General features: G+C 44.9%; 1 protein-coding gene across 1 annotated transcript; it reads left to right on the plus strand.

Moving 5' to 3' along the window:
- The first annotated feature begins 30632 nt into the window (after positions 1-30632).
- Positions 30633-204856, plus strand: LOC138677401 (uncharacterized). The gene is made up of 20 exons (XM_069767496.1): positions 30633-30732; positions 50120-50231; positions 79167-79362; positions 79467-79929; positions 86722-86763; positions 88031-88312; positions 91040-91336; positions 94836-95126; positions 101645-101926; positions 122863-123150; positions 145574-145859; positions 163679-163731; positions 165709-165791; positions 166746-166804; positions 170461-170693; positions 170909-171180; positions 189563-189688; positions 192618-192759; positions 194351-194401; positions 204185-204856. Exons 4-20 carry the CDS (start codon positions 79653-79655, stop codon positions 204484-204486), a joined length of 3366 nt encoding a protein of 1121 aa, XP_069623597.1. The 5' UTR covers positions 30633-30732; positions 50120-50231; positions 79167-79362; positions 79467-79652; the 3' UTR covers positions 204487-204856.
- Positions 204857-288358: the final 83502 nt, after the last annotated feature.

Raw genomic sequence — 288358 nt, forward strand, 5'->3', positions numbered from 1 at the left:
AACTGACCTGCCATTATGATTCTCCAAGTCATTCCGAGTTCATAGACACCAAACATGTCTAGGTTCTCTTTTATCTAAGTGGTGAAAAAAAAATTCCAAACTTTGCTTAAAAAAAAAAAAGTGCAATATTCCGATACACATAGCGCCTCCATTTTTCATGATCTGGGGTCGGGTGAGGGCTTATTTTTTGCGTGCCGAGCTGATGTTTTTAATGATAGCATTTTGGTGCAGATACGTTCTTTTGATCGCCCGTTATTGCATTTTAATTCAGTGTCGAAGCGAGCAAAAAAACATAATTCTGGCGTTTTTAATTTTTTTTATCGCTACGCCGTTTAGCGATCAGGTTAATGCTTTTTTTATTGATAGATCGGGCAATTCTGAACGTGGCGATACCAAATATGTGTAGGTTTGATTTTTTTTATTGTTTTAATTTTAGTGGGGCGAAAGGGGGGGTGATTTAAACTTTTATTTATTTTTTTTCATGTTTTTTTTTAACTTTTGCCATGCTTCAATAGCCTCCATGGGACACTGGAAGCTGGCACAACTCGATTGACTCTGCTACATAGGAGCGAAAATTAGATCGCTCCTATGTAGTAGAATTGCAGGCTTGCTATCAAACATAACGGTCTTCAGGTGACCTCTGGTTATTATGCCAATGCACCGATGGCCCCCGATAACGTGATGGGGGTCAGCGGTGCGCGTACTTTCGGTTGCGCAGCCGGGAGCACTAGTTAAATGCCGCTGTCAGCGCTTGGCACCGGCATTTAACTAGTTGGATTGTGATTCCACCCGCCGCTATTGCGGGCACATGTCAGCTGTACAAAACAGCTGAGATTTCGCAACTTTGATGTGGTCTCACCGCCGACAGAGGTCGCAAAGGAGTTAAAGTGCTATTTTTCATCTCATCTTTCTTTTTATACTGTTGAATTTTGTGTCAAAATAATTAAAAATTAGTACCCAGGGTTTGACAGATGGGTGCAAGTAAAAAGATATTTATTTTGGGACTTTTTAGCGTCTTTGTAGAGTGAAAGTTGCATGATCCTTTCAGTAACCATTAAAACACGGCACAATAGCCTTAAGCTGTGCAGAAGAAAAAAATTACAGATTTTGAACTCAGGAAGGGTACTGGAGTAAAATTGCACCAACGTTGTCAGGCACACAGGTGGTGCACGTGGTTCGTGGCCCTGCTCTGCCATGTGGACAGGTTTAACTAGTGAGGGTGTAGCTAAGTGGTTCGCTTTCACTGGCGCCCCTGATGATGGAGTCAGGCGTCAGCTGCAGATATCCACCAGGTATCACTCTTGGGCAGCTGCTGATTTCACAAGTCAGACTCACAGAACCAGACTGGTCTTGGAGTAACAGGCAAGACAGGGTTCACACTTTATTCAGAATACACAGGTTCTGGATCTTTAGGCAGAATGAATACTGACACGGTCACAGACAGGGCTGGATTTGGATACTGGAACAGGCTCTAACAGTACAGACTCAGGCCGACACTAGTGCAGGTACGAGTACTGACAGAATGGTTTCAGAGTTCAGGTACTGCAGATGGGGCTTTAGGGTCCAGGTAAAATCGGTGCGGCTTCACAGGGTCCAGGTACCATCGGTGCGGCTTCACAGGGCTCAGGTACCATTAGTGCGGCTTCACAGGGTCCAGGTACCATCAGTGCGGCTTCACAGGGTCCAGGTACCATCAGTGCGGCTTCACAGGGTCCAGGTACCATCAGTGCGGCTTCACAGGGTCCAGGTACCATCAGTGCGGCTTCACAGGGTCCAGGTACCATCAGTGCGGCTTCACAGGGTCCAGGTACCATCAGTGCGGCTTCACAGGGTCCAGGTACCATCAGTGCGGCTTCACAGGGTCCAGGTACCATCAGTGCGGCTTCACAGGGTCCAGGTACCATCAGTGCGGCGTCACAGGGTCCAGGTACCATCAGTGCGGCTTCACAGGGTCCAGGTACCATCGGTGCGGCTTCACAGGGTCCAGATACCATCGGTGCGGCTTCACAGGGCCCAGGTACCATCGGTGCGGCTTCACAGGGTCCAGGTACCATCGGTGCGGCTTCACAGGGTCCAGGTACCATCAGTGCGGCTTCACAGGGTCCAGGTACCATTAGTGCGGCTTCACAGGGTCCAGGTACCATCAGTGCGGCTTCACAGGGTCCAGGTACCATCGGTGCGGCTTCACAGGGTCCAGGTACCATCGGTGCGGCTTCACAGGGTCCAGGTACCATCGGTGCGGCTTCACAGGGTCCAGGTACCATCGGTGCGGCTTCACAGGGTCCAGGTACCATCGGTGCGGCTTCACAGGGTCCAGGTACCATCAGTGCGGCTTCACAGGATTCAGGTACCATCAGTGCGGCTTCACAGGGTCCAGGTACCATCAGTGCGGCTTCACAGGGTCCAGGTACCATCAGTGCGGCTTCACAGGGTCCAGGTACCATCAGTGCGGCTTCACAGGGTCCAGGTACCATCAGTGCGGCTTAACAGGGTCCAGGTACCATCAGTGCGGCTTCACAGGGTCCAGGTACCATCAGTGCGGCTTCACAGGTCCAGGTACCATCGGTGCGGCTTCACAGGGTCCAGGTACCATCGGTGCGGCATCACAGGGTCCAGGTACCATCGGTGCGGCTTCACAGGGTCCAGGTACCATCGGTGCGGCTTCACAGGGTCCAGGTACCATCGGTGCGGCTTCACAGGGTCCAGGTACCATCAGTGCGGCTTCACAGGATTCAGGTACCATCAGTGCGGCTTCACAGGGTCCAGGTACCATCAGTGCGGCTTCACAGGGTCCAGGTACCATCAGTGCGGCTTCACAGGATTCAGGTACCATCAGTGCGGCTTCACAGGATTCAGGTACCATCAGTGCGGCTTCACAGGGTCCAGGTACCATCAGTGCGGCTTCACAGGGTCCAGGTACCATCAGTGCGGCTTCACAGGGCTCAGGTACCATCAGTGCGGCTTCACGGGTCCAGGTACCATCAGTGCGGCTTCACGGGTCCAGGTACCATCAGTGCGGCTTCACGGGTCCAGGTACCATCAGTGCGGCTTCACAGGGTCCAGGTACCATCAGTGCGGCTTCACGGGTCCAGGTACCATCAGTGCGGCTTCACAGGGTCCAGGTACCATCAGTGCGGCTTCACAGGGTCCAGGTACCATCGGTGCGGCTTCACAGGGTCCAGGTCCCATCAGTGCGGCTTCACAGGGTCCAGGTACCATCAGTGCGGCTTCACAGGGTCCAGGTACCATCGGTGCGGCTTCACAGGGTCCAGGTACCATCAGTGCGGCTTCACAGGTCCAGGTACCATCAGTGCGGCATCACAGGGTCCAGGTACCATCAGTGCGGCATCACAGGGTCCAGGTACCATCGGTGCGGCTTCACAGGGTCCAGGTACCATCGGTGCGGCTTCACAGGGTCCAGGTACCATCGGTGCGGCTTCACAGGGTCCAGGTACCATCAGTGCGGCTTCACAGGATTCAGGTACCATCAGTGCGGCTTCACAGGGTCCAGGTACCATCAGTGCGGCTTCACAGGGCTCAGGTACCATCAGTGCGGCTTCACAGGGTCCAGGTACAATCAGTGCGGCTTCACAGGGCTCAGGTACCATCAGTGCGGCTTCACGGGTCCAGGTACCATCAGTGCGGCTTCACGGGTCCAGGTACCATCAGTGCGGCTTCACAGGTCCAGGTACAATCAGTGCGGCTTCACAGGGCTCAGGTACCATCAGTGCGGCTTCACGGGTCCAGGTACCATCAGTGCGGCTTCACGGGTCCAGGTACCATCAGTGCGGCTTCACAGGGTCCAGGTACCATCAGTGCGGCTTCACGGGTCCAGGTACCATCAGTGCGGCTTCACAGGGTCCAGGTACCATCGGTGCGGCTTCACAGGGTCCAGGTACCATCGGTGCGGCTTCACAGGGCTCAGGTACCATCGGTGCGGCTTCACAGGGTCCAGGTACCATCGGTGCGGCTTCACAAGGTCCAGGTACCATCGGTGCAGCTTCACAGGGTCCAGGTACCATCAGTGCGGCTTCACAGGGTCCAGGTACCATCAGTGCGGCTTCACAGGTCCAGGTACAATCAGTGCGGCTTCACAGGGTCCAGGTACCATCAGTGCGGCATCACAGGGTCCAGGTACCATCGGTGCGGCTTCACAGGGTCCAGGTACCATCGGTGCGGCTTCACAGGGTCCAGGTACCATCGGTGCGGCTTCACAGGGTCCAGGTACCATCAGTGCGGCTTCACAGGATTCAGGTACCATCAGTGCGGCTTCACAGGGTCCAGGTACCATCAGTGCGGCTTCACAGGGCTCAGGTACCATCAGTGCGGCTTCACAGGTCCAGGTACAATCAGTGCGGCTTCACAGGGCTCAGGTACCATCAGTGCGGCTTCACGGGTCCAGGTACCATCAGTGCGGCTTCACGGGTCCAGGTACCATCAGTGCGGCTTCACAGGGTCCAGGTACCATCAGTGCGGCTTCACGGGTCCAGGTACCATCAGTGCGGCTTCACAGGGTCCAGGTACCATCAGTGCGGCTTCACAGGGTCCAGGTACCATCAGTGCGGCTTCACAGGGTCCAGGTACCATCGGTGCGGCTTCACAGGGTCCAGGTACCATCGGTGCGGCTTCACAAGGTCCAGGTACCATCGGTGCAGCTTCACAGGGTTCAGGTACCATCGGTGCGGCTTCACAGGGCTCAGGTACCATCAGTGCGGCATCACAGGGTCCAGGTACCATCAGTGCGGCTTCACAGGGCTCAGGTACCATCAGTGCGGCTTCACAGGGTCCAGGTACCATCGGTGCGGCTTCACAAGGTCCAGGTACCATCGGTGCGGCTTCACAGGGCTCAGGTACCATCGGTGCGGCTTCACAGGGCTCAGGTACCATCAGTGCGGCATCACAGGGTCCAGATACCATCAGTGCGGCTTCACAGGGTCCAGGTACCATCGGTGCGGCTTCACAGGGTCCAGGTACCATCGGTGCGGCTTCACAGGGTCCAGGTACCATCGGTGCGGCTTCACAGGGTCCAGGTACCATCGGTGCGGCTTCACAGGGTCCAGGTACCATCGGTGCGGCTTCACAGGGTCCAGGTACCATCGGTGCGGCTTCACAGGGTCCAGATACCATCGGTGCGGCTTCACAGGGCTCAGGTACCATCGGTGCGGATTCACAGGGCTCAGGTACCATCAGTGCGGCTTCACAGGGTTCAGGTACCATCAGTGCGGCATCACAGGGCCCAGGTACCATCAGTGCGGCTTAACAAGGTCCAGGTACCATCAGTGCGGCTTCACAGGGCCCAGGTACCATCAGTGCGGCTTCACAGGGTCCAGATACCATGAATGCGGCTTCACAGGGTCCAGATACCATCGGTGCGGCTTCTCAGGGTCCAGGTACCATCAGTGCGGCTTCACAGGGCTCAGGTACCAACAGTGCGGCTTCACAGGGCCCAGGTACCATCGGTGCGGCTTCACAAGGTCCAGGTACCATCAGTGCGGCTTCACAGGGTCAAGTTACCATCAGTGCGGCTTCACATGGCTCAGGTACCATCAGTGCGGCTTCACAGGGTCCAGGTACCATCAGTGCAGCTTCACAGTGTCCAGGTACCATCAGTGCGGCTTCACAGGGTCCAGGTACCATCAGTGCGGCTTCACAGGGTCCAGGTACCATCGGTGCGGCTTCACAGGGCTCAGGTACCATCGGTGCGGCTTCACAGGGTCAAGGTACCATCAGTGCGGCTTCACATGGCTCAGGTACCATCAGTGCGGCTTCACAGGGTCCAGGTACCATCAGTGCGGCTTCACATGGCTCAGGTACCATCGGTGCGGCTTCACAGGTTCCAGGTACCATCAGTGCGGCTTCACAGGGTCCAGGTACCATCAGTGCGGCTTCACAGGGCTCAGGTACCATCAGTGCGGCTTCATAGGGCTCAGGTATCATCAGTGCGGCTTCACAGGGCTCAGGTACCATCAGTGCGGCTTCACAGGGTCTAGGTACCATCATTGCGGCTTCACAGGGTCCAGGTACCATCATTGCGGCTTCACAGGGTCCAGGTACCATCAGTGCGGCTTCACAGGGTCCAGGTACCATCAGTGCGGCTTCACAGGGCTCAGGTACCATCATTGCGGCTTCATAGGGTCCAGGTACCATCATTGCGGCTTCACAGGGTCCAGGTACCATCAGTGCAGCTTCACAGGGCCCAGGTACCATCAGTGCGGCTTTACAGGGTCTAGGTACCATCAGTGCGGCTTCACAGGGCTCAGATACCATCATTGCGGCTTCACAGGGTCCAGGTACCATCATTGCGGCTTCACAGGGTCCAGGTACCATCATTGCGGCTTCACAGGGCTCAGGTACCATCGGTGCGGCTTCACAGGGTCCAGGTACCATCGGTGCGGCTTCACAAGGTCCAGGTACCATCAGTGCGGCTTCACAGGGTTCAGGTACCATCGGTGCGGCTTCACAGGGCTCAGGTACCATCAGTGCGGCATCACAGGGTCCAGATACCATCAGTGCGGCTTCACAGGGCTCAGGTACCATCAGTGCGGCTTCACAGGGTCCAGGTACCATCAGTGCGGCTTCACAAGGTCCAGGTACCATCGGTGCGGCATCACAGGGTCCAGGTACCATCAGTGCGGCTTCACAGGGTCCAGGTACCATCGGTGCGGCTTCACAGGGTCCAGGTACCATCAGTGCGGCATCACAGGGTCCAGGTACCATCAGTGCGGCTTCACAGGGCTTAGGTACCATCGGTGCGGCTTCACAGGGCTCAGGTACCATCAGTGCGGCATCACAGGGTCCAGATACCATCAGTGCGGCTTCACAGGGTCCAGGTACCATCAGTGCGGCTTCACAGGGTCCAGGTACCATCAGTGCGGCTTCACAGGGTCCAGGTACCATCGGTGCGGCTTCACAGGGTCCAGGTACCATCAGTGCGGCTTCACAGGGTCCAGGTACCATCAGTGCGGCTTCACAGGGTCCAGGTACCATCGGTGCGGCTTCACAGGGTCCAGATACCATCGGTGCGGCTTCACAGGGCTCATGTACCATCGGTGCGGATTCACAGGGCTCAGGTACCATCAGTGCGGCTTCACAGGGTTCAGGTGCCATCAGTGCGGCATCACAGGGCCCAGGTACCATCAGTGCGGCTTAACAAGGTCCAGGTACCATCAGTGCGGCTTCACAGGGCCCAGGTACCATCAGTGCGGCTTCACAGGGTCCAGATACCATCAATGCGGCTTCACAGGGTCCAGATACCATCGGTGCGGCTTCTCAGGGTCCAGGTACCATCAGTGCGGCTTCACAGGGCTCAGGTACCAACAGTGCGGCTTCACAGGGCCCAGGTACCATCGGTGCGGCTTCACAAGGTCCAGGTACCATCGGTGCGGCTTCACAGGGTCAAGTTACCATCAGTGCGGCTTCACATGGCTCAGGTACCATCAGTGCGGCTTCACAGGGTCCAGGTACCATCAGTGCAGCTTCACAGGGTCCAGGTACCATCAGTGCGGCTTCACAGGGTCCAGGTACCATCGGTGCGGCTTCACAGGGCTCAGGTACCATCGGTGCGGCTTCACAGGTTCCAGGTACCATCAGTGCGGCTTCACAGGGTCCAGGTACCATCAGTGCGGATTCACAGGGCTCAGGTACCATCGGTGCGGCTTCACAGGGTCAAGATACCATCAGTGCGGCTTCACATGGCTCAGGTACCATCAGTGCGGCTTCACAGGGTCCAGGTACCATCAGTGCGGCTTCACAGGGTCCAGGTACCATCGGTGCGGCTTCACAGGGTCCAGGTACCATCGGTGCGGCTTCACAGGGTCCAGGTACCATCAGTGCAGCTTCACATGGCTCAGGTACCATCGGTGCGGCTTCACAGGTTCCAGGTACCATCAGTGCGGCTTCACAGGGTCCAGGTACCATCAGTGCGGCTTCACAGGGTCCAGGTACCATCAGTGCGGCTTTATAGGGCTCAGGTACCATCAGTGCGGCTTCTCAGGGTCCAGGTACCATCAGTGCGGCTTTATAGGGCTCAGGTACCATCAGTGCGGCTTCACAGGTTCCAGGTACCATCAGTGCGGCTTCACAGGGTCCAGGTACCATCAGTGCGGCTTCATAGGGCTCAGGTACCATCAGTGCGGCTTCACAGGGTCTAGGTACCATCATTGCGGCTTCACAGGGTCCAGGTACCATCATTGCGGCTTCACAGGGTCCAGGTACCATCAGTGCAGCTTCACAGGGTCCAGGTACCATCAGTGCGGCTTCACAGGGCTCAGGTACCATCATTGCGGCTTCACAGGGTCCAGGTACCATCATTGCGGCTTCACAGGGTTCAGGTACCATCAGTGCAGCTTCACAGGGCCCAGGTACCATCAGTGCGGCTTTACAGGGTCTAGGTACCATCAGTGCGGCTTCACAGGGCTCAGATACCATCATTGCGGCTTCACAGGGTCCAGGTACCATCATTGCGGCTTCACAGGGTCCAGGTACCATCATTGCGGCTTCACAGGGTCCAGGTACCATCAGTGCAGCTTCACAGGGTCCAGGTACCATCAGTGCGGCTTCACAGGGCTCAGGTACCATCAGTGCGGCTTCACAGGGCTCAGGTACCATCAGTGCGGCTTCACAGGGCTCAGGTACCATCAGTGCGGCTTCACAGGGCCCAGGTACCATCAGTGCGGCTTCACAGGGCTCAGGTACCATCAGTGCGGCTTCACAGGGCTCAGGTACCATCAGTGCGGCTTCACAGGGTCCAGGTACCATCATTGCGGCTTCACAGGTCCAGGTACAATCAGTGCGGCTTCACAGGGTCCAGGTACCATCAGTGCGGCATCACAGGGTCCAGGTACCATCAGTGCGGCTTCACAGGGCTCAGGTACCATCAGTGCGGCTTCACAGGGCCCAGGTACCATCAGTGCGGCTTCACAGGGCTCAGGTACCATCAGTGCGGCTTCACAGGGTCCAGGTACCATCATTGCGGCTTCACAGGTCCAGGTACAATCAGTGCGGCTTCACAGGGTCCAGGTACCATCAGTGCGGCATCACAGGGTCCAGGTACCATCGGTGCGGCTTCACAGGGTCCAGGTACCATCGGTGCGGCTTCACAGGGTCCAGGTACCATCGGTGCGGCTTCACAGGGTCCAGGTACCATCGGTGCGGCTTCACAGGGTCCAGGTACCATCAGTGCGGCTTCACAGGATTCAGGTACCATCAGTGCGGCTTCACAGGGTCCAGGTACCATCAGTGCGGCTTCACAGGGTCCAGGTACCATCAGTGCGGCTTCACAGGGTCCAGGTACCATCAGTGCGGCTTCACAGGGCTCAGGTACCATCAGTGCGGCTTCACAGGTCCAGGTACAATCAGTGCGGCTTCACAGGGCTCAGGTACCATCAGTGCGGCTTCACGGGTCCAGGTACCATCAGTGCGGCTTCACGGGTCCAGGTACCATCAGTGCGGCTTCACAGGGTCCAGGTACCATCAGTGCGGCTTCACGGGTCCAGGTACCATCAGTGCGGCTTCACAGGGTCCAGGTACCATCAGTGCGGCTTCACAGGGCTCAGGTACCATCGGTGCGGCTTCACAGGGTCCAGGTACCATCGGTGCGGCTTCACAAGGTCCAGGTACCATCGGTGCAGCTTCACAGGGTTCAGGTACCATCGGTGCGGCTTCACAGGGCTCAGGTACCATCAGTGCGGCATCACAGGGTCCAGATACCATCAGTGCGGCTTCACAGGGCTCAGGTACCATCAGTGCGGCTTCACAGGGTCCAGGTACCATCGGTGCGGATTCACAAGGTCCAGGTACCATCGGTGCGGCTTCACAGGGCTCAGGTACCATCGGTGCGGCTTCACAGGGCTCAGGTACCATCAGTGCGGCATCACAGGGTCCAGATACCATCAGTGCGGCTTCACAGGGTCCAGGTACCATCAGTGCGGCTTCACAGGGTCCAGGTACCATCGGTGCGGCTTCACAGGGTCAAGGTACCATCGGTGCGGCTTCACAGGGTCCACGTACCATCGGTGCGGCTTCACAGGGTCCAGGTACCATCGGTGCGGCTTCACAGGGTCCAGGTACCATCGGTGCGGCTTCACAGGGTCCAGATACCATCGGTGCGGCTTCACAGGGCTCAGGTACCATCGGTGCGGATTCACAGGGCTCAGGTACCATCAGTGCGGCTTCACAGGGTTCAGGTACCATCAGTGCGGCATCACAGGGCCCAGGTACCATCAGTGCGGCTTAACAAGGTCCAGGTACCATCAGTGCGGCTTCACAGGGCCCAGGTACCATCAGTGCGGCTTCACAGGGTCCAGATACCATGAATGCGGCTTCACAGGGTCCAGATACCATCGGTGCGGCTTCTCAGGGTCCAGGTACCATCAGTGCGGCTTCACAGGGCTCAGGTACCAACAGTGCGGCTTCACAGGGCCCAGGTACCATCGGTGCGGCTTCACAAGGTCCAGGTACCATCAGTGCGGCTTCACAGGGTCAAGTTACCATCAGTGCGGCTTCACATGGCTCAGGTACCATCAGTGCAGCTTCACAGTGTCCAGGTACCATCAGTGCGGCTTCACAGGGTCCAGGTACCATCAGTGCGGCTTCACAGGGTCAAGGTACCATCAGTGCGGCTTCACATGGCTCAGGTACCATCAGTGCGGCTTCACAGGGTCCAGGTACCATCAGTGCGGCTTCACATGGCTCAGGTACCATCGGTGCGGCTTCACAGGTTCCAGGTACCATCAGTGCGGCTTCACAGGGTCCAGGTACCATCAGTGCGGCTTCACAGGGCTCAGGTACCATCAGTGCGGCTTCATAGGGCTCAGGTACCATCAGTGTGGCTTCACAGGGTCCAGGTACCATCAGTGCGGCTTCACAGGGCTCAGGTACCATCAGTGCGGCTTCACAGGGTCTAGGTACCATCATTGCGGCTTCACAGGGTCCAGGTACCATCAGTGCGGCTTCACAGGGTCCAGGTACCATCATTGCGGCTTCACAGGGTCCAGGTACCATCAGTGCGGCTTCACAGGGTCCAGGTACCATCAGTGCGGCTTCACAGGGCTCAGGTACCATCATTGCGGCTTCACAGGGTCCAGGTACCATCATTGCGGCTTCACAGGGTCCAGGTACCATCAGTGCAGCTTCACAGGGCCCAGGTACCATCAGTGCGGCTTTACAGGGTCTAGGTACCATCAGTGCGGCTTCACAGGGCTCAGATACCATCATTGCGGCTTCACAGGGTCCAGGTACCATCATTGCGGCTTCACAGGGTCCAGGTACCATCATTGCGGCTTCACAGGGCTCAGGTACCATCGGTGCGGCTTCACAGGGTCCAGGTACCATCGGTGCGGCTTCACAAGGTCCAGGTACCATCAGTGCGGCTTCACAGGGTTCAGGTACCATCGGTGCGGCTTCACAGGGCTCAGGTACCATCAGTGCGGCATCACAGGGTCCAGATACCATCAGTGCGGCTTCACAGGGCTCAGGTACCATCAGTGCGGCTTCACAGGGTCCAGGTACCATCAGTGCGGCTTCACAAGGTCCAGGTACCATCGGTGCGGCTTCACAGGGCTCAGGTACCATCGGTGCGGCTTCACAGGGCTCAGGTACCATCAGTGCGGCATCACAGGGTCCAGATACCATCAGTGCGGCTTCACAGGGTCCAGGTACCATCAGTGCGGCTTCACAGGGTCCAGGTACCATCAGTGCGGCTTCACAGGGTCCAGGTACCATCGGTGCGGCTTCACAGGGTCCACGTACCATCAGTGCGGCTTCACAGGGTCCAGGTACCATCAGTGCGGCTTCACAGGGTCCAGGTACCATCGGTGCGGCTTCACAGGGTCCAGATACCATCGGTGCGGCTTCACAGGGCTCAGGTACCATCGGTGCGGATTCACAGGGCTCAGGTACCATCAGTGCGGCTTCACAGGGTTCAGGTACCATCAGTGCGGCATCACAGGGCCCAGATACCATCAGTGCGGCTTCACAGGGTCCAGATACCATCAATGCGGCTTCACAGGGTCCAGATACCATCGGTGCGGCTTCTCAGGGTCCAGGTACCATCAGTGCGGCTTCACAGGGCTCAGGTACCAACAGTGCGGCTTCACAGGGCCCAGGTACCATCGGTGCGGCTTCACAAGGTCCAGGTACCATCGGTGCGGCTTCACAGGGTCAAGTTACCATCAGTGCGGCTTCACATGGCTCAGGTACCATCAGTGCGGCTTCACAGGGTCCAGGTACCATCAGTGCAGCTTCACAGGGTCCAGGTACCATCAGTGCGGCTTCACAGGGTCCAGGTACCATCGGTGCGGCTTCACAGGGTCCAGATACCATCGGTGCGGCTTCACAGGGCTCAGGTACCATCGGTGCGGATTCACAGGGCTCAGGTACCATCAGTGCGGCTTCACAGGGTTCAGGTACCATCAGTGCGGCATCACAGGGCCCAGATACCATCAGTGCGGCTTCACAGGGTCCAGATACCATCAATGCGGCTTCACAGGGTCCAGATACCATCGGTGCGGCTTCTCAGGGTCCAGGTACCATCAGTGCGGCTTCACAGGGCTCAGGTACCAACAGTGCGGCTTCACAGGGCCCAGGTACCATCGGTGCGGCTTCACAAGGTCCAGGTACCATCGGTGCGGCTTCACAGGGTCAAGTTACCATCAGTGCGGCTTCACATGGCTCAGGTACCATCAGTGCGGCTTCACAGGGTCCAGGTACCATCAGTGCAGCTTCACAGGGTCCAGGTACCATCAGTGCGGCTTCACAGGGTCCAGGTACCATCGGTGCGGCTTCACAGGGTCCAGGTACCATCGGTGCGGCTTCACAGGGCTCAGGTACCATCGGTGCGGCTTCACAGGGCTCAGGTACCATCGGTGCGGCTTCACAGGTTCCAGGTACCATCAGTGCGGCTTCACAGGGTCCAGGTACCATCAGTGCGGATTCACAGGGCTCAGGTACCATCGGTGCGGCTTCACAGGGTTAAGATACCATCAGTGCGGCTTCACATGGCTCAGGTACCATCAGTGCGGCTTCACAGGGTCCAGGTACCATCAGTGCGGCTTCACAGGGTCCAGGTACCATCGGTGCGGCTTCACAGGGTCCAGGTACCATCGGTGCGGCTTCACAGGGTCCAGGTACCATCAGTGCAGCTTCACATGGCTCAGGTACCATCGGTGCGGCTTCACAGGTTCCAGGTACCATCAGTGCGGCTTCACAGGGTCCAGGTACCATCAGTGCGGCTTCACAGGGTCCAGGTACCATCAGTGCGGCTTTATAGGGCTCAGGTATCATCAGTGCGGCTTCACAGGGCTCAGGTACCATCAGTGCGGCTTCACAGGGTCCAGGTACCATCAGTGCGGCTTCATAGGGCTCATGTACCATCAGTGCGGCTTCACAGGGTCCAGGTACCATCGGTGCGGCTTCACAGGGTCTAGGTACCATCATTGCGGCTTCACAGGGTCCAGGTACCATCATTGCGGCTTCACAGGGTCCAGGTACCATCAGTGCAGCTTCACAGGGTCCAGGTACCATCAGTGCGGCTTCACAGGGCTCAGGTACCATCATTGCGGCTTCACAGGGTCCAGGTACCATCATTGCGGCTTCACAGGGTTCAGGTACCATCAGTGCAGCTTCACAGGGCCCAGGTACCATCAGTGCGGCTTTACAGGGTCTAGGTACCATCAGTGCGGCTTCACAGGGCTCAGATACCATCATTGCGGCTTCACAGGGTCCAGGTACCATCATTGCGGCTTCACAGGGTCCAGGTACCATCATTGCGGCTTCACAGGGTCCAGGTACCATCAGTGCAGCTTCACAGGGTCCAGGTACCATCAGTGCGGCTTCACAGGGCTCAGGTACCATCAGTGCGGCTTCACAGGGCTCAGGTACCATCAGTGCGGCTTCACAGGGCTCAGGTACAATCAGTGCGGCTTCACAGGGTCCAGGTACCATCAGTGCGGCTTCACAGGGCTCAGGTACCATCAGTGCGGCTTCACAGGGCTCAGGTACCATCAGTGTGGCTTCACAGGGTCCAGGTACCATCAGTGCGGCTTCACAGGGTCCAGGTACCATCAGTGCGGCTTCACAGGGCTCAGGTACCATCAGTGCGGCTTCACAGGGCTCAGGTACCATCAGTGCGGCTTCACAGGGCTCAGGTACCATCAGTGTGGCTTCACAGGGTCCAGGTACCATCAGTGCGGCTTCACAGGGCTCAGGTACCATCAGTGCGGCTTCACAGGGCTCAGGTACCATCAGTGTGGCTTCACAGGGTCCAGGTACCATCAGTGCGGCTTCACAGGGTCCAGGTACCATCATTGCGGCTTTACAGGGTCCAGGTACCATCAGTGCGGCTTCACAGAGTCCAGGTACCATCAGTGCGGCTTCACAGGGCTCAGGTACCATCAGTATGGCTTCACAGGGTCCAGTTACCATCAGTGCGGCTTCACAGGGTCCAGGTACCATCATTGCGGCTTTACAGGGTCCAGGTACCATCAGTGCGGCTTCACAGGTCTCAGGTACCATCAGTGCGGCTTCACAGGGTCCAGGTACCATCAGTGCGGCTTCACAGGGCTCAGGTACCATCAGTGCGGCTTCACAGGGTCCAGGTACCATCAGTGCGGCTTCACAGGGCTTAGGTACATCAGTGCGGCTTCACAGGGTCCAGGTACCACCGGTGCTGCTTCAGGGTTCAGGTACCATCAGTGCGGCTTCACAGGGTCCAGGAAACATCAGTGCGGCTTCATAGGGCTCAGGTACCACCGGTGCGGCTTCACAGGGCCCAGGTACCATCAGTGCAGCTTCATGGCTCCGGTACCACCATTGCTGCTTCACAGGATTTGTGTACTGCTGGTGCATCTTCAGGATTCAGGTGAGACCGATGCGGCTTCACAGGGTTCACGTACCGCCAATACGGCTTCAGTGTTCAGGTGCCACCAGTGCAGCTTTACAGGGTTTGGGCACTGCCGTTGCGGTTTCATGGACATGTACCGCACTGAGCGATGTCAGGCTTCACGTACTGCGTGTGCGGTTTTAGGCACAGATAACGCGTGCGAACGGTGTCAAGGTTAACCTACCATGCTTGTGGTTTTGGACACAGGTACCGCTGGAAGCGATATCAGGATTCACGCATTGTGTATGTGGTTTCAGGCACATGTACCTCCCAGAGCAGTGTCAGAGTTCACGTATCGTGGATGCAGTTTCAGGCACATGTGCCAACAGGAGCGGTGTCAGGGTTCACATACCATGGGTGTGGTATGAGGCTCATGCCCTGGCTAGACAAGGACCAGAGGTTCAGGAACTAATTATACAAGATACTAGGAAGGGGGCTTGGTAACATACAGTTGTACTTATTCTATGAAGGGAACTACAGGGAAGAACATTGCTCAGGCAACTCCCTATTGGGGAGGGTGCCTTTTATACTTGATGCCTTTTATATTGATTCTTCATAAATCAAAAAGTATTCAGAAGTTTCCAGTTACCTTAAGAAATGGATGTCACATTTAGATGTCCCACAGGACTGAATTTATTGACCTCTTTCATCCAGAGAAACCCCTAGTAATGTAAATGTGACTTACAAACACATGGGTTAATAGTTGTACTTATTCTGCCTTTAATATTGCTTAGTGTTTTATGGATGCCTTTATCTAATCTAAGGCTAAGCTATTACCTGTGACATCTTCTCACTGCAGATTCACCCGAAGACTATTGCTACATTCCCTGCCTCAGCTTTTATCAAGGCTACAACAGGCCAAAGCTATAATAACCTGAAGAATCGCATCGCCATGTTGAATCCTATTGAGGCTTTACCTCATAACTAAAAGGAATGTTGTAAAAACAAATTCCAAATATCTATTGCGTAATTGCGCTTTTCTTTTTCAATTTAGAAACATTAACAATTTTTTTCCCCCATTTTCTAGTTCATCACATCATAAAAAGGATGGTGACTTTCAAAACAAAAAACCTCATCTCACAATTAAAAATGTCATTAAACGGCTTCGTGGACATCGGCTTAAAGTTATGGAAGAATGGGAGGAAAACGCAAAAAAAAAGCGCGTAAACTGGAAAATGACCCTGTGGAGAATCGAGAGAGTATGGTGAGCTTGGTGGAAGTTCTGAAGCTCTTTGTGGCCAAAGTATAAAGTTGAGCCAGAGACAAATAAAGTTTCCTGATTACGCAGACACAGAAGTTGTATCTTCAGAATTATATTAGATTCACAAACTTTGCTCAGATTAACCCCTTTCTGACATGGGACGTACTATCCCGTCGAGGTGGGGTGGGCCCCCATGACCATGGACGGGATAGTACGTCCAGCGCGATCGGCGGCGCTCACGGGGGGAGCGCCGCCGATCGCGGCCGGGTGTCAGCTGTTTATCGCAGCTGACATCCGGCACTATGTGCCAGGAGCGGTCACGGACCGCCCCCGGCACATTAACCCCTGGCACACCGCGATCAAAGATGATCGCGATGTGCCGGCGGTATAGGGAAGCTTCACGCAGGGAGGGGGCTCCCTGCGGGCTTCCCTGAGCCCCCCGCAGCAACGCGATGTGATCGCGTTGCTGCGAGGGTCTCACCTCCCTCCCTGCTTATTTCAGCCCCGGATCCAAGATGGCCGCGGATCCGGGTCCTGCAGTGAGGGAGGTGGCTTCACAGAGCCTGCTCAGAGCAGGCGCTGTGAAGCAGCCTGCACTCCTATCAGATCAGTGATCTGACAGAGTGCTGTGCAAACTGTCAGATCACTGATCTGTGATGTCCAAAAAGTGGAATAACACGCGATCAAAAAGACAGATATAAATAACCATGGTACCGCTGAAAACGTCATCTTGTCCCGCAAAAAACGAGCCGCCATACAGCATCATCAGCAAAAAAAAAAAAAGTTATAGTCCTGAGAATAAAGCGATGCAAAAATAATTATTTTTTCTATAAAATAGTTTTTATCGTATAAAAGCGCCAAAACCTAAAAAAATGATATAAATGAGATGTCGCTGTAATCGTACTGACACGAAGAATAAAACTGATTTATCAATTTTACCAAATGCGGAACGGTATAAACGCCTCCCCCAAAAGAAATTCATGAATAGCTGGTTTTTGGTCATTCTGCCTCGCAAAAATCGGAATAAAAAGCGATCAAAAAATGTAACGTGCCCGAAAATGTTACCAATAAAAACGTAAACTCGTCCCGCAAAAAACAAGACCTCACATGACTCTGTGAACCAAAATATGGAAAAATTATAGCTCTCAAAATGTGGTAACGCAAAAAATATTTTTTGCAATAAAAAGCGTCTTTCAGTGTGTGACGGCTGCCAATCATAAAAATCCGCTAAAAAACCCGCTATAAAAGTAAATCAAACCCCCCTTCATCACTCCCTTAGATAGGGAAAAATTAAAAAAATGTATTTATTTCCATTTTTCCATTAGGGCTAGGGTTAGGGTTAGGGCTAGGGTTAGGGTTGGGGCTAAAGTTAGGGTTAGGGTTAGGGCTAGGGCTACAGTTAGGGTTAGGGCTAAAGTTACAGTTAGGGTTTAGATTACATTTACGGTTGGGAATAGGGTTGGGATTAGGGTTAGGTGTGTGTCAGGGTTAGAGGTGTGGTTAGGGTTACTGTTGGGATTAGGGTTAGGGGTGTGTTTGGATTAGGGTTTCAGTTATAATTGGGGGGTTTCCACTTTTTAGGCACATCAGGGGCTCTCCAAACGCGACATGGCGTCCGATCTCAATTCCAGCCAATTCTGCGTTGAAAAAGTAAAACAGTGCTCCTTCCCTTCCGAGCTCTCCCGTGTGCCCAAACAGGGGTTTACCCCAACATATGGGGTATCAGCGTACTCAGGACAAATTGGACAACAACTTTTGGGGTCCAATTTCTCCTGTTACCCTTGGGAAAATACAAAACTGGGGGCTAAAAAATAATTTTTGTGGGAAAAAAAAAGATTTTTTATTTTCACGGCTCTGCGTTATAAACTGTAGTGAAACACTTGGGGGTTCAAAGTTCTCACAACACATCTAGATAAGTTCCATGGGGGTCTAGTTTCCAATATGGGGTCACTTGTGGGGAGTTTCTACTGTTTAGGTACATTAGGGGTTCTGCAAACGCAATGTGACGCCTGCAGACCATTCCATCTAAGTCTGCATTCCAAATGGCACTCCTTCCCTTCCGAGCCCTCCCATGCGCCCAAACGGTGGTTCCCCCCAACATATGGGGTATCAGCGTACTCAGGACAAATTGGACAACAACTTTTGGGGTCAAATTTCTCCTCTTACCCAATATATAAAACTGGGGGCTAAAAAATAATTTTTGGGGGAAAGATTTTTTTTTTCAATTTTCACGGCTCTGCGTTACAAACTGTAGTGAAACACTTGGGGGTTCAAAGCTATCACAACACATCTAGATCAGTTCCTTAGGGGGTCTAGTTTCCAAAATGGTGTCACTTGTGGGGGGTTTCTACTGTTTAGGTACATTAGGGGCTCTGCAAATGCAATGTGACACCTGCAGACCATTCCATCTAAGTCTGCATTCAAATGGCACTCCTTCCCTTCCGAACCCTCCCATGCGCCCAAACAGTGGTTCCCCCCACATATGGTGTATCATCGCACTCAGTACAAATTGGGCAACACATTTTGGGGTCCACTTTCTCCTGTTACCCTCGGGAAAATACAAAACTGGGGGCTAAAAAAATAAATTTTGTGGGAAAAATTTTTTGTTTTATTTTTACGGCTCTGCATTATAAACTTCTGTGAAGCACTTGGTGGGTCAAAGTGCTCACCACACATCTAGATAAGTTCCTTAGGGGATCTACTTTCCAAAATGGTGTCACTTGTGGGGGGTTTCAATGTTTAGGCACATCAGTGGCTCTCCAAACGCAACATGGCGTCCCATCTCAATTCCTGTCAATTTTGCATTGAAAAGTCAAACAGCGCTCCTTCCCTTCCGAGCTCTCCCATCCGCCCAAACAGTGGTTTACCCCCACATATGGGGTATCAGCGTACTCAGGACAAATTGTGCAACAACTTTTGGGGTCCAATTTCTTCTCTTACCCTTGGGAAAATAAAAAATTGGGGGCCGAAAGTTAATTTTTGTGAAAAAATATGATTTTTTATTTTTACGGTTCTACATTATAAACTTCTGTGAAGCACTTGATGGGTCAAAGTGCTCACCACACCTCTAGATAAGTTCCTTAAGGGGTCTACTTTCCAAAATGGTGTCACTTGTGGGGGGTTTCAATGTTTAGGCACATCAGTGGCTCTCCAAACGCAACATGGCGTCCCATCTCAATTCCAGTCAATTTTGCATTGAAAAGTCAAATGGCGCTCCTTCGCTTCCGAGCTCTGCCATGCGCCCAAACAGTGGTTTACCCCCACATGTGGGGTATTGTCGTGCTCAGGACAAATTGTACAACAATGTTTGGGGTCTATTTTCTCCTGTTACCCTTGGTAAAATTAAACAAATTGGAGCTGAATTAAATTTTTTGTGAAAAAAAGTTAAATGTTCATTTTTATTTAAACATTCAAAAAATTCCTGTGAAGCACCAGAAGGTTTAATAAACTTCTTGAATATGGTTTTGAGCACCTTGAGGGGTGTAGTTTTTAGAATGGTGTCACACTTGGGTATTTTCTATCATATAGACCCCTCAAAATGACTTCAAATGAGATGTGGTCCCTAAAAAAAAATGGTGTTGTAGAAATGAGAAATTGCTGGTCAACTTTTAACCCTTATAACTCCCTAACAAAAAAAAATTTTGGTTCCAAAATTATGCTGATGTAAAGTAGACATGTGGGAAATGTTACTTATTAAGTATTTTGTGTGACATATCTCTGTGATTTAATTGCATAAAAATTCAAAGTTGGAAAATTGCGAAATTTTCATAATTTTCGCCAAATTTCCGTTTTTTTCACAAATAAACGCAGGTAATATCAAAGAATTTTTACCATTGTCATGAAGTACAATATGTCACGAGAAAACAATGTCAGAATCACTGGGATCCGTTGAAGCGTTCCAGAGTTATAACCTCATAAAGGAACAGTTGTCAGAATTGTAAAAATTGGCCCGGTCATTAACGTGCAAACCACCCTTGGGGGTAAAGGGGTTAAACTACCGATCCCAACCCTGAAGACTCCCGCTGTGCACTAAGTGCATCACATGAGCCTGCGGGACAGTAATCATGGCGCAGAGATAATAACAGTTACAGCGTGTAATCATGGGTCAATCACGTAATATACCGCACATGAATAGATTAGGCCGTTATGTTTAGTCTGGGGATATCATGGCCTTGACTAGAGATGAGCGAATAATTCTATGTTCGGTTCGGATTACGTTCATTGAATTTACAATATTCACCGATAAATTCATCAAACATTCGCCGAACATAACCGAACGCCACTACAATCAATGGCAGACGAAAAAAACACAGGCACACCACCTTATAACGGCCCCAAATACTGCCAAAACACATCAAATGTGGGACAGAAACCAGGAAAGTGGCCTCAAGTCACCCACAGTACAAATTGTAGCACAGCAGCATTCAGCCAGGCAGGAGGTATCGGGGTCTGGGACAGCATTTACAGCTCTCAATTGTATGTTACAGTAACACAAGGTGGGCGAGGGATCAGTGTAGGCCTCCACACAGCCCCTCATCATCCCCCTCCTGCACACAGCCCCTCATCAGGCCCCACTTCTCCAAAAAGCCCCTCATCATCCCCCTCCTGCACACAGCCACTCATCAACCCCCCTTCTCCACAAAGCCCCTCATCATCCCCCTCCTTCCTGCACACAGCCCCTCATCATCCCCCTCCTTCCTGCACACAGCCCCTCATCATCCCCCTCCTTCCTGCACACAGCCCCTCATCATCCCCCTCCTGCACAAAGCCCCTCATCATCCCCCTCCTGCACACAGCCCCTCATCAGGCCCCACTTCTCCACAAAGCCCCTCATCATCCCCCTCCTGCACACAGCAACTCATCAACCCCCCCTTCTCCACAAAGCCCCTCATCATCACCCTCCTCCACACAGCCCCTCATCATCCCCCTCCTTCCTGCACACAGCCCCTCATCATCCCCCTCCTGCACACAGCCCCTCATCATCCCCCTCCTGCACACAGCCCCTCATCTTCCCCTTCCTGCACAAAGCCCCTCTTCATCCCCCTCCTGCACACCCCCCTCATTATCCCCTAATCCACACAGCCCCTCATCACCCCCCTCCTTCATACAGCCCCCATCACCTCCCTCCTCCACACAGCCCCTCATCATCTCCTTCCTGCACACAGCCCCTCATCATCCCCTAATCCACACAGCCCCTCATCATCTCCTTCCTTCATACAGACCCTCATGACCCCCCTCCTTCATACAGCCCCTCATCATCCCCCCCTGCACACAGCCCCTCATCATCTCCCTCCTGCACACAGCCCCTCTTCATCCCCTAATCCACACAGCTCCTCATCATCTCCTTCCTTCATACAGACCCTCATCACCCCCCTCCTTCATACAGCCCCTCATCATCCCCCTCCTGCACACAGCCCCTCATCATCCCCCCTTCTCCACAAAGCCCCTCATCATCCCCCTCCTGCACACAGCCCTTCATCATCCCCCTCCTGCACACAGCCCTTCATCATCCCCCTTCTGCACACAGCCCCTCATCATCCCCCTCCTGCACACAGCCCCTCATCATCCCCCTCCTGCACACAGCCCCTCATCATCCCCCTCCTGCACACAGCCCTCATCACCCCCCTCCTGCACACAGCCCCTCATCATCCCCCTCCTGCACACAGCCCCTCATCATCCCCCTCCTGCACACAGCCCCTCATCACCCCCTCCTGCTCACAGCCCCTCATCATCCCCCTCCTGCACACAGCCCCTCATCATCCCCCTCCAGCACACAGCCCCTCATCATCCCCCTCCTGCACACAGCCCCTCTTCATCCCCCTCCTGCACACAGCCCCTCATCATCCCCCTCCTGCACACAGCCCCTCATCATCCCCCTCCTCCACACAGCCCTCATCATCCCCCTCCTGCACACAGCCCTCATCATCCCCCTCCTCCACACAGCCCCTCATCATCCCCCTCCTCCACACAGCCCCTCTTCATCCCCCTCCTGCACACAGCCCCTCATCACCTCCCTCCTGCACACAGCCCCTCATCACCTCCCTCCTGCACACAGCCCCTCATCATCCCCCTCCTGCACACAGCCCTCATCATCCCCCTCCTCCACACAGCCCCTCATCATCCCCCTCCTCCACACAGCCCCTCTTCATCCCCCTCCTGCACACAGCCCCTCATCACCTCCCTCCTGCACACAGCCCCTCATCACCTCCCTCCTGCACACAGCCCCTCATCACCTCCCTCCTGCACACAGCCCCTCATCACCTCCCTCCTGCACACAGCCCCTCATCATCCCCCTCCTGCACACAGCCCTCATCATCCCCCTCCTCCACACAGCCCCTCATCATCCCCCTCCTCCACACAGCCCCACTCCATCACACATCACCCTTTCCACAATCCACCCTCAGAGCCTCCCACTGAGTCCTGCGTCCTCCCTCCCAGCTGTACACGGATCCGCAGTATTCCCCTCCGCACAGGTAGACGCTGCTATGCTCGGTCTGTCTGCAGCCCCTCAGCACATCGCTGCGGCCGGCTCCGGGGTCTTCCCTGGACTGCGGGAGGCCCCGCCCCTTCCGGTGACATCATCCCCCGCTCCGGTTGCTGCCGCGCTGTGAGGCTTGTGTCCTTCCTGACACTTTCACTTTCGGTGGATTCCGGAGCGGGATCTGTCACACGGCTCCTATAACGGGAGACGGCCCGGAGCGGAGACACAGCCGGCCTCCGGTAATGAGGGCTGTGCGCCTCCTCACACTGAGGGACACGGTGAGATCACAGGAGACGTGAAGGCTGAGCCCGTGCGGAGGCTGCAGCAGGCGGACGCGGATCCGCGGCCTCACAAACGCGTCCTCTTCTGTCTGTTGTTATTCTTCAGCCCTCGGGGTCTAGTGAATCTCTCCAGCTCTGCCCCCTGCTGTGCTCCACGGGACGGCCGGTCACCCCCCGCTGTGCTCCACGGGACGGCCGGTCACCCCCCGCTGCGCTCCACGGGACGGCCGGTCACCCCCTGCTGTGCTCCACGGGACGGCCGGTCACCCCCTGCTGTGCTCCACGGGACGGCCGGTCACCCCCTGCTGTGCTCCACGGGACGGCCGGTCATCTGCCCCCTGCTGTGCTCCACGGGACGGCCGGTCATCTGCCCCCTGCTGTGCTCCACGGGACGGCCGGTCATCTGCCCCCTGCTGAGCTCCACGGGACGGCCGGTCACCCCCCGCTGCGCTCCACGGGACGGCCGGTCACCCCCTGCTGTGCTCCACGGGACGGCCGGTCACCCCCCGCTGTGCTCCACGGGACGGCCGGTCATCTCCTGCCCCCTGCTGTGCTCCACAGGGCGTCCGGTCACTCCCTGCTGCGCTCCACCGGACGGCCGGTCACCCTCTGCTGCGCTCCACCGGACGGCCGGTCACCCTCTGCTGCGCTCCACGGGACGGCCGGTCACCCCCTGCTGCGCTCCACGGGACGGCCGGTCACCCCCTGCTGTGCTCCACGGGACGGCTGGTCATCTCCTGCCCCCTGCTGCGCTCCACGGGACGGCCGGTCACCCCCTGCTGTGCTCCACAGGGCGCCCGGTCACCCCCTGCTGCTCTCCACGGGACGGCCGGTCACCCCCTGCTGCTCTCCACGGGACGGCCGGTCACCCCCTGCTGCGCTCCACGGGACGGCCGGTCACCCCCTGCTGCGCTCCACGGGATGGCCGGTCACCCCCTGCTGTGCTCCACGGGACGGCCGGTCACCCCTGCTGTGCTCCACGGGACGGCCGGTCACCCCCTGCTGTGCTCCACAGGACGGCCGTTCACCCCCTGCTGTGCTCCATAGGACGGCCGGTCATCTCCTGCCCCCTGCTGTGCTCCACGGGACGGCCGGTCACCCCCTGCTGCGCTCCACGGGACGGCCGGTCACCCCCTGCTGCGCTCCACGGGACGGCCGGTCACCCTCTGCTGCGCTCCACGGGACGGCCGGTCACCCCCGCTAACATATTCCGCAGCGCTTTACAGTTTGCACACATTATTGTCCCCAATTGGGCTCACAATCACAATCTAGATTCACTGTCAGTCTTTGGAATGTGGGAGGAAACCGGAGAACCCGGAGGAAACCCACACAAACACGGAGAGAACATACAAACTCCTTGCAGATGTATTCAAGTTGTCTAGCAGCCACAAATCATGCAGCTGTGTAAACTAAATCTCCAAGCACGCCGAAATACTCGCTCATCACTACACCTTGTTCCAAATTATTATGCAAATTATATTTTTCTCAGATTTTCCTAAATGGTCGGTGCTAGGGTTGAGCGAAACGGGTCGGCCATTTTCAGAAGTCGCCGACTTTTGGCAAAGTCGGGTTTCATAAAACCCGACCCGACCCCTGTGTGGGGTCGGCCATGAGGTCGGCGATCTTCTGAATCTGGTATCGGAATTCCGATCCCGAGTTCCGATATGTTTGCAATATCGGAAATCGGTATCGGAATCCATATTTAAGTGTAAAATAAAGAATTAAAATTAAAAATATCGCTATACTCACCCTCTGACGCGCCCTGGTACTAACCGGGAACCTTTCTTCCTTCGAATCAGCGCTTGCAGGACCTTGCGGTGACGTCGCGGCTTGTGATTGGTCGCGCGACCGCCCATGTGACCGCTCGCGCGTCCAATCACAAGCCGCGACGTCACCGCAAGGTCCTGGAAAGCGCTGATTCTTAGGAAGGAAGGCTGCCGGAAAGAAGCAGGGCGCGTCCGAGGGTGAGTATATACCTAAGGGCCCCTTTCCACTTGTGTGAGAAAAAAACGGTCCAATTTACGGACCGAAAAAACTGATGTAACGTCTGCGAGTGTGATGCGATTTTTTTTTTTTTTTTTTTTTTTTATCGCAACATCCGTATGACATCCGTATTGCTGTCCGATTTTTACGCACGGGTCTCCTTAGAAAAGCCGGCAATTCAGCGTAGAGTACAGTAAAATCACACTGACTGGTTAGATTAGAGTAGATATATACACATAGAATAGGTATATATATATATATATATATGTCAGGGAGACACCTATATATATATATTTATATTTCTTCCAGCGCGAGTTAGCTTTAAAGCCGGTAATTCAATTACCGGCTTTTGCTTTCTCCTTCACAAACCCGACATGATATGAGACCTGGTTTACATACAGTAAACCATGTCATATCACCATTTTTTTGGCATATTCCACACTACTAATGTTAGTAGTGTATATATGCAAAATTTGGCCGTTCTACCTAGTAAAATAAGGGGTTAAATGGCGGAAAAAATTGGCGTGGGCTCCCACACAATTTTCTCCGCCAGAGTAGTAAAGCCAGTGACTGAGGGCAGATATTAATAGACTGGAGAGGGTCCACGGTTATTGGCCCCCCCCTGGCTAAAAACATCTGCCCCCAGCCACCCCAGAAAAGGCACATCTGGAAGATGCGCCTATTCTGGCACTTGGCCACTCTCTTCCCATTCCCGTGTAGCGGTGGGATATGGGGTAATGAAGGGTTAATGCCACCTTGCTATTGTAAGGTGACATTAAGCCAGATTAATAATGGAGAGGCGTCAATTATGACACCTATCCATTATTAATCCAATACTAGTAAAGGGTTAAAAAAAAAACCACACATTATTAAAAATTAATTTATTGAAAAAATCACAAAGGTTGTTGTATTAATTTATTCTACTCTCAATCCACTCACTGAAGACCCTCGATCTGTAAATAAAAAATAATAAACCAACAATATACATACCTTCCGAGGATCTGTAACGTCCAACGATGTAGATCCATCTGAAGGGGTTAAAATATTTTGCAGACACGAGCTCCGCTAATAATGCAGGATGCTCATTTCTGCAAAACCCCGGGGAATGAAGGTAAAGTAGGTCATTGACCTATATTTAGCTTCATTTGCGGTGAGGCGCCCTCTGCTGGTTGTTCCTAGATCGTGGTAACTTTCCTAGAAAGCTCCCAGGCTCGAGTTCATATGAGGACAACCAGCAGAGGGCGCCTCACCGCAAATGCAGGCAAATATAGGTCATTGACCTATATTTAGCTTCATTCGCCGCGGTTTTGCAGAAATGAGTATCCTGCATTAGCGGAGCTCGTGTCTGCAAAATATTTTAACCCCTTCAGATGGATCTACATCATTGGACGTGGCAGATCCTCGGAAGGTATGTATATTGTTGGTTTATTATTATTTTTTTGTTACAGATCGAGGGTCTTCAGTGAGTGGATTTAGAGTAGAATAAATTAATACAACAACCTTTGTGATTTTTTTCAATAAATTAATTTTTAATAATGTGTGTGTTTTTTTTTTTTAACCCTTTACTAGTATTGGATTAATAATGGATAGGTGTCATAATTGACGCCTCTCCATTATTAATCTGGCTTAATGTCACCTTACAATAGCAAGGTGGCATTAACCCTTCATTACCCCACATCCCACCGCTACACGGGAATGGGAAGAGAGTGGCCAAGTGCCAGAATAGGCGCATCTTCCAGATGTGCCTGTTCTGGGGTGGCTGGGGGCAGGTGTTTTTAGCCGGGGGGGGGGGGGGGGGGGCAATAACCGTGGACCCTCTCCAGGCTATTAATATCTGCCCTCAGTCACTGGCTTAACTACTCTGGCGGAGAAAATTGTGCGGGAGCCCACGCCAATTTTTTCCGCCATTTAACCCCTTATTTTACTAGCTAGAACGGCCAAATTTTGCATATACACACTACTAACAGTAGTGTGGAATATGCCAAAAAAATGGTGATATGACATGGTTTACTGTATGTAAACTGTTGTGAATAGGTAATTCAGAACCACAATGGACCTTGAAGTTCAAAGCACACAAGTGACCTGACAAAAACCACAAAACATAGGACGAGCTCTGAGACGTGGAAACTCTGCTGACCACAATCCCTAAACCTATCAAACCACACTAGAGGTAGCCGTGGATTGCGCCTAACGCTCCCTATGCAACTCGGCACAGCCTGAGAAACTAACTAGCCCTGAAGATAGAAAAATAAGCCTACCTTGCCTCAGAGAAATTCCCCAAAGGAAAAGGCAGCCCCCCACATATAATGACTGTGAGTTAAGATGAAAATACAAACACAGAGATGAAATAGATTAAGCAAAGTGAGGCCCGACTTACTGAATAGACCGAGGATAGGAAAGATAGCTTTGCGGTCAACACAAAAACCTACAAACAACCACGCAGAGGGGCAAAAAGACCCTCCGCACCGACTAACGGTACGGAGGTGCTCCCTCTGCGTCTCAGAGCTTCCAGCAAGCAAGCGAACCCAAAAAAGCAAGCTGGACAGAAAATAAGCAACAAAAGTAACACAAGCAGAACTTAGCTTATGCTGAGCAGACAGGCCACAGGAACGATCCAGGAGGAAGCAAGACCAATACTAGAACATTGTCTGGAGGCCAGGATCAAAGCACTAGGTGGAGTCAAATAGAGCAGCACCCAACGACTCAACCTCATCACCTGAGGAAGGAAACCCAGAAGCCGCAGCACCACTCGTGACCACAGGAGGGAGCCCGACCACAGAATTCACAACAGTAAACCATGTCTCATATCATGTCGGGTTTAGGAAGGAGAAAGCAAAAGCCGGCAATTGAATTACCAGCTTTAAAGCGATCTCACGCTGCATTAAATATAAATATATATATATATATATATATATATATATATATATATATATATATATATATATATATAGGTGTCTCCCTGACATATATATATGTATATATACCTATTCTATGTGTATATATCTACTCTAATCTAACCTTTCAGTGTGATTTTACTGTACTCTACGCTGAATTGCCGGCTTTTCTAAGGACACGGGTGCGTAAAAATCGGACAGCACTCGCATGGTGCGAGTGATGTGCGTTTTTTTTCTCGCACCCATTCACTTGCATTGGCGAGTCTCGTCCGAGAATCGCAGCAATACGCAGCATGCTGCGATTTTTTTTCTCAGCCGATACAGATTTTTCTCAGTCCGATTTTGGCTGAGAAAAAAAATCGCAAATGGAATGTCACCTATTGATTAACATTGGTCCGAGTGCAATCCGATTTTCTTTATCGGATTGCACTCGTCCGTTTTCATCGCAAGTGGAAAGGGGCCCTATTAGGTATATACTCACCCTCGGACGCGCCCTGCTTCCTTCCGGCAGCCTTCCTTCCTTCGAATCAGCGCTTGCAGGACCTTGCGGTGACGTCGCGGCTTGTGATTGGTCGCGCGGAAGGTTCCCGGTTAGTACCAGGGCGCGTCCGAGGGTGAGTATAGCGATATTTTTTATTTTAATTCTTTATTTTACACTTAAATATGGATCGCAGGGCCTGAAGGAGAGTTTCCTCTCCTTCAGACCCTGGGAACCATTGGAAACCCAATGCACTGCATTGGGTTTCGTGTTTCGGCCGACCCCGACTTTTCTATATTATCGGCCGATTTCACTCGACCCGACTTTTGAAAAAGTCGGGTTTCGTGAAACCCGACCCGATCCTATAAAAGTAGAAGTCGCTCAACCCTAGTCGGTGCAAATGAGTCAGTGTAATAAAAGTCATCACCCGTTAGATAATGCATCGAATTTTATTGCAGAAACCTCCCAGTGATAACAGTATAATCTCCAAAATGAATAAAACCCCACAATGCACTGTTCCAAATTATTAGGCCCTGTAGAATTTCTATACATTTGATATAAAGTACTGAAAAGTCTCATTTGTGGAATTTGCAGCATTCACTGAACAAAAAAGCTATTTAACTCCAAAACCTCCTACCAGGCCAAGTTACATGTAACATAGGAGCCTTCTTTGATTTCACCTTCACAATTCTTCCATCCATTGAACTTCTGAGTTTTTGGAGAGTTTCTGCTCGTATTTCTTTGCCCCCCAGAGCTGCTGTTTTGATGTGAACTGCCTCCCACCATCATAGCTCTTGTGCTTGATGATCCTCCAAAGGTTCTTTATAGGGTTGAGGTCAGGTGAAGATGGTGGCCGCACCATGAGTTTATCTCCTTTTATGCCCATAGCAGCCAATGACTGAGGGACTCTTTGCAGCATGAGATGGGGCATTGTCAGCATGAAGATGATTTTCCTCCTGAAGGCACGTTTCATACTATGGAAGAAAGTTGTCAGTAAGAAACGTTATTTACTTTGCAGAGGTCATTTTCACACCTTCAGGAACCTTAAAGGGCCCCACCAGCTGTTTCCCCATGATTCCGGCCCAAAACATGACACCTCCACCTCCTTGCTGACGTCGCAGCCTTTTTTGGACATGGTGGCCATCCACCAACCATCCACTACTCCATCCATCTGGACCATCCAGGGTTGCTCGACACTCATCAGTAAACAAGACTGTTTGGATATTAGTATTCATGTATGTCTGGGCCCACTGCAACCGTTTCTGCTTGTGAACACTGTTTAGGGGTGGCCGAATAGTAGGTTTATCCTCCACATCAAGGATCCTACACCTTGAGGTTCCAGGAACTCCAGAGGCACCAGCAGCTTCAAATATCTGCTGCTTTGTAATGGAATTTGGCAGCTGCTCTCTTAATCCAATTAATTTGTCTGGCATAAACCTTCCTCATTATGCCTTTATCTGCATGAACTCTGTGCTCAGATTCAGCCACAAATCTCTTCACAGTATGATGATCACTCTTAAACTTTCGTGAAATATCTAATGTTGTCATCCCTTGTCCAAGGCATTGCACTTTTTAACGCTTTTCAGCAGTAGAGAGATCCATTTTATTTCCCATATTTCTTGAAACCTGTCGCTGCTTAATAATGTGGAACGTCATTTTAAGTAGCTTCCCTTTAGAATCTAATTATCACATGTGTTTAAGATTGATTTCAGTGATCCATTGAGCCCTGATACACAATACCATCCATGAGTTTATTTGAAAAACAAAACAATTAAATCTTTGATACTTCAATCCAATTTGCATAATAATTTCGAACATGCTGTATAGCTCACACATCCCCAAAATATCAGCGATCCACCTCCGTGCTTTACAGTAGGAATGGTGTTCCTTCCATCATAGGCTTTGTTGACCTCTCTCCAAATTTAGCGCTTATGGTTGTGGTCAAAAAATTCAATTTTGGTCTCATCACTCCAAATTACCTTGTTCCAGAAGTTTTGAGGCTTGTCTCTGTGCTGTTTTGTGTATTGTAGGCGAGATACTTTGTGACATTTGCGCAGTAATGGCTTTCATCTGTCGACTCAACCATGCAGCCCATTTTTCTTCAAGTGCCTCCTTATTGTGCATCTAGAAACAGCCACACCGCTAGTTTTCAGGGAGTCCTGTATTGCAGCTGATGTTATTTGTGGGTATTTTCTTTGCATCCCGAACAATCTTCCTGGCAGTTGTGGAGACATTTTTGCTGGTCTTCCTGACCGTGGTTTTGTTTTTACAGAGCCCCTGATTTTCCATTTGTTAATCACTGTTTCAACGCTGCTGACTGACATTATCAATTCCTCGGATATCTTTTTGTATGCCTTTCCTGTTTTACACAGATGAACTACCTTTTCCTGTAGATCCGCTGATAATTCTTTTGCTTTTCCCAAGACTCACAATCCAGAAACGTCAGTGGCTGGATGAAAGATGCAAGAGTCTGTCTGGATCCCAGAAGGTCACTCAGCTTTTATGCACACACTGATTACAAGCTAACAGGTCACAGGTGATGATGTTACCTTTAGTAGCCCTTCAATCCCATTTGTGTCAACTTCTGTGTATGTTATCAGACCAAAATCACCAGGGGATGTGAAGTTTTCATCAGGGTCATTTGGATGTGTTGGGTTGTCATTATGATTTACAAAGAGAACACACAGTAGTGTGAGAATAAATGGCTTCACCCAACCACTGACCATGAGTGGAGGGAAAGTTTTGGTGTTATCATTCATATTCTTTGAAAAAAGGCCAAGAAGGCAACATTTCTGCCGGGGTATATAAACTTTTGAGCACAACTGTATATACTAATAGTATAAACACGGCTCAGCACTATATAATAATGTGCCTCTACCCTATATACGGTAGTATATACACAGCTCCGCACTATATAATAATGTGCCTTTGTATCATATAGTAAATACACAGCTCCACACTATATAATAATGTGCCTCTGTACCCTATATAGTATATACACTGCTCCACACTATATAATAATGTGCCTCTGTACCCTATATAGTATATACACTGCTCCACACTATATAATAATGTGCCTCTGTACCCTATATAGTAAATACACAGCTCCACACTATATAATAATGTGCCTCTGTACCCTATATAGTATATACACTGCTCCACACTATATAATAATGTGCCTCTGTAACCTATATAGTATATACACTGCTCCGCACTATAAAATAATGTGCCTCTGTAGCCTATATAGTATATACACAGCTCCGCACTATATAATAATGTGCCTCTGTACCCTATATAGTATATACACAGCGCCACACTATATAATAATTTATAATAATGTGCCTCTGTAGCCTATATAGTATATACACTGCTCCGCACTATAAAATAATGTGCCTCTGTAGCCTATATAGTATATACACAGCTCCGCACTGTATAATAATGTGCCTCTGTAACCTATATAGTATATACACAGCTCCGCACTATATAATAATGTGCCTCTGTAGCCTATATAGTATATACACAGCTCCGCACTATATAATAATGTGCCTCTGTACCCTATATAGTATATACACAGCTCCACACTATATAATAATTTATAATAATGTGCCTCTGTAGCCTATATAGTATATACACAGCTCCGCACTATATAATAATGTGCCTCTGTAACCTATATAGTATATACACAGCTCCGCACTATATAATAATGTGCCTCTGTACCGTATATAGTATATACACAGCTCCACACTATATAATAATTTATAATAATGTGCCTCTGTAGCCTATATAGTATATACACAGCTCCACACTATATAATAATGTGCCTCTGTACCGTATATAGTATATACACAGCTCCACACTATATAATAATTTATAATAATGTGCCTCTGTAGCCTATATAGTATATACACAGCTCCGCACTATATAATAATGTGCCTCTGTACCCTATATAGTATATACACAGCTCCGCACTATATAATAATGTGCCTCTGTACCCTATATAGTATATACACAGCTCCGCACTATATAATAATGTGCCTCTGTAACCTATATAGTATATACACAGCTCCGCACTATATAATAATGTGCCTCTGTACCCTATATAGTATATACACTGCTCCACACTATATAATAATGTGCCTCTGTACCCTATATAGTATATACACAGCTCCACACTATATAATAATGTGCCTCTGTACCCTATATAGTATATACACTGCTCCACACTATATAATAATGTGCCTCTGTACCCTATATAGTATATACACAGCTCCGCACTATATAATAATGTGCCTCTGTAACCTATATAGTATATACACTGCTCCGCACTATATAATAATGTGCCTCTGTACCCTATATAGTATATACACAGCTCCGCACTAAATAATAATGTGCCTCTGTACCCTATATAGTATATACACAGCTCCACACTACAGGTCCTTCTCAAAAAATTAGCATATAGTGTTAAATTTCATTATTTACCATAATGTAATGATTACAATTAAACTTTCATATATTATAGATTCATTATCCACCAACTGAAATTTGTCAGGTCTTTTATTGTTTTAATACTGATGATTTTGGCATACAACTCCTGATAACCCAAAAAACCTGTCTCAAATTAGCATATTTCACCCATCCAATCAAATAAAAGTGTTTTTTAATAACAAACAAAAAAACCATCAAATAATAATGTTCAGTTATGCACTCAATACTTGGTGGGGAATCCTTTGGCAGAAATGACTGCTTCAATGCGGCGTGGCATGGAGGCAATCAGCCTGTGACACTGCTGAGATGTTATGGAGGCCCAGGATGCTTCAATAGCGGCCTTAAGCTCATCCAGAGTGTTGGGTCTTGCGTCTCTCAACTTTCTCTTCACAATATCCCACAGATTCTCTATGGGGTTCAGGTCAGGAGAGTTGGCAGGCCAATTGAGCACAGTAATACCATGGTCAGTAAACCATTTACCAGTGGTTTTGGCACTGTGAGCAGGTGCCAGGTCGTGCTGAAAAATGAAATCTTCATCTCCATAAAGCATTTCAGCCGATGGAAGCATGAAGTGCTCCAAAATCTCCTGATAGCTAGCTGCATTGACCCTGCCCTTGATGAAACACAGTGGACCAACACCAGCAGCTGACATGGCACCCCACACCATCACTGACTGTGGGTACTTGACACTGGACTTCAGGCATTTTGGCATTTCCTTCTCCCCAGTCTTCCTCCAGACTCTGGCACCTTGATTTCCGAATGACATGCAAAATTTGCTTTCATCAGAAAAAAGTACTTGGGAACACTTAGCAACAGTCCAGTGCTGCTTCTCTGTAGCCCAGGTCAGGCGCCTCTGCCGCTGTTTATGGTTCAAAAGTGGCTTTACCTGGGGAATGCGGCACCTGTAGCCCATTTCCTGCACACGCCTGTGCACGGTGGCTCTGGATGTTTCCACACCAGACTCAGTCCACTGCTTCCTCAGGTTCCCCAAGGTCTGGAATCGGTCCTTCTCCACAATCTTCCTCAGGGTCCGGTCTCCTCTTCTCGTTGTACAGCGTTTTCTGCCACATTGTTTCCTTCCAACAGACTTACCATTGAGGTGCCTTGATACAGCACTCTGGGAACAGCCTATTTGTTGAGAAATTTCTTTCTGGGTCTTACCCTCTTGCTTGAGGGTGTCAATGATGGCCTTCTTGACATCTGTCAGGTCGCTAGTCTTACCCATGATGGGGGTTTTGAGTTAGGGTACCGTCACACAGTGCAATTTTGATCGCTACGACGGCACGATTTGTGACGTTCGAGCGATATAGTTACGAGATCGCAATGTCTGACACGCTCCTGCGATCAGGGACCCCGCTGAGAATCGTACGTCGTAGCAGATCGTTTGAAACTTTCTTTCGTCGTCTAGTGTCCCGCTGTGGCGGCATGATTGCATGGTGTAACATATATCGTATACGATGTGCGCATAGTAACCAACGGCTTCTACATCGCACATACGTCATGAAATTATCGCTCCAGCGTCGTAGATTGCAAAGTGTGACAGCAGTCTACGACGCTGGAGCGATATTGTTACGACGCTGGAGCGTCACGGATCGTACCGTCGTAGCGATGAAAATTGCACTGTGTGACGGTACCCTAATGAACCAGGCAGGGAGTTTATAAAAGCCTCAGGTATCTTTTGCATGTGTTTAGAGTTAATTAGTTGATTCAGAAGATTAGGGTAATAGGTCGTTTAGAGAACCTTTTCTTGATATGCTAATTTATTGAGACAGGTTTTTTGGGTTATCAGGAGTTGTATGCCAAAATCATCAGTATTAAAACAATAAAAGACCTGACAAATTTCAGTTGGTGGATAATGAATCTATAATATATGAAAGTTTAATTGTAATCATTACATTATGGTAAATAATGAAATTTAACACTATATGCTAATTTTTTGAGAAGGACCTGTATCTAATAATGTGCCTCTGTACCCTATATAGTATATACACAGCTCCACACTATATAATAATGTGCCTCTGTACCCTATATAGTATATACACAGCTCCACACTATATAATAATGTGCCCCTGTGTCCTATATAGTATATACACAGCTCCACACTATATAATAATGTGCCTCTGTAACCTATATAGTATATACACAGCTCCACACTATATAATAATGTGCCTCTGTACCCTAAATAGTATATACACAGCTCCACACTATATAATAATGTGCCTCTGTAACCTATATAGTATATACACAGCTCCACACTATATAATAATGTGCCTCTGTAACCTATATAGTATACACACAGCTCCGCACTATATAATAATGTGCCTCTACCCTATATAGTATATACACAGCTCCACACTATATAATAATGTGCCTCTGTATCCTATATAGTATATACACAGCTCCACACTATATAATAATGTGCCTCTGTACCCTATATAGTATATACACAGCTCCACACTATATAATAATGTGCCTCTGTATCCTATATAGTATATACACAGCTCCACACTATATAATAATGTGCCTCTGTACCCTATATAGTATATACACAGCTCCACACTATATAATAATGTGCCTCTATACCCTATATAGTATATACACAGCTCCACACTATATAATAATGTGCCTCTGTATCCTATATAGTATATACAGCTCCGCACTATATAATAATGTGCCTCTGTACCCTATATAGTATATACAGCTGCGCACTATATAATAATGTGCCTCTACCTTATATACGGTAGTATATACACAGCTCCACACTATATAATAATGTGCCTCTGTACCCTATATAGTATATACAGCTCCGCACTATATAATAATGTGCCTCTGTATCCTATATAGTATATACAGCTCCGCACTATATAATAATGTGCCTCTGTACCCTATATAGTATATACAGCTCCGCACTATATAATAATGTGCCTCTGTATCCTATATAGTATATACACAGCTCCACACTATATAATAATGTGCCTCTGTACCCTATATAGTATATACAGCTCCGCACTTTATAATAATGTGCCTCTGTACCCTATATAGTATATACAGCTCCGCACTTTATAATAATGTGCCTCTGCCCTATATTCGGTAGTATATACACAGCTCCGCACTATATAATAATGTGCCTCTGTACCCTATATAGTATATACACTGCTCCACACTATATAATGTGTTTCTGTACCCTATATGGTATATACACAGCTCCACAGTATAAAATAATGTGCCTCTGTACCCTATATAGTATATACACAGCTCCACACTATATAATAATGTGCCTCTGTACCCTACATAGTATATACACAGCTCCACACTATATAATAATGTGCCTCTGTACCGTATATAGTATATACACAACTCCACACTATATAATAATGTGCCTCTGTACCCAATATAGTATATACACAGCTCCGCACTATATAATAATGTGCCTCTGTACCCTATATAGTATATACACAGCTCCACACTATATAATAATGTGCCTCTGTACCCTACATAGTATATACACAGCTCCACACTATATAATAATGTGCCTCTGTACCGTATATAGTATATACACAACTCCACACTATATAATAATGTGCCTCTGTACCCTACATAGTATATACACAGCTCCGCACTATATAATAATGTGCCTCTGTACCCTATATAGTATATACACAGCTCCACACTATATAATAATGTGCCTCTGTACCCTACATAGTATATACACAGCTCCACACTATATAATAATGTGCCTCTGTACCCTGTTGTGAATTCTGTGGCTGAGTTCACTTCTGTGGTCACAAGTGGTATTGCAGTCTCTGGGCTTCCTCCCTCAGGTGTTTTGGTGAGCTCGTTGGCTGCCTTGCTATTTAGCTCCACCTGAGTCTGTCTTCCTTGCTCCTTGTCAATGTTCCAGTGTTGGATCTGAGCTACTGCATCTTTCCTTGGGCCTGCTGCTCTGCTAGATAAGTGCTTCTAGTTTGTTTTCTGTTTTTTCTGCCCAGCTTGCTATTAACTTTTGCTGGAAGCTCTGAGAAGCAAAGGGGTGCACCGCCGTGCTGTTAGTTCGGCACGGTGGGTCTTTTTGCCCCTTTGCGTGGTTTTCGTTTTAGGGTTTTTTGTAGACTGCATAGTTCTCTTTGCTATCCTCGCTCTGTCTAGAATATCGGGCCTCACTTTGCTGAATCTATTTCATTCCTACGTTTGTCTTTTCATCTTGCTAACAGTCATTATATGTGGGGGGCTGCCTATTCCTTTGGGGTATTTCTCTGAGGTAAGTCAGGCTTGTATTTCTATCTTCAGGCTAGTCAGCTCCTCAGGCAGTGCCGAGTTGCATAGGTAGTGATAGGCGCAATCCACTGCTGCTTATAGTTGTGTGAGGATAGATCAGGTACTGCAGTCTACAGAGATTCCACGTCTCAGAGCTCGTCCTATTGTTTTTGGTTATTGCCAGATCTCTGTATGTGCGCTGATTACTGCACGCTGTGTTGCCTGATTGCCAGCCATAACAGTACAAGGAGCCTAACCAATGATTCCCAATAGAGGGAAAAAAGAAATCCTGACATCATTTTTTTTTCTTAGCTCTGTCTTCAGTCTTTTTTTTCCCCTAGACATTAGAGTGCTTCAAGACACAGCTGTGGACATGGATATTCAGGCTCTGTGCTCCTCAATGGATAATCTCGTTGTAAATGTACAAAAGATTCAAGATACTATTGATCAGAAATCTATGTTAGAACCAAGAATTCCGATTCCTGATTTGTTTTTTGGTGACAGAACTAAGTTCCTGAGCTTCAGAAATAATTGTAAGCTATTTTTGGCCTTGAAACCTCATTCTTCTGGTAATCCTATTCAACAGGTTTTGATTATTATTTCTTTTTTGCGCGGCGACCCACAGGACTGGGCGTTTTCTCTTGCACCAGGAGATTCTGCATTGAGTAATGTTGATGCATTTTTTCAGGCGCTGGGATTGCTTTACGATGAGCCTAATTCAGTGGATCAGGCTGAGAAAAATCTGCTGGCTTTATGCCAGGGTCAGGATGATATAGAAGTATATTGTCAGAAATTTAGGAAGTGGTCAGTACTCACTCTGTGGAATGAATCTGCACTAGCGGCTTTGTTCAGAAAGGGTCTCTCTGAAGCTCTTAAGGATGTAATGGTGGGATTTCCTATGCCTGCTGGTTTGAATGAGTCTATGTCCTTGGCCATTCAGATCGGTCGTCGCTTGCGCGAGCGTAAATCTGTGCACCATCTGGCGGTATTGTCTGAGAGTAAACCTGAGCCTATGCAGTGCGACAGGACTATGACTAAAGTAGAACGGCAAGAACACAGACGTCTGAACAGACTGTGTTTCTATTGTGGTGATTCTACTCATGCTATTTCTAATTGTCCTAAACGCACTAGGCGGTTCGATAGCTCTGCCGTTATTGGTACTGCACAGTCCAAATTCCTTTTGTCCATTACCTTAATGTGCTCTTTGTCATCGTATTCTGTCATGGCGTTTGTGGATTCAGGCGCTGCCCTGAATCTGATGGATTTGGATTATGCTAAACGTTGTGGATTTTTCTTGGAGCCTTTGCGGTGTCCTATTCCGTTGAGAGGAATTGATGCTACACCTTTGGCCAAGAATAAGCCTCAGTACTGGGCCCAGCTGACCATGTGCATGGCTCCTGCACATCAGGAAGTTATTCGCTTTCTGGTGCTGCATAATTTGCATGATGTGGTCGTGTTGGGGTTGCCATGGCTACAAACCCATAATCCAGTATTGGATTGGAACTCTATGTCGGTAACCAGCTGGGGTTGTCAGGGAGTACATGGTGATGTTCCATTTTTGTCTATTTCATCATCCATTCCTTCTGACATCCCAGAGTTCTTGTCGGACTTTCAGGATGTATTTGAAGAGTCCAAGTCTGATGCCCTACCTCCGCATAGGAATTGTGATTGTGCTATCGATTTGATTCCTGGTAGTAAATTCCCTAAGGGTCGTTTATTTAATTTGTCCGTACCTGAACACACCGCTATGCGCAGTTATGTGAAGGAGTCCCTGGAGAAGGGACATATTCGCCCATCGTCGTCACCATTGGGAGCAGGGTTCTTTTTTGTAGCCAAGAAGGATGGTTCGCTAAGACCGTGTATTGATTACCGCCTTCTTAATAAGATCACTGTTAAGTTTCAGTATCCCTTGCCATTGATTTCTGACTTGTTTGCTCGGATTAAGGGGGCTAGTTGGTTTACTAAGATTGATCTTCGTGGTGCGTATAATCTGGTGAGAATCAGGCAGGGAGATGAATGGAAAACGGCATTTAATACGCCCGAGGGTCATTTTGAGTATCTGGTGATGCCGTTCGGACTTGCCAATGCTCCATCTGTTTTTCAGTCTTTTATGCATGACATTTTCCGTGAGTATCTGGATAAATTCTTGATTGTTTACTTGCATGACATTTTGATCTTCTCAGATGATTGGGAGTCTCATGTGAAGCAAGTCAGAATGGTTTTCCAGGTACTGCGTGCTAATTCCTTGTTTGTGAAGGGATCAAAGTGTCTCTTCGGTGTGCAGAAAGTTTCATTTTTGGGGTTCATCTTTTCCCCTTCTACTATCGAGATGGATCCGGTTAAGGTTCAGGCCATCCAGGATTGGACTCAGCCGACATCTCTAAAAAGTCTGCAGAAATTCCTGGGCTTTGCTAATTTTTATCGTCGCTTCATCTGTAATTTTTCTAGCATTGCCAGACCATTGACCGATTTGACCAAGAAGGGTGCTGATTTGGTTAATTGGTCTTCTGCTGCCGTGGAAGCTTTTCAGGAGTTGAAGCGTCGTTTTTGCTGTGCCCCTGTGTTGTGTTAACCTGATGTTTCTCTTCCGTTCCAGGTCGAGGTTGATGCTTCTGAGATTGGTGCAGGGGCGGTTTTGTCACAGAGAGGTTCTGGTTGCTCAGTGTTCAAACCATGTGCTTTCTTTTCCAGGAAATTTTCTGCTGCTGAGCGTAATTATGATGTGGGCAACCGAGAGTTGCTGGCCATGAAGTGGGCATTCGAGGAGTGGCGTCATTGGCTTGAGGGTGCTAAGCATCGCGTGGTGGTTTTGACTGATCATAAGAACCTTACTTATCTTGAGTCTGCCAAGCGCTTGAATCCTAGACAGGCCCGTTGGTCGTTATTTTTTGCTCGTTTTGATTTTGTGATTTCATACCTTCCGGGCTCTAAAAATGTGAAGGCGGATGCTCTGTCTAGGAGTTTTGTGCCCGACTCTCCGGGGTTATCTGAGCCGGCGAGTATCCTCAAGGAAGGAGTCATTGTGTCTGCCATCTCCCCTGATTTGCGGAGAGTGTTGCAGAAATTTCAGGCTAATAAACCTGATCGTTGTCCGGCCGAGAAACTGTTCGTCCCTGATAGGTGGACTAGTAAAGTTATCTCTGAACTTCATTGTTCGGTGCTGGCCGGTCATCCAGGAATCTTTGGTACCAGGGAGTTGGTTGCTAGATCCTTCTGGTGGCCATCTCTGTCACGGGATGTGCGTGCTTTTGTGCAGTCCTGTGGAATTTGTGCTAGGGCTAAGCCCTGCTGTTCACGTGCCAGTGGGTTGCTTTTGCCCTTGCCGGTCCCGAAGAGGCCTTGGACACATATTTCGATGGATTTCATTTCTGACCTTCCCGTTTCTCAAAAAATGTCGGTCATTTGGGTGGTCTGTGATCGCTTTTCTAAAATGGTCCATCTGGTGCCCTTGGTTAAATTGCCTTCCTCCTCTGATTTGGTGCCTTTGTTCTTCCAGCATGTGGTTCGTTTACATGGCATTCCTGAGAATATTGTTTCTGACAGAGGTTCCCAGTTTGTCTCGAGGTTCTGGCGAGCCTTTTGTGGTAGGATGGGCATTGACCTATCTTTCTCCTCGGCCTTCCATCCTCAGACTAATGGCCAGACCGAACGAACCAATCAGACCTTGGAAACATATCTGAGATGTTTTGTTTCCGCTGACCAGGATGATTGGGTGTCATTTTTGCCGTTGGCTGAGTTCGCCCTTAATAATCGGGCCAGCTCGGCTACCTTGGTCTCTCCATTTTTCTGCAATTCTGGGTTCCATCCTCGTTTCTCTTCAGGACAGGTTGAGTCTTCGGACTGTCCTGGTGTGGATTCTGTGGTGGACAGGTTGCAGCAGATCTGGACTCAGGTAGTGGACAATTTGACCTTGTCCCAGGAGAAGGCTCAGCTTTTCGCTAATCGCAGACGCCGTGTGGGACCCCGACTTCGTGTTGGGGATCTGGTTTGGTTATCTTCTCGTCATATTCCTATGAAGGTTTCCTCTCCTAAATTTAAACCTCGTTTTATTGGTCCGTATAGGATTTCTGAGATTCTCAATCCGGTGTCTTTTCGTCTGACCCTCCCAGACTCCTTTTCCATACATAATTTATTCCATAGGTCGTTGTTGAGGAGATACGTGGCACCTATGGTTCCATCTGTGGAGCCTCCTGCCCCTGTTTTGGTGGAGGGGGAATTGGAGTATATTGTGGAGAAGATTTTGGATTCTCGTGTCTCTAGACGGAAACTCCAGTATCTGGTCAAATGGAAGGGTTATGCTCAGGAAGATAATTCCTGGGTTTTTGCCTCTGATGTCCATGCTCCAGATCTTGTTCGTGCCTTTCATGTGGCTCATCCTGGTCGGCCTGGGGGTTCTGGTGAGGGTTCGGTGACCCCTCCTCAAGGGGGGGGTACTGTTGTGAATTCTGTGGCTGAGTTCACTTCTGTGGTCACAAGTGGTATTGCAGTCTCTGGGCTTCCTCCCTCAGGTGTTTTGGTGAGCTCGTTGGCTGCCTTGCTATTTAGCTCCACCTGAGTCTGTCTTCCTTGCTCCTTGTCAATGTTCCAGTGTTGGATCTGAGCTACTGCATCTTTCCTTGGGCCTGCTGCTCTGCTAGATAAGTGCTTCTAGTTGTTTTCTGTTTTTTCTGTCCAGCTTGCTATTAACTTTTGCTGGAAGCTCTGAGAAGCAAAAGGGTGCACCGCCGTGCTGTTAGTTCGGCACGGTGGGTCTTTTTGCCCCTTTGCGTGGTTTTCGTTTTAGGGTTTTTGTGGACTGCATAGTTCTCTTTGCTATCCTCGCTCTGTCTAGAATATCGGGCCTCACTTTGCTGAATCTATTTCATTCCTACGTTTGTCTTTTCATCTTGCTAACAGTCATTATATGTGGGGGGCTGCCTATTCCTTTGGGGTATTTCTCTGAGGTAAGTCAGGCTTGTATTTCTATCTTCAGGCTAGTCAGCTCCTCAGGCAGTGCCGAGTTGCATAGGTAGTGATAGGCGCAATCCACTGCTGCTTATAGTTGTGTGAGGATAGATCAGGTACTGCAGTCTACAGAGATTCCACGTCTCAGAGCTCGTCCTATTGTTTTTGGTTATTGCCAGATCTCTGTATGTGCGCTGATTACTGCACGCTGTGTTGCCTTATTGCCAGCCATAACAGTACCCTATATAGTATATACACAGCTCCACACTATATAATAATGTGCCTCTGTACCCTATATAGTATATACACAGCTCCAAACTATATAATAATGTGCCTCTGTACCCTATATAGTATATACACAGCTCCACACTATATAATAATGTGCCTCTGTACCCTATATAGTATATACAAACCTCCACACTAGGGTTGAGCAACCTTGACCTTTTTAGAGTCGAGGGGTGTTTTGCGAAACCCGACTATCTTAGAAGTCGAGTCGAGTGGAATCGGCCGATTATCGCGAAAAGTCAGGTATCGACCGAAACACGAAACCCAATGCAAGTCAATGGGGGAGCATAGTCGGCAGTGAGTGGAGGCCAGGAAAACATGTACAGAGCCCATTGTATTGGCAAAAACATCCATTCTTGTTACTGAAGCTTGTCAATCGTAATTTAGCTTATAATAATTGTAAGGCATTTGAAATTGGGGGTCATTTGGCTAAAGTTGTGGTGGGTAGGGCTGGTTCAAGCAATTAGTGGGCCAAGGACATCTGGACCACGTCACGGCAGTGGAGCAGGGAGAGGTAAGTATTTCAACTTTGCAAGTGCTGTGATCCTGAGCAAGCAGGGGGGGGGGCACTCGTTGGCATTGGCACTGGCACAGGGCCCCTCAAAGTACAGCGGTGTGTTTGCACGGCGGGGGCGCCTCCCACCGGCAGCAACACTTTTGCGTACTATGAGAGGCCCTGTGCCAGTGACGTCGCCAACGAGTATTCCTCCCCCCACCTGATGAAGGAACCTGCACCTTCATCTGCACCTTCCTCTTTGTCCCCATGTAATGTGGTATGGTATGCGGGAAGGGGGACCTGACTTTCAGCAGGGTCACAATCTTGCAGTGTAGCGTGCACGGGGAATGTTGCCTTATGGGTCAATGTACCAGCAGACTCATCTATCACTGGCTGGGCAATGGGCAGGATGAGGGGGAAACAGATATGGGCCCAAAGAACAAAGTGGGCTAAATGCAGTTCACAATTGCTAACAGGACTAACCAGGGGGCATTGCTTTGTTCAGTGGAGGACAACTGGAATGAGAGGCTGACACGGAGAGTAGGCCCAAATCAGTAAGTATTCTAAATGCAGTTCAAAATTGGCAACAGTAGTAAACCGGCGGCACAGCTTTGTTCACTGGAGGAGAACAGCAAGGAGCGGCAGACACAGATAGAAGGCCCCAACCCAACTAGTAGGCCTAATACAGTGTTTTCAACAACTACTAAACGAGAGTCGGAAGACCGAAGCAATGGAGAGGAAACCTGGGGAACACCTTGGAGTGGAACACACTGTCTCTATACCCCATACCCAATTTGTAGGCCTAATGCAGTGTAGTTTTCAACAACTACTAAACGAGAGTCGGAAGACCGGAGCAATGGAGAGGAAACCTGGGGAACACCTTGGTGTGGAACACACCGTCTCTACACCCCATACCCAATTTGTAGGCCTAATGCAGTGTAGTTTTCAACAACTACTAAACGATAGTCGGAAGACCCAAGCAATGGAGAGGAAACCTGGGGAACACCTTGGAGTGGAACACACCGTCTCTACACCCCATACCCAATTTGTAGGCCTAATGCAGTGTAGTTTTCAACAACTACTAAACGAGAGTCGGAAGACCCAAGCAATGGAGAGGAAACCTGGGGAACACCTTGGAGTGTAACACACCTTCTCTCTACACCCCATACCCAATTTGTAGGCCTAATGCAGTGTAGTTTTCTACAACTACTAAACGAGAGTAGGAAGATCGAAGCAATGTGGACGAAACCTTGGGAACACCTTGGGGCGGCAGACACCGTTAGTAGGCCCTACCAAAGTTGTACCCCCAATGCAGTTTTAAAATTCCTAGAGGCTGAAAACAAGACTATTGACGCTCAGCTTTTCTAAAAGGAACACAGCTGAATTGAGTGTCGCAGACTGACACAGGTAGTAGGCCTTAAACCAAAAATGTGGCTCACTGCAGCTTAAAAAAGGTTACAGGGGTACACAGGCATGCATTGCTCTGGCAGTGGAGGACAATTTCAATAGTGGACCGCAGACAGACTTTGTACGCCTACTATTAAAAAAAGGATGCTCTATGCAATAAAAAATAGGTTCCAGGGGTACACAGGCAGCAGTACACTGGTCAGTGTAGTAGTTGTGGAAAGAACGGGCCGCAGACAGGCTTCAAAGGCCTAACATAAAAAAAAATTGGACTGTAGGCACTTTAACATTGGTTCCAGGGGTACACGGGCAGCAGTACACTGGTCAGTGTAGTAGTAGTGGAAAGAATGGGCCGCAGACAGGCTTCAAAGGCCTAACATAAAAAAATATTGTGCTGTAGGCACTAAAAAATAGGTTCCAGAGGTACACGGGCAGCAGTACACTGGTCAGTGTAGTAGTAGTGGAAAGAAGGTGCCGCAGACAGGCTTCAAAGGCCTAACATAAAAAAAAATTGGACTGTAGGCACTTTAACATTGGTTCCAGGGGTACACGGGCAGCAGTAGACAGGTCAGTGGAGGCCTAGTGGAAGGAGGGACCGCAGACAGGCTTCGAAGGCCTAACATAATAAAATGGGCTGGCTGTAGGCATTTTAAAATTGGTTCCAGGGGTACACGGGCAGCAGTAGACAGGTCAGTGGAGGCCTAGTGGAAGGAGGGACCGCAGACAGGCTTCGATGGCCTAACATAATAAAATGGGCTGGCTGTAGGCATTTTAAAATTGGTTCCAGGGGTACACGGGCAGCAGTAGACAGGTCAGTGGAGGCCTAGTGGAAAGAAGGACAGCAGACAGGCTTCGAAGGCCTAACATAATAAAATGGGCTGGCTGTAGGCAATTTAAAATTGGTTCCAGGGGTACACGGGCAGCAGTAGACAGGTCAGTGGAGGCCTAGTGGAAGGAGGGACCGCAGACAGGCTTCGAAGGCCTAACATAATAAAATGGGCTGGCTGTAGGCATTTTAAAATTGGTTCCAGGGGTACACGGGCAGCAGTAGACAGGTCAGTGGAGGCCTAGTGGAAGGAGGGACCGCAGACAGGCTTCGAAGGCCTAACATAATAAAATGGGCTGGCTGTAGGCATTTTAAAATTGGTTCCAGGGGTACACGGGCAGCAGTAGACAGGTCAGTGGAGGCCTAGTGGAAAGAAGGACAGCAGACAGGCTTCGAAGGCCTAACATAATAAAATGGGCTGGCTGTAGGCAATTTAAAATTGGTTCCAGGGGTACACGGGCAGCAGTAGACAGGTCAGTGGAGGCCTAGTGGAAGGAGGGACCACAGACAGGCTTCGAAGGCCTAACATAATAAAATGGGCTGGCTGTAGGCATTTTAAAATTGGTTCCAGGGGTACACGGGCAGCAGTAGACAGGTCAGTGGAGGCCTAGTGGAAGGAGGGACCGCAGACAGGCTTCGAAGGCCTAACATAATAAAATGGGCTGGCTGTAGGCAATTTAAAATTGGTTCCAGGGGTACACGGGCAGCAGTAGACAGGTCAGTGGAGGCCTAGTGGAAGGAGGGACCGCAGACAGGCTTCGAAGGCCTAACATAATAAAATGGGCTGGCTGTAGGCATTTTAAAATTGGTTCCAGGGGTACACGGGCAGCAGTAGACAGGTCAGTGGAGGCCTAGTGGAAAGAAGGACAGCAGACAGGCTTCGAAGGCCTAACATAATAAAATTGGCTGGCTGTAGGCAATTTAAAATTGGTTCCAGGGGTACACGGGCAGCAGTAGACAGGTCAGTGGAGGCCTAGTGGAAGGAGGGACCGCAGACAGGCTTCGAAGGCCTAACATAATAAAATGGGCTGGCTGTAGGCATTTTAAAATTGGTTCCAGGGGTACACGGGCAGCAGTAGACAGGTCAGTGGAGGCCTAGTGGAAGGAGGGACCGCAGACAGGCTTCGAAGGCCTAACATAATAAAATGGGCTGGCTGTAGGCATTTTAAAATTGGTTCCAGGGGTACACGGGCAGCAGTAGACAGGTCAGTGGAGGCCTAGTGGAAGGAGGGACCGCAGACAGGCTTCGAAGGCCTAACATAATAAAATGGGCTGGCTGTAGACAATTTAAAATTGGTTCCAGGGGTACACGGGCAGCAGTAGACAGGTCAGTGGAGGCCGATTGTAATGAGTGTCTGCCAGTTAGTAGTCCAAGACAATAAATAAATGTGAATGTCTCGCATTAAAACAAAACGAAAACACTAAAGGGTGCAATCATTAGGTTCAGGGGTGGGATCCTCTGCGTAGTTTCAGACCTACTAATTTAACGCAAAGTATTTACTGTGGTAAATAGAGGACACTGCCCCTGACTATGTTAAGTACCATCATACATGTCAACACAATGGTATTGTCAGTGGCAGGAATGGAAGGATGTCAGCGCATAGTCTAAACATTGGTGGAAGTGTGAGAGATAACTGTGGAAGTGGTAGAGCAATGTTTGACCTGGGGGTGGGTGAACTCTCTTGTGGCCGGCGGTACAGGCCCAGGGCCCCTCATGTTACAACAGTGTGTCTGACGTTGGGTGCACACCACCACCGCCAGAGACACTTTATTGTACTATGAGGGACCCAGTGGCATTGCCGTCGACCAAAAGCGGGCACACCCACCTCTTAAGACAAACAGCACTCTCACGGTTGCTTGCGCCAAGTCGCGATACCACGGCCCCTTGTGGGGAGTTTAGCCATTTAGGGAGGTGTAAACATGTCGTATGCTGGACAATCAGCTGCAGCAAATTAAACATTAGAAAAGTAATTCACAGTAGTCCACAGGCAAGAGCTTTTCATAGGAAAGCTAGGTGTCGGCCGGGCAAGGGGGGCAAAATAATTCGAAATCCAGTTGTGGTTCATTTTAATGAATGTTAGATCATCAACATTTTGGGTAGCCAGACGAGTCCTTTTTTCGGTTAATATTGAACCTGCAGCACTGAATACTCTTTCTGATAGGACACTAGCTGCCGGGCAAGCAAGCTCCTGCAATGCATATTCTGCCAGTTCTGGCCAGGTGTCTAATTTTGATGCCCAGTAATCAAATGGGAATGACGGTTGAGGGAGAACATCGATAAGGGATGAAAAATAGTTAGTAACCATACTGTACAAATGTTGTCTCCTGTCACTTTCAATTGATGCAGCAGTACCTGTCCTGTCTGCAGTCATAGCAAAATCACTCCACAACCTGGTCAGAAAACCCCTCTGTCCAACGCCACTTCTGATGTGTGCACCCCTAACACTCCTGGTCTGCTGCCCCCTGGAGCTCGTGTGAGAACGATCACGTGCGCTGTGTGCTGGGAATGCCTGAAGCAAACGGTCAACAAGAGTTGATTGTTTGGTTGCTAATATTAGTTCCAAGTTCTCATGTGGCATAATATTTTGCAATTTGCCTTTATAGCGTGGATCAAGGAGGCAGGCCAACCAGTAATCGTCATCGTTCATCATTTTCGTAATGCGTGTGTCCCTTTTGAGGATACGTAAGGCATAATCCGCCATGTGGGCCAAAGTTCCAGTTGTCAAATCTGCGGTTGTGATTGGTTGAGGGGCAGTTTCAGGCAAATCTACGTCACTTGTGTCCCTCAAAAAAACAGAACCCGACCTTGCCACGCAACCAATTTCCAGTGCCCCCGGGAAAGGTTCCTCATTAAAAATATACTCATCCCCATCCTCCTCCTCGTCCTCCACCTCCTCTTCGCCCGCTACCTCGTCCTGTACACTGCCCTGACCAGACAATGGCTGACTGTCATCAAGGCTTTCCTCTTCCTCTGGTGCAGACGCCTGATCCTTTATGTGCGTCAAACTTTGCATCAGCAGACACATTAGGGGGATGCTCATGCTTATTATGGCGTTGTCTGCACTAACCAGCCGTGTGCATTCCTCAAAACACTGAAGGACTTGACACATGTCTTGTATCTTCGACCACTGCACACCTGACAACTCCATGTCTGCCATCCTACTGCCTGCCCGTGTATGTGTATCCTCCCACAAAAACATAACAGCCCGCCTCTGTTGGCACAGTCTCTGAAGCATGTGCAGTGTTGAGTTCCACTTTGTTGCAACGTCTATGATTAGGCGATGCTGGGGAAGGTTCAAAGACCGCTGATAGGTCTGCATACTACTGGAGTGTACAGGCGAACGTCGGATATGTGAGTAAAGTCCACGCACTTTGAGGAGCAGGTCGGAGAACCCAGGATGAGTTTTCAATAAGCACTGCACCACCAGGTTTAAGGTGTGAGCCAGGCAAGGAATGTGTTTCAGTTGGGAAAGGGAGATGGCAGCCATGAAATTCCTTCCGTTATCACTCACTACCTTGCCTGCCTCAAGATCTACTGTGCCCAGCCACGACTGCGTTTCTTGTTGCAAGAACTCGGACAGAACTTCCGCGGTGTGTCTGTTGTCGCCCAAACACTTCATAGCCAATACAGCCTGCTGACGCTTGCCAGTAGCTGGCCCATAATGGGACAACTGGTGTGCAACAGTGTCAGCTGCCGATGGAGTGGTTGGCCGACTGCGGTCTGTGGAAGAGCTGTCGCTTCTGCAGGAGGACGAGGAGGAGGAGGGGGTGCGAACGCCTACAGCCAACTGTTTCCTAGACCGTGGGCTAGGCAGAACTGTCCCGAAATTGATGTCCCCTGTGGACCCTGCATCCACCACATTCACCCAGTGTGCCATGATGGACACGTAACGTCCCTGGCCATGCCTACTGGTCCATGCATCTGTAGTCAGGTGCACCTTTGTACTCACAGATTGCCTGAGTGCATGGACGATGCGCTGTTTAACATGCTGGTGCAGGGCTGGGATGGCTTTTCTGGAAAAAAAGTGTCGACTGGGTAGCTCGTAGCGTGGTTCAGCCTACTCCATCAGGGCTTTGAAAGCTTCGTTTTCAACTAACCGGTAGGGCATCATCTCTAACGAGATTAGTCTAGCTATGTGGGCGTTCAAACCCTGTGTACGCGGATGCGAGGATAAGTACTTTTTCTAACCATAGTCTCATGTAGGGTGAGCTGGACTGGAGAGCTGGAGATCGTGGAACTAGCGGGTGTGCCGGTGGACATGGCAGACTGAGAGACGGTTGGAGACGGTATTGTTTCCGCCGGTGCCCTAGATGCAATATTTCCTCCTACAAAACTGGTGATTCCCTGACCCTGACTGCTTTTGGCTGGCAAAGAAACCTGCACAGATACTGCCGGTGGTGCGGAAAATGGTGGCCTTACAGTGACGGAAGGGATGTTGCGTTGCTGACTAGCTTCATTGGCCGAGGGTGCTACAACCTTAAGGGACATTTGGTAGTTAGTCCAGGCTTGAAAATGCATGGTGGTTAAATGTCTACGCATGCAACTTGTATTGAGACTTTTCAGATTCTGACCTCTGCTTAAGCTAGTTGAACATTTTTGACAGATGACTTTGCGCTGATCAATTGGATGTTGTTTAAAAAAATGCCAGACTGCACTCTTCCTAGCATCGGATCCCTTTTCAGGGATTGCAGACTGAGCTTTAACCGGATGGCCACGCTGTCCTCCAACAGGTTTTGGCTTTGACACGCGTTTTGGGCCAGATACGGGCCCGGCAGATGGAACCTGTTGCGATGTTGATGCCTGCTGCGGCCCCTCCTCCACCTCCGCTTCTGAACTACTGCCGCCTGCACCCTGTTCCCCCAATGGCTGCCAATCGGGGTCAACAACTGGGTCATCTATTACCTCCTCTTCTAGCTCGTGTGCAACTTCGTCTGTGTCACCGTCTCGGTTGGTGGTATAGCGTTCGTGACGGGGCCACATAGTCTCATCAGGGTCTGATTGTGGATCAGTACCCTGAGAGGGCAATGTTGTGGTCTGAGTCAAAGGACCAGCATTGTAGTCTGGCTGTGGCTGTGCATCAGTGCACTCCATGTCAGAATCTACTTGTAATGGGCATGGCCTGTTAAGTGTTTCACTTTCTAAGCCAGGGACGGTATGTGTAAAGAGCTCCATGGAGTAACCCGTTGTGTCGCCTGCTGCATCCTTCTCTCTTGTTGTTTTTGCTGAAGAGGACAATGAAGCGACTTGTCCCTGACCGTGAACATCCACAAGCGACGCGCTGCTTTTACATTTACCAGTTTCAGAAGAGGAGGCAAAAGAGCTAGAGGCTGAGTCTGCAAGGTAAGCCAAAACTTGCTGTTACTGCTCCGGCTTTAAAAGCGGTTTTCCTACTCCCAGAAAAGAGAGCGAAAAGAGAGCGTTCGAGGCCTTGTGTAGCCAGACGACGAACCTGGCTCCACAGCTCCAGACTTAGGTGGAATATTTTTTTTCCCACGACCACATGATGCTCCACTACCACTACCATCATTACCAGCTGACAATGTACGGCCACGGCCTCTTGCACCAGACTTCCTCATTGTTTTAAAAACTTAACCAAAGTAACTTTATTTGTTGCTGTCAAACAACTTACACGGTGAGCTATAACTTCAGTATGATTTCAATATCCCTTTACAGGTTGGTGAGACCACAAGGAAAATCAGGCACAATGTTACACACTCTGTTTTCTGTGGCACCAAATCACAGAGATGCCACACACGCAGGACTGTCACTCAAGCACTAATGTCAATATTAATCTCCCACCTATTTTTTTTTTTTTTCAGGGAGACTTTAGAAACCAAATAAAAAAAAAAAAAAAGGCTTTCTATGGCACACTGAGTGAGAGATGGCACACACAGGAGTCAGGAGTGGCACACAAGCCCAGAGGCCAATATTTTTCTCCCACTGATTGATTTATTGATTTTTACTGGTAGATTTTTGAACCCAAATCAAGCAAAAAAATAAATAGGCTTTCTATGGCCCACAATTTGAGAGAGAGAGAGAGATGGCACACCCAGGAGTCAAGACTGGCACACAAGCAGAAAGGGCAATATTAATCTCCCACTGTTTTTTTTTCTTCAGGGACACGTTAGAAACAAAATAAAATAAAATTATTTTTTTAGGAAGAATTTAGAAACCAAATAAAATAAAATGATTTTTTCAGGGACAATTTAGAAACCAAAAAAGAAAAAAAACAGGGACTGTCCTACAATTACTATCTCCCTGCAGTAATCTCAGCCAGGTATGGCAGTCAGCAATAAGGAGTGGACTGATGCACAAATTAAATAAAAAGTGTGGACAAACAAAAAAGATAGCTGTGCAGAAAGGAAGGAACAAGAGGATTTGTGCTTTGAAAAAAGCAGTTGGTTTGCACAGCGGCGTACACACAGCAATGCAGCTATCAGGGAGCCTTCTAGGGCAGCCCAATGAGCTACAGCGCTGAGGAAAAAACAAAACAAAATGTAGCTTCCATTATTCCTGCACACCGAAGGTGGTGTTGGGCAGTGGAAATCGCTACAGAACAAGCTGTTTGGTGGTTAATGGACCCTGCCTAACGCTATCCCTGCTTCTGACGAAGCGGCAGCAACCTCTCCCTAAGCTCAGATCAGCAGCAGTAAGATGGCGGTCGGCGGGAACGCCCCTTTATAGCCCCTGTGACGCCGCAGACAGCAAGCCAATCACTGCAATGCCCTTCTCTAAGATGGTGGGGACCAGGACCTATGTCATCACGCTGCCCACACTCTGCGTTCACCTTCATTGGCTGAGAAATGGCGCTTTTTGCGTCATTGAAACGCGACTTTGGCGCGAAAGTCGCGTACCGCATGGCCGACCACGCACAGGGGTCGGATCGGGTTTCATGAAACCCGACTTTGCCAAAAGTCGGCGACTTTTGAAAATGAACAACCCGTTTCGCTCAACCCTACTCCACACTATATAATAATGTGCCTCTACCCTATATACAAAGCTCCACACTATATAATAATGTGCCTCTGTACCCTATATAGTATATACACAGCTCCACACTATATAATAATGTGCCTCTGTACCCTATATAGCATATACACAGCTCCGCAATATATAATAATGTGCCTCTGTACCCTATATAGTATATACACAGCTCCACACTATATAATAATGTGCCTCTGTACCCTATATAGCATATACACAGCTCCGCAATATATAATAATATGCCTCTGTACCCTATATAGTATATACACAGCTCCGCACTATATAATAATCTGCCTCTACCCTATATAGTATATACACAGCTCCACACTATATAATAATGTGCCTCTGTATCCTATATAGTATATACACAGCTCCGCACTATATAATATGCCTCTGTACACTATATAGTATATACACAGTTCCACGCTATATAATAATCTGCCTCTACCCTATAAAGTATATACACAGCTCCACACTATATAATAATGTGCCTCTGTATCCTATATAGTATATACACAGCTCCGCACTATATAATATGCCTCTGTACCCTATATAGTATATACACAGCTCCAGACTATATAATAATGTGCCTCTGTACCCAATATAGTATATACACAGCTCCAGACTATATAATAATGTGCCTCTGTACCCAATATAGTATATACACGGCTCCGCACTATATAATAATGTGCCTCTACCCTATATACACAGCTCCACACTATATAATAATGCGCCTCTGTACCCTATATAGTATATACACAGCACCACACTATATAATAATGTGCCTCTGTACCCTATATAGTATATACACAGTGCCACACTATATAATAATTTGCCTCTGTAACCTATATAGTATATACACAGCTCCACACTATATAATAATGTGCCTCTGTAACCTATATAGTATATACACATCTCCACACTATATAATAATGTGCCTCTGTACCCTATATAGTATATACACAGCTCCACACTATATAATAATGTGCTTCTGTACCCTATATAGTATACACACAGCTCCACACTATATAATAATGTGCCTCTACCCTATATAGTATATACACAGCTCCACACTATATAATAATGTGCTTCTGTACCCTATATAGTATATACACAGCTCCACACTATATAATAATGTGTCTCTACCCTATATTCAAAGCTCCACACTATATAATAATGTGCCTCTGTATCCTATATAGTATATACACAGCTCCGCACTATATAATAATGTGCCTCTACCCTATATTCAAAGCTCCACACTATATAATAATGTGCCTCTGTATCCTATATAGTATATACACAGCTCCGCACTATATAATAATGTGCCTCTGTACCCTATATAGTATATACACAGCTCCACACTATATAATAATGTGCCTCTACCCTATATACAGAGCTCCACACTATATAATAATGCGCCTCTGTATCCTATATAGTATATGCACAGCTCCGCACTATATAATAATGTGCCTCTGTAACCTATATAGTATATACACAGCTCCGCACTATATAATAATGTGCCTCTATACCCTATATAGTATATTCACAGCTCCACCGTATATAATAATGTGCGTCTACTCTATATACAAAGCTCCACACTATATAATAATGTGCCACTGTACCCTATATAGTATATACACAGCTCCGCACTATATAATAATGTGCCTCTACTCTATATACAAAGCTCCACATTACATAATATATATATATATATATATATATATATATATATAAATATATATTTTACACCGAGAACCGCTGCAGCGTGAGTGTGAACGGCAAAAGAACGGCTTATTTCCAGCAGAGCCGCGGAGTCAGACAAGGCTGCAGCCTAAGTCCAACGCTCTTCAACATCTACATCAACGAGCTGGCTACCGCCCTGGAATCCTCCTCAGCACCAGGACTCACCCTCCACGACGCTCAGGTGAAATTCCTGCTGTATGCAGATGACCTGCTGCTGCTGTCACCAACCGAAAAAAGGCCTCCAGGACAACCTGAAAATCCTAGAGAAATTCAGCTCCACCTGGGCTCTACCGGTCAACCTAAAGAAAACCAACACCATGGTGTTCCAGAGGAGAAAGAGAAGATCAGACCAACACCCACCATTCGTCCTCAACAACTGCGACCTCACAGGAACTGACAAATATACCTACCTGGGCCTAGAGATTCACCGGTCAGGGAGCTTCAAACAAGCCATAGAGACCCTGAAAGACAAGGCCTGCAAAACCTTCTATGCCATCCGAAGGACACTCTACCATCTGAAGCCACCAGTGAGGGTCTGGCTAAAAATCTTCGACTCCATCATCGCCCCAATCCTCCTGTATGGCAGTGAAGTCTGGGGTCCTCACACCTACCCAGACTGGTCAAAGTGGGATTCCAGTCCAACAGAAATATTCCACCTGGAATTCTGCAAGCACCTTCTCCAGGTCCATCGGAGCACCTCCAACAGTGCTTGTCGGGCCGAGCTGGGCAGATTCCCTCTACACCTAACAGTTCTAAAGAGGGCGCTGTCATTCCGGGCTCACCTGCATAGGAGCAATCCAAGCTCCCATAACCATAAAGCCCTGATACATGTAGGTGAAACAGAAAAACCAGAACCCTCAGAACAGCCCAGCCAAACCCACCCGGACCACAACACCAATCACAACAACCTGACAAAAGCCGGAATCAGGAAGATGGCAGACGAAGGCCAGGAGAGGTATGTCAGTGACTGGAAGAATGATATCATCAGCTCACAGAAACTGACCATGTACCGGAGCCTACAGAGAGACTACAGACTGGCCCCATATCTGGAGAAACTCCCGGACCCCAGAGACCGCCAGATCCTGAGCCGATATAGACTCAGCGCCCACAGTCTGGCCATCGAATGTGGCCGACACAGGCAGAGCTACAAGCCCAGGGAGGAAAGACTGTGCCAACACTGTGACCAGGAGGCCATAGAGGACGAAACCCACTTCCTGCTACACTGCTCCAAATAATCAGCAGTGAGGGACACTCCCTTCAGGAGACTCTCACATCTCTTCCCAGACTTCATCACCATGAAGGAGGAAGAGAAAACATATATCCTGCTGGGAGAAGAAGAGAGAGCGGTGGAGATAGCAGCGCGGTATGTGAGCGAATGTCATAGACTGCGAAAAAGAGCACTATGATGCCATGGACTATAGCCCCCACCCTGGACCTGCCCCATCCACCTCCCCTATGCCATGGACTATAGCCCCCACCCTGGATCTGCCCCCATCCACCTCCCCTATGCCATGGTCTATAGCCCCCACAATGGATCTGCCCCCATCCACCTCCCCTATGCCATGGACTATAGCCCCCACAATGGATCTGCCCCATCCACCTCCCCTATGCCATGGACTATAGCCCCCAACCTGGATCTGCCCCCATCCACCTCCCCTATGCCATGGACTATAGCCCCCACAATGGATCTGCCCCATCCACCTCCCCTATGCCATGGACTATAGCCCCCACCCTGGATCTGCCCCCATCCACCTCCCCTATGCCATGGACTATAGCCCCCACAATGGATCTGCCCCCATCCACCTTCCCTATGCCATGGACTATAGCCCCCACAATGGATCTGCCCCATCCACCTCCCCTATGCCATGGACTATAGCCCCCAACCTGGATCTGCCCCCATCCACCTCCCCTATGCCATGGACTATAGCCCCCACAATGGATCTGCCCCATCCACCTTCCTTACAGCTCCTACCCAACATCCCCACAGTCCCTATCCCTATTGCCTTTATACACTTACTTTGGCAAAACTGATGTGTATTTGGTCCTGCCAATAAAGCTTCTTTGAATCTTGAATATAATAATGTGCCTGTGTACCCTATATAGTATATGCACTGCTCCACACTATATAATAATGTGCCTCTGTACCTTATATAGTATATATACTGCTCCACACTATATAATAATGTGCCTCTGTACCTTATATAGTATATATACTGCTCCACTCTATATAATAATGTGCCTCTGTACCCTATATAGTATATACACAGCTCCTCACTATATAATAATGTGCCTCTGTACCCTATATAGTATATACACAGCTCCACACTATATAATAATGTGCCTCTACCCTATATAGTATATACACAGCTCCACACTATATAATAATGTGCCACTGTACCCTATAAAGTATATACACAGCTCCACACTATATAATAATGTGCCACTGTACCCTATTTAGTATATACACAGCTCCACACTATATAATATTGTGCCTCTACCCTATATACACAGCTCCACACTATATAATAATGTGCCTCTGTACCCTATATAGTATATACACAGCACCACACTATATAATAATGTGCCTCTGTACCCTATATTGTATATACAATGCTCCACACTATATAATAATGTGCCTCTGTACCCTATATAGTATATACACAGCTCCACACACTATAATAATGTGCCATTGTACCCTATATTGTATATACAAAGCTCCACACTATATAATAATGTGCCTCTGTACCCTATATAGTATATACACAGCTCCACACTATATATAATAATGTGCCTCTGTACCCTATATAGTATATACACAGCTCCACACTATATAATAATGTGCCTCTGTACCCTATATAGTATATACACAGCTCCACACTATATAATAATGTGCCTCTGTATCCTATATAGTGTACACAAACCTCCACACTATATAATAATGCGCCTCTGTACCCTATATAGTATATACACAGTTCCACTATATAATAATGTGCCTCTGTACCCTTTATAGTATATACACAGCTCCACATTATATAATAATGTGCCTTTGTACCCTATATAGTATATACACTGCTCCACACTATATAATAATGTGCCTCTGTACCGTATATAGTATATACACAACTCCACACTATATAATAATGTGCCTCTGTACCCTATATAGTATATACACTGCTCCACACTATATAAGTGTGCCTCTGTACCCTATATATTATATACACAGCTCCACACTATATAATAATGTGCCTCTGTACCGTATATAGTATATACACAACTCCACACTATATAATAATGTGCCGTCTCTACCCTATATAGTATATACACTGCTCCACACTATATAATAGTGTGCCTCTGTACCCTATATATTATATATACAGCTCCACACTATATAATAATGTGCCTCTGTACCCTATATAGTATATACACAGCTCCACACTATATAATAATGTGCCTCTGTACCCTATATAGTATATACAAACCTCCACACTATATAATAAAGTGCCTCTACCCTATATACAAAGCTCCACACTATATAATAATGTGCCTCTGTACCCTATATAGTATATACACAGCTCCACACTATATAATAATGTACCTCTATACCCTATATACACAGTTCCACTATATTATAATGTGCCTCTGTATCCTATATAGTGTATACAAACCTCCACACTATATAATAATGCGCCTCTGTATCCTATATACACAGCTCCACACTATATAATAATGTGCCTCTGTACCCTATATAGTATATACACAGCTCCACACTATATAATAATGTGCCTCTGTACCGTATATAGTATATACACAACTCCACACTATATAATAATGTGCCTCTGTACCGTATATAGTATATACACAACTCCACACTATATAATAATGTGCCTCTCTACCCTAAGTATATGCACTGCTCCGCATTATATAATAATGTGCCTCTGTACCCTATATAGTATATACACAGCTCCACACTATATAATAATGTGCCTCTGTACCCTATATAGTATATACACTGCTCCACACTATATAATAGTGTGCCTCTGTACCCTATATATTATATACACAGCTCCACACTATATAATAATGTGCCTCTGTACCCTATATAGTATATACACTGCTCCACACTATATGTGTGCCTCTGTACCCTATATATTATATACACAGCTCCACACTATATAATAATGTGCCTCTGTACCCTATATAGTATATACACAGCTCCACACTATATAATAATGTGCCTCTGTACCCTATATAGTATATACAAACCTCCACACTATATAATAATGTGCCTCTACCCTATATACAAAGCTCCACACTATATAATAATGTCCCTCTGTACCCTATATAGTATATACACAGCTCCACACTATATAATAATGTACCTCTATACCCTATATAGTATATACACAGTTCCACTGTATAATAAAGTGCCTCTGTACCCTATATAGTATATACACAGTTCCACTATATAATAATGTGCCTCTGTACCCTTTATAGTATATACACAGCTCCGCATTATATAATAATGTGCCTTTGTACCCTATATAGTATATACACCCGCTCCACACTATATAATGTGCCTCTCTACCCTATATAGTATATGCATTGCTCCACATTATATAATAATGTGCCTCTACCATATATAGTATATACACAACTCCACACTATATAATAATGTTCCTCTGTACCATATATAGTATATACACAGCTCCACACTATATAATAATGTTCCTCTGTACCCTATATAGTATATACACAGCTCCACACTATATAATAATGTGCCTCTGTACCCTATATAGTATATACACAGCTCCACACTATATAATAATGTGCCTCTGTATCCTATATAGTATATACACAGCTCCACACTATATAATAATGTGCCTCTGTACCCTATATAGTATATACACAGCTCCACACTATATAATAATGTGCCTCTGTACCCTACATACTATATATACAACTCCACACTATATAATAATGTGCCTCTGTACCCTACATACTATATATACAACTCCACACTATATAATAATGTGCCTCTGTATCCTATATAGTATATATACAACTCCACACTATATAATAATGTGCCTCTGTATCCTATATAGTATATACACAGCTCCACACTATATAATAATGTGCCTCTGTACCCTATATAGTATATACACAGCTCCACACTATATAATAATGTGCCTCTGTACCCTACATACTATATATACAACTCCACACTATATAATAATGTGCCTCTGTACCCTACATACTATATATACAACTCCACACTATATAATAATGTGCCTCTGTATCCTATATAGTATATACACAGCTCCACACTATATAATAATGTGCCTCTGTACCCTACATACTATATACACAGCTCCACACTATATAATAATGTGCCTCTGTACCCTACATACTATATACACAGCTCCACACTATATAATAATGTGCCTCTGTACCCTACATACTATATACACAGCTCCACACTATATAATAATGTGCCTCTGTACCCCCTATTGTATATACACAGCTCCAGACTATATAATAATGTGCCTCTGTACCCAATATAGTATATACACAGCTCCACGCTATATAATAATGTGCCTCTGTACCGTATATAGTATATACACAGCTCCACACTATATAATAATGTGCCTCTGTACCCTATATAGTATATACACAGCTCCACACTATATAATAATGTGCCTCTACCCTATATTCAAAGCTCCACACTATATAATAATGTGCCTCTGTACCCTATATAGTATATACACAGCTCCACACTATATAATAATGTGCCTCTGTATCCTATATAGTATATACACAGCTCCACACTATATATTAATGTGCCTCTGTACCCTATATAGTATATACACAGCTCCACACTATATAATATTGTGCCTCTACCCTATATACACAGCTCCACACTATATAATAATGTGCCTCTGTACCCTATATAGTATATACACAGCACCACACTATATAATAATGTGCCTCTGTACCCTATATTGTATATACAATGCTCCACACTATATAATAATGTGCCTCTGTATCCTATATAGTATATGCACAGCTCCACACTATATAATAATGTGCCTCTGTACCGTATATAGTATATACACAACTCCACACTATATAATAATGTGCCTCTGTATCCTATATAGTATATACACAGCTCCACACTATATAATAATGTGCCTCTGTACCGTATATAGTATATACACAACTCCACACTATATAATAATGTGCCTCTGTACCCAATATAGTATATACACAACTCCACACTATATAATAATGTGCCTCTGTACCCTATATAGTATATACACAGCTCCACACTATATAATATTGTGCCTCTACCCTATATACACAGCTCCACACTATATAATAATGTGCCTCTGTACCCTATATAGTATATACACAGCACCACACTATATAATAATGTGCCTCTGTACCCTATATTGTATATACAATGCTCCACACTATATAATAATGTGCCTCTGTATCCTATATAGTATATGCACAGCTCCACACTATATAATAATGTGCCTCTGTACCGTATATAGTATATACACAGCTCCACACTATATAATAATGTGCCTCTGTACCCTATATAGTATATACACAGCTCCACACTATATAATAATGTGCCTCTGTACCGTATATAGTATATACACAACTCCACACTATATAATAATGTGCCTCTGTACCCAATATAGTATATACACAGCTCCACGCTATATAATAATGTGCCTCTGTACCCAATATAGTATAGACACAACTCCACACTATTGTCTCGGACGCTATTCACACTGGGGCATCCGACAGACAGCGGTAATTCTACATTTGTCCACTATACGCTCAGTGGCGCTGGCTAGATTTTATCCAGGTTATTCGGGGTTAATCTAGCTGGTAATGTGGTTGGATTCTGGGTCACGCCCGTGGCCTTTAAATAGTCATTCTGGACTTTGGGCGTCGCCGATTATAGCTTGTGTCTTGTGCCTGGTGATCTCGGTCTGGAGTGGTGGTCTAGGAGTTGAAGTATCGTATCTGGTGGTGTATTATCCTTTGTCATATTTATCCTTCCTATATTTTTGTTTATTTTTGCCCTGTGCACATTATAGTGTTTTCCTGTGTGTCTGCGGCGTGGTGCGTTTTTTGGTTTTCCCTGTCTGTACTTTCTGTGGAGGTTGGTGTGTGGTCTTATCACTGGGTGGCGGGTGGAGGTTTCAGCATAGGGCTGAACCAGGAGTCAGGGTTAGGCCTGGCGGCCCAGACAAGCACACCATCCATGTAAATTCTGGGAGAGGGACAGACAGGGTTTTCCTTAGTCTGAGAGATATCGCAGGGGCCCGGGTAATCAGCTGTAGTTACCCAGTACCCCCGTGACAACTATATTCAGGGCTGTATTTAGAGTTTCTGCTGCCCTAGGCAGTTTTAGTGCTGCCTCCCCTTTGGTGAGCAATACAAAGAAAAAAAACCACCGCACCGCTGCTATCTAGTTAGATTCTAAAAATGTAACAACCCAAACTGATCAGAGAGCCAAATACCTTACGGGGTGCAGCTTCCAAAGTGCAGCATAATAGTCCAACAAAAGAAAAAAATGAAGTGCACTTACCCGTATATGCTGGTCACAATACTTTATTCGGACATGGTACAAAAAGTGCAGGGAGGGATGTGAAAAAGCAGACAACGATCGTTTCGTGCCTCAGCACTTCAACGGGTACCGTTGAAGTGCTGAGGCACGAAACGATCGTTGTCCGCTTTTTTCACATCCCTCCCTGCACTTTTTGTACCATGTCCGAATAAAGTATTGTGACCAGCATACACGGGTAAGTGCACTTCATTTTTTTTCTTTTGTTGGTCCCCTTTGGTGAGTATGACACTATCAGCAGTGACTTTGGCAAGAATTGCTGATGTGAAAGTAGCCTTTTGCAGCAGATCCGGCAGTTTTTCTGCATCTGCCGCGTAACGGATCACTTACGGCAACACTGCGTTCGGCCTTATTCATTCCCTATGGGATTTGCAACTCTTGCCGTGATCTGGCAAATGCGGTACCATACCTCCCATCTTTTGAAGAAGGGAAAGAGGTATAAAGTTTCCTCCTCCCTGTATGCATGGGTGGCTGTGGCTCATCTCCCATCCCCCCTGTACGCGTGGCTCATGTCCCCCTCCCTGTATGCATGGGTGGCTCTGGCTCATCTCCTATCCCCCCCTGTATTCGTGGCTCATCTCCCCCTCCCTGTATATGTGGCTCATGTCCCCCTCCCTGTATGCATGGGTGTTATGACCTGGTGGTCAGGACAATAATGGACCTGGTGGTTAAGAGCACACAGAATGACCTGATTTTCACTGATAATAAAGGACGAGCTCTGGGACGTGGGAACTCTGCTGACCGCAATCCCTAATCCTATCACACACACTAGAAATAGCCGTGGGTTGCGCCTAACGCTCCCTATGCAACTCGGCACAGCCTAAGGAACTAGTGATGTTGATGCGTTTTTTCTGGCGCATGGATTGCTTTATGATGAACCAAATTCCGTGGATCAGGCAGAGAAAATCTTGCTGGCATTGTGTCAGGGTCAGGATGAAGCGGAGGTGTACTGTCAGAAGTTTAGAAAGTGGTCTGTGCTTACTCAGTGGAATGAATGTGCCCTGGCGGCAATTTTCAGAAAGGGTCTTTCTGAAGCCCTTAAGGATGTCATGGTGGGATTTCCCACGCCTGCTGGTCTGAATGAGTCTATGTCCTTGGCCATTCAGATCGATCGGCGCTTTGATGAGCGCAAAGCTGTGCACCATTTGGCGGTGTTCTCTGAGAAAAGGCCTGAGCCTATGCAGTGTGATAGGACTTTGACCAGAGCTGAACGGCAAGAACACAGACGTCGGAATAGACTGTGTTTTTACTGTGGTGAATCCACTCATGCTATCTCCGATTGCCCTAAGCGCACTAAGCGGTTCGCTAGGTCTGCCACCATTGGTACAGTACAGTCTAAATTTCTTTTGTCCGTTACTCTGATTTGCTCTCTGTCGTCCTATTCTGTTATGGCATTTGTGGATTCAGGCGCTGCCCTGAATTTGATGGACTTGGAGTTTGCCAGGCGCTGTGGTTTTCTCTTGGAGCCCTTGCAGTATCCTATTCCATTGAGAGGAATTGATGCTACACCTTTGGCCAAGAATAAGCCTCAGTACTGGACTCATTTGACCATGTGCATGGCTCCTGCACATCAGGAGGATATTCGCTTTTTGGTGTTGCATAATCTGCATGATGTGGTCGTTTTGGGGTTGCCATGGCTACAGGTCCATAATCCAGTATTGGATTGGAAATCTATGTCTGTGTCCGGCTGGGGTTGTCAGGGGGTACATGGTGATGTTCCATTGTTGTCAATTTCGCCTTCCACCCCTTCTGAAGTCCCTGAGTTTTTATCAGATTATCGGGATGTATTTGAGGAGCCCAAATCCGGTGCCCTACCTCCTCATAGGGATTGCGATTGTGCTATTAATTTGATTCCCGGTAGTAAGTTTCCTAAGGGCCGACTGTTTAATTTATCTGTGCCAGAGCACGCTGTTATGCGGAGCTATATAAAGGAATCCTTGGAGAAGGGTCATATTCGCCCGTCGTCGTCACCATTGGGAGCAGGGTTCTTTTTTGTGGCCAAGAAGGATGGCTCTTTTAGACCTTGTATTGATTACCGCCTTCTTAATAAGATCACAGTCAAATTTCAGTATCCTTTGCTGCTGCTGTCTGATTTGTTTGCTCGGATTAAGGGGGCTAGTTGGTTCACCAAGATAGATCTTCGAGGGGCGTATAATCTTGTGCGAATTAAACAGGGCGATGAATGGAAAACAGCATTTAATACGCCCGAGGGCCATTTTGAGTACCTGGTTATGCCATTCGGGCTTTCTAATGCTCCATCTGTGTTTCAGTCCTTTATGCATGACATCTTTCGAGAGTACCTGGATAGATTCATGATTGTATATTTGGATGACATTTTGGTCTTTTTGGATGATTGGGAGTCTCATGTGAAGCAGGTCAGAATGGTGTTCCAGGTCCTTCGTGCGAATTCCTTGTTTGTGAAGGGGTCTAAGTGTCTCTTTGGAGTTCAGAAGGTTTCGTTTTTGGGTTTCATTTTTTCCCCTTCTACTATCGAGATGGACCCTGGTAAGGTCCAGGCCATTTATGATTGGACTCAGCCGACATCGGTGAAGAGCCTACAGAAGTTCCTGGGCTTTGCTAATTTTTACCGTCGCTTCATCGCTAATTTTTCCAGTATTGCTAAACCGTTGACTGATTTGACCAAGAAAGGTGCTGATGTGGTCAATTGGTCCTCTGCGGCTGTAGAGGCTTTTCAGGAGTTGAAGCGTCGTTTTTCTTCTGCCCCTGTGTTGTGCCAGCCAGATGTTTCGCTCCCGTTTCAGGTCGAGGTTGATGCTTCTGAGATTGGAGCAGGGGCTGTTTTGTCGCAAAGAAGTTCTGATGGCTTGGTGATGAAACCTTGTGCCTTCTTTTCTAGAAAATTCTCGCCTGCTGAGCGCAATTATGATGTTGGCAATCGAGAGTTGTTGGCCATGAAGTGGGCATTCGAGGAGTGGCGACATTGGCTTGAAAGAGCTAAACATCGCGTGGTGGTCTTGACGGATCACAAGAATTTGACTTATCTCGAGTCTGCCAAACGGTTGAATCCTAGACAGGCTCCATGGTCGCTCTTTTTCTCCCGTTTTGATTTTGTGGTTTCATACCTTCCGGGCTCTAAGAATGTGAAGGCTGATGCCCTGTCAAGGAGTTTTGTGCCTTACTCTCCAGGTGTTCCGGAGCCGGCGGGTATTCTTAAAGAGGGGGTAATTTTGTCTGCCATCTCCCCTGATTTGTGGCGCGTGCTGCAGAAGTTCCAGGCTGATAGACCTGACCGTTGTCCTGCGGAGAAACTGTTTGTCCCTGATAGATGGACTAGTAGAGTTATCTCTGAGGTTCATTGTTCGGTGTTGGCTGGTCATCCTGGAATCTTTGGTACCAGAGATTTGGTGGCTAGATCCTTTTGGTGGCCTTCTTTGTCACGGGATGTGCGTTCTTTTGTGCAGTCCTGTGGGACTTGTGCTCGGGCTAAGCCCTGCTGTTCTCGTGCCAGTGGGTTGCTTTTGCCCTTGCCTGTCCCGAAGAGGCCCTGGACGCTTATTTCCATGGATTTTATTTCTGATCTCCCTGTTTCTCAAAGGATGTCGGTCATTTGGGTGGTTTGTGATCGCTTCTCTAAGATGGTCCATTTGGTACCCTTGTCTAAATTGCCTTCCTCCTCTGATTTGGTGCCATTGTTTTTCCAGCATGTGGTTCGTTTGCATGGCATTCCGGAGAACATCGTCTCGGACAGAGGTTCCCAGTTTGTTTCAAGGTTTTGGCGGTCCTTTTGTGCTAGGATGGGCATTGATTTGTCTTTTTCCTCGGCCTTCCATCCTCAGACAAATGGCCAAACCGAACGAACTAATCAGACTTTGGAAACATATCTGAGATGCTTTGTTTCTGCTGATCAGGATGATTGGGTGTCCTTCTTGCCTTTGGCTAAGTTCGCCCTTAATAATCGGGCCAGCTCGGCTACTTTGGTTTCTCCTTTTTTCTGCAATTCTGGTTTCCATCCTCGTTTCTCTTCAGGGCAAGTTGAGCCTTCGGACTGTCCTGGTGTGGATACTGTGGTGGACAGGTTGCAGCAGATTTGGACTCATGTGGTGGACAATTTGACATTGTCCCAGGAGAAGGCTCAACGTTTCGCTAACCGCCGGCGCTGTGTTGGTCCCCGACTTCGGGTTGGGGATTTGGTTTGGTTGTCATCTCGTCATGTTCCTATGAAGGTTTCCTCTCCTAAGTTTAAGCCTCGTTTCATTGGGCCATATAAGATTTCTGAAACTCTTAATCCTGTGTCATTTCGTTTGGACCTTCCAGCTTCTTTTGCCATCCATAATGTGTTCCATAGGTCGTTGTTGCGGAGATACGTGGCGCCTATGGTTCCCTCCGTTGATCCTCCTGCCCCGGTGTTGGTCGAGGGGGAGTTGGAGTATGTGGTGGAGAAGATTTTGGATTCTCGTGTTTCAAGACGGAAACTCCAGTACCTGGTCAAGTGGAAGGGTTATGGTCAGGAGGATAATTCCTGGGTTTTTGCCTCTGATGTTCATGCTGCCGATCTAGTTCGTGCCTTTCATTTGGCTCATCCTGATCGGCCTGGGGGCTCTGGTGAGGGTTCGGTGACCCCTCCTCAAGGGGGGGTACTGTTGTGAATTCTGTTGTCGGGCTCTCTCCTGTGGTCGTGAATGGTACTTCGGTGGGTTCTGTCCGTGGGCTCCCTCTGGTGGCTGTGAGTGGAGCTGCTGCTTCTGAGGTTCCTTACACAGGTGACGGGGTTTATCCTTTGGTTTTCTGCTCTATTTAACTCCACTTAGATCGTTACTCCATGCCAGCTGTCAATATTTCTGCATTGCTTCAGTTCGCTCTTGGATCTTTCTGAGACCTGTCTCTTCCTGCAAGAAGCTAAGTCCCCGTTTGTTATTTTCTGTTCATGGTTTTCTAGTCCAGCTTGCTTTCATTATTTTGTCTTGCTAGCTGGAAGCTCTGGGATGCAGGGTGGCGCCTCCGCACCGTGAGTCGGTGCGGGGGTCTTTTTGCACACTCTGTGTGGTCTTTTTGTAGTTTTTGTGCTGACCACAAAGATACCTTTCCTATCCTCTGTCTATTTAGTTAGTCTGGCCTCCCTGTGCTACAACCTGTTTCATTTCTGTGTTTGTGACTTTCATCTTAACTCACAGTTAATATATGTGGGGGGCTGCCTTTTCCTTTGGGGAATTTCTCTGAGGCAAGGTAGGCTTTACTTTCTTTCTCTAGGGCTAGCTAGTTCTTAGGATGTGACGAGGCGCCTAGGGAGCGTCAGGAGCGCTCCACGGCTATTTCTAGTGTGTGTGATAGGATTAGGGATTGCGGTCAGCAGAGCTCCCACATCCCAGAGCTTGTCCTGTTTGAGGTTTAACTATCAGGTCATTCCTGGTGCTCCTAACCACCAGGTCATAACAGTAGAGTTGGTCATGTGGCCATTCAGCAGACAGGATCGCTGCAGGTTGTAGGCTTGTCGGAAGAGGTGGGTCTTCAGGTTCCTTTTGAAGGTTTCCGTGGTAGGTGAGAGCCTGATGTGATGGGGAGCACTGGAGAAGTCTTGTATGCGGTTGTGGGAGGAAGAGATGAGAGAGGAGTAGAGAAGGAGATCATGAGAGGATCGAAGGTTGCATGTACGTAGGTACTAGGAGACCATGTCACAGATGTATGACTGGAGGAGACAGGTTGTGAATGGCTTTGTTTGTCATTGTTAGTGTTTTGAACTGTAGTCTGTGGGCAATAGGAAGCCAATGAAGGGCTTGGCAGAGAGGAGAGGCTGGGGAATAGCGCGGAGACAGGTAGATTAGTTGGGCAGCAGAGTTTCGAATGGATTGGAGTGATGCAAGAATGCTAGAGGGGAGACCAGAAAGTAGGAGGTTGCAGTAGTCGAGGTGGGAGATTAGGGCATGCACTAGTGTTTTTTGTGGTTTGATGGTCAAGGAATGCACGGATCCGGGAAATGTTTTTAAGTTGGAATCGGCAGGAAGAGGCAAGGGCTTGGATATGTGGCTTGAAAGAGTGGGCAGAGTCAAGGATCACCCCGAGGCACCCAGCGTGTGGGACTGGTGTAAGTGAGCAGCCATTGACATTTATAGATAGGTCTGTTGGAGGGGTAGAGTGAGGTGGGGGAAAGATGATAATTTCTGTTTTGTCCATGTTCAGTTTTAGAAAGCAAGCAGAAAAGAAAGATGAAATAGCAGGCAAACATTGTGGGATTTTGGTCAGTAAGGAAGTGAGGTCAGGTCCAGATAGGTAGATCTGCGTGTCATCAGCATAGAGATGATATTGTAAACCATGGGATTCTATGAGCTGTCCCAGGCCAAAGGTATAGATGGAGAAGAGTAGGGGTCCTAGAACTGAGCCTTGTGGAACACCGACAGACGGGGCGAGATGAGGAGGTGGTGTGGGAGAGGGAGACACTGAATGTGCGATCTGTTAGATATGATAAGATCCAGAATAGGGCCAAGCCTGTGATGCCAAGAGATGAGAGAATCTGAAACAGGAGGGAATGGTCCACAGTGTCGAAGGCAGAAGACAGATCCAGGAGGAGGAGGACAGAGTAGTGTTGCTTGCTCTTGGCGGTTAGTAGGTCATTGGTCACTTTAGTTAGGGCAGTTTCAGTTGAGTGATGTGGTCGGAAGCCAGATTGTAACCGGTCTAAGAGGGAGCAGGAGGAGAGGTGGGAGGACAGTTCAAGATGGACATGCTGTTCCAGTAGTTTTGAGGCATAAGGGAGAAGGGATATCGGGCGATAGCAGGACACAGAGGATGGGTCAAGGGAGGGTTTTTTGAGCATAGGTGTGATTGATGCATGTTTGAAGGATGAGGGGAAGACACAGTTCGTAAGTGAGAGGTTGAAGAGTTGTGTTTGGGTTGGAATGAAGACTTTGGCAAGGTTAGGGATGAGGTGGGACAGGAGCGGGTCAAGTGTGCAAGTGGTGAGATGTGATCTTGAAAGAAGGGTGGAGAGCTGATTTTCTGTCATGATGGAGAAGCTTGCTTTGGAAGAACAGGGCTGAGTAGTCAAGAGGAGGGCATTGGGGGCTACGGGCAAAGCTTTGATATCAATTGAAGGTGCTAGGGGACGGAGTAGAGAATTGAAAGTGTTGAAGAGCTGTTTAAGGTTGTGAGTCAGGAAGGATATGAGAGACTAGATGGAGGCCCGATTCTAACGCATCAGGTATTCTAGAATACGTATTTATGTATGTATATAGCTGCCACATAGTATATAGCACAGGCCATGTAGTATATAGGAGGCATGCAGTACATAGCAGGCAAATACTATGTGGCTTGTGCTGTATACTATGTGGCTGCTATATACATACATATTGTAGAATACCCGATGCGTTAATACAGGCCACGCAATATATAACAGTGGCCACGCAGTATGTAACAGCCACGTACAATATAACACAGCCCATGCAGTATATATCAGCCACACAGTATATAACACAGGCCACGCAGTATATAACACTGGCCACGTAATATATAGCACAACCCACGCAGTATATAGCAGCCATGTAGTATATAACACAGCCCATGCAGTTTATAGCAGCCCCATAGTATATAACACTGCCCACGCAGTATATAACAGTGGCCACGTAATATACAGCACAGCCCACGCGGTACGGAATGCAGCCCACATAGTATAGACCGCTAAGTCTTCTGGGTAATTTCGCAATGCATCGCCGGGAACGGAAGATGGCCGCCGGCACGTGCGGCTCGGCGGAATACAGAGGGTGAGTATAGCAGGTTTTTTGTTTGTTTATTATTTTTAACATTACATTTTTTTACTATTGATGCCGCATAGGCAGCATCAATAGTAAAAAAGTTGGGGACACACAGGGTTAATAGCAGCGGAAACGTTACCCGCAGTACGTTACCGCTGGCATTAACCCTGTGTGAGCGGTGAGTGGAGGGGAGTATGCGGGCGCCGAGCACTGACTGCGGGGAGTAAGGAGCGGCCATTTTCTTCCGGACTGTGCCCATCGCTGATTGGTCGTGGCTGTTTTGCCGCGACCAATCAGCGACTTTGATTTCCATGACAGACAGAGACCGTGACCAATGAATATCCGTGACAGAAAGACAGACAGACGGAAGTGACCCTTAAACATATATATATATATATATATATATATATATATATATATATATATATATATATATATATATATATATATATATATATATATACACAGTGGGGCAAAAAAGTATTTAGTCAGTCAGCAATAGTGCAAGTTCCACCACTTAAAAAGATGAGAGGCGTCTGTAATTTACATCATAGGTAGACCTCAACTATGGGAGACAAACTGAGAAAAAAAAATCCAGAAAATCACATTGTCTGTTTTATTAACAATTTATTTGCATATTATGGTGGAAAATAAGTATTTGGTCAGAAACAAAATTTCATCTCAATACTTTGTAATATATCCTTTGTTGGCAATGACAGAGGTCAAACATTTTCTGTAAGTGTTCACAAGGTTTCCACACACTGTTGTTGGTATGTTGGCCCATTCCTCCATGCAGATCTCCTCTAGAGCAGTGATGTTTTTGGCTTTTCGCTTGGCAACACGGACTTTCAACTCCCTCCAAAGGTTTTCTATAGGGTTGAGATCTGGAGACTGGCTAGGCCACTCCAGGACCTTGAAATGCTTCTTACGAAGCCACTCCTTTGTTGCCCTGGCAGTGTGATTTGGATCATTGTCATGTTGAAAGACCCAGCCACGTTTCATCTTCAATGCCCTTGCTGATGGAAGGAGGTTTGCACTCAAAATCTCATGATACATGGCCCCATTCATTCTTTCATGTACCCAAATCAGTCGTCCTGGCCCCTTTGCAGAGAAACAGCCCCAAAGCATGATGTTTCCACCACCATGCTTTACAGTAGGTATGGTGTTTGATGGATGCAACTCAGTATTCTTTTTCCTCCAAACACGACAAGTTGTGTTTCTACCAAACAGTTCCAGTTTGGTTTCATAAGACCATAGGACATTCTCCCAAAACTCCTCTGGATCATCCAAATGCTCTCTAGCAAACTTCAGACGGGCCCGGACATGTACTGGCTTAAGCAGTGGGACACGTCTGGCACTGCAGGATCTGAGTCCATGGTGGCGTAGTGTGTTACTTATGGTAGGCCTTGTTACATTGGTCCCAGCTCTCTGCAGTTCATTCACTAGGTCCCCCGGCGTGGTTCTGGGATTTTTGCTCACCGTTCTTGTGATCATTCTGACCCCACGGGGTGGGATTTTGCGTGGAGCCCCAGATCGAGGGAGATTATCAGTGGTCTTGTATGTCTTCCATTTTCCAATTATTGCTCCCACTGTTGATTTCTTCACTCCAAGCTGGTTGGCTATTGCAGATTCAGTCTTCCCAGCCTGGTGCAGGGCTACAATTTTGTTTCTGGTGTCCTTTGACAGCTCTTTGGTCTTCACCATAGTGGAGTTTGGAGTCAGACTGTTTGAGGGTGTGCACAGGTGTCTTTTTATACTGATAACAAGTTTAAACAGGTGCCATTACTACAGGTAATGAGTGGAGGAAAGAGGAGACTCTTGAAGAAGTTACAGGTCTGTGAGAGCCAGAAATCTTGATTGTTTGTTTCTGACCAAATACTTATTTTCCACCATAATATGCAAATAAATTGTTAAAAAAACAGACAATGTGATTTTCTGGATTTTTTTTTCTCAGTTTGTCTCCCATAGTTGAGGTCTACCTATGATGTAAATTACAGACGCCTCTCATCTTTTTAAGTGGTGGAACTTGCACTATTGCTGACTGACTAAATACTTTTTTGCCCCACTGTATATATATATATATATATATATATATATATATATATATATATATATATATATATATATATATAGATGAGAAGTAAGTTTGTTTTGCGGCAGTGAGAGTGGACTTGAAGCTGGTGAGGGACTGCTTGTATGTGATAAAGTGCTCAGCAGGACTGGATCTCTTCCATCACCGTTAAGCGACCCTGGAAGCCCGTCTCAGTTCTTTGGTCAGGCTGGTCAGTCAGGGCTGTCTGTTGATTGTATGAGTTTTGCTGTGCATGAGGGGGGTGGCCGAATCAAGTATAGCTGTTACTGTGGTGTTATAAAAAGTGGCAGCAGCATCTGTGTCATGGAAGGAAGCTATGTCTGTAAGAGGGAGAAGGGACTCAGAGAGTGAGTGTATATTTAGGTGTTTGAGATTTCTGAGAGGGTGAGTGACTTTGTGGAGTGGGGGTTCAACAGTAGGAGAGGAGAGGGAAGAGAATGTCAGTAGGTTGTGGTCAGACAGGGGAGGGGTGAGTTAGTGAGATTAGTAAGGGAACAGAGGTGGGTGAAGATTAGGTCCAGTGTGTGACCATCTTTGTGGGTAGCTTAGGAGGACCATTGAGTGAGACCAAAAGAGGCAGTGAGCGATAAAAGTTTAGAGGCAGCTGGGGTGGAAGTGTCAATGGGGATGTTGGAGTCACCCATGATGATAGTGGGGGTGTCGGCTGAGAGGAAATGAAGTAGCCAGGTGGTGAAGTGGTCAAGAAAGGTGGAGACGGCTAGTTCTGGGGAGCGGAATATCAGCTAGCTGGAGGGTGGAGGGGGATTAGATGCAGACAGAGTGCACCTCAAATGAGGGAAGAGTAGCGGAGAGTGGTAGTGGGATTGGAGTAAAGGAGCAGGTGGTGGACAGGAGCAAGCCAACTCCTCCACCACGTTTGCTTTTGGGGCGAGGGGGTGTGACCGAGATTGAGTCCGCCATAAGAAAGTGCAGCTGGAGAGGCTGAGTCAGAAGGCATGAGCCAGGTTTCAGTGATGCCGAGGATCATTGTTAGTGATAAAGAGGTCATGGATATAGGACAGTTTGTTGCAGACGGAGCGTGTGTTCCATAGTGCTCCAGGTAGGGGGAGTGGGGGCTGGATGAATGGGTATGAGGTTATCGTTGTTGCGATGACGTGTAGAGGATTGTGGCAGGGGGAGAAATCAGTGTGGGGATGTGTTGAGGAGGGCCAGGGTTAGGGGATATTTCACCAGAGGTGAGGAGTATCAGACAGAGCGTTAGAAGGTGTGATCTGGATAGTTCATGATGTGGCCGTGTGTGTCTGGAGAAAAAGGATTGTATGTGGAGGAACAGTTCTGTGGAGGAGGTGAGGTGGCTGGGGAGAATGGAGGGGGAAATGACTAGCTCCTTACTGGGTGGAGGGATTACAGGAGATAGAAAGGAATAAAGTAGTATGGGGGTGAATGTTAATCCCTTTCTGACATCAGACGTACTATCCCGTCGAGGTGGGGTGGGCCCCCATGACCACGGACGGGATAGTACATCTAGCGCGATCGGCGGCGCTCTCGGGGGGAGCGCGGCCTATCGCGGCCGAGTGTCAGCTGCCTATCGCAGCTGACATCCGGCACTATGTGCTAGGAACGGTCACGGACCGCCCCCGGCACATTAACCCCTGGCACACCGCGATCAAAGATGATCGCGATGTGCCGGCGGTGCAGGGAAGCATCGCGCAGGGAGGGGGCTCCCTGCGGGCTTCCCTGAGCCCCCCGTAGCAACGCGATGTGATCGCGTTGCTGCGAGGGTCTTACCTCCCTCCCTCCCTGCTCCAGGCCCGGATCCAAGATGGCCGCGGATCCGGGTCCTGCAGGGAGGGAGGTGGCTTCACAGAGCCTGCTCAGAGCAGGCACTGTGAAGCAGCCTGCACTGCTATCAGATCGGTGATCTGACAGAGTGCTGTGCAAACTGTCAGATCATCGATCTGTGATGTCCCCCCCCTGGGACAAAGTAAAATAGTAAAAAAAAAATTTTCCAAATGTGTAAAAAAAAAAAAAATATATATTATTCCCATAAATACATATCTAAATAAATAAAAAAAACAATAAAAGTACACATATTTAGTATTGCCGCGTCCGTAACGGCCCAACCTATAAAACGGGCCCACTAGTTAACCCCTTCAGTAAACACCGTAAGAAAAAAAAAAAAAAGAGGCAAAAAAACGACGCTTTATTATCATACTGCCGAACAAAAAGTGGACTAACACGCGATCAAAAGGACAGATATAAATAACCATGGCACCGCTGAAAGCGTCATCTTGTCCCGCAAAAAACGAGCCGCCATACAGCATCATCAGAAAAAAAATAAAAAAGTTATAGTCCTGAGAATACAGCGATGCCAAAATAATTATTTTTTCTATAAAATAGTTTTTATCGTATAAAAGCGCCAAAACATAAAAAAATGATATAAATGAGGTATGGCTGTAATCGTACTGACCCGAAGAATAAAACTGCTTTATCCATTTTACCAAACACGGAACGGTATAAACGCCTCCCCCAAAAGAAATTCATGAATAGCTGGTTTTTGGTCATTCTGTCTCACAAAAATCGGAATAAAAAGCGATCAAAAAATGTCACGTGCCCGAAAATGTTACCAATAAAAACGTCAACTCGTCCCGCAAAAAACAAGACCTCACATGACTCTGTGGACCAAAATATGGAAAAATTATAGCTCTCAAAATGTGGTAACGCAAAAAATATTTTTTGCAATAAAAAGCGTCTTTCAGTGTGTGACGGCTGCCAATCATAAAAATCCGCAAAAAACCCGCTATAAAAGTAAATCAAACCCCCCTTCATCACCCCCTTAGTTAGGGAAAAATTAAAAAAATGTATTTATTTCCATTTTCCCATTAGGGTTAGGGTTAGGGCTAGGGTTAGGGTTAGGGCTAGGGTTAGGGTTAGCGCTAGGGCTAGGGTTAGGGCTAGGGCTACAGTTTGGGTTGGGGCTAAAGTTACAGTTAGGGTTTAGATTACAATTACGGTTGGGAAAAGGGTTGGGATTAGGGTTAGGGGTGTGTCAGTGTTAGAGGTGTGGTTAGGGTTACCGTTGGAATTAGGGTTAGGGGTGTGTTTGGATTAGGGTTTCAGTTATAATTGGAGGGTTTCCACTGTTTAGGCACATCAGGGGCTCTCCAAAAGCGACATGGAGTCCGATCTCAATTCCAGCCAATTCTGCGTTGAAAAAGTAAAACAGTGCTTCTTCCCTTCCGAGCTCGCCCGTGTGCCCAAACAGGGGTTTACCCCAACATATGGGGTATCAGCGTACTCAGGACAAATAGGACAACAACTGTTGGGGTCCAATTTCTCCTGTTACCCTTGGGAAAATACAAAACTGGGGGCTAAAAAATAATTTTTGTGGGAAAAAAAATTTGTTTTATTTTTACGGCTCTCCATTATAAACTTCTGTGAAGCCCTTGGTGGGTCAAAGCGCTCACAACACATCTAGATGAGTTCCTTAGGGGGTCTAGTTCCCAAAATGGTGTCACTTGTGGGGGGTTTCTACTGTTTAGGTACATTAGGGGCTCTGCAAATGCAATGTGACACCTGCAGACCATTCCATCTAAGTCTGCATTCCAAATGGAGCTCCTTCCCTTCCGAGCCCTCCCATGCGCCCAAACAGTGGTTCCCCCCCACATATGGGGTATCAGCGCACTCAGGACAAATTGGACAACAAATTTTTGGGTCCAATTTCTCCTGTTACCCTCGGGAAAATACAAAACTGGGGGCTAAAAAATAATTTTTGTGGGAAAAAAATTTTGTTTTATTTTTACGGCTCTCCATTATAAACTTCTGTGAATCCCTTGGTGGGTCAAAGCGCTCACCACACATCTAGATGAGTTCCTTAGGGGGTCTACTTTCCAAAATGGTGTCACTTGTGGGGGGTTTCAATGTTTAGGCACATTAGGGGCTCTGCAAACGCAACATGGCGTCCCATCTCAATTCCTGTCAATTTTGCATTGAAAAGTCAAACGGCGCTCCTTCCTTTCCGAGCTCTCCCATCCGCCAAAACAGTGGTTTACCCCCACATATGGGGTATCAGCGTACTCAGGACAAATTGTACAACAACTTTTGGGGTCCAATTTCTTCTCTTACCCTTATGAAAATAAAATATTGGGGGCGAAAAGATAATTTTTGTGAAAAAATATGATTTTTTATTTTTACGGTTCTACATTATAAACTTCTGTGAAGCACTTGGTGGGTCAAAGAGCTCACCACACCTCTAGATAAGTTCCTTAGGGGGTCTACTTTCCAAAATGGTGTCACTTGTGGGGGATTTCAATGTTTAGGCACATCAGGGGCTCTCCAAACGAAACATGGCGTCCCATCTCAATTCCAGTCAATTTTGCATTGAAAAGTCAAATGGCGCTCCTTCTCTTCCGAGCTCTGCCATGCGCCCAAACAGTGGTTTACCCCCACATGTGGGGTATTGGCGTACTCAGGACAAATTGTACAACAATGTTTGGGGTCCATTTTCTCCTGTTACCCTTGGTAAAATAAAACAAATTGGAGCTTAATTAAATTTTTTGTGAAAAAAAGTTAAATGTTCATTTTTATTTAAACATTCAAAAAATTCCTGTGAAGCACCAGAAGGGTTAATAAACTTCTTGAATGTGGTTTTGAGCACCTTGAGGGGTGTAGTTTTTAGAATGGTGTCACACTTGGGTATTTTCCATCATATAGACCCCTCAAAATGCCTTCAATGTGATGTGGTCCCTAAAAAAAAATGGTGTTGTAGAAATGAGAAATTGCTGGTCAACTTTTCACCCTTATAACTCCCTAACACAAAAAAATTTTGGTTCCAAAATTGTGCTGATGTAAAGTAGACATGTGGGAAATGTTACTTATTAAGTATTTTGTGTGACATACAGTTAGGGCCAGAAATATTTGGACAGTGACACAAGTTTTGTTATTTTAGCTGTTTACAAAAACATGTTCAGAAATACAATTATATATATAACTAGATGGCAGCCCGATTCTAAAGAATCGGGAGTCTAGAATCCATATATACTTGAAATTCGGCAGGAGCTTGAAGAGCAACGTCACTGGGCCCGCCTCCACGCAGTAGAAACTTGCTGTGAGGTAAAAATTCAAAAATCACACCAAAATGGCGGGCGGAGTGTGTCACAGTACGGCACGTTTCTGATTAGTTGCTCGCAGCAGGCGGCAACCAATCAGACACTGGACACTGTTGACGTCACTTATCTCCGGACATTAGCTCCGGACATTAGCTCCGGACATTAGCTCCGGACAAAGCCACGGAAGTTGGCACAATTGCAGGAAGTAGTATTCTAGGCAATTATATATAAGATATGGGCTGAAAGTGCACACTCCCAGCTGCAATATGATAGTTTCCACATCCAAATCGGAGAAAGGGTTTAGGAATCATTGCTCTGTAATGCATAGCGTCCTCTTTTTCAAGGGACCAAAAGTAATTGGACAATGGACTCTAAGGGCTGCAATTAACTCTGAAGGCGTCTCCCTCGTTAACCTGTAATCAATGAAGTAGTTAAAAGGTCAGGGGTGGATTCCAGGTGTGTGGTTTTGCATTTGGAAGCTTTTGCTGTGAGCAGACAACATGCGGTCAAAGGAACTCTCAATTGAGGTGAAGCAGAACATCCTGAGGCTGAAAAAAAAGAAAAAATCCATCAGAGAGATAGCAGACATGCTTGGAGTAGCAAAATCAACAGTTGGGTACATTCTGAGAAAAAAGGAATTGACTGGTGAGCTTGGGAACTCAAAATGGCCTGGGCGTCCACGGATGACAACAGTGGTGGATGATCGCCGCATACTTAATTTGGTGAAGAAGAACCCGTTCACAACATCAACTGAAGTCCAGAGCACTCTCAGTGAAGTAGGTGTATCTGTCTCTAAGTCAACAGTAAAGAGAAGACTCCATGACAGTAAATACAAAGGGTTCACATCTAGATGCAAACCATTCATCAATACCAAAAATAGACAGAAAAACACCTCAAGAAGCCAGCTCAGTTCTGGAAAAGTATTCTATGGACAGATGAGACAAAGATCAACCTGTACCAGAATGATGGGAAGAAAAAAGTTTGGAGAAGAAAGGGAACGGCACATGATCCAAGGCACACCACATCCTCTGTAAAACATGGTGGAGGCAACGTGATGGCATGGGCATGCATGGCTTTCAATGGCACTGGGTCACTTGTGTTTATTGATGACATAAGAGCAGACAAGAGTAGCCGGATGAATTCTGAAGTGTACCGGGATATACTTTCAGCCCAGATTCAGCCAAATGCTGCAAAGTTGATTGGACGGCGCTTCATAGTACAGATGGACAATGACCCCAAGCATACAGCCAAAGCTACCCAGGAGTTCATGAGTGCCAAAAAGTGGAACATTCTGCAATGGCCAAGTCAATCTCCAGATCTAAACCCAATTGAGCATGCATTTCACTTGCTCAAATCCAGACTTAAGACGGAAAGACCCACAAACAAGCAAAGACCTGAAGGCTGCGGCTGTAAAGGCCTGTCAAAGCATTAAGAAGGAGGAAACCCAGCGTTTGGTGATGTCCATGGGTTCCAGACTTAAGGCAGTGATTGCCTCCAAAGGATTTGCAACAAAATATTGAAAATAAAAATATTTTGTTTGGGTTATGTTTATTTGTCCAATTACTTTTGACCTCCTAAAATGTGGAGTGTTTGTAAAGAAATGTGTACAATTCCTACATTTTCTATCAGATATTTTTGTTCAACCCTTCAAATTAAACGTTACAATCTGCACTTGAATTCTGTTGTAGAGGTTTCATTTCAAATCCAATGTGGTGGCATGCAGAGCCCAACTCGCGAAAATTGTGTCACTGTCCAAATATTTCTGGCCCTAACTGTATCTCTGTGATTTAATTGCATAAAAATTCAAAGTTGGAAAATTGCGAAATTTTCATAATTTTCGCCAAATTTCCGTTTTTTTCACAAATAAACGCAGGTACTATCAAAGAATTTCTACCATTGTCATGAAGTACAATATGTCACGAGAAAACAATGTCAGATTCACTGGGATCCGTTGAAGCGTTCCAGAGTTATAACCTCATAAAGGACAGTGGTTAGAATTGTAAAAATTGGCCCGGTCATTAACGTGCAAACCACCCTTGGGGGTAAAGGAGTTAAAAGAAACCAAAACATTATAGTAGTTTTCTATTCCTTTACCTTCCAGTCAATTCCAGTCCAATTCTAGTCTAATTCAGAGTAATTTGAAATCTGTAATTTGAAAGATGGTCAGACATGTCTGGTCAGGGTCATGGCTTTGGATTTATGTGCACCTAAGGGTTCGCAGCTGGGAGGGGATGTGGGCCTGTGTGTCCAGTGCACATGTTCACAGTTAAGCCAGGTGATAAAGAGGGGGAGGGGTTAGATTGACGACTCAGGTATGCAAGGGAGACACAAGAGGAATGAAGATAGAAAATAATGGGTAAGCAAAGCATACCAGGTGGGGATTATATGCACTTCATATAGACAGACAAAGCAGGAAAGCGGAGTACATGAGCATACCAGGTGGGGATTATATGCACTTCATATAGACAGACAAAGCAGGAAAGCTGGGTGGATGAGCATACCAGGTGGGGATTATATGCACTTCATATAGCCAGACAAAGCAGGAAAGCTGGGTGGATGAGAATACCAGGTGGGGATTATATGCCCTTCATATAGACAGACAAAGCAGGAAAGCTGAGTACATGAGCATACCATTATCTATGCAGCTGAGTACATGAGCATACCAGGTGGGGATTATATACCCTTCATATAGACAGACAAAGCAGGAAAGCTGGGTGTATGAGGATACCATTATCTATGCAGCTAAGATGAAATGCATTTGCAGGACACATGCAGGAGTTGTGTGCAGTAGCTGGAATTAAATACCTGTATGAAGAGAATAGAGATGTTAGATTCATCCATGTTTAACTGCCTGTACTTTGATAAATGTACTTAGAATAAATGTGCATCAATGTCCCCCGGTACTCACAGTATATAGTATAGTGTTTATATATGCTTGTAGTATACTGTATTTTGTGAACTGAGGGAAGACTCCAAAGCATAATAATATTTATTCAAGTCCAACATTTTTGAGAATGACATGTTTTGGTTTTGACATTTTAGGAGAAGCCACCACATGAGTGGTCTCAGGAGGCTTTCTTCTTGGCACGGCAGAGAACTCATGGTAGCTCTCGCCATTTTCTTCTCCAGATAATCATTCATCCACATGTCCCAAACAGTCTGAAAGACCCCGGAGACCCCGATTCAGGTGGCTCTAGAGGTCTGCTCTGGCTCCAGAAGTGATGTCTCCTCCTCCAAGGTAAGAGGACTAAGAGTATAACATTGTTACTCATGCGTTAGTTATTGAAGTTCGTTTCTCACATTTAATGATAATTACTCAGAAAAGACTTTTATAATCTGCAGAGATTTTGTCCTGTATAATACATCCAACCAACACTGAGCATGTTCCCTTCACGGCGGCCAAACCTCATTGCTTGGAACAAGTTGTAGTAAAGATCTTGTGAAGTCCTATGTTATGACACAAGGATAGAATAAGTCTACAAGAGAATAACCTGCCTGAGCCAAGGACCAGCTGCATGTGTGAAGAAGATGGAGCCGATATTACGCAAGGTGCTGGCGAGGACTTTGGAGAAACTGAAAGACTCAGATTTTCAGAGATTTATAGATAAACTGAGTGGCTGGAAAATAAGAGAAGAATATAAAAGTATTCCAGAAGACGTACTGCGTGGGAAAAATCCAGAAACTATTGCTCATCTGATTACTAAAAACTACAGGGATGCCTACGGGGCCGAGGTGACCCTGGCTGTTCTAGAAGACATAGATGAGAAGAAAGTCCGACAGGAACTCCAGAATGACCTGAGAGAAGGTAAGAAATCATAATACGGTTCACAGTCAAAATAATGATTCTATAAGTCTTCTCCGCCCCATTCATAACATGGATGATAAGGAGCCTGACTCCTCTTCTAGGACCTCAGGCACAAGGGCAGCCATAGCAGGTGCCCCCAAAAATGGCTGTGAAGTCATCTAAGGAAGCCACCATCTGCCAAACGAAATGAGGATCTAAGAGCTTACAGAAGTGTAGATAAAGGTGGCCTAAGCTTTTTGTCTCACCAAATGTTGGGCACCACTGATGGCAGCATCCTGCCATGATGTCACAAGATGTCACATTCTCTGGGCCAAAAGACACACTACACAGAGGTATACAAAATCTATCAGAGCACAAAATTTCACCCCCCACCTCCACTGTCAAATCATCCCAGAGGATCATCATTGGTGAGGTGGCACAGAGGGGAAGAGAGTCAATCTGAAGGAGCAAAACAGTCACTTAGTCTTCTCGTCACTGATACTAATTTATTTGCAGAACATATTAGCGAAGATGAGTTCTCATCATCTGCTGTCGGGAGCGTCAGCGGGGACTGAGGTCAATGCTCTCTTCATTTTATCGAAAGCTTCATCTCAGTCACTGCCTTTACAGAGAGCAGCAGCCGATGATAATCTCATCTTCACTGCTGCACTCTGCAAAAAATAAAATAAGCAGAAAAAAGCAAAAAAAAAGTGTAAAGTCTATTAAAGAATACAATTTTATTGTAAACGACTAAAACAAAAAGAATATATATGATATGTATATAACGTACAGTTGAACCCAGAAGTTTTCATCCACTATATAAAAAGACCCATCTGCAGGTTTTTCTCAATATCTGACATGAAATCGGAATAAACCTTTCCTATTTTTAGTTCAATTAGGATTACCATAAATATTAATGTTTATATGTCGCTGCAGAAGCTGCATCCCCGCAAACCAATGTACATATGCTTCTCCATCACTCAGGCACCACTCGTGGATGTTTAACTCCTCTGATTCAGCTGTCAGTAGTGACAGCGACATCGAGGAACATCGCACAGGGAGTGGGCTCCCTGTCTGCTCCGATCGGCACAACTTGATGTGATTGCGTTGTGCTGATGTTCTCTATGGTGAATCGGGGTGGCAGGGTCCTGCAGGGAAGGTGGCCTGTGAGCGCCTGCTGAGAGCAGTGCCTCTCCACTGCCTGTCAGACGCTGCTCTGAAGCTCTGCAGTGCAGAAGCATTGCAGAGCATCAGATCAACGATCTGTCAGTGTAAAGATGATGCCTTAGAGCGGGACCATGAAAAAATGTAAAAAAAGTTATTAAAAAGTGTAAGAATATATATTATCCCACACTGTCTGTCCACTATTTCATCTTTTTTTTCTGCTCGCTTTCTAAAACTGAACATGGACAAAAAAGAATTCATCATCTTTCCCCCATCTCACTCTACCCCTCCACCAGACCTATATATCAATGTCAATGGCTGCTCACTTTCCCCAGTCTCATATGCCTGGTGCCTCGGAGTGATCCTCGACTCTGCCCTAACTTTCAAGCCACATATCCAAGGTCTTTCTCCTCCTGCCGTCTCAAGCTCAAAAGTATCTCCCGGATCCGCGCATTCCTTGACTTCGACACCACAAAAACACCAGTGCATGCCCTCATCATCTCCCGCCTTTACTACTGCAACCTCAGACTCTCTGGCCTCCCCTCTAGCACTCTGGCACCAATCCATCCTACACTCTGCTGCCCGACTAATCCACCTGTCCCCCCGCTATTCCCCAGCCTCTCCCCTGTGTCAAGCCCTTCACTGGTTTCCTATCGCCCAGATACTCCAGTTCAAAACCCTCACCATGACACACAAAGCCATCCACAACCTGTCTCCTCCATACATCTGTGACATGGTCTCCCGTTACCTACCTACACACAACCTCCGATCATCTCATGATCTCCTTATCTACTCCCCTCTCATCTCTTCTTCCCACAACCGCATCCAAGACTTCTCCCGTGCTTCCCCCATACTCTGGAACTCTCTACCCCATCACATCAGGCTCTCACCTACCACGGAAACCTTCAAAAAGAACCTGAAGACCCACCTCTTCCGACAAGCCTACAGCCTGCAGTGATCCTGAAGTTACTGAACCGCCGCACAACCTGCCCTACCCTCTCCTACTGTATCCTCACCCATCCCCTGTAGACTATGAACCCTCACGGGCAGGGTCCTCCCTCCTTCTGTACCTGTTAGTGCCTTGTATTGCTCATGTTTAATGTATTTGTCTATATTTGCCCCTTTTCACATGTAAAGCGCCATTTATTCAGAATAAATGGCGCTATAAAAATGGATACAAATAATAATAATAAATAATAATAATATAAAAAAAATCCAATAAAGAACAAAAGAAAAATGAAAAAAATGTTATTCCAATAAATTTATGTACAAAAAAAATCACATATTTGGTATTGCCACGTCCGGAATGACCCGATCTATAATATCGTCCCACTAGTTAACCCCTTCAGTGAACACCGTAAAGAAAGAAGGAAAAAAAACAAACAATGCTTTAGGGTATGTGCACACGCTGCGGATTTTGCTGTGGATCCGAAGCGTTTCCGCAGCTGCGGATCCGCAGTGGTTTCCCATGAGTCTACAGTACCATGGTAACCTATGGAAAACGAAATCCGCAGTGCACATGCTGCGGAAAAAAACGTGCGGAAACTCAGCGTTTTACATTCCGCAGCATGTCAATTCTTTGTGCGGATTCCGCTGCGGTTTTACACCTGCTCCAATAGAAAACTGCAGGTGTAAAGCCGCAGCGGAATCCGCAGTAGAAACCGCAATAAATCCGCAGGAAAAACCGCAGCGGTTTTGCACTGCGGTTTTTCCAAATCCGCTGCGGAAAAATCTGCAGTCCTCCAGAATACGTGTGCACATACCCTTACCGTCATACTGCCAAATATAAAGTGCAATGAAACGCGATCAAAAAGACGACTGCAAATAAAAATGGTATTCCTGAAACCTTCATCTTGTCCCGCAAAAAAATAGCCATCATACAGCTGACAAAAAAAGCTCTCAGAATAAAGCAATGCAAAAATAATAATTTTTTTTCTAATGAATAGTTTTTGTGTAAAAGCACCAAAACAAAACAAAAATATATAACTGTGGTATTGCTGTAATCGTACTGACTCCAAAAATAAAAGCCACCTAATCATATTTACCATGCGTGGAACGGTATAAAAAAAATTCCATAAGACATTTCCTGAATTACTGTTTTTTGTTCATTCTGCTTCCCAAAAATTCTAATAAAAAACGATAAAAAATGTGATGTGCCTGAAAATGAAAAAATCATAGCGGTCTAAGTATGGTGATGCAAAAGCTAGTTTTCGTAATAAAAAGCGTCTTTTAGTGTGTGACATCAGGCGAACCTAAAAACCCGATATAAATCTGGCTTCGACCCGAAGAATAAAGTCGCCTAATCACTTATACCGCTTGAGACCCCAGAATTTCTTTGGGGTCTCAGCTGAGACCCCAGGGAACGTAATTCAGGTCACTTTTTATCGACCCCGGGTGACGATCGCCGTTATTAACGATATAACTGTGACCGAAAAAACCCCCCCCGAAAAAAATCAGATTTTCTATTTTAATCTCTCTCTCCTCTGATGTGATCACACATCAGAGGAGAGACAATTAGGGTCCCCCGATCACCCCCCCTGGTACCTCTGGTGTTCATGTATGCCCCCATGAAGTCCCCCGGGCCGCCGGCGTCTTCTTCCGGGAGATAATGGCGAGCGCATGCGCAGTACGCCCGCCGAGATCTGCCGGCATGCACACGTAAACAATAGGAAATTTTTCCTATTGGTTCATTTTGACCACTGTGATAGACCATATCACAGTAATCAAAATAAAAAAAATAATAAATAACCCCCCCCCCTTTATCACCCCCATAGTTAGGTAAAAATAATAAAATAAAAATATATATATTTATTTCCATTTTTCCATTAGGGTTGGGCTAAAGTGTGGATTGGGATTATGGTTAGAGGATGTGTTAGGTTTGGAGTTGTGGTTAGGGCTAGGCTTAAAGATTATGGTTAGGGTTGGGATTTGGGTTAGAGGAGTGTGTTGGGGTTAGAGTTAGAATTAGGTGTTTCCACTGTTTAGGTACATGAGGGGGTCTCCAAACATGACATGGCTCCACCATTGATTACAGCCTATTTTGCATTCAAAAAGTCAAACTGTGCTCCCTCCCTTCTGAGCACTGCCATGCGCCCAAACAGTGGTTTACCCCCACATATGGGGTATCGGCATACTCAAGACAAATTGTACAGAAAATGAAAATTTGGGGGCGAAGAAATATGATTTTTTATTTTCACAGCTCTACTTTATAAACTTTTGTGAAGCACTTGGGGGTTCAAAGTGCTAACCACACATCTAGACAAGTTCCTTGGAGGGTCTAGTTTCCAAAATGGTGTCACTTGTGGTTTTTTTTTTCACTGTTTAGGCACATCAGGGGCTGGCATTTCTTCCTGTCAAATATCATTCTATTACTTGCTGCCCATTGTTCAAGCTTTTCTAGACCCTTCCGAATCCTTTCTCTGTCTTCCCTAGTGTTGGCTATCCCTTCTAGCTTTGCATCGTCTGCAAATTTGATCAGTTTACCTTCAGTTCCCTTGTCTAGATCATTTATAAAAAAAATTGAACAACACGGGCCTGGACAGAGCCTTGTGGTACCCCACTTGAAACACTTTTCCAATTGGATGTGCAACCATTTATCACCACTCTTTGAGTACGATCACTGAGCCAGTTATGAATTCACCTAACCGTAGCCTTGTCAATCCCATACTTGGTCATATTTTCAATAAGGATAGTATGAGATACATTATCTATTGCTTTGTTGAAGTCAAGATATACTATATCTACTGCATTTCCCTGATCCACTCAGTCAGTGATTCCATCATAGAAGGAAATTAGATTAGTCTGGCATGACTGCCTCTGGTTAATTACTGCATTCTTATCCAAGTATTTACATACTTACATGTTGTTTAATAATTTGTTCACAGATCTTTCCTGTATAGAATAAGGGCCACTTGCCTGTATTTTCCTGGCTTTGTCTTCTTTTCTTTTTTTGAAGATGGGGACAACATTGGCCCAATCTTCTGGCACTTCTCCTGTTTTCAGGATTTTTCAAACATTCTGGCTAGTGGTTCTACACTTTCCTCTGCTAACTCTTTCAGTACCCTAGGATGCTAAGTATGCAAATTGTCTCTTCATAATATGCTATTTATGGAAATTGTCTTTTCAGAGAGGAAGAGAGCTAGAACTCTAGTGCCACCTATTGGAAGGTAGCAATCCTACTAGTCAATGCTGACCCTTTAACGAGCCTTGTCACATGACTTAGGATAATCGCCAAACCAGAATCTCAATTTGCAGACACTGTGTTTTGGGGTACTGCTCCTCGTCAGTGCAAAGCGGAGATCTGGTTTGGCTGTGTGAGAGGCGTCTGACCGTTATCCAAGAACTATCGTTTCTCCTTGCGGAGATTGACATGCTAAGCGTGTCCTAAGATTGCTTCCTTCCACTAGAGTTCTAGCTCTCTTCCTCTCTGAAGAGACTATTTCCATAATTAGCATATTACCCAGAGGTGCATTGCGGCTTTAAGTCTCCTCATCTCGTCATGCTTAGCATGTCGATCTCTGCAAGGAGAAACAATACTTCTTGGATGATAGTACCCTAGGATGTAATTCATCAGGACCAGGAGATTTAACTTAAGTTAGTTAAGTGTCCCCTCACCATCTGTTGGTTCATGGATCGTGTGGATTTCTTTATTCCATCGATAGCACCGTGAAGATCAGTTGATGTTGCAATTGTTTTCTTTGAGAACACAGATGCAAAATAGGAATTTAAAAGTTCGGCTGCTATTTTTAGGCTCGGGAACAATATCCACGGTCTCTTACCAGTCTGAGTATACCAGCCCCAGCTGTCTGTTTTAGCATGGCTGGTTGTTCAAAATTGGTGAACCCCACAATGTTTTTATTAATTATGTCTTTAAATAATAAACAAAAATGGTGTGGTGACCCCCCTGTTCTTAATAACTAGAAGCATGATACAGCTGACGGCTGAGGGTTGCAGCCGGCAGCTGTCAGTTTTGCCATGCTGGTTATCACAAATACAGGAGAACCCACATCATTTTATTTTTTTGCTATTTTTTTTGTTAGAGCAGGTTCCTGGTGATAAATACTCCCATCAGCTGGCGCCTGCTCTAGCTGTTATTGGCTGTATCAGGCGTAGGTTGATGGGAGTAGTAGTCCCATTAGCCAATGCCTGTTCACCTCCGGTCACAGCTAAACGCAATCCCTTTTGGAACATTGCGTTAGCGCAGTCCGTTAGCTAATGGAACATTGCAGCATTTATTGGATTGTAAGTAGAAAGAGGCTTCCTCTCTCATTCCATCGGCACCCCTGCAATGCGGTCGCAGGAAGCCGATCATTTTCATGGCATCTAGAGAACAAATAATCATCTTGAGGTTAGCCAGCTATGGTGGTCTGTTAGACCTTGTACACTCAGATCTACTCCGTATGCTGACCCCCAGTGTTATGCCTGCGCAACCTCCTAAGGTGTGTTTCCACTAGGAAGCGGTTACAAACCCATTGTGAAGTTATTGCACCAGGAGGTGCCATGTTTTCTTCCTCTTTCAAGCCCGTGTCTCTATGTACTGGTAGCCCATATTAACCCACTGTGTGTAGACCCAATAACATTCAGCAGCGGGCTGTTGTCACATGTAGGAAGTCAGATTCTTGTAGACTAACATGTGACTTTTCTATCTAGTGGACACTTCAGGACATGGGCTTGGAACTATGATGTTTACAGGTAAGACGATCATAGTCACAAAAATGTTCAGCATTCTGGCTAATACTTTACCGTGGGCACGTTATAGATAAGCTGCGCACGTGCAGCTCCGATATCCGCGACCCACCAGCCACATATTCCATCGGGGTTACTTATATTTCTGAATTTCACGGTCACGTGTTTCCATACTGACATAAACAGTTGTCATTCACATCTTGAGTATTGGATCATTTGTCAGGAAATGTCCATACTTTACCGCGGACACGTTACAGATAAGCTGCGCATGTGCAGCTCCGATATCCGCGACCCACCAGTCACATATTCCATCGGGGTGACTTATATTTCTGAATTTCACGGTCACGCATTTCCATACTGACATAAACAGTTGTCATTCACATCTTGAGTATTGGATCATTTGTCAGGAAATGTCCATACTTTACCGCGGACACGTTACAGATAAGCTGCGCATGTGCAGCTCCGATATCCGCGACCCACCAGTCACATATTCCATCAGGGGACTTATATTTCTGAATTTCACGGTCACGCGTTTCCATACTGACATAAACAGTTGTCATTCACATCTTGAGTATTAGATAATTTGTCAGGAAATGTCCGTACTTTACCGTGGGCACGTTACAGATAAGCTGTGCATGTGCAGCTCCGATATCCGCGACCCACAAGTCACATATTCCATCAGGGGACTTATATTTCTGAATTTCACGGTCACGCATTTCCACACTGACATAAACAGTTGTCATTCACATCTTGAGTATTGGATCATTTGTCAGGAAATGTCCATACTTTACCGCGGACACGTTACAGATAAGCTGCGCATGTGCAGCTCCAATATCCGCGACCCACCAGTCACATATTCCATCGGGGTGACTTATATTTCTGAATTTCACGGTCACCCGTTTCCATACTGACATAAACAGTTGTCATTCACATCTTGAGTATTAGATCATTAATCAGGAAATGTCCGTATTTTCCATTAGATTCTGATCGTAGTGATCTCTATGATACAATTGCTTGTAATAATATTGACGAGTGCTCTGTACCGCACAGGACTCGCGTGTCTCTTCAGACAATTGGTGGTTACTGCGAAAACTAAGTTTTTAGATTTTTCTATTTTATAGACATTAGAATTGGTGCGAATTGATTTGAACAACCCAGTCCATCTACAGTTCAAGCTGCATATTCTTCCATTTATCTAGTATACAAAACATGGAGAACACACAAGATACGGAATGATGTGTCTTTCTTCCACCTTTCTTTCCTCGCACTACAGACCGGGTCAATTTTATAGAACATCTCGGACCAGGTCTCTTTACCACCATAGAGGACGTTGATCCGGTCCTGTGTAATCTCCGAGACCAGAACCTGCTGAGCAAGGAACAGTACTATGATGTGATGAGGAAGACGACCTCCAAGGAGAAGATGGAAGAACTGTGTTCCATTATCGGTCACTGGGAGGACCCTGGGAAGTACGCGGCTTATACGGCCATCAAAGAGAACAATGAGTTTTTCTTTAAACGGTTAGAAGAAGACTGGATGAGAAGAAGTCTTTTGGGTAAGTCTAGAACATGGCCACTTTATGTTTCAGCGTTAGGCTGATGATCTTTCCATACTGCAGAAATGTATATAATATACATGTAACATTGTGTGGAGTCCTGGCCCCTGTGATCTGCAGAAATCTCCATGTGCACCGCGTTCTCTGTATCTGCAGTTTAGACCTGTATAAGTTATTCGAACAGAGAAATGTGAATGTAAATCAATAAAACTTACTAATAAACCACAACGTAGAAAACTGTGCAGCTGACCAAATTGTTTCATCTTTTCCATTGTAATCTGGGATGTGACAACATGAAGATTTTACTAGTCCAATGTATCTGGAGAGTTTTATCAGCCTGTCCATACTGCTTTCAATGACCCCTGTAATCACTCCATCATTAGGTTTAAAACCAATGTTTAATGCGGACTACTGCGGGACTGATGTCAATCATTCTAACAGCATGCTCCTATCACGCCCACAGTGGTGTGATTGACATCCCAGCATGTGCAGGGAGAAAAAAAGTCAGTCTTCCTCTCTACCTTGCTGTTCCTGAACACGCGTGCTGCACAGCGAGCTGTCAATCAAAGTGATTACTCACTGTGAAGTAAGGTCTCTTTCACACTTCCGTCGGTACGGGCCCGTCACAATGCATCGGGCCGACGTACCGACGGACGTTGTGAAATAACTGCAAGACGTGGGCAGCAGATGCAGTTTTTCAACGCATCCGCTGCCCATTCTGCAGTCCGGGGAGGACGGGGCGGAGTCTCGACCGCGTCGCACAAACGTTCCATTGAACGTTTTTTTGTGCGTCGCGTCCGCCAAAACACGAGTTGGGCAAGTGTATGGACAAAAAACGCTTCCTGCGAGCACATTTGCAGGATCTGTTTTTTGCCCATAACGACGGATTGCGACAGAGGACAAAAGACGGAAGTGTGAAAGTAGCTTAAGCGACGACAGTAATCGCTCCCTGCCTATTCACTTTTCCTGAAAGCCGGCAGCTGCAGGAAGAATAGTACTTCATTTCCTCCCTGCTGCCGCTGCTCCAATGCTCTGAAAATTAACCCTTTACTGTATATGCAGGGAAATGGCGTTTCTCCAGGTGACAGGTTCACTCTAAGTAATAACATTTTGCATTGTGATGTCCTGAGTGTTAGTTTAAGGAATTCTACATATTTATCTATATAATCTTCTACTGTACAGAAGGTTAAAGCTTTAGAAAGTCAAATTCTTTAGGTTTGTAAGAAAAAAAATATGTCAGGTGTGACTGCAGGATTCCTAATAATGCCCTGCAGTTATCACATCCGATGGTTGAGCTCAACCATTCATAGGTGATTGTGCTAACCAGTATAAAAGATGAGGAGCGCCGTTTTATGCTCGTACAGTGTAGGGCTAGGAGGTAAGAGCGCAGAACTATGGCTACAAAAACCTAACTTGATTTCTTTGTTGTACCACTGTTAGTCCTGAAGTAGTTTGAAAATGGGAGTGATAGTCTGTCTGTGAAAACTAATCCAAAGATTCAAGTGGCACATAGGGAAGTGCTGAACCTGCATAGTCAGTGTGTCCGTGAATTTATTGATCTGATATACACGGTAGTTACAGCACCTTAAAGAGAATCTATCAGAAGGTTTTAGCTATGCATGTAATATCACCGAGATGTATATCAGAGCCTCTGATTCCAGCGATGTCACTTATTGTGCTTTGCTATTTCAATAAAATCAGTTTTTTATCAGAATTATATCTTTACTACGAGACAATTGCCCTCGTGCCTGCTGGTCCAACCACCCCCCACACTGATTAGCAGCTGTTTGGCAATGTACATATTAAGCTGCTAATCGGTGTGGCTGGGGTTACACAGGGATCAACATTATGGGCCCTGCTAGATCCGCAGCAGAGAAAACTGTGATTTCATTACATACGATACACCCTGTAAACCAAATGATGCATCCCCGCAATCAGGGTGATGTAGGACTCTTCCTACATCATGCTGCAGTCACATAACATTGCAAAAAAAGTAGCCGATTCTCTTTAATAACAGTGTTTTTTTATCCTTCACATAGTGCTAGTGTTACTGAAAGAAAATCCTGAAACCAAGACTTGTGTGTCACAGAAACTGTGATTTCTGCAAGATGGGCAAGTGATGTTTTTTTTTGTTTTGTTTACATCAAAGAGAAAAATCTCCATAATCCTAAAATTCAAACCCTCACATTGTGCATTGTAAAAATATTTTTTTCCCACGTTATTGTTGTAATAGTCCAATATTGGCCTCGCACACAGGCCAATTGATTACAGCTGCCTGTTGCAGATACTCCCCAAACAAGGATTATTTTGGCTCTCCCCGTGTCAGAACTCTATAGCTTTGCACCACTTTTGTATAAACACCAGCAAGGCATGCATTTGTCAACAAAATGGAATAATTTTTGGACCGTTTCTACATTGCATAAAGCCTACAAATGATGATGCCGTCTTTTCTGGCTGAGTATTCTGCTGGTTACCATCCGTTTTTCCCGAGCAGATAGGCTGAGATCACTGTGATTGCATTACAGAGCTCAAACTGGGTTCAATTGACATTAACGGGAACTCCGAGTGTTGTACACATTGCTTCTGGGCAGTTGGAGGCTTTTCCGACATTTCCCATTTTTCACAATCTGGATACAACTTTTATAGTGAGCTGGTAAATAAGAAATGGAGAACGTCCCCAGACGTGTACTAACGATGTTCCCTTTCATTTCTACTCGTACCAAACAGACAAGGCCCATTTCATAGTCTGGCATCAATCTGATCTCATTACAAGGATAACGATTGTAGATCCCGTTGTGCATGATCTCCTGGACCAGAACCTACTGACTGTGGAACAGTACAAAGCTTTGATGAAGGAGATGTCATCCCAGGAGAAGATGAGAAAACTGTGTGATATTATCAGTCAGTGGGATCGTATTGGGATGTACACGGCTTATAAAGTTTTCAGAAGATACAATACATACATCATGAGAAGTTTGGAAGTAAAGGACATGGTATGGATAAATGCATGGTCACATGTCTGGGGTAAGTCTAAAAACACTCTGCACTATGTCTTCATATCTCATGGTGCTACATGTAAACTCAGGGCTGATAAATTTTCTGCTGCGCCATCCGTAAAGCAAAAAGAGAATCATTATGAAGGGTTTCTGGATATAAGGCTGACCGCATCTTCTTCTGCATTCCTGTGATCTGCTGAACCCTTTGCTTGCACTTGCAAACTTGGAAACATAACTTTCAGAAAGGCTATTAGAAGCAATGCTGAGGAGCATGGTCTTCAGAAAGGCTATTAGAAGCAATGCTGAGGAGCATGGTCTTCAGAAAGGTTATTAGAAGCAATGCTGAGGAGCATGGTCTTCAGAAAGGTTATTAGAAGCAATGCTGAGGAGCATGGTCTTCAGAAAGGTTATTAGAAGCAATGCTGAGGAGCATGGTCTTCAGAAAGGCTATTAGAAGCAATGCTGAGGCGCATGGTCTTCAGAAAGGCTATTAGAAGCAATGCTGAGGAGCATGGTCTTCAGAAAGTTATTAGAAGCAATGCTGAGGAGCATGGTCTTCAGAAAGGCTATTAGAAGCAATGCTGAGGAGCATGGTCTTCAGAAAGGATAATTTCTGTGTTGAGGAGCATAGTCTTCAGAGAGGATAAGAACAACAGAACTGAGGAACATGGTGTTCAGAAAGGATAAGAACTGCAGTGCTGAGGAGCTTGGACTTCAGCATAATTTCTGTGTTGAAGATCATGGTCTTCAGAAAGGATTTTAACTGCAGTGCTGAGGAGCATGATATTCAAAGAGGATAATAAGGTTTGGGTGATCTCTGGTGAAACCTTTAGTGATTGCCTGTTCCTGACCTAAATATGAGCTGGGTGCATGCTTAGAAGATAGACATCGGATACAGAATCCGATGCATGCTCTTCTCCCAGAGAAAGTTGGCACACAACTGAACTTTATTAGTAGATCAAAGAATCGTGTAAAAGGGAAGGAAGTGGGTGTTGCACAATCTTCTGAACCATGGTGTCAGTCTGTGATAGGTCCATGCCAACTTCACTTCATATATGGTGTCTTGGTGTATTCACTTCACATTCCAAAGATTCCTTCCAGGGCGTTGTTGCAGGATATAGACGCCATGTTGCCATACTGCATCTACACTTGCTTATATAAGGTTCATAATTGATTTCATTAGCCATTCTCTCCACAATAACTGCAGTGCTGAAGAGCATGATCTGCAGAGAGGATTATAACTGCAGTTGCTGAAGAGCATGGTCTTCAGGGAGGATTATAACTGCAGTCCTGAAGAGCATGGTTTTCAGAGTGAACAATTGCAATGTTGAGGAGCTTGGTCTTCCGAGAGGATTTTAACTGCAGTGCTGAAGCGTATAGTCTTCAGATAGGATTATAATTGCAGTGCTGAGGAACATGGCCTTCAGAGAGGATAATTTGAGTGATGAGGAGCTTGGTCTTCAGGGAGGATTATAACTGCAGTGCTCAGGGGCATAGTCTAAAACAGAGGATTATAACTGCAGTGCTGAGGAGCATGGCCTTCAGAGAGGAATAGAACTGCAGAGTTAATGAGCAAGGTCTTCAGAGATGATGATTGTTGATGAGCATGGTCTTCAGAGAGCATTATAAATTCAGTTCTGAGGAACTTGGTCATCAGAGAGGATTATAGCTGCAGTGCTGAGGATCATGGACCTTATCGAAGATAGTTACTGCTGTTATATGGCCATGTAAGCCTTATAAAGTTGAATGAAATGACATCTTGCTATTTGTGATATGATTTTTTATTCCAGATAAATCCCCATTTTTTAAATGTACAAATGAGCTGTTAAGATTTATAGGCTAATTATAGGTATTCCGGAGAATTTGCCTCCATGGTTTATTTTAAATAAGAGGAGCTATAAGCAGTATTAGACACTTAATGTCTGACTACAGCAGAGCTGAGCTTTTTTTCTTATTACAAGTACATGTTAGCAGCCGTTATCCTCCGTGCATAATGTTGTCAGCTCTGCTGTACAGGCATCGGGTCATGAAGTTCAGGGAGGGACTGGGTGCCTTATACAAATGATGAAAAACTGGAAACAAAGCCTCCATATTTTCAATATTAAGTGTGAGGCTATGCTCAAAAATCCCCTCACAGCTGTGGCTGCTATAAATGAGGTTATGAATGGTTGTTTGAGGACCGTTCTACTACACCAAATGCCTGTGGGCGAGTCCTGTTTGCAAAGACTATGGAGCCTCAGAAAGATGCTCCATACTCTTTATACAGAGGATTCAATTGACTTCTCTGGATTCAATTGGACTACGTCGGACTCGGTGGACTATGGCAGACCTGCGGGAGATTTTTCTTTCTTTTTTTTATAAAGCGGTGAACCAGAGATGGTGTCGGGGAGTGACAATTTAAATATATATTTTTTTATCCATGCTTGGTTGGTAATGGGGGATTCTGATAGACACTCTCTATTGCTAACATCGAGGCTTGATGGCAGTTCTGTTTTTGGATAATTCACAGCTGACATCAACCCATCTACCATTAGCCAATTGTCACCACACCAGGGCAATCTGGAAGAGCTGGGCAAAATGCCGGAATTGGAGCATCCCATGTGAAGCGCCACTTTTAAGGAGGCTTTGTGCTTGTATTTAGGCTGGGAAGGGGCCAATAACAAAGGACATTCCCAGCCTGATAATCTCAGCTCTCAGCTGTCTCCTTTACCTTTGCTGGCTATCAAAAATAGGGGGATCCCATGTAATTTTTTTTTTTTTTTTCATTTTTTTTTTATTAGGTTCATGCATGTACAGTAAATTATAAACGCAAGGCAATAATATACATCTCACGGATATCTACCTATTTCAATCTTTGCATTTCTTTCACATCTAAACATCTGTCATTTCTATTCTGGCACATGGATGGTACACGCGTAGTCACTGACAGGCACAGAAAACCACACGAATGGGAAAAACGAACCGTCTCACGTGTACTTTTCTTAAGTGAATGTGTAAAGGGGACATAGAGAGAGACTTCTCCGTTTCCTACCACGTAGATGCTACTGATTAAGGCTGTTGGGGTGATGGCCCTGATCGGCTCTGATCCTCTGTGTCATTACTATGTAAAGCAGCCTTTTCCACTCTGAGAGACTAATGTCTGAGGTTGCTGGTCCCCGGCCGGCTATCTACATGTCACCGGTGTTCGGCGCAGCAGTCCGTTTATACAATAAACCCTCATTCCTCTCTTTTGTTGAGAAAAATAAACAGTTGTGGCTCTTGGAAGAAGGCGAGTAACAATGAAAGTAAAAATTGGGCTCGGTGAAGGGTCGAAGATGTGATTTTCTGGATTTCCCTCTCTTCTGGCGTACAGCGGTTTCCAGGTGTAGATTGCACAGAATTTATATCTACGGTTTAGGATCCTTTTACCTGTTAGAAGGGAAGTTTCTGACTTGTTTTTCCAATGAATGAATGATACATTAGAGATCATTACTTTACAGTTTGTCGGGTTCAGCAGTATTCTCACAACTGTCACGTTCTCTATGTAGGTGCCGATCACTTCGTCGATAGACACCGATATCATCTGATTGGTAACATAGAGGACGTGAATCCCATTGTACGAGATCTGCAGAGCAATAACCTGCTGAGTCGGGCAGAGTGCAGAGATGTAAGGACCAGGACCCGGCCTGAAGAGAAGATGAAACTGATTAGTTATATATTCAGGATTCAGCCTGACCGAGTGAAGGATCAATTCTACATCTGTCTCTGGAGGTACAACTACGCGGTCATCAACAGCTTGGAAACATCCGATAAGGAACCGAAACGTTACAAATCAGAGGGTAAAATTCCACATAACCATATTATACCAGACATATTATTGCTATTAGTGGTCCCCAGTGTGGGCAGTGGTAGTGTATAAAGCCTCTTGGAAGCAATATTTAGTTATCATTTTGTTATGGCCAGCGTGGGACACTACACAACAAGGTGCACAAGTAAAACATAGCACAAGATAAAAATAATCATCTAAAACATCAAGTGTCACTGATGGAACATCTATCGGGACGAGATGACCTAGAGGGATATTTTCATGGGACTAGAGATGGGCGGACACCAGGATGTTCAGGTTCTGCTGAACTGTTACAAAAACTTCGGGTTCGGGTATCAGAACAGTCCCTGGACCTGAACCAGGACCCTATTCACTTGAATGGGGGGCCTGAACATCCAGTGTTTGCCACACTGTCATGTGCATGACAGTGCGGCAAACACCGCTTCTGATCGGCAGTAAAATAATCACTGCCAGTCAGACAGCCACGGTTCCCACACTGCGAAAAGACAGCATGAGAGCACAGCTTTGACCTCCTGTCGCTGGTGTCAGCTGACAGGACAACTTCTCCCATCAGCTGATGCCTGCTGCTGCTAATAACAGCGAGAGCAGGAAGTTCCTGATGGGAGTTTTCGTCAGCCGAAGCCCGCGATGTAAATAAATATATTTTTTTTAAAATGGCGTGGGTTTCCTTGTATTTTTGATGACCAGCCAGGCAAAACTCACAGCTGCGGGCTGAAACCCTCAGCTGTCAGCTTCAGCAAGGCTGGTTATCAACAATAGAGGGGGCCCCACTCCTAGTTTTTTAATTATTTAAATAATTTAAAATCACGACGTGGTCTTCCCCCATTTTTGATAACCAGCCTTGCTAAAGCAGATGGCTGGGGGCTGGTAAAGGGCCATGGCTATTGCCCCCCGCCTAAAAATAGAAGGCCGCAGACGCCCAGAAAAGGTGCAACTATTAGATGCGCCAATTTTGGCTCTTAACCCGGCTCTTTCAACTTGCCCTGTAGCGGTGGCATGTGGGGTTCATATTTGTGGGATTGATGTCACCTTTGTATTGTCAGGTGACATCAAGACCGCTTAGTAATAGAGAGGCGTCTGTAAGACACTTATCCATTACTAATTCTATAGTTATATGGTAAATAAAGACACAGCAAGAATAAAGTATTTTATTTGAAAGAAAACACACATTTCCATTTTTATTTAGAAATAAGAAACCCAGTTATACTCACATAACGCCCTTTTCCACCGAAGCCCTCGTCTCCTGTAAAAAAAAAAGCAAAAATAAAGAACCACAATATCCCTCACCTGTCCGACGTTCTGTCCCACAAAGTAATCCCTGTCTGGGGGATAAATAATTTTAAACCAGTATGGTGCCAATATGCGACCGTCCAGGCTGAGAGCCACTGATGAAAGAGCTGATGTGAGATCTTCATCAGTGACCAGCAGTGACATCATCAGAGTACTGCAGGCCACTGAGACTGCTTTCCCAGTCTGACCCCTGAACTGTCACCGGTTAGATCACCACTAGCACAGTGAGGAAAAGTCTTAACGGTGCAGAAGCGAGTTCACCGCAGTTCACATGAATTTGAACTGTGGTAAACTCGCCTCTGCAGCGTGAGACTTTTTCTCACTGTGCTAGCGATGATGTCACTGAGGTCACTGCAGTTCATTGGCCCAGTTGGGATTGCAGCCTCAGTGACCTGCAGTAACCTTGATGACATCACCACTGGTCACTGTTGCTGCACTTGCTGCAGTTCATTTCCCAGTGGCTCTCAGCCTAGACAGTCACATCTTGGCACCCCTGTATAACTTTCTGTCTTCTCTCTTTATAATCCCTGTATAACTTTCTGTCTTCTCTCTTTATAATCCCTGTATAACTTTCTTTCTTCTCTCTGTGTATAATCCCTGTATAACTTTTTCTTCTTTCTGTGTATAATCCCTGTATAACTTTCTTTCTTCTCTCTGTGTATAACCCCTGTATAACTTTCTTTCTTCTCTCTGTATAATCCCTGTATAACTTTCTTTCTTCTCTCTGTATAATCCCTGTATAACCTTCTTTCTTCTCTCTCTGTATAATCCCTGTATAACTTTGTCTTCTCTCTGTGTATAATCCCTGTATAACTTTATTTCTCCTTTCTGTGTATAATCCCTGTATAACTTTATTTCTTCTTTCTGTGTATAATCCCTGTATAACTTTATTTCTCCTTTCTGTGTATAATCCCTGTATAACTTTCTTTCTTCTCTCTGTATAATCCCTGTATAACTTTCTTTCTTCTCTCTGTATAATCCCTGTATAACTTTGTCTTCTCTCTGTGTATAATCCCTGTATAACTTTATTTCTCCTTTCTGTGTATAATCCCTGTATAACTTTATTTCTCCTTTCTGTGTATAATCCCTGTATAACTTTATTTCTCCTTTCTGTGTATAATCCCTGTATAACTTTCTTTCTTCTCTCTGTGTATAACCCCTGTATAACTTTCTTTCTTCTCTCTGTATAATCCCTGTATAACTTTCTTTCTTCTCTCTGTATAATCCCTGTATAACCTTCTTTCTTCTCTCTCTGTATAATCCCTGTATAACTTTGTCTTCTCTCTGTGTATAATCCCTGTATAACTTTATTTCTCCTTTCTGTGTATAATCCCTGTATAACTTTCTTTCTTCTCTCTGTATAATCCCTGTATAACTTTCTTTCTTCTCTCTGTATAATCCCTGTATAACTTTGTCTTCTCTCTCTGTATAATCCCTGTATAACTTTATTTCTTCTTTCTGTGTATAATCCCTGTATAACATTCTTTCTCTATCACTTCCTTGGGGGACACAGGAATCCATGGGTGTACGCTGCTGCCTTCACTAGGAGGCTGACACAATGCAGAAAAAAAAGTTAGCTCCTCAGTAGGTACACCCCTCTGACCAGGGCCAGCTGCTCAGTTTAGCTTTGTGTCAGTAGGAGATGGACATGGGTCTTTTTGCTGGACAAATATCTACCTACGTTTTTGTCGTTCTGATTTCAGATGGATCTTCTTGCCTCTGGAGTGATACAGTGTGAATAATCATACTGTACTCCCTCGTAGAGACTATGAGTATGGCGTGTACTGCCACCCCGTATCCTCATGTGTCTAGCTGGCAGGACCCCAACCCCTAACACTTGAAGAGTGTATAGGCGATCCAGATATCGGTCCTGGCCCTCTGTCTCCTGCCCACTCGCTCACCAGAGCCTGTCGGTTTCAGGAGGCTCGGACGTCCCACGACCCCATGAGGCTCGGACGTCTAAGGATGTTCCTGACTACTTCAGGAACGGAGAGGTACGTCCTTTCCTTTCTTTTTTTTTTCCTGAGGTGCTGAGAAGAAATTAACGATTTTTGTTCCCCCCCCTCTGTCTTCATAGAATCTGAGAATTAGATTAGGCCTTTTTGTCTTATACTTCTGGGTGGGGTTTTCCTTGTAGCAGGGTCCCAAAGGGGTAGTTTAGACATATTGGTCTATAGGCGCCTGTGTGGGAGTTGCTTGAGGCAGGATCGGTGGGCACAGGGCTTTTTTCACGGAATCTTTGGGCTCCGCACCGCCGTCTCGTCGGCTTCTTTTACTAATTTAGGCCCCCGCTTCTGTGTGGCCTAGTTGTAGCGGTTAGCTCCACCCCCTCCTTCCTGGCTTTTTCGATCGGGCCTTTCTCCTGCCTGTCGCAGGCACACCCACCTTCCTCCTTCACTGGCACGAAAGCTACGCCTACTTTTTTTAGTTTGAAGGTCCTCCTCTCCCTCCCTGTGGTCACCATCTGCCGGCACCTGGACCCAGAAGGTGGCACTTTCTTTTTCTGCATCTCCTTGCAGCCTCTCTCCCGTGGCCAGCATTACATTGCTCTAGGCAGAGAGGTGAACTGCTCCTACCCCTTCGCTACTGCAGTGTTTGGGACCGACAGTGTCTGCTGTGGCTCAGTGGACGAAGAAGCTGACCACAAAACGCAGGCTCAAGGGTTTGAACCCAGAAGCATGACGGAGAGTTGATTGCCACATTGCCTGGCGTTGATTGCCACATTGGTCCTGGCATTCCCATAGTCAGGTGAGTCAGAAGCTCCCTCTATCATGTACCTCAGGATCATTTGCAGCATCTGCCTATGCTCCCTTCTGTTCACCACTCAGTGATTCAGAGGTGCCCGGTATTCATCACTTTTGGTTGGCTGCAGCAGCGGTGCTAGTCCGCTTGCAGGTTAGTCACCTTCTACTACGTGTCTCATGGTCATTAACATCTGTGATCTTTTACAGTGAGACAGACATTCTACCTTGTGCCACACTGTTGTTCACAGCGGCAGCATAGGTGGCCAGTCCACTTTCAGGTAGGTCAGATACGCAGTCAAGTACCGGATGACCAGCAGTTTTCTTTCAGCCATGCACTGTGCCCTGATTGTGTTTGCTCCCCAGGTGCCTTTCCTCACCATCTGGTTATTCGGGCCTACCGCTAACTATCCATTAGGTCAGTTTAGGTGCTTTCCTAAGGCTGTCTTCACTATGCGTTACTCCTACCGTACATGAATTTCCATTTGCAGTTTATACGTTCAGATCCTACATATACCATGATTCTCATGACTGTTCACTATACGATCCTAGAGGCCTTTGAGCTATCTCCGTACCCGAGCTCCCTCTCTGTTTGTCAGTACTTACCTTTTCTTTTGTACAAGCACTGGTTAAAGCCTTGAGCACAAGAGTCTATAAACTCCGGGATTTGATTTCCGAACGTTGCAGGAACTCTGACAAGCATCGATCCGATTAGGAGCATTGCGATACCTGGTTTCTTCATCCAGCAAGAATCATATCCTTATCAGTATTTTGACAATTACAATTACATTTTCACCATTATCTTCTGTCTGTGTTGTTTCTCACACCTACTGTAGGTAAGCAGGTCTACACACGAGAATCCTCGCCCCGTACCAGATAGTCCAGGACCGATAAGGTCGCCCATGACATCATAGTGAAGGTTGTTCCTTTCGCGAGTCTGGTTTTCTTCTGAGATGCTATGTGCTGCTTTCCATGGATTTGTCTGGTCTCCTCCCAATTGTGGTGTGGCATACTCCAGTTCTTCAGGGACTTTTCCTTAGTTTCCCCCTTTTCAGAGTAGGGTGGTATCCATCTCTGTGTTCGGGTTCGACTGCTCGTATGCTATTGTGCCTTCTAATGCCATATAGACAACTATTTCCATTGTCCCTTATGACCATCCTCATCCCAGTATGTTTGAGTTTAGCTTCCTGATTGATCTGAGTCTGCGCAGTCGTCCACGGTAGTCTGCGTTCTACCTACTTCGACAGTTAAGGGTTTGTCTCTTCAGACGGTTCTTTTTTCTGAGCTGTTTATTGATGAAACAGAGCCGCCTGTATCGCTCTGAAGAGATCCAAGGTACTACACGAGGTTCCCTTCTGTACTCAGCATTTTGCTCTCGAGCATGTTCTTATAACCTATTTTCAAGTTTTTTCCTTGTTATTTCAGTTTAGCTGTTCCCGTCTTTACTTACGGCCTGCTAGTGAATCGCAGTATGCAAACTCCGGTTCCTCCAGACAAGGGGTAAATACGATCTATGCAGGGAATCCCCCTTTTATTTGCCCTTTTCTCTTTCCTTGGTTGTCCCTCAACCCCCTCGGGGCTGCTTTTCTGTTTTCCTTTAAGGGAAACCAGTTTCTCTTTTCATTGGTTCATTTTTTCCTGTGGGGAGTGCGTGCTTCCTTGCTTTTTAGTGGCTTCCCGGGTGTCTTTGGGGTAACCCGCCTCTGATGGTGGTCATTTTCCTGCGTTCTTCTTGTCTTTCTAGCAATTTTCTCGGATTCCTTAGTAACTGGTCAAAGGGGCGTCTCAGCGTTCCTTCTGTCGGGAACAGCTTCTTCGGATGCTCATATTCCCTGTTTGCGTCTGAACAGTCATCATCTTTTGTCTTTCTTAATTTTCTCGGCAGCTGGACGAATGGCCTCCTGCAACATTCTTTCTCGAGTTCCTAATAGCAGTTCTCTAAGCTGTTGTTTTGTTATATTTTTGCCTTTCCTTCTGCCTTCCTTGCTTTTTTTTGCCTGGGTAGTAATATTTTCTCCATATTACAGAGGCCAGTCTCTGTCTTGCGATTTTCACCTAGTCTTTGACTATCTCCTGTAATTTTCCCACCACTGGGTGCTGCTTTAGGATATCCCATGGTTTCCTGTATCCCCCAATGAAGCGATAGAGAAAAGTAGATTTTACTGTAAAATCTTTCTTGAAGGCTTCGTTGGGGGAAACCGCACCCACCCTTTTTTTCTAATGATTCTTTTTAGGTTGCTTCTCCTACTGCTTTGACACTAACTGACCAGCTTGGCCCCGGTCAGTGGGGTGTACACTACTGAGGAGGCGCTAACTTTTTTATTTGCTTAGTGTCAGCCTCCTATTGGCGGCAGCAGCATACAGCCATGGTTTCCTGTGTCCCCCAATCAAGGCTCCGTGAAATAGAGATTTTACGGTAAGAACCCAAAATCTACTTTTCTACTCTCTCTGTATAATCCGTTTTTTCTTGTCTCCACAGCTGGATGTCACTTTATAGACAGACATGAGCAGGTTCTGATTGAAAGGATAAATATGGTGCCTTTAGACAATCTGTACGGTCGCGATCTGCTGACAGTCGGAGAATTAGAGTATACCGAGCAGATACTGAATCCCAAGGAGCTGATGAGACTCCTGTATGATCTCATGAGAGAATGGGATCAACATGAGAAGAAGGAAGTTCATCATATGTTGGAGAGATACAACCCGTGGGTCTTCAATGACCTGAAAATGATCGAGAAGTCGTCAAAATTAACAGAATCCAGTAAGTGTGAATTTTATACTTGTCTAATTTTCTTCCAATAGGGATGTATCTATCCTTAACCCCTTAGTGACAGAGCCAATTTTAAGCTTAACCCCTTTACCCCCAAGGGTGGTTTGCACGTTATGGACCGGGCCAATTTTTACAATTCTGACCACTGTCCCTTTATGAGGTTATAACTAGGGTTGAGCGACCTTTACTTTTATAGGATCGGGTCGGGTTTCACAAAACCCGACTTTCTCAAAAGTCGGGTCGAGTGAAATCGGCCGATCCTATAAAAAAGTCGGGGTCGGCCGAAACCCGAAACCCAATGCATTGCAATGGGTTACTATGGTTCCCAGGGTCTGAAGGAGAGGAAACTCTCCTTCAGGCCCTGGGATCCATATTTAAGTGTAAAAGAAAGAATTAAAATAAAAAATATCGCTATACTCACCCTCTGACGCGCCCTGGTACTAACCGGCAGTCTTCCTTCCTTAGAATCAGCACTTGAAGGACCTTCGGTGACGTCGCGGCTTGTGATTGGTCGTGCGACGGCCCATGTGACCGCTCACGCGACCAATCACAAGCCGCGACGTCACCGATGGTCCTTCAAGTGCTGATTCTTAGGAAGGAAGGCTGCCGGAAAGAAGCGGGGCGCGTCTGAGGGTGAGAATATTCTTATTAGGTATATACTCACCCTCGGACGCACCCTGCTTCTTTTCGGCAGCCTTCCATCCTAAGAATCAGCGCTTGAAGGACCTTCGGTGACGTCGCGGCTTGTGATTGGTCGCGTGAGCGGTCACATGGGCCGTCGCGCGACCAATCACAAGCCGCGACGTCACCGAAGGTCCTTCAAGCGCTGATTCTAAGGAAGGAAGACTGCCGGTTAGTACCAGGGCGCGTCAGAGGGTGAGTATAGCGATATTTTTTATTTTAATTCTTTCTTTTACACTTAAATATGGATTCTGATACCGATTTCCGATATTGCAAACATATCGGAACTGGGTATCGGAATTCCGATACCAGATTCAGAAGATCGCCGACCTCATGGCCGACCCCACACAGGGGTCGGGTTTCATGAAACCCGACCTTGCCAAAAGTCAGCGACTTCTGAAAATGGCCGACCCGTTTCGCTCAACCCTAGTTATAACTCTGGAATGCTTCAACGGATCCCGGTGATTCTGACATTGTTTTCTCGTGACATATTGTACTTCATGATAGTGGTAAAATTTCTTTGATAGTACCTGCATTTATTTGTGAAAAAAACGGAAATTTGGCGAAAATTTTGAAAATATCGCAATTTTCCAACTTTGAATTTTTATGCAATTAAATCACAGAGATATGTCACACAAAATACTTAATAAGTAACATTTCCCACATGTCTACTTTACATCAGCACAATTTTGGAACCAAAATTTTTTTTTGTTAGGGAGTTATAAGTATTAAAAGTTGACCAGCAATTTCTCATTTTTCCAACACCATTTTTTTAGGGACCACATCTCATTTGAAATCATTTTGAGGGGTCTATATGATAGAAAATACCCAAGTGTGACACCATTCTAAAAACTGCACCCCTCAAGGTGCTCAAAACCACATTCAAGAAGTTTATTAACCCTTCAGGTGTTTCACAGGAATTTTTGGAATGTTTAAATAAAAATGAACATTTAACTTTTTTCACAAAAAATTTACTTCAGCTCCAATTTGTTTTATTTTACCAAGCGTAACAGGAGAAAATGGATCCCAAAAGTTGTTGTACAATTTATCCTGCGTATGCTGATACCCCATATGTGGGGGTAAACCACCGTTTGGGCGCATGGTAGAGCTCGGAAGTGAAGGAGCGCCATTTGACTTTTCAATGCAAAATTGACTGGAATTGAGATGGGACGCCATGTTTCGTTTGGAGAGCCACTGATATGCCTAAACATTGAAACCCCCCACAAGTGACACCATTTTGGAAAGTAGACCCCCTAAGGAACTTATCTAGAGGTGTGGTGAGCACTTTGACCCACCAAGTGCTTCACAGAAGTTTACAATGCAGAACCGTAAAAATTAAAAATCGTTTTTTTCACAAAAATTATCTTTTTGCCCCAAATTTTTTATTTTCCCAAGGGTAAGAGAAGAAATTGGACCCCAAAAGTTGTTGTACAATTTGTCCTGAGTACGCTGATACCCAATATGTGGGAGTAAACCACTGTTTGGGCGCATGGGAGAGCTCGGAAGGGAAGGAGCGCCGTTTGACTTTTCAATGCAAAATTGACAGGAATTGAGATGGGACGCCATGCTGCGTTTGGAGAGCCACTGATGTGCCTAAACATTGAAACCCCGCACAAGTGACCCCATTTTGGAAAGTAGACCCCCTAAGGAACTTATCTAGATGTGTGGTGAGCACTTTGACCCACCAAGGGCTTCACAGAAGTTTATAATGCAGAGCTGTAAAAATAAAACAAAAATTTTTTCCCACAAAAATTATTTTTTAGCCCCCAGTTTTGTATTTTCCCGAGGGTAACAGGAGAAATTGGACCCCAAAAGTTGTTGTCCAATGTGTCCTGAGTGCGCTGATACCCCATATGTGGGGGGAACCACCGTTTGGGCACATGGGAGGGCTCGGAAGGGAAGGAGCGCCATTAGAAATGCAGACTTAGATGGATTGGTCTGCAGGCGTCACATTGCGTTTGCAGAGCCCCTAATGTACCTAAACAGTAGAAACCCCCCACAAGTGACACCATTTTGGAAAGTAGACCCCATAAGGAACTCATCTAGATGTGAAGTGAGAGCTTTGACCCCCCACCCCCAAGTGTTTCACTACAGTTTATAACGCAGAGCCATGAAAATAAAAAATAAAAATTTTCCCACCAAGGGCTTCACAGAAGTTTATAATGCAGAGCCGTGCAAATAAAAAATATTTTTCTTTACACAAAAATTAATTTTTAGCCCCCAGTTTTGTATTTTTCCAAGGGTAACACGAGAAATTGGACCCTAAATATTGTTGTCAATTTGTCCTGAATACGCTGATACCCGATATGTGGGGGGGGGGGAACCACCGTTTGAGCGCATGGCAGAGCTCGGAAGGGAAGGAGCATCATTTGGAATGCAGACTTAGATGGATTGGTCTGCAGGCGTCACATTGCGTTTGCAGAGCCCCATATGTACCTAAACAGTAGAAACCCCCCACAAGTGACCCCATATTGGAAACTAGACCCCCCAAGGAACTTATCTAGATATGTTGTGAGAACTCTGAACCCCCAAGTGTTTCACTACAGTTTATAACGCAGAGCCGTGAAAATAAAAAATCCTTTTTTTTCCCACAAAAATTATTTTTTAGCCCCCAGTTTTGTATTTTCCCAAGGGTAACAGGAGAAATTGGATCCCAAAAGTTGTTGTCCAATTTGTCCTGAGTACGCTGATACCCCATATGTTGGGGTAAACCCCTGTTTGGGCACACGGGAGAGCTCGGAAGGGAAGGAGCACTGTTTTACTTTTTCAACAAAGAATTGGCTAGAATTGAGATAGGACGCCATGTCGCGTTTGGAGCCCCTGATGTGCCTAAACAGTGGAAACCCCCCAATTATGACTGAAACCCTAATCCAAACACACCCCTAACCCTAATCCCAACGGTAACCCTAACCACACCTCTAACCCAGACACACCCCTAACCCTAATCGCAACCCTATTCCCAACCGTAATCCACACCCTAACTGTAGCCTTAACCCTAGCCCTAACCCTAGCCCTAACCCTAGCCCTAACCCTAACGGGAGAATGGAAATAAATACATTTTTTAAATTTTTTAATTTTTCCCTAACTAAGGGGGTGATGAAGGGGGGTTTGATTTAATTTTATAGCAGGTTTTTTAGCGGATTTTTATGATTGGCAGCCGTCACACACTGAAAGACCCTTTTTATTGCAAAAAATATTTTTTGCATTACCACATTTTGAGAGCTATAATTTTACCATATTTTGGTCCACAGAGTCATGTGAGGTCTTGTTTTTTGCGGGACAAGTTGACGTTTTTATTAGTAACATTTTCGGGCACGTGACATTTTTTGATCGCTTTTTATTCCGATTTTTGTGAGGCAGAATGACCAAAAACCAGCTATTCATGAATTTCTTTTGGGGGAGGCATTTATACCTTTCCGCGTTTGGTAAAATTGATAAAGCAGTTTTATATGTTGGGTCAGTACGATTACAGCGATACCTCATTTATATCATTTTTTTATGTTTTGGCGCTTTTATACGATAAAAACTATTTTATAGAAAAAATAATTATTTTTGCATCGCTTTATTCTGAGGACTATAACTTTTTAATTTTTTTGCTGATGATGCTGTATGGTGGCTCGTTTTTTGCGGGACAAGATGACGCTTTCAGCGGTACCATGGTTATTTATATCTGTCTTTTTGATCGCGTGTTATTCCACTTTTTGTTCGGCGGTATGATAATAAAGCATTGTTTCTTGCATCGTTTTTTTTTTTTTCTTACGGTGTTTACTGAAGGGGTTAACTAGTAAGACAGTTTTATAGGTGGGGTCGTTATGGACGTGGCGATACTAAATATATGTACTTTTATTGTTTTTTTTTTATTATTTAGATAAAGAAATTAATTTATGGGAATAATATTTTTTTTTTCATTATTTAGGATTTTTTTTTTTAATTTTTTTTACACGTGTGGAAATGTTTTTTTACTTTTTTCTTTGTCCCACTTGGGGACATCACAGATCAGTGATCTGACAGTTTGCACAACACTCTGTCAGATCACCGATCTGACATGCAGCACTGCAGGCTTCATAGTGCCTGCTCTGAGCAGGCTCTGTGAAGCCACCTCCCTCCCTGCAGGACCCGGATGCCACGGCCATCTTGGATCCGGGGCCTGCAGCGAGGAAGGAGGTGAGGAGACCCTCGCAGCAACGCGATCACATCGCGTTGCTGCGGGGGGCTCAGGGAAGCCCGCAGGGAGCCCCCTCCCTGCGCGATGCTTCCCTGCACCGCCGGCACATCGCGATCATGTTTGATCGCGGTGTGCCGGGGGTTAATGTGCCAGGAGCGGTCCGTGACCGCTCCTGGCACATAGTGCCGGATGTCAGCTGCACCGTGAGCGCGGCCGATCGCGCTGGATGTACTATTCCGTCCTTGGGAATTAGGGCCCACCCCACATGGACGGAATAGTACGTCCGATGGCAGAAAGGGGTTAATGACCAAGCCCGAATTTTCACATCTTACCAGTGTCAACTTATGTGGTAACATCTCTGGAGTTTCTACTTATCCCAGTGATTCCGAGTAGATTTTTTTGTGACACATTGTACATTATGTTTGCAGTAAATTTAGGTAGATAAGATTTTTTTTGTGATAATATCTGAAATTTGCTGAAAATGTTGAAAAATTAGCAACTTTCAAACTTTGAATGCTTATAACCTTAACCCCTTTTTGACATTGGACATAATATTCCGTCCATGTGACCTGGGACTATTTGACCATGGAGGGAATATTAGGTCATTGCGATAGCCTGCGCACACAGGGGGTGCGTAGGTGATCGCCGCCGGGTGTCAGCGGATTCTGACAGCTGACACCCAGCACTTAAACCCCCAAAATCCTGTGGATCGGAGACCCCGCAGTGTGATGTGGGATGCCAATCATTGCCATGGTGACCCAATGTCGTCATGATGACATCGGGGTCACCAGAGCTAGGAAACTTGCTGATCATGCACAGTTCATGATCCTCAAGTCTCCCTGTCAGTGAAGAGCTGACAGTTTCTATAGCATGCAGATGCTGCTTCTTCTATATGCTATAGAAGGGATCAGCCTGCAAATGATTGTCCCATAGTGGGACAAAGTAAAAAAGTTAGAAAAAAGTAAAAAAAAAAAAAAAAAATTATCACCGGGGGTGACATCATGGAGGTTACCTCCGGTCACTGAGGCTCCGTTCTCAGCTGGGATGAGCTGCGGTGAGATCCGGTGAGCTCTCACGTTGCTGGCGGGGATCGCAACGTAGTCATGGCAGCTCGCCTGGTTGGGACAGAGCCTCAGTGACCGGAGGTAACCTCTATGATGTCACCCCCGGTCACTGACGCTGCGCTCGCAGCAGCTCATTCACCAGTGGTTCTCAGCTTGGATGGTCGCATCTTGGCACCGTCCACGTTGAAAACTAATTATTCCCCAGACATTGATTACGGTGTGGGACAGAACGACGGACAGGTATGGTATATTGTTGTTTTTTTATTTTACTTTTATTACAGGAGAACGAGGGCTTCGGTGGAATTAGGGTATGTTCACACGTTCCTGATTTCCATCCTTTTTTTTTCAGGACTGAAACCGCAGCTCTTGGCAGAAAACGCAGGTCCTTTTTTTGGTCCTTTTTTTGTGCTTTTTTGGTGCGTTTTTTGATGCGTTTTTTGATCCTTTTTTTTATGCAGTTTTCTATGCAGAGTCTGTGTGTTTTCTAGGAAGTTTTTTTTAGGGTTAAAATGGCTGAAAATACCCTAACCCTACCCCTAAACCCTCCCCGTAACCCTACCCCTAACCCTACCCCTAGCCCTAACCCTACCCCTAACCCTACCCCTACCCCTACCCCTAACCCTATTCTAACCTTAGTGGAAAAAAAAAAAAAATTCTTAATTTTTTTATTGCCCCTACCTATGGGGGTGACAAAGGGGGGGGGGGGTGTCATTTACTATTTTTTTTATTTTGATCACTGAGATAGGTTATATCTCAGTGATCAAAATGCACTTTGGAACGAATCTGCCGGCCGGCAGATTCGGCGGGCGCACTGCGTATGCGCCCGCCATTTTGCAAGATGGCGGCGCCCAGGGAGAAGACGGCCGGACGGACACCGGGAGGCCGGGTAAGTATAAGGGGGGGAGATTAGGGCACGGGGGGGGCATCGGAGTACGGGGAGGGGGCATCGGAGCATGGGGGGGTGGGATCGGGGCAGCCACACTCCGCCCACGCACTTCCGCCCGCTTCCCCGCACTTCCTGCTGCAGCGGTTCGGCACCACAAACCGCAATAAAACCCGCAGATATATTTTTGATCTGCGGGTTTTACTGCGGGTTTGACCTCACAATGGAGGTCTATGGGTGCAGAACCGCTGCGGCTCCGAAAAAAGAAGTGACATGGTACTTCTTTTTTACCGCGGCTATTCAGCGCGGCTTTTTTTCCCGATTCCCGCATCATGTGCACAGTGGTTCCTGTTTTCCATAGGGTACAGTGTACTGTACCCTGCATGGAAAACAGCTGCGGAACCGCAGCGGCAAAAACGCTGCGGTTCCGCAGAAAAAAACGCACTGTGTGAACATGGCCTTAGGCATTTGTTGTGTATAACTGTGTTTTGTTATTTTTAAATAAAAAAGTAAAACTGAGTTTTGTTTTATTTACAATAAAATACTTTATTCGTGCTGTGTTTTTATTTACCATGTAACTATAGGATTTGTAATGGACAGAGGCTTAAAAGGACATTATACCCATAGGCGGAGGGTGCAGAGTACACACAGCGGCTTAAAGGACAGTACTCACACAGATAAGAGTGCAGAGTGCACAGTATTTACAACATTACTAGAAAACACACGGCGGTCATGAAAAATTATTTATTTGGCATAGAAATGGCAACTAGACGGCTGATGTCAATTATTTACTGTTCAGACTATGAAAAAACACACACCAGTACAGAAAAATTATGTTTTGGGCCTAGAAATTGTGACGAGGTGGCTGATGCCAATTATTTATTTCACAGACTACTAGAAAACACACAGCAACTTAAAATGACAGTACTCCCATAGGTAAGGGTACAGACTACACACTGCAAATTCGAATTAAAGGACTTCTATTGTAGATGTTTACTATAGGACATCTGGGCAGACTGAAGATATGGATGAACTCTTTTTACATCAGATGTCTCTGTTCTCAAAAACGTATGACAAAGTGATCATGGGAGATTTTAACTATCCAGATATTTGTTGGAAATCTGTCTCAGGCAAAAGTAATGGGTTCAGAATATTCTGATCTTCTTTTACTGACAACTTTATCTGTCAAAAGGTAGAAGAGAGAACAAGAGGATCTGCAATCTTGGACCTATTTCTTACCAACAGGGAGGAAATGGTTGAGGAAGTAAAGATGGCTGGGAATTTAGGAGGCAGCAATCATGCTATCCTCAAATTTTGGATTACAAGAGGAGGAAGACCAGCAAGGACTCAAACTTTAAGGTTGGACTTCAGAAAGGCAGATTTTAATGGATTCAAAAAAAAAAGGGTAGGAAAGGTTCAATGGTTGGATGTTGGACAGAAGTGTCCAAGGAGGATGGGACATCTTGCTAAATGAAATTATGACTGCACAATTGGTAATAATCCACAGAAGAAGGAAGCATTGGAAACCTTTAAAGACACCAGGATGGATAAACACAGAACTTAAATCACTTGTTAAAACGGAAAAAATAAATGTATAAGAGAGGGCATATCTAAAGAAGAATTTTATGCTGTCTGCAGGGAATGCAGGGCAAGTGTTAGAAGAGCTAAAACCAGTGATGAAGTGAGGCTTGCAAGGGAGACCAAAAGCAGTAAAAATAATTTTGGGGGGTATGTCAAAAGCAAGAGAAAAATTAAATGTGCTCTAGGATTTTTACAGGATGAAATGGGTGAAGTGGTCAAAAATTGTTTAGAAGGACAAACTTTTAAATTCTTATTTTGTGTCTGTGATCTCTACGAAAGCAGTTGTAACATCAACTGATCTTCACAGTGCCATCAAAGGAACAAAATAATCCACACTATCCATAAACCGAGAGATTGCGAGGTAACACTTAGCTAATTTAAATGAAGTTAAATTTCCTGGTCCAGATTAATTATATTCTAGCGTACTGAAAGAGTTAGCAGAGAAAATTGCAGAACCACTAGCCAAAATCTTTGAAAAATCCTGGAGAACTGGAGACTTCCCAGAAGATTGGAGAAGGGTAAATGTTGTCCCTATCTTCAAAAAAGGAAAGAATATGGAGCCAGGAAATTGCAGGCTGGTGAGCCTTACATCTATACCCAGAAAGATCTGTGAACAAATTATTAAACAGCATGTATGTAAGTGCTTGGATAAGAATACAGTAATTAACCAGAGCCTGCATGTTACTATTTCTGGACAAATAGTCTCTCGTTTTTTCCTTTTTGTTGGAATTAACCAGAGCCAGCATGGGTTTGTGGCAAACAATTCATGCCAGACTAATCTAATTTCCTTCTGTGATGGAATCACTGACTTGGTGGATCAGTGAAATGCAGCAGACATAGTACCATATTTTTCGCTTTATAAGACACACCTGATTATAAGACGCACCTAGATTTTAGAGAGGAAAATAAGAAAAAAAAATATTTTGAGCCAAATAGTGTGCAAAAACCTTTAATAAAAATACAAAAATATTATCTGTGGATGACACTCTGTTATGGGGGATCTGTGACTTTTACAGTGCATTGCCTGAAGTACCGTATATTGTCACTACCACCCCCTCATCCTCAGGAATACACCCACTGTCTGTATACATGGATGTATTCTGAAATATACCCTTTGATGCAGTATTATCTGAAGGATGATGGGGGTTGTTTGCTCCCCTTTCCTAAAAGGATCTCGGACTTGTGAGTACCGTAGTTGCAACATTCAATAGTGTGCAGGGACAGACATGTGATTGGTAGAGGCAGCTCAGCAACACTTCCCTCCACCAATGACTATCCATCCCTGCAGCGGAGGAGGAGGAGAATCACTCTTCTCTCCCTCCTCAGCTTTTGGCCTCTTTCAGACATTCCTGTCTCCAGTACTTGTTGTGACAGTTTTCACACGTACAGGAGAAATTGTCACACGTAGATCCATTCAAATGAATTGGTCTGTGTACATGTCAATGTGTTTCCCCGGACCGTGTGCCCCACACATAGACAGACATGTCTGTTTTTTACTGTCCGCATGGGTGGCAAAACGTTGTTCCCCAGCTTCTGGTGCTGAAGACGGCTGTCATCATTCTCCCCTGCTCTGCCGGTGAACAGCAAGAGCAGAGGAGAATGATGAGATCCATATTCAAGTCACAACAATTCCAGCAGGTGGGGGCTTTTTGAACTATTACTATTACTTCCATCAACCTACACCTGCTGCCGCTAATAACAGTGACAGCAGGAGCGGATGATGGGGATATTCCCCACTTCTGCTTGCGATATAACTTAATAATTGAAAAACTCACTTGCCTGTAGCGGTGGCAAGTGGGGTTCATATTTGTGGGGTTGATGTCACTTTTGTATTTTCAGGTGACATCAAGCTCACGGCTTAGTAATGGAGAGGTGTCTATAAGACATCTCTCCATTACTAATCCTATAGTTGTATTGTAAATAAAGAAACAGCCAGAATAAAGTAATTTAATTGATAAAATGACACAGACTTCTTTAATATTCTCAATTAAACCACACTTATGACGATCTCCTGTAATATAGGTGAAATAAAAAACAACATAGTAACATAGTAACATAGTAACATAGTTAGTAAGGCCGAAAAAAGACATTTGTCCATCCAGTTCAGCCTATATTCCATTATAATAAATACCCAGATCTACGTCCTTCTACAGAACCTAATAATTGTATGATACAATATTGTTCTGCTCCAGGAAGACATCCAGGCCTCTCTTGAACCCCTCGACTGAGTTCGCCATCACCACCTCCTCAGGCAAGCAATTCCAGATTCTCACTGCCCTAACAGTAAAGAATCCTCTTCTATGTTGGTGGAAAAACCTTCTCTCCTCCAGACGCAAAGAATGCCCCCTTGTGCCCGTCACCTTCCTTGGTATAAACAGATCCTCAGCGAGATATTTGTATTGTCCCCTTATACACTTATACATGGTTATTAGATTGCCCCTCAGTCGTCTTTTTTCTAGACTAAATAATCCTAATTTCGCTAATCTATCTGGGTATTGTAGTTCTCCCATCCCCTTTATTAATTTTGTTGCCCTCCTTTGTACTCTCTCTAGTTCCATTATATCCTTCCTGAGCACCGGTGCCCAAAACTGGACACAGTACTCCATGTGCGGTCTAACTAGGGATTTGTACAGAGGCAGTATAATGCTCTCATCATGTGTATCCAGACCTCTTTTAATGCACCCCATGATCCTGTTTGCCTTGGCAGCTGCTGCCTGGCACTGGCTGCTCCAGGTAAGTTTATCATTAACTAGGATCCCCAAGTCCTTCTCCCTGTCAGATTTACCCAGTGGTTTCCCGTTCAGTGTGTAATGGTGATATTGATTCCTTCTTCCCATGTGTATAACCTTACATTTATCATTGTTAAACCTCATCTGCCACCTTTCAGCCCAAGTTTCCAACTTATCCAGATCCATCTGTAGCAGAATACTATCTTCTCTTGTATTAACTGCTTTACATAGTTTTGTATCATCTGCAAATATCGATATTTTACTGTGTAAACCTTCTACCAGATCATTAATGAATATGTTGAAGAGAACAGGTCCCAATACCGACCCCTGCGGTACCCCACTGGTCACAGCGACCCAGTTAGAGACTATACCATTTATAACCACCCTCTGCTTTCTATCACTAAGCCAGTTACTAACTCATTTACACACATTTTCCCCCAGACCAAGCATTCGCATTTTGTGTACCAACCTCTTGTGCGGCACGGTATCAAACGCTTTGGAAAAATCGAGATATACCACGTCCAATGACTCACCGTGGTCCAGCCTATAGCTTACCTCTTCATAAAAACTGATTAGATTGGTTTGACAGGAGCGATTTCTCATAAACCCATGCTGATATGGAGTTAAACAGTTATTCTCATTGAGATAATCCAGAATAACATCCCTCAGAAACCCTTCAAATATTTTACCAACAATAGAGGTTAGACTTACTGGCCTATAATTTCCAGGTTCACTTTTAGAGCCCTTTTTGAATATTGGCACCACATTTGCTATGCGCCAATCCTGCGGAACAGACCCTGTCGCTATAGAGTCACTAAAAATAAGAAATAATGGTTTATCTATTACATTACTTAGTTCTCTTAGTACTCGTGGGTGTATGCCATCCGGACCCGGAGATTTATCTATTTTAATCTTATTTAGCCGGTTTCGCACCTCTTCTTGGGTTAGATTGGTGACCCTTAATATAGGGTTTTCATTGTTTCTTGGGATTTCACCTAGCATTTCATTTTCCACCGTGATTACCGTGGAGAAGAAGGTGTTTAATATGTTAGCTTTTTCCTCGTCATCTACAACCATTCTTTCCTCACTATTTTTTAAGGGGCCTACATTTTCAGTTTTTATTCTTTTACTATTGATATAGTTGAAGAACAGTTTGGGATTAGTTTTACTCTCCTTAGCAATGTGCTTCTCTGTTTCCTTTTTGGCAGCTTTAATTAGTTTTTTAGATAAAGTATTTTTCTCCCTATAGTTTTTTAGAGCTTCAATGGTGCCATCCTGCTTTAGTAGTGCAAATGCTTTCTTTTTACTGTTAATTGCCTGCCTTACTTCTTTGTTTAGCCACATTGGGTTTTTCCTATTTCTAGTCCTTTTATTCCCACAAGGTGTAAACCGCTTACACTGCCTATTTAGGATGTTCTTAAACATTTCCCATTTATTATCTGTATTCTCATTTCTGAGGATATTGTCCCAGTCTACCAGATTAAGGGCATCTCTAAGCTGTTCAAACTTTGCCTTCCTAAAGTTCAATGTTTTTGTGACTCCCTGACAAGTCCCCCTAGTGAAAGACAGGTGAAACTGCACAATATTGTGGTCGCTATTTCCTAAATGCCCAACCACCTGCAGATTTGTTATTCTGTCAGGTCTATTAGATAGTATTAGGTCTAAAAGTGCTGCTCCTCTGGTTGGATTCTGCACCAATTGTGAAAGATAATTTTTCTTGGTTATTAGCAGAAACCTGTTGCCTTTATGGGTTTCACAGGTTTCTGTTTCCCAGTTAATATCCGGGTAGTTAAAGTCCCCCATAACCAGGACCTCATTATGGGTTGCAGCTTCATCTATCTGCTTTAGAAGTAGACTTTCCATGGTTTCTGTTATATTTGGGGGTTTGTAACAGACCCCAATGAGAATTTTGTTACCATTTTTTCCTCCATGAATTTCAACCCATATGGACTCGACATCCTCATTCCCTTCGCTAATATCCTCCCTTAAAGTGGACTTTAGACAAGACTTTACATAGAGACAAACCCCTCCTCCTCTCCGATTTTTACGATCCTTTCTAAACAGACTGTAACCCTGTAAGTTAACTGCCCAGTCATAGCTTTCATCTAACCATGTCTCGGTTATTCCCACTATGTCAAAGTTACCTGTAGATATTTCTGCTTCTAGTTCTTCCATCTTGTTTGTCAGGCTTCTGGCGTTTGCGAGCATGCAGTTCAGAGGATTTTGTTTTGTTCCAATCTCCTCACTGTGGATTGTTTTAGAAATGTTCTTACTTCCCTTCTGAGTATGTTTTCCTGGGTCGTCTTTGTTCGAGTCTAATGTTTTTCTTCCCGTCCCCTCTTCTTCTAGTTTAACGCCCTCCTGATGAGTGTAGCGAGTCTTCTGGCGAATGTGTGTTTCCCAGGTTTGTTGAGGTGTAGTCCGTCTCTGGCGAGGAGTCCATCATACCAGTAATTCACACCGTGGTCCAGGAATCCAAATCCTTGTTGTCTGCACCATCGTCTTAGCCAGTTGTTTGCATCAAGGATCCTGTTCCATCTCCTGGTGCCATGCCCGTCTACTGGAAGGATAGAAGAAAAAACTACCTGTGCATCCAGTTCCTTTACTTTCTTCCCCAACTCTTCAAAGTCCTTGCAGATTGTCGGTAGGTCCTTCCTTGCCGTGTCATTGGTGCCAACATGTATCAGAAGAAATGGGTGGACGTCCTTGGAGCTGAAGAGCTTTGGTATCCTATCGGTCACATCCTTGATCATCGCACCTGGAAGGCAGCATACTTCTCTTGCAGTTATGTCCGGTCTGCAGATGGCTGCTTCTGTGCCTCTCAGTAGTGAGTCTCCCACCACCACCACTCTTCGTTGCTTCTTGGCTGTACTTTTTGCTGTCACTTGTTGCTGTGTGCCCTTTTCTTTTTTGCTTGCTGGTATTGCTTCATCCTTAGGTGTGCCATCTTCATCCTCTACAAAGATTTGATATCGGTTCTTCAGTTGTGTGGTTGGTGATTTCTCCATGGTCTTCTTGCTTCTTTTGGTCACATGCTTCCACTCATCTGCTTTTGGAGGTTCTCTGACACTTTTTGCACCTTCTGTGACCAGTAGAGATGCTTCTGTTCTGTCTAGAAAGTCTTCATTCTCTTTGATGAGTTTCAAAGTTGCTATTCTTTCTTCCAGACCCCGCACCTTTTCTTCTAAAAGGGCCACTAGTCTACACTTCTGACAGGTGAAATTGGATTCTTCTTCTGGTCGATCTGTGAACATGTAGCACATGCTGCAGCTCACCATGTAGGTTGTCACATCTGCCATGTTGCTCCTAGATCCTGCTGACTTGCTGTGTGTTTTCCTTCTTGTGTAATCTACTCAGCCAAGCTCTCTTGCAATAATGTCCTACAGGCAAAAATTCACGCTCCGTAAGGCGCGCGGTTTGGTGATGCTTTCGAAGCAGCTGGTCCCGGCTGTACCCAACGATCTTCTAGCTTAGGGAGACTTCGCTTCTCCCAGAAGGCACCTGGAATATGCAAATTAGCCTCCTGAAGCTTGAATCCCTGGTTTTGACATGCCATTGCCAACATGGCTGTCATTCTGTCCCACGCCCTAATCCATGTCTAGGGGAGAAACAGTTTTCAACCTGGTCTTTGCCAAGATGTGACCATCCAGGCTGAAAGCCAAGGGTGAATGAGGTGCTGTGAGCGCAGCATCATTCACCAGCGGTGACATCATAGAGGGTGGGCCGAAATCTCCATCTGCGCCACATCCGCGGCCTTTTTGTTTGAGACATCGCGTAGAGGCAGGCGCTGATGGAGATCTCTGCTTTCCTCCATCTGCGCCTGCGCCGACTGAGAAGCCAGACCCTGGAAGAATGGCGGCCGCTATATGCCGCTTCTGCTCACCACCGTACGACCACCTCTTGCCGCCGTACCACCAGCGCTCACCGCAGGACTGCCACACCACCAACCGCAACACCCCCAGCTCTGGGCCTGCAGCATCGCTAAAAACAATGTTCAGTTTATATGATGCACCTCCATTTTCCCCCTAATTATGGGGATCATAAAAGTGCATCTGAACCTCAGCAAAGCATATGATAAAATATCTCATATTATCCTTATTGAATCAATGACCAAGTATGGGATTGACTAGGCAATAGTTAGATGGATTCATAACTGGCTTAGTGATTGTACTCAGAGTGGTAGTAAATGGTTGCACATCGAATTCGAAAATGTTTCAAGTGGGGTACCAAAAGATGATGCAAAGCTAGGATGAATAACTAACACTAAAGAAGACAGAGGAAGGATTCAGAAAGATCTAGATAATCTTGAACAATGATCAGCAAATAAAAGAATATTTAATAGAGAGTAATGCAAGATTCTACACCTGGGCAAGAAAAACAAAATTGGAGGAATAGAACTAAGCAACTGCGCGTGTGAAAAAGACTTGGGTATACTAATAGATTACAGACTGCAAATGAGTCAACAGTGTGATGCTGCAGCAAAAATTCAATTACTGATCTAGGATGTATTAAGTGAAGCCTAGAGACTAGATAGTAGTAAGTAAGTAGTAGTAGTAGGCTGGACAGACATCTGAGATGGTTTAGTCAATTTTGTGCTGCATTGAGCAGGGGTCAGACACTTTGACCCTTTATGTCTCTTCCAACTCTAACATTCTATGATTTTATGACGGTATTCCCACAGACATAGGTGCAGAGTACACAAACTGGCTAAAAGGGCAGTACTCCCACTTGCTGGAGGTTGCAGAGTACACACAGCGGTTTCTATCACAGTAGTAGCACAGTACTACCATAGAGATGGGTTGCAGAGTACACACAGCATTTGTTTTCAGAGTGCGCTGTCAGAATCTTTCCCTCGCTCTAGCTGCATCCTATCCCTATAATAATGAGAGCATAATGGTTGGCGGCACTCATGATTTGGCCTTTTTACAGGGGGAGTCATGTGCTGCATCAATCAGTCACAGCCATGCCAATACTTGGCATGGCTCTGATGGCTCCGGAAGAGCCTTTGAACATGCTTCATTAGACTGGCGAACCCAAACAAGATACTGGACTTACAGAAAAAAGTCCATGTATGAGATTCCGTAACTGACACTAGGTGTTTGGTAGGGACCTCAAACTTTCCTGTTCGGCTTCGCTCATCCCTTATCACTACACTTGATCTCTTCATGTACCTCTTGAAATGTGCAGGGCGAGAGGCCAGAATCAATAAATGGAAATGTACAAGCTCCTCAGTGTCTGAGTGTGGGATCACTTGTTTCCTCGGACTTGCCATGGTGGGAGGAAGAAGAATCTGGGTGAGGATTATGAGGTCCAGATTCTTGACTAGTGAGACTGGACCGTGTGGAATACGGGGTGATGCTGGGAAACATACTGGAACCATGTGCTATTCAATCAACCAACCACCTGTATGCACTGTTCTGACTTCAATAGTGGTGTCCCGCGCTCCCCTGCAAAGTGGGACCGGAAGCTGTGTCTCGTGGATGAGTGTGTTTCTTGTGCTCCCAGAGCAGGCAGGCACATTGTAACCTGGCCCTCTGCCTCGGTCTCTGCGTGCGCCATCAGCAGCATGTCCACTTCCCTGTCCCTTACCATGTGCCTTGTGCATATTCAATTAGGTATATAATATCGGCCTGCAAACTTTCCAGTATTAAAGGGGAAAAGAAAATGTTTAGCCCTGAAAAGGACTTTTGTTTTTAGATTACAGCAGCAGTATACCAATAAAAGGAATATTGGGCTGCGTGCCCACAATCCGTAATACTAGCATTCTGGAAGCAGCATATTTTCACTTCGTCCAAAACGCGCTGTAGAATGCAAACACAGTTCATGAGATAAATAGAAATCCCATGACTACTGTACTTTTTTTTTTGTGCTGCGGAAAATCACCTGCAGAGCAGGTTTCTGAGCCACATCATGTCAATTTCTCTTGTGGGATTGCTCCGTCTTCTGTGCGGAATTAACCCATAGACTAATATTAGATGCTGAAAATCCGAAGTTCAAAAAGCAAATGTGTTATATAAGTATGTTTATGCAGGTGTTTATATCCTTAACCTAATAAATAATTTTTTTACATGACTTTGGGTCCCCCCTATTTTTGATAACCAGCCAAGGTAAAGCAGGCAACTGCGGGCTTAGATTATCAGGCTCAGCAGCCTAAAAAAATGCAGCCCCAATGTAATCCTCACTTCTCGATTCTGTTTCCGGCGCTGTAAAGTGACCGCTATTCACAGACGTTGGGGACTGACTGCAACGACCATCAGAGCCAAAGACGATGGTGAGAGTTGTAAGTTTATTTACAGAAAATCCAGTTTGTGGCTTGTATTTTGTGGGACGATGAGTCAATTTTATTTATGCCATTATTTTTAGGGCTGTTATTTTTTGTCTGAAAGGATCCAGATAACCATGGACCTTCATAGCCTGATAACATCAACTCACATCTGTCTGCTTTGCCTTTGCTGGTTATCAAAAATGAAAGCGAACCCTTGTCCTTTTATTTACTTAATACGTTAAAGGGAATCTTGTCAGGTAATTTTTTTTGTACTATACTAACAATATCCTGAAATAGGGTTTGGGCAGCCCTTTCGGAGAATGTAACGTTTGATGCTCTCACGTCTCTGGTTTTCTCGCTGTCTCCACTGGAGAAGTGAAGGCCACGCGCTGCCCTATTAAGAATATTGTAAATTCAAAATAAATGCTCACTGCTCCCCATGCTCACCTCTCGGCACCAGCTCATGATGGTAAAACTCTTCTCAGGTGCTGAGGGGTGGGCGGGTGGAGAGTTGGCCAAGCATCACATCACCGGGTCTTCTGTAAGACCCCATGACATGATGCGGCCGGCCAGTCACAGTAATGCAAGTAGCAAATATGGCTGCGGAATTACTGCGTATGGTAAGCAATTCCCCCATGTTTATTGGTTGTGTAAGAGCCGCAAAACATGCGGGAGGTGGACTCGTGCATGGCGCTCAAGCACCCATGATACTCAATCGAGTTTTTTTCGGTTTTGCATTTTCGTTTTTTTGCTCCCCTTCTCAGGGCCATAACTTTTAAATTTTTCTGTCAATATGGCCACGTGAGGGCTTGTTTTTTGTGGAATGAGTTGTACCTTTGAAAGACACCATTGGGTTTACTAGCAAGCAGGAAAAAATTTCCAAGTGCGGTGAAATTGCAAAAAAACTTCAATTCCACACTGTTTTTTTGTTTGGCTTTTTTACTAGGTTCCCTAAATGCTAAAACTTACCTGCCATTATGATTCTCCAGTCATTACGAGTTCATAGACACCAAACATGTCTAGGTTCTTTTTCTTTTATCTAAATGGAGAAAAAAAAATCCAAACATTGTTAAAAAAAAAAATAAAAAAATTGCACCATTTTCCGATACATGCAGCGTCTCCAGTTTTTGTGATCTCTGGTCGGGTGAGGGCTTATTTTTTGCGTACGGAACTGTCGTTTTTATTGATACCATTTTGGTGCAGATATGATTTTTTGATTGCCTGTTATTACATTTTAATGCAGTGTCGCAGCGACCAAAAAAACGTAAATTCTGGCATTTTGACTTTTTTTCTCTCTACACCATTTAGCGATCAAGTTAATCCTTTTTCTATTGATAGATCGGGCGATTCTGAATGCGGCAATACCAAATATGTGTGTGTGATTTTTTTTCTTTGTTTTATTTTGAATTATCAGATCGCCTCTGTAAGGCTACGTTCAGACTAGCGTTGCGCGCCGCTGCGTCGGCGACGCAACGCACGACGCACACAAAAACGCGGCAAAACGCACGCAAAAACGCTGCGTTTTGCGACGCGTGCGTCGTTTTTTGCCGAAAATCGGACGCAAGAAAAATGCAACTTCCTGCGTTTTCTTGGTCCGACGCTAGCGGCAAAAAAGACGCAAGTGTTGCAAAACGCAACACACAAAAACGCATGCGTCCCCCATGTTAAACATAGGGGCGCATGACGCGTGCGTCGCCCGACGCTAAGGCGACGCACACTAGCAGAACGCTAGTGTGAACGTAGCCTAAAGCAGAATTATTTGCTTGCTATGAGCGCTGACCACCGGGTGGCACTCACAGCAACCTGGCACTGACAACCATAGAGGTCTCCAGGAGACCTCTGGCTGTCATGCCAACGAACCGGTGACCCGCAATCACATGATGGGGCTCACCGGGGGGGTGAGTTTTAGGCCCAATGGCCAGAAGCAAGTTAAATGCCGCTGTCAGCGATTGACAGCAGCATTTAATGGGTTAATAGCCTCAGGTGGATAGCGACTCCACCCGCAGCTATTCCGGGCACATGTCAGCTGTTCAAAACAGCTACCAATTGCTGGGAAAGATGTGGGTTCTCTGACGGAGCCCACATCAAAGGGAGGGAGTCTGATTGGGGCTTACTATTATGCCCAATGTCGGAAAGGGGTTAATGCTGGACATTTAACGTCCCCAACCACACCCTCGGGAGGGAGATCTGATGAGTGGCTGTCCAACCCATCTCTTAAAACCACTCACAAAAATCCCAACCCTGTCATGGCCGATTAACCCCTCAGCACATAACATGCTGGAGAGACACTTTGGGGGGTGTACATTACTGTATAGGTGAAAAGAGGCTTTACTTTGATAAATCTAAGGTTTAAATCATATACTGGTTTGTTTCACTTGTAACTTTACTTGCAAAATATTGCAATACGAATATCTGCGTGCTAATGGGCACCATCTTTTCCTCCCCCTCTTTCCTCCGAAAACCGGAAGAGGTAACTACAGTAGCCTCATAATAAATTGAGGCACCCATGCCCATTTCTTTCTTTTGTCCTATTATGGCATACTCCTACTTTTGGTCCCCTGATGAGCCTCAATAACAGGAGGGGGCGAAATGCTTAGGGACAAGGGACATCAATACTAAAAGTTACTGCAACCAGCTAAGTGATCCATTGTGATCGTTTTTGAATTCAATTGGCTTTCTAAATTGTCTATGATCCCTGATGTAGAACTTTACTGCTTGCATAGAACACCTTAAATTGTATTTAATGGTGACCTATATACATTTGCACAAAATACACTATATATCGATGGATCTATCTTGAGCACAAATGCACTTTACTATACACTAAGGAAGCTGTGATCTAGTTCTGGAGGTATTTGCTAATTAGCAGAGGCGCCACCTACAGCCATATTAGCCTCGGGCTCCCTGGCCTCTACAGAGACACAGCCTATTGGCATCATGGACAACAAGCTGTATACTGTGTGCATGTTGGGTTAGGGGCATGCAGGGACTTTAAGGGACTATATGTTGAGCGGGGTGCCATATTGAATTTTACGGTGCCAGCCTCCACTGCTAGGTAGGCCATCCGTGTATAAAGGACCCCTTAGTGCCAGTATTGCTACACCACACTGTGTTTAATCCCTTGTCTGATATTCATACAACATTCCACTATCTCAAGGGCCTGGGAGGTGCTACTTTTATGTCTATTTTTCTAAAAAATTGTAAATGTATCGTTCTTAACAACGTTGAGTATTAAAAGTTAAATTTTAAGGGTTGTCTTTTTTGGTTTCACCATTTTCAGATTTACAGCAAATTTATTCTCCGCAATTCAAATTTTTTGAAGAAGTCAAATTCAGATAAAAAAAAATAATAATTCCTCCTCTATATTGACAACATTCACAGGCAAAGTGTAAGAAAATCCTAAACTGTGATCTCATTGTAACATACAGGAATTACATAATTAATGTCCCTAAAGGTCAATCGGAGGATGAAAAAAGGTAAAAGGGGCTTTGAGCAGCCTCAAGGCGTGATCTGGTTTGCCCCAATCCTGGTGAGATTTTTGAATTTCTTATCTCTACAGCTGGAAGTCAAATTCTGGAGAAATACAAAGAGTATCTGATTAAAAGAATAATGTACGTCCATCCGGTTCTAAATCATCTGTGCCATGAAGATCTGCTGATAAGTGAAGACTTTGATTACAGACAGAGTAGACCAAACGCCAAGGTCACCATGAGGCTTCTGTATGATGTTATCAGAGACTGGGATGACGAAGACAAGGAGACTGTTTGTCAGGTGTTCTACAATTCTAATCCCGATGTTATTTATGACCTGAAAATGAGGGAGAAATCATCGAAATTTCAAAAACCAAGTAAGTGTAAATGTGATCAAATCTATTACTCCCTTCACTGCATTAGGAAGTGAGAAATATTGTATTTCTTGGAAACCTATTTATTAAAAAAATATACCGTATATACTCGAGTATAAGCAGACCCGAGTATAAGCCGAGACCCCTAATTTTGCCGCAAAAAATGGAAAACCTTAATGACTCGAGTATAAGCCTAGGGTGAGAAATGCAGCAGCTACCGGTAAATTTCAAAAATAAAAATGGCTACCAATAAAAGTAAAATTAATTGAGACATCAGTAGGTTAAGTGTTTTTGAATATCCATATTGAATCAGGAGCCCCATATAATGCTCCATACAGTTCATGATGGGCCCCATAAGATGCTTCATACAAAAATATGCCCCATATAATGCTCCATAAAGTTCATGATGGGCCCCATAAGATGCTTCATACAAAAATATGCCCCATATAATCCAGCACAAAGGTTGATTTATTGCCCCATAAGCTGCTCCATAGAAACATTTGCCCCATATGCTGCTGCTGCAAGCAGAAGGGGACACCGACACTTGCGATATTCACCTGTCCCCGTTCCACTTCCGCGCACTAAACACTTCCTCGCGCCCACTGACCTGAACGTCACAGCCAGAGGACGCGGAAGATTGTGCAGCGCGCGGCAGTTGACCGGGGACAGGTGAATATCGCACGGCTCATCCTCCCCCATTATACTCACCCTCCTGACCTGGTTTGCATGTTCCTGCTTCTCTGATGGTCTCTCCAGCACCGACAGCTTGTTCCGGTGTTCAGCTGTCACTGGTACCGCTCATTAAAGTAATGAATATGTGGCTCCACCCCTATGGGAGTGGAGTTGCATCCATTTTCATCACTTTAAGGAGCTGTACCACGTGGCCACTGAACATAGGAAGAGCTGCGGGCGCCAGAGAAGCAGGGACGTGCAGGGACGTGCAGAGACGCGCCGGGAGCAGGTGAGTGTGATGGACAGCTGCCGCTCCTCCGCCCACCTCCTGGGACAATGACTCAAGTATAAGCCGAGAGGGGCACTTTCAGCCTAAAAAAAATGGTCTGAAAATCTTGGCTTATACTTTTGAGTATATATGATACACACACATATATATAATCGTCCTTTGTAGTCGAAGATGACCATGACTTCAGGATTAGAAGGGAATTAAGTTATGGTTCCGGAGGTGGCTGATGAGGCCAATCCAGGCCCTGAAAGTTCGCCCTCATACTTGACACAAGGAAGTAGATGTGGTCAGTACACCAGATTCTGCTTGTGCCTTACGGACAGCATACTTTCTTTTTGCGTCCAAGATTTTCCTATCTTCAGCTGCACGTGCTCCTGAGGTGATTCTGCCCCGCCAACCTGGACGATCCAGGGCAAGCTCTTCCCATTCATTGATGTTGACTTCCAGGTTTTTAAGATACATGAAAGATATATATCTTTGTACCGTGTTAGCCAGTAGATAGAAAAATATTTAGAATTGAGAATACTCAGCAGTTGACACCTTTTAATGGCTAACTGAAAAAATGGTAACAAATTGCAAGCTTTCGAGACTACTCAGGCCTCTTCATCAGGCATAGACTAATACAACATCTGAAGAATCATATATTTATACACAACACAGCACAGAACTGCCATTATGGGAGAGTGATTAACACTTGTGTCCATAAATATTGGAACAGTTCCTAGATAAGGAGTGAATGTTTTATTGTCCTCTGATTGGGGTCTAGTTCTGTTATGTTGCCCTATAAGGTCTGATGTGCAAATTCCTTAATTGATGTAAAAAGACATAAATCCATGCGACACATTCATTCCTGCACTAAGTGTGTCAAAGGTTGTCATAAATTTATACTCCCAGATTCTACTGTCTCTCTGAGATTTGAAGTTACCTTTCAATACAAGTAATTTCAGGTCCATGGTGCTATGATCAGACATACAAAAATGTATTGCCACAGGTAGATCCGTTCTTTTTTCTCTTACTGTATGGCGATGAGAATTCATCCTTGTTCTCAGTTTCTGCCCTGTCTCCCCCACATACAGACCCCCGGTTGGACACTTAGTACAAATAATTAGGTACACCACATTAGAAGTGATGCTGCTGAAAGTACCTGGGATCTTGTAGTCCTGATGTGAGTTGGGGTCTTTATCTTGTCCGTGGTCATTATAAATGGACAGGTTTCACATTTTTTCTGGTTGCAAGGAAAGGTACCTGCAGCTGTTGGAGAGGACAGGGAGCTTTTGACAATGATACTTAGATTTGGGGGCTGCCTAAAATACAGTAGTGGGGGGTCGGGAAAAATGGATTGTAATCGGGCATCTTTTTACAGTAAAGGTTGTAATTTCCGTGCAGCTCCCCTTAGCACCTCCAGATTTGGATTGTAGGTGACTACTAGAGGCACCCGGTTATTTTCTTCTTTAGCTTTGTAATGTAGCAGGTGATTTCTCGATATTCTGGTGGATCTTGTGATCTGGTTTTCAATTGTTATAGTATGGTAGCCCTGATTCAAAAAGTCCTTTCTGAGGTGACCAAGGCGTTCATCTCTATCCATGGGGTTGGAACATATACAATTGTATCTGTTGACTTGGCTGTAGACAATAGTTTTTTTTATTTTTTTTATGGAAACTGTCCCATTTAAGGTTTGTTGGCGGTCGATTGGCTTCTGACACAGGGATATCTCTATTTCATTGTTCTGCAGCTTAATGATGATGTTAACTAGCAGCCAATAGTTGGATTATTTGCTTTATTAAATCCTGTCATAGACAGATCCCTAGTCTAAAGATTCAACCTTGGGATCTGAATCTAGTTCTAGAAGTGCTAACTAAAAACCCCTTTGAGCCCCTACAGTAAGTCTCCAAAAGGAATCTCACTCTTAAGATCATAATACTTGTAGCACTGACATCCGCTCGTAGAGTCAGTGATATTCAGACTTTATCGGTAAATCCCCCATACACTCTAGAGTGGTCTAATCTCGAGACTTGACTAGGTCTACCCACCAAAAAGGTGGCTAAGAGATTCCATAGGACTCAGGAGATTGTTCTTCGTTCTTTTTCTAGTACAACAAAAAAAAACCTCAAGCAGAACAGTTTCATACAGTAGATGTCAGAAGAGCATTAATTTTAGGTATAGAAGCTAAAGTGTGGAGGAAAACCCTATCGTTGTTCGTGTCCTTTCAGGGGGATAGGAAAAGGCTTAAAGACTCAAAGAGTACCTTAACAAGGTGGATTAGTGAGGCCATCAGTACAGCTTTTTCGACCAGTAGTGTGTCCATAACAGAAGGCACTAAAGCTCATTCCACTCGAGAGATTGCAACTTCTTGGGTAGATAAGGCGGAGGTACCCATCGACCAGATATATAACTTTGTCCTCTTCTTCAACCTTCTATACTGTAGACATTACAGGCTGGAATCCACGACTGATCTAACTTTTGACAGAAAGATTCTACAAATGATGCTCCTTCCCAAAGGTGGATTGTTATTCTATATAAATCTCTCAGGTGGTGCTGTCATAGGTGAAAGGAAAAATATAAATTACTTACACAGTTATGGAAAAATATGCATCTTCTTTCTCTATTAGTCCTGAAGCTGAAAATGTATGTTCCATCAAAATCAGATCTATACAAACCCCAATATTCATAAGTGTACGTTGGAGAAGCAAAGTCTGAGGAGGTTTTTATTGTCAGCTACCTCTCCTGGAGATGTTATATGAGTGAGGAGAGGAGCGAGGTGAATGCTCCCTCCCTGGAGAGACCTTGTTGATTTACATTTTTCGCTGACAATTACATACTCCTTTATATAATCTCTAACATTTTTTAACTTTATATAATCTCTAACATAAAGACCTGGAAACCTTTTTGACAATGAGCACCACATTAGATTTTCACCAGTCGCTTGAAACGGTATCATTGATGCATAGAGGCAGAGCAAGAACTGAGCTGCGTTCCATAAGAATCCTACGCCACAAACCTATTATGGTTCCATCCATTTTGCCACATTTACTTTTAAGAAATGCCAATTCCTGAAATATTATGGTCACATTTTCTTCACACATAGATCTCCTCAGTTCCTGATTTACTTCCACCACTGTCCATTCCTTCACTCTCCAATGATATTGGACCCCTCTTTTACTCATCTACCCTTTTGTCTTCTGGTGTCCTCTCGCCATCGTCCCTATTTGAAATGATCTGCTACTCTTGCTAGAATTCTCTCCCCAGATCAGCAGACGCTTTTCCATTCAGAAGCAATTTATCTGCAGAATACTGACTGTATTCCAATGAGAAGTTGGACCAGAATTCTAGGAACCCAAGATTTAAGACCTGAATTTAACTCCCTATGTTCCCTCCGTCTCTCGAGCGATGCACATGGCACAGTCAATTTTCTAGAGACTACTAGTTCGGGGGTTCTTCTCTTCAACTTGTAATGTAATATTTTAAACATACCTTTATCTACCAATTATTTTGTCATTATTTCTTACATGGACCATGGTCCCGGGATCATCACCAGCCCCCCACAATAAATGTATTTTCCCTTTCCACTTCATGCCTATCCCTTCACCAGAGAAACAGCAAATCATTTAGATAAGGCGAAAAATTATATTGTCTTTCAAATTATAGAATAGACTATAACCACAAATTGTCTAACCAAGCCTTCATTAATCTCTCTGCTACCAGCTCTTCTTTTCTCCCAGATATTAGGGAGAACAGTATCCTTATAGTCTTGGGTTGTCCATTTTGAGCCCCTGCATAATCACCTAATATAGCGATTTTGCTTGTGGGTGTACAGAAACGGTAGTGGCCTACATTAACCCATCTTCTGGCATGCTTGTTCTGACCCACTTGTCCACCCTCCATATCTTCCCCACTAATTGCTTGCTCAGTATCCACCATACGCCTCTCTAGATTATCAATTGCCCTCATATGCATATTTTACATTTTACTCCTCCAGATCTCTAACTCGAGCATCAGGGTGACAACATGCTCACATCTGCCACAGCGGCATTCACCCCGGAACTCCTCCAGTTGTAGCGGCCTGTGCAATGAAGGAAACTTATAAGCATGCTATTCATTATCCAATAAAAAAAAACCCTAAGAAACAATAAAAAATAATAAACTATAGGGAAACATTAATTCCAGACCTTGATTTCCGTTTTTTAACACCTGCTTATAAAATGCCACTGGTTCCCAGGCCACTCTTTTTTTTTTTTTTTTTTGTACCCGGTCTAAAAGTCACTACAAAATTAAACCTAGAGAAGAACAAAGTCCATCTAGCTTGCCTAGAATTTAGTCTTTTGACTGACTCCAGATACGTCATATTTTTGTGGTCCGTGACAAGAGTTTTTATATTTTGCACCTTCAAGGAAGTGGTGTCATTCCTCGAAGGCCCATTTGCTTTCCAAAAATTCACAACTGCTTATATTGTAGTTGTTTTCAGAATTTCGGCTCAGCAAAATGTTTGTGAAAAGAAGGCACTCAGAAGAATTTGAGCGAGAGATTGTGTACCCTCTGACAACACCTCTCGCACTCCAATCTCTGAAGTAGGGTTGAGCGACCTTTACTTTTATAGGATCGGGTCGGGTTTCACGAAACCCGACTTTCTCAAAATTCGGGTCGAGTGAAATCGGCCGATCCTATAAAAAAGTCGGGGTCGGCTGAAACCCGAAACCCAATGCATTGCAATGGGTTACTATGGTTCCCAGGGTCTGAAGGAGAGGAAACTCTCCTTCAGGCCCTGGGTCCATATTTAAGTGTAAAAGAAAGAATTAAAATAAAAAATATTGCTATACTCACCCTGACGCGCCCTGGTACTAACCGGCAGTCTTCCTTCCTTAGAATCAGCGCTTGAAGGACCTTCGGTGACGTCGCCGTTTGTGATTGGTCGCGCGACGGCCCATGTGACCGCTCACGCAACCAATCACAATCCGCGACATTACCGAAGGTCCTTCAAGCGCTGATTCTTAGGAAGGAAGGCTGCCGGAAAGAAGCAGGGCGCGTCCGAGGGTGAGTATATTCTTATTAGGTATATACTCACCCTCGGACGCGCCCTGCTTCTTTCCGGCAGCCTTCCTTCCTAAGAATCAGCGCTTGAAGGACCTTCAGTGACGTCGCGGCTTGTGATTGGTCGCGTGAGCGGTCACATGGGCCGTCGCGCGACCAATCACAAGCCGCGACATCACCGAAGGTCCTTCAAGCGCTGATTCTAAGGAAGGAAGACTGCCGGTTAGTACCAGGGCGCGTCAGAGGGTGAGTATAGCAATATTTTTTATTTTAATTCTTTCTTTTACACTTAAATATGGATTCCGATACCGATTTTCGATATTGCAAACATATCGGAACTCGGTATCGGAATTCCGATACCAGATTCAGAAGATCGCCGACCTCATGGCCGTCCCCACACAGGGGTCGGGTCGGGTTTCATGAAACCCGACCTTGTCAAAAGTCGGCGACTTCTGAAAATGGCTGACCCGTTTCGCTTAACCCTACTCTGAAGCATCAACCTCCTGTCGTGGTTCCACCATCTGTCAGCCAGTTTATAGAATAGGGGCATGATGAGCCGTCAGTATTGTAAGTGACACCTCAATCGCCAGAACTTGGATTTGCATTTTTTACTACTCTTTTTAATTACCCCTTTGCCTTTTATGCATTCTAACCTTAGTGACTACAAAAGAATGTTCTAGGTCAGGCTGGACCAATACAGATGAGAAATGCTCTTTTAACTCTAAATGGCTTCCAAATAGTGAGTGGTATGTGTTAATACATTTACCGTAGTATTTGGCAAACGCAAGGAAATGATGAAGACCTTCAGAGACCTGGATTGTACCCATTCCTGAACAGCTTGAGTCTTTGAAATACCATAAATACATGTAAAATGTGTGATTTGATATGAGATGAATAAACTAAAATGTCATTCAAGTAGACCATCACATGTTGACTACTTGTATCTCTGAAGATATCAAAAATTTTGTTAGCAAAATTTAGAAAAACAGCCTGTGAGGGACGAGGTAGACTCCATTTTGGATTTATTAATTCAGGCCCACTATATTATCCCGAGATCTCCTTTCCCAATCCTGAAGTGGTCCCCTCCCTTGGGAGAAATACACAAATCCCCAACAGAACAGAACTTCGCCATTTGGCCAGAGAATTAGAAGCCACGTGTTAATGAAGGCAAGGAGTAGCAGAGCTAGTAACTCCTGCTATCTTTTGTGCAAGGTGGACAACATCAATGGAAGCTGTAGACCGAGCCTCACTGACACCTAGAGATGGATTATGAGAGTACAATGAAATTCTATACACTTGGGCATCGACACCTAGAGATGAATTATAACAGTACCATGCATCTCAGGTTTAAGTCCAATATATCACCAGAACCCTGGGAGCACCCCTGTGTCTCATATTTCTCTAGCTGTCCCGGATAACGAGCTGTCGAGACTGGCTCCCCAGAACCACTTAGCCGACCCAAGTTTGGACTCTCCGTCCAGTCCCATCAAACCCATTAAGGCTTCAGTCACCCCATTTGGACCTTCCGCTAGGAAGTTATTACCCATCCTAGATATTGGGAATTATTTCAGCAAGGAGGTCAGAGGAGGAGAATTCAGTCCAACTCATAGGGGCAGTGGCAAATATGGGAGGGGGCGAGCTAGGGGATAAAAGCTAACTACACACCTTTAGCCTTTGTCATTGTTCTGAAAGGGAAGCCACGCCGCGTGTGGGCGCCCCCTGAGGAAGTGCTGATGAAATGTGCGTCGGGGTGGAGGGACACGGCACAGGACTCCACACACATGGTGAGTATATTTATGAGGATATATTTTTAGTCATATTTTTGTTTAGTTTTGGTCCTAAAGGACTATTGGCTACAGCCCAGAGAGAGGTCATACCCATTAATACATGACATAGACTTATGTTTATTGTCTGATTATTGTCATATTTGTAATTTGGATTGACAAATCTTCTGGTATTAGCACAGAGCCCTTTATTTGAATCATTTGGTTAGTCTTCCTCATTATTACAGATTTTCACTCAACAGTGTGTTTAACCCCTTTACCCCCAAGGGTGGTTTGCACGTTAATGACCGGGCCAATTTTTACAATTCTGACCACTGTCCCTTTATGAGGTTATAACTCTGGAACGCTTCAATGGATCTTGGTGATTCTGACATTGTTTTCTCGTGACATATTGTACTTCATGACAATGGTAAAAATTATTTGATAGTACCTGCGTTTATTTGTGAAAAAAACGGAAATTTGGCGAAAATTATGAAAATTTCGCAATTTTCCAACTTTGAATTTTTATGCAATTAAATCACAGAGATATGTCACACAAAATACTTAATAAGTAACATTTCCCACATGTCTACTTTACATCAGCACAATTTTGGAACCAAAATTTTTTTTTGTTAGGGAGTTATAAGGGTTAAAAGTTGACCAGCAATTTCTCATTTCTACAACACCATTTTATTTTAGGGACCACATCTCATTTGAAGTCATTTTGAGGGGTCTATATGATAGAAAATACCCAAGTGTGACACCATTCTAAAAACTACACCCCTCAAGGTGCTCAAAACCATATTCAAGAAGTTTATTAACCCTTCTGGTGCTTCACAGGAATTTTTTGAATGTTTAAATAAAAATGAACATTTAACTTTTTTTCACAAAAAATTTAATTCAGCTCCAATTTGTTTTATTTTACCAAGGGTAACAGGAGAAAATGGACCCCAAACATTGTTGTACAATTTGTCCTGAGTATGCCAATACCCCACATGTGGGGGTAAACCACTGTTTGGGCGGATGGGAGAGCTCGGAAGGGAAGGAGCGCCGTTTGACTTTTCAATGCAAAATTGACAGGAATTGAGATGGGACGTCATGTTGCGTTTGAAGAGCCACTGATGTGCCTAAACATTGAAACCCCCCACAAGTGACACCATTTTGGAAAGTAGACCCCCTAAGGAACTTATCTAGAGGTGTGGTGAGCACTTTGACCCACCAAGTGCTTCACAGAAGTTTATAATGCAGAGCCGTAAAAATAAAACAAAATTTTTTTCCCACAAAAATTATTTTTTTAGCCCCCAGTTTTGTATTTTCCTGAGGGTAACAGGAGAAATTGGACCCCAAAATTTGTTGCCCAATTTGTCCTGAGTGCAATGATACACCATATGTGGGGGGAACCACTGTTTGGGCACATGGGAGGGCTCAGAAGGGAAGGAGTGCCATTTGAATGCAGACTTAGATGGAATGGTCTGCAGGTGTCACATTGCGTTTGCAGAGCCCCTAATGTACCTAAACAGTAGAAACCCCCCACAAGTGACACCATTTTGGAAAGTAGACCCCCTTAGGAACTTATCTAGATGTGTGCTGAGCGCTTTGACCCACCAAGGGCTTCACAGAAGTTTATAATGGAGAGCCGTAAAAATAAAACAAAAATTTTTTCCCACAAAAATTATTTTTTAGCCCCCAGTTTTGTATTTTCCCGAGGGTAACAGGAGAAATTCGACCGCACAATTTGTTGTCCAATTTGTCCTGAGTGCGCTGATACCCCATATGTGGGGGGGGAACCACTGTTTGGGCGCATGGGAGGGCTCGGAAGGGAAGGAGCTCCATTTGGAATGAGGACTTAGATGGAATGGTCTGCAGGTGTCACATTGCATTTGCAGAGCCCCTAATGTACCTAAACAGTAGAAACCTCCCACAAGTGACACCATTTTGGAAACTAGACCCCCTAAGGAACTCATCTAGATGTGTTGTGATAGCTTTGAACCCCCAAGTGTTTCACTACAGTTTGTAACGCAGAGCCTTGAAAATTAAAAAAAAAAATCTTTCCCCCCAAAATTATTTTTTAGCCCCCAGTTTTGTATTTTCCCGAGGGTAAGAGGAGAAATTCGACCCCAAAAGTTGTTGTCCAATTTGTCCTGAGTACGCTGATACCCCGTATGTTGGGGGAAACCAACGTTTGAGCGCATGGCAGAGCTCGGAAGGGAAGGAGAGCCATTTGGAATGCAGACTTAGATGGAATGGTCTGCAGACGTCACATTGCGTTTGCAGAACCCCTAATGTACCTAAACAGTAGAAACCCCCCACAAGTGACCCCATATTGGAAACTAGACCCCCCAGGGAACTAATCTAGATGTGTTGTGAGAACTTTGAACCCCCAAGTGTTTCACTACAGTTTATAACGCAGAGCCGTGAAAATAAAAAATCTTTTTTTTTCCCACAAAAAATATGTTTTAGCCCCGAGTTTTGTATTTTCCCAAGGGTAGCAGGAGAAATTGGACCCCAAAAGTTGTTGTCCTATTTGTCCTGAGTACGCTGATACCCCATATGTTGGGGTAAACCCCTGTTTGGGCACACGGGAGAGCTCGGAAGGGAAGAAGCCCCGTTTTACTTTTTCAACGCAGAATTGGCTGGAATTGAGATCGGACGCCATGTCGCGTTTGGAGAGCCCCTGATGTGCCTAAACAGTGGAAACTCCCCAATTATAACTGAAACCCTAATCCAAACACATCCCTAACTTTAATCCCAACAGTAACCCTAACCACACCTCTAACCCTGACACACCCCTAACCCTAATCCCAACCCTATTCCCAACCGTAAATGTAATCTAAACCCTAACTGTAACTTTAGCCCCAACCCAAACTGTAGCCCTAGCCCTAACCCTAGCCCTAACCCTAACCCTAGCCCTAACCCTAACCCTAGCCCTAACCCTAGCCCTAACCCTAGCCCTAACTCTAACCCTAGCCCTAATGGGAAAATGGAAATAAATACATTTTTTTAATTTTTCCCTAACTAAGGGGGTGATGAAGGGGGGTTTGATTTACTTTTATAGCGGGTTTTTTAGCGGATTTTTATGATTGGCAGCCGTCACACACTGAAAGACGCTTTTTATTGCAAAAAATATTTTTTGCGTTACCACATTTTGAGAGCTATAATTTTTCTATATTTTGGTCCACAGAGTCATGTGAGGTCTTGTTTTTTGCGGGACGAGTTGATGTTTTTATTGGTAACATTTTCGGGCACGTGACATTTTTTGATCGCTTTTTATTCCGATTTTTGTGAGGCAGAATGACCAAAAAACAGCTATTCATGAATTTCTTTTGGGGGAGGCGTTTATACCGTTCCGCGTTTGGTAAAATTGATGAAGCAGTTTTATTCTTCGGGTCAGTACGATTACAGCGACACCTCATTTATATCATTTTTTTATGTTTTGGCGCTTTTATACGATAAAAACTATTTTATAGAAAAAATAATTATTTTTGCATCGCTTTATTCTCAGGACTATAACTTTTTTATTTTTTTGCTGATGATGCTGTATGGTGGCTCGTTTTTTGCGGGACAAGATGACGTTTTCAGCGGTACCATGGTTAGTTATATCTGTCTTTTTGATCGCGTGTTATTCCACTTTTTGTTCGGCGGTATGATAATAAAGCGTTGTTTTTTGCCTCGTTTTTTTTTTTTTTTTTAACGGTGTTTACTGAAGGGGTTAACTAGTGGGCCAGTTTTATAGGTCGGGCTGTTACGGACGCGGCGATACTAAATATGTGTACTTGTATTGTTTTTTTTTTTTTATTTAGATAATGAAATGTATTTATGGGAATAATATTTTTATTTTTTTTTTCATTATTTTGCAATATTTTTTTTAATTTTTTTTTACACATTTGAAATTTTTTTTTTTTTACTTTTTTACTTTGTCCCAGGGGGGGACATCACAGATCAGTGATCTGACAGTTTGCACAGCACTCTGTCAGATCACTGATCTGACATGCAGCGCTGCAGCCTTCACAGTGCCTGCTCTGAGCAGGCTCTGTGAAGCCACCTCCCTCCCTGCAGGACCCGGATCCGCGGCCATCTTGGATCCGGGGCTGGAGGGAGCAGGGAGGGAGGTGAGACCCTCGCAGCAACGCGATCACATCGCGTTGCTGCGGGGGGCTCAGGGAAGCCCGCAGGGAGCCCCCTCCCTGCGCGGTGCTTCCCTGTACCGCCGGCACATCGCGATCATCTTTGATCGCGGTGTGCCGGGGGTTAATGTACCGGGGGCGGTCTGTGACCGCTCCTGGCACATAGTGCCGGATGTCAGCTGCGATAAACAGCTGACACCCGGCCGCGATCAGCGGCGCTCCCCCCGTGAGCGCTGCCGATCGCATATGACGTACTATTGCGTCCTTGGGAAGTAAAGCCCACCCCACATGGACGCAATAGTACGTCTAATGGCAGAAAGGGGTTAAAGGAGCCAGTAGCCTTTTTGTGTCCCTCACATCTGAGGTTGTCACAGGTTGGTTTTTATTGTTTGTGTTTTGATCTAAATAAACATTGTCTATTTATTTGAATTCTTTCGATTTGTGCTATTTCTGTTCACTTCCTTTTTTATATAAGGATTATAGCGTTACCAAAGGGAATTTCTAAGCTTGACAAGCACATGATATATTTTGGATCATTATTTGATATATTTAGTACGCAAATTGCCTACATGACCTTCTAATTCATGTTTCTCCTCACCCTCAACATCTTCGCCCTGCTTCCCCATCTTTTGGTCCCCAATAATATTATCGCTGTACCTTGTCCCTATCCTCCTTTCCCTCTCCTACCTAGCCCGCCTCCCTCACTAAATGGTTTTCACAATGTATATCACCGTTTAAACAATAAAAATCATTGAAACACATGATTGGGGGAACCCGTTACCTACAGTGGATACGGAAAGTATTCAGACCCATTTAAATTTTTCACTGTTTGTTTCATTGCAGCCATTTGGTAAATTAAAAAATATATATATTTTTTTCACATTAATGTACACTGCACCCTATCTTGACTGAAAAAAAACAGAAATGTAGTAATTTTTGCAAATTTGTTAAAAAAAAATAAAACTGAAATAGCACATGGTCATTGTTAGGGGTCGAGTTCCTGCCTCTGCACAGGGGGAATCTCGGGCCAACTCCGCTGCGTCCAGGGTGGGTGGACATTTTGGTTCCAAAAGGACATCTGAATTACTGGTGAGGACATACTGGTGGCCGCATATGGCTCGTGATGTCGCAGAATATGTTCGGGCGTGTGTCTCTTGCGCCAAGAACAAGTCCCCTCGGCAACGGCCAGCTGGTTTGCTTTATCCTCTGCCGGTGGCGGACAGACCCTGGGAGATGGTCGGGATGGACTTTGTGGTGGGCTTACCCAAGTCTCATATTTGCACCATTATCTGGGTGATCACCGACCATTTTTCCAAAATGGTTCATTTGGTGCCTCTTCCACAGCTACCATCTGCACGAGCTCTGGCAGTCTTGTTCATCAAACATATCTTTTGCTTACACGGTATGCCGGACAAGATTGTCAGTCACCGGGGTCCCCAGTTTGCGTCTCGATTCTGGAGGGAGCTTTGTCGTCTACTCAGTATTGAGTTAAATCTCTCTTCGGCTTATCATCCCGAGACAAATGTGTTGGTTGAGAGAGCCAATCAGACTCTGGTCACTTATTTGCGACATTTTGTTTATGCCAGGCAGGATGACTGGGCATCCTTGTTACCATGGGCAGAGTTTGCCCTTAACAACGCTGTAGCCGACTCCACCGGTCAGACTCCTTTCCTCCTTAACTATGGCCAGCATCCGCGGGTTCCTGTACCTATGCCCGTGTCCTCTGCTGACTCCAGGGTGGCAGACTGGGCAGTGGAGGCACGAGACATTTGGGACCGCACTCAGGATGCCATCCGGGCCTCCAAGGAGAGAATGAGGTCCTCCGCCGATGCCCCAACCTTTGCTCCTGGCGACTTAGTGTGGCTCTCCTCTCATATCAGGCTGCGTGTTGAGTCCACTAAGTTTGCTCCTCGCTACTTGGGTCCCTTCAAGGTCCTCGAACAGGTTAATTCTGTGGTCTACCGTCTGGCCCTTCCTCCACGCCTAGATATCACTGACACCTTTCATGTGTCCCTCCTTAAACCCGTATACATGTCCCGGTTTTCTGAGTCCTCTGCCGGGACATCGGGTTCGTCTACAGACGATTACGAGGTGAACGCTATTTTGGGGTGCAAGGTGGTTCATGGCAAAAAAATTTATTTGGTGGACTGGTGGGGTTACAGTCCTGGGATAGATCCTGGGAGCCTGCTGAGCACATTCGGGCTCCGCAGCTCATTGCTGCCTTCGAACGTAGCGAGGCCCAAGGAGGGGGGGTAATGTTAGGGGTCGAGTTCCTGCCTCTGCACAGGGGGAATCTCGGGCCATCTCCGCTGCGGTCTCCCATTCTTCTCCTGCCGCAGTGGAGCCTGCTCAGCAGAGACGTCGATCCCAGCGTCTCACTCAGTCTGACTCTGTGCTTAGAGTTACTGCTGCATTTCCTGCTTCTGCCATTGAAGTCAGTGCTGGGCAGCCGCGAGCAGACGCTTCTGGGACTAAGTCCTGCTTTTCACATTCTGAGCATGCCCAGAGTAAGATCTCTCAGTGGAGATCGAGGGTCACATGATCAGATACTGCAGCTAAGGTCATTGGTCCTTCTTGGAAGGTCCTTGTAGGTGCTAGGACTAAATTCTGCCTTGCACTCTGAGCATGCCCAGGGCACGATCTCTCAGTGGAGATCTAGGGTCACATGCTCAGGTACTGCAGCAACTCCATTGGTCCTTCTTTGAAAGGTCCTAAACGTGCTGCAACTATTTAAGGCCTGCATGGCCGCACGGCCATGCGCTAGTATTGTCTATTGTTATGTGCTTTGCGCCAGTGTGGTCACATGTGAGTGTGTTCAGGGACCCGGCTGAAATAAGCCCCTAGAATGCTTGCACCTCCGGTGAGGAGTTTGTGTTTGGATGTGTTCAGGGACCCGGCTGAAATAAGCCCCTACAATGCTGGCTCCTCCAGCGAGGAGTTTTGTGTACATGCGTGACCACTGACTGCTCTCTGTTTGGGCAGTTAGCCTGTGCCTTTGTGGAGTCTAACAGGGCATAGTGTTTCTCTTTCACGGCTACTCGGTCAATTAACTGAGTTATTCTATACAGCCATATAGTTCCGCCGTTTGCTAGCAGCAGGTACTCCTGCACGGTGGACCCCAGGCTGCGAACGCACCAATATCAATAAAAAGATCTCTATTTACGCGGTGCGTTCCGCTGGCCCTAACAGTCATAAGTATTCAGACTCTCTGCTTAGACACTCATATTTAAGTCACATGCTGTCCATTTCCTTCTGATCCTCCTGGAGATTGTTCTACTCCATCGTAGGAGTCCAGCTTTGTGTAAATTAAACTGATAGGACTTGATTTTTAAAGGCGCACACCTGTCTATATAAGACCTCATAGCTCACTGTGCATGTCAGCCAAAACGAGAATTATGAGGTCAAAGGAACTGGACAAGGAACTCAGAGACAGAACTGTTGTGAATTCTGTGGCAGAGTTCACTCCTGTGGTCACAAGTGGTACTTCGGCTGATTCTTTCTGGGATCTTCCGTTTGTGGAGGAAAGTGGTACTGCAGCTTCTGAGTTTCCTCCCTCAGGTGATCTGGTGAGCTCGTTAGCTTCTTCTCTAGTTAACTCCACCTGATGCTTTGATTTATGCTTCCTGTCAATGTTTCAGTGTGGGACTTGTTTTTTCCCTGGATCATTCCTGTGGCCTGCTGCTCTGCAAAGCTAAGTTTTGCTTATGTTATTTTGTTGCTATTTTTCTGTCCAGCTTGCTTTATTGGTTTTTCTCGCCTGCTGGAAGCTCTGAGACGCAGAGGGACCACCTCCGTACCGTTAGTCGGTGCGGAGGGTCTTTTTGTCCCCTCTGCGTGGTTTTTTATAGGTTTTTGTGCTGACCGCAAAGTTATCTTCCCTATCCTCATTCTGTTCAGCTAGTCGGGCCTCACTTTGCTAAATCTGTTTCATCTCTATGTTTGTGTTTTCATCTTACTCACAGTCATTATATGTGGGGGGCTGCCTTTTCCTTTGGGGAATTTCTCTGAGGCAAGGTAGGCTTATTTTTCTATCTTCAGGATTAGCTAGTTTCTCAGGCTGTGACGAGGCGCCTAGGTTCTGGTCAGGAGCGCTCCACGGCTACCTTTAGTGTGGTTTGATAGGCTTAGGGATTGCGGTCTCAGAGCTCGTTCTATGATTTTGGGTTATTGTCAGATCACTGTATGTGCTCTGACCGCTATGTCCATTGTGATTCTGAATTGCCTTTCATAACAGTACAGGAAGCCAAAAGTGCTAATGATTCTCAATAGAGGGAAAAAAGAAGTTCTGAGACCATTTTTTTTTCTTTGCTCTGTGTTTTGTCTTTTTTTTCCCCTAGACATTTGGGTGGTTCAGGACACAGGTGTAGCAATGGACATTAAAGGTCTGTCTTCATGTGTGGATCAGCTCACGGCAAGAGTTCAAAATATTCAAGATTTTGTGGTCCAGAATTCTTTGCTTGAACCGAGAATTCCTATTCCAGATTTGTTTTTTGGAGATAGAACTAAATTTCTGAGTTTCAAAAATAATTGTAAACTATTTCTGGCTTTGAAACCTCGCTCTTCTGGTGACCCAATTCAACAGGTTAGGATCGTCATTTCTTTTTTGCGCGGCGACCCTCAGGACTGGGCGTTTTCTCTTGCGTCAGGAGATCCTGCATTGAGTAATATCGATGCGTTTTTCCTGGCGCTTGGGTTGCTGTACGATGAGCCTAATTCAGTGGATCAGGCAGAAAAAAATTTGCTGGCTCTTTGTCAGGCTCAGGATGAGATAGAGGTATATTGTCAGAAATTTAGAAAGTGGTCAGTGCTCACTCAATGGAATGAATCTGCGCTGGCAGCAATATTCAGAAAGGGTCTCTCTGAAGCCCTTAAGGATGTCATGGTGGGATTTCCTATGCCTGCTGGTTTGAATGAGTCTATGTCTTTGGCCATTCAGATCGGTCGACGCTTGCGTGAGCGTAAACCTGTGCACCATTTGGCGGTATTACCTGAGCTTAAACCTGAGCCTATGCAGTGTGATAGGACTTTGACCAGAGTTGAACGGCAAGAACATAGACATCTGAATGGTCTGTGTTTCTACTGTGGTGATTCCACTCATGCTATCTCTGATTGTCCTAAGCGCACTAAGCGGTTCGCTAGCTCTGCCACCATTGGTACGGTACAGTCAAAATTTCTTCTGTCCGTTACCTTGATCTGTTCTTTGTCATCGTATTCTGTCATGGCATTTGTGGATTCAGGCGCTGCCCTGAATTTGATGGACTTGGAGTATGCCAGGCGTTGTGGGTTTTTCTTGGAGCCCTTGCAGTGTCCTATTCCATTGAGAGGAATTGATGCTACGCCTTTGGCCAAGAATAAGCCTCAATACTGGACCCAGCTGACCATGTGCATGGCTCCTGCACATCAGGAGGTTATTCGCTTTCTGGTGTTGCATAATCTGCATGATGTGGTCGTGTTGGGGTTGCCATGGCTACAAGCCCATAATCCAGTATTAGATTGGAAATCCATGTCGGTGTCCAGCTGGGGTTGTCAGGGGGTACATGGTGATGTTCCATTTCTGTCAATTTCGTCATCCACTCCTTCTGAGGTCCCAGAGTTCTTGTCTGATTACCGGGATGTATTTGATGAGCCCAAGTCCAATACCCTACCTCCGCATAGGGATTGTGATTGTGCTATCAATTTGATTCCTGGTAGTAAATTCCCAAAAGGTCGATTGTTTAATTTGTCCGTGCCTGAGCACACCGCTATGCGCAGTTATGTGAAGGAATCCCTGGAGAAGGGGCATATTCGCCCGTCATCGTCGCCATTAGGAGCAGGGTTCTTTTTTGTAGCCAAGAAGGATGGTTCGCTGAGACCTTGTATAGATTACCGCCTTCTTAATAAGATCACGGTTAAATTTCAGTACCCCTTGCCATTGTTATCTGATTTGTTTGCTCGGATTAAGGGGGCTAGTTGGTTCACAAAGATAGATCTTCGTGGTGCGTATAATCTGGTGCGAATTAAGCAAGGTGATGAATGGAAAACTGCATTTAATACGCCCGAGGGTCATTTTGAGTATCTCGTGATGCCGTTCGGACTTGCCAATGCTCCATCAGTGTTTCAGTCCTTTATGCATGACATCTTCCGAGAGTACCTGGATAAATTCCTGATTGTGTACTTGGATGACATTTTGATCTTCTCGGATGATTGGGAGTCTCATGTGAAGCAGGTCAGAACGGTTTTTCATGTCCTGCGTGCTAATTCTTTGTTTGTGAAGGGATCAAAGTGTCTCTTTGGTGTGCAGAAGGTTTCATTTTTGGGGTTCATCTTTTCCCCTTCTACTATCGAGATGGATCCTGTTAAGGTCCAGGCCATCCATGATTGGACTCAGCCGACATCTCTGAAAAGTCTGCAAAAGTTCCTGGTCTTTGCTAATTTTTATCGTCGCTTCATCTGCAATTTTTCTAGTATTGCTAAACCGTTGACCGATTTGACCAAGAAGGGTGCTGATGTGGTCAATTGGTCTTCTGCTGCTGTGGAAGCTTTTCAAGAGTTGAAGCGTCGTTTTTCTTCTGCCCCTGTGTTGTGTCAACCAGATGTTTCTCTTCCGTTCCAGGTCGAGGTTGATGCTTCTGAGATTGGAGCAGGGGCTGTTTTGTCGCAGAGAGGTTCTGGTTGCTCAGTGATGAAACCATGCGCTTTCTTTTCCAGGAAGTTTTCGCCTGCTGAGCGTAATTATGATGTGGGCAACCGAGAGTTGCTGACCATGAAGTGGGCATTCGAGGAGTGGCGTCATTGGCTTGAAGGAGCTAAGCATCGCGTGGTGGTATTGACTGATCATAAGAACTTGACTTATCTCGAGTCTGCCAAGCGCTTGAATCCTAGACAAGCTCGTTGGTCGTTGTTTTTTGCCCGTTTTGACTTTGTGATTTCGTACCTTCTGGGCTCTAAAAATGTGAAGGCGGATGCTCTGTCTAGGAGTTTTGTACCCGACTCTCCGGGTTTATCTGAGCCGGCGGGTATCCTCAAGGAAGGAGTAATTGTGTCTGCCATCTCCCCTGATTTGCGGCGGGTGCTGCAAAAATTTCAGGCTAATAAACCTGATCGTTGCCCAGCGGAGAACCTGTTTGTCCCTGATAGGTGGACGAATAGAGTTATCTCTGAACTTCATTGTTCGGTGTTGGCCGGTCATCCTGGAATCTTTGGTACCAGAGAGTTAGTGGCTAGATCCTTTTGGTGGCCCTCTCTGTCGCTGGATGTGCGTGCTTTTGTGCAGTCCTGTGGGATTTGTGCTCGGGCTAAGCCCTGCTGTTCTCGTGCCAGTGGGTTGCTTTTGCCCTTGCCGGTCCCGAAGAGGCCTTGGACACATATCTCTATGGATTTTATTTCTGAGCTTCCCGTTTCTCAAAAGATGTCAGTCATTTGGGTGGTCTGTGATCGCTTTTCTAAGATGGTCCATCTGGTACCCTTGTCTAAATTGCTTTCCTCCTCTGATTTCGTGCCTTTGTTCTTCCAGCATGTGGTTCGTTTGCATGGCATTCCAGAGAATATTGTTTCTGACAGAGGTTCCCAGTTTGTTTCGAGGTTTTGGCGAGCCTTTTGTGGTAGGATGGGCATTGACTTGTCTTTTTCCTCGGCTTTCCATCCTCAGACTAATGGCCAGACCGAGCGAACCAATCAGACCTTGGAAACATATCTGAGGTGCTTTGTTTCTGCTGATCAGGATGACTGGGTGTCCTTTTTGCCTTTGGCTGAGTTCGCCCTTAATAATCGGGCCAGCTCGGCTACCTTGGTTTCACCGTTTTTCTGCAATTCTGGGTTCCATCCTCGTTTCTCTTCTGGACAGGTTGAGTCTTCGGACTGTCCTGGTGTGGATATTGTGGTGGACAGGTTGCAGCAGATTTGGACTCAGGTAGTGGACAATTTGACCTTGTCCCAGGAGAAGGCTCAACTTTTCGCTAATCGCAGACGCCGTGTGGGTCCCCGACTTCGTGTTGGGGATCTGGTTTGGTTATCTTCTCGTCATATTCCTATGAAGGTTTCCTCTCCTAAGTTTAAACCTCGTTTCATTGGTCCGTATAGGATTTCTGAGGTTCTTAATCCTGTGTCTTTTCGTCTGACCCTTCCAGATTCTTTTTCCATACATAACGTATTCCATAGGTCATAGTTGCGGAGATACGTGGCACCTATAGTTCCATCTGTTGAGCCTCCTGCCCCGGTTTTGGTGGAGGGGGAATTAGAGTATATTGTGGAGAAGATTTTGGATTCTCGTGTTTCAAGACGGAAACTCCAGTATCTGGTTAAATGGAAGGGTTATGCTCAGGAGGATAATTCCTGGGTCTTTGCCTCTGATGTCCATGCTCCCGATCTTGTTCGTGCCTTTCATGTGGCTCATCCTGGTCGGCCTGGGGGCTCTGGTGAGGGTTCGGTGACCCCTCCTCAAGGGGGGGGTACTGTTGTGAATTCTGTGGCAGAGTTCACTCTTGTGGTCACAAGTGGTACTTCGGCTGATTCTTTCTGGGATCTTCTGTTTGTGGAGGAAAGTGGTACTGCAGCTTCTGAGTTTCCTCCCTCAGGTGATCTGGTGAGCTCGTTAGCTTCTTCTCTACTTAACTCCACCTGATGCTTTGATCTATGCTTCCTGTCAATGTTTCAGTGTGGGACTTGTTTTTTCCCTGGATCATTCCTGTGGCCTGCTGCTCTGCAAAGCTAAGTTTTTCTTATGTTATTTTGTTGCTATTTTTCTGTCCAGCTTGCTTTATTGGTTTTTCTCGCCTGCTGGAAGCTCTGAGACGCAGAGGGACCACCTCCGTACCGTTAGTCGGTGCGGAGGGTCTTTTTGTCCCCTCTGCGTGGTTTTTTATAGGTTTTTGTGCTGACCGCAAAGTTATCTTCCCTATCCTCGTTCTGTTCAGCTAGTCGGGCCTCACTTTGCTAAATCTGTTTCATCTCTATGTTTGTGTTTTCATCTTACTCACAGTCATTATATGTGGGGGGCTGCCTCTTCCTTTGGGGAATTTCTCTGAGGCAAGGTAGGCTTATTTTTCTGTCTTCAGGATTAGCTAGTTTCTCAGGCTGTGACGAGGCGCCTAGGTTCTGGTCAGGAGCGCTCCACGGCTACCTTTAGTGTGGTTTGATAGGCTTAGGGATTGCGGTCTGCAGAGTTCCCACGTCTCAGAGCTCGTTCTATTATTTTGAGTTATTGTCAGTTCACTGTATGTGCTCTGACCTCCATGTCCATTGTGATTCTGAATTGCCTTTCATAACACAAAACTGTGGCAAGTCACAGATCTGGCCAAGGTTACAACAGAATTTCTGAAGTACTCAAGATTCCTAAGAACACAGTGGCCTCCATAATCCTTAAATGGATGAAGTTTGAGACCACCAGAAGTCTTCCTAGACCTGGCCGTCCAACCAAACTGAGCAATCAGAGGAGAAGAGCCTTGGTGAGAGAGGTAAAGAAAAACCCCATGATCACTGTGGCCGAGCTCCAGAGATGCAGTAGGAAGATGGGAGAAAGTTCCACAAAGTCAACTATCACCGCAGCCCTTCACCAGTTGGGCCTTTATGGCAGAGTGGCTCGACGGAAGCCTCTCCTCAGTGCAAGACATATGTAAGCCTGCTTAGAGCTAAAAAACACATGAAGGACTCCCAGACTATGAGAAATAAGATTCTCTGGTCTGATGAGATGAAGATAGACCTTTCTGGTGATAATTCTAAGCAGTATGTGTGGAGAAAACCAGGCACTGCTCATCACCTGCCCAATACAATCCCAGCAGTGAAGCATGGTGGTGGCAGCATCATTCTATGGGGGTGTTTTTCAGCTGCAGGAACAGGATGACTGGTTGCCATTGAAGGAAACATGAATGCGGCCAATTACAGACATATCCTGGATGAAAACCTCTTACAGAGAGCTCTGAACCTCAGACTTGGCCAAAGGTTCATCTTCCAACAAGACAATGACCCTAAGCACACAGCTAAAATAACAAAGGAGTGGCTTCAGAACAACTCTGTGACCATTCCTGACTGGCCCAGCCAGAGCCTTGACCTAAACCAATGGAGCATCTCTGGAGAGACCTGAAAATGGCGTCCACCAACGTTCACCATCCAACCTGACGGAACTGGAGAGGATCTGCAAGGAAGAATGGCCGAGGATCCCCAAATCCAGGAAAAACTAGTTGCATCATTCCCAAGAAGACTCATAGCTGTACTAGCTCAAAAGGTGCTTCTACTCAATACTGAGCAAAAGGGCTGAAGACTTATGACCATGTGATAGTTCAGCTTTTCTTTTTTAATAAATGTGCAAAAATTTCTACATTTGTTTTTTTCTGTCAAGATGGTGAGCAGAGGGTACATTACTGAGAAAAAATGAACTTTTTTGAATTTACCAAATGGCTGCAATGGAACAAAGCGTGAACAATTTAACGGGGTCTGAATACCTTCCATACCCACTGTAAGTAGGTGGAGGACCCATCACTTGTGTCTGTGCTGCACATTATATTTTAGTAAACTATTAATCTAGTAAATTATAGTACATACAACTCAACTCATGTACAGTATGTATTTTGTGGTTGCAGGTGACTTTTTACTACCGGGGCACTTTGTGGACAGACACAGAGACGCTATCATAAACCAAACACTGGACATCATTCCATTCTTTGAGCATCTATTGACAGCGAGACTGCTGATCTTGGAGCAATTCCACACCCTGTGCCATATAAAATCTTCCCAAGAGGCGCTGAGGCAGCTCTATGTGTATATGGAATCCTGGAGTAACCGTGACAAGGAGAAGTTTATTGAAGCTCTTTCCATACACAATATGTCTCTCATCAGAGATCTACGAAGTAAAGACGGCATTGAAATGTAAATTCTTATAATATAGAAGCTACCGATATATCTGATATATATGATGATAACGCCATCTGGTCTAAGCCATGCCTGGTCTTCTTACCTTCCTGACAGCGTAGCATTTGTCATGTCCAACATGCTAGTTTATTATGGGATAATGACTCAAAACGCGTAGACTTTCACAAGTGATATCTGCTTTTTTTTGTGACATGTTTTACTTTATGTTGCTGGTAAATTCAGGTCAATATTATTTCTGTTTATTTCTGTAAAATGTAAAGACTAAATTCTCAGAAAATGTAGAAATGTTCAGCTTTTCCGACCTCCATTCAGATGGCCGTATCATATAAATGTGTTATGAATGAACATTTATATATGCCTCCTTTATATTGAAATAGTTTTTTCGAGGTTTAATAATTTGTCTTAAGAAATTATTGGAAAGCCAATAAGTTTAGCGTCCATTTTGTAACCCTTTAGTGTGAGGAAAGACAATCTAGATATCACTTTTTGTGCGCAAAAGATTTTGGAAAACGATTAGCTTTTTGGGGTTTTCTAATTTTTTCATTTAATTATACTTTATATATCTCACGATACATGCTCAGTTTTGTTTTCTTGGGCCTGCTGGTGCTTTACGACATCTATGGGTAGTTGAATGCAATTGGATAATAGAATGAGGTTCTTCTGGAGCACAGTCTTGAGCGAAGGTTGTTGTCCTGACTTAACCCAAAAAGTTTACATCAGACATTGTGAGCGATCAACTTGGCTGAGTTGCTTAGGTTAAAGTCGTTGGCTCAAACTCCGAGGAGGCTGTACTCAGGTTTTGTACAGTGGCTACGGAAAGTGTTCAGACCCCTTAAAATTTTTCACTCTTTGTTTCATTGCAGCCATTTGGTAAATTCAAAAAAGTTCATTTTTTTCTCATTAATGTGCACTCTGCACTCAATCTTGACTGAAAAATCTACAGAAATGTAGAAATTTTTTCAAATTTATTAAAAAAAATAAAAATGAGATATCACATGGTCCTAAGTCTTCAGCCCCTTTGCTCAGTATTGAGTAGAAGCTCCTTTTGAGCTAGTACAGCCATGAGTCTTCTTGGGAATGATGCACCAAGTTTTTCACCTCTGGATTTGGGGATCATCGGCCATTCTTCCTTGCAGATCCTCTACAGTTCCATCAGGTTGGATGGTGAACGTTGGTGGACGCCATTTTCAGGTCTCTCCAGAGATGCTCAATTGGGTTTAGGTCAGGGCTCTGGCTGGGCTGGTCAAGAATGGTCATAGAGCTGTTCTGAAGCCACTCCTTTGTTATTTTAGCTGTGTGCTTTGGGTCATTGTCTTGTTGGAAGGTGAACCTTCGGCCAAGTCTGAGGTTCAGAGCACTGTGGAAGAGGCTTTCATCCAGAATATTTCTGTACTTGGCAACATTCATGTTTCCTTTAATGATAACCAGTCGTCCTGTCCCTGCAGCTGAAAAACACCCCCATAGCATGAAGCTGCCAGCACCATGTTTCACTGTTGGCAGGTGATGAGCAGTGCCTGGTTTTCTCCACACATACCAGTAAGATTTATCCCCAAAAAGGTCTATCTTTGTCTCATCAGACCAGAGAATCTTATTTCCCATAGGCTGGGAGTCCTTCGTGTATTTTTTAGCAAACTCTATGCGGCTTTCTTATGTCTTGCACTGAGGAGAGGCTTCCGTCGGTCCACTCTGCTGTCTTATAGAGACAGGTGTACACCTTTCCAAATCAAGTCCTATCAGTTTAATTAAACACAGCTGGACTCCAATGAAAGAGTAGAACCATCTCAAGGAGGATCTCAAGGAAATTGACATCATTTGACTTAAATATGAGTGTCTGAGCAAAGGGTCTGAATACTTATGACCATGTGATATTTCAGTTTTTCTTTTTTATTAAATTTGCTAAAATTTCAAAGTTTCTGTGTTTTTTTTTTTTAAGTCAAGATGGGATGGAGAGTGTACATTAATGTAAAGGGGTCTGAATACGTTACAATCCCACTGTATGTGAGTGAAGCCCTTCAGGTCGTAGAATTATAACAGAGCTGGTTTGTTGTGAATTCTGTGGCAGAGCTCCCTCCTGTGGTCACAAGTGGTACTTGGCTGATTCTCTCTGTGAGCTTCCGTTGGTGGAGGAAAGTGGTACTGCGGCTTCTGAGTTTCCTCCCTCAGGTGATGTGGTGAGGTCGTTAGGTGCTGCTCTACTTAACTCCACCTAGTGCTTTGATCCTGGCCTCCTGTCAATGTTCCAGTATTGGACTTGTTTTCTCCTGGATCGTTCCTGTGGCCTGCTGCTCTGCATAGCTAAGTTTTCCTTTGCTATTTTGTTTGCTGTTTTTTCTGTCCAGCTTATCTATTTGTTTTGCTGGAAGCTCTGGGACGCAGAGGGTGTACCTCCGTGCCGTTAGTTCGGTACGGAGGGTCTTTTTGCCCCCTTTGTGTGGTTTTTTAGGGTTTTGTGTTGACCGCAAAGTTACCTTTCCTATCCTCGCTCTGTTCAGAAAGTCGGGCCTCACTTTGCTAAATCTATTTCATCTCTACGTTTGTCTTTTCATCTTAACTCACAGTCATTATATGTGGGGGGTCTGCCTTTTCCTTTGGGGTATTTCTCTGAGGCAAGGTAGGCTTATTTTCTATCTTCAGGCTAGCTAGTTTCTCAGGCTGTGCCGAGTTGCATAGGTAGCGTTAGGCGCAATCCACGGCTGCCTCTAGTGTTGTTGGAGAGGATCAGGGATTGCGGTCAACAGAGTTCCCACGTCTCAGGGCTCGTTCTATGTTTCTGGGTTATTGTCAGATCACTGTATGTGCTCTGATCGCTATGTCCATTGTGGTACTGAATTGCCTAATCATTACAGTACAGGAGGCCTAAGTACTAATGATTCTCAATAGAGGGAAAAAAGAAGTTCTGAGACTATTTTTTTTTCTCTGCACTGTGTTTTGCCTTTTTTTTCCCCTAGACATTTGGGTGGTTCAGGACACAGGTGTAGCAATGGACATTAAAGGTCTGTCTTCATGTGTGGATCAGCTCACGGCAAGAGTTCAAAATATTCAGGATTTTGTGGTTCAGAATTCTTTGTTAGAACCGAGAATTCCTATTCCAGATTTGTTTTTTGGAGATAGAACTAAATTTCTGAGTTTCAAAAATAATTGTAAACTATTTCTGGCTTTGAAACCTCGCTCCTCTGGTGACCCAGTTCAACAAGTTAGGATCATCATTTCTTTTTTGCGTGGCGACCCTCAGGACTGGGCATTTTCTCTTGCGTCAGGAGATCCTGCATTAAGTAATATCGATGCGTTTTTCCTGGCGCTTGGATTGCTGTACGATGAACCTAATTCAGTGGATCAGGCAGAAAAAAATTTGCTGGCTCTTTGTCATGGTCAGGATGAGATAGAGGTATATTGTCAGAAATTTAGAAAGTGGTCCGTACTCACGCAATGGAATGAAGGTGCGCTCGCAGCGATTTTCAGAAAGGGTCTCTCTGAAGCCCTTAAGGATGTCATGGTGGGATTTCCTATGCCTGCTGGTCTGAATGAGTCTATGTCTTTGGCCATTCAGATCGGTCGACGCTTGCGTGAGCGTAAATCTGTGCACCATTTGGCGGTATTACCTGAGCCTATGCAGTGCGATAGGACTTTGACCAGAGTTGAACGGCAAGAACACAGACGTCTGAATGGGCTGTGTTTCTACTGTGGTGATTCCACTCATGCTATCTCTGTCCTAAGCGCACTAAGCGGTTCGCTAGGTCTGCCACCATTGGTACGGTACAGTCAAAATTCTTCTGTCCGTTACCTTGATCTGCTCTTTGTCATCGTATTCTGTCATGGCATTTGTGGATTCAGGCGCTGCCCTGAATTTGATGGACTTGGAGTATGCCAGGCGTTGTGGGTTTTTCTTGGAGCCCTTGCAGTGTCCTATTCCATTGAGAGGAATTGATGCTACGCCTTTGGCCAAGAATAAGCCTCAGTACTGGACCCAGCTGACCATGTGCATGGCTCCTGCACATCAGGAGGTTATTCGCTTTCTGGTGTTGCATAATCTGCATGATGTGGTCGTGTTGGGGTTGCCATGGCTACAAGCCCATAATCCAGTATTAGATTGGAAATCCATGTCGGTGTCCAGCTGGGGTTGTCAGGGGGTACATGGTGATGTTCCATTTCTGTCAATTTCGTCATCCACCCCTTCTGAGGTTCCAGAGTTCTTGTCTGATTACCGGGATGTATTTGATGAGCCCAAGTTCGATACCCTACCTCCGCATAGGGATTGTGATTGTGCTATCATTTTGATTCCTGGTAGTAAATTTCCAAAAGGTCGACTGTTTAATTTATCCGTGCCTGAGCACGCCGCTATGCGCAGTTATGTGTAGCCAAGAAGGATGGTTCGCTGAGACCTTGTATAGATTACCGCCTTCTAAATAAGATCACGGTTAAATTTCAGTACCCCTTGCCATTGTTATCTGATTTGTTTGCTCGGATTAAGGGGGCTAGTTGGTTCACCAAGATAGATCTTCGTGCTGCGTATAATCTGGTGCGAATTAAGCGAGGCGATGAATGGAAAACTGCATTTAATACGCCCGAGGGTCATTTTGAGTATCTAGTGATGCCATTCGGACTTGCCAATGCTCCATCAGTGTTTCAGTCCTTTATGCATGACATCTCCTGAGAGTACCTGGATAAATTCCTGATTGTGTACTTGGATGACATTTTGATCTTCTCGGATGATTGGAAGTCTCATGTGAAGCAGGTCAGAACGGTTTTTCAGGTCCTGCGTGCTAATTCTTTGTTTGTGAAGGGATCAAAGTGTCTCTTTGGTGTGCAGAAGGTTTCATTTTTGGGGTTCATCTTTTCCCCTTCTACTATCGAGATGGATCCTGTTAAGGTCCAAGCCATCCATGATTGGACTCAGCCGACATCTCTGAAAAGTCTGCAAAAGTTCCTGGGCTTTGCTAATTTTTATCGTTGCTTCATCTGCAATTTTTCTAGTATTGCTAAACCATTGACCGATTTGACCAAGAAGGGTGCTGATGTGGTCAATTGGTCTTCTGCTGCTGTGGAAGCTTTTCAAGAGTTGAAGCGTCGTTTTTCTTCTGCCCCTGTGTTGTGTCAACCAGATGTTTCTCTTCCGTTCCAGGTCGAGGTTGATGCTTCTGAGATTGGAGCAGGGGCTGTTTTGTCGCAGAGAGGTTCTGGTTGCTCAGTGATGAAACCATGCACTTTTTTTTCCAGGAAGTTTTCGCCTGCTGAGCGAAATTATGATGTGGGCAACCGAGAGTTGCTGGCCATGAAGTGGGCATTCAAGGAGTGGCGTCATTGGCTTGAAGGAGCTAAGCATTGCGTGGTGGTCTTGACTGATCATAAGAACTTGACTTATCTCGAGTCTGCCAAGCGGTTGAATCCTAGACAGGCTCGTTGGTCGCTGTTTTTTGCCCGTTTTGACTTTGTGATTTCGTACCTTCCGGGCTCTAAAAATGTGAAATGCTCTGTCTAGGAGTTTTGTGCCCGACTCTCCGGGTTTGTCTGAGCCGGCGGGTATCCTCAAGGATGGAGTAATTGTGCCTGCCATCTCCCCTGATTTGCGGCGGGTGCTGCAAAAATTTCAGGCTAATAAACCTGATCGTTGTCCAGCGGAGAAACTGTTTGTCCCTGATAAGTGGACGAATAAAGTTATCTCTGAGGTTCATTGTTCGGTGTTGGCTGGTCATCCTGGAATCTTTGGTACCAGAGAGTTAGTGGCTAGATCCTTTTGGTGGCCATCTCTGTCACGGGATGTGCGTACTTTTGTGCAGTCCTGTGGGATTTGTGCTCGGGCTAAACCCTGCTGTTCTCGTGCCAGTGGGTTGCTTTTGCCCTTGCCGGTCCCGAAGAGGCCTTGGACACATATCTCTAGGGATTTTATTTCAGATCTTCCCGTTTCTCAAAAGATGTCAGTCATCTGGGTGGTCTGTGATCGCTTTTCTAAGATGGTCCATCTGGTACCCTTGTCTAAATTGCCTTCCTCCTCTGATTTGGTGCCATTGTTCTTCCAGCATGTGGTTCGTTTACATGGCATTCCAGAGAATATCGTTTCTGACAGAGGCTCCCAGTTTGTTTCGAGGTTTTGGCGAGCCTTTTGTGGTAGGATGGGCATTGACTTGTCTTTTTCCTCGGCTTTCCATCCTCAGACTAATGGCCAGACCGAACGAACCAATCAGACCTTGGAAACATATCTGAGATGCTTTGTTTCTGCTGATCAGGATGACTGGGTGTCCTTTTTGCCTTTGGCTGAGTTCGCCCTTAATAATCGGGCCAGCTCGGCTACCTTGGTTTCGCCATTTTTCTGCAACTCTGGGTTCCATCCTCGTTTCTCTTCAGGACAGGTTGAGTCTTCGGACTGTCCTGGTGTGGATACTGTGGTGGTCAGGTTGCAGCAGATTTGGACTCATGTAGTGGACAATTTGACCTTGTCCCAGGAGAAGGCTCAACGTTTCGCTAATCGCAGACGCTGTGTGGGTCCCCGACTTCGTGTTGGGGATCTGGTTTGGTTATCTTCTCGTCATATTCCTATGAAGGTTTCCTCTCCTAAGTTTAAACCTCGTTTCATTGGTCCGTATAGGATTTCTGAGGTTCTTAATCCTGTGTCTTTTCGTCTGACCCTTCCAGATTCTTTTTCCATACATAATGTATTCCATAAGTCATTGTTGCGGAGATACGTGGCACCTATGGTTCCATATGTTGACCCTCCTGCCCCGGTTTTGGTGGAGGGGGAGTTGGAGTATATTGTGGAGAAGATTTTGGATTCTCGTGTTTCAAGACGGAAACTCCAGTATCTGGTTAAGTGGAAGGGTTATGCTCAGGAAGATAATTCCTGGGTCTTTGCCTCTGATGTCCATGCTCCCGATCTTGTTCGTGCCTTTCATGTGGCTCATCCTGGTCGGCCTGGGGGTTCTGGTGAGGGTTCGGTGACCCCTCCTCAAGGGGGGGGTACTGTTGTGAATTCTGTGGCAGAGCTCCCTCTTGTGGTCACAAGTGGTACTTCGGCTGATTCTCTCTGTGAGCTTCCGTTGGTGGAGGAAAGTGGTGCTGCGGCTTCTGAGTTTCCTCCTTCAGGTGATGTGGTGAGGTCGTTAGGTGCTGCTCTACTTAACTCCACCTAGTGCTTTGATCCTGGCCTCCTGTCAATGTTCCAGTATTGGACTTGTTTTCTCCTGGATCGTTCCTGTGGCCTGCTGCTCTGCATAGCTAAGTTTTCCTTTGCTATTTTGTTTGCTGTTTTTTCTGTCCAGCTTATCTTTTTGTTTTGCTGGAAGCTCTGGGACGCAAAGGGTGTACCTCCGTGCCGTTAGTTCGGTACGGAGGGTCTTTTTGCCCCCTTTGCGTGGTTTTTGTAGGGTTTTGTGTTGACCGCAAAGTTACCTTTCCTATCCTCGCTCTGTTCAGAAAGTCGGGCCTCACTTTGCTAAATCTATTTCATCTCTACGTTTGTCTTTTCATCTTAACTCACAGTCATTATATGTGGGGGGTCTGCCTTTTCCTTTGGGGTATTTCTCTGAGGCAAGGTAGGCTTATTTTCTATCTTCTCAGGCTGTGCCGAGTTGCATAGGGAGCGTTAGGCGCAATCCACGGCTGCCTCTAGTGTTGTTGGAGAGGATCAGGGATTGCGGTCAACAGAGTTCCCACGTCTCAGAGCTCGTTCTATGTTTTTGGGTTATTGTCAGATCACTGTATGTGCTCTGATCGCTATGTCCATTGTGGTACTGAATTGCCTAATCATTACACTGGTTACCAACTATTTGTAAAACTTGCCTTAAATGAGTTGTCTTCGATTGTGTTGGACTGTAGGGTGTAGACAATAAGAAGTGATCTGTCCAGCTAAAATGCTTGTGAGAAGAAGGATGAAAGTGAAAGTTTTCTTATCTCTTTATGCTCCATCTTCCTTATAGCAAACTACGAAAAGACAAATATCTACCAATATCCCTATCAAAGTCTGAGTACATATGAGGAGGATTTGTGTGGTCTGGAAGTCCTATGGTATGAGATTTTTCTCACGCTGCTTCTTGTTTAGTATCTATTACTCGAGATCGTCGGATCAGGCAAGATTAAAGTTCACCAAATTACGAAGATTTTCTATTTGAATTTTATTGGCATACAAAATATTCTCATCAATATTTTTCTTATCAAATTGAATGTTCCATACTTTGCTCTGGGTTTCTCTAGGCCCCAGAGCATTAAAAAGGATGAAAAACAACATCTACAGGATACGTCATCAGTCACAGTCTTCTTTCCGGGGATCCATTATTTTTCCCCTCCTTTGTAGCATGCATTTTCTCCAGTGTCTTCACTCCAGGATGAATTTCCTGGGTTGACTAGGCCTCATCAGTCAGTGCATATGCCCACCAAGGCTTAGTCAGCCCAGAAGACCCTTCCTGAAGTTCAGCCAATGTAGAGAATGTGAGTGTGATAGTCACAGGGGAAAATAACAGATGTGAAGGATAATAGCATATTTACAATTTTAACATTAGCATATTTGAATAAAGAACACTTTCTACCAAATGCAGCAATGGATGTGAATGCTAAAGTTAATGTTTCTCCTTGTGGAGAGTGTTAAGCCAAGCGTGGCATGTCAGAGTGAGGAGACTTATAAGCCTTGAGACAATTTGCATATTTAATACTAAAGATAGAAATTGACAATTACGTCACCTACAAATTGACGTACATGTTTTCAACTGTTATTTTGTGCTAAAAAGTTAATTTTCCAAAAAAGGAAAATGAACATTTTTCAAAATTTTCAAGTTTTTCAAATTTTTCTCTAAATAATAATCATCGCAAAAAAAAGATGGCACCACAGGTTTTAGTGCAAAGCAATTAAAGATAGACAGGGTAACGATTCTATCAGGGCACCTCAGTAAGTCTCCTTTGAGCAGAGCTAAAACAACTCAAATAGTTGAATAAAGATCTATTATTTTTGCTTAGAAGTAATGCATCAATTACAGTTTTCTTTTGTGTTTGCTTTTTGCTTGATTATCTACTATCTATAATCTGACAATATTGTAACTGAAGTTTACTGTAACATAAAGTACAATGTGTCATTTGAAACAGTCTTGAAATCACTTGAATAGTTTGTTCCAAAATGATTCTTACATTAAGTGGCACATAAATGATTAGTATCAAAGGGGCCGTGTCGGGGGGATCAAAACTGCCTTTTGTTGTAAAGGGTTAAAAAAGTTGTATTCTAAAGTTTGCTGACCATGTTTAATATGTATGGTTTAAAAGGAGTTGTCCACTAGTAGGAGATCCCCTTCTTAAACTAAATGTTGGGCTCGATCAAGTAATAAAGGCTATAATAATAAAGCACTCGCGGATCTGGGGCTGTGATACGGTGGAAGGACGCATAATGGCCGGTGTCCAATCAGTGCTGGCATCACGGTCTCCGGCTTCAGACAAGCTGAACATGAAGAGGAAGTCCAGGTTGAGTTGCAGCCCTGGCTCCCTCTTTATGTCCTGTTTGTTTAAATTCGGAGACAGTGACGCCAACGCTGATTGGGTGCCGGGCTGTTATGGCCGGCAATCAGGCAACACAGCGTGCAGTAATCAGCGCACATTCAGAGATCTGGCAATAACCAAAAACAATAGGACGAGCTCTGAGACGTGGAATCTCTGTAGACTGCAGTACCTGATCTATCCTCACACAACTATAAGCAGCAGTGGATTGCGCCTATCACTACCTATGCAACTCGGCACTGCCTGAGGAGCTGACTAGCCTGAAGATAGAAATACATGCCTGACTTACCTCAGAGAAATACCCCAAAGGAATAGGCAGCCCCCCACATATAATGACTGTTAGCAAGATGAAAAGACAAACGTAGGAATGAAATAGATTCAGCAAAGTGAGGCCCGATATTCTAGACAGAGCGAGGATAGCAAAGAGAACTATGCAGTCTACAAAAAACCCTAAAACGAAAACCACGCAAAGGGGCAAAAAGACCCACCGTGCCGAACTAACAGCACGGCGGTGCACCCCTTTGCTTCTCAGAGCTTCCAGCAAAAGTTAATTCCAAGCTGGACAGAAAAAACAGAAAACAAACTAGAAGCACTTATCTAGCAGAGCAGCAGGCCCAAGGAAAGATGCAGTAGCTCAGATCCAACACTGGAACATTGACAAGGAGCAAGGAAGACAGACTCAGGTGGAGCTAAATAGCAAGGCAGCCAACGAGCTCACCAAAACACCTGAGGGAGGAAGCCCAGAGACTGCAATACCACTTGTGACCACAGAAGTGAACTCAGCCACAGAATTCACAACAGTACCCCCCCCTTGAGGAGGGGTCACCGAACCCTCACCAGAACCCCCAGGCCGACCAGGATGAGCCACATGAAAGGCACGAACAAGATCTGGGGCATGGACATCAGAGGCAAAAACCCAGGAATTATCTTCCTGAGCATAACCCTTCCATTTGACCAGATACTGGAGTTTCCGTCTAGAGACACGAGAATCCAAAATCTTCTCCACAATATACTCCAATTCCCCCTCCACCAAAACAGGGGCAGGAGGCTCCACAGATGGAACCATAGGTGCCACGTATCTCCTCAACAACGACCTATGGAATACATTATGTATGGAAAAGGAGTCTGGGAGGGTCAGACGAAAAGACACCGGATTGAGAATCTCAGAAATCCTATACGGACCAATATACGAGGTTTAAATTTAGGAGAGGAAACCTTCATAGGAATATGACGAGAAGATAACCAAACCAGATCCCCAACACGAAGTCGGGGTCCCACACGGCGTCTGCGATTAGCGAAAAGCTGAGCCTTCTCCTGGGACAAGGTCAAATTGTCCACTACCTGAGTCCAGATCTGCTGCAACCTGTCCACCACAGAATCCACACCAGGACAGTCCGAAGACTCAACCTGTCCTGAAGAGAAACGAGGATGGAACCCAGAATTGCAGAAAAATGGAGAGACCAAGGTAGCCGAGCTGGCCCGATTATTAAGGGCGAACTCAGCCAACGGCAAAAATGACACCCAATCATCCTGGTCAGCGGAAACAAAACATCTCAGATATGTTTCCAAGGTCTGATTGGTTCGTTCGGTCTGGCCATTAGTCTGAGGATGGAAGGCCGAGGAGAAAGATAGGTCAATGCCCATCCTACCACAAAAGGCTCGCCAGAACCTCGAGACAAACTGGGAACCTCTGTCAGAAACAATATTCTCAGGAATGCCATGTAAACGAACCACATGCTGGAAGAACAAAGGCACCAAATCAGAGGAGGAAGGCAATTTATCCAAGGGCACCAGATGGACCATTTTAGAAAAGCGATCACAGACCACCCAAATGACCGACATTTTTTGAGAAACGGGAAGGTCAGAAATGAAATCCATCGAAATATGTGTCCAAGGCCTCTTCGGGACCGGCAAGGGCAAAAGCAACCCACTGGCACGTGAACAGCAGGGCTTAGCCCTAGCACAAATTCCACAGGACTGCACAAAAGCACGCACATCCCGTGACAGAGATGGGCACCAGAAGGATCTAGCAACCAACTCCCTGGTACCAAAGATTCCTGGATGACCGGCCAGCACCGAACAATGAAGTTCAGAGATAACTTTACTAGTCCACCTATCAGGGACGAACAGTTTCTCGGCCGGACAACGATCAGGTTTATTAGCCTGAAATTTCTGCAACACTCTCCGCAAATCAGGGGAGATGGCAGACACAATGACTCCTTCCTTGAGGATACTCGCCGGCTCAGATAACCCCGGAGAGTCGGGCACAAAACTCCTAGACAGAGCATCCGCCTTCACATTTTTAGAGCCCGGAAGGTATGAAATCACAAAATCAAAACTAGCAAAAAATAACGACCAACGGGCCTGTCTAGGATTCAAGCGCTTGGCAGACTCAAGATAAGTAAGGTTCTTATGATCAGTCAATACCACCACGCGATGCTTAGCACCCTCAAGCCAATGACGCCACTCCTCGAATGCCCACTTCATGGCCAGCAACTCTCGGTTGCCCACATCATAATTACGCTCAGCAGCAGAAAATTTCCTGGAAAAGAAAGCACATGGTTTGAACACTGAGCAACCAGAACCTCTCTGTGACAAAACCGCCCCTGCACCAATCTCAGAAGCATCAACCTCGACCTGGAACGGAAGAGAAACATCAGGTTGACACAACACAGGGGCACAGCAAAAACGACGCTTCAACTCCTGAAAAGCTTCCACGGCAGCAGAAGACCAATTAACCAAATCAGCACCCTTCTTGGTCAAATCGGTCAATGGTCTGGCAATGCTAGAAAAATTACAGATGAAGCGACGATAAAAATTAGCAAAGCCCAGGAATTTCTGCAGACTTTTTAGAGATGTCGGCTGAGTCCAATCCTGGATGGCCTGAACCTTAACCGGATCCATCTCGATAGTAGAAGGGGAAAAGATGAACCCCAAAAATGAAACTTTCTGCACACCGAAGAGACACTTTGATCCCTTCACGAACAAGGAATTAGCACGCAGTACCTGGAAAACCATTCTGACTTGCTTCACATGAGACTCCCAATCATCTGAGATGATCAAAATGTCATCCAAGTAAACAATCAAGAATTTATCCAGATACTCACGGAAAATGTCATGCATAAAAGACTGAAAAACAGATGGAGCATTGGCAAGTCCGAACGGCATCACCAGATACTCAAAATGACCCTCGGGCGTATTAAATGCCGTTTTCCATTCATCTCCCTGCCTGATTCTCACCAGATTATACGCACCACGAAGATCAATCTTAGTAAACCAACTAGCCCCCTTAATCCGAGCAAACAAGTCAGAAATCAATGGCAAGGGATACTGAAACTTAACAGTGATCTTATTAAGAAGGCGGTAATCAATACACGGTCTTAGCGAACCATCCTTCTTGGCTACAAAAAAGAACCCTGCTCCCAATGGTGACGACGATGGGCGAATATGTCCCTTCTCCAGGGACTCCTTCACATAACTGCGCATAGCGGTGTGTTCAGGTACGGACAAATTAAATAAACGACCCTTAGGGAATTTACTACCAGGAATCAAATCGATAGCACAATCACAATTCCTATGCGGAGGTAGGGCATCAGACTTGGACTCTTCAAATACATCCTGAAAGTCTGACAAGAACTCTGGGATGTCAGAAGGAATGGATGACGAAATAGACAAAAATGGAACATCACCATGTACTCCCTGACAACCCCAGCTGGTTATCGACATAGAGTTCCAATCCAATACTGGATTATGGGTTTGTAGCCATGGCAACCCCAACACGACCACATCATGCAAATTATGCAGTACCAGAAAGCGAATAACTTCCTGATGTGCAGGAGCCATGCACATGGTCAGCTGGGCCCAGTACTGAGGCTTATTCTTGGCCAAAGGTGTAGCATCAATTCCTCTCAACGGAATAGGACACCGCAAAGGCTCCAAGAAAAATCCACAACGTTTAGCATAATCCAAATCCATCAGATTCAGGGCAGCGCCTGAATCCACAAACGCCATGACAGAATACGATGACAAAGAGCACATTAAGGTAATGAACAAAAGGAATTTGGACTGTACAGTACCAATAACGGCAGAGCTATCGAACCGCCTAGTGCGTTTAGGACAATTAGAAATAGCATGAGTAGAATCACCACAATAGAAACACAGTCTGTTCAGACGTCTGTGTTCTTGCCGTTCTACTTTAGTCATAGTCCTGTCGCACTGCATAGGCTCAGGTTTACTCTCAGACAATACCGCCAGATGGTGCACAGATTTACGCTCGCGCAAGCGACGACCGATCTGAATGGCCAAGGACATAGACTCATTCAAACCAGCAGGCATAGGAAATCCCACCATTACATCCTTAAGAGCTTCAGAGAGACCCTTTCTGAACAAAGCCGCTAGTGCAGATTCATTCCACAGAGTGAGTACTGACCACTTCCTAAATTTCTGACAATATACTTCTACATCATCCTGACCCTGGCATAAAGCCAGCAGATTTTTCTCAGCCTGATCCACTGAATTAGGCTCATCGTAAAGCAATCCCAGCGCCTGGAAAAATGCATCAACATTACTCAATGCAGAATCTCCTGGTGCAAGAGAAAACGCCCAGTCCTGTGGGTCGCCGCGCAAAAAAGAAATAATAATCAAAACCTGTTGAATAGGATTACCAGAAGAATGAGGTTTCAAGGCCAAAAATAGCTTACAATTATTTCTGAAGCTCAGGAACTTAGTTCTGTCACCAAAAAACAAATCAGGAATCGGAATTCTTGGTTCTAGCATCGATTTCTGACGGTGGCGCAGTGGTTAGCACAGCAGCCTTGCAGCGCTGGGGTCCTGGGTTCTAATCCCACCCAGGACAACATCTGCAAAGAGTTTGTATGTTCTCTCCGTGTTTGCGTGGGTTTCCCCCGGGCACTCCGGTTTCCTCCCACATTCCAAAGACATACTGATAGGAATTCTAGATTGTGAGCCCAATCGGGGACAGTGATGATAATGTGTGCAAACTGTAAAGCGCTGCGGAATATGTTAGCGCTATATATAAAAATAAAGATTATTATTATCAATAGTATCTTGAATCTTTTGTACATTTACAACGAGATTATCCATTGAGGAGCACAGAGCCTGAATATCCATGTCCACAGCTGTGTCCTGAAGCACTCTAATGTCTAGGGGAAAAAAAAGACTGAAGACAGAGCTAAGAAAAAAAAATGATGTCAGGATTTCTTTTTTCCCTCTATTGGGAATCATTGGTTTGGCTCCTTGTACTGTTATGGCCGGCAATCAGGCAACACAGCGTGCAGTAATCAGCGCACATTCAGAGATCTGGCAATAACCAAAAACAATAGGACGAGCTCTGAGACGTGGAATCTCTGTAGACTGCAGTACCTGATCTATCCTCACACAACTATAAGCAGCAGTGGATTGCGCCTATCACTACCTATGCAACTCGGCACTGCCTGAGGAGCTGACTAGCCTGAAGATAGAAATACAAGCCTGACTTACCTCAGAGAAATACCCCAAAGGAATAGGCAGCCCCCCACATATAATGACTGTTAGCAAGATGAAAAGACAAACGTAGGAATGAAATAGATTCAGCAAAGTGAGGCCCGATATTCTAGACAGAGCGAGGATAGCAAAGAGAACTATGCAGTCTACAAAAAACCCTAAAACGAAAACCACGCAAAGGGGCAAAAAGACCCACCGTGCCGAACTAACAGCACGGCGGTGCACCCCTTTGCTTCTCAGAGCTTCCAGCAAAAGTTAATAGCAAGCTGGACAGAAAAAACAGAAAACAAACTAGAAGCACTTATCTAGCAGAGCAGCAGGCCCAAGGAAAGATGCAGTAGCTCAGATCCAACACTGGAACATTGACAAGGAGCAAGGAAGACAGACTCAGGTGGAGCTAAATAGCAAGGCAGCCAACGAGCTCACCAAAACACCTGAGGGAGGAAGCCCAGAGACTGCAATACCACTTGTGACCACAGAAGTGAACTCAGCCACAGAATTCACAACACCGGGCATAACGTGTCACAACACCGCATCACAGCCCGGGGAACAGCGCCGGCACGAGAGGTGAATATAGGCTTTATTATTTTATCGGGACCAAACATTTAGTTTGACAAGGTGTTGTTAACCCTTTAAGTAGTCCATAAACTTGTCCATAAATTGAGATTCGGCAAAATTCAGATGTTTCAAGTATCTATTTGAACAGTTTCCAAAAAGATGATGACTGTATAGCTGCATTCTGAGTTCTGGGAATGGCTTAAAAGAAAAGAAATATATATTAAAATTACCTCTCTTTCGCCCTCCTCATAACTCTTTACTGTCTTTGGTCCTCCAGTCATCTTTTCTGTTTTCTATCCTCTTTTTATTTTAAGGCCTTCAGTGCTGCCGTGTTTCACTAGGCTCCGAGCCATGACCTTCAATATGACATGAGTCATTGATAGTAATCAACGTATCATGCCCCACAAGATCGCTTTAAGCTAGATCAATCTCAATAATGTCAGTAACCTACGTGAAACCCAACGGAGTGGCGCAAAGCCTAGTGAAGAATGGAAGTGCTGAAAACAGAACATAAAAGGGAAGAAAGTGGAGCCAGTTGAAGGGTCAGAAGAAAACTGTAGTGGGGGTCTAAAAGAGCAATTTTTTAAAATCCATTTTCATCTCTGTGTAATAAGAAAAAAAATGTTGGTCTTTTCTGTGGGAATACTTAAAAGTTATTAGTATACAGTCTAGTATGGAATCATCCAGTTTTATCCCTGTGACTAAAAAAATAGAAATACCGTAATAAAAATGAATACCCACTGACATGGTGTCACGATTCCACCGCTCAGTGTATCTTAGACGCAGTGACTGACAGCTCAGTCGTCCAGTCTAGTGCAGAGACGTTCTCAGCTCTCAATATTAGGAGTGACAGCTTGGTTGTCCAATCCCTGTTCCAAGCAACTACTCAGCTACTTAACTAAGCTTTCTGTTCCATATAGCTGCCAGTCATAGGTTTCAGCTCTGTGTGTCTTGTCCTCTGTGCGTTGTGCTCTGAATGCTGACATTCTGATCTTCTGTTGCCGGACCCTGGATTTGCCTTCAGACTGCCCGTTTTTTTATTACCCCTTTAGTCTTGATACACTGTGACTTTGGAATTCTGACTTGACTGTGATTTGACTATGCCTTTTGCTTTACCCCTTTCTATATGACAAGACCTCTTGGTATCTGACCTGTTGTGAATTCCGCTCTTGGGCTCCCTCCGGTGGTTGTAAGTGGCACTTTTGTGAGTTCTGCTCTTGGGCTCCCTCCGGTGGTTTTAAGTGGTATGGCTGCTCCTTGGATTTAGCAGTCTGCAGCTGCTTCCTCTGATTGTCTTTCTGCTCGGCTATTTTTGCCTGGCTCTTTCCTTCAGCCAGTGCCACTTGTCAATGGTTCCTGGTTGGATTCACATCTCTCTTGGATTTCCCTGATATCCTGACCAGTTCAGCAAAGATAAGTCCTTTCTTTGCTCTTTTCTGTCCACAGGTTGTGGACTTATCCGTTCTGTGCTTTCTATGTTTTGTCCAGCTTGTCAGTATGAATTAATTCAGTGAAGCTGGAAGCTCTGGGAAGCAGATTTACCCTCCACACCTCTAGTCAGATGTGGAGATTTTTGTAAACTCTGTGTGGATTTTTTGTAGTGTTTTATACTGACCGCACAGTATTCCATCCTGTCCTATCTATCTAGCTAGACTGGCCTCCTGTGCTCATCCTGGTTTCATTCTGTGTATGTCTTTTCCCTCTCCACTCACAGTCATTACTTGTGGGGGGCTATCTATCCTTTGGGGATTTTCTCAGAGGCAAGATAGTTTTCCTGTTTCTATCTTTAGGGGTAGTTAGTTCTCAGGTTGTGACGAGGTGCCTAGGGAGTGTCAGGAGCATCCCACGGCTACTTCTAGTGTTGTGTTGAGCTTAGGGACTGCGGTCAGTACAGGTACCACCTCCTTCAGAGCTCGTCCCATGTTGCTCCTAAACCACCAGTTCATAACACTGACCCCGGATCTCTTTACTACCCATATGGCTTGAAAGTGTTGCAAGATGAAAATCATAAAAATTTTAAAAAAATATAATATAATTTAGTTCAATATTTTTTTATTAGAAATAAATTCTCAAAAATTCAAGAGAAGTGAATACAAATCATATTCATGATTAAATTGTTGTGGAGGAGTGTGTGTGTTCTAAGGAGCTTAATTCTTGTCAATGATTGAAACCGAAAAGAAGAACCTCTCCACACTTATCTGAATTTTCCAAAAGTAAAATACATCAAAAAATAATTGTTTCAGATAGAAAAGAAGTAAATACAATAATTTTTTATTTTTATTTTTTTGCAGGGAGCTTCCTTTTTCTTCTGACTTTCATACGAAATCTGTCACTTTCAAAGATGGTAAGGATTACTCTTCTTACGTCTAACAACAATCGTATTATTCTAAGCAATAAATAATCCTGTGACATATGGACAATTCACAGTGATTCTATAATGTACTAGTGGTTCGCAACAGAAGATGCCTCTACTTCCTTCCCACTACTATGCTTTATCGAATGAGGGAAATTCTGACTCGCATTCTGACCCATTCCAGTGATTGCAGTGGTGCTGCTGCTTGCAGTTTCCACATTCTTAGCTGTGTTTTTTGTTTTCTTTCCCAGTACCATATCCATTGCATTTTGAAATGCTAGGTACATATAGCACCCAGAACATCAAATGTAATTACACTGTGATGCTGAGTCACTTCTCATGGACAAACTCTGAGTCGGGATAGAGAGTCCCGAGATCAGCAGCCATGAAATTACATCGTGAAGAGAGTGAAGACACAAAGGCATAGTCAGGTTATGTTCCAAGGTCAAAATATCAGGAAGATAGCGGATCAGAACAAAGGGATTAAACAGACGGGTCAGAACGAGGTCCAAGGTCAAGCAATGAAAGATCATCAAGCAAAACACTACACACAGAGAAAACTAGTCACGCTTAGTTAAAGCTATGTCTGGCAGAGGTCTGGGACTAACAGCCAAGCTAAGTAGCTGGGCAATAATTTGGGACAATTAATACCTGTAGACTTCCAGCATCAGCAGCTCTTGCACCCCCCTTGATCAAAATGGACACTGAGCTGTGAATCAAAGCACTGACTGCTTTAGCAAGCCCCTGTACCAGATTGGATAGCTGAGTCTTCAGTAACTGCATCCCAGACACACTAAGGCTACTTTCACACTAGCGTCGGATTCGGCCCGTCGCAGTGCGTCGGGCCGAGATTCCGACGCTAGCGTTTGATGCGCCGCACAACGTGTGCAGCGGATGCATTTCTCCGGCGCATCCGCTGCCCCATTGTGAGGTGCGGGGAAGTGGGGGCGGAGTTCCGGCCGTGCATGCGCGGTCGGAAAAAGCGGTGCGTCAGCAGCAAAAAACATTACATTTAACGTTTTTTGCTCCCGGCGGTCCGCCACAACACGGCGCAACCGTCGCACGACGGTTGCAACGTGTGTCAATACGTCGCAATGCGTCGGTAATGTTACTCTACGGGGCAAAAACGCATCCTGCAAACAACTTTGCAGGATGCGTTTTTTTCCCCTAAACGACGCATTGCAACGTATTCAAAACAACGCCAGTGTGAAAGTAGCCTAAATGGTGAAATCGTGACAAACAACTTACCCATAGTTTTGGAGTGTTCTTCATCTACAGGTCTCAAAGTTGACTAAACAGGCATGCATAGTTAAATGAATACATTTATTTTATTTTAATTTTTTTTAACTAAATTAAATCCTGCGGCTTAAAAAGGACATCCTCCTAAAAATACCAGTGTGTTCTCCGAGGTTCTCTCTTAAGGCTGTATGCTTCATTCCCTGCTTCAGCTTTTACATAGGCTATGATAGTTTCTCCTGCTTTTTACCACAAGATGCTGCGATAGCTACAGAGCATTATGGGGATGCCTGCGTGCTCAAGCCTGAGGTTATGAGCGCCTTTTCGGGTTGAAGCAATCTTCTTGCAATGTGTAATTTGGCGACTTGCGATTTACAGGAATCAAATCGCAAAGCGGTAAAATTGTCCAGGATCTGTGAAAATCAGAACATTCCACATAAGTTGAATTTCCATTGATTCAATAAAATTGTTTTATAATTTAATAATAAGTTGTCCAATCATTGATAACCTATTTAGATTGAAAAAAATCAGGGCATTCTGCTCTTTTCATGAAAAAAAAATGCCACATCCTTCTGGCCCTGGCAGGCATGGTCAGTAATCTGTTAATTTATGCGTGAGACGCTGTTAGTGGTCAGTAAAACATCTGTGACCTAGTGTAGCCGTGAGATGACCATTTTCTAGGAACACTGTACTGTGTAATATGGCTGACTAAAGTTTACTCACTATTTACAGAAACACTTTACAAATCCAAGATGTCCGACCCGAGCTATTCTGAGATCACAGAAGATGAAATGAGCTGTACATTGTGCGATAAGGTAACATCATTGTCATCACATGTGGCAAGCATGGAGATGTCCTGACCCTCAGTAATATAGGATGCTAATAAAACTATAGGATAGGATAGAAGCGGAGCGGACCAATTTCAAATTCACCAGTGTACGTGGTTTTCCTGGGAAATTTATCTGGGAAGTTATCTACCCCAAATTTAATGTCCCTTAATATGCTCTTGTATCTCTCTAAATCCTAAGGCATAATAATCATAATATGTAAAAAAAAAAATTGTTTTTCTCACGACTCTGACCCCTCCACTACTCACAAACATCAATTTGGTCCTCACCGCAATTTTCTGATCCCACATGGTTTGAGCTGGAATCTTCATGCCCCTCACGCTACGATGGACTTCCAGGTATTGTGGCCCCTGACACAGTTCTGCACAAGTGAGCGAGAGGTCAATGGCTTCATGACCTCACAACATACACTGTGACCTATCTCCTGACCTGCCCAGAACCATCACAGGAGTCACCACACCTGGATGGTTGGCACAAGGTCGAGAGGCCCAAAGATCCCATTGCCAGCATCGGTGGGGATCACGGTGAGGACTGGACAGGTAGTCGTGAGTAGTGGAGGGTCTGTAGAGGTGAGTGATGAGGTTAGTATAGGGAATTTACATTTTTTTTCCTAATCTCTTGACGGCCCATGACAGTTCAGAAAAATGGAGGCCAGTGTCTGCCCTATTCCTGAATTACAAATAAGGCTTTTCGCAGATTAAGATTTTTGACCAAATTCAAGTACAATTAAATTCCACTCAAATGTATTCTCTCATTTCTAAGACTCCTCATTAAATGTGGTGTCATTGTTGGTGGAAGTGTTGGTGGCCTCCTACCCTGTATGATGCGCATGTTGATCCGACCCCTTTGATCAAATCACTTTTTAATTAAGTAAATAAATGTTATTGTTACTTCTTCCTTTATTTTTCTTTCCCCCAACAGTTAGTAAAAGTAAATACTTCAAGTGTCATTACCCCCACTCTGATGGGCAGAACATACTGGTAAGTCGTTCTCGGTGACCATTGTGTAATGACTTACTGGCTCCTTTTTCTAATTGTAGTTAATTTATCATAAAACATTTATTATAATATTTCTACTTGCTAGAAAAACTCTCAATGGTCTGAGAACCAAATTATAACCAATGGGTAGATGCAAAACGTGTAGACCTCTCATGACGGAATATCAGAAACCAAGTTTTCTTTTCAATCTGATATTTGCGCATCTTAAATAATTCAGACTAAATATAAGGAAGGAAACCTCTGTAGATTTTTAAATCCCTTTCTGACAGGATGATTTTTTCATTTTTACGGTTTCAGTTTTTCCTCCCCTTCTTCTAAGTATTATGCATTTTCTAGTTTTCCTGCCATGTAGTCATTTAGTTACGTAGGTTGAAAAAAGACCCTGGTCCATCAAGTTCAAACTTTCTCCACCAAAAGTACATTTTGTCACTAACCTAGATATAACCCACAATGTTATGTGTATCAAGAAAATTGTCCATTCCTTTTAGTGTCGGCCATTTCTAGCTCCTGTGGTCGGCATTCCACAGTCTGACCGCTCTAACTGTAAAAAACCCTTTCCTGTTTAGCTGTCAGAATCGCCTTTCTTCCACCTGGAATGAGTGCCCTCTAGTCCTCAGTACGGTCTTTCGAAGGAACAAGTCATGTGTCAGTGTTTTGTACTGGCCACACATATATTTATACATGTAAATGAGATCCCCTCTGAGGCGTCTTTTTTTCTAAGCTAAACATGCCCAACTTTTTAATATGTGGAGCCAAAAACTGGATCCCATATTCTATTTGTGGCCTCACCAGCGATTTATAAAAGGGGTAATACTAATAATACATTGGGATCCTGGGATTTTATCTCTGTTTTTATACATCCTTAAATCTTGTTTGCTTTTGTGGCTGCTGCTTGACATTGAGTACTGCTGCTCAGCTTACTTTTAATGAGAATACCCTGTCCTTCTCCTGTTTTGTAGTCCTGAGTATTCTCCCGTTTAATGTATATGCAGCAATAGGATTACTATGTCCTAGATGCATTACTTTACATTTATCTACATTAAATCTCAAGTGTTTGACCATACGGTCTTCCTATTCAGATCGTTTTGCAATACTGTAATGTCAAGGTCAGATTTGAATATCCTACATACGGTATTTTTCAGACTATAAGATTCAGCAGACCAACTACGCAAAGGAAAAAGATGATTCACGGCCAAAGTATTAGCAAAAAATGTATAAACCACCTGACGAAGGTGTGAGCACCGAAACGCGCGTTGGGGCGGAGGCACGTCCCCAGGAACCTCAGTCCACATTGCGGTGGGTACTATTCGGTGATATTTGCTATTGGTCGTATCATTGATGTAACTATTATTGTATTGATAGGCAGTGCTAGGTCCCGGTACACTTATACTTCTACTCTGTACTATTTATTAGTATCCCTGGGACTGTAGCCTGTAGGTATCACCGCCGATTATCTGATTTCCCACTCCAATGGGTTTCTGCCACATATAGCAGTATTTATTATTGTTATGTTTTAGGTTTTTTCCTGGTTTAGTGCAATTTGGCTTTTATTATGATAGGCAGTATGTGATTAGTATATTATGTGGACTGTCTTCTCTGTGTACGTGCCTCCGGTTGCTTTTTCTGCAGCGTCCAGCTTTGTGGCGCCATGTTTTCATATCACTTCCCATACACTTGTGTATTTTTTATATTAATAAAGTTTATACGTTTTTTGCTAATACTTTGGCCGTGAATCATCTTTTTCCTTTGCGTAGTTGGTATGCGTTTGGTGATAGGCCGTTTAGGTCTTGGTGCTACTAGTGGTACAGATTTCTGATTTCTATTTTCGTTACCATGCTAGTTGGCTATATTGTTTGGTATAAGATTCAGCAGACCATGAGATGCACCTAGGTTTAACAGAAGGAAATTGGGAAAAAGAAATTGAAGGAAAACATGTGGTCAATTCTGTACTTAATATCCCCAATCCTGGTACACATGGCTCCTGGTACACATGGCCCCCTCATCCCTTCCCTGGTATGCATGGCCCCCTTATACCTATGTTGGTATGCATGGCCCCCTTATCCTAAATCCTGGTAGGAATAATCACCTTCATCCCTATCCTAGTATGCAGGGTCCCCTCTCATCATGCATGGCCTCATCCCTATCCTGGAATTCAAGGCCCCCATCTTGTCCTAGTATGTATGGCCCACATCCTTATCCTGGTATGCATGGCCCCCATTTCATCCTAGAATGCATGTCCCTCATCTTTATTGTGGTATGCATCGCCCTATCCCTATCCTGGTATGAATGGCCTCATATCTAATCTGGTATGCATGGCCCCATCCTTATAATTGGCCCACACCCCCATCTCCATCCCTATGTTAGTATGCATGACCCCATCAGAAAACAAAAAAAAACAAAAATATTACACTTACCCTCCCTGTGCACCCTCGCAGCTTCCTGCTCCGTTGCCAGTAGCTGCTTTATGCTTGTAAGCAGCGCTTGGCAGGGACATCATTTGCTGCTCACAAGCAGAGCACAGCTGTAGCAATACTCACTGCTGTGCACACCAGGACTGTGCGCTCAGAGAGCAGAGAGTATTCATTGCTCTTCAGTAGCGTCAGTGTCAGCTGCTGGCTTCCTGCTGCCGGCGGTCACATGTGCCGCTACTTAAGAGCAATGAATATTCACCTCTTGCCATGCCCAGAGAGGTGAATATTTCTCTTAAGCAGCGGCACACGGGACCATCCGGCAGCAGCAGGAAGCCGGCGTCTGACACTGTTCACTACTGAAGAACAATGAATATTCACTGCTCTCTGAGTCCTGGCGTGCAGAGCAGTGAGTATTCCGGAAGCTGTCCTTTGGCTTGCGAGCAGCGCATGATGTCCCTGGCCCGCCTCTTACAAGAATAAAGCAACTGCTGGCATATCATTTTAGAAAAGATATAGTTTTCAGAGAACTGGTGTATCTATAGAACATAAAACATTTTTTTTAAATATCTTTTTTTTAATATAAACTTCAGCAAGCAGCTCAGTATGTAATCCATCACCGTAATCCATCACCGTAATCGGTGTCTCTACCTCTACATTATGCTGTTTTCAGATTAGAAGGCAAAAACTTGGAAACCGATTCCAACAGTACAACTTACAGGCTACAGAAGCGAGTGGTGCAAAATTCTTAATAAAACCCTATTGTAAAAATGACCTAGTCTGACATAAATATATTAAAGCAAAAATGTTCAAGTCTCCGCAGCTGCATGTCTCGCGGCTACACAGGCAGGGATTGCCTAACAATCAGCAGTGAGACATTCATCCTCCGAGACTTGAACGTAGTGTTTGAGCACGCCGAAGTAAGCATAGTAAAAGAGCAAGCTCGGAAAACGTTTTATCCAAGCACGTTCGCTCATCATTAATGGACAACCCATGGAGTATCTGAACATTCCGATGTGAACCAGGGTCTGCAGGTTCCATGATATGCATTTCTAAGTGAAGCAATTGTGCTTGAAAACACACACATACGTTTATAGTGAACCCGAAGCCAGGGAAGGATTTGGCATCAACAAGAATTCAGTGTTTGATGACTTCCGCGAGACAGATTTTCGATGCTTCATTGTAAAGTTGATGTACAAAGAACTGACGTACCTTCCTCCTGTTTTTCAGTCTAACAATGGACTCTCCAGGACTGTTCCGCTGCTCGGAGTCTGGAATACAGTTCCTGGTTACACAACCGGTGACTCTGGAATATGAAGTGGATTCATGGCACAATTACACAGAGATCCTGCAGACTCTGCCTGGTAGACACCAGATCATTGGACCCCTCTACAACATAAAATCGGCCATAAAACCTCATGTTGTGTCAGCAGTCTACCTCCCGCATTGCTTATGTGTAGGAGGTAATGCTCTGAATTGTTACATGTCATGACTTAATGACCTAAAATGTCAGAATGTTATTTCTGTATATCATAATCTAATATGTCCTCACAGGAGAATGATACAGCTATTTTACAAACTAAAATTTTAGACTCAAAAATAGTTGATGGGAAGTTATATTCTGGCTTTGCCATACAATTTTTGATTCAATTAATTGTATTTTTTATACATTTTTTAGGTCTTAAAGAAAATAAATCATTGATAAAATGTTTCCACTACAAGGACAATGACATATCTTTGGAAACGCCATCCAGATTAGAAGCAACGTACGCTGTGCTGGAAAATCCCACATTCTCCCGTTTTGGAGTAATTTTTTCGTCTTTGAAGAGAAAGAAAATCCGATGTCACGGAATGGCCCTGTTATTCTGTAACACTATCGTCAGGGATCATCGAAATCACATGTATAGACTTCATCTCTATCTACTCCCGAGGATCCGGACAGCGGAAAAGGTATCTCCCTCATTCTTCCTTTATATAGATGAGTTTAATTTCAGTTTTCTGTTTACAAAGAACAAAGGAATCAGAACCAATTAATTTTTTATTTGCGTTGGCCCGGGATTCCTTTTGCTTAGTTTTTACATTCACAAAGTATTTAGATGATTCGGAATCAAAATTGCTGGGATAACCATCAACAATGTTGGATACTCGGACAATACAACATTGATAGCAACAAGTTTACATGGAATGAAGGATTATTTACGGAGTGTCAAGATGGAATACTCGAACATAGGACTGCTACTCAACACAAAGGCAAAGATATTGACTAGTACCAGGTTCAACAGGGATACAGATAAGATGGAATGAAAGTTGTAAAAGACTTCAACTTACTCGGATCAATGATGACTCAAGATGCAGCGACGACACCGGAAGGCAATAGGAGAATATGGGAAAACTAGCAATAAAGTCACTGGACAAGGTCTTCAAATCGAGTAACTTTTCGCTGGTGACAAAAACACAACTGGTACATAGTCTGGTCTTTTCTGTGGTAACATGGATGTGAAACCTTGGCAATAAAGAAGCAAGACAGAAGAAGTATTGACACCTTCAAAATATGATGCTGGAGAAGGATGTTATCAATACCATGGATGGCAAGAAGAACAAACAAAGCAATATTGGAACCAATCAAGCCAGACATGTCACTTGAAGCAAGAATCACAACTACAACTTGCCTTTTTTGGACACCTCATATCAATGATATCATGGTCCGAAGACTAGAAGGGACAAGGCAAAGAGGAAGACCAGCAACCCGATGGCTTGCCACAAAGAGAAGACCTTGAAGGACCTATCTAGGCTTGCACAAGAGCAATCTTCCTACTGAAAGTTCATCCATCAAGTCGTCATGGCTCGAGATCGAGTTATTGGTCATTTTTATAAAAATAATAAACATTAAAATAAAAAAAAATGAAAATCTGAGTAATCCTGGCACAATTATCAATTTACCTCTTTTCCTCCTCATACCCCGGTGCTCAGGAAGGATATAATGGAACTAGAGAGAGTACAAAGGAGGGCAACAAAATTAATAAAGGGGATGGGAGAACTACAATACCCAGATAGATTAGCGAAATTAGGATTATTTAGTCTAGAAAAAAGACGACTGAGGGGCGATCTAATAATCATGTATAAGTATATAAGGGGACAATACAAATATCTCGCTGAGGATCTGTTTATACCAAGGAAGGTGACGGGCACAAGGGGGCATTCTTTGCGTCTGGAGGAGAGAAGGTTTTTCCACCAACATAGAAGAGGATTCTTTACTGTTAGGGCAGTGAGAATCTGGAATTGCTTGCCTGAGGAGGTGGTGATGGCGAACTCAGTCGAGGGGTTCAAGAGAGGCCTGGATGTCTTCCTGGAGCAGAACAATATTGTATCATACAATTATTAGGTTCTGTAGAAGGACGTAGATCTGGGGATTTATTATGATGGAATATAGGCTGAACTGGATGGACAAATGTCTTTTTTCGGCCTTACTAACTATGTTACTATGTTACTATGTTACTAAAATATCCAATTAAAGCCATAAGAAATAGTAGTTCTATCTGTGTCTCAGGCCATCAGTGATTTTGGTCTTCCTCCTATCCGACCTGTTTCCGGCTGTGACTCAACTGGATAGATTTCGAGCCGTACCCCACACACCATCTTGTTTGCAAGATAAAAAAAAAGAATCATTAAAGCAAACCCACTTGTCAAATCTATACTCAATAAACCATTTACACAAAAATTGTGTTCTCTGCATGATTTCTTTTCCCTACATATAAAAGGTGCAAAAAAAATATTTAAACACAAAAATTAAAAAGTCAGAAAATAAATATCTGCTGTGCTCTGAGGCAACATGTTTCAGACAAAAGGACCATGTAGGCCTGAAACCTGCTGCTTGGGAGCGCAGTAGATATTTCTCTAATGTTGCGAATACTAGAGTACTTGACCCCACACCCGGACAGGTGAGCTGATTGCTTCTTATTCACATATTTAAGTCTATGGGTATGCAAAAAAACAAAGGTATCCTAAGTGGATCAATAATGATTTAGTGTCCAGTTTCTATGGACACATTGCAATAAAATAAAAAATAAAAATTGGACAATTCTTTTATGTTTAGGTGAACTTGGCTATATCAGAAACAGCTCTGTGTAATTTAAGGCTGCATTTACACATCTATGTGAATTGTCTGTGTGCCGTCCCATTTTTCCTTGGCTGGAGTTTTGTGGATAATAATAATAATAATAATAATAATAATAATTTTATTTATATAGCGCCAACATATTCCGCAGCGCTTTACAAATTATAGAGGGGACTTGTACATACAATAGACATTACAGCATAACAGAAATACAGTTCAAAACAGATACCAAGAGGAGTGAGGGCCCTGCTCGTAAGCTTACAAACTATGAGGAAAAGGGGAGACACGAGAGGTGGATGGTAACAATTGCTATAGTTATTCGGACCAGCCATAGTGTAAGGCTTGGGTGTTCATGTAAAGCTGCATGAACCAGTTAATTATTTTTTTTTTTTTTTTTTAGTATAGGCCACACAGGGATCGTTAGGTTAATGCATTGAGGCGGTAGGCCAGTCTGAACAAATGAGTTTTTAGGGCACGCTTAAAACTGTGGGGATTGGGGATTAATCGTATTATCCTAGGTAGTGCATTCCAAAGAATCGGCGCAGCACGTGTAAAGTCTTGGAGACGGGAGTGGGAGGTTCTGATTATTGAGGATGCTAACCTGAGGTCATCAGCGGAGCGGAGGGCACGGGTAGGGTGGTAGACTGAGACCAGAGAGGAGATGTAGGGTGGTGCTGAGCCATGGAGTGCTTTGTGGATGAGGGTAGTAGTTTTGTACTGGATTCTTGAGTGGATGGGTAACCAGTGTAATGACTGGCACAAGGTAGAGGCATCGGTGTAACGGTTGGTGAGGAATATGATCCTGGCAGCAGCATTCAGGACAGATTGGAGCGGGGAGAGTTTGGTAAGAGGAAGGCCGATTAGTAGAGAGTTACAATAGTCCAGACGAGAATGAATAAGTGAAACAGTAAGAGTTTTTGCAGAGTCGAAAGTAAGAAAAGGGCGAATTCTAGAAATGTTTTTGAGATGCAGGTAAGAAGAGCGAGCCAGTGATCGGATGTGGGGGGTGAATGAAAGGTCAGAATCAAGGATGACCCCAAGGCAGCGGGCATGTTGCTTTGGAGTAATGGTGGAACCGCAAACGGAGATGGCAATGTCAGGCAAAGGTAGGTTAGTAGAGGGAGAAAACACGAGGAGTTCAGTTTTTGACAGGTTTAGTTTCAGATAGAGGGAGGACATGATGCTAGAGACAGCGGTAAGACAATCACTGGTGTTTTCTAATAAGGCAGGCGTGAGATCAGGAGAAGAAGTGTATAGTTGGGTGTCGTCAGCATAGAGATGGTACTGGAAGCCAAATCTACTGATTGTTTGTCCAATAGGGGCAGTATACAAAGAGAAGAGGAGGGGGCCTAGGACTGATCCTTGAGGAACCCCAACAGTAAGGGGAAGGTGAGAGGAGGAGGAACCAGCGAAACATACAGTGAAGGATCGGTCAGAGAGATAGGAGGAGAACCAGGAGAGAACGGTGTCCTTGAGGCCGATGGAGCGGAGCATAGTGAAGAGGAGCTGATGATCCACAGTATCAAATGCTGCAGAGAGATCCAAGAGAATTAGCATGGAGTAGTGACCATTAGATTTAGCTGTTAGTAGGTCATTAGAGACTTTAGTGAGGGCAGTTTCAGTAGAGTGTAAAGAGCGGAAACCAGATTGAAGAGGGTCGAGAAGAGAGTTATCTGAGAGATAGCGGGTAAGACGGGAGTGGACCAGGCGTTCGAGGAGTTTAGAGATGAAGGGAAGATTAGAGACAGGTCTATAATTAGCGGCACAGTTTTGGTCGAGGGATGGTTTTTTAAGTAATGGATGTATGATGGCATGCTTAAATGAGGAGGGAAAAATACCGGAAGTGAGGGAAAGGTTGAATATTTTTGTTAGGTGAGAGGTGACAGCCGGGGAAAGGGACTGGAGGAAATGTGACGGAATGGGGTCACTGGTGCAAGTGGTCGGGCGAGAAGATGCAAGGAGCCTGCTTACTTCTTCTTCTGTAACTGGTTCAAAGTCAGAGAGTGAACTAGATGCAGTGGGGGAGGGAGGACAGTGCATGGTATGAAGAGATTGGGAGATGATTTCCTGTCGAATATGGTCAATTTTTTCTTTGAAGTAATTGGCCAGATTGTCAGCACGGAGATCCGTGGTTGGGGCCTGCTCTCTTGGGTTGAGTACAGACTGGAACGTGTCAAAGAGACGTTTAGGGTTATTGGACAGGGAGGTGATGAGGGTGTTGAAGTAGGTTTGTTTGGAGAGGTGAAGGGCAGAATTGTATGTCTTTAGCATGAACTTATAATGGATGAAATCTTCGGGTAGATTAGATTTTCTCCACAGACGTTCTGCGCACCTGGAGCACCGCTGCAGGAAACGTGTTTGCAGCGTGTGCCACGGTTGTTGCCGTCTGTGCCGAGTTGTTTTATGTATAGGAGGAGCAGCTTCATCCAGGGCACTTTGCAGGGTTTCATTGTAATGCTTCAGAGCAGAATCAGGACATGAGATGGAGGAGATTGGGGCCAATGAGGACTGCAAGTTCTTCATAAGTTCCTGGGTGTTAATGGCCTGTATGTTTCTATAAGTGTGGAAAGTGGGGGTGACCTGAGCGGGATGGCAGTTCTTGATAGAGAATGAAAGAAGGTGGTGGTCAGAGAGTGGGAGAGGGGAGTTTGTGAAATCATCCACTGAGCAAAGCCGGGAGAAGACCAAGTCAAGGGAGTTTCCATCTTCATGTGTTGGCGAGTTAGTATGCTGCGAGAGGCCGAAAGAGGAGGTTAGAGCCAAAAGGTGAGAAGCAGATGGGGAGAGGGGAGAGGCAATAGGGATGTTGAAATCACCCATGATAAGGGTGGGGGTGTCACAGGAAAGAAAGTGTGGAAGCCAGGTGGCAAAGTGATCCAGGAACTGATGAGAGGGGCCGGGAGGACGATACACCACCACCACTCGCATGGAGAAGGGGACGTAGAGTCTGACCACATGGACCTCAAAGGAAGGGAAGACAAGTGAGGGTACTTGGGGGATAACTTGGAAAGTACATTTTGGTGAAAGGAGCAGACCAACGCCTCCACCTGCTCTGTTGTCCGATCTTGGGGTATGAGAAAAGTGTAGTGCACCATATGAAAGAGCAGCAGCAGCGGTGGTGTCTGACTGCTGGATCCAGGTTTCAGTAAGAGCCAGGAGGTTAAGAGAATTAGAAAGGAAGAAGTCATGAATGAAGGAGAGTTTATTACACACAGAGCGAGAATTCCAAAGGGCACAATTCAAAGAGACAGAAGGCATGCAGGGAATATTAATAAGGTTAGAGGGGTTTCTGGGTGTAGCAATTGGGAGGTTTGACTGGCTATAACATGGGGGGCCGGGGTTTGGAGAGATGTCTCCAGCAACTAGGAGGAGGAGGATCGAAAGAGTGAGCAGATGGTTAAGTGATTTGTGAGAGCGTCTCTTGTGTTGGATGGTGGGACTGAATGGATCTGCGCTGCTAAGCAATGTGAACAGAGCATGAGTGCTATACATAGGAGAGGCAAGGACAGAGGGGCCGATATGGATGGAGTGTAGAGAGTTAATGCAAGGGCGGTGAATGTGAGTGAATGCAGCAGCCAGGATATAGAATATGCAAATAAATATGGTGAGTATTTGTGTTGTTTCAAGTGAATAGGGAATAGATTTAGATTGTCTTACCTGTCTCCTGCCCTGTCTATCTGCCATGTTATAACTGCCGAGTACTTAGAAAAAAAAGTACTTTGAATAAAAATACACGAATACAAGTGCACGAATGCATCCCCAAGCTAAGTCTACATTTATAGAAGGCTAGCCCTTAGATCTTCCTATTTTTTTTTTTTTTTTTTTGTGTTAAAGCTCGTTAGCAATCAATCAAACTCAGTTGAGACAACAGGACACAATAAATGTAGTGATCAGATAAACAAATGTCCAGGTCTACATGGATCATAGACCACTTTGAAACAGTTATGTGATCTCGCTGAGTAAGGACATGCAAAGTCAGATTAAATATCTATAAACACAAAAAATGCATAATAGTATGACTAACATATATAGATATATGCAGGATTCAATGCCGAAGATGGAATGACTCAGATACCATCGAAGCTGCTTGCTGTCAGGGACTGGAGCAATAGACATGCAGGATATTTCAGCTCAGAGAATGAATGATCTGTTTACCATTCAAGCTGCTTGCTGTCAGGGACTGGAGCAATAGACATGCAGGATATTTCAGCTCAGAGAATGAATGATCTGTTTACCATTCAAGCTATTGTGGTATTACACGTATGCTATTACACGTATGAAAATCACCCAGATCCAAATGTGAGATCCATGATAATACGAGCAGGTCCTATTCTGATCTGTGTGCGTGGATCAGACTTGGCCAAACAAGTCATTATGGATCACTGAAACCTGAATGCAACTTGAATTGCTTGGAGGGCCTTGCAATAAACGCCATGGAATAAAGATACAAAACGATAATGTGACATTGAATGTTATTATTATTTGCTTATATAGCACCATCATAGTTACGGTTCATAGCTTATAATATTACCATCATTTTCCTCAGTGCTTTACAGACCTCACCATTAGTGATGAGCGAAGAACGTGTTATCTGAGCATGCTCGTGTGCTAACTGAGTCTTCGGCATGGCCAAAAAATATGTTTGAGTCTTCGGAGCTGCATGTCTCGCGGCTGTTTTTAGGTAATCCTTGCATGTGTTTCGGATGTCGAAGAGCCGCGAGACATGCAGCCCTGGGGACTGGAACATATTTTTCAAGCACGGCGAAGGCACTCTTAGCACTTGAGCATGCTCCTATCCATCTTATCCAAGCATGTTCGCTCATCACTAATTACCATCACTATCCCCAATGGGGCTCACAATCTACATTCCCTATCAGTATGTCTTTACAGTGTGGGAGGAAACCGGAGAACCCAGAAGAAGCTCACGGAAACACGGGAGAACATACGAACTCCTTGCAGATGTTGTCCTTGTTGGGATTTGAACCCTGGACCACAGCACTGCAAGACTGCAGTGCTAACCACTGAGCCACCATGCTGTTGTGCTGTCCTATAGATAGTATGGTGCTAGCCACTGAGCCACCATGCTGCCTTACTGATACAGCTGGAATTGTATTTCACAAGTTGAGAAGTAATAAAAGACCAATAACGCAACCTGGACACAGCATACGCAGGAAGCTATTACCGGCTGCCACCAGATACCTGAGGAAGCTGTGATCAAAAAACTTTCAAATGACTGCAAAAAACGTCACAAGATTCGGTGGCATCAGAGAATTTGTTTCGGTTTTCACAGCAAGAATAATATTAAATGCTGAAGGCCTGAACTCCAAATAATACATCTTTACTGATCCCTCCAAAAACACAAGAAAAGTGGGCTACTATATGCTAAAAATATTTCTAGGGAACTAGCAGATGTTTAGGGTTTTTATATTGTGGAGCACTCAAAAAAACTTGGAACTTTTCGGCTTATGAATTAGCAGCATGTCTACAGGAGAAAAAATTAAGGTTTTGTTGATAAGAACACCCTGCCTACAGTGAATCATAGCAATAATTTATTTAGTGAAGCGTGACAGTGGCTCAGTGATGCCTATAGAGAAGAATGGTGGTGGCTTGTGTATAGGAGGAGGACTGTGGCTCAATGATATCTCCAGTGAAGCATAGAAGTGGCTCAGGAATACCTTGAATAATGGTGGCTTGGTGATGCATACAGTGAAACATGGCTTTGCCTCAGTGATGCCTGCATTGAAGTATGGTAATACCTCAGTTTTGCCTGGCGTGAAGCACAGAGGTGGTTCAGTGATGTCTACAGTGAAGCATGGTGAGGACTTGGTGATGCCTGCACTGAAACATGGCAGTTTCTTCGTGATGCTCTGGGACTGGAAACAAGCAACATGTTGAGGGTAAGATAAATTTAAACAAGTATCAGGGAACACTAGGAAAAAACAACATGCTTTCTGTGAGGAAGCTTAGGCTTGGTTGTCATTGTACCTTCCAACAGATCAGTGTTCCAATGCAATCCTCAAAATTAGCCTTGGCTTGGTTTCAGAAGAAATACTGAAAGATTCTGGACTAGTTGTTAGTTACCCGAATTGAGTCGCTTAGATAAACTTTGGTGGATTTGAAAAAGTTGGTTGCTGCATGCAAACTCAAGAAGATATGTGACTTGGAGGCCATAGACTATGGGGAATGGGCAAGGAGTTCTCAAAAACGCTGCCAAAAGCTGGATACAATAAAGACATCCCACAATGGACAGCAATATCATGGATCTCACACACATACTAATAGTATGATGTTGGGGAAAATACCTGTACTAGAAATCCTTCAAATATATGTAGGACACTCCCATATAACTTATAGAAAACCCAAAATAAAACACATGGAGTACACGTCCCATCTTAGAAATATAAAAATATACGTTTTTATTTCACAATATTTAAAAAACACACAAAGTCATCAACAAGTACAGAACATACAGATAAGGGAGACTTGGGGTAGCACTGAAAAAGTCACAGCTACGGTAAACCTCAGAGATCCGCTCATACCATTTTATAATAAAGATGCCAACAAGTGCAAATACTTAGGGTAAAGAACGCCACCGCATCCGGAAATCTGCAAGTAAATATCTACACCTCCCCCAGTGGGGTGCCGATAGTCCAGAAACAACGGCCTATATCATAGCAAAAAACCGGTTTAGTGGCTCTTACCCATATAATGTAAACTGCGATCTCCAGGGGTCATTGCCGCAGCCCCAACGCGCGTTTCGTGTCGGCTTCGTCAGGGGGCAGTGCAGTGCATTGTACTGGGCCTGATTTTATAATGCCTAGCGTTCCGGATCAGCTGTGCCTAATTGCGGCGCATCTCCCCCATTAGTCCCGCCGGGAAATGCATCCCGGGCCGCATCCAACATGGCGCCGCGGTTCACAGTCGCGTCCCAGTGACGCCACTGACCCGCAGACGTCATTACAGGGCGCCGCCCACAATGCCCCGGCCGCAGACCATAGAGGACATGCGCACTAAGCACTGAGCAAAAGGTAAACGTGAAACCCTAATAACCATCACTCATATTAAACGAGATAACGTGGAAAAAGGTGCAGTAGTGCATAGAAAAAGACAGCGGACTAAATATTGATTAAATATGGTACCAGTGCTAGTGATAAATAGCAGGAGGAATATTAGCACATCAGATGGCACTACAGCCCACAACATATACCTAGTATAGTGATATTGTGCATACCATACAACATTCCTTGACAATATCTGATCAGATATTTCATGCAGGAAAGAAACGCATGCGGCACAGCCGCGAAAACGCACATGCGGCGCGTCTTTTAAGAACGTAGCATGTCTTTACATTGCTGAAACAACGCAAGGACAGTGTCGGTGACCTGCCAGTGACCCCAGGTGCAGATTTGGTCAGGATTTTACCTGCATGAAATCCTGACCAAATCCTGATGCAATCCAGAACGTGGACATATACCCTTAGAGCCACTTCAGTACATCCCTGTGAATGAGTCTTGAAACTGTGATGTGTTCAGTGGCCATTAGTTTGCAGTTTTCCACCACTCCGTTTCTTCTGTTTCTATCACCTCCTCAGACTTCGGTAAGTTCTACAATTCGAGTAGGTATTTGTGTGCCCTCAAGGTCACTGTAGAAGCGAGGTGCTGGTAGAACGGATCGTCGTGGTCCCTGAAACAAATAGCAAAAATTCACCGCACACTCTGATGGAATGATTTGCAACCATCTGTGGAATTTTATTTTAGACAAAGAAAAAAAAAAAAAGTGCCAAGTTACAAAAATTGGTCCAAAACCCAGTAAAGTAGAGACACCCGGTCGCCATAGGTTTGTATCCTTACTGTGGAGGGATCTTTCTTCATTTTTTGGGAGGAAATTATATTTGTTTCCATGTTATTAAACTCTGTTCAGATTACATTGCAATCTGCTGCGGATTATTTCACTTGCATATACGGCGTCTGTGATCTTGGGTACCCATCATACGGTGTAGCGTAACAAGCTGTCGGGCTACCTTCTGCTGTGTATTCTGTTCACGGCAAGGGTCACTGACAGCTCTCAGACAAACGTTATTCATTAGGTCTGTTCAGTTGAACACTTTCTTTACAATTCGAAAAGTCCATGAGAATAAAAAGTGCAAATTCCCTCTTCAGAGAGGAATGAACAAGAACTCTAGCGTCACTTATTGGATGTAGTAATTTTAGAAGTCAGTATCGACCCTCTAATGAGCCTTGTCACATGACTGAGGATAAAAGCCAAACTATCCGGTCACGTGGCGCGGTCAAGGGTCGATACTGAGTATTAGGATTGTTAATTCCAATAGGTGGCGCTATAGTTGTAGTCCTCTACCTTTCTGAAGAGGCAATTTGCATGTTTAATTTCCCAGATAAGCATTGCAGGGCTTAGAAGACTTCTCGCATTGGTTTGCCAGGCTGAGCATGTCACTCTCCACAAGGAGAAATGTTGTCCCATGGATAAAAAAAAATCTATAGCATGCACTAGTATTCCTTTCATTTCAGATTACATTCATCTAATCAATAAAAGCACCAACAAAAAATTGGATCCCATAAAGAATAGCAATTTGATTTTTACAGTCACATTGCAATTTTTCCCCATAACAACTGTATTCTTTCTTGTAAATTTTAGTAACTTCTGATGCTTAAGAACAGATGTCACGTGGATGACAAAATAAATGAAAAATTTCCATATTTTTTTCGGGATAATATGGGAAATTTTTATCTACGCTCATGTGAATCTGGTCTACACCTACAGTGGCTTGTAAAAGTTTTGGCACCCCTCGTCAAAATTACTGTTATTGTAAACCGTTAAGTAAGTTAAAGATAAAATGATCCCTAAAAGGCCTAAAGTTAAAGATGACACTTTTCCTTTGTATTTCTGCACCCCCCCAAAAAAAATATATATATATATATTGTCATCTTTAACATTTTAAAAATTACAAAAATAAAAATGGGGTGATGCAAATGTTTGGACACTTTTGGAAATGTGTGTGCTCAATTAACTTTCAGCAATTTTTCAGACTTCAATTAGCCTGTAAGGTTATGGCTTGCTCATTAGCATCGATAGGAAAGGCCGGGTGACACAAATTTCCCAGCTTTATGAAAACTCAGCCTCCTTTAACTTTAACCAAGAAACAGCAGCCATGGATTCTTCTAAGCAGCTGCCTAGCACTCTGAAAATTAAAATGATAGAGGCCCACAAGGCAGGAGAAGGCTATGAGAAGAAAGCAAAGCGTTTTCAAGTTGCCCTTTCCTCAGTTTGGAATGTAATTAAGAAATGGAGCAGTGGAGGTCAAGATAAGGTCTGGAAGACCAAGCAAAATGCAGGATTGCTGGAGATGCAAATCAGAGCTTAGGCTTGACTGCAAAAGACCCTCAGAAGGATTTAGCAGAGACACCTGCGCAAATATGGCTTCATGGTAGAAACATCAGAAGAAAACCTCTCCTGCATCCTTGCTTGCATCAAAACAAGCCTAATGCATTTTAGAAACAAGTCCTGTGGACCTATGAGGTTAAAAAAGAACTCTTTGGCCACAATGATCAAAGGTATGTGTAGAGAAAAAAAGGCACAGAATTTCAGGAAAAGAACATCTCCAATCTATAATCATAAGGTGGATCAATCATGTTTTGGGGTTGTGTTGCAGCTGATGACACCAGGATCATTTCACGGGTAGAGGGAAAAAAGGATTCAATGAAATTTCAACAAATTCTTGATGCAAACATAACTGTTGTGAATTCTGTGGCTGAGTTCACTTCTGTGGTCACAAGTGGTATTGCAGTCTCTGGGCTTCCTCCCTCAGGTGTTTTGGTGAGCTCGTTGGCTGCCTTGCTATTTAGCTCCACCTGAGTCTGTCTTCCTTGCTCCTTGTCAATGTTCCAGTGTTGGATCTGAGCTACTGCATCTTTCCTTGGGCCTGCTGCTCTGCTAGATAAGTGCTTCTAGTTTGTTTTCTGTTTTTTCTGTCCAGCTTGTTATTATCTTTTGCTGGAAGCTCTGAGAAGCAAAGGGGTGCACCGCAGTGCTGTTAGTTCGGCACGGTGGGTCTTTTTGCCCCTTTGCGTGGTTTTCGTTTTAGGGTTTTTTGTAGACTGCATAGTTCTCTTTGCTATCCTCGCTCTGTCTAGAATATCGGGCCTCACTTTGCTGAATCTATTTCATTCCTACGTTTGTCTTTTCATCTTGCTAACAGTCATTATATGTGGGGGCTGCCTATTCCTTTGGGGTATTTCTCTGAGGTAAGTCAGGCTTGTATTTCTATCTTCAGGCTAGTCAGCTCCTCAGGCAGTGCCGAGTTGCATAGGTAGTTGATAGGCGCAATCCACTGCTGCTTCCAGTTGTGTGAGGATAGATCAGGTACTGCAGTCTACAGAGATTCCACGTCTCAGAGCTCGTCCTATTGTTTTTGGTTATTGCCAGATCTCTGTATGTGCGCTGATTACTGCACGCTGTGTTGCCTGATTGCCAGCCATAACAGTACAAGGAGCCATTCAATGATTTCCAATAGAGGGAAAAAAGAAATCCTGACATCATTTTTTTTTCTTAGCTCTGTCTTCAGTCTTTTTTTTCCTCTAGACATTAGAGTGCTTCAGGACACAGCTGTGGACATGGATATTCAGGCTCTGTGCTCCTCAATGGATAATCTCGTTGTAAATGTACAAAAGATTCAAGATACTATTGATCAGAAATCGATGCTAGAACCAAGAATTCCGATTCCTGATTTGTTTTTTGGTGACAGAACTAAGTTCCTGAGCTTCAGAAATAATTGTAAGCTATTTTTGGCCTTGAAACCTCATTCTTCTGGTAATCCTATTCAACAGGTTTTGATTATTATTTCTTTTTTGCGCGGCGACCCACAGGACTGGGCGTTTTCTCTTGCACCAGGAGATTCTGCATTGAGTAATGTTGATGCATTTTTCCAGGCGCTGGGATTGCTTTACGATGAGCCTAATTCAGTGGATCAAGCTGAGAAAAATCTGCTGGCTTTATGCCAGGGTCAGGATGATGTAGAAGTATATTGTCAGAAATTTAGAAAATGGTCAGTACTCACTCTGTGGAATGAATCTGCACTAGCGGCTTTGTTCAGAAAGGGTCTCTCTGAAGCTCTTAAGGATGTAATGGTGGGATTTCCTATGCCTGCTGGTTTGAATGAGTCTATGTCCTTGGCCATTCAGATCGGTCGTCGCTTGCGCGAGCGTAAATCTGTGCACCATCTGGCGGTATTGTCTGAGAGTAAGCCTGAGCCTATGCAGTGCGACAGGACTATGACTAAAGTAGAACGGCACGAACACAGACGTCTGAACAGACTGTGTTTCTATTGTGGTGATTCTACTCATGCTATTTCTAATTGTCCTAAACGCACTAGGCGGTTCGATAGCTCTGCAGTTATTGGTACTGTACAGTCCAAATTCCTTTTGTCCATTACCTTAATGTGCTCTTTGTCATCATATTCTGTCATGGCGTTTGTGGATTCAGGCGCTGCCCTGAATCTGATGGATTTGGATTATGCTAAACGTTGTGGATTTTTCTTGGAGCCTTTGCGGTGTCCTATTCCGTTGAGAGGAATTGATGCTACACCTCTGGCCAAGAATAAGCCTCAGTACTGGGCCCAGCTGACCATGTGCATGGCTCCTGCACATCAGGAAGTTATTCGCTTTTTGGTACTGCATAATTTGCATGATGTGGTCGTGTTGGGGTTGCCATGGCTACAAACCCATAATCCAGTATTGGATTGGAACTCTATGTCGGTAACCAGCTGGGGTTGTCAGGGAGTACATGGTGATGTTCCATTTTTGTCTATTTCGTCATCCATTCCTTCTGACATCCCAGAGTTCTTGTCGGACTTTCAGGATGTATTTGAAGAGTCCAAGTCTGATGCCCTTCCTCCGCATAGGAATTGTGATTGTGCTATCGATTTGATTCCTGGTTGTAAATTCCCTAAGGGTCGTTTATTTAATTTGTCCGTACCTGAACACACCGCTATGCGCAGTTATGTGAAGGAGTCCCTGGAGAAGGGACATATTCGCCCATCGTCGTCACCATTGGGAGCAGGGTTCTTTTTTGTAGCCAAGAAGGATGGTTCGCTAAGACCGTGTATTGATTACCGCCTTCTTAATAAGATCACTGTTAAGTTTCAGTATCCCTTGCCATTGATTTCTGACTTGTTTGCTCGGATTAAGGGGGCTAGTTGGTTTACTAAGATTGATCTTCGTGGTGCGTATAATCTGGTGAGAATCAGGCAGGGAGATGAATGGAAAACGGCATTTAATACGCCCGAGGGTCATTTTGAGTATCTGGTGATGCCGTTCGGACTTGCCAATGTTCCATCTGTTTTTCAGTCTTTTATGCATGACATTTTCCGTGAGTATCTGGATAAATTCTTGATTGTTTACTTGGATGACATTTTGATCTTCTCAGATGATTGGGAGTCTCATGTGAAGCAAGTCAGAATGGTTTTCCAGGTACTGCGTGCTAATTCCTTGTTCGTGAAGGGATCAAAGTGTCTCTTCGGTGTGCAGAAAGTTTCATTTTTGGGGTTCATCTTTTCCCCTTCTACTATCGAGATGGATCCGGTTAAGGTTCAGGCCATCCAGGATTGGACTCAGCCGACATCTCTAAAAAGTTTGCAGAAATTCCTGGGCTTTGCTAATTTTTATCGTCGCTTCATCTGTAATTTTTCTAGCATTGCCAGACCATTGACCGATTTGACCAAGAAGGGTGCTGATTTGGTTAATTGGTCTTCTGCTGCCGTGGAAGCTTTTCAGGAGTTGAAGCGTCGTTTTTGTTGTGCCCCTGTGTTGTGTCAACCTGATGTTTCTCTTCCGTTCCAGGTCGAGGTTGATGCTTCTGAGATTGGTGCAGGGGCGGTTTTGTCACAGAGAGGTTCTGGTTGCTCAGTGTTCAAACCATGTGCTTTCTTTTCCAGGAAATTTTCTGCTGCTGAGCGTAATTATGATGTGGGCAACCGAGAGTTGCTGGCCATGAAGTGGGCATTCGAGGAGTGGCGTCATTGGCTTGAGGGTGCTAAGCATCGCGTGGTGGTTTTGACTGATCATAAGAACCTTACTTATCTTGAGTCTGCCAAGCGCTTGAATCCTAGACAGGCCCGTTGGTCGTTATTTTTTGCTCGTTTTGATTTTGTGATTTCATACCTTCCGGGCTCTAAAAATGTGAAGGCGGATGCTCTGTCTAGGAGTTTTGTGCCCGACTCTCCGGGGTTATCTGAGCCGGCGAGTATCCTCAAGGAAGGAGTCATTGTGTCTGCCATCTCCCCTGATTTGCGGAGAGTGTTGCAGAAATTTCAGGCTAATAAACCTGATCGTTGTCCGGCCGAGAAACTGTTCGTCCCTGATAGGTGGACTAGTAAAGTTATCTCTGAACTTCATTGTTCGGTGCTGGCCGGTCATCCAGGAATCTTTGGTACCAGGGAGTTGGTTGCTAGATCCTTCTGGTGGCCATCTCTGTCACGGGATGTGCGTGCTTTTGTGCAGTCCTGTGGAATTTGTGCTAGGGCTAAGCCCTGCTGTTCACGTGCCAGTGGGTTGCTTTTGCCCTTGCCGGTCCCGAAGAGGCCTTGGACACATATTTCGATGGATTTCATTTCTGACCTTCCCGTTTCTCAAAAGATGTCTGTCATTTGGGTGGTCTGTGATCGCTTTTCTAAAATGGTCCATCTGGTGCCCTTGGTTAAATTGCCTTCCTCCTCTGATTTGGTGCCTTTGTTCTTCCAGCATGTGGTTCGTTTACATGGCATTCCTGAGAATATTGTTTCTGACAGAGGTTCCCAGTTTGTCTCGAGGTTCTGGCGAGCCTTTTGTGGTAGGATGGGCATTGACCTATCTTTTTCCTCGGCCTTCCATCCTCAGACTAATGGCCAGACCGAACGAACCAATCAGACCTTGGAAACATATCTGAGATGTTTTGTTTCCGCTGACCAGGATGATTGGGTGTCATTTTTGCCGTTGGCTGAGTTCGCCCTTAATAATCGGGCCAGCTCGGCTACCTTGGTCTCTCCATTTTTCTGCAATTCTGGGTTCCATCCTCGTTTCTCTTCAGGACAGGTTGAGTCTTCGGACTGTCCTGGTGTGGATTATGTGGTGGACAGGTTGCAGCAGATCTGGACTCAGGTAGTGGACAATTTGACCTTGTCCCAGGAGAAGGCTCAGCTTTTCGCTAATCGCAGACGCCGTGTGGGACCCCGACTTCGTGTTGGGGATCTGGTTTGGTTATCTTCTCGTCATATACCTATGAAGGTTTCCTCTCCTAAATTTAAACCTCGTTTTATTGGTCCGTATAGGATTTCTGAGATTCTCAATCCGGTGTCTTTTCGTCTGACCCTCCCAGACTCCTTTTCCATACATAATGTATTCCATAGGTCGTTGTTGAGGAGATACGTGGCACCTATGGTTCCATCTGTGGAGCCTCCTGCCCCTGTTTTGGTGGAGGGGGAATTGGAGTATATTGTGGAGAAGATTTTGGATTCTCGTGTCTCTAGACGGAAACTCCAGTATCTGGTCAAATGGAAGGGTTATGCTCAGGAAGATAATTCCTGGGTTTTTGCCTCTGATGTCCATGCCCCAGATCTTGTTCGTGCCTTTCATGTGGCTCATCCTGGTCGGCCTGGGGGTTCTGGTGAGGGTTCGGTGACCCCTCCTCAAGGGGGGGGTACTGTTGTGAATTCTGTGGCTGAGTTCACTTCTGTGGTCACAAGTGGTATTGCAGTCTCTGGGCTTCCTCCCTCAGGTGTTTTGGTGAGCTGGTTGGCTGCCTTGCTATTTAGCTCCACCTGAGTCTGTCTTCCTTGCTCCTTGTCAATGTTCCAGTGTTGGATCTGAGCTACTGCATCTTTCCTTGGGCCTGCTGCTCTGCTAGATAAGTGCTTCTAGTTTGTTTTCTGTTTTTTCTGTCCAGCTTGTTATTATCTTTTGCTGGAAGCTCTGAGAAGCAAAGGGGTGCACCGCCGTGCTGTTAGTTCGGCACGGTGGGTCTTTTTGCCCCTTTGCGTGGTTTTCGTTTTAGGGTTTTTTGTAGACTGCATAGTTCTCTTTGCTATCCTCGCTCTGTCTAGAATATCGGGCCTCACTTTGCTGAATCTATTTCATTCCTACGTTTGTCTTTTCATCTTGCTAACAGTCATTATATGTGGGGGCTGCCTATTCCTTTGGGGTATTTCTCTGAGGTAAGTCAGGCTTGTATTTCTATCTTCAGGCTAGTCAGCTCCTCAGGCAGTGCCGAGTTGCATAGGTAGTTGATAGGCGCAATCCACTGCTGCTTCCAGTTGTGTGAGGATAGATCAGGTACTGCAGTCTACAGAGATTCCACGTCTCAGAGCTCGTCCTATTGTTTTGGGTTATTGCCAGATCTCTGTATGTGCGCTGATTACTGCACGCTGTGTTGCCTGATTGCCAGCCATAACACATAACACCATCTGTAAAAAAGCTGAAGGTGAAAAGAGAATGGCTTTATTAAATGGAGAATGGTCCTAAACACACATCAGAATCCACAATAGACAACCTCAAAAGGAGCAAGCTGAAGATTTTACATTGGCCCTCACAGTTCTCTGATCTCAACATCATTGGAAATCTGTGGCTAGACATCAAAATAGCAGAGGATTCAAGACACCCCAGGAATCTTACAGAACTGGAAGAATTCTCCTAGGAATCATGGATGAAAATCCCTTGAAGACTTGAAAGAGTCTTGTCTGGAAACAAAAAGTGTTTGCAAGCTGTGATGCTTTCAAAAGGGGGCTCTACTAGATACTAACCATGCAGGGTGCACAAACATTTGCATCTGACTATTTAACTTTTTATCATATTTAAAATGTAAAAATAACATTATATTTTTTTAATTTTTGCCTGCAATACAAAGGAAATGTGTCATCTGTAACTTTAGGCCTTTTAGAGATTATTTCATCTTCAACTTGCTTAACTGTTCACAATAACAGTAATTTTGACCAGGGGTGCCCAAATTATTACATGCCACTGTAAAGTTTACTTTGTACATGGTGTTTTAACATTTTATTTCATGGCATTACAAAATATATAGAGTTTTGTACCAGACAAAAATGGGCACAAACTACGAAGGCTTGTAAAGATGAACATTACTAAGTATGTCAATTCGGAAACATAGACCATTTATTCTGTGATCATTATCTGGTGTACTTTAACTGTCAATCATTCTCATTCTCTTTTGACTCAGGCTGTTGTGAATGTGGAGAGAGAATCTTCATTCCAGAGAGTTCCCAAGCCCCCACAGACAAAAAATATGTATTCTAAGAAGAATTACAAAGTCATAGGATCTCGGAATGCAATTGTAGATCCACCGGTAAGTTCGTATAGAAAAATTCCTTGTGGAGAAATAAGTACAAATATATATTTTTCTTTTTTATTTAAATGACATTAGCAGGAGAAGGTGTACACACAAATATCATTAATGATACTTCCTCAAGGCCTGATGAGAAGGGGCAGAATAGCAGTTTTAACCTGTGCCTTACTGTACCAACCATTGCAGATTATTTTGCAGCTAAGGGAAAAGTAACTGTATTTAAATTAATCCTCTACAGCGAGTGTGAAAGAGCTTGCAAGTGATTTACTCCTAAGTGTAATTTGTCTTTAGCGTGTGACTTTGGATTCAGTGACTAGGGATTCAGTGAGTTTAGAAAGGAGTAACTTATATTAATTCACTGTTTTGTATTTTCTTGTTTACTTGTTAATAATTCTGTCTTGTGCAATCCCCATTAGGAAAATGTTCTCCATTATTAATACTGCCCAGTATACATCTTGACGAATCTATGCAATTCTCGAGCAGCTATGTGAGATGCATACTGCTGGGCAACATATGTGCTTTTTGTACACAGTCATGACAGAAAGTGTTGGCACTCTTGAAATTGCTACAGAAAATGAATCATTTCTCTATGAAAATGATTACAATTACACGTTTTACTATACACATGTTAATTTCCTTTGTGTGTATTGGCACAACACAAAAAAAACTGAGGAAAAAAAACACAACTTGAACATAATTTCACACAAAATCCCCAAAATGAGCCAGACAAAAATTATTAGCACCTTTCCAAAATTGTGGATAAACAACATGGTATCAAATATGTGATTGTTGTTCAAAGTCACCTGTGGTAAGTAATAGGTGTGGGCAATATGAAAATCACACCCGAAACCAGATAAGAGGGGAAAGTTTGACTCAATCTCTGCATTGTCTATCTGTCTGCCACACTAAGCGTGAAGAACAGTAAGAGGAGAGCAGAACTTCTATCAAGAGTGCTAACACTTTTGGCCATTAATGTATTTGGAAGCCCAGGTACTGGATCTAAATGAAAATCTGGCAACATTGAGATCCATTGACAATAAGGAAATAACTTTGCATCTCACTGAGCAGGTGCTCAATGGAGTAATTGTGGGGGAGGATCATAGTATGGATCTTGAAGATACTGAGGCTGTTTCCTTAAATGGAACCTGTCACCCCCAAAATCGATGATGAGGTAAGCTCACCGTCATCAGGGGCTTATCTACAGCATTCTGTAATGCTGTAGATAAGCCCCCGATGTAACCTGAAAGAGGAGAAAAAGAGGTTAGGTTATACTCACCCAGGGGTGGTCCCGCTGCGGTCCAGCCAAATGGGTGTCTCCGGTCCGCTCCGGCGCCTCCTATCTTCATTCCATGACGTTCTCTTCTGGTCTTCACGCCGCAGCTCCGGCGCAGGTGTACTTTGTCTGCCCTGTTGAGGGCAGAGCAAAGTACTGCAGTGCGCAGGCGCCGGGCCTCTCTGTCCTTTCCGGAGCATGCGCACTGCAGTACTTTGCTCTGCCCTCAACTGGGCAGTCAAAGTATGCCTGTCTGCTCCAGTAAAAGGGAGGGAGGTGGTCAGGGCAGGAAACTTGTCACAAAGAAATGAATCATCCAACGGTGTGTTGTCTTCCTGATGCTCAAGTTTGGCACATCGCTGATCAGGGTGACAGATTACTGGAAGAGGCTGGGGAGGATTAAGTGGTCATGGTGCACATCGGCACCAATGGCAAAGTTAGTTTCGGCAGTTCTTGCTCTGAAGGGGTGTATGGGGATCCGAATGGAATGGAGGCGTAATGATGGGAAATACTGAGAGACGTCACTGCTTGAGATTGAATAAGACACGCCGACACACAGAAAGTGTGAGTCCATGTGGTGCTAGAACATAAGTCTGCATTGTTTCACACCTCAGCCATCCCACTATGCAGGGACGGAAGGAGTCACCCAGAAGTTGTGCCCGGAGGGCCATGTTTACTGACTTGTGACTATCCTCTCGTCATAAGCTTCATTACCTGGGAGACGCGCATGAGCCAGCGTTATGCAGGTCCGCCCTTTCTCCACCCACTTAACTCGAGATGCGTCCTGAAGCAGTAAGGTCCTGCTTATCCAGCTACGTACCACTGAGAGGTGCGTGTGTATATAGCGTAGGACTTCGTCAGTGTGAATACGTAGCATAGTGAGGGCTGGCTTGAGTGTGAAGCTGCCTAGGACAATGTGCATGGCTTGAAAAGGAGCTCGGACACAGTCTATAGAGAGGAATACATACGGGCCCACATGTATTCCTCTATCCTAAGCAGGGGGCTCATATCAGTCCCATCAGTGTGTCCCAGGATCTGTGTTATGGGGGTGATTCCTGGACGTCATGCTGGTACAAGGCGAAGTACCCAGAGAGCGAAATCTCTACTGGTGTAAAGTGGGAAAAATATATGTAATTTAGAGACACAGTGCTTGAGATATGGAAAACATAGTAAAATTAAAAACATTTAAAAAAAAAAATGGAAAAGTGTATTACCCAAAAAGACAGTATATGGGAAAATAATTTCGGTTTTGAAATCTGAGATTTTTGTTATAAATTTGCCCCACAAAATTTAGTTCAAATGTTCAAAACTAAACTGTTTATTACTAGTGATGAGCGAATATACTCATTACTCGGGTTTCCTCGGGCACGCTTGGGTGATCTCCGAGTATTTGTGACTGCTCGGAGATGTAGTTTTCGTCGCCGCAGCTGCATGATTTGCGGCTGCTAGACAGCCTGAATACATGTGGGGATTCCCTAACAAACAGGCAACCCCCACATGAATTCAAGCTGTCTAGTAGCCGCAAATCATGCAGCTGCATCGACATAAACTAAATCTCTGAGCACACCAAAATACTCTGAGAACACCCGAGCATGCTCGGGAAATCTCGGGTAACGAGTATTCTCACTCATCACTATTTATTACTCTTTATTGCAGACATTGACGTTTGACAGTCGTCCTTCAAATATATATCCCTACACAGAAATTAAAATTAGGGGTGAGATGTACACGGAGGTGAATGTATCGGTACTTCTGGAGGATGATGATGACACAGTCTGGAGTTCTGTGGTGTCTGCAGGTAAAAGGAAACAACAAATGTGCTTAGGGTATGTGCATGCACACATCCACTCACAAACCTACCAATTCCTTTTGGTAAGATTGTTTGTTTTTCTGGGATGAGAAAATATGAGAGACCTGGAGCCGTTTGTAAAAGAAGAGTGGTCTAAAATTCCAGGTGAGAGGTGTAAGAAGCTTGCTGAAACTTTTAGGAAGGGATTGATCACTTATTTATTCCATAGGGTGTGCAATCAAATATTAAGTCGAAGGTGCCAACAGTTTTGTTGGGTCCATTTTTGGGTTTTGTGTGAAATTGTCCAATTTGCCTTTTTTCTCTCTGCTATTTTTGTGCTGTTCCTATACACACAAAGGAAATAAACGTGTTTACCAAAACGTGTGTAACTGCAATAATGTTCTGGGAGAAATACTTTCTTTTATGGAGCAATTTCAAGGGTGCCAACACTTCCAGCCATGACTGTACATATAGCCTCTGTCACAGCCGCAGAGACCATTACAAGTTTCAGTGGAGCCATTACTTACTCCCTGTCATCTTTAATGGTTTCGATAGCCCAATGCATCATCCCAATGAAACTCCTTGGACCTGTTTCCAATTAATGTACCCATCTATGGATCCTACGCTATAGGTTTGCACAGATTGCCAATTGAGTGGTCCACTTGTAAAACTGAGAAGCATATTGTGGGTATTGAAGCAATAGAGAGGAGGCTACAGTGATGGCCTCCCGTCAATCCAATCATGATATGCAACAAAGTGGTTAACGCCTTGTAAGCTTGTGTGGAGCATTTCGGCCAATGCAATAATTTAATTGGTGATAGACCGGCAGAGCTGTTCTTGCAGCAAGACAAACCACTGTTATATTTTCACTGCATTCGGGCAGAATACTCTAAACCCGCTAATACCTCAACCCCTTTTACCTGGCCAAGCGAAGCTGGTATGGACTTATCTGATATGTTGTGATACCTGAGAGATTTTGTGATGGGATGAGAGGGCAATAGTAGTCCGGCTTTTTTTCGGTTACAACATGGAGGCTAGCGTATCTTTGACCATGACAGAAAATGTAGTTGGAGGCATAAATAAGATTGTGACGATATGTAAACTCCCAGGTACAGGCAAAACCGTTGAAAGTACAACCTCGTTCTTTTTGTGAAGTGAACTTTGAGAGTAATGCTGCCACACTCCTCTGATTGTGGTTGATCTCCATGGAGAGCAAAAGGATCGGTTGTTGGAAGACCAAATTGTTGGATCCTTTTCGCCCTTTGATATCATGAGTCAGCTGAGACTTGGGAGGCCCCGATACAGATTACATTGATCCCACCGATTTCTGTGGGGTTGGCTGACTTGAGTCGTGTCTGTATGGGGCAATTTATCCATCGTGTTTTGTCAATTGAATTCTCATTTGCTTTTTAATAAAAAATAAATAAATCTTGCTGCCAAATTAGGCCTATATTTTTTCAAGTCTCATAGCTGCAAGAGTTTTCACTTACATCATATCTTGCTATTGATTTGGTGCGATTATGTTCTTAATTTTTAATTCAATTGGTTTATTTTCTACCTTTCCTACATATATTTAAAAATATTTTATTTTTTTTCTCAGAGGAAATGCTGATTTTGCCATCTGCTATATCAAGACTTACAATTCAGTCAGGTATGCAATGACTTTTAGCTAGTGTCCTTCGACTTACCACGCAACTTTAAGTATTGAAATAACTTATACTCACATCATCACCTCGCCTGGCAATGCAGCAATCCTCTTGGTCCTCTACTGGCTCAGTTCTTCCCACATGCTACAGTCTTCTCTTCATTTTTCAGCCTTCTTCACTCATAGGTGCCTCTGGTGCTCACTAGATCTCAAGTGATGTAATGACATCAATCAGGCCTAGTCCGTTTTAGAGGCTCCTAAGAGGAAAGACAGAAGAGAGACCCAGAGTCAGAAGAAGAAAGCAAGCAAATGGAGGACCAAGCAGGAAGCTGGGACACCATAACAGGCGAAGCAAGGTGAGTAAAATGTTTTTATTTTCTTATTAAGCCTTCTGGACCTTAAAAAGAATCAAGCAAAATGTTAGCCAGAAGTCCATCAATGTGCTTGATATGTATTAATTGCACCAAATATTGTGTTCTGACCATTCATCATAAATAAGTTCATTCTGTTAGGGCTGGCGGAATGCACCAAATAATTATAAAGATTGAATAAGGTGCGTTCGCAGCCCGAGGTCCATCGTGCAGAGATGATACCTACTGCTAACTAATGATGTACCGCACTGGCGGACGCCACTAACCACCCTAACTGGGGTCTGGAAAGCGCATTAATTGCGCATGGCGCCGCACTGGCGGTCGCTGCTGGTTGATGCAGTAGTATCGTGCTCCTATGCTGGATAGCACTGTCTGGCGCTAGATTGCTCCATTATTCGCGACCATTTAACATCACTAGGAAGGGGAATGATTAGGAGCATTTACCAAAACAAGCATACACACACACACACACAATATTAGGTTTATACTAGCGCATGGCCGTGCGTCCATGCAAACCTTTTATAGCGGAAGCTCTCCGGGACCCTCCTAATGAACCAGTAGGAGCTGCTACAGGACCTGAGCATGTGACCCCTGACCTCCAATGAGAGGTCATCTCTTGGGCATGCTCAGAAGAAGAAAATCAGGACTTAGTCCCCAGGACGCCTGCTCGCCGCTGATCAGTACTGGTTACGATGGCTGAGCCTGGAAGGACAGCAGTAACCAATCGCATAGTTTCTGCCTGAGCCAGTCACTGGGACTGACGTCTCTGCTGAGCAGGCTCCACTGCGGCTGGAGGAGAATGGGAGACCGCAGAGGAGATGGCTCGAGATTTTCCCTGTGCAGAGGCGGGAACTCGACACCTAACACATTCTTCACTAACTTCTACCTTTTAATTGAAACCTCTACAAAACATAACTAAGCAGAATTCTAATTACTACAAGACTGTCAGCACTCTACCGGCCTTCCCAGCATATTAAGTTATATCCTGACATTATATTAAGGCCTCGGGACAACAATGACAGACAAGTCCATATGGAGTTCACAGTAGACCAGATTTTATTTAGTATTTTGAATTGCTACAAGGTATTGAAGAATACATTCTAATTTTTTATTGATAGTGGGAACTGTGTGTCTAGTCCTGAAATTCAAAATGGTCTCATATCAGATCAAGTATAGCCAATGAAATCCAGGGAAAAAGGCTATGCATAAAAATGTAAACCAAACAAACTGTTAGGTGGCTTTCCAAAACAGAATGGAACTTTGCACTACAATTGGTTGAGTAGTGACTAAAGTGAGGTGTTCTTGCTCTTCACCATGGACTTCCACTAAGTTTCACCAGATATCCAGTTTAAGGTCTTCGCAAAAGTTGTTGGTTTGCAGTGTGATGCTTAAGCACTGAGTCACAGACGGGTATTCAGCAGCCAAAGGTCAAAACTGGAAAGTCAATAAGGGAAACAAATTTACTGGTCCACGTCAGAAATCAAGCCAAAGAAACAAACAGATGATGGCAAATCCAAAGAGACAGAGGCATAGTCCAGAAATCATTAACTGATGCTCATGGTCAGGAGGCAATTTTTACTTTAACTCCTTACTTAACTTACTTTAACTTTACTTTTACTTCTCCTAATAAGTCTGTTTTCACCTTCCTGACCAGGCCAAATTTTGTAATTCTGACCAGTGTCACTTTATGAGGTTATATCTCGGGAAAACTTGAACGGATCCCAGTAATTCTGAGACTGTTTTATCAAGACATATTGGACTTCATGATAGTAGTAACGTTTGTTCAATATGACTCATTTACTTGTGAATATATCACTAGTTTGGCAAATTTTAAAAATGTTACAATTTTCAAACTTTAAATTCTTATGCCCTTATGTCACTTGAAATAGATCCGAATCATTTCTGAAACTTTTTTTTTTTTTTTGCTTGAAAGTTAGAAGGGTTAAAAGTTTATCAACAATATCTCGTTTTTCAATCAAAATTTACAAAACCATTTTTCTAGGAACCACATCACATTTGAAGTGACTTTGAGGGGGCTATATGGCAGAAAATACCCAAAAGTGACATCATTCTTAAAACTGCACCCCTCAAAGTCCTAAAAATACATTTAAGAAGTTTATCAACTCTTCAGGTGCTTCACGCAAATTAATGGAATAAGGAAGGAAAAATGAACATTTTACTTTTTTTCACAAACTTTTTGTTTTATAAGTGTAACTGGAGAAAATGCAGTGTACAATTTGTTTTGCAATTTTTCTTGAATACGCTGATGCCCCATACATGAAGGAAAAATACTGTTTGGGCGGTTGGCAGGGCTTGAAAGGGAAGGAGTGCCATTTGATTTTTTTTTTTTAATGCAAAATTTGCTCATTAGAAGACACCAAGTCATGCTTGCAGAGCCCCTGATGTACCTAATCAGTAGGAAGTCCCCCACAAGTGACTCCATTTTGGAAACTAGACTTTTCAAGGAATGTGTCTATATGTGTTGTCAGCACCTTGAACCCTCAGGTCCTTTGGAGATGTTTATAGCATAGAGCCATGGAAATAAAAATATCACATTTTCCCACAAAAATGTACTTTTCACCCCAAATTTTGCATTTTCACAAGTATAACAGGACAAAATGCACTGTGCCATTTTTTGTACAATTTCTCCTGAGTATGACAATGTCACATGTACAATCATAGAATGGTAGAGTTGGAAGGGACCTCCTGGGTCATCGTGTCCATCCCCGTGCTCAATGCAGGAGTCAAAAAAACATCTGACAGATGTCTGTCCAGCCTCTGTTTGAAGACTTCCATTGCAGGAGAACTCACTACCTCTCTTGGCCGCCTGTTCCACTCATTGATCACCCTCACTGTCCAAAAGTTTTTTATAATATCTTATCTGTGTCTCCTCCCATTCAGTTTCATCCCATTGCTTCTCATGTTTTCATGTGTAAATCAGAATAGTGATGATCCCTCTACACTGTGACAGCCCTTTAGATGTTCGTAGACCGCTATTAAGTCTCCTCTCAGTCTTCTTTTTTGCAGTCTAAAAATTCACAAATCCTGTAACCGTTCCTCATAGGACATGGTTTGCAGACCGGTCACCATTCTGGTTGCTCTTCTTTAAACTTGTTTGTTCATGTCTGTTTTAAAATGTGGTGCCCAGAACTGGACACAGTATCCCAGATGAGGTCTGACCAAGGAAGAGTAGAGGGCAGTAATGACTTCTCGTAAACTAGACTCTACGCTTCTCTTAAAATATCCCAGAACTATGTTTTCCTTTTTTCTGCTGCATCACACTGTTGACTCATGTTCAGTCTGAAATTTGTTACTATACCCAAGTTTTTTTCACGTGCTGCTGCTTAGACCTATTCCTCCCATTCTGTTTATGCTTATTTAATTTTTTGTACTCAGATGTAGTACTTGGCATTTCTTCCTGTTAGAAACCATTCTGTTAGTTGCTGCCCACCGTTCAAATTTGTTTCGATCTTTTTTTAATCCCCTCTCTTCTCTAGTATTAGCTATCCCTCCTAGTTTTGTGTCATCAGCAAATTTAATCAGTTTACCCTCAATTCCTTCATCTAAATCATTGATACAGATGTTGAACAACTCAGGACCCAGGACAGAGCCCTGTGGCACCCCACGTAAGACATTATTCCAACTGGATGTGCAGCCATTTATGATCACTATTTGGGTTCAATCACTAAGCCAGTTATGAATCCACCTAACAGTTGTCTTGTCCATTCTATACTTAGTCATTTTTTCAATAAGGATGGTATGAGATACAGTGTAAAATGCTTTGCAGAAGTCCAGATATACAATATCTACTGTGTTTCCCTGATCCACCCAGTCAGTGATTCTGTCATAGAAGGAAATTAAGTTAGTCTGACATGACTTAGTAGTTACAAACCCATGCTGACTCTGGTCAATCACTTAATTCTCATCGAGGTACTTGCATGAATGTTTATTAATTTTTTTGCTGTTCTTTCAAGGTATAGAAGGCAGGTTCACCGGCCTATAGTTCCCTGGGTCCACCTACCCATTATTGAAGATTTGGAACAACATTTGCTCTTCTCCAGTCTTCTGGGACCTCTCCTGTTCCAATAATTTTCAAAGATTTTGGAGAGTGGTTCAGATGTTTCTTCTGCTATCTCCTTCAGTACTCTGGGGTGTAATTCATCTGGACCTAGAGACTTGAATTAATTTGTTAACTAAGTGTCTCCTCACTATCTTTCTGTTTATAGATAACCTGGGTTCTTCTTTTCCTTTAATAGGACAGTGAAGATCAGTTGATGTTACATTTTCTTTCTGAGAGAAAACAGATGCAAAATCATCATTTTTTTACCACTTCACCATATTCATCCTGTGAAAATCCTTTGACATGTCCCCAAAATCCTTTTTTTATCGAACATCTCTTGCAAGCCTTAATTCTTTACCAGCTGTAGTAATCTGATTCGTGCCCTGCAAGTTCTGCAGACAGCATTATATTCTTTAGATATGCCCCCCTCTTTCCATTTCATCAACCTTTCTTTCTTCTTTTTTAACTAGTGATTAAGTTTTGTGCGCATCCATCCTAATTTCCTTAAATGCTTCCTATTCTTCCCTCTTTAAGGGATTGTTAACGATTGTGCTTTGAAAACCTAATTTTTCAAAATTTCCCATCATTAAGGATATCCAGCCATTGGATCTCTCCCAAGTGAAGATGCCAAGAGGGGGTGATCATCATATTGCATTATTAAGACGAGAAGCTAGGTGGATCATGAGGACGGGAGCCATGGGCCCTGCGGGACTTAATGACAGGATTGACATGTCTATATTTTTGGGAGCAGAATAGGTATAGTCATTGCGAAGTGTTGACCATTATTTACACTATACACGCTAGCGGCAATACAAATAGTATATGTGTATGCAGTTATTATGAGCCTAGATATATGGTAGCGAGATCTAGTGTCCACTTTGTCTCCATCACCTAAATAGGGAAAAGTGCCAGCATTATAAGTATGTATTAGCATCAGGTCTGCATATAGCATTAAGCCTATATGGCATCATATTGTATTAGAACGCATTGTTTGGGATAGATCAACGTTGCTGTTTGTACTCACCAGTTTTAATTTAATTTTATATGTTTTTAATCAGTCTCGTACCGGGAGTGGGCGGGGTGAGGTCTGTGGTGTGGGGGGGCGCATGGTGCGCTCACTACTTCAGGCGTCATGTCCGCCCACTCTCAGAACCCGTTGAAGCACCAGGTGGGCGCGAAACGGCCGTCGTTCAGCTGCCCATTCCTTGTTTATACTCCCCCGTGCCGTGAAGATAATGTCTCAATAAAGGAACCAGTTCTGAAGATTGGTGAGTGCTGCCGTATACTTCTTGCTTGCGTATCTCCCATCCTTTTTCTGAGTCCCTTAAAATCTACCTTTCTGAAATTCAACCTTGCAATCTGAGTCTTCACATGACTTCCTCCTCTAGTGATCCAAACTTATGTTATAGCATTGCCACTGACTCCTAGGGTCCCAGCCACCTTTACCTCCTCAACTATTTCCTCCTTGTTTATTAGGAATAGATCCAAAGTAGAAGTTCCCTTTGTTCTCTCTTCTACTTTTTTTTAAAGATAAAATTGTCAGGTGTAGAGGATAAGAATTTGGTTGACTTGTTACTTTTGCCTGAGAGAGATTCCCAACAAATGTCTGGATAGTTGAAATCTCCCATGACCACTATGTCATATTTTTTGGAGAACTTGGCCATTTGATGCATAAAGAGTTCATCCATATCTTTAGCTTGCACAGGCGACCTGTAGTAAATGCCTACAATGGTGTCCTTTCCATTGTACTCTCCTTGTATTCTTACCCAAGCAGTTTCCACAGAGCTCCCAGTCTCTGAAGCTTGGATCTCTGTGCAGATATACGCTTTTTTAACATATAATGCGACACTTCTCCTCGTTTATCAAGTATGTTTCTTGCAAATAAGTTGTATCCTTCTAGCCCTGTATTCCAATCATGTGTTATCCTCCTACCAAGTTTCAGTGATGCAAATGACATTTATTTTCCTGCTCCAATTCTCCTTGTTTGTTGCCCATGCTTTGTGCATTTGTATAGAAACATTTTAGTTTGTGATTGGTTTATTTTTCTCCAATATTTTTATTGATGTGCTGGTGTCTTAATTTTTCCTGAGCTGTATAAACACACTACCTATCAGCAAATATTTACACGCGCGCACACACACACACACACTCAGGGTATGTGCCCACGTCCGGATTTTTAGCGTTTTTTTTGCGGAATTTCGCTATAAAAACGCTATAATTCCGCATCAAAAACGCTAAAAATATGCATCCTATCATTTAGAATGCATTCCGGATTTTTTGTTCAGAAGGATGCGTTTTTTTCCGCAAAAAAAAACGCATTCCGCAAAAAAAATGGACATGCTCATTCTTTTTGCGGATTTTTTGCGGATTTCTAAGCCAAAATGACTTTCAGGAAAAAAAAAAAAATCGGCAAAAAATCCGCGCAAAAACCGCGAAAAATCCGCACGGAAAAAAACGCGATTTTCTGCCAGAATTCTCCGGATTTTGTCAGGAAAAAAACCTGACGTGTGCACATAGCTCACACTCCCTCTGAATAAAGCAGCTCCCCATCCCCACCTCTGTCAAAACAAAACTTATTACATTTAATGAACATCACCGTGTCTGGAACAATCAGGTGTATAAAAGTGTCACACTAGTTAACCCCTTCAGTGAACACTATAGCAAAACAAAGCATAGTCTGCTACTTTTTGTTTATCATCATACCGCTTGGGAAAAGTGGTATAACACGCGCTCAAAAAGATGGATATAAATAAACATGGTACCACTGAAAACGCCATCTTGTTCCACAAAAATCAAGCCACCATACAGCTCCATCAGCAGAAAGATAAAAAAAGTTTAGTTCTCAGAATAAAGCGATGCAAAAATAATCACTTTTTCTATAAAAGTTTTTTATTGTGTAAAAGCGGCAAAACATAAAAAAATACAAATGTGGCTTCGCTGTAGTCGTACTGACCTGAAGAATAGAACTGCTTTATCAATATTACCACGTGCAGAATGGAGGAAAAAAAAAAAAAAGAACAATTCCTGAATTGCTGGGTTTTGCTCATTCTGCCTCCACAAAAATTTAAATGGAAAGCGATCAAAAAATGTCGTATGTCCGAACCAATAAAAGTCAGCTTGTTCCACAAAAAACAAGCCGTCACATGATTCTGTGGGCCGAAATATGGTAAAATTATAGCTCTCAAAATATGGCGATCTTCTTACAAACAAAGCATCTTTTAGTGTGCAACAGCATCCAAACATAAAAAAGGATATGAATCTGGTATCACTGTAATTGCATCAACCCAAAGAATAAAGTCACCTAATCACTTATACCGCACGAGGAACGGCATAAAAAATAAAACCAATTCTTCACCTGCTGTGGATTTGTTCATTCTGTCTCCCAAAGATCGCTCGGCGCACATTTATCCTGCACCCTACACTGAAAGCTTACACCAGGGTTGCTGTGTAAATATCTGAAATACGTGATTCAGACAGAACCACAAGCTGAAGATTCCCTATAATGAGTAAGATGGAATCACTGTGGACGCCATAGTACCTGTGATCAGGTGGTGTCTGTCTTTTTAGCCGTTCATAAAATTGCAGTTCATAGTTTTCTGCACCTCTGAAAGGAAGGAGAATGCTGAACAGAGCACCGGACAACTGATCCCAAATGTTATGAAAAATATTCCCAATAAAAGCTTCAACTCAATCCATAAAAAAAGCAAGCCCCCACTCAAGTCCATCATCTGACATAGCGTCCGCTCTCGATTCCAGCCAATTAAGTGTTTAATTTTGTCCTTCCCTAATAGGTCCTGCTGTTCGTCCAAACAGTTGTCTTCCTCCACATATGAGGTGTCGGCATACTCAGGAGAAATTGCACAACAATTTTCGGGGTACATTTTCTCCTGCTACTTTTGCTAAAATAAAAAATTTGGTGCTAAAAGATTTTTGTGGAAAAAATTAGGTTTTTAATTTTCACGGCTCTACGTTTTAAATTTCTGTGAAGCACATGGGGGTTCTAGGTGTTCACAAAACATCTACATAAGTCCTTTGAGGGGTCTAGTTTCCAAAATGGTGTCACTCATGGGGGTTTCCACTGTTTAGGCACACCAGGGGCTCTCCAAACGCGACATGGCATCCGCTCTTGGTTTCAGCCAATTTTACGTTCAAAACCTCAAGTGGCGCTCCTTTCCTTCCGAGACCTGCCGTGTGCCTAAACAGTGATGTTCTTCCAAACATGAGGTATCCGCGTACTCAGGAGAAGTTGCCAACTAATATTGTGGTTAATTTTCTCCTGATACCCTTGAGAAAATAAAAAAAAATTGTGTCCAAAAAAGGTACATGTTGATTTTTTCCTTCCACATTGCTTCAATTCCTGTGAAGCACCTGAAGGGTTAATGAACTTCTTGAATGTGGTTTTGAAAACGTTGAGGGGTGCAGTTTTTAGAATGGTGTCACTTTTGGGTATTTTCTGTCATATAGACCCCTCAAAGTGAATTCAAATGTGAGGTGGTCACTAAAAAAATGGTTTTGTAAATTTTGTTGGAAAAATGAGAAATCGCTGGTCAACTTTTAACCCTTATAACTTCCTAACAAAAAACAAGTGTTTCAAAAATTGTGCTGATGTAAAGTAGACATGTAAAATGTTATGCATTAACTATTTTGTGTGACCTAAAAAAATTGTGAAATTTTCTAAATTTTTTCCAAATTTAAATTTTTTCACAAAATAAACACAAGAAATTTTGAATACATTTTACCACTATCATAAAATACAATATGGCATGAAAAAAAATTCTCAGAATCAGTGGGATCTGTTGAAGTGTTCCAGAGTAATAACCACATAAAGTGACAGTGGTCAGATTTCTGAATTAAGGCCTAGTCATTAACCTACAAAGTGGCTTTTTCCTTAAGAGGTTACATATAAAATATAATAGTTCTGTTCCTTTTGTTCTGTAAACTGCACCCTGAAGCCATATTCTACCAGAACAAGGCCTCCAGTCAGCCTGTATCAAAAACACGATTGGTGGTGGCAGCGCATAATACTTGGGCTGTTGTGTAGTTATCAGTGACCGTATTGAGGTATATAAATATATTCCATGCGTTGGAGGTGTATATATCATACGCTTACTGTTAATTTTCCTCCAATGATTGACGGTTAATCTTGTAATTGTCTGAACAATAGGGGGCAGCGGAGAGATGTTCATTACAAAAACATCCGCGTGGAGATGTTTCTAGGATAAATGGACTTATTCGGGATGGCAGCAGGGCCACTTCAGTTTTGCTTAACTTTTACAGTTAGGATATATTACAGAATAAATCTGATTTAATGTACACAAAATAAATGAGTGTTTTGATAAAATGATCTTTCCACTGCAGAAGCCTCTGGACCTTCCCGACATCCCAACGACCACTTTTTGGATTATCATCGTAGAGATCTGATCCTCATGATTAACATGGTGAACCCCGTTTTAGATGATCTTCGCTCACAAAAACTATTAATTTGTGAGCAATATAACATTGTGCGAAGCCAACCCACCACCCAGGAGAAGATGAGGCAGCTCTATGACTATATTAGTTACTGGGGCGATGATGATAAGGATAAGGTCTACAGGGCTCTGGAAACGCATAACCCCGGCATTATCAAGAGGTTAAAAAGGAGTGTTTCTACTGACTATTGAAGAACTGGCTCATAGGAATGGTGTAATTTCATCCGACGTAATACGATGTATTTCATTACTAATGGGAACAAAATCACAAACCACAAAAACTCAAACGAGGAGAAAATAGAACCCTAGAAATGTTAGAATCGAATGTTATAGGATCTGTAAGCCAATTCTGATAGTCAATTTCTCATTAACAGGGTTGTTCACTTAATCTAGGTGTGTTACTAGGTGTGTCGGGGACATAAGTTTGTAACTTACGAAGATTGCAGGTTCTTCTCCTTCCTCACAGACTTCAAGGTTCTCCCGTCCACAAAATGTCTGCTGATAGAGGAGCGCATCATCATATTTGTCTTTTCAAATTTTAACACCAATTTCCCGTGTAAAAACTGACCGTCACATCCAAACATAGACTAAGTGTGAACAGGTGCTGAACCTAGAGTCGCCAAATAATACCGAGACATGGTTAGATGAAAGCTATGACTGGGCAGTTAACTTACAGGGTTACAGTCTGTTTAGAAAGGATCGTAAAAATCGGAGAGGAGGAGGGGTTTGTCTCTATGTAAAGTCTTGTCTAAAGTCCACTTTAAGGGAGGATATTAGCGAAGGGAATGAGGATGTCGAGTCCATATGGGTTGAAATTCATGGAGGGAAAAATGGTAACAAAATTCTCATTGGGGTCTGTTACAAACCCCCAAATATAACAGAAAGCATGGAAAGTCTACTTCTAAAGCAGATAGATGAAGCTGCAACCCATAATGAGGTCCTGGTTATGGGGGACTTTAACTACCCGGATATTAACTGGGAAACAGAAACCTGTGAAACCCATAAAGGCAACAGGTTTCTGCTAATAACCAAGAAAAATTATCTTTCACAATTGGTGCAGAATCCAACCAGAGGAGCAGCACTTTTAGACCTAATACTATCTAATAGACCTGACAGAATAACAAATCTGCAGGTGGTTGGGCATTTAGGAAATAGCGACCACAATATTGTGCAGTTTCACCTGTCTTTCACTAGGGGGACTTGTCAGGGAGTCACAAAAACATTGAACTTTAGGAAGGCAAAGTTTGACCAGCTTAGAGATGCCCTTAATCTGGTAGACTGGGACAATATCCTCAGAAATGAGAATACAGATAATAAATGGGAAATGTTTAAGAACATCCTAAATAGGCAGTGTAAGCGGTTTATACCTTGTGGGAATAAAAGGACTAGAAATAGGAAAAACCCAATGTGGCTAAACAAAGAAGTAAGACAGGCAATTAACAGTAAAAAGAAAGCATTTGCACTACTAAAGCAGGATGGCACCATTGAAGCTCTAAAAAACTATAGGGAGAAAAAAACTCTATCTAAAAAAACTAATTAAAGCTGCCAAAAAGGAAACAGAGAAGCACATTGCTAAGGAGAGTAAAACTAATCCCAAACTGTTCTTCAACTATATCAATAGTAAAAGAATAAAAACTGAAAATGTAGGCCCCTTAAAAAATAGTGAGGAAAGAATGGTTGTAGATGACGAGGAAAAAGCTAACATATTAAACACCTTCTTCTCCACGGTATTCACGGTGGAAAATGAAATGCTAGGTGAAATCCCAAGAAACAATGAAAACCCTATATTAAGGGTCACCAATCTAACCCAAGAAGAGGTGCGAAACCGGCTAAATAAGATTAAAATAGATAAATCTCCGGGTCCGGATGGCATACACCCACGAGTACTAAGAGAACTAAGTAATGTAATAGATAAACCATTATTTCTTATTTTTAGTGACTCTATAGCGACAGGGTCTGTTCCGCAGGACTGGCGCATAGCAAATGTGGTGCCAATATTCAAAAAGGGCTCTAAAAGTGAACCTGGAAATTATAGGCCAGTAAGTCTAACCTCTATTGTTGGTAAAATATTTGAAGGGTTTCTGAGGGATGTTATTCTGGATTATCTCAATGAGAATAACTGTTTAACTCCATATCAGCATGGGTTTATGAGAAATCGCTCCTGTCAAACCAATCTAATCAGTTTTTATGAAGAGGTAAGCTATAGACTGGACCACGGTGAGTCATTGGACGTGGTATATCTCGATTTTTCCAAAGCGTTTGATACCGTGCCGCACAAGAGGTTGGTACACAAAATGAGAATGCTTGGTCTGGGGGAAAATGTGTGTAAATGGGTTAGTAACTGGCTTAGTGATAGAAAGCAGAGGGTGGTTATAAATGGTATAGTCTCTAACTGGGTCGCTGTGACCAGTGGGGTACCGCAGGGGTCGGTATTGGGACCTGTTCTCTTCAACATATTCATTAATGATCTGGTAGAAGGTTTACACAGTAAAATATCGATATTTGCAGATGATACAAAACTATGTAAAGCAGTTAATACAAGAGAAGATAGTATTCTGCTACAGATGGATCTGGATAAGTTGGAAACTTGGGCTGAAAGGTGGCAGATGAGGTTTAACAATGATAAATGTAAGGTTATACACATGGGAAGAGGGAATCAATATCACCATTACACACTGAACGGGAAACCACTGGGTAAATCTGACAGGGAGAAGGACTTAGGGATCCTAGTTAATGATAAACTTACCTGGAGCAGCCAGTGCCAGGCAGCAGCTGCCAAGGCAAACAGGATCATGGGGTGCATTAAAAGAGGTCTGGATACACATGATGAGAGCATTATACTGCCTCTGTACAAATCCCTAGTTAGACCGCACATGGAGTACTGTGTCCAGTTTTGGGCACCGGTGCTCAGGAAGGATATAATGGAACTAGAGAGAGTACAAAGGAGGGCAACAAAATTAATAAAGGGGATGGGAGAACTACAATACCCAGATAGATTAGCGAAATTAGGATTATTTAGTCTAGAAAAAAGACGACTGAGGGGCGATCTAATAACCATCTATAAGTATATAAGGGGACAATACAAATATCTCGCTGAGGATCTGTTTATACCAAGGAAGGTGACGGGCACAAGGGGGCATTCTTTGCGTCTGGAAGAGAGAAGGTTTTTCCACCAACATAGAAGAGGATTCTTTACTGTTAGGGCAGTGAGAATCTGGAATTGCTTGCCTGAGGAGGTGGTGATGGCGAACTCAGTCGAGGGGTTCAAGAGAGGCCTGGATGTCTTCCTGGAGCAGAACAATATTGTATCATACAATTAGGTTCTGTAGAAGGACGTAGATCTGGGTATTTATTATGATGGAATATAGGCTGAACTGGATGGACAAATGTCTTTTTTCGGCCTTACTAACTATGTTACTATGTTACTATATACAGTCAAATAAATAAGACCGCACACTGCGGCACTAAAACCTGCAAATATGAAACATGAAAATTGAACTGCATTACTGCACTAGAAATATGAAAAAATTAGAGCATTAAGCGCATAAATTGGCCAATTCATGTGTACCTGTTTTCATGTTTACATGTTTTAGCGCTGCAGTGTGCTGCCTTATTTATTTGACTGTATAAGAGTTGGTGACTCTAGGTTTAGCACCTGTTCACACTTATTCTATGTTTGGATGTGACGGTAAGTTCTTTGAAATGTATTCTTTAGCCTTCTGACTGAGCACTCCTCCACCTCTTAGCCACAGGTGTTTTAATCGCAGCAGGTCCAATACCCCTCCACAGAGAGAGAGAATTTTAGTCTAGGAAGAGGTTTTCACATGTACCCATTCAGATGGAGACGTTTATTCTCAGCGAGGAAAGGAAAGTTTAGGACCTGGTATACGAGAGATGCCTTAATGTGGCTACCAGGGACACATGAATTGGCCAATTTATGCGCTAAACGCTCTTATTTTTTCATATTTCTAGTGCAGTAATGCAGTTCAATTTTCATGTTTGCAGGTTTTAGCGCTGCAGAGTGCTGCCTTATTTATTTGACTGTATATGAGTTGGTGACTCTAGGTTCAGCACCCGTTCACACTTAGTCTATGTTTGGATTTGACGGTCAGTTTTATTTTAAATTTTTAAACAATTCTGGACTGCCAATATGATGGTGTCATGTGTTTCATATGCTAAATAGTTGCAAGTCAAATGTAAGCATGAGATATCCAAGGTGATTTTCTATAAAATGATGGCAGTCTGTGTTCTCCTTCTGCGCTCCTGAGACCAGCTATTCTGTTCCTGTTGCAAGTATTTTTTCCCCGTTGTGGGGTATCCGGCTGGAGCTGCGGGGACCTGCGCACTTATTTCCTCGTCATTGGGACGGCCGCTAGCGCTCCTTCGACAAACTGCCATTTGTTGTTCTACAAATGCTAAAAAACAGCACAACACTACGATGTTCCAATGAAACTTCACTGTTGGTATAATGTTTCTGGGGTATTATGCTGTGCTTTTTGGCCTCCAAACATGGGGTTTATTATTGCATCCAAAGAGTTCAATTTTGGTCTCATCTGACCAGGCTGTATTCTCTCAGTATTTCACAGACTTGTCTAAATGTTGTTGAGCAAACTGTAAATGCAATTGAACATGATTTTTGTTCAGCAATGGAGTCTTGTGGGGTTATTGTGCATAAGGGCCATGGAGGTTGAGTGCATTACATATATTTTTCTTTGAAACAATTGTATCTGATGATTCCAGGTCTTATGGTAGTTCAGCACAGGTGGTCCTTGGCTCTTGGACAACTTTTCTGATAAGTATATTCACTCCTCTGTCTGAAATCTTGTGAGGAGCACCTTGTCGTGGCCAGTTTATGGTGAAATTATGTTCTTTCCACTTTTAGGTTATGGCCCTAACAGTGCTCGCTGGATCTTTCAGTAGTTTAGAAATTCTTCTGTAACCAATTCCATCAGTCTGTTTTGCAACAATAAGGTTGCAGAGGGCTTGACACAGCTCATTGGTTTTATCCATCATGAGATATTTCTTATGTGGAACATTGGTAATGAGACAGCTTTTTATAGGCCATCAGTTGAACTAGCTGATATTATTTGTCACTAAGGCCGGCCTCACACTAGCGAGTTTTACGGACGTAAGAGAGGTGCAGAAAATACGGATTGCACACGGTACAATGCATCTCTATGGCCAAGCTTCTATCTGCCGTATTTTACGGATCCGTATTATACGGCCTTCTACGGCCGTAGAAAATCGCAGCATGCTGCGTTTGTCACCGTATTGCGCAAAAAATTCGCCAATGAAAGTCTATGGGGGCGAGAAATATACGGATTACACACGGACCAACAGTGTGACTTGCATAAAATACGCCAGACATCTCCAGACATCGCCAGGTGCAAGGAATTGAGCCAAGCCCTCAATCATGAAACTCAGACATGCTAATTAGCTCAAAAAGCCACACAGACATCCCGGAAGTCTGGTTCTCGCCTCCACAGAGTTCCAAGCAGCATGGCAAACATCATCAATGTTGATATGCTCCTCATCCTGGTCCAAGAAAGGCCTGAAATATGGGACCAGCGGGATCCTAACTATTCTAACCGGGCCAGGAAAGAGGCAGCTTGGAGGGCCATCTGTGGGCTACTATTCCCTGATTATGCCCAACGGCCACGTGCGGAGCAGACAAGTCTATGTAAGTACACTCATGTATTCACAAGATTTAACTTTAAAAGATGCTTTCCCTACATGATTACTTGAGCAATCCTTTTTATCTTTAAATGTCATTTATGGCCTTATTTGTCATTTTCTAAAGCTGAGGAACATGCCAAAGTGTTTCTGAACATAGTTCATGTTGATCTTGCCCTGCTAAATATTTTCTTGGCCTCATACCCCGTCCAGAGGGTTGTTGTCCCTTGTCTTATTTTTACATAATTTTGAGCATTATTCTCATTATAGCACAAGTCATTTTCCTTTCCTATCCTAGCATATCTTACCTAATGTATGTTTGCAAGAACAGGGTTCTCTCCCCTCTCTACCAGTCTGATACTGTCAAGTTATTACCTTTTGGCGATATATAGCCCTCTGCATGTAACCCCTTTATCATCTGACTCACCATGGAAATTATTGTGCTATAGCCACTTTTTGCTTAAAAATTACAAATATGTCTGACAACTGGACTAAGCTATGTTCAGAATGATATAGAACATTATTTGTGCCCTTGTAATTGCAGTGGATGATGTTATGACACGATGGCGCAGCATCCGGGACCAATACCGGCGGGAAAGACAGCAGCGGGCTAGGAGTAGGTCAGCAGCCCCACTGAAGAAGAGGAAGTATATATATTACGACCGTCTTTCCTTTTTGGATGCCAGTATGGACCTTAGGCAGTAAGTAAAAACCACTCTACACATTTGTAATGAAACTAAATCTTAGTATTTTTTGTGGATTAGGGTTATGACATTGCAAATTCCATGTAAGGATGTGTCAATATAGTGCAAACAATAATGTAAACAAGCATAAATTCAAAAAGGGTCCTGGAGGAGAGAGGACCCTGGCCGCCAAGCATCCCAAGATTCAACAAGGGATGGGTGAGAATGTAGTATGCGAGTTTAGAGATGTTCAGGCAGTGTTTTGTGGTATGGGTTGTTACTGCATGTTATCTGATTGTTTGAAGAGGTGGTTGTGCCTGGTTTTTGTGTAGCTTGAAATGGTATGCCACATTATGATGTGTCGTGATAGTGTTTGTTACATTTGTGGGGCTCTCTTGTATATTCTTGTATGAATATGAGATAATAGGGGAGTAGAGAAGGAGATGTTGTGCTGCTCTGTTTTTTTTTTTGTGTTAATATTGCACACCGATGTCTAATTAAACAATGTCAAAAGAATAATTTCCTTTTATTGTTTTCTTAACAGAACACAGTCAAACCTCACAGAGAGGGAAACCGGATCAGAATCAGACCCTATCATTGATCCTGTAAGTGTGGAGGAAGAGGTTGCAGGACCCTCTTTGGCTTCATCAGCATCCATCATTGAGGACCCATCAGCAGCATCATCACTGCAGGCAGCAGCAAGTGATGAAGATGCTGCACCACCACCCTCAGCAGCACATGATGTGGCAAGGCTTGTGGAACATGGCCACAGCAGCAGCCCTACAGGCCCACTGGTGTCATCCCCACAGGCAGCTGGGCCTTTACGGAGATCCCGGCGAAGGAGAGAGCTTGAAGGCAGAAGAAGTGATGTTGATGCTGGGGTCCTCAACTTTTTGGCCAGGGCAGCCACAGATGATGGCGAGGAGGCCTTTGCCCGCAGCCTTGCCCGATACCTTAGACCCCTTCCCCGTGAGGTGAGGCTACGTGTGAGAGGGTGTATGCAAATCCTGATTGATTTAAGCACCCCTCCAAATAACCCCTATGAGGTTTTTGAATACCTGGAGCGAAGGCAGCTTGGCCAAACCAACCTCTTGCGCCTTCAATTCCTTCAACAGGAGCCAAATCAATCAGGATTTGCTGCACCTACTCCACGTATGCCTCCCCTTCAACCCCTCCCATCCCAAAATCTACAAAGGCCATTAGAGTACCAAATGGCAGGCTTCAACCCCCAATCCCAATATGGCTACTTCTCCAGACCCAGTGATGTTGGCTGGTCCCAACCTGAGTTTGGACAACATGGCCATTTTGGGTTGGGGTATGATGCAAGGCAATCTGTACCTCAGCATGATGCACAGAGCCAATTGGCTTATGGTCACCACACATCTGGCCAATATGGACAAGGCCAGTATTCTGGCCCACAAGCCACTGCATCCTCACAGGATGAACTGCCATTGGCCCAACAAAGGCCCCCAGACCAGGACCCAGAGCTGGCAACATCTCCCCCACCAACTTACAGGGATCTGTAATTTTGTTCTGTTTTTTGGTTTTTGTTTTGGTAGCTGGCTACCATGTTAATGTTGTGTTTTCTAAACATTTCCACTTTGTTGTGGATCCTTGGTATAAAGCAACCCATAAAAAAGGCTTATAAAAACCATATGGCTACAATATGGTGTTAAAAACCAAAAAAAAAGGGTTGCAAAGATAGTAAAAAGTTTTCCAAAAAGCCAATTGATGTTTGTAGACTAATCATTTTTGCATCACACACATATTCAGAAAACAGAAACATATGGTCATTAAGTAAAAAAACACACACAGTACGTTTTCAGTGGTTGATAAAAAATATATTTCAAAAACATATCTTTAAAAAAAAAAAATCACAACTGAGAAACAGCATAATCTTGCCAGGGAGTAGAACCCTGAGGAGAAACAAAATAATTGGTCAATACATCCCTAACTTTGATGCCAGAAAGGGGACGGCGCGGAGGTGGGCCATGTGGTGTTGGATTAATGACACTACGCAACATGTGTTCATCATTACCATCTGAGAAGCAATCATGTATGCGGGTATAGTTGTGCAAAATTACTGATGCTTTGATTACTTCATTGACTGTAGCCTCACTGAGCTGCATGGCAGTCTGTAGGACTCGCCATTTGGCCACCAGAATACCAAAGGCGCACTCCACCAGTCTGCGCGCCCTAGAAAGGCGCAAATTAAATATCCTCCGACGGTGGTCCAGGTTGCGCCGGGGATAAGGCCTCATGACGTGTCTGGTGAGTTGGAAGGCCTCATCTCCAACCAAAAAAAAAGGCAATGCTTCTGCAGTGGAGCCTGGGAGTTGTTGTGGTGGGAGGTCTAACTGGTTTTCACGTAGCCGCCGACCCATTATAGACGAATTGAAGACCCTAGAGTCTCCAGTTCGTCCATAGGCCCCAATGTCTACAATTATAAACCTGTAGTTACTGTCAACTACAGCTAACAGAACTACAGAGAAAAACTGCTTATAGTTGTAGAATTGGGAGCCAGAGTTCGGCGGCTTACGTACCCTAATATGTTTCCCATCCACCGCTCCAATGCAGTTTGGGAAGTCACAATTGACCTTGAACCCACTGGCTATTTGGAGCCAATCAGCCTGTTTGGGCTCAGGCATCACAAGGTCCTTAAGTCTATCCCATATTTGGCGACAGGTTAACCGCACAATACCAGAAATGGTGGAGCGGCCAATCAAAAATTCAAGGTGGAGACCCGCAAAGGACAATCCAGTGGACAGAAATCTGTAAGTGAAACAAACACAATAAATTAGGTTTGTTTCAAGAGTGCACACAAAACATGAATAAGCACAATCATATTTGCATTTGTGGGCTACTAAATTAACACTGAAAAGGGAAAAATGGCCTTAAGGGGCTGAAATATAACAGTTACGTCACGTTGTCACATCTGCTTTGGCCTTAATGTACACATATTATGGGTAAAAATTTAAAAAAGAAGAAAAATTTAGAAAAAAGATCATCAATATACAGTATGTGAGGATGGAGAATACATACCGTAACGTGAGGAGAAGACGCTCCTCAGCAAAGATGGCTTTGCGCAGCCTTGTGTCCTGAAATGTTATTCCTGGGCGTAATATCTCCAACAATCTGTCAAAGGTTTGTATAGACAGGCGACAGTAGAGATAAAACTTGTCTGGATGTTCCCGCAGAGCTGTATATAGCCGATGAAAATGGCCTTTAGTGAGGCGTTTAGTCAGAAGTGGATGCACCCACATTCTTCTGCTCCTCCTTCGCGGATCCACAATCACAGGGTATGGGTGCCCAAACCGACGAGACAATAGCCAGTTATACAAAACACGCTGCGTTGGGGTGAACTGCAGGTGGTCAGACATGGTCCAAATGTTACAACAACACTTCAACAGTTGCCAAACCACAAAATGACCATATGGGAGTGAGACACCTGTTGTAGAGGCCTTAAATAGGGTTGATGAGCGTAATTTAAATCAATTTCAGCTGCCAAAACCGTTATATGTCCATTTTGTCAGGTTGCGTGAAAAATACGCATTACGGTGGGCATACGGATTAAATACGCAACATTACATGCGCAAAATACGCCACCACACCTTGCCTACGGAGTTCTTACGGACCACCGTATTTCTAATTTTGGAGCGTATTACGGCCGTAAAATACGGACCGTATTTTTCAACGCAGAGTGTGAGGCCGGCCAGGATTGCTTTCTAATTACTGATAGATATCAGATGGTGTCACTTTCCTGAGCTTCTTGCTCCTCTTTGTTCACGTGTTCTATACTATTTTCTTGTGTTATTTCTCATTATTCCACACAACTTAATTAATGGATCTCTTTGGTTTAATTTCTTTCTGTGCATTGGATGGGTTGTTGCGAAATCTGGTTAGAATTTCATGCCAATAGCATCTTTAGAAATAGATTTACATAAGAATATTGGTGACGTGTTCAATACTTATTTCACCCACTATAGACTGTACAAAGCTCCACAGTCCCTAAAATGGCTTCTGGTGGAGGAGCATGTGAGCAGAACTGTCCATCTGTCTCCTCCAATAGAAAAGCAGTTTACTCATATGAGGTTTTCTATTGGAGGAGACTGGTGGACAGGTCTGATCACATGCTCCTCCACCAGTAGCCATTGTACAGTCTTTGAGGAAAGCTCTGCTAACGAGAGCAGGAGGAGAACCTGTCCTACCTGTAAAGTAGTAAGTGCCACTAAATCATGTCCCAACACATCTGTTAAAATAAAGATTATGAGGCTGACCTGTGAACTCATTCTGCAGCCAGCAACAGACAGTGCACTTTATTATGCCTTGCTAGTGAGTCCGAAGAGTAAAAAATAATAAAAACACATTTGGTGTCACAGAATCTGTCCGGTAATGCACAGTTGGTGCTAAGGAAATCTCAGCATCTGCCTCTTTTTAGTTAATATTCTTCACAATTCAATCATGTTCCCTGTGATTATTATAGACATTGTTTTTATATATAAATGCACAATATATTATGTTTCTATTTTATCTCTATTTTTGTTAATTATTAAACTATGGTACTCATTTTTAAAAGAAATTCAATTAAAATAAAATTCAGATGTCTTTTGCAGATATTTATTTATTTTTTTATTATATAAAAACTTAATAAAAACCATTTGAAATTGACTTTTGTGTATTATTGTTTGCAAATTCAGCTTGGTTGGCAATCCCAAAGCAGTGGTCTCCAAGTCGCCGCAGTCCATCTTTAGCCTGATTGTCTCAGGACGCAGCATTAAATCAGCAGAGGTTATCGGCATTAACAAATAACGGTGGATGATATATACAGGGGAGAAAATAAGTAATTTATTTTTTTTATAAAATGGTGGTGCTTATAATCCATGCATCTTATTGCTTACTGGGGGGTGGTGGCTGTGGTGAAGCGGGGTCCCAGGGACGCTGCTGGAGGAGACAGGAGTGGGGTAATGCTGCAGGCTGGGATGAAGGGATGTCCGGCAGTGCTGCTGGTGTCTAGCGCTGCTGCCCAGTGCTCTGCGGGTGTCTCCGGTGCCCGGCTGCACTGTAGGGGTGTCCGGCGGTCCTGCTGCGGGTGTGGAGCGCTGTTGCCCGCTGCTCTGCTGGTGTCTCTGTTGCTGCGGGTGCCCGGACGGTGCTGCCAGGTGCTGCTGCGGCGGTCTCCATTGCTGCCGGGGCTCTGCCGACATTTTGTTAAAGGCCATAGCCCCGGAAGTCCCATGATTTTGGGAGATAAGAATTCAGAGCTGAAATCTCATCTCCCGAGATCTCGGTGCCAATTCTCCATTTTTTCTTGAGGTTCTCCTGTAAACTACCCAGTAAAGGCTAACCAACCAGTTGTGAGCTTATATTAATAGCCTGGGAAACTTTATGGCTATTGACTCCTTCCCAGAATATTTACATCAGCCGTCGGCTTTCCATCTGCTGGTTATGAAAATTATGCGGGACCCAACACAATTTTTAAACAGATATTGTATTTCACGCAGATCTCTGACAGTTGATTTCTAGTAGCATATGTAGGTTAATTATGTTAATGCTCCTACATAGGCTGGTGACTTTGTGTGTGTATGTGTCTTTATTTAACTCTTTATGTACCATTTTATTAATGAAGGTATCTGGCCGACACATGTTTATTACTAAACCTCGGGCTTGGTATTACATATATAAAGCAAAACTTCATTCTCATCCCTGTACTGCCGCGGTAGCACACTTATGCAGTGAGGATGCAGTGACCCACACAAAGTTCACAAAACTCCTTTAATGTGTTTCTTCACAGCATTAAATGTCCCTATTCACACAAGTGCTTCTAATCTCAGTGCATAGTATTAGTGTTCATTTCACCGCACTACATGCTACACGGCATTCATCCATTTAGTCACTAAACACGCTGGCCTTCTCTTTGACAAGTAGCCGTGGGCGACTGCACCGCCATGTCAATGTATCTTACAACCGTACACAGTCCTTGATATCCTCCTGTTTGCAGTCATTACACACGCCATTCCTCCTTCGGGCACAGGATGTTCTACCTCTTTTTCACCTCCAGGCACAAGACAGTCCACCTCCGAGACCAGTTACCATAGATGGCAGCACCGCTGTGTATGCTGTGGCTGCCAGGCCTATTCCCTCCACGGTTACAGACATTTTACTTGAAGGCGGCAGGTGTGCATGAGGGTGCGGGGAGGGATAAGTGGTTGAAGAGGACTTGGAGTCTTTAAAGAAATCTCTCAATTCAAAGATGACCTTGTTTTTCAGAAAGAATGGGAGCACATTCATCTACAACAGGGGTGTCAAACTTAATTCCTCGAGGGCTGCAAACAGGTCATGTTTTCAGGATTTCCTTGCATTGCACAGGTGATAATTTAATCACCTGCAGATAATGATTCCAGCACCTTGTGCAATGCTAAGGAAATCTTGAAAACACGCATGGTTTGAGGCCCTCGAGGAATGCAGTTTGACACCCCTGATCTACAATGCTCTCAAAATTTACTTCAGCTGGTCATAACACAGAATGAGAAAGAATACGACATTTTATGTGAACAACTTGAGGAATCTAAAATAGAACTATCCTCTCGAATCACAGAGATCCAGAATAAAAAACTTTGAATCAAAATTAATATCTTCTCCAGTTTTTTCAAATAGAAACCAAACAAAACAAAAAAAGAAAAATTTCTGAGAGATAAGAATGTTTTTGAAATGGGTCACATTTTTACGTGGAACAAAAATAAAAAACAAACATTTTTTTTAAAAACCAGACTTTTAAAACAATAAAAAAACAGAAATCTTATAAAGATGGGTGGGTCACAGACTCAGAATCCAGCGCGACAGAGGAAAGGGAAATTGCTACAACTGCTACAAGATCAGCAGACCCTTTAGGAGTAAAACCCGATGGGGGGCCGAAAATACAAACATAAGGAACAAACGCAAACAGGTTTTGTGGATGAAATAGAACCACCCAGTAATGACTTTCAAATCTTGAACTTGTCTAAGAAAGCATTAACAGCAGATCAGATCTCAGTACTATCAAGAGGACTGAACTTTTGCATAAGAGATAATTTTGATCTAACCGAATTTAAAATTTACTTTTTTAAAAGTGTGAGAAAAATTCACCTCCATAAACATTTTGCAACTATTAAAAATAAAACCTTAGATGATAGTGCCACCTCTGCTATCGATAATCCAGTTTCCATAGGAACTCTGGGATTCATGGCATATCCACCGACAGATATAAAAGACATTGAAGACACGATGATGCTGGCAAATCTTAGTGATAATGTTACTGCTGTAGAAACATCTTTAAATGTGTATATAAATGTTAACATCAGTGATCCCAGTATTGGACCGTTTAAAGGGGGGGTTCGTTCCAACTATATGCCTCCAATATCACCAGGCAATGTTATAGACCTATTTCATGATTTAGCTGTAAATGATGTTGAGGCTGTATTATACAGGTCTCCTAACAGAAATTTGTCAAAAAATGAGCATAGGGCACTTCGAGAAATGCAAAAATGGGACAATATAGTTTTTAGAAAGGCGGAAAAAGGAGGGAACTTGGTAATCCTAGACAGAAATTATGTGGAAGAAGCTTTGTCACAATTGAATGACCTTAATACCTATTTACCCCTAGATAGCAATCCTACAGGAAAATATAAGGAAAAATTGAGAAGCTTGTTAAAAAAAAATTTGTAGAAAGAGGTACTCTAACAAAGGGAAGGGCGGAGAAGTTACTGCCGGAATGTCCCAATATTGGTAGAGCATACCCAAAAACATAAATCTATCACTAAGCCCCCAGGGCGTCCCATAATATCTGGGATAGATTCACTAACAGAGCCCTTGTCCCAGTGCTTAGATTGGCTGCTGAAACCATTATTATTGCGAATACCCTCTTTTATAAAAGATTCAGGGGATTTTTTAGTGGCCTTGAAAGAAATTGACTGGCAGACTAATTTTTCATTAGCATCTATTGATGTTGTCAACTTAAATACTAGAATTCCACAAAAGAAGGGTATAGAGGCTATACAGAAAATTCTAACAAATTCGGATAAAGATTCTGATTGTATTTCCTTCATTCTGGAAGGATTAGAATTCGTGTTCTCCCATAATGCGTTCTATTTCATCGATAGATGGTACTTTCAAGAAAACCGGGACCGCAATGGGTACGCCGGTTGCATGTGTATTTGCAAATTTGTTCCTTGCGGTTTTTGAGGAAAAATATATAACTGACATCACGAACCCCTTTTTGAAAGACATACGGATGTATTTAAGATTTGTCGATGACATGCCCATCATTTGGGATGGTTCCAAACAGGAATTTGATCATTTTGTAGCTTATCTGAATGATGTGAATACCGAGAATATGCGGTTTACATCCTGTTTCGGACAAGATAGTTTGGAATTTCTGGACGTGAAATTGGACATCATAGATGGTAGAATTAATACCCGAATGCATAGAAAATCCACAGCAACCAATAACATGCTGCATTATGATAGCGCATATCCGATACATACTAAAAAGAGTATACACTATAGTCAAATGGTAAGACTTTGAAAAATGAATAACAATGAGGATATCTATAGAAAGCAAACCGCAGAATTAAAGACACGCTTCCTAAATAGAGGATATCCTTTACCTCTTTTAAAAGAAGCAGAAAGTTGTTCGCAAAATCTGTCACAAATGGACGTTCTGAAGAACCGCAAAAAGAAAAAACGGAAAAAACAATATTATAATGAAAAATGTGGTCAGAAATTTAGTTTTAGTTTTAAACATAGTCCAATGGACAGGGAGATCTATACAGCTATTCGAAAAAATTGGCATGTGTTACAAAGCGATAAAGATTTATCAAACATAAGTAGTAATTGTCCACAGTTCGCACATAAACGAACAAAAAATTTGGCTGATTTGTTGGTACATAATCGTCTCTTACCAGAGGAAAAATACAACTTGCTAAAAAAAAAGCTCCCCAAGGAAATTTTAAAGGTGGACACTGCAATTTTTGCAATTTGCATACAGTAGTAAATCCTCTGCATATTGGTCCAATTAAACATAGGGTACGTGATTTCATCTCGTGTAAGCGTGAGTTTGTCGGGTACATAATATTCTGTCCATGTTTATTTTGTTATATTGGGAAAACTATTGGTCCAATGGCCACAAGATTCCGAGAGCATTACAACTCCATAACCCCAGCAAAGGTTCACTAAGATTAATCAAACATATGCAGGAGAAGCATAGTTCTAATCCTGAACTATTACGCTTCGCTGGCCTTGAGATAGTTACATTTCCTGCTCAGGGAGGTAACCATAATAAAATACTCTTACAAAATGAAGCTAGGTGGATAATAAGAGCAAATGGATTAAATGATAGGTTGGACCTTGCAGTTTTTCTATAAACATAGTATTTCTACATACCCTGTACATTTCAATCTGCAATTATGATGTGGTGATGTTTTTAATCTATTGTGAAATGTTTTTTGCACGAATTTTAATAATTTTTTGATATACGCGATAGTCTGTATTCCCTATAAAGGAAATTACATCATTGTTAATTGTTCACCTGGACCCGTAGAAGCGCTACACACGCAAAACGGCTGTCGTCCACTTCTCCCTCCCCGCACCCTCATGCACACCTGCCGCCTTCGAGTAAAATTTCTGTAACCATTGGGTGGTGAATAAAAAAGGACATTTACTTCACTGCAGCTGGGTGAGTGCCACATCTTCTTTTCTGAATTTGCTTCGCTATACCGATTGTTATATGATGCAGAGCACCAGCTTCCCAGCAGCGGAAAACAACCATTTTTAGAGGTCAATACGGATCTAACTCTATATTACTTGAATTAGCCAGACACCTGGTGCCATTCGTTCTCTTTCTTTTTCTATGTGGAGGATTAATCGACAAGCATTTTCAAGACTAACACTTAATTGTATTATTTCTAGTCTGCATTGCAGCCATTGCTACATCCATGACTGCCATGCACTCCTATGGCCTTCATACGCCTCTGTGCACAACCTGGGGAGCACACACAGTGACCACTACCAGTGGCATCGGTCACTGCTTCACCATTGCAATCACAGCTACATCTGTGACTGCAATGCCCCCTCATGGCCTCACTATGCCTCCTTGCGCATCCTAGGGAGAACAAATAGGGACCCCTACCTGTGGCACCAGTCACAGCCTCACACCCCCAGTGGGGGTAGGCTTTGTTGTCCTTTCTCATTCTCATGTCATGTCCTCTATCAGAGGCCTGGGAGATTGAGGGTTAGGCGTAGGATCTTAGTTGTTCCCAGCATTGCGTTTCTCTGGGCAGAGAGCTCGGATGTTGTTCCTGGTATCTTTTGTAGCCATTCTTCCAACTTAGGAGTCACTGTTCCAAGTGCTCCTATCACCACTGGAGTCACTGGTGCCTTCACCCTCCACATCTTCTCCAGTTCTCTTTTGAGGTCCTGGTATTTCTCCAGCTTCTCATATTTCTTCTTTCTAATGTTGCTGTCACTTGCTACTGCCACATCTATTATCATTGCTGTCTTCTGATCCTTGTCTACTATCACAATGTCTGGTTCGTTCGCCAACACCTGCTTATCCGTCTGGATCTTGAAGTCCCACGGGATTTTAGCTCTTGCATTATCCACCACTTTTTCTGGGGTCTCCCACCTGGACTTAGGGGGACTTAGCCCATATGCTGTGCAGATGTTCCTGTATACAATTCCTACTACTTGGTTGTGGCATTTTGGATATGCTGTTCCTGCTTGCATTTTTGCATACTGTCACTTTGTGTTGGACGGTCTCTGACGTTTCTTTGCATAGTCTGCACCTTAGGTCTTGTCTTGTGTGGTAGATTCCTGCTTCTTTGGATCTGGTACTTAGTGCTTGCTGTTGTGCCGCTATGATTATTGCCTCTGTGCTGTCTGAGTCCAGCTTTCATCAGCCATTGGTAGGATTTCTCCATGTCAGCCACCTCCATTATCTGTCCATGGTACATCCCATGCAGCGGCTTGTCTTGCCATGGCGCTTCATGTTCCTATTCTTCCTTCCAGATCTGTTGTTGTTGCTGCCTTAGGCTTTCTCTCAGCATCTCATCTTTTGGTGCCATTTTTCTGATGTATTCCGGGATACTCCTTGTTTCATCCGTGATGGTGGCGTGGATGCCTATCAAGCCTCGACCACCCTCCTTTCTGTTGGTATACAATCTTTGGGTGTCAGACTTAGGGTGGAGACCTTCATACATTGGGAGGAGCTTTCATATATTCACATCTGCAGCTTCCATCTCTTCTTTTGACAAGCACACTATGCCAACAGGGTATATGATAACTGACAGGGCATATGTATTGATGGCACTGATTTTATTCTTCCCATTGAGCAGGCTCTTCATGACCTATCTTACCCTTTGATGGTATTAAAATGTTGCTGCTTTCCTTGCCTCCTCACCATGGTTACCTTATCCCTGCGGGATGCCAAGGTACTTGTAGCATGTCTGTACATCTGCTATGTGTCCTGCTGGTAATTCCACTCCATCAGTCTTGACTACCTTGACACTCTTTATTACCAACTGGCCACACTTCTTCAGTCCTAAGGACATCACAATATCTTCACTGAAGATCATTGTCAGGTTGATCAGTGAATTGATGTCTCGTTCATTTTCCGCATACAGCTTAATGTCATCCATGTACAGGAGGTGGCTGATGGTGCTTCCACTCTTGAACTTGTATCCATAGCCAGACTCTGTAATTATCTTTCTGACGGGGTTCAAGTCTATGCAGAAAAGCAATGGGGACAGTGCATCACCTTGGTATATGCCGCATTTGAGGGTCACTTGTGCTAGTTGTCTTGAGTTGACTTCCAATTTTGTTCTCTATTGCCCCATTGAGTTTCTGAGGAAGGTTCTTAATTTCTTGTTGACATTGTAGATAGCCAGGCATTCACAGATCCATTTGTGTGGCATTGTCATAGGCTTTCCTGTAATCAATCCAGGCTGTGCTGAGATTGGTCTGTCTGGATCTTGAGTCTTGAGCGACTGCTCTATCTACTAGGAGCTGGGGCTTAAGACCCTGGTGTTGGTCCCAATGCCTTTCTGAGCTGGATTCATGTGCTGGTTCATATGGTTCTGTAGCTTGGTGGCTATGATGTCTGACAGGAGCTTCCATGTTGTTGTAAAGCAAGTTATTGGGCGGTAGTTGGATGCAACTGTTCCTTTGTGAGGATCCCTCATGATCAGCACTGTTCTTACTTGTGTTAGCCAATCTGGGTGGTGGCCTGCTTCTAGAAGTTGGTTCATCTGCTTTGCCATGTGTTCATATACCACTGTAAATTTCTTTAGTCAGTAGGTGTGGATCATGTCTGGGCCAGGTGCCGTCCAGCTCTTCATGGTCTTGACCCGCTGTTGGATGTCTGCTTCTGTAATGGTGGCTGGTTCTTGCGCTAGGTGGTTGCTGTGTTTTATTCTCAGATCTTGCAGCCACATTGCACTAATGTTGTGTTTTTTCCTTCTCCCATATGTTCCTGTAGTATTGTTCAGTCTCTATTGGTGGAGTTGCTGTCTTTGTTCTGTTACTCTGTAGTTGGGAGTACACCTTGAATAGTTTTTTTGGAGAACAGGGCTTTTATCTTCTTTGCTTTAGCTTCTCTAGTGTATCTCCCTATTTTTGCAGCGAATGCTGTGAGCCTTTGTTTAGCAGTTTCTAAGGCTTCAGTTGGGGGTCAGGCCTTTGTACTTGTCTGACTTGGTCTTATTCTTGATCTTTACACCCTTCTCTATTTCTGTTAATTGTCTGACTTCCCTTCATGTCACCTTGATCTTGGTCTCTAGTGTTATTTTCCAGGAGGGCACATACTTCTGTAGTTCTTGCTGTTTGTACAGCCAAGCATTTCCATGATTGCAGAGGCAGTAGCATAGATTAGTGTTACTCCAAAGGACGTGAGTTCCAAGAGTGGACCCACTGGACCATGAAACCGACCCTCCCCCAAGCGAGCACACCAGAATAGACCAACCCCCATACAGGGATCGTTTGGGAGCAAGCTTAGGGACCTCTAGAACCACGGATGCCAGGACGAGGGAAAAGCAATGAAAGAAATGGAGAGGGAACTACAAGGGAAGAAATGGAGAAGAACAGAGCAAGAAGGAGCCAGGGAGAAAGGAGATTGAGGAGATCCTGGAGAAGGGGTAATGGGCCTGAGGACAGGGAGACTGGAACCAGTAACTGACTGAGAAGAGCAGATGAGGAGATGAAAACTGGACTGAAGGGAAGATGAAGGCTGGGACCAAGGAAACACAGGACAAATAAGGGTTAATTAGCAAACCAAGCAGGTGAAGCAAGCGGCAACAAGGCAGCCTAAATCCCCCGTCACACACAGCGAGATCGCTAGCGAAATCGCTGCTGAGTCACAAGTTTTGTGATGCAACAGCGATCTCAGTAGCGATCTCGCTATGTGTGACACGTAGCAGCGATCAGGCCCCTGCTGTGAGATCGCTGGTCGTGTCGGAATGGCCTGGGCCATTTTTTGATCGTTGAGGTCCCGCTGGGTAGCACACATCGCTGTGTTTGACACCTTACCAACGACCTCGCTGACAGGACGTCCCATTGAATCGTCATGAAATAGGATCGTGCTACAGGTCGCCGCATCGCTGCTGCATCGTTGGTGAGATCTCACTGTTTGACATCTCACCAGCGACCACATAGCGACGCTTGAGCGATCCCTGACAGGTCGTATCGTTGTCGGAATCGCTCAAGCGTCGCTATGTGTGACGGGGCCTTAACTATGGCAAGGGAACTTGATAATCAGGTGCCTCCACTTAGGGAGGGTGGCCTGAAGTACCTGATGCCTGTCCTCTATTGGACAGGAAACACTGTCGGGTCGGGTCAGGTCACTCAGGAAGAAAAGACTGAGGAGAGCGCATGCGGTCAGGGAGGAAGGAGCGTGCTGGGACACCCGCGCAGAGTCCCGGCAGGGAGCGCAGACACGAGACAGGGGCAGCAAGGAAGAAGCGGCATGGGCAGCAGCGGACCCGGTTGCAGGGAGCCGGGAAGGAGAGGTAACAATTAGTTTATTAGTTTGAGTTAAAGTGGTGGTAGGTATTGATGCGAGTGCTCTATTGGCATCTTCTAGCCTACTGCCTGGTGGTGTTTCTTTGCTGAGCCTTGGTAATCAATCTCTGGTATTGATGGTATTTAGTTTAAGATCTTCTGTTTCAGATCATCTGCAGTGCTCTCTAGTTGCAGGATTGGATTGTTATTATTATTTATTGTTATAGCGCCATTTATTCCATGGCGCTTTACATGTAAGGGGGGGATATACATAATAAAAACAAGTACAATAATCTTAAACAATACAAGTCATAACTGGTACAGGAGGAGAGAGGACCCTGCCCGCGTAGGCTCACAATCTACAAGGGATGGGTGAGGATACAGTAGGCGAGAGTAGAGCTGGTCATGCAGCGGTTTGGTCAATCGGTGGTTACTGCAGGTTATAGGCTTGTCGGAAGAGGTGGGTCTTCAGGCTCTTTTTGAAGGTTTTGATGGTAGGTGAGAGTCTGATATGTTATGGTAGAAAGTTCCAGAGTAGGGGGGATACGCGAGAGAAATCTTGTATGCGATTGTGGGAAGAGGGGAATAGAGAAGGAGATCTTGTGAGGATCGGAGGTTCCATGCAGGAAAGAACCGGGAGACGAGGTCACAGATGTATGGAGGAGACAGGTTGTGGATGGCTTTGTATGTCATGGTTAGGGTTTTGTACTGGAGTTTCTGGGCAATGGGGAGTCAGTGAAGGGATTGACAGAGGGGAGAAGCTGGGGAATAGCGGGGGACAGGTGGATTCGTCAGGCAGCAGAGTTTAGAATATATTGGAGGGGTGCAAGAGTGTTCGAGGGGAGGCCACAGAGCAGGGGGTTGCAGTAGTCAAGGCGAGAGATGATGAGGGCATGGACTAGGGTTTTTGCAGATTCTTGGTTGAGGAATGAACGGATTCATGAAATATTTTTGAGTTGAAGTCGGCAGGAAGTGGAAAGGGCTTGGATATGTTGTTTGAAGGAGAAATCAGTGTCAAGGATTACCCCGAAGCAGCGAGCTTGTGGGCCAGGGGAGAGTAGGCAGCCATTTACTGTAATGGATAGGTTCGTTGGGGTGGTCACGTGAGATGCGGGAAAGATGATGAATTCTGTTTTGTCCTCATTAAGTTTCAGAAATCTAGCGGAGAAGAAGGATGAAATAGTGGTCAGACATTGAGGGATTCTGGTTAGTAGGGAGATGATATCTGGTCCAGAGATGTAGATCTGTGTGTCATCAGCATAGAGATGATACTGAAAGCCATGAGATTCTATGAGCTGTCCCAGACCAAAGGTGTAAATGGAGAAGAGCAGGGGCCCTAGGACTGAACCTTGTGGGACTCCGACAGATAGGGGGCGAGGTGAGGAGGTGGTGTGTGAGTGGGAGACGCTGAATGTCCGGGCTGTTAGGTATGATGAGATCCAGGATAGGGCCAAGTCTGTGATGCCAAGGGATGGGAGGGTCTGTAATAATAGGGAATGGTCCACTGTGTCAAAGGCAGCCGACAGGTCCAGGAGGAGGAGGACAGAGTAGTGTCGCTTGCTGTTGGTGGTTAAGAGGTCATTGGTGACCTTTACTAAGGGCAGTTTCAGTGGAGATGTGACCGGAAGCCAGATTGTAAGCGGTCAAAGAGGGAGCAAGAAGAGAGATGGGAGGACAGTTCAAGGTAGACGTGTTGTTCCAGTAGCTTGGAGGCATAAGGGAGAAGTGATATAGGGCGATAGCTAGATACAGAGGATGGGTCAAGAGAGGGCTTTTTGAGGATAGGTGTGATGGAGGCATGTTTAAAGCTTGAGGGGAAAACACCAGTTGTTAGTGATAGGTTGAAGAGATGGGTTAGGGTTGGGATGAAGACTGGTGAGGTTTGGGATGAAGTGGGATGGGATTGGGTCAAGTGCACAGGTGGTGAGATGCGATCTTGAGAGTAAAGTGGAGAGTCGATCTTCTGTAATGGTGGAGAAGTTGGTTTTGGAGGTGGAGGGCTGGGAAGTCGGGAGGAAGGGCTCTGGGGGTTGTTGACCAAAACTGTCTCTGATGATATCAATTTTCTGCTTGAAAAATGAGGCAAAGTCTTCAGCTGAGATGAGTGGGGAAGGAGGAGGTGCTGGGGGACAGAGGAGAGAATTGAAGGTGTTGAATAACTTTAGGGTTGTGAGACAGGGAGGATATGTGAGATGAGAAGTAGGTTTGGATCAACATCTTCAGGGGATTGCATATGTTGTTCTTCCTGCTCTTCATGTGGGGTGGATCTGCAGTGCAGTTGATCCATCTCAAGTTGTGATAATAGCTTTCTTTTTATGATATTGAAACATTGGGTGACTAGTTGTTTCTCAGACAGTGGACATGCAAATCTTGTATCCATCCAGAGTTTCCTCAGACGCTTCATGTATCCTCTCTAGTGATGAGTGAGTGTGCTCATTACTCGAGTTTCTCTGAGCATGCTCAGATGGTCTCCGAGTATTTCAGCATGCTAAGGGATTTAGTTTGTCAATGCAGCTGCATGTTAAAGTCTTGGGACTTCAGGAGGCACTCTTTTACCTGCTCCTTCAATTTGTTCCCACAACTCAACAAATCATACCTGGCCCCTTGTGGAAACCGACTATCATCCTCTTTCTCCTGGGGAACCCCATTTACATTTTCCAGAGTACCTTTTATTGTTAAGGTTCTGAGCTGGGCAGTCCCAAAGGTCTCCTGGGACTCCTCCAGTTCAAGGATATGGGCTTCCACAGATGGTTCCTCATCCTACTTTCAAGCCAGTGCAGTGAATGGAAATTCACAATTTAAGGGGTTCAAGAGAGGCCTGGATGTCTTCCTGGAGCAGAACAATATTGTATCATACAATTATTAGGTTCTGTAGAAGGACGTAGATCTGGGGATTTATTATGATGGAATATAGGCTGAACTGGATGGATAAATGTCATTTTTCGGCCTTACTATGTTACCTCATGTGCCTTTGTTAGCATAGCCTACTCCTTGTGGCTTACTGGACTTCTGGGTGCTACAGCTTTAGCCCACTAATCCCAGAACAAAGTAAAATCTCTACTAATAACAATGGCATGCAACAAGTCCTTGACCAAACCCTCTTGGTGGGACATGGAAACGCAGTCTGTGTTTATGTCGACCTAAGCCATGGGATAGTTAGCTACTCTGGGGATTGTAGGGAGTGTGTAGGCCTAAGTCTGACCCTACTGCTGACAAGATCTCCCGTGAGATTTGCTGTGAATGCGGGTCCCTGGTCACTCTCTATCACTCTCTGCGACCCCATATCTGCATATCTCATCTCCGATAGTAGCTTCTTTGCAGTGGTCTTTGCTGACTGGTTCCTCAATGGGAAAGCATCTGACCATCCTGAGAACGGGTCCACAACCACAAGGACATGTTCAAATTCCCCACTTGGCGACGTCCGGATGTGGTCTATCAGGATCCTCTGAAAGGGGTACAGTGGTCTGGCAAGATTATGTTTGGGAACTTTCTCCATTCTTCCAGGGTTGCATTTGCCGCAGGTCAAACAGCTGCTAGTGAACTTGGCTATTAGGGTGGAGATCCCTGGAGTGAACCAGTAAGCACCGATCAGATCATTCATCTGTGTCTTTGATCTGTGTGTGGGCCCATGTGCCTATTGAACCACCATAGGGTGCATGCTTCGGGGTAAACAGGGTTTGTAGTCCATTGAGTATACCCTTCCTTCTTCACGTGTGGCTCCTTTCCGCATCGAGCATTCCTTCTTGTCCTTTGGGGCTTGCTCTTGCAGCTTTTTGAGCAGATCCCAGGACGTCATCTGGTCAGGTTTCTCATCTTCAGTCGTCATGTAGTAGCCGTTCGGCTCTACGACCTCTCCCACTTCTCCATATTGTCTTCCTTTGGCTGCTTCTTTGGCTGCCATATCCGCCATGTTATTACCCCGTGCCTCTACTGTGTTTAGTTTTGCATGTGCTTTGACCTTTAGTACTGCCACCATTTTTGGAAGTTGGAGTGCGTCCAGCAGGACCTTGATGGCTCCATGATGCTTCACGGTCGTTCCACTTGCTGTGATGAAGTCCCTTTCAGCCCAGATGGGTCCAAAGTCGTGTGCTATGCCATGAGTGTACCTTGAATCGGTATAAATGTTCGCAGTCTTATCTTCTGCCATCTTGTAGGCCTTCGTCAGTGCTATCAGTTCTGCTTCCTGGGCTGACAGACTAAGCGGCAGACTTCTGGACCACAGGATCTCTTGATTGCTAGTCACTGTACATCCCATGTGGAATCTTCTTCATCATCTGCAAATCCGGAGCCATCCATGTAGAGGATCAACTCTGGGTTGGTCAGTGGCTCTTCTGCCACATTGGGTAGTCCTGCTGTTTCCTGTTGCATGATGCTGAAGCAATCATGGTCATCCGTCCGGAGCAAATCCAGATCCCTGCAGAAGGTATCATGCAGATTTTGATCTGAGGGTCCATTTCTGTATCCCCCTTGGGAGTGGGAGTAGAGTGGATGGGTTGGGGACTGTCCATCTGGAGATGGTGACATTGTTGGGCAGGAGTAGAGAGCACTGGAGGCGAAGATGCCTGGCGGTGGAGAGATGTTTTGGCTGGGTTTGGTTGAGGATTGCGTGTGCTGCAAAAGTGGCTCTCATGCAGGAGGGGGCTCCCCTTGCAACTGGATCCAGGTGAGCTTAAAAGTAGCCTAAAGGTCTCTGCTTTCCCCCCTGAAGCTGCGTCAGGACTCCAGTAGCAAGGCCTTCTTTTTCCATCAGGTAGAGACGGAATGGCTTCTCGTAGTCAGGTAGGCCTAGTGCTGACGCTAACTTCTTGAACGAGCTGAAGGCTGCATCTGTCAGGAGGAATGGGGTTACGTTGACACAATCATACAGAGGCTGCATTAGGACAGAGGCATCAGGGATCCAGGCTCTGCAATACAAGACTAGACCAAGGAAGGCCTGTAGCGCCTTTGGAGTTGTTGGAGGAACCATCTTCTCCACTGTGGTCTTCCGGTCATCCGGATGAAGGGGAACACTGGAGAAAGCATTAGCCAGGTCGGTCACTGAACACTTTTGCTGTGGCAGGCACATTTGAGAGCAGAGTGTGCGGATTCGGCACAATTGGAGTTTCAAACAGCGTGGCGTCATTCACATCTCTCAGGTCATGTACCATTCTGAACTTGGCTGGCTCTCCTTTTACATTCTTTTTCTTGACCAGGAAAAGTGGGGTATTGCAAGGCGATGTGCAAGGAACAATGATTCCTATTTCCAGGTAGACCTTCAGTTGGTCAGAGCCAGCTTGACTCTAGGCGATGGACAGGGGATACTGGGCCTTACGAGGGTACAGGGTACCTGGCTTGACTGACACCCATACTGGGGCAACTTGAGGTTTTCCCAAGTGCTGGGGTCCCTTAGACCAGTGTTTTTCAACCAGTGTGCCACGGCACACTAGTGTGCCGCGACACATGGTCGGGTGTGCCGCGGGGAACGGGAGTCAGCTGTTCTCTGTGCTGACTGTCAAGCTGACAGCCGGCACAGAGAAGCTGCAGCGCGCCGGCTCCCGGAGATCAATTGTACTCGCAGACATCTACCAGCTGCGAGTACAATTGAGGCTCTGACCGCTGGGTCAGAGCGACGCCAGCAGCGTGATCAAGTCATGTGATCACGCTGCTGACGTCACTATCCGGCGCGCAGGAGACAGAAGACAATTGGTGGTAAGTGCTCCTGTGCTGTGGAGCTGAAGACACCGAAGATTCAGCATGGGGTGGGTTTATGGGGAGTATGTGGGGGGATTTATTAAGTGTGTGGGGGGATTTATTAAGTGTGTGGGGGGATTTATTCAGTGTGGGGGGTGATTTATTCAGTGTGTGGGGGGATTTATTCAGTGTGTGGGGGGATTTATTAAGTGTGTGGGGGGATTTATTAAGTGTGGCGGGATTTATTAAGTGTGTGGGGGGATTTATTCAGTGTGTGGGGGGATTTATTCAGTGTGTGGGGGGATTTATTCAGTGTGTGGGAGGGATTTATTCAGTGTGTGGGGGGATTTATTCAGTGTGTGTGGGGGATTTATTCAGTGTGTGGGGGGATTTATTCAGTGTGGGGGGGGGATTTATTCTGTGGGGGGGAGATTTATTCAGTGTGTGGGGGGATTTATTCAGTGAGTGGGGGGATTTATTCAGTGTGTGTGGGGGGGATTTATTCAGTGTGTGTGGGGGGGATTTATTCAGTGTGTGGGGGGATTTATTCAGTGTGTGTGGGGGATTTATTCAGTGTGGGGGGGATTTATTCAGTGTGTACGTGGGGGGGGCTGGAATTTATTTAGCATGTGTGGGGCAGGGTGCATTTATTCTGTGTGGAAGGGGATGGATTTATTCTATCGGAAGGGGAGTGGATATATTCTGTGGGGGTGAGTGGGGAGATGGGGGTGGACACAGTAGCGAGGGGAAAAATGTGTGCTGACAGTACTGGGAGCAACGGTGATGGGATGTGTGAGGACAGTATGGGGAGTCGGGGGAATGTGTGAGGGGGGAATGTGAGGAGGAAATATGGAGAGAGCAAAGGGGTATGTTAGCAGGGGGGGATGTACAGGAGGAGGCTATTAGAAATGTGTGCAGACAGTATGGGGGGATGAAAGTGTGAGTGGACACATAATAGATACTGAGTAGTGTGAGGGTAACAGCCAGGAGGAGACAGTATGCCAAGTAGGAGGAGTGTAATGAAGGGGCACAGTAGAGAGACTGGGCTCTCTATGAGGGACACCGTATGAGAAGGCAGTGTGAAGTATGGAAAAGAGAGAGGGTAGTGTGGATGGCATGTACCATAAGAGGGACAGTGAGGGTCATATTATGTGCTGGGAATAAAGTGAGGGGCAATTATTTACTCAGGGGCTCAGCCTAGGGCAGATATTTTTATTCCGGAGCATTATAATAACACTGCTGTCTTTAAGGGTGTTGTGTCGGGATGTGCTGCAGAAGACAGGAGAAGATGGAAGTCTGCAGAAACGAGCTCTGCCGGTGGATGAGAAGAGTCATCATGGCATCTGGACAAGGTGAAGATGAAAAGAAAGAGGCGACTCCACAAACAACGTCATCTATCAGGTACCTGGATGTAAATGTGTTTTTTTTGTGATACTAATTCTCATTTTTATTTGTTAGGAACATTAAAGGGGATGTCCAAGGTTGTGATGAGTCTGCAGTCATACTATGTGACTGCAGACTTCTGAATTCTCACAGTGCACACTGCTATCATAATTCTCTGATGTTGGTGATTTACATACATGCGGTCACGTGCTGACTAGACATGTGTGGCCTCATTCAATGAAAATGAATTGACTGAGGCCGGACACGTCTAGTTAGAATGTGACCAGAAGTATCCAAATCACATACTTGTGCTGTCATGACCGTCCACTCTGGCCACCGGCAAGGGAGAATCCTGAAAGTGTGCAGTGCTTGCGCTGTGAGAATTCAGAAGCCTGCAGTCACATAGAATGACTGCAGACTTTCATCTCAAACCTGGACGCACCATTTTGTGCCATTTTGGTTGGTGGTGTGCCTCGGGATTTTTTAAGTATAAAAAGTGTGCCGCGGCTCAAAAAAGGTTGAAAATTACTGCCTTAGACCATAGACTTTCTGCTACTACGTCCAGTACCTCCTTGGGTAGGCCTCCGTCGGTTGTTTGAGGTTCTTGTAAGGCCGCCAGCATGATTCTTCTTGGGTCAGGGATGAAGAAAGTGTCACGGTCCCATCTTCCTGGAACACTGTGGTCGCCTTCAGCTTCTGCAGTAGGTCTGCTCCCAGCAGATTGAGTGGCAGGTCCCTGACACCACAAACTGGGACAGGATAGAGTGTCCTGGCTGAGTGCACATGCTCAGAGGCTTTGTAAGCTGAGAATGTCTGACTTAACCATCAATGCCCACGCAAGACACAGAGGATTCTGATAGGCAGGTGGGATCAGGGAGTTCCACATGTCTCATCACACTTCTGGCTGCACCAGTGTGCAGAAGAAAAGATCTGACAACACCATCAACTTTCAGGGTAATTTGAGGTATTGGTCCTGCAGATGGGGTTTTACATGTCAGGAGCGTAGTGTCTTGCGGACCTGGCTTGCTTGCCCCTGTCCTATGGACGGGGTACTTCACTGATTTATGTACTTCTTCCTTGACCTGTTTCCCTGAACCAACTCTCGGGTTGCATGGGTGCTCTACACTGGTTCCGGAAATGACCAAACTTGCCACAGATGGAACACTTGACACTTCTGTCTTTGTAGGGTGGTTGCGCTTCCAGGTCAGTGGTCACCATGAGAGGGGCCGTCTTCTGCACTCCTGGTTGGGACTCAATCCCTTTGGATAAAGTGGACAATGGCATGATGGGCACTGTAGCGGCAGCGGAGTCCGGCCTGCTGATTGAAGCTGCGGGCCCTGCAGGGCCTCGTGGGAAGATGGGGCCTGCAGGTGCATCCATGGTGAGGCCCGGGGGTGCCATGACACCAGCAGGTGCATCCATCCCGAGGTCTTGGGGCATTACAGGGGCTGCAGCTGCATCAGCCACCACTTCCTCCCCCTGGTCTGACATAGCTTCTCCCCTTTGCTAACCTTATTGAAGTCGGTGTCTCCTCTCTGAAGTCTGCAGCGGTTCTTCTGGTGTGTCGCTCGGCACTTTGCAGCGTCTTCACTTATGGCTCCCCTTCTGGCGTTCTTAGCATGGCACCCATTTCCTTCTTCGCGCTCTTTCCAGCTGGCTCTGCCCACGAAGGTACGCCTCTTCTTCCCTCACACTCTTCGTGGCTCTATAATGGTGGCAGTTTTGGCGACAATTGGCAATAAACAGTCTCCGAGGCGCACATGACCCGTTTTGCTGGGTCAGTCCACTGCTATTGACCTGTTCTCGGGCCAAGCCACTATCAGTGGTTTCCTGATTGCCTGTCTTAGTCCATGCACAAAGGCCTGTGCCAACATTTGCTTGTGTATCTGGTCATGAATGGTGAAGCCCAAATCTTGGAATACTATACTTGCATTACTCTGCCATGAAACTTCTTTACACACCCTGTCTTGCCTTGGCTCATGTCATGTATGCTGAGGGCTTATCCTGCCAATCTGCCTTTGGCCCACTCTCTGAGCTGTTCAATTAGCTGTGGCCCTGACTCCCAAGCGTGTACATCTAATTCTGCTGGAAGTTTGAATTGTTCCTTCATGATTGGCCAGAGTGCATCACCTGCTTTTATTTCCATTTATGGCCCAGAGATCATCCCAGGTGGCTGCATATGTTCACTGGTTCTGCTACGTTCTTCGGTAAAATGGCATGGGGTGGATCTCTGGGTCTGGAAGATTGTTGAGAATGCTGGTCACTAGGGTTGAGCGAAACGGGTCGGCCATTTTCAGAAGTCGCCGACTTTTGGCAAAGTCAGGTTTCATGAAACCCGACCCCTGTGTGGGGTCGGCCATGAAGTCGGCGATCTTCTGAATCTGGAATCGGAATTCCGATACCGATTCCCGATATGTTTAAGATATCGGGAATTGGTATCGGAATTCAGATTTAAGTGTAAAATAAAGAATAAAAATAAAAAATATTGCTATACTCACCCTCGGACGCGCCCTGGTTGTAACCGGGAGCCTTCCTTCCTAAAAATCAGCGCTTGAAGGACCTTTCGATGACGTCACGGCTTCTGATTGGTCACGTGAGCGGTCACATGGGCGTCACGCGACCAATCAGAAGCCATGACGTCATCGAAAGGTCCTTCAAGCGCTGGTTATTAGGAAGGAAGGCTGCGAGTTACAACCAGGGCGCGTCCGAGGGTGAGTATATTCCTAATAGGATGCCACTAACCACCCAGACTTGGGCAAAAGAAGCGCTCTAATGGCGCGTGGCGCCGTACTGGCAGTCATAGCAGTAGGCGCTGTTTCGTGTGTTAACGCTGTGAGTTCAGCCAGGTGCTAGATTGCAGCCATAAACCTTACGCGAAGTCATACACAAGGGATGGGTTTTTTAAGGAACGACTTGCACTCATCAACACACACACGATTACAATTGTATACTAGCGCATGGCCGTGCGGTCATACGAACCTTATATAGCTGCAGCATGTACATGACCTTCCCAGAAGGACCAAAGGGAGGCTACCACAGGAGTTGAGCACCTTCAGGACCTTCCTGGAGGACCAATGGGATCTGCTCGTCGCTGCCCAGCACTGTCTTCAATGGCAGAAGCAGGAAAAGCAGCAGTAACCCTATGCACAGAGTGAGACTGAGCAAGGCGCTGGGACCGACGTTTCCGCTGAGCAGACTCCACTGCGGCTGGAGAAGAATGGGAGACCACAGCAGAGATGGTTCGAGATTCCCCCTGTGCAGAGGCGGGAACTCGACACCTAACACAGACACACACACTTCCCCTTTCTTATGCTGCTGTATCCAAAGTCACTAAAATTGCGTTTCTAAATTCAAGTAGGTCACAGCAATAATTATTGATACCACTTAGTTTCACTTCTTCAAAAATTGCTACACTGTAGCTAGCACTGCAGAAACAGGAAACTTTGCAAAAACAGATGTGACTGTGATTTATAATGGATATATCCTTGCTAACAGCAGAAGGGGAAGTTGGGAAAAGAGAAAAAAACTTAAAACAACAGTACATGACATGAACAAAACAGATAGAGACGTCCGGGAGAAACCGATGTCCCCTTTATTATTATGTGGCAGGTGCTAACTGCTCTGGGAACAGACTACTGCCAATTGCACTGGGCACACCTGTGCCTGGCCTACCTGAGTTACAAGCACAACAAGCGGGGATCCTACCACCCCGGTCCGGTTGTCCTAACTGGCTCGCCGGCGCTACGGGAATCTGCAGTAGCCCTCTAAGTTATCACTTCCCGAGCTTGGGACTACATGTCCCGGGATTAACTGTCCCTCCTATGCACAGGAATCCTGCAATAAGTTATCGAGCGATTTGACCTCCTGCCGTCTGTTACCCAGCCACCACAAACAATCCAATTGTCTCCCGGATATACACAAACATGGAACACATACACGGCACACAGCAGACACCTTGACTTATATCCCAGGGTTTGGATACAGGCTTGGACTTTTTACACTACCTGGGAATACGGTGGTGACCACACCTGACCAGCAAGTGGTATAGACCCGGACTGGGCACTGGAGACTTTCAGGAAAGGTGATAACATTTTCTTACCTTATGGAGCTGTGGAGTCTCCGTCCCTTAAACCAAGGCTGTGGCCAACACCTCCGTCTCCGGTCAGCAGGGTCCCTGTGCGTTTCATCCATTGCCTCGCGTGCAGGTGCCAGATGTTATGGAAATTTGGTTTGGATAAATCTATGCCTGTGTGTGCTCCGGCCATTCCCAATTAGACTGAGTATTTTGAGCACTCATCAAGAATGAGACTGCACACCATTGTGACAATAACATTCCACCAATACTGATGATTTATTTTACATACATGGAGTTATAACTGAATATAGAAAGGGCTGGTTAGTTAATTATCATATTGTCAATCTCCTCTGTTATTGGTTATCTAAATATATATGGAATATTGTGATTAATGCACGTATGAATGCTGATTAAGCAACTAAAGTGTAGCTGTCTGCATCTAGGACAAAGTTGAGACATCTGATCATCACTTAATACATCTGCTGCTGTTCCGCTTTCTGCTGGAAATCCCCGAACAGTCTGTCTGGCTTATATCAGTTTATGTCTAGCCATTTTAAGCAATTGATTATAGTGTATATATTAGCTGTGGATATATGAGTATGCATGAGTATATATAATTATATATATATATATGCAAGTGAGATCTATATGATCTATATTTCCATCACTGCTGCTGATGCTGCTGTTGATAAATCTACTGCTGCAGAAGGTGATGCAGCTGTTGATACTGCTGAAACAGAAGTTTATTGGTTTCCTATTAGGTCTGTGGCTGGTGCTGCTTTATCTGCTGCTGTTGCTACACATGGAATAATTGCTTAACAAGCTCCATCATGCTTTCAGATTGTGTTCACAATGCTGTGTCTGACTTTACTCGGGGCATTCAGTCTTTACCCTGCAATCGACAGTGCTCTCTAGTACTTCATACCCACATTCTCCTACTGTAGAGATTAATTCTATCTCGTAGCCATTAGGTTTTAATTAGCATTCACCCTTTGCTAGGGTTGGCGTAACGCACTAAATAAAATATAATAATGAAGTGCGTTTACGACCCCGGGTCCACCGTGAAGGGATGGTAAACTGCAGCTAATAAACAGCAAAGCAGCGAACGTATAGTTTGCCAACACTGAATTAAATGTCATTCAGTGCCGAAACACGTGCTGTGCCAATCACACATAGCGACGGAAAGATACTCTGCAGCAAAGCTGTTATAAGAACACAGCCACAGAGTTGTTTAGATGCTAAACGCAAACCCTGTTAACTTCACAGGTGTTTGCTACCTAACTGAGGTAAGTGAACCAGTAGTGGACTCAAACAGCGCATGCATAAACAGAACTCCTCTCCGGAGAAGCCGGAATTCTGAAGGCCCTGAACCCACACAAACAATTTCCTCTCTGGAGGTGCCGGAATGCTCAAGGCTCTAGGCCTGCCCTGTGCACATGCAAACAAGTCACACTAATAAAATAACCCTAGGGGAATTAACTAGCTTTACACTAGGGGACCGTCCTTATCAGGACGGCAGCCATGAAGGGGCACAACAATGAGTGGTAATAATAGATATATCCCCCCAGTTTGCATGATTTTTTTCTTTCCCTCCCTCCTATTATTGGATTATCTGGGAGAAATGGATCTTTTGACCCTATGGAAAGTTATCTATTTTGACCACCGTTTGTTTGGAGCACTTGCACTTTATCACTGTTTTTTGTCTATGCATTATGGCTTTGGACATTTTAAATTGTAGATTGTAAGCTCTCACAAGCAGGGTCGTCTTATTTTGCTTTAATTATTGTATTTTTAATGTTGTTACTTATGACTGTTGTGTTTGAAACTGTTAAACTGTAAAGCGCTGTGGAATATGTTGGCGCTATATAAATAAAGATTATTATTATTATTTTAGATATGATATATTAAAGGTTATATTTTAATTACCTACCCTGCTGTTATTGTTGGACTCTAGTTTGCCAGGATCCATGGCCAAACCCTTGGCCGAGTTAATATATCCTAGGAAGGGCAAAGACTCCTGCTAAAACACACACTTCTCTAATTTAGCAAACAGAGAATTGGCTCGCAGAGTTCAAAGACTTTGCAGGCATCCCTCCGGTGTGTTTTTCTACATCTGGGGAAAAGAAAAGGATGTCATCCAGATAGACAACCACGGAAGTGGACAACAGCTCCCTGAATATGTCATTGACAAAGTCTTGGAAGACAGCTGGGGCATTACACAGACCGAAGGGCATCACCAAATATTCATAGTTTCCGTCCCGGGTATTAAATGTGGTCTTCCATTCATCTCCCTCACGAATATGTATCAAATTATATGTGCCTTGCAGATCTAACTTAGTAAATACCCTAACACCTCAAAGCCTGTCAAAGAGCTCCAAGATTAGGGGTAGAGGGTATTTGTTTTTTATGGTAATCGCGTTCAGTGTCCTATAATCTATACATGGACACAGGTCCCCGTTCTTCTGAACAAAGAAGAACCCAGTCCCTGCAGGAGACACTGACTGTTGTGAATTCTGTGGCTGAATTCACTCCTGTGGTCACAAGTGGTATTGCAGCCTCTGGGCTTCCTCCCTCAGGTGTTTTGGTGAGCTCGTTGGCTGCCTTGCTATTTAACTCCACCTGAGTCTGTCTTCCTTGCTCCTTGTCAATGTTCCAGTGTTGGTTCTGAGCTACTGCATCTTTCCTGTGGCCTGCTGCTCTGCTAGATAAGTGTTACTTTGTTTTTGTTTCCGTTTTTTCTGTCCAGCTGTGCTTTTCTCTTTTGCTGGAAGCTCTGAGACGCAAAGGGTGCACCGCCGTGCCGTTAGTTCGGCACGGTGGGTCTTTTTGCCTCCCTTTGCGTGGTTCTGCTTTAGGGTTTTTTGTAGACTGCATAGTTCTCTTTGCTATCCTCGCTCTGTCTAGAATATCGGGCCTCACTTTGCTGAATCTATTTCATTCCTACGTTTTGTCTTTTCATCTTGCTAACAGTCATTATATGTGGGGGGCTGCCTATTCCTTTGGGGTATTTCTCTGAGGCAAGTCAGGCTTGTATTTCTATCTTCAGGCTAGTCAGCTCCTCAGGCAGTGCCGAGTTGCATAGGTAGTGTTAGGCGCAATCCACTGCTGCTTTTAGTTGTGTGAGGATAGGTTCAGGTATTGCAGTCTGCAGAGATTCCACGTCTCAGAGCTTGTTCTATTGTTTTTGGGTTATTGCCATATCACTGTATGTGCGCTGATTACTGCACACTGTGTTGCCTGATAGCACAGCATAACAACTGACATCCTAATAAACCTCACCAGATTATCTTTGATATATTGATAGCCTCAGTCTCCAGGAGAGATAGAGGGTAAACACATCCCTGGGGAGGCTCAGCACCCAGCTAGAGGTCTATAGGGCAGTCATATGGGCTATGCGACGGAAGGGTCTCCATTACTTTTTTTGGAGAACACGTCTGCGTACTGCCAAAAATGTTTTGGGAGAGGGGTTAGATTAGCAGGGAGTTGTTATGAGTGAACCTTAACCTGTGACTTGAGACTCTGTCCCTTACAGGCCTTACTGCAACCCAGTATTCTCCCTATGGCCCAATCGATATGAGCTGAATAGTGGCGCAACCAGGCCATAAGCAGCAAGACCACATTGATACCCTCGTGGATGACGATCAAGGAGATTAACTCCTGATGGTTAGGAGACATTTTGAGGGAAAGGAGCATGGTTTGATGGGTAATCTGAGAGGGGAGAGTAGAACCGTTAACCACTCTGACGATAAGGGGATTGGAGAGCATGACCAAAGGTATTTCATGCTGGAGGGCGAAGGAAGAGGACATAAAATTACCCTCTGCTCTGGAGTCCACGCAAGCCTTTGCAGATAGGGATTTTGAGCCATGGGACATTGTCCCTTTAAATGTTATTTTGGAGGACAAATTCACTGTGTCCAGTGAGCCTGCCCCTATGGCCACTGGACGTGGTCGTTTCCTCTGCCGCTGGGGACATTTGAGGCAAAATGACCAGATTGCCTACAAGCATGGCAGATAGGAGTTGCTCGAGCAGAGCGAACATTATGTACCGCTTGAGAGACCTCCATGACATCCTGCGACTCCATAGCCTGGACAGGAGATTCCAGAGGCTTGGCAATGTTTGGTATCAGCTGAAACCTCCCGCCACTGGGCTCGATCCAACCTTCACTCAGAATGAAGAAGGTCGATACAAGTGGAGACAGAAATTATCTCATCCGGTGTGGAAGGAATCTCCCTAATGGCTAGGGCATATGTTACATGGTCAGCTAATCCTTTCCAAAAGACAAGGATTAGAGCTTTATCCTGCCACTCTAACTCAGAGGCAAGAGTCCGGAAATGGATGGCGTAGTGACTGACCATGGACAATTCCTGGGTTAAAGCCAGCAATTGGCGCGCGGAATCGTGAGTGACATGAGGCCCTAAAAAGACCCTCAGAGCACTCAGGAAGGATGAGCCGCTATGCACCACCAGATCATTGCGCTCCCACAGCGGCGTTGCCCACTCTAAAGTTCTGTCCGACAACAGGGAGATCACGAATCCCACCTTGGCCCGCTCAGATGGGAAACGTGACGCAGTAGCTCCAAATGTATAGCACACTGGTTCATGAAACCCCTACAGGCTTTGCTGTCACCTGTGAATTTGTCGGACAGAGGGATAAGAGAGAGGAATGGGACAGAGGTTGCAGTGGACATACGAGACGCAGCTTCAGAGGCTGCATGAGCTGCTACTGCGGCAACATCCACAGCTGAGGTCGAATACTCAAGAGCAGACAACCTGCCCTCCAGCTGCTGAATGTACTGCCATAGCCGCTGTTCGTCCACCATTGTTAGCCAGACCTTGGCGCTAAGATACTGTTAGGGTTGGCGGAAGGCACTAAATAACATATAATAAGTGCGTTTGCCACCCGGGGTCCACCATGACGGGATGGTAAACTACAGCTAGGAAGGACAATGGTGAAACAAAGCAGCAAACATATAGTTTGCCAGCACTGAACTAAATGTCATTCAGTGCTGAAATAAGTGCTGTGCCAAGATAGAGCTTGGGATCCATCCTGTGCAGTGGAAGAATCCCAAAGCCTATCAGATTTTTAATTCAATTTTTGTCCACGTGCATGCAGTTTTTGTTGCACTAGTAGTCTGGTAGTGGCAGCTGCTCTGTTAGTAGAGACACACATTCAAGGAAAGTCTGTATGTTAGAATCAAGAGGGAAGGAGTTAAAGATATTCCCTCTACTGAATCAACTGTGTGCTGAGTCAGAGATCATGTTGATAATGATTTTGTGGAAGACAGGACATGAGGAGCAGATTGGGGTGATAAGTAGGTAAAGTTGTCATTGGACAAGGTTGGTAATGCTGTCAATAAAGAGTGGAGCTGATATCCATCCAAAAAAAATTCCAAAGACAGGTCTACTACCTCTGTAGTCAGATCGGGAAAGGAGAACTCTTAACTGCTTTTTGTTGAGAAGGTTCTGCAGGCCCTGAAAACTGGAGCGAGTTCAATGTGCATTCAAATAGGGTGTGTGAATTATTTTCCACACCTCTAGCCAGCAAATTTTTTTTGCAATGCAAAGAAAATAGGCCACAGATCTCTCAACACAAATACACAAATAGGAGGTACATCTCTCTACCAGCACATGAAGTGGCAATACCTTCTCACATGCGAAAAGCAAACTAGCTTGCTCTTGTCCTTCTTTCATTAAAAAGCGATCTGTGCAGAATTACTGCCAAACTCCGCTCACAATTCACCTCTGCTTATAACAAATTTAGTAGCAGAGAGGAACTACAGGTCATTTTAGAATTTGTAGCACAGCGCTCCTCTCAATCACAGCAGGATGTTACCTCTGACAGCAACACCATCAGCTATGGTCAGCATTCAATACAGAATGGTCTGCCTGATCACTAAAGACTAAGGGATATTTTTTTGGATTGTTTTGCTAATTTTAAGCCACAGATCTCTCAACACAAATAGGAGGAACAGCTCTCAACCAGCACGTAAAGTTGCAATACCTTCTCACATGCGAAAAGCAAACTAGCTTGCTCTTGTCCTTCTTTCATTAAAAAGCGATCTGTGCAGAATTACGACCAAACTCCGCTCACAATTCACCTCTGCTTATGGCACATTTAGTAGTAGAGAGGAACTACAGGTCATTTTGGAATTTGTAGCACAGCGCTCCTCTCAATCACAGCAGGATGTTACCTCTGACAGCAACACCATCAGCTTGGGTCAGCATTCAATACAGAATGGTCTGCCTGATCACTAAAGACTAAGTGATATTTTTTGGGATTGTTTTGCTAATTTTAAACATGAGAAATCTGTCAGTATGCTCTGTTATTAAATATGTTCAGAGTGTTACATACTACTTTCAGGGAACTAGAGGCTTTGCACTAATGCGATTTGTGCCAAGTCAATTAATATGATTTAGATTTTATTAATTAAAAAAAACTGCTGAGGTTTTCTAAGAAGTTGCTGATGACTTCAAAATGTATTATTATATTCCTCTATTGAGCAGGACAGTAGAGATTAATAAGTCATACACAAAGTCATCTCCAGGGAGTTATTCCACCTGTCACCTTGTCTTCATTTTATGCATAAATATCCTCAGATTATTCCTCACTTTTGTGTGTCTGGTTCACATGGAAGCTGAGTAAGCTGCTACCTCACATTATTATCAATCTCCCTAGAGCAACTAGAGGAAAATAATGTGAAGATGAATGTCAAGAACAAAGAAATATCGAATGTGAGTAACAAATGTGTAATAAAATCAAACTGGTTACGCATCCACTCCAGAATTCAATATAAACCTATCACTCTCACCCACAAAGCCCTCCATGGCTCAGCACCACCCTACATCTCCTCCATCGTCTCTGTCTACCACCCTACCCGTGCCCTCCGCTCCGCTAATGACCTGAGATTAACATCCTCAATAATCAGAACCTCCCACTCCCGTCTCCAAGACTTCTCACGTGCTTCGTCAATTCTGTGGAATGCACTACTCAGGATAATTTGATTAATACCCAATACCTACAGTTTTAAGTGTGCCCTAAAAACACGTTTCTTCAAACTGGCCTACCACCTCAACACATTTATGTAACTATCCCTGTGTTGTCCATTCAAAATTTTACCATATCAGGTTCCTCGTATCATGTTCTCATACACTTTATGCTTTTAATAGCCCTCTGTGTCTGTACTTTTACATATTCTGGCTGATAACCGGTTCATGCAGCATTACATGAACACCCGATTTCTTACATTATGGCTGGTCAGAACAATACAAGCAATTGTTACCATCATCCTTTTGTGTCTCCCCTATTTCCTCAAAGATTGTAAGCTTGCGGGCAGGGTCAAAATTCCTCTTGGTATTGGTTGATTATTTGATTATTGTTATTCTGTAATGTCTTTTGTTGTCTGTACAAGTTCCCTCTAAATGTACAGTGCTACGGAATACGTTTGTGATATGGAAATAAAATATTATTCTTATTATTAAATCAAGAGAAGACTTAATGATTCAAAGTGTCTGATAATCAAAATGCAAGATATGCAGAAATGGACAAATTTCTGTATAGAAGACAAAATATGTTCCTGTGGCCATGACATTTGATGAATATCTGATAAGATTTAGGTTGCATATACAATTTTTTTTTTTTATAACTATGGTAATTTATCAGTGTAGATTTATTATCTCTTGTTTTACATGATAATTTCTAAATAAATCTTTATTGCACTTTATGATCGAAAAAAAAAAAGCTATAAGAGTCACAGTTTGGCGACAAATATTTTTCAACTGAAAATCTTCCCAGACATATAAAAAGGATCATCACTTATGGCTGAACATTGATTTCTGTGAACCTGATTCAGATGAACAGACCAAGAAAAGAAATGTGTTCAGCTAATCTGAAAAATGATTGCAATTACGAAGCTACAAATCTGACACAAAAACCCTTTATCTACAGATGATAAATTACCGTTAAGGAACGTTCAGATTCAGATTTGTTGTAGACATTTCTGTTATTTTCCTGCAGATCTCAAAGTAAATTTGCACAACGCAAAAACGACCTCATTCAGAATTATGTCAATTGTTTTCAGCTACAAGAATTCCTGAATTAAACCCATTCCATGCGTACGACATTGTTACACTTATTTATTCCTTTTTAGGTTTCATTGATTAATTCTACACCTTTACATCACGCGTCCGAGGGTGAGTATATTCCTATTAGGTATATACTCACCCTCGGACGGGCCCTGCTTCTTTCCGGCAGCCTTCTTTCCTAAGAATCAGCCCTTCCAGGACCTTCGGTGACGTCGCGGCTTGTGATTGGTCCCGCGAGCGGTCACATGGGCGGCCGCGCGACCAATCACAAGCCGCGACGTCACCGCGACGTCACCGCCAGGTCCTGGAAGCGCTGATTCGAAGGAAGGAAGGTTCCGGTTAGTACCAGGGCGCGTCAGAGGGTAAGTATTGCGATATTTTTTATTTTAATTCTTTATTTTACACTTAAATATAAATCGCAGGGCCTGAAGGAGAGTTTCCGCTCCTTCAGACCCTGGGAACCATTGGAAACCCAATGCACTGCATTGGGTTTCGAGTTTCGGCCGACCCCGACCCCGACTTTTTTATAGGATCGGCCGATTTCACTTGACCCGACTTTTCGTGAAACCCGACCCGATCCTATAAAAGTAAAGGTCGCTCAACCCTAGTACAAAGTACACTGAATGTAACAGACTAATGTTTTCCCTAAATCATATAATGAGACAAGTCCTAGTATTATTAACAAATGTGATTTCTTTTTGGTTTTTGACTCTGTCATCAATTCTTTCTTTGGCCTAAAAAAAGGAGAACAACAAGACGTTCGTTACAGAGTTTTTACTTTTAGGATTTCAAGTTAGTCATGGTAAAAGACTTTTCCTCTTCTGCTTGTTCCTTCTGGTTTATTTTATGACGATATGTGGTAACCTCCTGATCATCATCTTGGTGTCCACCAGCAAGAACCTCCACACTCCAATGTATTTCTTCATCTCACAACTGTCCATCAGTGACATTTTGTTGACCTCAGATCTTGTCCCAAATCTGCTCCATATTCTGCTAAATAATGGGAGGATCATGACGTTTGTTGGCTGTATCACTCAATGTCATATTTTTGGTGTCTTAGAAACATTTGAGTGCTTTCTTCTTGCTGCAATGTCTTATGATCGATATGTGGCCATCTGTAACCCCCTCCGTTATACATCTATTATGACAAGTGGACGTTGTATGATGTTGACCATCTTTTGTTTTTTGTGCGGATTTTCTCCGATTTTTATTTACACCATAACAATAGCAAATCTAAGCTTTTGTGGAGCTAATATCATTGACCATTTATTTTGTGATATTGTGCCATTGATAGATCTTGCCTGTTCTGACACCTTTATCATACACTTGGAGATTTTTTTATTAGGCACTCCATCTGTGTTTATTCCTGTCACAATCATTGTAGTGTCTTATACTTATATAGTTGTAACAGTCTTACGGATTCCTTCCAGTACCGGGAGACAGAAAGCCTTCTCCACCTGTAGCTCCCACCTCACCGTGGTCTCCATATCCTACGGGACTCTGTTTAGCATTTATGTTGTCCCATCAAAGGGTCTCACACTCACCATGAGTAAGATCCTCTCATTACTACAGGTCCTTCTCAAAAAATTAGCATATAGTGTTAAATTTCATTATTTACCATAATGTAATGATTACAATTAAACTTTCATATATTATAGATTCATTATCCACCAACTGAAATTTGTCACGTCTTTTATTGTTTTAATACTGATGATTTTGGCATACAACTCCTGATAACCCAAAAAACCTGTCTCAATAAATTAGCATATCAAGAAAAGGTTCTCTAAACGACCTAGGTATATACTCACCCTCGGACGCGCCCTGCTTCTTTCCGACAGCCTTCCTTCCTAAGAATCAGCGCTTCTTATCATCGAGCATGCTTGCTCATCCCTATTCACCACCTCGACTGACCCAAAAGCACAAGAAAACCATATAAACAAGCCACAGATGTTTTGGGATCTGTTTTCTGGAGCGATGAAACAAAAATAAGCTTTTCAGGAGGTTAGAATATTAAGATCTTTATGTCATAAAATGAGTGGTTAGTTCAACCTCTTTATGTGTACCAGAATTACTAAAGGGAAGATTGAATCAAGCACTTTGGATTAATTACTGGAAATGATTTATCTGTGTAGCATATTGTGAATGATTTTCTAGATGACAAGTTTATGAACTGTTCCTTGTATGGCTTTTTTAATGTCCTTATTTCTCAGACTGTATATAATGGGGTTAATAAAAGGAGTAAACACAGTATATACAGGTCCTTCTCAAAAAATTAGCATATAGTGTTAAATTTCATTATTTACCATAATGTAATGATTACAATTAAACTTTCATATATTATAGATTCATTATCCACCAACTGAAATTTGTCAGGTCTTTTATTGTTTTTAACGACCAAAAAGAGAAAGAGAGAGCGGCACAGCTCTAAAAAATAGAGAAAACCGGTGACAAACCAACGAGGTGTGTAGCAGTCTGAGAAATGAACCAGGAGGTGCAATCTGCAGAAAAATAGTCCATGACAATCCAGAAAAAAAGAGAAGAAAGCAGATGCACTCACCAGATGCAGTTACAAAGCGTCCTTTATTTCAGTGCCAGCCGGCACATAATTCACGGCACGGGGGAGAGGGAAGTGGACAGGGAGAGTGCGACAGGTAAGACGACGGCCGTTTCGCGCTGCCTGAGAGCGCTTCTACGGGTCCATAGTCAGACGGGAAATGACGCTAGGCTAAGTAGGCAAACACATGCGAACTACACCTGCCTCATTAACCCGCCTGACACCAGAAAAAGTGCACAGGTACATTAAAAGCAATTACAATTAAAAACAAATGCATAGTACTGCCAAAGAGAAGAGAAACATATAATCTAGACTTCCAATCAATATGAAATGTTGACATATAACATCGTAATTATATCACGAATTTCCACGATATGTATAACAGGGGGAGCAACATCAATGCACCTTTTAGTGTTAATTATCCAAACAGTATGATAGAAACATATAACTCTATTACATCCACAAGGGATCAGATGGAACAAAACGAAAAAATGAAAAGGAGGAGACAGAACGAAAAAAGGTATATATGTATATATATCCGAGCTACAGAAATACCGCCATATCAACTCTATCATTAAGGCCGGCGGGGATTTCAAATAAATCAATCATGTTGCCAGGGGAGACAGGTGGTAAAAAAGTAGAGGGAACTCCTCCCAAAAAGGGACCATATTCCTCCGAACTCACAGTCACTTCAACGGGTCTCTCACTAGTAAGGCTAAGTAGACGTGCTGCATCATCCTGCAAATCTGCCAAAGATCCCCCTTTGGGGATTGCGTCGTGAATTTGACACAGCGCAGCCTCAATTCTGATCAATTAACTTTGTTGGCTAAAGGCTTGAATTTTTGTGTCCCAGATTCTTTTGATTTTGTTTCCTTTCAGGTGGACTTGTTCAAAGCGACTAGAAAGATGCATTTATATAAGTTTTTTCATTGTAACCCGACTGTCCCTAGAGTTTTGGAAGGAGAACGCCCCTGCAGTGTGGGGCCTTTGGGGTTTATGGCTAATGCCCAAGGGGGATCTTTGGCATTTACCACCTGTCTCCCCTGGCAACATGATTGATTTATTTGAAACTTTGGTCCTTAAAGATATGGAGGCGCTTTTGTATAAAAGGGCTGCCCCCAATCTGACTGGCAATGAAACTAAAGCTCTGAAGGAGATAGCCAAATGGACCGATGTCATTATACGCCCCGCTGACAAAGGGGGTCGTACGGTCTTGTTGCCAAGGGAATCATATATAGCGGAGGCTAATCGACAATTGTCAGACACTTCGGTTTATGTAAAGTTGCAGGGTGATCCCACCCACAAATTTAAGGGAGAACTATGCTCTTTTCTCAGGAAGGCTGTAGAGAATGGGGTAATTCCACAGAGAAAGGCAGAGAGACTACTTCCCAGCTTTCCAATACGACCACACTGGTATTATCTGCCAAAGATTCACAAGTCTATTATCGCTCCCCCCGGGAGACCTATTGTTTCGGGGGTGGGCTCCCTCACTGAGCCTCTTTCACAATACATTGATTGGCTGTTGCGTCCGTTGCTTGTTAAAGTGCCGTCCTATATCAGGGACACAAATTCCTTCCTCCATCATATTCAGGATTTTGTTTGGCAGCCGGGGTTCTCCATGGCTTCTATCGATGTGGTCAGTCTGTACACAAATATACCTCAAAATTTAGGCGTAGAGACTATCAGACGTATTTTGAATACTACTGATAAAAGCCAGGAGTATATTAATTTTGTGTGCGGGGGATTGGATTTCATCCTAACCCATAACGCTTTTACCTTTTTGGACACCTGGTACAGGCAGACCACCGGGACTGCCATGGGGACCCCGGCTGCATGTACTTTCGCCAATTTATTTATGGCGGTATTTGAGGAGGATTATATCTATTCCACTTCTAATGTTTTTTTGAAACATATCAAGTTGCTTTTGAGGTTTGTGGATGACCTGTTCCTGATATGGGACGGCACTGAGACGGACTTCCAACTCTTTGTAAATTACCTCAATGACAGTAATGTGATGGGGATGTCCTTCACATATAAATTTGGGGGCTTGGCGTTGGAATTTTTGGACGTATGGGTGGAGGTGATTGAAGGGAAGGTGTGTACCTCCATATTTCGTAAGCCCACTGCGGTAAATTCCATCTTACATTTTGACAGTTTCCACCCTCACCACACAAAAAAATCCTTACCGTATAGCCAGTTATTAAGGACACGTCGGGTAAATAATACTCAAGAGGGCTTCAGGCGACAGTCGGGGGAGCTGTGTGAGAGGCTCCGCAAAAGAGGATACCCGGAGGACCTGTTAAATCTGACATTAGATCGAGTTGAAGCAACAGGTTCAGGATTAGTAAAAAATTCTGCTAGTGCAGTATCACAGCGTTTTTCTTTCTGCTTTCAATACGGTCCCTTAGATAGGGAAATTAGAGCTACTCTCCGTAGGCACTGGCATGTCTTGGAGAGGGACAGAGAATTGACGAGTAGAACGGCAGGAGGACCTTTAGTGTCAAATAGGCGGGGAGCCCGTATTAGGGACGTCCTCGTACGTAATCGAGTCACAAAAGATAGATCTAATTGGTTAGAGCGAGCGATTCCAACAGGTAATCACCGGTGCGGACAGTGTCAGTACTGCCGGTATCATGTATTGGGTCAGACCCTGCATATTGGACCAGTGATACATCAGGTCCGACAATTCATCTCCTGTAAAACAGAGTTCGTAGTATACGTTGTCTTTTGTCCTTGTGGACGATTCTATATAGGTAAAACCATCCGTAGATTATATGTGCGGTTTAGAGAGCACTTTAAATCTGTTACCACCGGCAAAGGTGTTCCTAGACTAATTGACCATATAAAAGAAAATCATGATGGCAATCCGGAGGTTTTAACCTTTGCAGGCATTGAAAAAATTGTTTTACCAGCACAGGGGGCGATCTCCATAAGATTCTCCTAAGACAGGAGGCGAAATGGATTTTGCGAACAAGAGCGACTGGCCCCGCCGGCCTTAATGATAGAGTTGATATGGCGGTATTTCTGTAGCTCGGATATATATACATATATACCTTTTTTCGTTCTGTCTCCTCCTTTTCATTTTTTCGTTTTGTTCCATCTGATCCCTTGTGGATGTAATAGAGTTATATGTTTCTATCATACTGTTTGGATAATTAACACTAAAAGGTGCATTGATGTTGCTCCCCCTGTTATACATATCGTGGAAATTCGTGATATAATTACGATGTTATATGTCAACATTTCATATTGATTGGAAGTCTAGATTATATGTTTCTCTTCTCTTTGGCAGTACTATGCATTTGTTTTTAATTGTAATTGCTTTTAATGTACCTGTGCACTTTTTCTGGTGTCAGGCGGGTTAATGAGGCAGGTGTAGTTCGCATGTGTTTGCCTACTTAGCCTAGCGTCATTTCCCGTCTGACTATGGACCCGTAGAAGCGCTCTCAGGCAGCGCGAAACGGCCGTCGTCTTACCTGTCGCACTCTCCCTGTCCACTTCCCTCTCCCCCGTGCCGTGAATTATGTGCCGGCTGGCACTGAAATAAAGGACGCTTTGTAACTGCATCTGGTGAGTGCATCTGCTTTCTTCTCTTTTTTTCTGGATTGTCATGGACTATTTTTCTGCAGATTGCACCTCCTGGTTCATTTCTTAGACTGCTACACACCTCGTTGGTTTGTCACCGGTTTTCTCTATTTTTTAGAGCTGTGCCGCTCTCTCTTTCTCTTTTTGGTCGTTAAAAACAATAAAAGACCTGACAAATTTCAGTTGGTGGATAATGAATCTATAATATATGAAAGTTTAATTGTAATCATTACATTATGGTAAATAATGAAATTTAACACTATATGCTAATTTTTTGAGAAGGACCTGTATATACTGTGTTTACTCCTTTTATTAACCCCATTATATACAGTCTGAGAAATAAGGACATTAAAAAAGCCATACAAGGAACAGTTCATAAACTTGTCATCTAGAAAATCATTCACAATATGCTACACAGATAAATCATTTCCAGTAATTAATCCAAAGTGCTTGATTCAATCTTCCCTTTAGTAATTCTGGTACACATAAAGAGGTTGAACTAACCACTCATTTTATGACATAAAGATCTTAATATTCTAACCTCCTGAAAAGCTTATTTTTGTTTCATCGCTCCAGAAAACAGATCCCAAAACATCTGTGGCTTGTTTATATGGTTTTCTTGTGCTTTTGGGTCAGTCGAGGTGGTGAATAGGGATGAGCAAGCATGCTCGATGATAAGAAGCGCTGATTCTTAGGAAGGAAGGCTGTCGGAAAGAAGCAGGGCGCGTCCGAGGGTGAGTATATACCTAGGTCGTTTAGAGAACCTTTTCTTGATATGCTAATTTATTGAGACAGGTTTTTTGGGTTATCAGGAGTTGTATGCCAAAATCATCAGTATTAAAACAATAAAAGACGTGACAAATTTCAGTTGGTGGATAATGAATCTATAATATATGAAAGTTTAATTGTAATCATTACATTATGGTAAATAATGAAATTTAACACTATATGCTAATTTTTTGAGAAGGACCTGTAGTAATGAGAGGATCTTACTCATGGTGAGTGTGAGACCCTTTGATGGGACAACATAAATGCTAAACAGAGTCCCGTAGGATATGGAGACCACGGTGAGGTGGGAGCTACAGGTGGAGAAGGCTTTCTGTCTCCCGGTACTGGAAGGAATCCGTAAGACTGTTACAACTATATAAGTATAAGACACTACAATGATTGTGACAGGAATAAACACAGATGGAGTGCCTAATAAAAAAATCTCCAAGTGTATGATAAAGGTGTCAGAACAGGCAAGATCTATCAATGGCACAATATCACAAAATAAATGGTCAATGATATTAGCTCCACAAAAGCTTAGATTTGCTATTGTTATGGTGTAAATAAAAATCGGAGAAAATCCGCACAAAAAACAAAAGATGGTCAACATCATACAACGTCCACTTGTCATAATAGATGTATAACGGAGGGGGTTACAGATGGCCACATATCGATCATAAGACATTGCAGCAAGAAGAAAGCACTCAAATGTTTCTAAGACACCAAAAATATGACATTGAGTGATACAGCCAACAAACGTCATGATCCTCCCATTATTTAGCAGAATATGGAGCAGATTTGGGACAAGATCTGAGGTCAACAAAATGTCACTGATGGACAGTTGTGAGATGAAGAAATACATTGGAGTGTGGAGGTTCTTGCTGGTGGACACCAAGATGATGATCAGGAGGTTACCACATATCGTCATAAAATAAACCAGAAGGAACAAGCAGAAGAGGAAAAGTCTTTTACCATGACTAACTTGAAATCCTAAAAGTAAAAACTCTGTAACGAACGTCTTGTTGTTCTCCTTTTTTTAGGCCAAAGAAAGAATTGATGACAGAGTCAAAAACCAAAAAGAAATCACATTTGTTAATAATACTAGGACTTGTCTCATTATATGATTTAGGGAAAACATTAGTCTGTTACATTCAGTGTACTTTGTACTAGGGTTGAGCGACCTTTACTTTTATAGGATCGGGTCGGGTTTCACGAAAAGTCGGGTCAAGTGAAATCGGCCGATCCTATAAAAAAGTCGGGGTCGGGGTCGGCCGAAACTCGAAACCCAATGCAGTGCATTGGGTTTCCAATGGTTCCCAGGGTCTGAAGGAGCGGAAACTCTCCTTCAGGCCCTGCGATTTATATTTAAGTGTAAAATAAAGAATTAAAATAAAAAATATCGCAATACTTACCCTCTGACGCGCCCTGGTACTAACCGGAACCTTCCTTCCTTCGAATCAGCGCTTCCAGGACCTGGCGGTGACGTCGCGGTGACGTCGCGGCTTGTGATTGGTCGCGCGGCCGCCCATGTGACCGCTCGCGGGACCAATCACAAGCCGCGACGTCACCGAAGGTCCTGGAAGGGCTGATTCTTAGGAAAGAAGGCTGCCGGAAAGAAGCAGGGCCCGTCCGAGGGTGAGTATATACCTAATAGGAATATACTCACCCTCGGACGCGCCCTGCTTCTTTCCGGCAGCCTTCCTTCCTAAGAATCAGCGCTTGCAGGACCTTCGGTGACGTCGTGGTGACGTCACGGCTTCTGATTGGTCGCGCGAGCGGTCACATGGGCGGCCGTGCGACCAATCACAAGCCGCGACGTCACCGCAAGGTCCTGGAAGCGCTGATTCGAAGGAGTAAGCTGCAGAGAGGTCGAGAAGAATGAGCAGAGGACAGTCACCGTTACGTTTTGCTGTCAAAAGGTCATTGGTCAATTTGAGTGCAGTTTCCATAGAATGTAGAGGGCAGAAACCAGACTGTGATGAACCTGAGAGAGAGCAAGTGGAGACGTAACGGGTAAGGCGGGAGTAGACTAGGCACTCCAAGAGTTTAGAGATGAAGGGGAGATTGCAGACTGGTCTGTAGTTATATGTGCAGGCTTTATTTTAAATAATGGAATAATGATTGAGTGTTTGAAGGAGAAAGGGAAGATAATGGAAGAGATTGAACATTTTAGTTAGGTTAGTAGTGATGACTGGAGAGAGAGATTGGAGTAGGTGTGAGAAAATAGGGTGAGTAGTGCATGTAGTAGGAAGAAAGGAGCTTGGAGACTTCTGTGATGGGATCAAATGTGAAGAGTGAGCCAGAGGAGATGTGGGGAGGGATGGGAGTCATGGCACTTGGTGGCAAAGAGCAGATTTCCTGATTGATATTCTCTATTTTCTCTGTAAATTGTGAGGCCAGATCATCAGAACAAATGTCTGTGATCGGAGCTTGTGCGTTATGACTGAAGAGGGAGTGAGAGGTGTCAAAGAGTTTTTTGGGGTTTTTTTGATAGTGAGATCAGGGTGGTGTAGTAGGTCTGTTTGGCAAGGTGATGGGCAGAGTTATAGGTCCTTAACATAAATTTGAAGTGGATGAAGTTTTCTGCTGTGCGAGTTTTCCTCCATAGGCGTTCAGCTCTCCTAGAGCATCACTGGAGAAATCGAGTTTGCAATGAGAGCCAGGGCTGTTTTACTCTGTGTTTGGAGTTTTTGAGTATGACAGGCATTACTTGATCCAGGGGGCTTCTGAGAGTGTCATTGTAGTGATGTACAGCCAGCTGAGGGTCAAGTGAGAGGGATTGTGAGACCTTGTTTAGGATGAATTAGCAGCTGGTCAACACAACAGGGGGTGGATGGATGAACAAAGACGGCCAGACCTAACACTAGGCTTGGCTCCATCTGATGATGTTCGTCCTTCGTTTTCGAAGATGACCATGACTTCAGGGTTAGAAGGGAATTAGTAGTTATGGGTCCAGAGGTGGCTGATGAGTCCAATCCGGGCCCTGAAGGTTCGCCCACATACTTGACGTAAGGAAGCAGATGTGGTCAGTACACCAGATTCTACTTGTGCCTTGCGTACAGCGCGCTTTCTTTTTGTGTCAAATACTTTCCTATCTTCAGCTGCATGTGCTCCTGAGGTGATCCTGCACCGCCAACCTGGATGATCCAGGGCAAGCTCTTCCCATTCATTGGTGTTGACTTCCAGGTTTTTGAGAGACACCTTAAGGCAGTCTTTATAGCGCTTCTTCTGCCCCCCAACTGCTCGCTTTTCTTGGCACAGATCTCTCCGTACAGCAGTTGTTTCGGGAGTCGGCTGTCAGGCATTCTGACCACATGTCCAGCCCACCTGGCTTGGACTTTCAGCAGGAGAGTGTAATCGCTGCAGAGCCAAGTTTGTTCCAGAATTGCCAGGACATTGTCTTGCCACCTGATGTGGAGGAGTCTGCGGAGGCAACTCATGTGGAAATGATTAAGCTGTTTAGCATGCTGGCTGAACACTACAGGTCTCGCTAGCAAAGAGAAGTGTGGTGAGGACCACCGCGCAGTAGACCTTCAGCTTGGTGGTAAGGCTTTGGCAATTCTGTTATTAACCTCAGCGTCTATGGTTACTTCACCGGAAAGTGTGCTGCCTAAGTAGGTGAAGTTATCGACTGCTTTGAGGTTTTGCTCCTTCACCGTGATACGTCGCTCCTTGTACAGTTTTCCTGGAACCAGTTGATGCATGACTTCGGTTTTTCTAATGTTGATCTCGAGACCAAAGCTTGCGAAAAACAGTCCATTTCATGCTGCATCTGCTGTTCCGTGCTAGCGTAAAGTGCACAGTCATCAGCAAATAGTAATTCACAGTTAACAGTCTCATGCACTTTTGTTACCGCCTTCAGGCGTTTTGGGTTGAATAGCTTGCCATCAGTCCTGTACCAAACCTTAATTCCATCTTCACAGTTGTTAAAGGCATCACTTAACATTGCAGAGAACAGCATACTGAAAAGGGTTGGAGCAAGCACACAGCCTTGCTTTACGCCGTTTGTTACTGGGAAAGCCTAAGATACGTCTCCATCATTCAAAACCTTCACCATCATGCCATCATGGAACTGCCGGATGACTGAGATGAACTTGCTCAGGCAGCCGAAGTTTGCCATGATCTTCCACAGGCCGTTTCTACTGACTGTGTCAAAAGCCTTGGTCAAATCAACAAAAGTTACATAAAGGTCACGGTGTTGCTCCTGGTACTTTTCCTGAAGTTTACGTGTTGAAAAGACCATATCTACTGTTCCACGTTTAGCACGGAAACCACACTGGCTTTCGGGTAATAGTCCTTGCTCAAGGTGATGTAAAAGGCGGTTGAGCAAGAGACGAGCCAATATCTTGCCTGCAGTGGACAGAAGGGAGATGCCTCGATGGTTGTCACAAGATTGACGATTATCTTTCCTCTTGTATATGTGAATTATGCTGGCATCTTTCATCTGTTGTGGAACCTGTTCCTTTGTCCACATATATTGGACCTCAGCAGGTATAGCATCATTTCCGAGTGCTTTTTCACAAGAAAGTTGTTTTCCTGCTTTCCTGACTTAATCTCCTCTTGGAAGAACATCAAGCTCTTTGTTGATTTCTACCTGGGGCAGGCGAGCAATAGCCTCATCATTGATATTAGCAGGGCGATTAAGAATATTATTAAAGTGCTCAGCCCACCGTTCCAGAATTTGTTTCCTTTCTGTCAGCAGCTTAGTTCCATCTGCGTTAAGCAGAGATGAAGAGCTTGATGACTGGGGTCCATATACAGCTTTGAGCGCATCGTAGAAGCGTTTTTGGTCATGGGTATCAGCATAGCCCTGAATTTCGTCGGCCTTCTTGCTAAACCAGATATCCTGCATCTCGCGTAGCTTGATTTGTACCTTTCTTTTTATGTTGGTAAAGGCACCTTTCTTAGCTAACGACGTGGGGTCATTTTGATACACCTTATACTGCTGATGTTTCTCTTCTAGGAATGTCTTTATTTCCTCGTCGTTTTCATAGAACCAGTCTTGATTATTTCTGGTTGCTGATCTGAGATGCTCCAGAGCAGTATTATAAACAGCATCTGTCAGAATTGTCCACTGTTCCTCAACGCCAATCTCCTCTACCTGTAGTATATTTAACAGTCTGCCATCAAGGTCATTGGCAAATTCACTTGCAATTCTTTTATTTTGCAGCTTATACCGCACAAGAGGTTGGTACACAAAATGAGAATGCTTGGTCTGGGGGAAAATGTGTGTAAATGGGTTAGTAACTGGCTTAGTGATAGAAAGCAGAGGGTGGTTATAAATGGTATAGTCTCTAACTGGGTCGCTGTGACCAGTGGGGTACCGCAGGGGTCAGTATTGGGACCTGTTCTCTTCAACATATTCATTAATGATCTGGTAGAAGGTTTACACAGTAAAATATCGATATTTGCAGATGATACAAAACTATGTAAAGCAGTTAATACAAGAGAAGATAGTATTCTGCTACAGATGGATCTGGATAAGTTGGAAACTTGGGCTGAAAGGTGGCAGATGAGGTTTAACAATGATAAATGTAAGGTTATACACATGGGAAGAGGGAATCAATATCACCATTACACACTGAACGGGAAACCACTGGGTAAATCTGACAGGGAGAAGGACTTGGGGATCCTAGTTAATGATAAACTTACCTGGAGCAGCCAGTGCCAGGCAGCAGCTGCCAAGGCAAACAGGATCATGGGGTGCATTAAAAGAGGTCTGGATACACATGATGAGAGCATTATACTGCCTCTGTACAAATCCCTAGTTAGACCGCACATGGAGTACTGTGTCCAGTTTTGGGCACCGGTGCTCAGGAAGGATATAATGGAACTAGAGAGAGTACAAAGGAGGGCAACAAAATTAATAAAGGGGATGGTAGAACTACAATACCCAGATAGATTAGCGAAATTAGGATTATTTAGTCTAGAAAAAAGACGACTGAGGGGCGATCTAATAACCATGTATAAGTATATAAGGGGACAATACAAATATCTCGCTGAGGATCTGTTTATACCAAGGAAGGTGACGGGCACAAGAGGGCATTCTTTGCGTCTGGAGGAGAGAAGGTTTTTCCACCAACATAGAAGAGGATTCTTTACTGTTAGGGCAGTGAGAATCTGGAATTGCTTGCCTGAGGAGGTGGTGATGGCGAACTCAGTCGAGGGGTTCAAGAGAGGCCTGGATGTCTTCCTGGAGCAGAACAATATTGTATCATACAATTATTAGGTTCTGTAGAAGGACGTAGATCTGGGTATTTATTATGATGGAATATAGGCTGAACTGGATGGACAAATGTCTTTTTTCGGCCTTACTAACTATGTTACTATGTTACTATGTTATAGATATTCAGCCTTTTTGTCGTTTTCTGCCCTTGGGGTCTCTTTGCAGGCAAGATGCGGAGCCTGCACTTAGACACAATGAGGCGATGGTCAGTCCAGCAGTCTGCACTGCACAAGGCCCTCATCACGCTAAAGTCCATCTCATCCCTTTTCCTGGCAATGATGTAATAAATGAGATGCCAATGCCTCGATCGTGGGTGCATCCATGATGTCTTCTTGCATGTGGGTAAGCGGAATAAAGTGTTGGTGATGACAAGGTCATGTGTGGCACACATCTTGAGGAGCAGCAGGCCATTACTGTTACACTTGTCAGTGCTGTGTCTCCCAATGACCCCTTCCCAGTTTTGATGGTCTGTTCCCACTCTGGCATTAAAGTCTCAAGTATAATGAGCTTGTCTGCCTGTGGGATTGCTGATATAAGTGTGTCAAGTTCTTCGTAGAACTATTCTTTAATGTCATCCTTATTAGTCATCGTGGGAGCATAAGCACTGATCAGAGTCGTGTGTTTCTTGTTTGTAAGTGGGAGCTGAAATTTCATCAGATGGTCATTGATACCCTCCGGAAGCCTGGTAAGTTTACGAGCAAGATGAGTTTTGATAGCAAATCCCACGCCTGCTTCTCGTTTTTCAGTGCTGCCTCGACCACTCCAAAAGAATGTATACCACTAGGGTTGAGCGACCTTGACCTTTTTAGAGTCGAGCCGTGTTTCTCGAAACCCGACTATCTTAGAAGTCGAGTCGAGTGGAATCGGCCGATTATCGCGAAAAGTCGGGTATCGCCCGAAACACGAAACCCAATGCAAGTCAATGGGGGAGCATAGTCGGCAGTGAGTGGAGGCCAGGAAAACACCTACACTGCCCATTTTAATGGCAAAAACATCCATTCTTGTTACAGAAGCTTGTCAATCGTAATTTACCTTATAATAATTGGAAGGCATTTGAAATTGGGGGTCATTTGGCTAAAGTTGTGGGGGGTAGGGCTGGTTCAAGTAATTAGTGGGCCCAGGAAATCTGGAACACGTCACGGCAGTGGAGCAGGGAGAGGTAAGTATTTCAACTTTGCAAGTGCTGAGATCCTGAGCAAGCAGGGGGGGGCCACTCGTTGGCATTGGCACTGGCACAGGGCCCCTCAAAGTACAGCGGTGTGTTTGCACGGCAGGGGCGCCTCCCACCGGCAGCAACACTTTTGCGTACTATGAGAGGCCCTGTGCCAGTGACGTCGCCAACTAGTATTCCTCCCCCCACCTGATAAAGGAACCTGCACTTTCATCTGCACCTTCCTCTTTGTCCCCGTGTAAGGTGGTATGGTATGCGGGAGGAGGAACCTGACTTTCAGCAGGGTCACAATCTTGCTGTGTAGCGTGCACGGGGAATTTTGCGTTATGGGTCAATGTACCAGCAGACTCATCTATCACTGGCTGGGCAATGGGCAGGATGAGGAGGAAACACAGATATAGGCCCAAAGAATAAGTGGGCTAAATGCAGTTCAAAATTGGTAACACAGGACTAACCAGGGGGCATTGCAGTGGAGGACAACTGGAATGAGAGGCTGACACAGAGAGTAGGCCCAAATCAGTAAGTAGTCGAAATGCAGTTCAAAATTGGCAACCGTAGTAAACAGGCGGCACAGCTTTGTTCAGTGGAGGAGAACAGCAAGGAGTGGCAGACACCGATAGTAGGCCCCAACCCAACTAGTAGGCCAAATGCAGTCTAACATTAACAACTACTTAATGAGAGCCTGAAAATGGAATTTCAGGACAGGAAACCAGGAGAACAGCAAGGAACGGCAGACACTGTTAGTAGGCCCCAAACCAACTAGTACGCCAAATGCAGTTGTTCCATTTAACCACTATTTAACAAGAGCCTGAAGATAGAAGCTCAGGAAAGGCAACCTGGAGAACACCTTGGAGTGGAACACACCGTCTCTACACCCCATACCCAATTTGTAGGCCTAATGCAGTGTAGTTTCCAACAACTACTAAACGAGAGCATTAAGATCGAAGCAATGGTGAGGAAACCTGGGGAACACCTTGGAGTGGAACACACCATCTCTCTACACCCCATACCCAATTTGTAGGCCTAATGCAGTGTAGTTTCCAACAACTACTAAACGAGAGCCAGAAGATCGAAGCAATGGAGAGGAAACCTGGGGAACACCTTGGAGTGTAACACACCATCTCTCTACACCCCATACCCAATTTGTAGGCCTAATGCAGTGTAGTTTCCAACAACTACTAAACGAGAGCCAGAAGATCGAAGCAATGGAGAGGAAACCTGGGGAACACCTTGGAGTGTAACACACCATCTCTCTACACCCCATACCCAATTTGTAGGCCTAATGCAGCGTAGTTTCCAACAACTACTAAACGAGAGCATTAAGATCGAAGCAATGGCGAGGAAACCTGGGGAACACCTTGGAGTGGAACACACCATCTCTCTACACCCCATACCCATTTTGTAGGCCTAATGCAGTGTAGTTTCCAACAACTACTAAACGAGAGCATTAAGATCGAAGCAATGGCGAGGAAACCTGGGGAACACCTTGGAGTGGAACACACCATCTCTCTACACCCCATACCCAATTTGTAGGCCTAATGCAGTGTAGTTTTCTACAACTACTAAACGAGAGTCGGAAGACCGAAGCAATGTGGACGAAACCTGGGGCACACCTTGGGGCGGCAGACACCGTTAGTAGGCCCTACCAAAGTTGTACCCCCAATGCAGTTTTAAAATTCCTAGAGGCTGAAAACAAGACTATTGACGCTCAGCTTTTTTCAAAGGAACACAGCTGAATTGAGTGGCGCAGACAGACACAGGTAGTAGGCCTTAAACCAAAAATTGTGGCTCACTGCAGCTTAAAAAAGGTTACAGGGGTACACAGGCAGCATTGCTCTGGGCAGTGGAGGACAATTTCAATAGTGGACCGCAGACAGACTTTGTACACCTACTATTAAAAAAAGGATGCTCTATGCAATAAAAAATAGGTTCCAGGGGTACACGGGCAGCAGTGGTCTGGTCAGTGTAGGAGTAGTAGAAAGAAGGGACCGCAGACAGGCTTCGAAGGCCTAACATAACAAAATAGGGCTGTTGGCAATTTAAAATTGGTTCCAGGGGTAAACGGGCAGCAGTAGAATGGTCAGTGGAGGCCTAGTGATAGGAGGGAACGCAGACAGGCTTCGAAGGCCTAACATAACAAAATAGGGCTGTTGGCAATTTAAAATTGGTTCCAGGGGTACACGGACAGCAGTTGAATGGTCAGTGGAGGCCTTGTGGAAGGAGGGACCGCAGACAGGCTTCGAAGGCCTAACATAACAAAATAGGGCTGTTGGCAATTTAATATTGCTTCCAGGGGTACACGGGCAGCAATGGTCTGGTCAGTGTAGTAGTAGTAGAAAGAAGGGACCGCAGACAGGCTTCGAAGGCCTAACATAACAAATTAGGGCTGTTGGCAATTTAAAATTGGTTCCAGGGGTACACGGGCAGCAGTAGAATGGTCAGTGGAGGCCTAGTGGAACGAGGGACCGCAGACAGGCTTCGAAGGCCTAACATAAAAAAAATTGGGCTGGCTGTAGGCAATTTAAATTTGGTTCCAGGGGTACACGGGCAGCAGTGGTCTGGTCAGTGTAGTAGTAGTAGAAAGAAGGTGTTAGGACTGGCGGAACGCACCAAGAAAGGTGATATGGATGCGTTTGCAGTCCGGGGTCCACCGTGCAGGTGAAAACCTGCTGCTAGTAAATACAGGCTATATGGCGGTACACTAAAGTATATACACGTGGGTTCAACCTCACCCAGCGTGAAGGGAGCAATCCTGTTGCGTCACAGGATCGCGGTACCGCACCTAAAGCGCGAGCGAGTAGTCAGCGTACTTAACCCAAACTGGGATTGAAGTCCAATTAGACCCTCACTGGCACTACACCGCAACTGGGTGTGTAAGGTAACTAAATATAAATATATGAATGCACAGGAGTGCGAGCAATGCCGCACTGACGGACGCCACCAACCACACTGGCTTGGGTATGGAAAGCGCAAGGCAAGCGCACGGCGCCGTAAAGGCGGACACAGCAAGAGGACGCTGCAATGTGTGTTTCGTGCTGTTGGATAAGTCGGGCGCTAGATTAGCAAACATACACCTTCCGCGAACAGACATTCAATAGGGAGGGTTATTTAAAGAGCGACTTTCACTCACAACACACACACATATTTACAAGACAATACTAGCGCATGGCCGTGCGGTCATGCGCAGTTTATATAGTTGCAGCACAGGAAGTGGCTACAGAACTTTTGCCCTTCCAAGACCTGCCAAAAGGACCAATGGGATGTGCTGCAGCACCTGAGCATGTGACCCTCGATCTCCAACAGGAGAACTTGCCCTGGGCATGCTCAGTGCGTGCAAACAAGGACTTAGATCCAGAAACGTCCACTCGCCGCTGCCCAGCACTGGCCTTAATGGCAGAAGCAGGAAAAGCAGCAGCAACTCTTCGCACAGAGTCAGACTGAGCGAGACGCTGGGATCGACGTCCCTGCTGAGCAGACTCCACTGCGGCTGGAGGAGAATGGGAGACCGCAGCGGAGACGGATCGAGATTCCCCCTGTGCAGCAGAGGAAACTCGACTCCTAACATTATCCCCCCTCCTAGGGCCCCCCTCCTTGGGCCTCGCTACGTTCGAAGGCAGCAATGAGCTGCGGAGCCCGAATGTGCTCAACAGGCTCCCAGGACCTGTCCTCGGGACCATAACCCTTCCAGTCCACCAAATAAAAATTTTTACCACGCACCACCTTGCACCCCAAAATAGCGTTCACCTCATAATCGTCCGTAGACGAACCCGATGTCCCAGCAGATTACTCGGAGAACCGGGACATATACACGGATTTCAAGAGGGACACATGAAAGGTGTCGGTGATACCCAGGCGTGGCGGAAGGGCCAAATGATAGACCACAGAATTAACCTGCTCGAGGACCTTGAATGGGCCCAAGTAGCGAGGAGCAAATTTAGTGGACTCAACTCGCAGCCTGATGTTACGGGCGGAGAGCCACACCAAGTCGCCAGGAGCAAAGGTCGGAGCGGGGCGCCGATGAGCATCGGCGGAGGACCTCATTCTCTCCTTAGAGGCCTGAATGGCATCCTGAGTGCGGTCCCAAATATCCCATGCCTCCACAGCCCAGTCTGCCACCCTGGAGTCGGCGGAAGACACGGGCATAGGCACAGGTACCCGTGGATGCTGACCATAGTTGAGGAGGAATGGGGTTTGTCCAGTGGAGTCGGCTACGGCGTTGTTCAGTGCAAACTCTGCCCATGATAGCAAGGATGCCCAGTCATCCTGCCTGGCTGAAACAAAATGTTGCAGGTATGTGACCAAGGTCTGGTTGGCCCTCGCTACCAACCCATTCGTCTCGGGATGATAAGCGGACGAGAGATTCAACTCAATACTGAGAAGACGACAGAGCTCTCTACAGAACCGAGACGCAAACTGGGGACCCCGGTCACTGACAATTTTGTCTGGCATACCATGCAGGCGGAAGATATGTCTAATGAACAACGCTGCCAAGGCCCGTGCAGAAGGTAACCGTGGTAGCGGCACCAAATGCACCATTTTTGAGAAATGATCGGTGATGACCCAAATGATGGTACAGCCGCGAGACTTGGGCAAACCCACAACAAAGTCCATCCCGACCATCTCCCAGGGCCTATCTGCCACCGGCAGGGGATAGAGCAAACCAGCTGGCCTTTGACACGGAGATTTATTTTTGGCGCAGGAGACACACGCCAGAACATAATCCCTGACATCCCGGACCATATGCGGCCACCAGTACGTCCTCGCCAGTAGCTCAGATGTCCTCCTTGTCCCAAAGTGTCCACCCACCCTGGACGAATGAGCCCAAGAGAGAACCTCCGGTCGCAAATTAATGGGCACAAAAGTCTTGCCCGGAGGCACAGACTCTAGCGAAACCGGCGCCACGGTTCTCAGGCTCTCGGAAGGGACAATAAGCCGAGGCTCCTCTTCCTCCTCCTCAGTTGACATAAGGGAGCGAGAGAGAGCGTCAGCACGGATATTCTTCTCCCCGGCGAGATAATGAAGAGAAAAGTGGAACCGGGAGAAGAACAGGGACCATCTGGCCTGGCGAGAATTTAGCCGCTGGGCTGTCTGCAAATAGACCAAATTTTTGTAGTCCGTGTAAACTTGGAAAGGAAACCGCGCACCTTCCAGAAGGTGTCTCCACTCCGAAAAGACCAACTTCATTGCTAGCAACTCCCTGTCCCCGATGGAGTAGTTCCTCTCCGCTGGCGTGAAGGTCTTAGAGAAGAAGAAGCATGGATGCTTCCGACCTTGAGCATCCTTTTGGTAGAGGACTGCTCCAGCACCAACGGACGAGGCATCCACCTCCATTAGGAAAGGCTTATCCACATCGGGACGATGTAAGATGGGAGCGCTAGCAAAGTGGGACTTAATAGAAGTGAAGGCCTTGGAGACCTCTTCCGACCACAATTTGGGGTTCGCTCCCTTCTTGGTGAGGGCTACCAAGGGAGCTACCAGAGTTGAGAAGTGGGGAATGAACTGGCGGTAATAGTTTATGAACCCCATAAAGCGCTGCACCGCTTTAAGAGAATGGGGCTCTTGCCAGTCCATCACAGCCTGTAGTTTGGCAGGATCCATAGCCAATCCCTGGGCGGAGATGATATAGCCCAGGAAAGGTAAGGACTCCTGCTCAAACACACACTTCTCCAACTTCGCATAAAGAGAGTTTGCCCGTAGGAGGTCGAAGACTTTGCCAACATCTCTCCGGTGGGAGTCAATATCAGGAGAAAAGATGAGAATATCATCCAGATAGACTACCACCGAGGTGGAAAGCATATCCCGGAAGATGTCGTTGACAAAGTCTTGGAAAACGGCAGGTGCATTACAGAGCCCAAAGGGCATCACCAGATACTCATAGTGCCCATCTCTGGTGTTAAATGCTGTTTTCCACTCGTCCCCCTCACGGATGCGAATCAGATTATAAGCACCCCGCAGATCTAGTTTAGTAAACACTCTAGCTCCCCGAAGCCTATCGAAAAGCTCAGATATCAACGGCAAAGGGTACTTGTTCTTAACTGTGATAGCATTAAGACCCCTGTAGTCTATGCATGGACGTAGTTCTCCATTCTTCTGCACGAAAAAGAACCCTGCCCCAGCAGGTGACACTGACTTCCTGATGAACCCTCTTGCCAGATTCTCTTGTATGTACTGAGACATTGCCTCCGTTTCCGGGAGAGATAATGGATAGACTCGACCCCGGGGAGGCTCAGCACCAGGCAAGAGATCAATAGGACAGTCATAGGGGCGATGGGGCGGAAGAGTCTCCGCTGCCTTTTTGGAGAACACGTCTGCATAAGACCAATATTGCTTGGGGAGAGAGGAGAGATCTGCGGGTACCTCTGTAGTAGTAACCTGAACGCACTCTCGATGACACCTGTTCCCACAAGATTCACCCCATCCCAGAATTCTGCCTGAGGACCACTCGATGTGAGGAGAGTGGTACCGTAACCAAGGTATCCCCAAGAGAACCTCATCAATTCCCTCAGGAATGACGAGTAGAGATATAATCTCCTGATGAGATGGTGACATGGACAGAGTGAAAGGGATAGTTTGATGTGTAATCTGTGTGGGCAGTGTCGACCCATTCACCACTCGTACCGTTACTGGTTGAGATAGCATGACCAGAGGAATTGCGTGACGTTGGGCGAAGGCTGAAGACATAAAATTGCCCTCCGCCCCAGAATCCACGCAGAGTTCTACCGAGTGAGAGGATGAGCCCAATGTTATTGTCTCCTTAAAGGACAATTTGGAGGCAAACGTCGCCGTGTCTAGTGCACCTCCACCAACTACCACTAGACGCTGACGTTTCCTCGACCGCTGGAGACATCTGGAAGCAAGATGTCCAGACTGTTGGCAAAGATGACAAATCTGGAGTGCACGAGCGGTCCGGGACTTAGATCCTGCTCGAGACTACCACAGGCTCATGGGGCTCAGGAGCCTGGTCTGGAGATTCCAAAGGTTTGGCGAAGGTGGGAGCCAGCCGAAACCTCTGCCTACACTGGGCTCGCTCTAACCTCCGCTCGTGAAAACGGAGATCAATTCGAGTGGATAGAGTTATTAATTCCTCCAGTGTGGCGGGAATCTCCCTAGTGGCCAGGGCGTCCTTAACGTGGTCAGCCAGCCCCCTCCAAAATATTGGAATGAGGGCTTTATCCGACCACTCCAGCTCAGATGCTAAGGTGCGGAAGTGGACGGCAAAATGACTGACCAAGGACGAGCCCTGAGTCAATGCCAACAATTGGAGCGCCGTATCATGGGTGACACGAGGTCCCAAAAAGACCTGTTTCAGAGTGCTCAGAAACAACGGAGCACTCTGCACCACATGATCGCTACGCTCCCATAGCGGCGTAGCCCACTGCAACGCTCTGTCCGACAGAAGAGACACTATAAATCCCACCTTAGCCCGCTCTGTAGGGAAACGAGAGGCCAGAAGCTCGAGATGGATAGAGCACTGACTCACGAAACCCCTACAAGACTTACTGTCACCAGAGAATTTCTCTGGAAGCGGGAGGCGAGTTAGAGTCGGGACAGGAGCGGCAGTGGACAAGGTGGCTGCAGCAACACTAGCAGCCTGTACAGCGACAGCAGTGACATCCACAGCTGAGGTTGAACGCTCAAGAGCCGCCAACCTTCCCTCCAGCTGCTGGATGTACCGCTGTGAACGCTGATCGTCCATCATTTACTAGCCAGACCCTGGCGCTAGTATTATGTTAGGACTGGCGGAACGCACCAAGAAAGGTGATATAGATGCGTTCGCAGTCCGGGGTCCACCGTGCAGGTGAAAACCTGCTGCTAGTAAATACAGGCTATATGGCGGTACACTAAAGTATATACACGTGGGTTCAACCTCACCCAGCGTGAAGGGAGCAATCCTGTTGCGTCACAGGATCGCGGTACCGCACCTAAAGCGCGAGCGAGTAGTCAGCGTACTTAACCCCAACTGGGATTGAAGTCCAATTAGACCCTCGCTGGCACTACACCGCAACTGGGTGTGCAAGGTAACTAAATATAAATATATGAATGCACAGGAGTGCGAGCAATGCCGCACTGACGGACGCCACCAACCACACTGGCTTGGGTATGGAAAGCGCAAGGCAAGCGCACGGCGCCGTACAGGCGGACACAGCAAGAGGACGCTGCAATGTGTGTTTCGTGCTGTTGGATAAGTCGGGCGCTAGATTAGCAAACATACACCTTCCGCGAACAGACATTCAATAGGGAGGGTTATTTAAAGAGGGACTTTCACTCACAACACACACACATATTTACAAGACAATACTAGCGCATGGCCGTGCGGTCATGCGCAGTTTATATAGTTGCAGCACAGGAAGTGGCTACAGAACTTTTGCCCTTCCAAGACCTGCCAAAAGGACCAATGGGATGTGCTGCAGCACCTGAGCATGTGACCCTCGATCTCCAACAGGAGAACTTGCCCTGGGCATGCTCAGTGCGTGCAAACAAGGACTTAGATCCAGAAACGTCCACTCGCCGCTGCCCAGCACTGGCCTTAATGGCAGAAGCAGGAAAAGCAGCAGCAACTCTTCGCACAGAGTCAGACTGAGCGAGACGCTGGGATCGACGTCCCTGCTGAGCAGACTCCACTGCGGCTGGAGGAGAATGGGAGACCGCAGCGGAGACGGATCGAGATTCCCCCTGTGCAGCAGAGGAAACTCGACTCCTAACAGAAGGGACTGCAGACAGGCTTCGAAAGCCTAACATAACAAAATAGGGCTGCTGGCAATTTAAAATTGGTTCCAGGGGTACACGGGCAGCAGTAGAATGGTCAGTGGAGGCCTAGTGGAAGGAGGGACCGCAGACAGGCTTTGAAGGCCTAACATAAAAAAAATTGGGCTGGCTGTAGGCAATTTAAAATTGATTCCAGGGGTACATGGGCAGCAATGGTCAGGTCAGTGTAGTAGTAGTAGAAAGAAGGAACCGCAGACAGGCTTTGAAGGCCTAACATAACAAAATAGGGCTGTTGGCAATTTAAAATTGGTTCCAGGGGTACACGGGCAGCAGTAGAATGGTCAGTGGAGGCCTAGTGGAAGGAGGGACCGCAGACAGGCTTCGAAAGCCTAACATAAAAAAAATTGGGCTGGCTGTTGGCAATTTAAAATTGGTTCCAGAGGTACACGGGCAGCAGTGGTCTGGTCAGTGGAGGTCTAGTGGAAGGAGGGACCGCAGACAGGCTTCGAAGGCCTAACATAATAAAATTGGACAGGCTGTAGGCACTTTATAATTGGTTCCAGGAGTACACGGGCAGCAGTAGATAGGTCAGTGTAGTAGTAGTTGAAAGAACGGGCCGCAGACAGGCTTCGAAGGCCTAACATAATAAAATGGGCTGGCTGTAGGCAATTTAAAATTGGTTCCAGGGGTAGACGGGCAGCAGTGGTCTGGTCAGCGGAGGCCGATTGTAATGAGTGTCTGCCAGTTAGTAGTCCAAAACAATAAATAAATGTGAATGTCTCGCATTAAAACAAAACGAAAACACTAAAGGGTGCAATCATTAGGTTCAGGGGTGGGATCCTCTGCGTAGTTTCAGACCTACTAATTTAGCGCAAAGTATTTACTGTGGTAAATAGAGGACACTGCCCCTGACTATGTTAAGTACCATCATACATGTCAACACAATGGTATTGTCAGTGGCAGGAATGGAAGGATGTCAGCGCATAGACTAAACATTGGTGGAAGTGTGAGAGATAACTGTGGAAGTGGTAGAGCAATGTTTGACCTGGGGTTGGGTGAACTCTCTTGTGGCCGGCGGTACAGGCCCAGGGCCCCTCATGTTACAACAGTGTGTCTGACGTTGGGTGCGCACCACCACCGCCAGAGACACTTTATTGTACTATGAGGGACCCAGTGGCAGTGCCGTTGACCAAAAGCGGGCACACCCACCTCTTCAGACAAACAGCACTCTCATGGGTGCTTGCGCCAAGTCGCGATACCACGGCCCCGTGTGGGGAGTTTGGCCATTTAGGGAGGTGTAAACATGTCGTATGCTGGACAATCAGCTGCAGCAAATTAGACATTCGAAAAGAAATTCACAGTAGTCCACAGGCAAGAGCTTTTCGTAGGAAAGCTAGGTGTCTGCCGGGCAAGGTGGGGCAAAAGAATTCGAAATCCAGTTGTGGTTCATTTTAATGAATGTTAGATCATCAACATTTTGGGTAGCCAGACGAGTCCTTTTTTCGGTTAATATTGAACCTGCAGCACTGAATACTCTTTCTGATAGGACACTAGCTTCCGGGCAAGCAAGCTCCTGCAATGCATATTCTGCCAATTCTGGCCAGGTGTCTAATTTTGATGCCCAGTAATCAAATGGGAATGACGGTTGAGGGAGAACATCGATAAGGGATGAAAAATAGTTAGTAACCATACTGGACAAATGTTGTCTCCTGTCACTTTCAATTGATGCAGCAGTACCTGTCCTGTCTGCGGTCATAGCAAAATCACTCCACAACCTGGTCAGAAAACCCCTCTGTCCAATGCCACTTCTGATGTGTGCACCCCTAACACTCCTGGTCTGCTGCCCCCTGGAGCTCGTGTGAGAACGATCACGTGCGCTGTGTGCTGGGAATGCCTGAAGCAAACGGTCAACAAGAGTTGATTGTTTGGTTGCTAATATTAGTTCCAAGTTTTCATGTGGCATAATATTTTGCAATTTGCCTTTATAGCGTGGATCAATGAGGCAGGCCAACCAGTAATCGTCATCGTTCATCATTTTAGTAATGCGTGTGTCCCTTTTGAAGATACGTAAGGCATAATCCGCCATGTGGGCCAAAGTTCCAGTTGTCAAATCTGCGGTTGTGATTGGTTGAGGGGCAGTTTCAGGCAAATCTACGTCACTTGTGTCCCTCAAAAAACCAGAACCCGGCCTTGCCACGCAACCAATTTCCAGTGCCCCCGGGAAAGCTTCCTCATTAAAAATATACTCATCCCCATCATCCTCCTCGTCCTCCACCTCCTCTTCGCCCGCTAACTCGTCCTGTACACTGCCCTGACCAGACAATGGCTGACTGTCATCAAGGCTTTCCTCTTCCTCTGGTGCAGACGCCTGATCCTTTATGTGCATCAAACTTTGCATCAGCAGACGCATTAGGGGGATGCTCATTCTTATTATGGCGTTGTCTGCACTAACCAGCCGTGTGCATTCCTCAAAACACTGAAGGACTTGACACATGTCTTGTAGCTTCGACCACTGCACACCTGACAACTCCATGTCTGCCATCCTACTGCCTGCCCGTGTATGTGTATCCTCCCACAAAAAAAAAACAGCCCGCCTCTGTTCGCACAGTGTCTGAAGCATGAAAACACAAAAAAGCACAGTAAAACCAAAAACACACTGTTGCAAAAAAATCACAGTGGACAGCAAGTGCTAGTAAAAAGATGGAAAAAACAGGGTATTTGGTTGATACGTTTTTTGCAAAAAATGTATATTAAGCCGCTCTACCAAACGTCAAGGTATACCCATATCAGAGCAGTCCTAACTAATGTATGTAATCCCTATCTGATGTATTTAAAACCTGGTCATATGTACAATACCTGTATGAGCAGGATTCAGAAAAGGAATGTCCATGTGGACACGCTGGACAGAACGGCTCCTGTGCGCACAGCTCAAAAAAAGAGGGGTGGAGGCCTCCCCAGTCTTGTGGACACAAGAAAACAATTATATGAAACCAGAACACATGAGCTGCGCGCACAGTGAACAAGCCCGTAGAGACATGTTCACACCACCAAGAGACTTGAAAACACAAAAAAGCACAGTAAAACCAAAAACACACTGTTGCAAAAAAATCACAGTGGACAGCAAGTGCTAGTAAAAAGATGGAAAAAACAGGGTATTTGGTTGATACGTTTTTTGCAAAAAATGTATATTAAGCCGCTCTACCAAACGTCAAGGTATACCCATATCAGAGCAGTCCTAACTAATGTATGTAATCCCTATCTGATGTATTTAAAACCTGGTCATATGTACAATACCTGTATGAGCAGGATTCAGAAAAGGAATGTCCATGTGGACACGCTGGACAGAACGGCTCCTGTGCGCACAGCTCAAAAAAAGAGGGGTGGAGGCCTCCCCAGTCTTGTGGACACAAGAAAACAATTATATGAAACCAGAACACATGAGCTGCACGCACAGTGAACAAGCCCGTAGAGACATGTTCACACCACCAAGAGACTTGAAAACACAAAAAAGCACAGTAAAACCAAAAACACACTGTTGCAAAAAAATCACAGTGGACAGCAAGTGCTAGTAAAAAGATGGAAAAAACAGGGTATTTGGTTGATACGTTTTTTGCAAAAAATGTATATTAAGCCGCTCTACCAAACGTCAAGGTATACCCATATCAGAGCAGTCCTAACTAATGTATGTAATCCCTATCTGATGTATTTAAAACCTGGTCATATGTACAATACCTGTATGAGCAGGATTCAGAAAAGGAATGTCCATGTGGACACGCTGGATAGAACGGCTCCTGTGCGCACAGCTCAAAAAAAGAGGGGTGGAGGCCTCCCCAGTCTTGTGGACACAAGAAAACAATTATATGAAACCAGAACACAGGTATTGTACATATGACCAGGTTTTAAATACATCAGATAGGGATTACATACATTAGTTAGGACTGCTCTGATATGGGTATACCTTGACGTTTGGTAGAGCGGCTTAATATACATTTTTTGCAAAAAACGTATCAACCAAATACCCTGTTTTTTCCATCTTTTTACTAGCACTTGCTGTCCACTGTGATTTTTTTGCAACAGTGTGTTTTTGGTTTTACTGTGCTTTTTTGTGTTTTCAAGTCTCTTGGTGGTGTGAACATGTCTCTACGGGCTTGTTCACTGTGCGCGCAGCTCATGTGTTCTGGTTTCATATAATTGTTTTCTTGTGTCCACAAGACTGGGGAGGCCTCCACCCCTCTTTTTTTGAGCTGTGCGCACAGGAGCTGTTCTGTCCAGCGTGTCCACATGGACATTCCTTTTCTGAATCCTGCTCATACAGGTATTGTACATATGACCAGGTTTTAAATACATCAGATAGGGATTACATACATTAGTTAGGACTGCTCTGATATGGGTATACCTTGACGTTTGGTAGAGCGGCTTAATATACATTTTTTGCAAAAAACGTATCAACCAAATACCCTGTTTTTTCCATCTTTTTACTAGCACTTGCTGTCCACTGTGATTTTTTTGCAACAGTGTGTTTTTGGTTTTACTGTGCTTTTTTGTGTTTTCAAGTCTCTTGGTGGTGTGAACATGTCTCTACGGGCTTGTTCACTGTGCGCGCAGCTCATGTGTTCTGGTTTCATATAATTGTTTTCTTGTGTCCACAAGACTGGGGAGGCCTCCACCCCTCTTTTTTTGAGCTGTGCGCACAGGAGCCGTTCTGTCCAGCGTGTCCACATGGACATTCCTTTTTTAAATCCTGCTCATACAGGTATTGTACATATGACCAGGTTTTAAATACATCAGATAGGGATTACATACATTAGTTAGGACTGCTCTGATATGGGTATACCTTGACGTTTGGTAGAGCGGCTTAATATACATTTTTTGCAAAAAACGTATCAACCAAATACCCTGTTTTTTCCATCTTTTTACTAGCACTTGCTCTCCACTGTGATTTTTTGGCAACAGTGTGTTTTTGGTTTTACTGTGCTTTTTTGTGTTTTCAAGTCTCTTGGTGGTGTGAACATGTCTCTACGGGCTTGTTCACTGTGCGCGCAGCTCATGTGTTCTGGTTTCATATAAGTGTCTGAAGCATGTGCAGTGTTGAGTTCCACCTTGTTGCAACGTCTATGATTAGGCGATGCTGGGGAAGGTTCAAAGACCGCTGATAGGTCTGCATACGGCTGGAGTGTACAGGCGAACGGCGGATATGTGAGCAAAGTCCACGCAGTTTGAGGAGCAGGTCGGAGAACCCAGGTTAAGTTTTCAATAAGCACTGCACCACCAGGTTTAAGGTGTGAGCCAGGCAAGGAATGTGTTTCAGTTGGGAAAGGGAGATGGCAGCCATGAAATTCCTTCCGTTATCACTCACTACCTTGCCTGCCTCAAGATCTACTGTGCCCAGCCACGACTGCGTTTCTTGTTGCAAGAACTCGGACAGAACTTCCGCGGTGTGTCTGTTGTCGCCCAAACACTTCATAGCCAATACAGCCTGCTGACGCTTGCCAGTAGCTGGCCCATAATGGGACAACTGGTGTGCAACAGTGTCAGCTGCCGATGGAGTGGTTGGGCAACTGCGGTCTGTGGAAGAGCTGTCGCTTCTGCAGGAGGACGAGGAGGAGGAGGAGGGGGTGCGAACGCCTACAGCCAACTGTTTCCTAGACCGTGGGCTAGGCACAACTGTCCCGAAATTGATGTCCCCTGTGGACCCTGCATCCACCACATTCACCCAGTGTGCCGTGATGGACACGTAACGTCCCTGGCCATGCCTACTGGTCCATGCATCTGTAGTCAGGTGCACCTTTGTACTCACAGATTGCCTGAGTGCATGGACGATGCACTGTTTAACATGCTGGTGCAGTGCTGGGATGGCTTTTCTGGAAAAAAAGTGTCGACTGGGTAGCTCGTAGCGTGGTTCAGCGTACTCCATCAGGGCTTTGAAAGCTTCACTTTCAACTAACCGGTAGGGCATCATCTCTAACGAGATTAGTCTAGCTATGTGGGCGTTAAAACCCTGTGTACGCGGATGCGAGGATAAGTACTTCCTTTTTCTAACCAGAGTCTCATGTAGGGTGAGCTGGACTGGAGAGCTGGAGATCGTGGAACTTGCGGGTGTGCCGGTGGACATGGCAGACTGAGAGACGGTTGGAGACGGTATTGTTTCCGCCGGTGCCCTAGATGCAATATTTCCTCCTACAAAACTGGTGATTCCCTGACCCTGACTGCTTTTGGCTGGCAAAGAAACCTGCACAGATACTGCCGGTGGTGCGGAAAATGGTGGCCTTACAGTGACGGAAGGGATGTTGCGTTGCTGACTAGCTTCATTGGCCGAGGGTGCTACAACCTTAAGGGACGTTTGGTAGTTAGTCCAGGCTTGAAAATGCATGGTGGTTAAATGTCTATGCATGCAACTTGTATTGAGACTTTTCAGATTCTGACCTCTGCTTAAGCTAGTTGAACATTTTTGACAGATGACTTTGCACTGATCAATTGGATGTTGTTTAAAAAAATGCCAGACTGCACTCTTCCTAGCATCGGATCCCTTTTCAGGGATTGCAGACTGAGCTTTAACCGGATGGCCACGCTGTCCTCCAACAGGTTTTGGCTTTGACACGCGTTTTGGGCCAGATACGGGCCCGGCAGATGGAACCTGTTGCGATGTTGATGCCTGCTGTGGCCCCTCCTCCACCTCCGCTTCTGAACTACTGCCGCCTGCACCCTGTTCCCCCAATGCCTGCCAATCGGGGTCAACAACTGGGTCATCTATTACCTCCTCTTCTAGCTCGTGTGCAACTTCGTCTGTGTCACCGTGTCGGTCGGTGGTATAGCGTTCGTGATGGGGCAACATAGTCTCATCAGGGTCTGATTGTGGATCAGTACCCTGAGAGGGCAATGTTGTGGTCTGAGTCAAAGGACCAGCATACTAGTCTGGCTGTGGCTGTGCATCAGTGCACTCCATGTCAGATTCTACTTGTAATGGGCATGGCCTGTTAAGTGTTTCACTTTCTAAGCCAGGGACGGTATGTGTAAAGAGCTCCATGGAGTAACCCGTTGTATCGCCTGCTGCATCCTTCTCTCTTGTTGTTGTTTTTGCTGAAGAGGACAAGGAAGCGACTTGTCCCTGACCGTGAACATCCACAAGCGACGCGCTGCTTTTACATTTACCAGTTTCAGAAGAGGAGGCAAAAGAGCTAGAGGCTGAGTCTGCAAGGTAAGCCAAAACTTGCTGTTGCTGCTCCGGCTTTAAAAGCGGTTTTCCTACTCCCAGAAAAGAGAGCGTTCGAGGCCTTGTGTAGCCAGACGACGAACCTGGCTCCACAGCTCCAGACTTAGGTGGAATATTTTTTTCCCCACGACCACCTGATGCTCCACTACCATCATTACCAGCTGACAATGAACGCCCACGGCCACGACCTCTTGCACCAGACTTCCTCATTGTTTTAAAAACTTAACCAAAGTAACTTTATTTGTTGCTGTCAAACAACTTACACGGTGACCTATAACTTCAGTATGATTTCAATATCCCTTTACAGGTTGGTGAGACCACAAGGAAAATCAGGCACAATGTTACACACTGTTTTCTGTGGCACTAAATCACAGAGATGCCACACACGCAGGACTGTCACTCAAGCACAAATGTCAATATTAATCTCCCACTGTTTTATTTATTTTTTTTTTTTCAGGGAGACTTTAGAAACAAAATAAAATAAAATGATTTTTTCAGGAAGAATTTAGAAACCAAATAAAATAAAATGATTTTTTCAGGGACAATTTAGAAACCAAATAAAAAAACAAAAAAAGGCTTTCTATGGCCCACTGAGTGAGAGATGGCACACACAGGAGTCAGGAGTGGCACACAAGCCCTGAGGCCAATATTTTTCTCCCACTGATTGATGTAGTGATTTTTTCAGGTAGATTTTAGAACCCAAATCAAGCAAAAAAATAAATAGGCTTTCTATGGCCCACAATTGGAGAGAGAGAGAGAGATGCCACACCCAGGAGTCAAGACTGGCACACAAGCAGAAAGGGCAATATTAATCTCCCACTGTTTTATTTATTTTTTTTTTTTTCAGGGAGACTTTAGAAACAAAATAAAATAAAATGATTTTTTCAAGCACAATTTAGAAACCAAAAAAAAAAAAGGCTTTCTATGCCCCACTGAGTGAGAGATGGCACACACAGGAGTCAGGAGTGGCACACAAGCCCAGAGGCCAATATTTATCTCCCACTGATTGATTTAGTGATTTTTTCAGGTAGATTTTGGAACCCAAATCAAGCAAAAAAATAAATAGGCTTTCTATGGCCCACAATTGGAGAGAGAGAGAGAGATGGCACACCCAGGAGTCAAGACTGGCAAACAAGCAGAAAGGGCAATATTAATCTCCCACCTATTTTTTTTTTTCAGGGAGACTTTAGAAACAAATTAAAATAAAATGATTTTTTCAAGGACAATTTAGAAACCAAATAAAAAAACAAAAAAAGGCTTTCTATGGCCCACTGAGTGAGAGATGGCACACACAGGAGTCAGGAGTGGCACACAAGCCCAGAGGACAATATTTTTCTCCCATTGATTGATGTAGTGATTTTTTCAGGTATATTTGGGAACCCAAATCAAGCAAAAAAAATAAATAGGCTTTCTATGGCCCACAATTTGAGAGAGAGAGAGAGAGATGGCACACCCAGGAGTCAAGACTGGCACACAAGCAGAAAGGGCAATATTAATCTCCCACTGTTTTATTTATTTATTTTTTTTTCAGGGAGACTTTAGAAACAAAATAAAATAAAATGATTTTTTCAAGGACAATTTAGAAACCAAATAAAAAAAAAAAGGCTTTCTATGCCCCACTGAGTGAGAGATGGCACACACAGGAGTCAGGAGTGGCACACAAGCCCTGAGGCCAATATTTTTCTCCCACTGATTGATGTAGTGATTTTTTCAGGTAGATTTTAGAACCCAAATCAAGCAAAAAAAATAAATAGACTTTCTATGGCCTACTGAGTGAGAGATGGCACAGACAGGGATGGCACTCTAGCAGAAATGCCAATCTTAATCTCCCACAAAAAAAAAAAAAAACAGGGACTGTCCTACAATTACTATCTCCCTGCAGTAATCTCAGCCAGGTATGGCAGGCAGCAATAAGGAGTGGACTGATGCACAAATTAAATAAAAAGTGTGGACAAACAAAAAAGATAGCTGTGCAGAAAGGAAGGAACAGGAGGATTTGTGCTTTGAAAAAAGCAGTTGGTTTGCACAGCGGCGTACACACAGCAATGCAGCTATCAGGGAGCCTTCTAGAGCAGCCCAATGAGCTACAGCGCTGAGAAAAAAAATGTAGCCTCCACTGTCCCTGCACACCGAAGGTGGTGTTGGACAGTGGAAATCGCTACAGCACAAGCGGTTTGGTGGTTAATGGACCCTGCCTAACGCTATCCCTGCTTCTGACGAAGCGGCAGCAACCTCTCCCTATGCTCAGATCAGCAGCAGTAAGATGGCGGTCGGTGGGAACGCCCCTTTATAGCCCCTGTGACGCCGCACACAGCAAGCCAATCACTGCAATGCCCTTCTCTAAGATGGTGGGGACCAGGACCTATGTCATCACGCTGCCCACACTCTGCGTTCACCTTCATTGGCTGAGAAATGGCGCTTTTCGCGTCATTGAAACGCGACTTTGGCGCGAAACTCGCGTACCGCATGGCTGACCACACACAGGGGTCGGACCGGGTTTCATGAAACCCGACTTTGCCAAAAGTCGGCGACTTTTGAAAATGAACGACCCGTTTCGCTCAGCCCTATATACCACCACTATGCTCTGTCAATTGACCCTTGTCTGCCAGGCGTGTTTCGCTGAGAGCTGCTATATCAACCTTGTGTTAGGAGTCGAGTTTCTTCTGCTGCACAGGGGGAATCTCGATCCGTCTCCGCTATGGTCTCCCATTCTTCTCCGGCCGCAGTGGAGTCTGCTCAGCAGGGATGTCGATCCCAGCGTCTCGCTCAGTCTGACTCTGTGCGAAGAGTTGCTGCTGCTTTTCCTGCTTCTGCCATTGAAGCCAGTGCTGGGCAGCGGCGAGTGGACGTTTCTGGATCTAAGTCCTGCTTTTCTCTGTCTGAGCATGCCCAGGGCAAGATCTCCTGTTGGAGATCGAGGGTCACATGCTCAGGTACTGCAGCACATCCCATTGGTCCTTTTGGCAGGTCCTGAAAGGGCAAAACTTCTGTAGCTGTTTCCAGTGCTGCAGCTATATAAACTGCGCATGACCGCACGGCCATGCGCTAGTATTGTCTTGATAATGTGTGTGTGTAGATGGATGTATGTCGATGGATGAAAGCTCCTAAGTATCCCTCCCTAGTGTTGTTGACTGCTCGCGGATGATGGTAGCTATCTAGCGCCCAACTAGCCATCTGCACGTAACACACATCACAGCGTCCTGTTGCTGTGTCTGCCAGTACGGCGCCGTGCGCTTCCTCTGCGCTTTCCTTACCCAAGCCTGGGTGGTTAGTGGCGTCCGTCAGTGCGGCACCGCACGCACTCTTGTGCTTTAATATTATTATTTATGTTCCTCTTACACACCCAGTTGTGGTGTTGTGCCAGCAAGGGTCTAATCGGACTTCTATCCTGTGTAGGGGTTGAGTCCGCTGACTTCTTGCTCGCGCTTTATGTGCGGTACTGCGGTCCTGTGACGCAACAGGATCGCTTCCTTCACGCAGGGTGAAGTTAACCCATGTGTATATATTTAGTACCGCCATATAGTCCGTCATATTAGCAGCAGGGTCTTTCCTGCACGGTGGACCTCGGACTGCGAACGTACCTAATATCATAACATCTGAGTCTTGGTGCGTTCTGTCAGTCCCTAACACCTTGTAACAAGTTAGCATCAAAAAAACGAACTTAGAAGCAATTTAACCATAAAATAACATGATTTTATTAGGACATACATAAGAACAACATTAATGAAAATAGTAAAAAATGGGGGCAGAAAATATACAAAAAGAGAAACCACCAAAAGAGGCAATATATTATGTTGATGTTGAATGTACAAATAATTCAGTCAAAAGTTTAAATTAAGCATATTTATGCGCAGAAAAACAACATAGTACAGTTAGCAGAGTCCAAAAGTAGAACTTCTCATTGTAAAAATTATGCCTGAAAGAAATTAGTATGGGGCAATACGCGCATATTGGTGAGCCCAGGTATGTTTATAGTAATGCCTGCCCCAAAAAATGGATGCTTCAAAATACATATGAAAAAATATATGTTGTAAGAAAGGCTGCTCAGAAAAAAATGCAAAAAAACGGGGATGAAAAAGGAATATAATCATTAATACAAAAGAGACAATCTCATACAAAAAGTAAGACCAATTGGTTTAAGGTGCATGCAGTGATCTGAGTAATAGAGCAGCCTACATATAGGTTAATTCACATATGGAGAAAATTGTAAGTGTGCAGGAAAAACAGCCTGGGATATTACCTCAAGGTGGTAGCAGCAGCCCGACGCGCGTTTCGCGTATAGCTTCGTCTGAGGGGAAGAGCGTACTAAGTGTGTGCTGCCAATTGCTTAAATAGCAAGGGTTTGATTAGGATTGGTGGCAGTTTAATGGCGGCGCTTCCGTCGGCGATCCTGTATGATGCCGCTGCTGATCGGCGTCATGTGACGCCTGACCACTCTGACGCTTCGGGCAGGGGGCGGACCAGGCGCCAGCAGAGACGCGTCTCCACAGAAACCTTAGAGCAGGAAGCGGACACAAGCGCACACTGCGCTGGTGAGTGCTGGGGATAGATTCTCAGTGCTAGTTATTGATGCTGTATACGGCCGTCCCTATACCAAAAGTGCCTATGCTTAGAAGGAAGGGGGGAAAAGATTGTTTCAATACATAGAGCCCACAGTGAACTGGGAGTGAATCCCAGGTATTTGCATAGAGATATAAAGGCAGTGCTATGGGGCCATTAATTCAACAGTGTAAGTGTATGAACATATATAAAGTGACCATGCGCAATATATATATAATGACAAACGCACCGTAAAGGTATTAGAAAAATAGGTAAAAAGCATATAAAAACAACATAATTTGAAGCTTATTTTATCTTGAGATGACAATTCTTATGTTGTTGCTTCCCATGGAGATAGAAGTGATTCGAAGTAGACGGAAACGTTCATAGCACCACCAAAATACGCAGAGATGAATAAAATAAACCACCATTTAGCCAATACTTCATAATATCATCAGAGGAACTTTCTGTATATAGCTAACTAAAGAGAGTAAAAACAATGCAAATTAAAAACAGCTGCGGAAAAGCAATGAAAGCATACTAAAAATATATAATAAAAAACAATTACAAAAAAGGGGCAAAACTAAGGACTTCATTTAAACCTGATGGTTGAACGGAACCCACCCTGAAAATCCTCTGGGCCTCTAGCTGCGCTAGTCTTTTCCTCCAGTTCCCTCCCCGAGTGTCGATATGTACCTTGTCAATACCAGTAACAGATAGGAGCGTGGTATCACAATCGTGGTATTTCCTAAAGTGCCTTGGTATAGGCTTCAGGAGTGAAAGCTCATCTACATTAGGTGCATTTAAAATGTCCCGATAATGCCCCCTTGCCCTAATTTTAAGCGGCCTAGAGGTGAGTCCCACGTATAACTTAGGGCACGTGCAAGTTGCCAAATAGACTACCCCTATGGTGTTACAAGTAATGTGCTGCATGATGGTAAATGTGTTCTTACTGTCACTGGATTTGAGCTCGGTTGCACATAGCATATTGGGACAAGCGATGCATTCTCCACATGGGTAGAACCCCCATTTTGGGCCCCTGGAGGTAAAACTATTCTCTATTTGTGGACCCCGATAGTAACTATGAACAAGCTGGTCCTTTAAATTAGGTGATCGACGAAATGTGATTGACGGATACTGCAGTAGATGTTTTGTGAGGGTACGATCAGTCATCAAATTAGGCCAATATTTCCTTAAGGCCTCTCTCATTTTGAACCATGTGCCGTTGTATGTGGAGATAAAACGCACAGTTGACTCCGTGGTGGTTTTCTTACATGGTTGCAATAGGTCAGAACGTTTTGCTTCCCTGGCCTTTTTAAATCCTTTCTTAATGCTTCTTTTAGAGTAACCTTGCTCTTCAAATCTGGTTAAAAGTGCACTGGCTTGCTTCTGGAAAGCCAAATCGTTGGAACAGATTCGTCTGGCCCTCAAAAATTGCCCCGTAGGGATACCATTTATGAGGGGCTTGGGATCTGAAGATGTTGCATGGAGTAAGTTGTTTACTGCTGTTTTCTTCCGAAAGACATCGGTTTCCAGGGTTTTCCCCATTCCTCCTAAAATCTGAATATCCAAGAAATGAATGTTGGTTTGGCTATATTTAAAGGTTAATTTAATGTTTAAATTGTTGTCATTCAAGGTTTTCACAAAGTCAAAGAGGTCCTGCTCTGAGCCCTGCCCGACGACCAAAATGTCAGCTATATAGCGGGTCCAGAACAGGACCCCCTCTATGTGCGCCACCGGTTTAGTGAAGAAAAGGCCCCTCTCCCACATACCCAAAAACAAGTTTGCGTAGCAAACGAAGCAACGAAGAGTGGTGGTGGTGGGAGACTCACTACTGAGAGGCACAGAAGCAGCCATCTGCAGACCGGACATAACTGCAAGAGAAGTATGCTGCCTTCCAGGTGCGATGATCAAGGATGTGACCGATAGGATACCAAAGCTCTTCAGCTCCAAGGACGTCCACCCATTTCTTCTGATACATGTTGGCACCAATGACACGGCAAGGAAGGACCTACCGACAATCTGCAAGGACTTTGAAGAGTTGGGGAAGAAAGTAAAGAAACTGGATGCACAGGTAGTTTTTTCTTCTATCCTTCCAGTAGACGGGCATGGCACCAGGAGATGGAACAGGATCCTTGATGCAAACAACTGGCTAAGACGATGGTGCAGACAACAAGGATTCGGATTCCTGGACCACGGTGTGAATTACTTGTACGATGGACTCCTCGCCAGAGACGGACTACACCTCAACAAACCTGGGAAACACACATTCGCCAGAAGACTCGCTACACTCATCAGGAGGGCGTTAAACTAGAAGAAGACGGGGACGGGACGGGAAGAAGAGGGGACGGGAAGAAAAACATTAGACTCGAACAAAGACGACCCAGGAAAACATACTCAGAAGGGAGGTAAGAACATTTCTAAAACAATCCACAGTGAGGAGATTGGAACAAAACAAAATCCTCTGAACTGCATGCTCGCAAACGCCAGAAGCCTGACAAACAAGATGGAAGAACTAGAAGCAGAAATATCTACAGGTAACTTTGACATAGTGGGAATAACCGAGACATGGTTAGATGAAAGCTATGACTGGGCAGTTAACTTACAGGGTTACAGTCTGTTTAGAAAGGATCGTAAAAATCGGAGAGGAGGAGGGGTTTGTCTCTATGTAAAGTCTTGTCTAAAGTCCACTTTAAGGGAGGATATTAGCGAAGGGAATGAGGATGTCGAGTCCATATGGGTTGAAATTCAAGGAGGGAAAAATGGTAACAAAATTCTCATTGGGGTCTGTTACAAACCCCCAAATATAACAGAAACCATGGAAAGTCTACTTCTAAAGCAGATAGATGAAGCTGCAACCCATAATGAGGTCCTGGTTATGGGGGACTTTAACTACCCGGATATTAACTGGGAAACAGAAACCTGTGAAACCCATAAAGGCAACAGGTTTCTGCTAATAACCAAGAAAAATTATCTTTCACAATTGGTGCAGAATCCAACCAGAGGAGCAGCACTTTTAGACCTAATACTATCTAATAGACCTGACAGAATAACAAATCTGCAGGTGGTTGGGCATTTAGGAAATAGCGACCACAATATTGTGCAGTTTCACCTGTCTTTCACTAGGGGGACTTGTCAGGGAGTCACAAAAACATTGAACTTTAGGAAGGCAAAGTTTGAACAGCTTAGAGATGCCCTTAATCTGGTAGACTGGGACAATATCCTCAGAAATGAGAATACAGATAATAAAAGGGAAATGTTTAAGAACATCCTAAATAGGCAGTGTAAGCGGTTTATACCTTGTGGGAATAAAAGGACTAGAAATAGGAAAAACCCAATGTGGCTAAACAAAGAAGTAAGACAGGCAATTAACAGTAAAAAGAAAGCATTTGCACTACTAAAGCAGGATGGCACCATTGAAGCTCTAAAAAACTATAGGGAGAAAAATACTTTATCTAAAAAACTAATTAAAGCTGCCAAAAAGGAAACAGAGAAGCACATTGCTAAGGAGAGTAAAACTAATCCCAAACTGTTCTTCAACTATATCAATAGTAAAAGAATAAAAACTGAAAATGTAGGCCCCTTAAAAAATAGTGAGGAAAGAATGGTTGTAGATGACGAGGAAAAAGCTAACATATTAAACACCTTCTTCTCCACGGTATTCACGGTGGAAAATGAAATGCTAGGTGAAATCCCAAGAAACAATGAAAACCCTATATTAAGGGTCACCAATCTAACCCAAGAAGAGGTGCGAAACCGGCTAAATAAGATTAAAATAGATAAATCTCCGGGTCCGGATGGCATACACCCACGAGTACTAAGAGAACTAAGTAATGTAATAGATAAACCATTATTTCTTATTTTTAGTGACTCTATAGCGACAGGGTCTGTTCCGCAGGACTGGCGCATAGCAAATGTGGTGCCAATATTCAAAAAGGGCTCTAAAAGTGAACCTGGAAATTATAGGCCAGTAAGTCTAACCTCTATTGTTGGTAAAATATTTGAAGGGTTTCTGAGGGATGTTATTCTGGATTATCTCAATGAGAATAACTGTTTAACTCCATATCAGCATGGGTTTATGAGAAATCGCTCCTGTCAAACCAATCTAATCAGTTTTTATGAAGAGGTAAGCTATAGACTGGACCACGGTGAGTCATTGGACGTGGTATATCTCGATTTTTCCAAAGCGTTTGATACCGTGCCGCACAAGAGGTTGGTACACAAAATGAGAATGCTTGGTCTGGGGGAAAATGTGTGTAAATGGGTTAGTAACTGGCTTAGTGATAGAAAGCAGAGGGTGGTTATAAATGGTATAGTCTCTAACTGGGTCGCTGTGACCAGTGGGGTACCGCAGGGGTCAGTATTGGGACCTGTTCTCTTCAACATATTCATTAATGATCTGGTAGAAGGTTTACACAGTAAAATATCGATATTTGCAGATGATACAAAACTATGTAAAGCAGTTAATACAAGAGAAGATAGTATTCTGCTACAGATGGATCTGGATAAGTTGGAAACTTGGGCTGAAAGGTGGCAGATGAGGTTTAACAATGATAAATGTAAGGTTATACACATGGGAAGAGGGAATCAATATCACCATTACACACTGAACGGGAAACCACTGGGTAAATCTGACAGGGAGAAGGACTTGGGGATCCTAGTTAATGATAAACTTACCTGGAGCAGCCAGTGCCAGGCAGCAGCTGCCAAGGCAAACAGGATCATGGGGTGCATTAAAAGAGGTCTGGATACACATGATGAGAGCATTATACTGCCTCTGTACAAATCCCTAGTTAGACCGCACATGGAGTACTGTGTCCAGTTTTGGGCACCGGTGCTCAGGAAGGATATAATGGAACTAGAGAGAGTACAAAGGAGGGCAACAAAATTAATAAAGGGGATGGGAGAACTACAATACCCAGATAGATTAGCGAAATTAGGATTATTTAGTCTAGAAAAAAGACGACTGAGGGGCGATCTAATAACCATGTATAAGTATATAAGGGGACAATACAAATATCTCGCTGAGGATCTGTTTATACCAAGGAAGGTGACGGGCACAAGGGGGCATTCTTTGCGTCTGGAGGAGAGAAGGTTTTTCCACCAACATAGAAGAGGATTCTTTACTGTTAGGGCAGTGAGAATCTGGAATTGCTTGCCTGAGGAGGTGGTGATGGCGAACTCAGTCGAGGGGTTCAAGAGAGGCCTGGATGTCTTCCTGGAGCAGAACAATATTGTATCATACAATTATTAGGTTCTGTAGAAGGACGTAGATCTGGGGATTTATTATGATGGAATATAGGCTGAACTGGATGGACAAATGTCTTTTTTCGGCCTTACTAACTATATGTTAATGGTTGTAGATGACGAGGAAAAAGCTAACATATTAAACACCTTCTTCTCCACGGTATTCACGGTGGAAAATGAAAAGCTAGGTGAAATCCCAAGAAACAATGAAAACCCTATATTAAGGGTCGCCAATCTAACCCAAGAAGAGGTGCGAAACCGGCTAAATAAGATTAAAATAGATAAATCTCCGGGTCCGGATGGCATACACCCACGAGTACTAAGAGAACTAAGTAATGTAATAGATAAACCATTATTTCTTATTTTTAGGGACTCTATAGCGACAGGGTCTGTTCCGCAGGACTGGCGCATAGCAAATGTGGTGCCAATATTCAAAAAGGGCTCTAAAAGTGAACCTGGAAATTATAGGCCAGTAAGTCTAACCTCTATTGTTGGTAAAATATTTGAAGGGTTTCTGAGGGATGTTATTCTGGATTATCTCAATGAGAATAACTGTTTAACTCCATATCAGCATGGGTTTATGAGAAATCGCTCCTGTCAAACCAATCTAATCAGTTTTTATGAAGAGGTAAGCTATAGGCTGGACCACGGTGAGTCATTGGACGTGGTATATCTCGATTTTTCCAAAGCGTTTGATACCGTGCCGCACAAGAGGTTGGTACACAAAATGAGAATGCTTGGTCTGGGGGAAAATGTGTGTAAATGGGTTAGTAACTGGCTTAGTGATAGAAAGCAGAGGGTGGTTATAAATGGTATAGTCTCTAACTGGGTCGCTGTGACCAGTGGGGTACCGCAGGGGTCGGTATTGGGACCTGTTCTCTTCAACATATTCATTAATGATCTGGTAGAAGGTTTACACAGTAAAATATCGATATTTGCAGATGATACAAAACTATGTAAAGCAGTTAATACAAGAGAAGATAGTATTCTGCTACAGATGGATCTGGATAAGTTGGAAACTTGGGCTGAAAGGTGGCAGATGAGGTTTAACAATGATAAATGTAAGGTTATACACATGGGAAGAGGGAATCAATATCACCATTACACACTGAACGGGAAACCACTGGGTAAATCTGACAGGGAGAAGGACTTGGGGATCCTAGTTAATGATAAACTTACCTGGAGCAGCCAGTGCCAGGCAGCAGCTGCCAAGGCAAACAGGATCATGGGGTGCATTAAAAGAGGTCTGGATACACATGATGAGAGCATTATACTGCCTCTGTACAAATCCCTAGTTAGACCGCACATGGAGTACTGTGTCCAGTTTTGGGCACCGGTGCTCAGGAAGGATATAATGGAACTAGAGAGAGTACAAAGGAGGGCAACAAAATTAATAAAGGGGATGGGAGAACTACAATACCCAGATAGATTAGCGAAATTAGGATTATTTAGTCTAGAAAAAAGACGACTGAGGGGCGATCTAATAACCATGTATAAGTATATAAGGGGACAATACAAATATCTCGCTGAGGATCTGTTTATACCAAGGAAGGTGACGGGCACAAGGGGGCATTCTTTGCGTCTGGAGGAGAGAAGGTTTTTCCACCAACATAGAAGAGGATTCTTTACTGTTAGGGCAGTGAGAATCTGGAATTGCTTGCCTGAGGAGGTGGTGATGGCGAACTCAGTCGAGGGGTTCAAGAGAGGCCTGGATGTCTTCCTGGAGCAGAACAATATTGTATCATACAATTATTAGGTTCTGTAGAAGGACGTAGATCTGGGTATTTATTATAATGGAATATAGGCTGAACTGGATGGACAAATGTCTTTTTTCGGCCTTACTAACTATGTTACTATGTTACTATGTTACTATGTATGAAGACGCAAAAGCTGCGCCCATGGCAGTGCCCTGCTTTTGGAGGTATATAGTCTCCTTAAAAATAAAGAAGTTGTGCTCCAGGGCAAAAGTTAACAAAATGAGAAGAAAATTAACAAATTCGGGTTCATGTTCGGTCATTGTCAAGAATGTTCTAACTGCCTGAATACCATCTGGATGGTGAATTGATGTGTACAATGATTTGACATCCATTGAGACGAGCCACATGTCTTCATCCCATGGTATCCCTTCAATCTTTCTCAAGACATCACTAGTATCCTTAGCATAGGAAGGAAGATAAGATACCAATGGCTTTAAATGAAAATCCAAAAATTTAGATATAGTCTCACATAGATTGCCGTTGCCTGAGACTATTGGCTGCCCGGGTGGAGCAACGGGATTTTTGTGAATCTTGGGGGTGAAGTAGATACAAGCCATTCTAGGGTGTTGGGGGATTAAGTGGTTCTGGAGATCTTTAGTAATTAGCCCATTGTAGAACGCTTCACCCAAAATGTTTTGTAATTCCTGCTGATATTTGGATGTGGGATTAAATGTTAACTTTTTATAGCAGGTCTCGTCTTGCAGCTGTCTAAAGGCTTCCCTTTCATACATATGGGTTGGCCAGACCACTACGTTCCCCCCTTTGTCAGAGGGCTTGATTACCACCCCCTTAAGGTTTTTAAGCTCCTTCAAGGCTGCCCTATGGGTACTCGAGAGATTATGTCTGGCAGTGGATGCTCCAATCTTTTCAAATTCCTTTGTGACCAATTTAACAAACATTTCTATATCAGGGTAGAGGTTTAGTGGGGGAAATTTTTTGGGGGTGGGAGGAAAAAATTTACCTGCATCAACTCCATGGTTTGGTTGTTGTTCATCCCCCAGCTCCTCTAGGATAGCTATAGCTTGTAGATCTGCATCTGTCCAATCCTCCCCAGTAGGTTTGTTTTGCAATTTCTTGAGAACTAGTTTGCGAGCGAACAGTTTGCTAGCTCCCGGGTAACCAATGGTCTGTCTCCCTTGGTATTATCCAGCAGAGTTCTCACATTCCATGTGCCAAAGTTGAGTACCATCATTTTCTTTTTCTTTATTGTGTGTCAACCGCTGTATGGGAAACCCACCAGCTGCGGTAGGCCGGCCAGGTTTACTGAAGCAGACTATGGTTGAGGCACCTTTTCTAGCCCTGTCCTTGATTGAGGTGAGCAGAGTGATCCTGAACAGGACTGCTCAGACACCCAGGAGGCTGCCGAACTCCACTGCTCCTTCGGTCCAGTGGAGAGCGACCATATGGCCTGGGTCGCCTGCGTGCAGGTTCGTGACTACAGCTTCCAGTGACTCCACACCTGCTGCTTTGCCACTTTCCCATCGTCACATTACTTTTGATACACAGTGGTTGAAGTCATGACTTGCGCTTGACTTGGATTAAAGTGAGAAAGAGTTGTGCAGTCATCAACCTCAATCTCTCGCCCCCATACCTATCGAACCCCAGTGGCATGAACTAGGCGAGACAACTGGAGATAGGTCAGGGTGCAGTGGATGGCCAGCAGTGTCCTATATGTGCCTCGCTGCGCCCTCTCAGCGGTCCACAATGCTGTGCTGGAAATCGCTTGTTTGTCCGTTGAATCTTGGTTTCTTCCACACAGTCTGCCATATCCAGGTAGGTAAACCCTTGAAAATCACTGTAGGTCTCAAAGAAACCCAACAGCTACCCTCACCTGGTTTGGCCTGCCTGCCGAGGCGGTGTTCTGGGGTGTATCCGCTGGCGCATGCTAGCAGCTACTTGGAGGTACAGGTGAGAGTTTTAGCATCAAATGAGGACCAAAGATGGAAGATCTGTCCAAAAAGGACACAGCAAGCACTCCACCAGAGGTGCTACCTCTATCTAGATATCCCATATACCCCTATATACAATCTAGATGCTATAACACAATCCAGCTGTTCACTGTAATGCTGAAATCCCTGCCCCTGTTACATTTTGATGGTAATTAAATCTCCAAAAAGACTTTAGACACTTTCTGTGGATTCATATAGTCATCCATAGACTTTAACACATTGCTTAGTGTTACATTATGGTGGTATTTAACCCCTTAATCCCATATGACATACTATCCCGTCGAGGTGACCTGGGACTTAATTCCCAGTGACGGGATAGTATGTCATATGCGATCGGCGACACTCACGTGGGAAGCGCAGCCGATCGCGGACGGGTGTCAGCTGACTATTGCGGCTGACATCCTGCACTATGTGCCAGGAGAGGTCACGGACAGCTCCTGGCACAATAACCCCCAGAACACTGCAATCAAACATGATCGCAGTGTTCTGGTGGTACAGGGAAGCATCGTGCAGGGAGGGGGCACCCTGTGTGCTTCCCTGAGACCCTCGTAGCAACGCAATGTGATTGTGTTGCTCCGAGGGTCCCCTACCTCCTCCTCCCTGCAGGCCCTGGATCCAATATGGCCACGGGGCTGCTTCCAGGTAGTGCAGGGAGGTGGCTTGCAAGTGCCTGCACAGAGCAAACGCTTGCAAGCCTTTCTGCAGTGCCTGCCAGATCGCTGATCTGACACAGTGCTCCACAAAATGTCAGATCAGCAATC

Source organism: Ranitomeya imitator, chromosome 4 (assembly GCF_032444005.1).
Source record: "Ranitomeya imitator isolate aRanImi1 chromosome 4, aRanImi1.pri, whole genome shotgun sequence".
NCBI classification, from domain to species: Eukaryota; Metazoa; Chordata; class Amphibia; order Anura; family Dendrobatidae; genus Ranitomeya; species Ranitomeya imitator.

What these genes read in the sequence shown, in the direction of transcription:
- LOC138677401 (XM_069767496.1), top strand. Translation starts at nt 79,653, where the DNA reads ATGGAGCCGATATTACGCAAGGTGCTGGCGAGGACTTTGGAGAAACTG. An exon ending in ATCGAAATTTCAAAAACCAA is followed by an intron (nt 123,151 to 145,573) that starts GTAAGTGTAAAT and finishes TTGTGGTTGCAG; the next exon opens with GTGACTTTTTACTACCGGGG. An exon ending in AAGACTTACAATTCAGTCAG is followed by an intron (nt 194,402 to 204,184) that starts GTATGCAATGAC and finishes TTTCCACTGCAG; the next exon opens with AAGCCTCTGGACCTTCCCGA.